This window comes from Acipenser ruthenus, chromosome 2 (genome assembly GCF_902713425.1).
Source record: "Acipenser ruthenus chromosome 2, fAciRut3.2 maternal haplotype, whole genome shotgun sequence".
Taxonomy (NCBI): domain Eukaryota; kingdom Metazoa; phylum Chordata; class Actinopteri; order Acipenseriformes; family Acipenseridae; genus Acipenser; species Acipenser ruthenus.
Genome location: NC_081190.1, coordinates 60569096 through 60802394, shown reverse-complemented (window position 1 = coordinate 60802394; position 233299 = coordinate 60569096). Strand labels below are relative to the sequence as shown.

Sequence of the window (233299 nt, the reverse complement as noted above, 5' to 3'; positions counted from 1 at the left end):
AGAGAGACTGGTGAACTGACAATAAAGTTAAAACAAACCGGATGTGACAAAAAGAGACACACAGGAAAAGCGAGAGAAGCAGATTGTAAGATATACTCCTTGCCTATACTTTTGTTTTGTGTAAACTACGCTGTGTTCCGATTGAGAAAATAAACAAAACCTCCATTATTGGAACCCTTGTATCGCCCTGAATTAATACAAATACAGCTTTATAGCATCAAGTCTGTTCTGCTATACACAACTCGGCTATCCTATTGTTCTCTTGAGATATTTCTTTAAAAAGTCCAAACACTGCTCTTTTGAGACATATTTACTGCAGGTTGATCTCCGTTAACAGTACTTCAAGGTAAATGATTGTCTCCGTGTTCTTGCGTCATTAGTGACCAAACATTCAATTCTGTGCTGGAAGAAATTCAAGCCTGAATATCGTGTATATTATTGGCTAAAATAACAAAAACTGCCGATAGGTGTTTTTTTTTTCCCCCTTATATTTGGGCCATGCCAATAGGCTACCGATTATCGGTGCACCCCTACTAGAAATACATTTTATTTTTACCAAAGATTTCAAATAGTGTAGAACATTTATAAGCAATAAATTGCAAAAGACTAAAGTTTTCTTGTTTTATTTTTATTTCCATACATATATACGTCTAATCCCTACAGAGGGCAATATAACCACACTGAGCCTCAATTTCTTAGTGAAAAATATTACTTGCAATGGTGTATTATCTCAGATTTATATCTGAAGGAGTATTGGGATAAATAATTATAGAACCACAGCTGAAGAGTATCAAATAATGCATGACATACACAATGTACAGGGTGCTTTTAGAGTGCATGCCACTTTGAATTGCTGCTCTAGAAAAACAGACTGGAAGGATGCCATCCACCAGGAGGTGTTGTGCTCGGAACCCTTCCTCAAGTTAAATGGTGCCCATGTTAGACAGTTTGTGCAATTGCTCTTTAAGTCATAAAGGTAGCCCTAGAATCACTGCCATCATTATTTTTTTTATTATTTATTTAGTGTGTCCAGTTATTTTTTTTCCCCCTAATTTGGAGTGCCCAATTGCTTTTCCCCTCACCACAGCAATTCCTCACATGGCTCAGTAGACCTAGAGGTTCAGTGGGGTATCCTCCAATCCCACAACCAAGCCAGCTTCCTTTTTCACCCAGGAACTCTGGAGCGGATGTCAGCAAGCTACCAACCTCTGGAGGACAAAGGCCAGCCCTGCAGGTGTCTGCCTTTGAGCTCACTGGGCGCCTGGCCAGTAAGGTTTGCTGTAGCGCGATGAGAAGGAACAGTCCCTACTGATTTTGCTTCCCTAACCCACAGGAGCGGCAGAGCCAATACAGCGCTCCCTTTGGAGTCCCCAGTGAAGACAGGCCTACTTCAGACAGCCAGGACACGAACCTGCGCTGTATGATTCACCCTTAAACTGGTGATATGGTCAGTATAAAATAATAAACAGCAAATTTCAGACTTTACATATTTGCATACGTTCTACTGTAAACCTTGTAAACATGTGTTTCATCAGATCCTACAATCACATTTTGCCTAATGTACATCAAACGTGTTGTAATGATATCTAACCTGACTTCCATTAAGTATTATTATTATTATTATTATTATTATTATTATTAATTTTTTTTTTTAAGGATGATTGTGGCTACAAACTATTTTTACTTTCAAAACCCTTGGTTTTTTTTTCCTTTGGTATTTCAGCTTGAAGGTCCTGGTAACTTTCTTGCTTGTTCTTCCCTTGTCTCCACAACCCTCTATTGATATAAAACCATGCAGTGAATTTCAAACTGTACTGTTAGTAATGCATTCTACAGATCAGTGGGTATACACCGAGAAAGACCAGAACATGGTCATGTTTTGGCAGCGGGTGGCACTTCACCAAACCCCACTGTAAAAAAAGAGGTGAAAAGGTGAAAATAAAACAGACAGGGTAAGGCTTGGCTATTTCCTTTATATAAGCATGGCTGATTTTATACTGATTCATATTGTGTGGTATTACATAGGTCTGAATTACAGTTAGGACAAAATGCAAAACATCACATCCGGCTTTATTTGTATATGCCAATGTTTTAATCCCATATCTGTTCCTTTTACTTATGTAGTTAATTGACAGTACTATATTTATTATAATAAAACATCCAAGAATCAAAAGCGCATGTGTTTGCAAAAAACACAAGTTTGCATAAAAAAAAAAAAAATCCACTGCATTTCACAGATTCTGTGTAGTCTCTGGCATGAATTACTAAAAGTGAAAACTTGTCTGCATGACATATATCTCCAGTATTACTGTTCAGATGAAAGGAACCTTTGATGCAAACAATTACAATACTAAAGAAATTCATAAGCGGAACAAACAGCCAATACATTTCGGGGATTTTCATTCATCGTGAGGCAGCATCTTTGCAGGTAAAGTATTCCAAGTGCACGTAACTCAATTGAAGCATGATTTACAAGGTTTTTTATAATGGAACCTTTTAAATGTAAAGGGCACTTGTTCAACAAACAGGCTAATTAAGAACTGAGTTAATGGCACTGGGATGACATTATTTTTATTCATGCAGCAAGTAAATCATTCAACATATGCATAACATTAACCTAATTGTGCACCGTCACAAAAACAAAGCAAAAAAAAAAAAAAAAAGTGTTCTTCGCAGCAGAATCGTTTGTAAATGTTCAGATGGGATGAGGCGTTTTCTAAATCTATCCAAAGATAACTTCATCTTGCAGCTCAGCAAAAATATCCGTGTCAAGACAACATGCCTTCGAATGGAATTTTAGAACAATTAATATAAAAACATCATAGGCATGTGATAGTCGCACAGATTTCACTGTATATATAGATTTTAAAAGTGATACATTCATTTAGTTTAGTGCATATCTCAAGGCAAAATATGAGTTTGTCACCTTTGGGTTCATTGGACACAGCCACAATATATTATTTTTCAGAGGGAGGCCATCAAGCCATCATTGGAAAGAAAAACATAATACTACAGCTATTTAAAATACGTTACAGTGCCTCTCTAATACATTTGAACAGAAATTGTTTAGGCACATTTACAAGCTCTAAATTCTGTTTCAGGGACATAAATAACAATGTTAAAAGACAGTATTCAGATTAAAGACAGTACAAATACAATGGTAAAGTGGTTGTGGCTAGCAAATAATGGCTGTAGTTCCTTAATAGAATAAGATATGAAGATTGGCTGAAAGAACTTAATCTATGTAGTCTAGATAGAAGATGTCTTTAAAATCCTAAAAGGAGTTGTCAGAGTTAACCCTAACCAATACGCTAATAGCAGTACAGGACAGAGGGAAGGAGGTACTTCAGTAAGCTACTAGAAACCAGACGAGCTTAGATCGGTCGAATGGCCTCGTATTGTTCTGAATTTTTCCTATGTTCTTTTATATGTCTCAAGGTCAAGGGGGGAAAAAAGCACATGTTATAGAAAACATTTAATTTTCATATTAAGAATAATATATATATATATATATTATATATATATATGGTACAATACTAGGTTAAAAGAAAGCTCTGTTGGCAAGTCTTAATTTCAGACGCTCTTCCTTAGTCATTTCACCTGGTGAGTGAAACTGTCCACGTCATTAACCAACCAGTTGCTTCCCATAATGACTGACATGCCTTGACCCCAAAGATGTTGCAGAGGTAAAATGACCTACTGTAGGAAGTGCAACAGTAGCAGACTACCAGACAGAAAGGAAAGGAAATCAAACTACCAGACAGCTTTCTTTAAAACGAAAATACATAATTGATAAGATGTGTTTCTTTTGAGACCTACATAATGATTGGAAGAGCGTGACGGGTAAGATTAATGTAATTATTTTGCTAGCTACAACCTCTTTTAAACAACATATACATCTGTATGCCAGTTTTCAATGGAGATTAATAAAGGCTTGATGTTTAAATACATATTTCTAAAATTATTTAAAAAAGATTATAAAACTGCATTTAATTTACCTTTGAGTACAACGGCATGGCTTCCTCCCTGTTCTGCTGTACACCCAAGCCCAGATGCAGACACCTGGCATAGTAGAAAAGTGCAATGGCAATCCCTTGTGTTATGTAGTGTGGCAGACAATCTGTGGTCCTTGCTATTGCTGGAATGTCATCATATTTTGAAATCCTAATTTAAAATTTAAATAAAATCATTATCTGACATAAAAATAAACATTTACCCCTACAGAGTAAACATCTACTCTTGTGTAATGGAAATCAAAAATCTTGTACCATTTCTGCTTTGCTTGTTTTTTTTTTTTTAGTAGACCCACATTAATCTGCTAGCTTGCCAGCCCAACTCAATACAGTGTATTGGAAGGGAAATCTTGAAAGGTTTTTAATTTCCATAGCTCATTTATGGACAGCAGGGGGAGCACTTATCCACTGAAAAGGTTACAGCTCCTTGAGGGGTAATAAAGGAGTACAGGTCTCTTGCCAGCCGCTGCACAACCAGTCACTGTGTCTGTCTACATGGAACGCCAACCCCATGGATGTGTACTACATCAAGTTAATGCAATACATTGGAATGAAAAATAAAAAACTTACAGTAATGCTTATTTATCTGACAATTTGTTGTAAAAATCAGACCAATTAAATATTATCCTTTTTTATATTTTGGTTCTTTTTTATATATATGGTATACTGGCAATATTCCTCTCTTAAGAGGGGACAGATTTCAGATCTGATACACACATACTTTTACTTGCTATTTTACTGATGCATTGGGCCTTAATTTGATGCAAGTGCAATTTTCTGAGGATTATTGTAACAGCATAAACACTGCAAGAAACAACTTAGTTACATTGGAAAGATATAATTTTAAAATCATTTTAAAAATATGTATGCACATGGATACATTCATTGGTAGATCAGCTTTTGGTGGTTTCTCAGAAGATGTGTTTTTGTTAAATAATATTAGAATATAAAAAGTTTGTAAGATAAATGAGATGTTCTTACCTTCTGGCAAGCTCAGTTGCTCTGGAGTATAGCTTGTTGTTGTAGTAATAGGACACCAGATGACCCTGAGCATAGACATTCCCTCGCTCTGCGGCTTCTTTCAAGCACAGGAATGCAGAGCGAGTATCCTTGCGAATGCCATGTCCTTTGAGGTACATGACACCCAGTGCACCCTGGGACTCGAGACTTCCGTTGCCACAGGCTTCAGAATGCCAGAAGAATGCCTGATACACAACAAACGCTCTCTGTACAAACTTTTTTTTCTCAAATATATTGACCGATTTATATTTTAATTTTGGTTTTCTTTTTAGTTTGTTTTTAAAATCCTTATTTTAAAAGTCAAAATAATTAACACATAACTTTAAACATGTAATCAGAAATGCGAAAGTCCAGTAAAACTTCATTTTGGTTCACTAATTACCACAGATTAGTTATACTCCTTTTTAAAATTGATCCTTCAACTTAATCAAGATCTTTTTTTTTTTTTTTCCCAAATTTCGTATTTGCCATAATGTTACAGTATACATTTGTTTTTACCTTCTTTAGATCCGTTGTATGTGGTCTGGAATAAAACATTCCCAGGGCACACTGTGCTTTTATGCTGGCTTTTGGGTTTCCATCATCTGCAGCCAACAGCCACAACCTAAAATTAAAAACACAAAAGCACTGGAAATATAATGCTGCTCTTGTTAATAGCAATCCAGAGACTGTTTAGTGGAGGTGTCTTATCTTTTTTTATAATTATAGATTTTTTTTTTCTTTAAATTGAATACCAATCTCACAGGTGAACAAGTACTGGTATAAATATCCATATAAATATATAGTACTTAAACATCGGAAAGATCCTACAGGGTTCTTACCTTTCTGCCTCTGCGTCAGAGTGTTTGACACTGTATCCTTCCAGATATGCTCGGCCCAGGTTGTATAGAGCAGCATGTTTAAGGGTTTGCGCTTTTGGGGTGTCACATTCGGCAATCTTGTTCATATAATCTAATGCCTTTTTCTGTCCAAAACAAGAACAATATGTTTCTAATGTAACCCTTACAGTTAAAGTTGATCTAAAAACTGTCATTGCTATATATTTGGTGTGTGATTTAAAAGCTGTGGTATACATTAGAATACAGTGCTGTTAGCATACATTAAGCTCTAATGACCTACTCACGTGGTCTGCTTGTGTGCCTAGTCCATCATAATACATCACACCAAGCTGGTACAGAGCATTACGGTCCTTTTCCTTGATTTTTTCAAACTGTTGCAGTGCCTCCTCGTACCAGCCCTGTAATTCGACAAGCTTTTATGACAAGATTTCACATGAAGAGCCACCTTTGAGTCAAACAAATCGACTTACATACATGATTACTGTATATTTCTGCATTAAGAAGTTTCATGTGTATTGCAGGTGGTGGCATTCCCATGCCTATATATGTATAAAAATGTTTTGTTCTGTATTCATAACCTCTTGTACCTTAACATTAGTAGCTATCACTGATTTAATTGTTTTTTTTTAAAGCTCATAGTAAACATTCGTGGTAACAAACTGACAGAATTGTAAAGAAATGGATGAATTTTACTTCTTCAAAGTACAGCTGTCCCAGAAGGAAAGAGGCCTCCTGATCTCCATCCTGAGCTTGGCTCCTCAGCAGCCTCTCTGCTTCCTTTACCAAATCCGCATGGTCTGCAGAAAAGAAAGAAAATAAAAACTTTGAAACTTCCTGGATGATTCACAACATTTTGGTATTATTTTTCCCAGTTCGTATTATACTTACAAAGATCTCAAACAAATTGCCTTTAGTCTGTTTGTGCATGAAATGTAAGGTGACCATATGGCGCCGTGTTCAGCGGGACAGCTTGGGACAGTTCAGGCTTCTCAACTCACAACTCAATGCATTCTGGTAAGCGTAGTCCTGCTTCTCTGAAAGGAAAGAATGGTACCTGAGACAGGTAAAATGTACCAGAACGCATTGAGCTGTGAGTTGAAAAGCCTGAACTGTCCCAAACTGTCCCGCTGAACACTGAGCCAAGAGGTCACCTTAATAAAATATGTATGACTTTGTTCCCACACCACTGAATCAAACTAGCAACAGACTTTTCACAATTTCCCCATTTAATATATATACATATTAAATATAAAAAAGTACCTATTAGAAATGCTATGTGCTTTACAACATTGTTTTGAAATTATCAGCTTTATGTGTTCTCTGTAATGTAATAAAAAGTGACCTTGTGGCAAGCATCATTTAAACCGGAAGGGTTAAGCATACAAACTAGGCCGTCAATAAGGTTTTTTATAAAAGTGTGCGCTTGCCTATCCCCTTGTCTTCTGATGTTCTCTCCAAAACGCTGGTAGGTCTGTAGCAAACTAAATGTATTTTAAACTTCCAACAATATACGAAAGACAGACATATTCAGGTTTTTATTTTTGCGTATGGAAAAGTGCAGCCAAGTTAAAAGCACAATTAAGGCGGACTGCGTGGGAACAAACACACAGCAAGTTAATTACAAATCTGTGATATATTTTGTTGTCGAGGTGCTTGTGTGTACCTCGCTGTTAAGTACTGTACTTGTCTAACTCAGTCTTATTGGCTCTGGTCAAAAGGATGGTGCTGGAGCTGGGGGAAGACTACATATTCATTATACTTTCTTAACTTTTCACTCGAGGACAACACATTTCCTGCTGTCAGAAATATGCACGATTACTGCATGGACATCACATTTAGTTTCTGAAGTTGCTCAAAAAAACTAAATTAATAATATATTAAATATGTATTTATTCACTTTTAAAACACAGTATAAAGAAGGCTACAGAAGTTGCATTATTGTCTATCTGCTCTCGATTTTCTAAACGAAACACTCCGTATTGTGAGGTCTTAAATGGTTCCAAATCTTGACTGGCGTCTACTCACATCCAACCGTCCCTTTTGCCTCCACCTTCTCATCAGGCATCGGGGGAGGTGGTTATATATATATATATATATATATATATATATATATATATATATATATATATATATAAAAGCAAGCTGCTGTGACGTTTCCGAATGTATTTTTAATTTTAACTTTACCTGACTTCTCGTCAAAATCAGTCCTTCCTTTGCCATAAACTGCAGTTACTGTGTGAGGTTGAGATTTGGAACCCGGCTTCATCCCTTTTCTAATGGCTCAACCTGTACATTAACGCAACAACAACAATAAATAAATAAATAAATAAATAAATAAATAAATAACATATATAATGTTGATTAGAGCCCTCCCCTGGTCTGGACAAGCAAAATATTTCAGCGATATTATCACTAATTAATTCGCTTACCTTAATTTATTACAACAAGTTAGTTTTTTTCGTTTGGTTATATTTTGCATGCCTCCCAATAAGTATTTGTAAAGCTTTTTCCTTTCTTTGCTGCGACTCGGATAGAGAAGCCAAATGTTGCCTGGTTACATTACCCTTGGTAACCAAGCGTACAAAAACCATTGTCTCCAAAGCACGCAGCGCCTCTAGTGACTAATTAAAACGACAAAGCTGGGAAATATCAGTGGATGTTCCAGCACCAGATAATAATCCATCCTGAAAGCTGCCATTAATAGTATAGTTTACCATGTCATTTAAAAAATTAAAAAATAATAAAGGGGGAGTTATCATTTTAGTGGCTTTGCCTTACTGTTGTGTGCTTTTATCACGCTTTCAGTTTTGTCATACGGATAGACACCAGTGTTATGTGTAGTACACACTTTTGAGTACTAGTCTATCCTACACAAGCCTGATTAATTTCTTCAAACGTACCGCTTCCCAGGTGCAAGCCAGTTAAGTGACAAAAGCCAGCCGCTTTGACAAACCGAGACAGGGCTGCTAAAATCACTTCGCTTCCCTGGTGAATCATGGTCCCTCCAGAACAAGATCATCTTCTTGCTGGCTCTTAACAAGCGCTTCTAGTTTTCATACTTCTATACAAGCACAAATTAAAAATTACACACATAAACCAAAAGTTTTATAAGTATTATATATTTTTATAATTACATTTTCATAATTTAGATGACAACAACAATATTATCCTAGGCGGCATAGGGCGTGTCTTTATTTTAATTCTTTACGTTCTTTAGTCAATGACGGTCAATTGGGATTGAGTTTGATATATATAATTAACAGTATATTATTTTAATTAAAACTGGAAATATCATCCATCAATATAATTGTAAACCCGTAAACAAGAATGATTAATTTAAACTACTCTTATCCTAAATTAGCAGGATTATAATATATATATATATATATATATATATATATATATATATATATATATATATATATATATTTTTTTTTTTTTTTATGGCCGGTGGCCATAAAAAATGGAGAGGCAGCAGTAGAATCTTATTATTGTATTGTGACTGACACCACTTTTCATAATATTATTATTATTATTATTATTATTATTATTATTATTATTATTATTATTATTATTATTGTTGTTGTATTTAGAAGACTCCTTTATCCAAGGTGACTTATAGGTGTTCAACGGCAGTACTGTATAGGGTTACAATGCAAGATTAATACAGTATAGTTTACAGCAAGTGCAAATAATACTACTAAAATACAATATGAACTAGGATGCAACAAGTTAGGATTACAAGTGATATCTACAATTACATATTAGTAGTTGTGGCAAGTGAGTACAGTGCAGGTACAAATCACACATACAAATTACTAACAGGTGCAAGGGTGTTTATTGATAAATTACTACAATGTCCAGAGCCTTAAGGCAAAACACCTGTAAATAATAATGCTGGAAGTGATTACAGTGGCGTGTATCACTTTGGTTTTGTAAAATCCCACGGGTTTGACCCGCAACCAAAAAGTCCAGTTTTATCACCCACACAAAACACAAAGACACAGATACAGTTCCTACGGTGCGTGATTTAAGTGCTTGTGGTGAAAAGACAGTTCTCAGTGGAAAGTGAAGTGCTGGTGTCCGGGTTTAATGCTGGTCTGCGGCTGCAGCTCCGGATCGTGTTAGTAATCTTTTAACAAACGACACAAACAAACAACGTTTACAAGACAGACTAACAGAACACTCATGGTTTTTACATGTAGGGACTCCTTTTAAGTTCTTTCCTAACCATTCACAAAAGGAACAGATGACCATGACCCCTAGGTTAACGAGCGCATCCGCTCCTCCAATCTTCAGATGCCACACTGTTTACCGACCTCCACCTACCCTACGGAATAAATTGTCGTGCCATTTAGTTAAGGGTACTCTGTTCCTTTTACACAGTGCCCTCACAGGTTGAGAGGGAGATCTAACACCAAGAATCATTCGATCTCTGTCACAGTAGTGCAATGATAGTGCATCAGCTGAGAATCTAGTGTAGTGCGTACAGGTAAGTCCAGGGCATTGGGATAGATCAAGAGATCTACAAGTGCAGTCTAAACAGGTTTTACCCCAGTTCAGCTGTTAAATATATTTTCTCCACCAGCCAACATAATTTATTATAATATACTTCATCTAGACAATGTGGGGAAGCTATAAAAAAGGCCAACAAGATGCTTGGCTATATAGTGAAAAGTGTTGAATTTAAATCAAGGGAAGTAATGTTAAAACTTTACAATGCATTAGTAAGACCTCATCTAAAATATCGTGTTCAGTTCTGGTCACCTCACTACAAAAAGGATATTGCAGCTCTAGGAAGAGTGCAAAGATGAGCGACCAGAAATATTCCGGGTTTAAAAGGCATGTCATATGCAGACAGGCTAAAATAATTGAATTTATTCAGTCTTGAACAAAGAAGACTACGCGGCGATCTGATTCAAGCATTACAAATTCTAAATGGTATTGACAATGTCGACCCAAGGGACTTTTTTGACCTGAAAAAAGAAATAAGGACCAGGGGTCACAAGTGGAGATTAGATAAAGGTGCATTCAGAACAGAAAACAGAAGGCACTTTTTTACACAGAGAATCGTGGGTGTCTGGAACCAACTCCCCAGTAATGTCGTTGAAGCTGACACCCTGGGATAAGCTACTAACAACCAAATGAGCAAGATGGGCTGAATGGCCTCCTCTCGTTTGTAAACTTTCTTATGTTCTTACTTGTTATACACTGCAGCATATGTTTAAAATGCACTATACAACATAAATATATAGCATTTAGATTGCAAGACCACATCACTAACATACTTTGCATACAATATTTTCTAAACAAAGTTGTTAAGGCATGAGAAAGTCAGACAAAAAAATCAAGCACATCCTATTGATTTAATTTGCTAACCTTAAATAAATGACCAACAAAATAATTATATACCTACTGGCGATAAATTAGTTTTGCCTGTGCTGGGTAAAATAAACACATACTGCTGGGGAAGGGCTAAAATAATTAGAGACTAAGATCTGCTCGGGCCTAAATTTAAAACCCGATCCGAACCCGACCCGTGCCTGAGACCTTTGAAATATTTACATACCCGACCCGACCCGACCCGACCATCTCCGCAAATATATTGTAGCGATCCGTGTATTGTGTTTGTGTACTGTATTCCCTCTTGTTTCTATTGTCTGTTATTGCCGCTGTATTGTGTTCCTTTCCCCCCGTCTGTATTACCTGTAGCTGCGGGTTCGCTCTGTCTCTGGCTGTGCGAGCTGTCCCTGTCATAGGCTGTTTCTTGTGTGTGCCCATTGGTCCTGGTGTGCGGCTGGGGACCAATGGGTTAGCTGTTCGCTCTGGCACCCGATTAACATAAAGGGGCGGGGCTTAGCTATAAAACGGGGCGTTGGACGCTCATTGTGGTCGGTGCAGAGCAAGTGGCTGGAGCAGTGGGCTCTGAAAGAAGTTCATAAATAAAGCGTTGAACTTGAAAACGGCGTGTTGTGTTTGTCTATCCTGCGCACTGCGTGGAAACGCTACAATATTACAAACATATGCTATTGAAACTAAGTACCTTCCGTGTAGAGTATTCCCGGTTTCCAGTTAAAACGTAAATAAATAAAGAAAAAATCACTCAATTAATCATATCTCATTTACTTCCTTTCCTAATAATCAGAAACTGCATGATTTAAAAGAAGACAAAAACAGGCACGTTCAAAACTTTGTTACCATTAATAGCAACACAGAAGATGCTCTTGCAAATTCGCATACCCATTTTGGACTCGCTTATATCATATCAAACCGCTAAATTAACGTTCAACAACAAATATTAAACTATTTTCAGTGTGCCGCTGCATAGATGAATTTCCTTTCTTTTTGCTGTCATATTTCAGTAATATTTTGCAAGATTTGCATTGTACAAAGTCGCCTGGACTTTTATTATCGCTGAATACAACGTCGTAACTTTTCTAAACAGTGGATTTAGATGTACCCTTTCCAGCAACAGAACGTTCCACTGCTACACATTCTCCTGTATGTTACTTGTTATATATATATATATATATATATATATATATATATATATATATATATATATATATACTGATGCACAATGAAAACGCAACAGTCTATGTTTTACATAAGTAGCTTATGGAGCACATACGTAGTATTGTTCCTTGGGATAACAAAATACAGAGCTCAAGTCACTTGAATTCATAAAAATGCCAGGTGCTCAGTGTTTGGTATTTGAGTTGAGTTAAAAATGACAAATGAGTTGATTAAGAATCTGTATAAATAGCCATTCGAAAATACATGATTTTAATTAACTCAAGAACAGAAAAAGATCGCCTGGTTGTTATTGGCTTGATTGAAGGCTGCCTGTCTGAGAGAAGTTGCCCGGAGAATGATTCTGCTTCAACATCTGAGGTGGTGGCAGAGAGAGTGGTGGAGTGTTTTATTCACCGGTGAATGCCGTTTTGCCCTTGACAGACCTGACGGAAGACAATGTGTGGGAAGACGTCATGGTGAGCGTTGCTGACTGTTGCGTTGTTCAAGCCAACTGGTCGGGTTGTGGAAGTGTGATGATGTGGGGAGGAATCTCCTTTAACACAATGTAGAGGGTGGGACCATGGGAACCAGGAAGAGAGAATTGCCGGCATTATAAATACTGGCACCGCAAGGGTGCAGTAGAGCGAGGTGATTGGTGTCGTTGTGGCGGTGCGGTGTAACTGTTTTTTTTTATTTTTCACTATTATTAATTCTGGTGTGGTGATTTGTTTCTAGGTACACTTAATATATTTACTTAATTATTCACGTGTGGTTTCTTTTGTTTATTTTATCACAGGTGGTGCTTGACTGTCCTGGGCTTTGGTGGGTGGAACAGCGCAACATTATTTATCAATTGGATTGACGTTTCTCTGTCTCTCCTCTAGGTGTCGCTGGGGACAACAAGTAAACAATTATTTTTAGTGCAAGATATATTAAGATTATGTTTTTGTTCTATTGCACTGCAGCAATTATTTTATAGGGCAGCAGTTATAGGGCAGCAGTGTGGAGTAGTGGTTAGGGCTCTGGCCTCTTGACCAGAAGGTTGTGGGTTCAATCCCTGGTTGGGGACACTGTTGCTGTACCCTTGAGCAAGTTACTTTACCCAGATTGCTCCAGTAATAACCCAACTGTACAAATGGGTTATTATATGTAATAAATAATGTGATATCTGTATAATGTGGTATCTTGTAACAATTGTAAGTTGCCCTGGATAAGGGTGTCTGCTAAGAAATAAATAATATATTTTTTTAGTTTTGTTATCTATAATATAGATTTTGCTCAAAGAGCACAACCAATTTCCATTATTTTGTCTTTTCATTTATTTGAGAGGGGCTCTGTGTGTGGTACCCAAATATTGCTGGTATATAGATAAGGTTATTTGAGGTTATGTTCCTTGTTAAACTATATATGGCGTAGTTTGGCTAGCGATCGCGGCCGCCACAAGAGCGCCTTTGGTGCAGATTGAGGGCAACCTTACTGCTCAGCAATACATTGATGAAGTCCTTGAGGCAACAGTTTTTCCATTCCTGCAAGCCAATCCGGAAGTGTATTTTCCAGCAGGACAATGCAAGACCAAACGGTGATAGGATTACAGTTGCACGACCTCAAGAAAACAATGTCGAGGTCTTGCCGTGGCCAGCTTTTTCTCCTGACCCGTCCAATAGAACATCTGTGGGACCAAATCGCCAGTGCCATCCACAGGAGACAACTGCAACCAGCCAACCTTCGCCAGCTGGCTGCAGCTGCACAGGAAGAGTGGCAGAACATCCCACAGCAGTCTTTCCAGAGGTTGATCAAGTCTATGCGTCAACGCTGCCAGGATTGTGTTAATGCTTAGGGAGGTCATACCCGATACTAACTTTGTAATGTTTTCATTTTGACAGTGTGTCACGTTTCATACTGAAAACTTATCATGATTCTTTGAGCTGTATTTTTGTTCACATTTTCTGTGATTTTGTTTGATATCTATGTTTAAAATATTTGATTAAATCCATTAGAGCTGAGTGTTGCATTTCTTTTGTGCATCAGTATATTTTATACTCCATCAGCCTATATATGGATGAATCTGCTTTATATCAAGATTGTCGTGCAGGCATAATTCGTAATATAAAGCGGGTCATGATATAAACTGAGTTTTACATTTACCTATGACATACATTACGAGTGCGAGCAAGGAAACTAACAGAGAATTAAAGAACAGTGTTTTAATAATGTAACAAACCCCAGCTGAGGACAATTGACTGAGAGGCTGTTATCCTCGTGCAGGACGCTGTTAATTTGGGTGATAATTACACAGGGGATAAAAGGACTGAGAACCTGTTTCAAGGGGTGAAACTGGCAGCAGAGACAGCTGTTGCGTGTTATTGGAACGAGAGATGGACTGTGGTTTTAGACTGGAGTGGGGAAGCTCCTGGGCCTGTATGGGATTATAAGACCCTCTATTACTTCTCCTGGTTGCAATTTATGGCCAGTTACAGGACAATTAAGACTTTTTATCCTGGTCTGGAAATTGAGGTAAGTGCGAATTTCATTGTGTTTAATGTATTATTGTAACTCTTATTGTAACGTGTGCTTTAGAGGGGGAGGATCCTTGTAAGACAATTTATATGTTGTGTGCTGTGCTTTTAAAATGTTTTGATAATGGCTTTGCTGTGTGAAAAAGGTGTGCTGTGCTTTTAAATGTATTTGAGAACTCCTTGGGGGTAGTAGTTTGTAGTTTTGTTTGATTATTTTGGCATGTTATATATTGTTTGTTTCATTGAATTATTTAAGAATCACTGTATTTTCAACAAGCAAAGACCCATCAAATATTCCGGTGGTAAACAGCTGTGCAATAATTTCAATTCCTCCTTCTGCATTTCCAAAGGATGCTGTTTTTTTCTGAGCGATGCTCATTCACGTTCCATTTGCCCTCTTTCATCTAAATGCCATTCATCATTACTAATCGTCTCTACCCCCATCAACATCCCGGCTCTGTCAGATGCTCTTCAATATCACACTGATCGTTTTTCTGTTAATTATCTAATTTCCAGCCTTATTAATGGTTTTTCTACTGATTTAAAATCCATCCCTTCTTCCTCTATTGCTTGTAAAAACCTCGAATTTGCTATAAAGGAACCAGAAGTCGTCGACTCTCTCATCAATTCCGAGATCTGAAAGGGAGTAATGGAAGTCCCGTTTCCAGCCCCTCCCTTCCCTCAATTCCGCATCAATCCTATTGGAGTAGCTACAAGGAAAATGTCAGGCAAGAAGCGCCTCATCATTGACCTCTCTGCCCCTCGCAGCTCTTCTGTCAGCAGCATTAATTCTCTCATTCCCACCGATCAGTTTTCTCTTCATTATATCACCATATATGTTGCTGTATATGATCCAAATATTTGGACGGGGTTCCTGGTTAGCTAAAGCGACATTTTCAACACCTTCAAAGTCGTGTCTATACTCCTTTCTCTCCATCATCTGTTGAAGGGGCAATTTTACTTCGCTACTAAACTACTTTTGGATGCTGCAGCAGCCCGAAGATCTTTTGATTCACTCTCTGAAGCCCTTTGCTGGATTCTACTCAATATTAATCGCATCCCCTTTTTGCTGCACTTAAGGAGAAAGTCATCCAATATCTCCTCCATCAGCCCCTCCAGTTGAAGCACTCTTAGAACTCAGGTCTCTCTTCTCAGTAGTTGGCGTCCCCCTCTCAGAGGAGAAAACCATCAGTTCATTTCACTCTCGAGTGCAAAAGAATAACTTTGGATACTATCCAGTTTGAAGCTCGCCTGCCTCCTGATAAACTGGAACACATCTGATCTATCATTCAATCCTTTGAGATCAACCATTCCATTTCTAAACTGAACCTTCTTTCACTCCTGGGACATATTCAATTTTGCAATTCGCATCATTCCTCAAGGTAGGACATTTATTTCTCGTCTTCTTGCTCTCTCTACAACAGCTAAAAATCTCAACACTCATGTGGAGTAGTGGTTAGGGCTCTGGCCTCTTGACCAGAAGGTTGTGGGTTCAATCCCCAGTGGTGGACACTGCTGTTGTACCCTTGAGCAAGGTACTTTACCTAGAGTGCTCCAGTAAAAACCCAACTGTATAAATGGGTAATTGTATGTAAAAATAATGTGATATCTGTATAATGTGAAATAATGTGATAACTTGTAACAATTGTAAGTCGCCCTGGATAAGGGCGTCTGCTAAGAAATAAATAATAATAATAATAATTAATATTACAACTGAAGGATGTGGTCCTCTCTCCTACAGCACTGGAACAGCCTTTCTCTGTTTTACGATGACTTAATTTCTGCCCCCCCATGACCTCTCACTCCATATGGATACTTATATCAGTTTTGGTGAAATTTCTTAATCAATGGTTCTCAGATGTCTGGCCTCCAAAAATCAAAAATTTTCCTCAGCTTAAATCCACAGCCTTACTTGAGGTATTCCCTATTGTTGTTGCAGCCTACCTTTAGGGCCCATTTGGGCAGAAAAAATCTAGCTTAATCTTTTGTGATAATCAATCTACTGTTCATATTATTAATAAAGGCCATTCCTCTTCACCTCTAATTATGCAACTTCTTCGCCAGCTAGTCTGGATTTCAGTCATAAATAATTTTATTTTGAAAGCCAAACACCTTCCAGGTATCACCGATAACACTGCTGATGCACTTTCTCATTTACAGATCATGCAATTCAGACATCTGGCTCCCTCAGCTCAACCTTTCCTCCATTCATGAACTGGTTTTCAACTAAATTCATACATTTGCAATCTTCTGTCTTCAGCTCATGATTATAGGGCGATACCCTCGCTCCTTCTACCTGTTCCTCTTATTCAACTGGCTGGTCCACTTTCACATCTCCCCTTCTCTCTTCAACCAGGATTTCATTCTTGCTTTTCTCGTTCATGCAAAAGACAAGCCGTATCTCTCCCTGGGAACTATCAAATCTCATCTAGCTGGAATTCAATATCATTATCACCTATTGTGCATTTCCTGTCCTCTCTCATCTATCCCTGCTGGTCGCCGCCTTCTACTCATCTTTCATCACTCATTCCTAAAGCTGGTCTTCCTCCCCAATTGTATTCCATCCCCATTCATTCTGTATATATGCAGCAACATCAGCAACTGAAGTAAAAATCAACTAGTCTTCCTCTGCAGTGAAATCTTACATCCGCTCTTCTCCTTGATATTATCTCAGCTCAACAAATTATTGCTAGCATGTCCGGAGTGGGGGCCATCTCTCTGCCAGGACCACCAGAGGTTTCCTCCCACAAAAAGGTGGGATTTTCCTCTCCGCCGAGCGGTTAGATTAGGTTTTATAAAAAACAAACAAAAAAACTGCTTAAGATCTTGCTTGGTCATAAAGTCTAAAATCTAGTGGCCCACCTGAAAGAATGGATTTTGGAAACTTGAGCCACATTATTGCAGGACAGAAAACGAGCATGCACAAGTAATGTGGATAATGACCGGAAGTGGGCAAGAGAATGGTACAAATTGGTCATTTCATGGACATGGAGGAAACTGAAAATGAATGCAGCACTGACATCTTAATACAATGTTCTGTTTTTCACAGAAAGGTGACACAGGTACTTGGGCAAAAAATAAGTTGACTAAACCTTGGTCAGAGTTCAATGCTGCAGGAACAAGCAGACCATTCTTTGCTACTATAATCCTGGGGGGGGGGGGGGGGGGACGGGAGCGGTCCAGAAAACTATAAAACTTGAATTTTAGTATATGTATAGGAATGCCAAGACTGGGATTTATTTCACCTGTATCCTCACACACAGCTAGTACATTTGTGTCACAAAAGGTTACAAACATACATGGAGTTTTTTTTTTTTTTATTGGACCATTTACATAGCACTTTTTTTAATAAACTGTTCCAAATCCGTTCAAGGAAAAATCAGGTAACTAAAATAAAATAATGTTTTATTACTCAAAATTAATTTACTCTTCATTCCACAGTATCAATGTATAGATGTTTTATTGGTTTCCAATTTTTCAATCTGTCTAAGTGTTTGGATGGGAGAAACCAGCCGTTTACAAACTGTATGTTAAACAGTTTTTTAAGCAGGCTGTTGTACATAATATTAGTAAAGTCTGTTTAACATATACACACAATTAACTGTTCTTTTCTAGTGCAGTACATATATTTGTAAAACAAGCATTTACAAATGTCTTGACAATTGTTTATACAGGGTGGTTATAGGATTATTTAGGGCATAAAACAGCAATGGTGGAAATTGTCACGGAGAACTGGAATTTGGTTGGCTGAGTTTCTGTATGAGCCCCACGTCACAACTTCCTCTGTGCCTTATTCGACACTATTGTGCCATAATTCAACATAGTAAATTAGGTACAAACAGCATCCACACAAATTAATAGGTCATATTGCCTTCGGTCTCTGAGGCATACAGAGATTGTAATATGCATTTTGGTCCCAAAAGTCAGGTCCTTTCCATCCACACCAACCCTAAAAACACAAAAAATAACAACTGTTTAAGAAGCTTTAAAAATTGAGGACGAAAGTCAAGAGTGTGTGGTGTTTTTCTTGCTCTGTCTTGACACAAATGTATGTATGCATAGCAGTTTGAGTCATTCTAGGTTTTAGATGCACCCGAGTACAGTATGCCTCCTTCTATACACGGTGGCAATTTAAGCTAATGGTAGCCAGACAAGGATAAATCTGATATGCAGTCTTATTACCATCCTTGATTAGTCAGTATATCACTGTAATACAATAATGACATATACTTATACAATTCTATATCAATAAGATGAATATTTGACCTTATCAGTGATGACTTGTAGGTCTTCTGCTCCTGTATAGTGAGGGTCCAAAATCAGGTATTTCATCTGCCCCGTAGTTTCACTCCAAGCAACTCCCAAGATAGTATGTGCTAAAACACCCCCACCTATTAAAAATAATGGCCAACTGTGGATAATGTTTTGTACAATTCCAGTTAAATCATTCAACAGAGGACAAGCAAATCAAATCGCACATAAACTGAAGTACATGTCATATCCCATTTAAACTGTATTCGAATTTGCCTACCCCACCAGGATTAATAGAACTGCTCTTTTGATACCTTCTGACTCTTTCAACAAATATAGGATCTCGTATAGAAGACTTGTAAATATATGAAAACATTTCATTAGTTACTGTACGTTAGGGCAGTCATGCAGTTAGTGCTGAAAGAGGTATTTTACAATTAACTTTGAATCCACAAAGGCGAAATGTAATAATTATTAAGCAATCCAAGTAGGCATCAGGCAGGTTAGGACAAAAATTTAAATTCTGAAATAAAAGGAGAATTCAACTCACTGCTTTTCTCCTACTCCTGTACTGTAGGAGAGCAGTGTGTTTGCATTTACCACATTTAGGCTCTATGGGTGTGTTGTTTGAGTTTAACAGCAAGCACCGTCACTGCAACACCATGGTTTCACCAGATCAAATTTACCCATCCACTGTGTTTGAAAGATAACTAACACTATGACAAAATATATGAATTGACAACTTACCAATCATAATTGGTGTCCCTTCATTCCTGAAATGATTTGCAAGTTCTCTGCCCTTTGATGCCAGCTCAGAACCTTGGCTTTATTAAGAAAAAGAAAAAAGAAATGCACCATAAGAAAATTTTGAAAATAAAAATGCCCAGTAATCATAGGCGGCGCGTGAGTCTTTAGTTTGGGGAGGCTATTTCACACTTTTCCCCCCTGCATTTATTGAACTCAACGATGTACAGTAAGATACACAAATTTATATATATATATATATATATATATATATATATATATATATATATATATATAAAATTAAGACTTGCATTTTTTTTATTACTCTGTTACTAGTGAGTCTGAATACTAAGTTTCATTCATTGTATTGAGTTTGAAAAATAGTCGGACTGAAGGACACAAATAAAAGCTGTAAACCGGATTCATTCTCCTGTGTCTTTTTGAGTACTGTATAATAATTTATAGCACAAAACAGACCTTGAAAACACTCAGGGATGCTACATATATATTTGACATATGTTGGCGGGGGGGGGAAAATAAAACAAAGGCAGCCAAATAAATTAAGTTTAACATAGCACTAATGTGTACTTTAAAACATATTATGTTTATTTAAGCAACTTAGAAAAACAATAAGAATAACAAGCTGCACTTTACACCAATTTAAATCAATTATTAATACTGACTATTAAGCTTCTAAATACGAACTTACTATCGTACTTATAATCAAGGGGCATTCAACGTATTTCAGAATATTAAAATATGTTTCCATATTTAGAGTACAGTAAGCAGGCAGATCTGGTTTTCTGCTTTCCTTCCAGACACACTTTCAGAAGTTCAAAAGACCCCGCTTTCACTGAAAATGGAGTGAAGGACTGGAAAAATCTAAAGAAAAAACTTCAGAAACATTCATAATCTGGCACCACAAACAGTGTTCTGAAAGGTGGCATTTGTTCAAACAGTCGAAGGAAGTATGTTCTGACTGTAGTGTCACAGTTATCAAATTCTCACAAAACGGTGGTGCGTGAAAACAGACAGTATGCTACGAAAATATTTTGCCACAAGTTCTGTTAAATCAAATTCAGATGAAGCTGTTTGTATAGATAACAGCAATTCGAATAAATGTAGAAATTGTGAAGAGGATGGTCCAGTCAAGGGAATGAGCGAAAATTCAGAGTTTTCGTCGGCTGCCTCCTGCAGCGGTATGGGGGACTCAGATCGGCGGGAAGAATTGATGTTAAACCAGCCAAGCATTGTCTCCTCCAATGACATTGAAATGCAACAAAATCCTGTATCTGCACTACAGTGTTGATTTTGATATCCCAGCTGCCCTAGTGGTCTGGCGGTTGCGCAGTAGGAAAACGAGAAATATGTTTGTTAGACCTGGTTTGTGCGCTTGCGGGGGAAAAAAAAAAAATCAATCTTCTCTCAAATATTTTTTGTGTTGGTCAGAACAATTTCTTGTGAGGGTTTGGGCAATTTATTTTGGGGACCTCTTATACGTGCCACCTATGCCAGTAATGTATGCAGAAATACTGAGTGCCACAGAGCATTAGCAATACGTCTGATCATTTTTTTTTTTTTTTTTAACAAATGGGAAACTATTAATCTTATTAAATATGTTAATTAAGGACACTGGTCTCAGGTAATAACATTGAATAAAATATCTATTTAAAACAAAACATATCTAGGTGAAAAATTTGTATTTATTTTCTCCAAATGTGTGGATATCATTTTATGCTGTATACCATTATCAACAGGAAATTTTGGCGGTGAATTTATTTTGGCTTTATTGGCGGTTTTGATTGGATCGCCAATCAGAGTGTGGCATACAGTGAGTGACCCCGGCCTCTGACAGACTGGTATGCAGCACAGGTTAAAGAAGCGCTGGGCAAGGGAAAGAAGTGTCAGATGTCAAAGTGAATATGAGAATATTTGAATGACAGTGTGATGAAGTCAATTTGCTTGAAAAAATTAAAAGTAGACCGGACATTTACATCACTGGATTTAGAAAATCTGGAATTTTATGATGCGATCAGGAACTCCGAGGCAGTGTAAACTGTGCCTGCTACTGTGGTACCTGTACGACTGTTCTTTTTTATGTTAAGCAATTTTGTGTTATTTTTTTTTTTTTACAAGGGGTTAATTAAGTATTGTAACAGCCAAACTAGTGTATTCCAGACTTGATAGAAAGTCTGTAACAAAAGCAAATTTGCTTTGGATTGTTATTGTCGATTCGTTGTAGATACTACTATTAAGACACCCACCGTGCAGGTATCGCAACGTCCCTAAACAATATGTTAAAATAAATTAGTTCTGCACCGTATAAAAATGAGTTGATTTTGTAAGGTAGTCTATTAACTAGTAAATTTAACCCTTTGCGGTCCATTTATTAATCGTGCGTCAGGCACGCCAGGTCTAATTAATTTTCACACGCGCAGTTAATTTTAGACACGCTGTTTAAAAGTATTTTTTTTCACAGTCAAACGGGTTTAAATGGCCCTGCATATCAACAAAGCACTCACTAGGCATCTCCAGCCCCGCCCCACCCTTTTGTTTGCTATAGCGTTCACCTATGTAAGAAATAAATAATAATAATAATAATAATAGTCGTACATACCGATTGATCATCTCCGGATCACTCGTTTTATCACCAAACTCCTCAATAATGCGATCCAAGTCATTATTTTATTACTATAACATCTCAAAAAAGCTCTGCAAATGTCAGTGTTTTCTGTGCGCTGATTGTCAGCCAACTTGTTTATTTACGTCCGCCCCCGTTATCTGATACCTGATGCCATGTATGACTATTCATGAGATACTCCTTTTTTTTTCGACTTGGCTCCTGTCACTCCCACTCGGCAATTGAATGGTTTTCTCGGCTTTTTCCGGAGAAAAAACGACTAGACGCCCGTTTATTGCGTTGCTATAATGATGTCGGACCCAGTCCGACAAAGGACCTGTGAGGAATAATTGCAATGTCGGACCCAGTCCGACAATGGACCGCAAAGGGTTAAAGCATTTTTGTTTTGGCTTTATTGTTAAAGTTTTCACACGCGCTAATACTGTCCTACAATTACTAAATTATATTGTGATCATTCCACTGTGTTATATTAGTGAACCACAGCTACATTTTAAAACAGAGTTAGCAAATGCCTATCAAAGTGTGCTGAAGCTACTAATCCTTTCCAATTACTGGTATCTTAAAATGAACTGTATAACGATAATGCTACAACTAATTTTTAGAAGGCCGTCTTTGTTCTTATCCAAGGTGCTGCAGTGACATTGTAGATGCTATAACGAGTTACTGTAAAAGAGATACTGTTTTAGAAGACAGATTTCATTAAGTAAACATGTATTTTAATGTTTTTGAAATTAAAAGTAGAAATACAAAACTCTGGCATTTTTCTCTGTGAACGTACAAAGTGAAAAATGCTAATTCAAAATCTACCATGGTAGCAAATACACCGAATTTAATACCAGCCAAAATTTCCCATGATAATTATTGCTTCACACCTGAAATTAATAAAAATTAGTGACAGTGGTGACATATTTCCCTTCTGTGGTATACCATGGTAAAGCACTGAAAAGTGAAGTAAAGCTTTATTGTTTAAGGGTTAATTCATGTTTCACTTTACTTTCTTTGTGATCAAAAGGACAAACCATGCCTCTTACACTAAATTATAACAGCGATAGGCAAGAGTGGCTGGGGCAGAGCCTTGTTTAAACTCCATTTTGAGGGGTATGTTTTCTCAGCTGTTTCAAAATGGTATTTCAATTTTTTTTGTCCAAGTTTCGTGAAAATCTGTGCGGTAGTTTTAAGTTAAAGAGTTACAGTATTTACTGAGGTATTTTATTTTTTCTTTGTGTATGCATGGTTTATTTTTTTCTAAGTTACGCATGCGCAGTGGGGCTCCACCACCAAGAGTGAGTTAGTGGGTATTCGTCAGTTTAATCATTCTGTGTGGGTAATTTAATTTGAATTCCTTAGGTCACTTATGTCTTGTGGTTCTTCTGGATCCTGACTTTATCCATTAAATTTTTTTACAACTTATTTATTTATTAATTTTTTTAAATGCTTCCGACCTTAACTCAGTCTGCGAAGCTAAACCCCGGCTGCAGTACCACGATTGACAGCACTATCTTCAATGGGGACTCCAGAAGTAGCAACGAATTAAATTGTACCTCTTAAATATTTACAGCCAAGATATTAGTCCCTATTTAGTTTATATGCATTATATACACTTTAAAACACTTTTTATATTTATAATACTAATATATTGTGTACGATAACATATTATAAAGAATAGAATGTGCATGATAATTAATATTACCAAATGTTTGAGGGTTTGTTTCCAAACACAACAATCACATAATAAATTGCTCACAAACAATTATGGATTTGCAGCATCTGACTGATCATTTATGTTCAGAACCCTCCTTCTGTGTGAAATCCCTAGTTAACAGAGTTACAAGTATCTGGGAGATGCTGTTGTTCATCATTATTAGGCTATTATTAGGGGAGGGCTTAGGTCGGCCAGGGTGTCCTCGGCTCACCGTGCACCAGCGACCCCTGTAGTCTGGCCAGGCACCTGCGGGCTTGCCTGTAAGCTGCCCAGAGCTGCGTTGTCCTCCGACACTGTAGCTCTGAGGTGGCTGCATGGTGGGTCTGCAGTGTGAAAAGAAACGGTCGACTGACGGCACACGCTTCGGAGGACAGCGTGTGTTCGTCTTCGCCGCTCCCGAGTCAGCGTGGGGGTGGTAGCGGTGAGCTGAGCTTAAAAATAATTGGCTATTCTAAATTGGGAGAAAATGATAAAAAGCAATTGGCGACTGCTAAATTAAAAAAAAAAAAATGTAATAGCCTAATAATAATAGCTTGTTTTATGTACGAGAAGTATATGGATATGAGTATAAGGGATCTAAAATGTCTTTCAGAATTGTCAGATCTTACCATCAAGTAAAATATAGTTTTTTGTGTTTAATTGTACTTTAAAACTAGTGATGGGCACCATCTCATTGCAGTTAAGTAAATGCGTGTCCAAGTCTATATAAGCATAACAAAAACTGAAAGTTTATATGATGTAAAGCGTGGTTTAGTTAGAGCTCTGTTAATTGAAATCTGATGCAGAGACGAGGATGCATCCTCCACAGGGTTTTACAATTTTCATCTAACCATTTTTCCTTGTCTTATGTTATCTGGAATGTTAATTGTTTAATTGACTAGAATTGTATGAACATGGTTGGCCGCAGAGAATTAATAGTGTAGAGAATAAATGGAGATTAAGAGGTCTACACTTAATAAAACCCACCATTTCTTCAACTCATGGTACTGTAACACTGTTCTTTTAAATGAAACACTTTTGAGGTAACTGTACCTGACAAAAATAATCTTTGAGGTTATTCCAAGCAGATGATCCAATACAGTTTGCACTTCAATGGACCCAATCCACTGCCTTGATCCAACAAAAGAATTAGGTTTGTCTCTAACATCTACTAAGACCTGAAGGAGAGAATTTGATTAAGTCAATATGCATATAAATGTGCACCACTGTACATGCTTATATATATACAACCATTACAGAAGAAAGTTTTAACCCTTTGCAGTCCATTTATTAAGTGCGTGTCAGGCGCGTCAGGTCCAATTTATTTTCACACGCGCAGTTAATTTTAGACGCACTGGAAAAAAAATACTTTTAAACCACAGTCAAACGGGTTTAAAAGGCACTGCATATCAACAAAGCACTCACATCTCCAGCCCCGCCCCACCCTTTCGTTCGCTATAGCTTTCACATATGCTAAGAAATAAATAATAATAATAATAGTCGTACATACCGATCAAACATCTACTGATCACTCATTTTATCACCAAACGCCCCAATAATGTGATCCAAGTCATTATTTTATTACTATAACATCTGAAAAAAGCTCTGCAAATGTCTGTGATATTCGCCGAGCGCTGATGCAGTAGCAGCCAGCTTGTTTCCTTATGGCCGCCGTTACCTGATGCCAGGGGTAAGTATGACTATTCATGAGATACGCCCTTTTTTTTTTTTCGGCTTGTCTCGGCTCCTGTCGCTCCCACTCGGCCATTGAATGGTTTTCTCTGCTTTTCCAGAGAAAAATCGACTAGAAACACGATTTTTTGCGTCTTTTTGATGATGTAGGACAGGGTCCGACATTGGTCCGGATAGGAATAATTGCAATGTCGGACCAGGTCCGACATAGGACCGCAAAGGGTTAATTTGCTTTCGTCACGTGTTAAACTTTTATTTCCCAATTCTGCACTTTCCAATAAGACTTCTGGACATGGAGGCACGCCTACAATATCTACAAATATATATATTTTTTTCGTTGGTGGTTTTACTGTAAATTATGCTTTATCAACCCAGTCAGTCCACGTACCTGTTGAATCTCTTTATGTGTTGGTACCGCCTTGTCTGTGTATCCCTGCTGATTGAACCAGGAACAGATGGTCTGCAGAGACCGATAGGCACAACCCCAGCCATTATCATCCATGCGATCCTGCATGTAGTGGTGATAGCTATAAACCCCCTGAACCAAATATACCTGGAGAAAAATATATGAAAACATATCTGTTAAAGAAAAAAAAAACATAAATCTAGCAATATATTCTAATAAATTTGAAATTCAGATTTCCAGTTAAATAAAAACATAAGCATCTTATTAAATAATATAACCCCATTAATTAAACATAGGTATTAAAACAAACAAACAAAAGGTACACAATATAGGTTAAAATACCATGTGATTTATAAAGCAATTAGGCATGTCATAGCAGTAAAGGTACAATTTGAAGTATACAACAAGGGCAACACGGGAAGTAAAATCCCATAGGTGAAGCATGAGCCATAGGGGTCCTACCACCACATCACATGGTTAAGATACAGTCCCTGGAACAGCTCTTTTTACATTGGTGGCACTGCCTATAGCCATATACTCCACCAATGGGATTTCTCTAGCCGCATTGCCCTTATTGCATCCTGCAAGTGACCCTACCTTTCCTAAATACCCCACATTTTGCCAACAGGCACAGACATTTTTGAAAGCTGTTTTTCACTCACGCCACCCTCCATGTTGGGATTCTTCAGAGACAAATGTGGGTTCCTCAGATAACCATCTTTGTAAGACTCATTTTGAAAGTGATATGCATTGGCTCTTCTCAAGTAAGGTCTATCTTCTGGTAATTGAAATTGGGTATGTAGCTCCTGTAATAAACATATTTAAGCAAATAACATTTCAGCAAAGACTACTGGGTCATTCCATAACAAATGGACAATCTTGGATCTTCCCCCTCAGTATCTTAGATTGTTTTGATACTGCATATGGAAATTTACAAAACATTAGCTCTCAAAAGACAGATCTGAAAATGGGCCATGTCTGAGAGGCCAGACTTTTCAAAATATTCAAGATAACTGCTTGATACTTGCTGCACACAAAGACTTTTAGTATTATCTTATTGTAGCTTCACCAGTAATTTACAAATGCTATAGATCAGTGATGTTTGACACTCCTGCTTAAGAAACAGTTATTTAGGCACTATACTTATTTAATGAATTATCTATACATAAAAAATACTAATCCCCACTACTAAGTAAAAGGTACTTTAAGGTATATGTCTTAAAAGGTTGATCAAAACTAAGGTTTTAAAATCCACTTATCAGCATTAGGGGTTGAATGACTACTAAAAATCGTAGATATTCAACTAGTCGCCACTTTAAAAAAATATATTAGTATGTCTGGTGCTTTATTTGTGAATGTAACATGTTGATATTTGTGCACTTTTTTTGTTTAACTATTTATTAAATGTTCTAAAATGTCATTTATATATTAATAGACTACAACTGCAACGGCACTTCTGTCCATCTGAAACCTCACGCTTCACAATTACTTTGCATTTCAATTCAAACAGCCGAATACAAATAAAATACTGACATTGCTAGTCCATTACTAGTTTAAACTATACACACAATCTTAGATGCTGCAGACCAGTTGATTTGCTTTGTTTTTTTTCTTTGCAAAAAAAAAAAGGTGTCTGAAAGACTACACTGACAGTAAATTGGTGCTCCTTCCTCTCGCTGTCTTCGTCAACCCTGATGCACTTAGCACTTTATGTTGACATCTGATGACTCCTCAGCACAAGCAATATTTGGTTATTTGTTTAATACTTTTTTTCCTATACTTTTTTCCTATATTTGGGCCATGCAAATATTTTAAACACAGCTCTACAGATTCATGGTTGCTCATTCTCATTTCAACAAACTCCAATGGTCTAGCAGCAATCGGCCCAAGACGTGACACACAGCAAGGGAACTAAAATACATCAGTGAAAAATATATGCTTTTCCTGAATTAACTTAAAAAAAAAAAACAGTCAAGAGCCAAAAGATTCTCAGCATTCCTTCAATCTACTTCTCCCACAGTCTCATCCACCTTGCTTTAACGCAGCTTGCTGCTATAAGTAATGTAGCATTTCAGTTTGGCAATCCCTAAATAAGGTTAATGTTATAATAAGAATCACCTTTCGAACAGTGGCCAGTTCCCCGTCAGGCACTCCAGCAGGGTAAATCACAGTCACAAGACCGGCAGGCTCTGGCAACATGAAGTGGAAAGGTTTGGGTTCATGGAAGGATGTTCCTTTCATGTACCTCAAAATACACTTCTCCATGTCTGATAACTGGGTACAAATAGACTTCACCAGCAGGCTAGCGACACTAAATAAATAAATAAATAAATCACATACAGTTTTATTCACACACATAAGTTTAAATGCATCTTAAAAATACAGTGCTGCCCAGAAGTACTGACACCCTCAGGTTGCTGACATCCAATCAATCATTTAGCTGCGTGAATGTACAGTATTACAGTTGATTAACACTTTAATTGTTTTAATGACAACAAATCTTATTTTGGATTAACTACTCCCCCCACCCCCCACAAAGTTAGTACAAAATTCAAATTTGGTGTGACCTAATTTGGATTTATCATAGCTTGTAGAAGATGACTTGCCACGACAAGAATAAGTGTCTTTTCACAAACCTCTAACTCCACCCAGCACTGCTTGATTGGATTAAGAACTGGAGATAGCCTGGGCTCGTGCTGCATTAACCGATTATTCAGATCAAGATTTACACTGGTGAGGGTCACTGGTGTTGATTAGGCTCATTTTGCAATCGAAGTAAAACAGGTGAAGAAACAACAACTTGGATTTGTTTTGATTGTTGTTCTCCACAGTCTTAAGAAGAGCAGCAATCATCCCAAAGCAGATGTTTCTTCACTTGTTTCACTTTGAATTGTACATTTGCCCGATCAATACCAATGACCCTCACCTAACTGTCAGCACCTTATTTCTGTGGCTAGCTCAGTCTAAATAACTGAATTATCTGTTCGGACAGCACTAGTATGGGCTATGGACCAAGAATTTGATGTTTACATCCCAGTGTTAAAACATGTAATCAATAACAGCATTTATTGCATGCTACTCTGGAAAATAATATTACAATTAATAGAGGGTGTCAATACTTATGGGTATCATTGCATGCATCTTCTAGAAAGTGAGCAACACATACATTCCCACGTTCTCTTCTGGCTGAACTGTTACTACTGCATCCATTGGCAGGGTCATATTAACATGGTGATGTTTCTTGTTTTCCCGGATGATGGAAGGTGCTGCTGATGCAGCAGGTTTTGTCATCTCAAACATCAGGTTAAGGTCAACGATGCCCTGTAAACAGGAAAATAAACCGATGATTTCAATCTGTTTTCTCTTATGATGTGTGTTACATCAACAGTGTTTTTTTTTAAATAAATAATGCAAAAATGTTATGAAACGTAACACAAGTAAATAAGAACAAAGAAGAAGCATTCCTATAGTGACACTGACCCACCACATTGGAAAGATAACTTGGGGAAAGCATACTTGGTTGGAAAGATACACTCACTGTTGCTGGGTTCCTTTTGTCTTTCCTTCTGGCAGATCTCTTTGCTTCATCATTTGCCTCAACCCTGGAATAAACACATTGAAATATATACGTACACACATCAAACACCACATTTCAGAGTTGATTGCAGTAAAACTTACAAATGGTGTTTTGACACTACAGTATAGAACACAGCTGTTTAGACACTTCAAAATCCTACACCTTTTGACTTTTGGGAACATATATATATATATATATATATATATATATATATATATATATATAATTTTTTAAAGAGTGACCAGTTATTATTTTTATTTATTTTCCCCCAATTTGGAATGTCCAATTATGTTTTTTCTCCCCACACAGCACAGATGTTCTGAGGGCGTGTGAGCGTCCTCCGATCTCACAAGCCTAAAGTCAGAATCGCTTTTACGCCGAGCAATCCAGAGCAGAGGTGGATGGCCTACCGATCTCGAAGAACAGAGACCAGCCCTGCCTATTATCTACTCTGAATGTGCTTGGTGTCTGGCCAGTAGGGATCGCTGTTGCTCGATGAGGAGAAGCAATCCCTGCCGGTTTCTCATCCCTGACCCCGGGAGCGTCAGAGCCAATGTGACGCCCCCTTCAGGATCCCCAGCAAAGTTCAGCCTCTTTGCACTTTGGGAACTGTATTTTGAGATAACAGACCATTCTAACAGCAAAAAAGAATAAGTAAACTGCTGAAGAGGACAAGACTTAAAATATTTTGCATAAATTAAACATATTAATTCACATTGCTACTATTGTTTCAAAACTGTGAAATACTTTCTAGTGTGTTAGAACTCTTCCATTGAATTGAGAATGCATGTTCACCTGTAGCACTGTTCAAGCATGTCAGGATATGAAACCTACTTACTGAACATGCAGCTGAATATCTTTGCAGGGTGTCATTTCTGTAATTTCGGCTGGTATTATCCTGGGCTTCTTGTTTGGCCATAAATAGACCGAACTGTTGCAAACACTGAACACTAAAGATTCTGAAATCACTTTTGCTGAAAGATCTTGAATAGCCTTAGATATGGTCTTCTTTATCATTGTATCTAAAAATCAAATAGAAAGTGTGAATGTGATTTTTTTCAAAAGGACTATAAAAGGATGGATTTTACCTAAACGTTTCAAACTAAATTTTCTAAGACTTTAAAATGCATGGTATTCTTGAAAATGCGACTGTTTTTTACTTTAATTTGATCATTCATCTGTAATTGCTGCAAGTGTTTTTGTTTAACTGAATTATAAATGGCACTTAGACCAAATGATTGTCCACTTCATGATGCTCTGATCAACCTATATGCCACCAGGTTATGCCATTATTGGATTTTTATGTATTTATTGTAAAGCATTTATTTTAAAGCCACGGAAATTACTTGGAGCAATTTCTGGATAACCAAAGATTAATTCAACCCCCAAGTTTCTTACATTTTAATTTCAAGCTTATTTTTACAAATCTTTATAAAGCTGGAATACATACAGTACATACCGTCTGTACTATACAGCTGAAAGGTAAGTTCCAGGTCCCCTCTTACTCTAAAGAATAAGCTGGTGTTGTCTAGCATAACCTGCAATGAAGAAAACCGCTGTAGTTTTAGTACATTTTATTTGAAGAACAACTCAGAACCTAATTACAACCTCCTGAACGGCCTTTCCTTCATACATTTCTATTGTTTATGAAAACAATAAGTATTGTTGTTTATGTATTTATTCATTAAACACTAGAACACATAGCTAGTAGCTATATGTTTAAAAGCCTTACACGTCCCAGTATCATTACACATACACAGACAGTTAACAGCTGGAAATGCACCAACACGTACACCTATTCGTCACCTACAACCACAACAGTAAATCTTCTAATGATTAAAAATAATAGGCCTGAAATAAACTATGGCTTTTCAACAAAATACATGTTAGAATGACGTCCTACTGTAACACTATTTACAGTCAAGGCATGTCAATTTAAAATACTCTCGCACGCAAACTGCACTTTTTTGGAACACGTAGATTTCAGAATGTGCTTAAATAATGTAACAGAAGGACATATTGACATAACGACGTTACCGGCGTAATTCCAATAAAACAGATATGCTTGCCACATAGTAGCCTTAACGCAGTTGTGTATCATATTAGTTTAGAATGATGAAAAGTGTCTATTTATGTACAATATTTAGCTCATCAACACGAATTTCTGCAATGACACAATATAATGAAAAATTACATTACCATTCTAATGGTTTAGGAGTCTGCACTACTTCGATACAGTGACTTTTTCTTCAATCTCCAGTTCTCACACGACTTAGTTTTATTATTCGTAGAATTCCCTACGCAAAGACTTGAACGTAACTGCACTAAACTCAACGTGGCTTAGCTTAAGCTGTATGCATTGCATTGAGTGAGTCGCTCCGCAAATGACAAACATCGTCATGTGACCAAATTACAGACCCGTACAACTAATCACACAAAAAAATCCACAGAACATTTACAGCGACAGCACCCGCTGAGACACGTCTGTGCAGGTCTCAATTATTCAGTAGAAAATAATTAGCTTGAAAAATTAAACGGGAAATGTAATTTTTAAGCTAATATTACACTAGTGTAAACATAAAAAGACTACGATACCCAAGATTCCTTTCGGACAACGAGCCTTCAGGTCTAAACCAAAAACAGAAGTGTTACCATAAAATATTTGTTTATCTATTGTCAATAATAGCTCGGATTTTTTTTTTTCGTATATATTTTAAAATGGATTTATAATTGTAACTTATTAAGCCTACAATATTAACATGGGTATTCAAGAAAATAATGTTAAACATCAGTTTACCTAAAGATGGACCCCTTGGTAATTCGATTGAGCTGAACACTTCTGACTCCAAGGTAACATGATGTAAACAAATCTGAAGTGAACAGAAACATCACTCACTGGCGAGGTTGGTAAGTAGAGATACAAACAAACAAATATGTCAAGTATTTCTTGATGTCGTTGTTTTAGTAATAGTAATAGTAGTGTAGGAAATGTGGGACACGTGTTTGTAGTTACAGGTGGATAAAGGGATTGCAAACATAACATTAAAAGCTTGCCCCATCTCTCATGTCATTTCAACGCTAACAATTACAATACAAGTCTGTCTTTCACTTGGTCTGGACATAAGTTAACATGATTAGTACCCTGTCAATAAGGTAAATGGCATGTTTTCAAAGTCTTCAAAGCCTTAATTCTGTAACTTTAACCAGGCAAGCAAACAAGTAATATACTGTACATTTAAGGTCCATACAAGATATTAAAGAACAACTTGGTAAGTTCGTGAAATGTTACTGTCATCGTATTATTCTTACTGTAGTTTAGTACACGTTGTATCATTTTCTGTTTCAGTAATCCTTTTAAACTCCCGTTGTGCACTCACGACAATAGAGCTCTCAGATTACAGTCTACATCCACTAGGGGCAGAGTGTTGCGTTGGGTTGACGGGATGGGGTGGGGTGGGATGGGGTGGGATGGGGTTGGGGTGGTCAAGATGTAGGTAGACGCAATTCCTTAGATACTGTATACTGAAGGCAAAGGGTTCTTTGCACTTGTGACTTTTAAAGTCTAAAAGTGATATTTAATACCCATATCAAGTTGTTCTTCAAGCACTCTCGAGTTGTAATGTTTCTCATTTTTTAAAATGGATTTATCCCCTTTCAAAAATTGGAGCAAATTACAAATTACAGTAAATGATGGAGTAAAGGCTTTATCGCCCATAACTGCCAATATCGCCACTAGATGTCACATTGTAATATATTAAATAAAGTTGATATTAATGAAATTAATGTTGACTGTTGGTTGATTTCACAGTATATAATAGTTTCATGCAAACACATCTTTATTTAATGATCCAAACAGACTTTAAAAAGCATTCTTAGAAACACGCATACATGAAAGCTTTGCAAAAAAGGCCAATATGTGTTCAACTTGCAGTTTTGTAGTATATAAAATATTGAGCTCTAAAAACCCTACAAATGACAGTAGTAACAGAGAATGTTTGTGTATAGATTTAAAATAAATACTTATTACATGAGGGGAGATCAGTAGTAATGCTGTGGGGTGGAAATTGTAACCAATGAAATAATAAACTATAACACAAACCATTTCGAGCAGAAAACTGCAAAAGCTGCAGGCTGCTGTTGCTCAACCTGGATTCAGTGCTGCACTGAGTGACACACGCATAGACAACATATGTTACTGCCGTTTTAAATTTAAAAATACATTAGCTTTTACAGTTGTGTATGTACATATACCTGTTTACACACTAGTTTCTTTTGAAATGTTTATTTTATTATAGTTTTTCATTTTTTAAAGTGGTGCTTTATCGTGGTAAGTTAGAAAATAAACCTTTTTATGTTGTTAATTTAAATACTGTGCAGTTTGATATGATGTGCTTGAATAAAACATTTGAGTTGTATCGGATAGTTTGTCTTTCATTTTAATACTGATGTTTAAAATCTAACCGTCATAATGACTGGCTGCGGCGGTTCTAGTGTTAACATTGTACTAATAATAGAAAATACTATATTTTAACAGAAGTCACTTCTATCTGAACTATTGTTGTTCATTACTGTTAACATTTTATGTCCAAAAGCAAAGCAACACATCGGAATTAATCTCACAAATCCTAATATTTAACTATCGTACTAAATTCAGATTATTTTTATATAATATTACCATATAATCCAAACACAACATGCTTTGAAACAAAAAATTTTAAATCAAGAAAACGTGAATACAATATGCCTACGTCTGATTTGGTTTGTCCCACGCGAATGTAGAGGCCTGAAGTATGTATCCTAGCAACGGGCTAATCTACCGTACCAGCACTAAAAGAAGCGCACTCTCAAGGTTTTTTTTATGCAAACCGGCGACAGGAGACTTCAAACTGGGTTCTAATTTGATGCATCGATTCACCAATACGTAATCGAAGCTCGGTAAATAAGGCCAGATGATCAATAATCGATGCATCGATTAATTGTTGCACCCCTATTAATGATGGAGGAGTCCAGTATAAATCAAATGGCACAATTGAATGATGATCTCACAGTTGCAACAAGAGTGCAGCTCCTCTATGGCCCGTATCCAAGACGATCAGGTGCCACAGAGCCACATTAATTACCTCATGGAATATTATTATCTCAGCCCATCAGGGGAATTTGACCTCTTTCAAAACAGGTGTGCTAACTTTAGAAAAAATAAATACAGTTCAATAAGTTCCAATAGCTGGTGTAACGTAAACAGGATTTTAAAAATTCATGTTTTTTTTTTTTTTTTTTTTTTTTTTTAAATAACATCGTGGTAATTATTTAAACACTAAACCATCCCAATTTATGATGTACCGTTGTCATGAAACCCCGCTCCATTTAGGACCAGATTAACTTCAATGTCAATTTACAACATATTTTTTTGAGGCACTGGTTTTGTGTATGGAGCCATAGAATTTACTCATTGAAGACATTGAGAAAAGTTTATTTAATTATTACTACATTAAAAAAAAAAGAAATATGAATAACCAGAGGAAGGGAATGTGTACCCAATGCTTTTTCTATGGGTTAAGCAGTGTCACTGTTTTATGCATTTTCTTTTTAGATTGTAATCATTCTCATTACATTGGTTTGCTTCAGGAGACACCTCAACTTTGAACCATGCCTTCCGAAATGAAGACAGATATGGAGAGGATTGGCCTCTTCAGCGAGCCAACCTATATCACTATTGGAGACAAATACATGTCTCCTTACAACAGTAAGTTAAACACCATTATTAATATTGCCCTGATAATGTACTAAATCATTTACTACCACAAATGTCAAGAAATAACTTATGAGTTATTTAAGCAATGTTTTTTCAAAGTCTAAGAACTGTCATATACTGTATGCGCTAACACTTTGTGAATAGGATCCATAAAGCATAATTGTCCCATTAATAGAGGGCTAATATTGAGCTATATTGCATTTTTAAAAAGGTTAGTCAGTAAAAAAAAAAAAAACCTTACTTCTTTATATAACAGGGTATGCATATTTGGGTTGTGTATATATATATATATATATATATATATGGGCCTCCCATTAACTCCAGTCTTGTGTTACAATAACTCAAGAACCAAACAACTGGTAATTTAATTGAAGGTCTTCTGAAGTGGTTTGTTTCTCAGTTTTTGTAACCCTAACCTAGACTTTTCCCATGTTTAAACAGTACTAGATAAAAGAGCAGAGAGACCACTTTGAAATGATGGCCCTTAATCTTTTTACAGTATATATGCCACCTGAATTCTATAAATCTGTAGAAATATATTTATACTAAAACATTCAACATTAAAGCTATATAAATCTCAGTTCCTTAAGTTATTACATTTTCTTTTTAAGGACCTTTCAATGCTGCAGCATCCAAAAACAAGCAAATGTTGCCTGGAGGCTTGAAGGTGAGGTCAGCCCTTCAAGAGGGTTACTTTGATTCTCAGTTTAAGAGAGTCTTTGAAAAAGAAGCCTATTCTGACCCAGTCAAACTAAGGAGACAATTCAAGATGCAGCAGTCAAAGAAGAATATAGGAAAACCCTTTCTTCCCAGCAATGGGGAAAAAAAGCCGTAAGATAATATATTTGTTTAATCAATTCTACACTATATATATATATATATATATATATATATATATATATATATATATATATATATATATATATATATATATAATCTGAGATCTGAGATTTTAGGCATTTTGTTGACATTTTATTGTCTTTTTTTGTTTGTTTTTGATTCTGGTATGATTACAATTGCTAGAATTTCATTATATTTCTAAACACCAAATCAAATCTATTATCACATAAATAATAAAACATACCAGATTTTTTAATATATGTGCAAGTTTTAAAGAAATAGGAAGAAAAATATTCTGTTTAAAGGACACAAACTTTGTGTGACCTGGAAGCGCTTCTTCGACGGATCCTACCTTCATAGATCAGTCATGACCTCTTGTGGCTGATATTTGTCAGTGCAATTTTTAGGTACCTATTGTAGATGTCTGTGATATGTTATTTATGGAATATTCATGTTTTAATTTAAACACAGCTTAGGCTCAGTTTGATTGTCCCTCCTTCCTCCTCCTTTATAAAACTGAATTCGTTCTAGATAAATCCTAATTTTTTAGGTCAGGAACCGGCAGCTACTATGGGACATTTAGTACTCCCATTGAAGCAATGAGTGCACTACAAGTACCCAAAACACCTTACAAATCGCCAGGAAAGAATGTTTTAACAAACCCTCCAAAGCATGGAACTGGATACGGGTAAGAACTGCTTAATATTTAGTTAAAGTTCACCTTTCATAAAGCAGATATGTGTTCTTGACTCAGTTTTAACATGTTTTAAATATTTTTGTAGATATCACAATTTAACTTTGTCAAAACCGTACCCGTACACTGCAGACCCATATGACAGAGAAAAACAAATGAGAAAGGTAAGAGTGGTTTATTAGATGGAGTCAGATGATAGCCAAAAACAATGCTAATCATGAACATACATTTTTAGTTTAATGATCAATTCATCTAAAGTAGGGTGTCAGTGACTTTTGAAAATAAGTAATCGTTTTTGGAGATATTGAAGTTCATAAAATTTGTCAACAAAATGCAGACAAAAAGAAATCCAACCAAATTTCATCCATATTGTAAGTCAAACAAATACTGAGGGAATCGGTACAGTCTCCTGAAGACATATACTTTCTGTAGTATGTTTTCTTACAAGGCAGTATTTTCTGCGCAACCCTGCTCAAAGAGAACAATGTCCAGTGCCCTTTAATCCTAACTACATTTTGTTTTTGGAGCAGTTTCTAGTCCTGAAGAATATGCAATAATAGTTTACATTTATAGCACAAGAAGGCTATCCGTTCAGACAGCTAAAAGTCACCTGGACACTCAATCTAAAGCTAATATTCCAACACCATTACTAATCGGTTGTGTTTTGGGTTTTCACTGGTAGCTTAATTAAATGGTGGCGGAAGGTTATCAAAATCGTTTTCAGTGACTGTGGTGTGACTTCAGGTACAATTTTTGGAATTTCCACGTGGAGCATTAAAAATATATGGTAACTGAAATACAACATTGAATCACAATAGCTGGTAACTGTTAGCATGCACTTTGTTTCACAGACAGATAACTCATCACACAGAAGCTTGCTCAAGGGTGGAGCATTTTTCTTAAACCTCCATCCAAAAGATCTCTTTGATAGCAATCCCTACAAATTTGACAAGCCTTTGCCACCTGTAAAGAAGAGTGGAGGGAAAAAGCCTGCTGTCATACCATTTAAACCAAGTTCACCAGCCAAGAAGGTAAGCATTTGAATTGAAGTATTTCTTTACAGGTAATATATAGGTGTATGAAATGTGACAAATGTAAAATGTCCACCTACAACAGCACTGCTTAAGTTTTAGAGCCCCCTTTTTTACAGAAAAGATCAAATACTTTTGAGTACATTTTTTTTAATTCCTAGCAATCATAATCTTTGTAGGGTAAGCGCTCCATATGGTTCAAAGCAGACTCTAATGAACAAACCCACATCCACGGAGTATAGAAATCGCATACCAGTATTTATTGAATATAAAACCAATGGCAGTATTATTATTATTATTATTATTATTATTATTATTATTATTATTATTTATTTCTTAGCAGACACCCTTATCCAGGGCGACTAACAATCGTAAGCAAATACATTTCAAGTATCACAGTACAAGTAATAATACAATTAAGAGCAAGATAAATACAATGACTTTGGTTCAAGCAAGTACAAGTGTGACAAAATACAATTCAATAATACAGCAGATAACAGTGTCAGTGATAGTTACATCAGGATATGATTAAATACAAAATACTACATATTAAACACTTGGCAGATTACAGTACTCTGAAGTACAGGATTAAATGCAGTAAAATAGGGGGCAGATAAGAGCAAGTAAAGCAAGTATGTTCAGCACAAAACAAATACAGTATATTTAGAATGCAAAAGTCGAATTTATGCTGATTATAGACAACCTGGAGAGATAAGAAAAGAAAGCTTCTACAGGTATTATACATAATAAATTACATTCTCTGAATCAATTTCTAAATTTGTGGCTAATTTGAAATCTCACCACAACTGCTATCTTTGGGGAAATTGAGTACTGTTGAACTTGTCTATTACCTGTGGTTTTTATGGTAACTGATAACTTGTCTGTAAATTAATCATAGTTTAGTTTTTTGGCTTATAATGTATGTTTATTCATTGATATTCTAGGTTTTAACACTGTATAAGATATACATCTTAAAGTGTCATTATTATATGCAACTAAACACATTTAAAATACCAGACTCCCAAAGTATATTTTAGGGCCCACTATTAGGCTAATATTATGTATTACAGTGTTAACTAGGCTTTTATTCAAGACTTTTTTTTTTTTTTTTTGTAATTTGTTTCAGATTGGTGGCATGAAAGCAGGAACGTTTGAAGTGTATCCTTCCCATTCAGCAGATCCCTTTAAAGTGAAAACAACCAAGGCTATCACTAAAAACAAGGAAGGAAGGGTATTCCAACCATCTCCTGGACCAAAGAGCAGGCCTGTAAAAAGTGTTGTTATTGCCAATATCATGAAGTAAGTATACCTTGCGATAATAAAAAGGTGCATGCTATAAGAGGGAATAATCGTCTTTCGAGTGGATTCAGGTTTTAAATTGTTCTAATACGGAACTATTTTGATACCAATACTCTCTTATTTTGTTCAGTTTTTTTTTTTTCTGCAGTAACCTTGATATTTCTGTGGATATAATTATATGCCTGTCTGTTAACTCAATCTTTGCTGTGCTGTGAGCCGTTATAAAAAGTTTTTATTGCAGTCCATACAGATTCTTTTCTACACAGTATTGGTACATTTCACAGTTTAGAATAGAAGTAAGATGGGCAGTTAGCTTCACTGTCATATATTTACTGATAATACTTTGTGTACAGTGCCACAAAGAATACTTCAGTTATGAATGTTACAGATTAAAGGTATTTAGTTGCTCTAAAATAACAAAGGCCCTGACTTATTGCAGGAAATTTAAGTATGTAACCAGTATCAGTAAATGTATTTTTAGAAAGTGTCTGAAAATAGATAAAATCTCACAGCAGCACACAAAGCGCTGGCTATTCTTACAAGGAAAAGTGTCATGTTCTGTTCTTAACCAAAATTTGAACCTGTTCTTGCCTCACAACACATTCTGAAAAAAAACACCACTACATTGGGTTTTAGCAAAAATAGATTATTTTAGTAATCTAAACAGAGGAAGAATACTATGCAAATAACTTTTTTTATATTTATATATTGTATTACTATCTTCTGTTTACCCTTAATGCCAATATAGCTACATAATTTAGTTTTTCTTACATGTAGGTACAATTTGAAATTACTGTATATATTATAATCAATAATCTAATTTTCTTTTTGTTTTTTTGTGTTTTTTTAGGACTGTTACCCCAGCTAACTATATGAATTTACAAAGTGTAATGGCATATTGATGAGCTGGACCCAGCCACATGACAGATCTGATCACCACATTTTCTATGTTCTAGAACAGGCTTCCACTTGTACATTACTATTACAGTAACTACTGTAGATTAAACAGACTCTTGTGGATACATCACAAAAATGTATGGGTATTTCTTGACAGCTTGATAATAAAATAATTTTGCATATGTGTTTCATATTTAATACATTCAGTAAGTGAGAATGGGAGTTATTTATGAAATTACAAAATAAATGTCTCAGTATTTTTTTTCATTTAATTTTATGTCACAACATATTTAGAATATACACATTAATTTAAAAATACATGACTTGCAAATTGATATGTGTTCATTTTCCATCTTACTAAAATGCTTTCATACACTAGTTAATAGAAACATTTCATAAAGAGCAATGGACAATAATAATAATAATTTCTTTGTGGAGGGTTATTGTTTATTATTTGTTAAAACTTTTTGGGATCGTAATTATAACAAATTAAAGCCAGTTATGGCAGCATTTACCAAAATATACATTAAGTACTGAATTTGTATTTATTTGTAACAGCTAAATTTCTAATTTCTGAGACGCACAGTATAAATGATATCTCTGTAATAAAGGATTCAAAAGTGAATTAATTTTTTTATTATTGATACAGCAGTGTGTTTCTACTTTCTCATTCATGTATTGTTTGGAAAAAAAAAATCTGAAATTGAAAGTGGGGGAGTATGGATATTTAATACCCAATTAAGATAATGAATGTGTGTAAAGGTTTAATTCAGTTAGCACTCTTAGTTTAAAATTTCTCCCAAACTAGCTCAAGATCGCGAGGAAACAATTGCACAATAAAACACGCAACACATCTTTTATACATTTTATCAAAAGTTTGTGAATTCAGTACAAAAGTAGGAAAGAAGGATGTATATCAAAATAGCATAAATCAGCACATTAACCTCAGTAAGCAATAATGATTTGGCTAAATCTCAATTCAGTGTAAATTTCAATTACATGTGAAAGCAATACATTGTCTATGATTTTTCTATTCTGTAAGAGCAATGTCAGTAAACAAAATAATAAAAATATGCAAGCAGGATAATTGTAAGTAAATAAATTAATATAAATTCAGTGAATTGTAATTAATAGAATGTTACCAAATCGTTCTTAATTCTTCATCAATCAGTTGTTAAATATATATCCTGTAATTAGAATCATGGCACAAAAACATTTTTAACACCCATTCATCTGTTCTTTATGGAAAATAAGATTCAGCACCCCTTATTCAAGTTCATAGATCACCTTGCAATTACTCTACTGTTAGCTGTAATTTACTTTCATGGAAGATTAAAACTAGCCTTTTTTTCAATAAAATATAACACACCCTTTTTACATTACACCACTGTCAACTTTTCTGCAAATATACATTTATTTAATTCCCCAAGTATAGTTTCTGTAAATCTTTCTATTCTTTAGTTTTAATTGGGAATTTGTTTCGCAGAGTTGATGCAGTGTTGACCATGTGTGGCGTCTTACAGAGCGGTGTCCCCTTTCAGTCTTCGTTTAACAAAACATAAATTCTTCCAGTAAAATTGACCATTCCCGGTAGGTCAATTCAGTCCATTAATTGAGTCTTTAAATCATTAGTTGTCCTCTTCTTTAATGACGATCCCAGGTAGTGAAGTTATCTGTATGTTAATGTACTTTAAACAATCTTTGTCTTCAAGTTTATTAATAATTGGGTGTTTTCTAGATGTTATCTAGAGCTTACAGTTTAAAATGTCACATGCTGCCTTCTTCAATATATTATGTATGTGGGTATTTGCTGGATGGTATTAGCAGTGTTGCAGTTCAGTTATTAAAAGCAAGCTTCCTTTTCTCTGACTTGTTCATGTTTGGAGCTGTTGGTTAAAGATGTTATATGCAAGCTCCCTTTTTTCTGATGTTGCTTGCTAGATGTTGATAGCAAGCTCCCTTTTCTCTGACTGTACAGAACTCACTCTAAAACAAAGTCAGCCTCTTGGTTACCCTTGAAGTTTTCCAAACTTACAATATCTCTCATGGCTCACAATAACTACAGCAGAGAGTCAATTATCCGATCTTTGATGTGGTGTATTACGCACACAGCTTCTGCTGCTAAAATGGCTACAAGATTTAGCTGCCAAAAAAAGGACCATTAGACTGAGGCAAATGAAAGTTACAGAATTATTCAAACCACCGAAACCTTGATGGAGTATTGTGAGCTTGAAATTGTTGCAGTTAAGCAACAATCAGTAAGGGCTGGAGATCCTGTCTATGTTATTGAGCAGCTAAGAACTTTTATTTTATTAATTTCAATTGCACGTTATTACAAAGCCTTAACAGCAAGTATCAAAAGTATAGAAACATTTTACTGAATTTTTGAAGTTTAATGATTCCTAAAGTTCTATAATGTGTCAAAGTTGTACTGAATTGTATTATTTTATGATTTTCAAAATTTGGTATAAGGTATGTTTAATTACAGTATTTCATTACCTTAACTGTAGGCTTTAAAGTTTTACTGAATTGCATTAATTTAATGATTTGTAAAGCTTTTTAATTTTGTATGCTTAATGTGATAGAATAGGTTACTAGCTTTATATCATCAGTAGTTACTTGTGTACTAAGTACTTGTGTATGTTAACTTTATTCTATACATTATTAAAGGTACAGTAATTGTTATTAATGCCTGTTCGGTTATCCATACAAATCGATTATGTAAACTTGTATCGGTCCCAATTAGTTTGGATACTTGACTCTACTTTATATTGAATGAGTCGCAACACCTGGCAATTCTAGGGAGTCAAATCTGGTTGATCCTGTGGGCCTCACCTATCGGTGTAGCTATTTACCGAGCTAGATGACTCACTTTTTCATCTTTTAGTACAATTTAGCAGAATCTGTACAATTATAAATAATAAACAGGCTAAATTAATTAAATGTGAACCAGTATGTACAGGAAGGCACACCTCAGAGAAATTGCCCATATATCATAGTGCTGATTTATATAATAATGACTTATTGTTAAACAATTTATTTACATTTTATTTGAGTATTTCTTTTTCAAAATATTTTATCTGCAAAATAAGGAACAATACTTATTTTCATTTTTTTTTTTTTTTAAATACAGGTACTTCTCCAGAATTGTATTAGCATATTCCAGCTCTTCGAGAGTTAGCCTTGAAGAGGTAGTATCTAAATGAAAAGTTAAAATGAGACAGATCCCAACTATTAATGGGCATTTTATGCACATTTTAATTTGAAATGGGGTTAGTAGTGACCCATACTTTTAGTGATGATGGCCCTCAATTTAAAACATATCCTACAGTATATCAAATGCAGAGCTTACCTTTTGATCTTAGTTTTACAAAAGACAATCCTCCACCAGACATAGTTTTACTGCAGATAATAATTTCTTTGACAAGATATTAACAAATACTATTTTAAGTGACACAATCAAATACAGCCACAAGCTTTTTGTCACAGACAGCAGGGTGTTATTTGTGAGAATATCTTTGGATTAGAATCTTCTTCCCAGAAAACTTGCCCACCAGATTCACTTAAGAGGTAGCATTCTGGAGGAGATATGGGAAGGATCCTCCTATCGTTGAATCTTCTTTAGGAAAAAACAGACCACAAGATTTAGGCCAGACAGAATGGAGTTTGATGAACTTCTGGGTGAAATCAAGGGACGGATAGGTAAATCCCATATGAGTAAGACTGCAAATGGGAGACCAGTAACCCTGCTGTTTGAAACAGCTCTGCAGGTTGTTCTGGTGAGATGCTTTTGGTTAGGTTCCTTCGCTGTTTTGTCTTTTTTCCCCCCATATCACAGCAATTGTTTGATATTTTTAATTTACAAATCATACTGTATGTTAACACATTTGGGAATTTATTTTATTTTCAACTTTTACTCGAGAATGTTTGCCAGGGGAAAGATTTTTCTTCCAAACATCCCAGTGTATCCAGTTTGTGCTCCCTCCTGCAACCATGCTGGTGCTCTGATTGTAATGAGTAGTGTATTGCGGGAATAAAAATCCAGCATTGTTGCAAGAGGTAGCGTGATCTGGTTACACTGCAATCCTTAGAAGACATATGTTTTTCATCAGGCGGTTGCTCCTGAATAAATCAAGTTGAGAAATGCATTGCCCAGTTGATTTTATGACCCATGATGTCCAATTAAAAATGTAAAGGGTCGACAATATGTTTAAAAAAATAACTCTGTGAAACACGAAACACAGAAAAGGTAACGTAATGTGTTTCTTGTAAACTATGCAGCGAGTTCTGCAAACTTACCTCTTTCGAGTCTTCATATGCCATCACTGCTGGGTGGTGCAGGTCTCTTCTTAAACAGGGAAGCTAAGGAAGTAATCAGCTACTGTTACTGCTTGAATGTTGCACGAGGAAGTATGTTTATGGGTTTCCACTAGTAAGAAAGCAATTATATCTACTGTATTACAGAACGATCTGAAAAAACAATAAATAGAATGAACATGGTTCACAAACTGTTTCCATAGTTTTCAAATTCACTCTTTTTCTTCAAGTTCAATTTTAATATTGCATAAGAAAATCAAATTAAAATATTACCTTATAAAAGCTACTATCAGTGTCATCTGATTCCTCTTCTTGTGTGTTAGTTCTGGGTGATTCACAACCATCTCCATGCTTATCTTGAAGAAAGTTGTCCATACAAAGCAGGTCAAGTTTGCAGATTTTCTGTGGCTGGCCTAGTCCCATCTTGTTAAAACTACATAGCATAATAAATTAAGATTATTATTGAGTATTGAAGAGAGTTTAACATTTATACTAACTGAATGACACACAGATGCATAAAAACCTACTCACTAGTGGATTTTTTTTTAAATCATTTATTAAACAAAAGTTGATACACAGAATTATCAAGTCTGCTTGGGTCATATTTTATATATATTTTTCTTTGGGGCCCAGCCTTTTTTCTCCTGGGATCTCTGAATTCATCTGTTTGAAGTTTATATGGAAGTAAATCAAACTGAGATGCGAGTTCCTCTCTTGTGTCTGCTGTATTGCTGAGTTTCTTGACTGTACTGCTGACTGACTCATAATGGTCAATGGCACCTTCATACCTCAGCGTCTTCTGCCATTCTTCTTCTTCAAATCTCTTCCTTACTTCATCAAATGTTCTCTCTGTAGAATTACAAATCAGTAACACTGAATGCAACTTCTGATGTACTGCTAAGTTATCATTTCCTTCACTCATCATGCATTAAATATACAACATGAAATGAAAAAAATATGTTCCAAATCAGTGGCGGGGTTTCCATGCAGTTTAGAAACTCCACATTCTCCCTCCATTGTTGTGAGAAAGTCACGCACATATCTCATGCTATAGGCCAAATTTAAAACATTGTACGATTTAAAGAGTAAGTAGCGGAGTTTGGAAAAATATAGCGTTATACAGCCCCATACTGGATCCTCAATAACAACAACAATAACAAAAATATAACCACATTCTACTGGTGACAGCCTTGCATGGGTCCTGCGGAATTCTGATTCAGGTATTTATTATTATTATTATTATTATTATTATTATTATTATTATTATTAGCAAATGATGTAGTGGGAAATGTGGGCGAGTAGGGTAGCCTATATTATTAGATGTACTACCATCAGTAATTACATAATTTCTATATCATTAACCTAAAGTACTAGATTAATTTGCTTAGTTTTAGTATTAGTTCCTTCATAGACTATCATAAGTATCAGAATTGCTGAAGCTACGGTTGTGTAGGAAAACTTGTATATATTATATATGTACGTGTAGAACAGGTTTATAATAAATATATATGCAGTCAAAAAATGTTTCGCACTTTCTTATGGAATGTTTTTTCTCATGCTATTTGTGTGTATCGCTGTGTCTGGGTTTTTGTTTTGTTTCTCTTGTTTTTTTTACTATATTTGTTTGGTGGTTTGGTTTGTGTAAACCCAGTTTATAGAAAGCTGCACGATATCAGTATTCACGCAAGGCCAAACTGGAACTCTGATCGAGATATTTAATTATACCTTACTGTATTTTAATATTAATTAGATAATTTACATTTGGAAGGATAATTTCTCTCCCTAAAAGAAAACTACATGAAAACCCAAATTAACCGAAAAGTACTACCAATATAGCGTGAGAAAAAGGTGAGACATTTTTATTTTTCCATGTAGTTTGATTTATGTAAAGTGAAAACAAACACACATGTTTAAATATAACATTTACTTCTGTGTAAAACATTTTTTTTTTTTTTAATTTAGTCGTTGCCAATTATTTTTTATTATTTTCTCCCAATTTGGAATGGCCAATTGTTTTATGCTCAGCTCACTGCTACAACCCCTGTGCTGACTTGGGAGGGCAAAGACGAACACAAGCTGTCCTCAGAAGCGTGTGCCGTTGGCCGACCGCTTTTTTTCACACTGCGGACTCACCATGCAGCCACCCAAGAGCTACAGCGTCGGAGGACAACGCAGCTCTCGGGAAGCTTACAGGCAAGCCCGCAGGTACCCAGCCAGACTACAGGGGTCGCTGGTGCGCAGTGAGCCGAGGACACCCTGGCCGACCTAACCCTCCCTCCCCCCGGGCGGCGCTCGGGCCAATTGAGTGCCGCCCCCTGGAAGCTCCCGTCCTCGGTCGGCAAAGGAATAGCCTGGACTCGAACTCGCGACGTTCAGACTATAGAGCGCATCCTGAACTCCACGTGGAGCGCCTTTACTGGATGCGCCATTCGGGAGCCCCCTAAAACATTTTTTAAATTAGATTTACACTGAATTGGCAGCAATTGACACAATTGAGCCAATTTCTATGCAATAACGTTTTGACTACCAAGGTGATTGCTGATGTGATCTTTACTGAACTACTGAATTATTTACACAGCACATTTAACTTAACTCCCTCTCAGCACACACTCTCATGTGCTAGAATACCCGATATGACCGTGTGTGTATTGTACACATCATTTTTTGGGGGAAATTTATAGTACTAATGCTAACTAAGCTTTATAATAATAATAATAATAATAATAATAATAATAATAATAATAATACAAAAATAATGTACTTTACCAACCATGGCATGTTAATACCTGTTAAACCTGGAGTAGAATGGCCTTTTTCCAACCAAGAAAAATCACACGGGTGCCCTGAGAAATAAAATAAATACAATCTGGATTTAGTTGTTATTGATTGCTTTAGACTCCCATCATCATACTAGTTTCATATTAGGCCTGCTGTATATCACGTTATTTTAGAACAAACCTACAGAAATGAGGGCAACAAAGCAACCATATATACGACTTGTGATGGTGCTACAAAATACTGTATGATGTATGCCAGCTACCAACCTGTTTATTATTACAGTATCATGAATTTAATAGGAATTTAATGTTAAATATTGCTGATGTTACTTAATGCACAAACAAAATGTCAATATATTTGGAGACTATTCTGCTAATATATATATATACATATATATATACATATACATATATATAATATATATATATATATATACATATATATATATATACATATATATATACATATATATATACATATATATATATATATATATACATATATATATATATATATATATATATATACATATATACATATATATATATATACATATATATATATATATATATATATATATATATATATATATATATATATATATATATATATATATATATATATATAGAGGTATACTGCACCTTCTGGGCTGTGATGACTGCTAACTCCATCCTTAAAGTATGACATTTCTTTCGACCCCAGTGAACTGCTTGATGTATCATGTGTTTTGCTACCAAGATGAGCCCCAGTGACATTCCTAAGACCAAGACAATCTTTATGAAACTGTCGCAGTTCCACTTGGAGAATTTCCTTTTCGTTCTGCACGGTAAGCAGACAGTTTTCCATCCGCTTACACTCTTCTTTCAGTCTTGACATGTTGCCTCTTAGTTGCAGACCTTCTTGGATATGCTGCTCCAGCTCCTGCTTGAGAAAATTGTTATCTTCTTTGAGGTTTGCCACTTCTACTGACAAAACCTCACATTCTTTGGCCACACTGTTGAAGACTCTATCAGCCTGGACTTTGTGCATCTCATCTTGAAGCTTCTTCTCTGTTGCTGACTTTTGTGAAGAGAGACTTTTTACCTCTTTCTGCAGAGTTCGTATGGTATTGGCAGAATCCTGCAAGGTCATATCGAGAGTAAGTTTCTCATCTTTGATTTCTTGTAGTACCTGAAGAAGGGTCTCCTTCTCTGACCTCAGAGCAGCCCCTCTTTCTTTAAGTTGCTGAGATTCCAGCTGATTACTGCCAAGCTCTTTTTCCATAAGGTTAATTTCCTCCATCATACGTATGACCTTGCGTTGTAACATTAATTTCTCATCTTTGACCTGCAAAAAGTTTTTGTTAGTTGTTTCCAGCACTTCCTTTATTTGATCTTTTTCATTTACAACACTGAGCATTTTGTCATGTGCTCTTTGCTGCTCCTCTTTTATAGAATCTAGCAAATGAATAAATGTTTTTTGCTCAGAAGTAAGCCGTCTCCTTTCTTCATCAAGGGTTTTGTAATGAATTCTAACTTTGTCATATTTATAAAGAAGTTTCTTAAGCTCTTTCACATATTCTTTACTATCTGCCTCTGTCTTTTTTAGCCTGCTTTGAAGGTCTTTCTTTTCCTCCTCCAGCTGAACAATTGTACTCTCTTTAACAATGTTTTGCTCTTTTAGAGTCTCAGTTAAAACTTTAAGTCGATTTACTTCTGATTTTAACGATAAGTTATCATCCTCAAAGTTCAGTAAGTTCTCTTCCAGTAACCTTAAATCTTTTGAGGAATGTTTCAACTGTGAGAGAGTTAAGACAGACTTGCTGCTTAAGTCTTTAGGTTTGTTTGATTTTCCATTAATTGGGCTTAGTACTTCTTTTTGGTTTTCTAGATGATTAACATGACCAGGACTTTGTAAGTTTTCCATTCTCATACTAGACATGGACTCTGACTTGTCAGAATTAGTTGTTGCTTGATTTTTGATTTCTGTACCCTGATTAGTTTGTGACGTCCCATTGTCACAATGATGACTTGGGCTGCTACCTGCACTTCCACTTTGTATGTCCTTATGAAGATTCAAACTGTTTTCCTTCAGTGAAGTCGTGGATTTTTGTATTCCATCTATCTTATTAGATACAAATATTTTTGATTTAGCATCAGTGCCTTCAAAGCTTTTCTGATCTCTTGATCCTTTAGGTAAAAGTCTAATTGTGTGTTTAAGATGCTGAAGATTAAGTGCTAGAGCTATTTCCCGTGTCTGTGATTTATCCATTTCTACTTTCATTTGTTCACTGGTGATGCTGATTTTTTCCAGTGTACCCCAAAGATCATCATTACATTCTGATAAGGACAAAACATTTCCATTGACTGCTGTTTTTTCAGCAGAACATATATGCATGGGTCCTGCTCTGTCAAGTACTGTACTACCAGCAAGCACAATATTAAATGTTTCCACACCCTGGGGAACATTTAAACAATTTATTACATCAGTCTTTTCAGAAACAGCATTCCTATTGTCTTTCACCATGCTTCCCATTTTCATTGTCACTACAGATTTAAAGGACTTCTGAGATGGTGAAGTAATGTTATGACTCAGGTTGTTATTCATGGTTGCAGATGTATTGTCCATCAAGATATCTGTAGCATCTGTTGACTGAGATTTTAAAGAGCCTTCTTGTGTAGATTGAGGTACATTTCTTCCGTCCTGAAACAGTTACAAAACGGGTCATTTAAAGAATATAACACTGAATTTCATAGTTCAACATAAATCTCTACAACACAGATTTCTTTCTAAAAACAATTTAGAAAGTGAGGCTTTTTTAAAATTATTATTACTGATGATTATGTGACATGAATTCATGAAACATTTGCCAAGGTGGTGTACCCTCAAACCAAGTAAAGTCGCCAAACAGATTGGACCAAGAACTATCTACTGTACACGGGGGTGAGGAATGAGGGGATGCAAATTAATCAAATACAGGAAGGAGTTCGAATTTATTGATAGTTTAGAAGTACTGTAGATGGCATAATTATTCGTCTGATTCATAAATCATAATTAACACATGCCTCAGACCAGGCGGAGAATGAGATCATGCGTCTTAACGGTATCATTTCCTAGCATGTCTGTAACAATAAAAAAAAGTTTATGTTTAATAATCCAATAATTAGGGAATGTATGTATTTTGTTATTTGTAACACATACATTCAATTGCATTGTTAACTTGGCTGCACAGGATAGGCTACTTGCTGGTTGGAAAACATAACAATCAGGTTTGTAGCCTATTCATTGTCTAACTAGGGAAAATGGCAGGCTTCACTGTGCTTGTGTGGGCTGTACATCAAGATATATTGGAAGTCCCCCAACACGTACGCGTGTTTAAGAGCTATAGCCGAAAGTGTTGCATCGCCCTATAGAATGAATTAATTTTGCTTCATGAAGTCGAACGAAACCTGCTGAATAATGTTTCGTTAACACTGAATTACATACCGCTTTGTAGTTTTCCAATAAACCTCAATATAACAAAATAGCAGTCAAAGAAATGAAAGAAAGATTTACATTGTATCTGACTGTATTTCATTGTTGCTATATAAGTTTAGACACATAACAAAACACAGAAAACACATTAGTGTTATTAAAATAGACATGCAATGCTTCTCTTAGTGATGAGAATTACCATGTGTAACGTGTACTGTGATCGAGCTGCACTCTCTCACGTTCGTTGCCCCTTTTAAATAGGACCCAGGACAGAGATTGATTTTTAGCACTTTCGTGCAGTTTTAATATTTACAAAAATAAATAAAACAAAAATAAATACCTAGCTCTTACGAGCACTAACGAACACAGGCTGGAACCTTCTTTAATAACCGGACAGGTAAGCTTATTTACTGGTTGCAAAACAAAACAAACACCGTTTTACACAGCACAACACAACAAGGTTTTACACTACCTTTCTTCTATAATTACAGCTGTACACACACCAGCACAGTCGGGCTTCTACACACAACAGCAGCCCTGAAGAGACTGGCTGCTTCCCTTAAATACCCTGCACCCGGCTCCAATTTACAATGATAGCCAGGTGCAGGTTATAATTACCAATAATTAAACTAAACAAACGTGCATACACATGTGTTTTTGGCAGGGAGAATTTTAACCCCCTCCCTGCCTGGTTACAGTACATGTATTATTATTGTAAGTGAATGAATTGTGCTGGTATTTGAAAACTGAGGGAATACAGTAACAAATGAAAACATATTTTTTTCGCCATTTAACAATGCATTGTAGGCTATTTTAATGTAACTGTGTTGTGCTGTCTTGCTGTGCCATTTGTCATTCAAACGAAAGTTTTAAACAAATAACCAGACCTCATTTGCATACCTCCGACAATTGGTTAGATACAATCTCTTGGTAACAATCCGTGATGGTAAACCACATCTAACCCCATTACAGGCCAGTAAAATAACCAGGCAGTAGTTTTATAAATAACATGCTAAATACTGTATTTTCTTTAATAGCCAGAAAGTACTGCCATCTTTAATACATCTGGGACATATTGTTTAACTAATATGAATAAGGGAATGGTCAAAGGATTTATTATTATTATTTGTTTATTAAGCAAACGCCTTTATCCAAGGCGACTTACAGAGACTAGGGTGTGTGAACTATACATCAGCTGCAGAGTCACTTACAATTACGTCTCACCCAAAAGACGGAGCACAAGGAGGTTAAGTGACTTACTCAGGGTCACTCAATGAGTCAGTGGCTGAGGTGGGATTTGAACCGGGGACCTTCTGGTTACAAGCCCTTTTCTTTAACCACTGGACCACACCGCCTCCTAATCAGTTTTAAATCAGTTATATAAATCCTTACACTACTGTAAGAAGACAGCTATGTTATATACACACAAAATGTAAAAATGTTAATGTATTGATTTTTGTGTGATATAATGAACTAATAAATGTACTTTCTATATAAACATTAAATTTTATAAAATAATCAAATATTTTTACAAAAAAATATATATAATTAGCAATAAAAAGCCATTCTGTTTAAATTATGTTGCTTTTAGGGTTTGTCTACTGTATTTACTTAATTATGTTTGTCACCGGGTTCCATAAAAAGTCATACCTGCAATGTATTTGTAGGAGAGATAGTAACATAAGGTTTGTAATGGCTTGCATGTTGACTCTTGCTGTCCTTTCGACTATTGCTGAATATTCCATTAATTTCTGACTGTACCTAAAAAATAGACATGAAACTGTTTCAGATTTTTTTTTTTTATAATTGTATTTATTTTGTATTATTATTTTGAAGTACACGTTTTAAAAGATTTTAAATGTTGATGTTTGTGAGTAATTTCTCTAACAATACTGGTATCAGGGCAGCACTGTGTAGTAGTGGTTAGGGCTCTGGACTCCTGACCGGAGGGTCGTGGGTTCAATCCCTTGTGGGGGACACTGCTGCTGTACCCTTGAGCAAGGTACTTTACCTACATTGCTCCAGTAATAACCCTACTGTATAAATGGGTATTTGTATGTAAAAATAATGTGATCTCTTGTAACAATTGTAAGTCGCCCTGGATAAGGGCGTCTGCTAAGAAATAAATAATCAAGAAACTGAACTCACAGCGGTGACATTCTGCATTGTTTGCTGACGCAGCGCTTCAAATGTTTTAAGTTGGTGCCGCAGTACCTATGTTAAGGGAATGGTAAAATCAACAAATAACAAGAAAAGGCTGGTGTAAAATAGGTTGGGGTCAAGTGAAAACAGTACAGGACTACATTTTCTAACACCAGTTTCTAGGCTAATGGAAAGCACAGAATATAGTCTGTGATACCCTCGTTTTTTGTGAAGCTTTGATGCATTGTATTACCAAAAATGTCAAAAATGAATTTTTAACAGGTTTCTCGTATGCTGTTTTTAAATTAAACTTTATAAAAGCATCCAGTGTGTAAAATGTAAATAAGTACCTTCAGTGCTGAGTCTCCCTGGTAATCTATGTTATTAATGCATCCCTGTGAAGTTTAGGCCTATCACTGAAAATTCTGAATCTGGAACAAATTGGCAAAGTTACTTAATTTAACAAAATTAATTCTGCCTGCCAACAGGCCCATTTGCAGGAAAATCTCTTAGCAGGACGTAAAATGGCATGGTATCCAATTTCCATTAAAATAACTGTAATTTTTAACAATTACAATACTTGTGACTTAAACTTTTTATTTAATATACAAGACTGACTAAGAGTGAGGCTGATTACATAAAGAAAAACATTAAAACAATTCAGTAGCAGCAGTGCGATATGTCCGCAATATAGCTGTACACTTGCTGAACCGGGCAGTTCAAAACAACTGTTTCTTACCGTTTTGTGTATTTCCAAGCCGCTTCATAGGACGCGTTAGTTGATCATATTCACATTATGAAAGTTTTTTAAAGGTACCTCACACAGTTTGCTTACTCAGTCGTTCCCTAACTACCTCCTCAAACGTCTACAGCGCGTCTGTCCCAATTGATGGTTTCCATGGAAACACAAACATACTAGAACTACTTATACTTCTCCAGGAAATACGTTACGGTTCATGTGTAAAATCGGTAAATCTATAGATTAACCAGTAAATGTGTAGATTTACCAGCTCATCTGTCAAGCTATAAAATAACCGGTATATGTGTAGGTTAACCAGCTCAGCAGTCAATGTATAAAATTAACAACGCAGATGGTAGTTAATGCTACAGCATTTGCGGTGAATTCAATTCAGAAATAGTGCCAGGCCAGGGAGATTAATGGCTATATATATATATATATATATATATATATATATATATATATATATATATATATATATATATATGTGTGTGTGTGTGTGTGTGTGTGTTTTCAACATGGCTTCATCCAAGGCGTCTGATAGATGCGCAAAGTGATTTGCGGGTGAAAAAAAACCCCATAATGTTGACGGAAATCGTGTTTAGCAGCCGTAAAGTCTGATTTTACCGGTCGCTAAAAATGCGGCGTATGTAAAGAATGGTGTTGACCTAGCTTTCTGCATCAGATCTATCAAATCTGCATTTTGACATCATTAATCGATTAAAATTACATTGAAATTCACTCCAATCAAGAAAAGAGTATGTAATTGGGCGGGCTCTGGATACTAAGCAGGCGCAATAATGTGTTGTAAGGATTTTGCATTGCACTTAGGCAGTTGCTGACCCTCCAAAAACTTTACACTTCTTACAATGTTTTTCCAGATGCTCGGCACATTTCTGGATGTCATGTTAAAAAAGGCAGGCCAATACATATAATTTCCTGAGGCTAACATAACTCGTGCTGGCTGAGACTTTTCCATACAACTCCCTTTCAATGCTGAGGGACCTCAGCCGTAAGGACTCTCAATTTTCCTTTTCTTTTCCGACATTTGTGTTTTGTTTGTTTGTATTTTTGTTCGCCACAAATGTCATACAACGACTACTGCTCTCCGTACTCCTAACTGTGTGTCTGCTAAATACACAGATGCACTCATTGAGACCCTCATTCATTGTAAACTCGGTTGCTTTTCTGCAGGAGAATGCGCCCCTAACCAACATGTCATCAGCAAAGTTTGCGTCAAATTATGTAGGTCTGCGTGCTTACCCTGTCCGAGAAAGGCAAACTGCTTGACCGCAGCCGGAACTGACAACAGAGGTCACGCATCCTCTGTGCGCAGAGTCTGCGCATCCCCTGCAGATTCTAAAAGGTGGTGTGCTGGAGCAGACCCGTCTTCAAAACAGTGGAAGAGCCCCACCACCAGTGCAAGAGGGGCGTAGAGAACCACATGCAGGATTAGTGATCGTGGTAGCGCCACCGAGAATTTATACAAATAGCTTGTATAAATTACTATTGTATTGTTATTGACAAATACCGGTACAGATAGTATGCGTTTGCATTTAATTTTCAAACGGAACTAGTAAAAACTATGGGGGATATTCCATGTATTTATTTCTATATTTATTAATTCATTTATTAATTTGTTTCAACATTTATTCCTGTATGTATTTATTTATTTGTAATTTTGGCATGGAATATCCTCCATATAAAACTGATGTACATAACTTTAATTGCTCAAACAGATTCCTAATAAAATATGGTCTTATGGGGTTACTGAAATGTCTTTGCATAATTGATTTACCAGTCTAGTTATGATGGAGCGCCCATCACAGTTCACTAAACCATTATTATTATTATTATTATTATTATTATAAATCTCATTCATGGTGGATTCTCCATGCTGAATTATCATAATTGCGGATCACTATGTGCCAAAATGAAATTAGAATTTTGCATACGCAATTATTTGCACTGCGTTTATGCTTACATCACCCCCTTAATCTCTATTTATTGTAATTATGCAGAATTCACCAACTTGTAGAAAACAATTGATAGATCAACAGTTCGACATTTAAAGTAAAGCCCTTCATTTACAGAAGACTAGCCAAGCTGCAGCATAAACTGCCATCTCATTAGTTATTTTATACTTTGCCGCTGAGCTGGTAAATCTACACGGCTATAAGATTGACCGATTTTACACATGAACTGTAACATATGTACAACACACACACACACACACACACACACACACACACACACACACACACACACACACACACACACACACACACACACACAGTGTGATTTGATTAATTTTAAAGACGCAGGAAGGGTTCATGTAATTTATATTTTCCTGCCGCCTAACCAGCCTCCTTTCTATGTTTTTTTTTTTTTTTTTTTTTGTGAGAGAGACATCTGGTGGAACGTTGTTGTTAATGCAGATTTAGTCTCCATATATTAACTTTAGGTTTTCTCTGAGACTAAGCAATTCTAATAAAAACTAAACAAATAATTCCCTCTTTTTGCGTATGTGCTTTTATTGTTCCAAATGCACGTTGGTATAGCTAGATTAACTGTCCAAGAAAAAGGTATTTTATGCAATGACAAAGCTTTTTAGTTACAGTATCTGCAGAAAATTGCTTCAATTTGCTTACAAAATCTTTGCCAACCTCTTTTCTCATTTTTTGTAAGAGAATAAAAAAACAAAACAAAACAAAACAAAATAACTGGTAAGGTCTTTGAAAGATACCTTCTTCTATGCTTCTTTCGTCTTCACTGAGTTATTACAGTATCAAGCAAAACGTTTTGAAAATCTGTGATGAGTTTAATAGGCTGCTAGTGTGTGAGACTTTTGAGTACTTTAAATCTAACCTGAAAACTGAACAGACCAACACATTCAGAGATTAGATTTATTGAAGCTGTAGCGGCTCAGTTTGTATTAAACTGGTAACTGTTTTGAAACTAGAGCTCTTTGTAAACAGATGTAACCAAGGGAACCTTTTCACAAATGGAACATGGCAACCTTGAGGTTTGCTGTCTGGGAAAAGTTGGAATATAGTTGACTTCTTGACTTGTGGTCACATATAGTTGGCGAGGCAGTTTACAGAAACATCTGGCAAAGATCTAAGATGACAATGACCTTGTGGGGGCAATGGAGGAAATGAAACGCAGCACATTCAGCACAGATTCAGATCTTTTATAGTGATAACACAACTGCAATGAATAGTGATGCACTTCAAACCATGATAAATACATGATTGCCGATTATACAAGCACAGGAGATAACTGTACTCTTTGTTTAGTTTTCAGCCCTAATTACAGCTGGGCAAGTCCCTATCTTACAGGAAAGACTGTAGACCAAATGCTATTAGATAATGTATGAACTGCATTATGATTTCTTTGTTTACGTACAAAACAATATATTTAACTCCAACCCAATATAATCCTTCTGAGTACATTTTAAGGGACATCATCACCAGCACAGTAATTGTCTTTGACCAGACGGAGCCTTCCAACGTCGCTTCTTATTAGATGCCATCTGTGGAGTTGGCAGCAAAAGATCTGTGATAATTCCTCCCTATTATGATTATCAAAGCGAAACCCTGTTGAGTTTGCAAACTGGCAGAATTAATTATAAACCACAGCTTTCTAATAAAGTGAGTGAAAGGACAGTAACATGTGTCTATTGAACCATTTTACAATCATGATGTGAGTCTCATATTTGAAATACAATTGCTAAATGGTTTAGAGCATCAGCCTGAGAACAAAGGTACTGTAATATTCCCCTGTTGTATATTAGGAACACAGATTACTCCTATTTAGAATATCAGAATGCTGCTATTTTGGATATTCTACTGTTATTCTGGAATACTAAATTCTACAAGATGTTAACAGGTTGTACCAAATTAAGGCATACTTTCTACCAAAATTACTGTTTTAGTAATCCATGTTTACTGTTTGGATGACACAAAGGAATAAAGAAATAGTTGTAAATGGACACAAAAAAACTAAAACAAATTCAATTATCAATTCTTATATATATATATATATATATATATATATATATATATATATATATATATATATATATATATATTACTGCAGAACATGTGAACATTTTCATTACACATTGGAGTTACATATGTTTTTGCACGTTATTGCATGTGCATAACACAACATATTATGATATACTGTTATAACACAACACTTAGCTTTTATTGAAGAAATAAATAGATAATAGTAAGCTATTTTCAGTAGTCACATATCCTCCTTACATAAACATTTTGTACATAGAGAAAGAGGAAAATAAGTGAGAAACCATACTGTGGTGTAAGTGCGTGAAAATACTACAATTACATTATACACTATACAGCTAAGAAGACTACAGACCTAAACTGTTTCTATTAATTCCATTGCATACTAATTGCATATCTGTTTATCTAAATATGTATATAAATGTTAATTTAGCAGTATAAGATACTTGAAGAAAATACTTATTTTTTATATGGAACATTGAAGGTACTGTTGTACAAACACTTTCTTTAAGTTCATTGTAGTCTTAGCACAGTTGTAAGCTACGAAATATGCACTGGCTAGGGTTTACTTGCTTATCCAGATAATTATGTAGCAGACTGAAATAACATGCATGTGTGTACACTCTGAACAAGATAGGCTTTTAGTTGACCCTTGTATTCTGTAGCAATTACTAACTATAAGTGGAGCATTCTCTTGTATGTTTTGCATTGAACCAAAATGTAACAATGTTTATATAGTGTAATGTACCATGCTGCACATTCCTGCTAATGTTAATCTCAATGGATTCTGAAGGAGTACTTCCAATAAGCAAGATGTTTAGGCTGTAGGGTAAACAGTGACTGCATCATATCCCTCTGGAGGCCTCATCCTAGACCTCGCGTGGGTCTCACAGTACAGCTGTCCCTCCACAAAGAAGTAGCCCTTCTGCTTCAGATTCATGTTACAGTCAGAGCACACAAAGCAGTCGGGGTGGCGAAACTTGTCACGGGCCTTCACAATGGTCCCGCTGTAAAGAAAAACCGAATGACTAGTACATCTGGCACGGTTTATCTGTAATAGGATTTAAATGTGATAAAATGTAGAAAAATTGCTGTTATTCATGAAATAATCTTTCACTTATACTGTATATTTAAATTAAAGACTAATCTGACAGTAAATGCTATCAGTTGCTTTATTGGTTATTGATATTTTAACAAAATTAGTTAGACTGGTTTTGTGGTGCATATGAATAAATACTTTAGCACAAGAACATTCTAAATACTGGTAGCCAGGGTCCCCTGACATTCAGCTTGCTTTGTTTTGTAAAAGTGAATGCAATACTCACACAATCCCATTGCCACATTTGTCGCACAACGGCAGCTTCTGAACACTTCCGGTAGGTCTACCAACCTTTGTGATGGGAGCTCTCACACTTCTAGTGACAGTGGGACGAGAACCTGCCAGTTGGGATTAAATAGCTAGCATTAACTGATAAAGTATTTTGAACACAGACAACTATTACTGTGGAGGTTTCCCCGGTGGTCTATTTCAAGGCACATGTGATGTTAACAGCGATGCCACCCTAAATCTTGTAAACCTGCTCTGTCACGATGTACACCTTTTTAAAATTTTATTTACTGATGCTTAGCAAATATAACACCGGGGTGACAACTACAGAGCCATGAATGCTCACCAGGATCGTCCTCCACGTAATCCTGCAGAGCTCTGAAGGAGCCCGACTGCCGAGGCTCATGGTATTCATCCTGATTCTCCTGAAGCATTTTGTACACGTGTGACTGCTCAATCGATGGCTCTGGTTCAACACTGCAGAATAAGTGGCATCATTATTTATTTTTACAGCAATAATTCATAGTGTAACATTTTTTGTCTCTGGTGCCCTAGTCCCTAGGGCCTAGTGCTACACATTTCTTCCAAAATGGTTACATAGTAATTAAGGATTTTGATTAAAATCTACAGTTTACGTTTTTTTCTGAACTGAATTGTAAAATGTCTGTCCTGTTATGTGCTGTTGCATAGTACAGTATTATGCTTCAGATCAAGCCTTTGAAAATACCTCACCATGCACTTTATATCTGAATGAAATGTTTCTTTTTTAAAAAAAATCAATTCTCAGTAGTTATTGTATATATGATCTTTATTAAAAATGACTAAGAATGTTTTCAATGATTCAGTGACTGCAAACATGGTGAAGACTTCCTGCAGTAAACTGACAGGGCAGAAACACATTCCCTGTAGCCTCCAGCTTTGATTACCTGAAAGCAGGTTTTTCAGTTAAAGTGGAAGACGCCTGTCCATATAGAGAGTTCATAATATTGGCATCTGAGTACAATTGTATGGGGGAGTTAAATTGGGCATGTTGAATCCTAAGCCCTGGCAGCTCTGCCACCCAGGTCTTTTGAGGAGACTCTTTCATTGCAACCTTTAAATCGCTGGGGGTGATGATGCGAGTGACCACACGGGGGTGCTTCTTGCATCCACTAATGACCAGGAATGACACATACGACAAAGACACCAGCATAACGACAATGAACAACAAACCACCACAGACATTAGCAGAGATGACAGGGGAAGACAATACAGATGAGACAACATTTTTGCAAGGGAAACATTTTAGAAATGATATGTATGGTAGTTACAAATCTTATTAATACATTTTGATTATGCTCTTGCAACAGGATGCCACACACTCAAACCAATAACAGGCTTTATCATACTACCATATGCATACCTTAAACAGACCTTTTCTAAACGTCATGCCCCTTACAAGATATGCTTCCCATAGACTTCATGTTATATTTGTGAAGTAATGTAAATGCTACTATAAACTACTCACACAAAAAATAAAATTAAAATAAAAACAGGTTAGTATACTTTGGAAAGCCATGCTGTCTTGTTTAGGTGATAAATGTAAAGATTACCAGTACAATTAATGTACATTTTTAAAATAAAAATGAAATTGTTCCAGTGCACAGTATACACATTGTAAACCTGGTTACCACATGTTTACCTCTAATTTCTAAACAGGGTTCGTTATATAATGCAGACTATGCTTATAACAGCCATAAAATGCAGATTGCATGCTTGATTGCAAAAACCTAGTGCATGTAACCTGCTTTGGCCTGAGACTACGAATGGTTTTGGTCTGACATTAAACTTGTGTTCGAAGTAGCCTAGGTCCTGTAAAAAAACAAAGAGGTTAGAAAGAGGTTAAGAGTGCTAGTGCATGGAAAGGCTGGATTACTTTGTTAAGATTAATGGGCAAACCACTGGTGTTGATTATGTGCATAGTATTTTTGTTTTTGTTATAGACCTATGTAAAATAAGAACAAAAGAGTTTTAGATACACAAAACGTAAGCCTCAAGAGCTGGGCTTATGGACATCAAAGACAAACACAGGATGAAGACAATTGGACATGGACAAATAAAACCCTTAAAAACTCACCCTTCTGGTTTGTCTTGAATGAGGCCTCTCATCTGTCCGTGGAGGGCGTCCTGGATGTTGCCGGCAGAGTACAGGCCTATAGGTGTGTTGTAGGCCGAACTCACTACCTGCCTTTTATCATCAATGCTGGCTGCGGCTACAAATGGCTGGGCTCTCCTATTATGAGCAGCACCGATTGGTTTTAACTCCTGCACATGGAGCCGAACAAAAACACACAACGCTACATGCTACAGTCAAAACAGTAAACAACGACAATAGTACCAATAAAGCTAACTGCATTGGCCACAACATGTTGGCTTCAGCTGAAGTCACCCATATGGAATGTGTATAGCTACTGAATGGTCAAAAGATTTGCATCACCTTATAAAATTAACTAATTTTACTTCATAACGTCGAATTAAACCTGCTGAATAATGTTACATTTACATATTGAATTACATACCGCTTTGTAGTTTTTCATATAACGGTACTTAACAAAAAAATTGAAAAATGTGACATTTCGAAATCTAACATGAAATACTGTACTGCTATTATGGCTTCCTGTAGACTTTTGCGATATCATTTTGTAGTTTTTTTGTTTACATGATGTTAAATAAAATATCTAAATTATGTTTACACACACACACACACACACACACACACACACACACACACACACACACACACACACACACACACATATATAGTTTATTTTAGTTTTTTAAATAATGTCTCAATCCTAAAATTCCAGGTGATGCAAAACATTTGGCCATAGCTGTACATGTACCTGATATATAATGGGACCTATTCACAAAAGTTGCACACAAGACTGTTTTAAGGAATGTGGGGTTTTTTTTGTTTTTTTTAAATACAATTTTGATTAATTAAGTAAAGTTTGCAGTTCATTAAAAAAAAAAAAATAATAATAATCAATTGTTTTAGAGAAGGTTAGAAGTTTAGAAATTATTTTATAAACAGTTCTTAAACTCATTCCTTACAAACATCTTGAATATTTTAAGATTAGGGCACAGTATTTTAATGTTGCATTAATAACATTGCAATTGGTTTTACAGAGTATTTTTATGTTATCTGTAACATATTGATTGTACACATGGACAATACATTTTAGAAATGACAGAAAGCAAGGGTCATTATATTCTATGTACAGAAAATGATCAGTACATACATGGGTTAGAACTGGGTTCCCACAAAGTTTTTAGGTTGTGTTAAAACACTGAAAGTGCAGCCTGCCTCATTTGGCCACGAACCCCCTGCCCCCCGCCCCCCCCAAAAAATGACATAGTATTACACAAATAATAATAAAAAGCAACATTCCATAAGAAAGCGCTGTGTACTATTCTTGTATTATTTGCTAAATATTTTTTGACTGCATAAATATTTATTATAACCCTATTATACATGTACATATAATATATTGTAGCATTTGCAGGAAATGAAGACAGGCTCACACAGGTATTTCAGATTCTCGAATGCAGCAGTTTATTAAGCCACAACTCTATACTTGACTAGTAAAGCATGCTGCTTTACTAGCCAGTGGTACAACTACAGCTGAGTAGTAGTGCTACTCAGACTGTGACAAAATAATCAAATAAAAGAAAATAAAATAAAATCCAAAGCACACTGTTTTGGCTGTGCACTACAGCCAACTAGGTGCAGTCTCTGGTTTCTTCCTTGGTTCTCTTTAGTCCCGCTTTTCTCTGGCTCTCCTTGGCTGTTTCTCTCCAATCTTTCTCTCTGTTCTTCAGCTCTCTTTCATCTCAACCTACCAGCTCTTTTAGTAGCCCGCTACTTATCCTTCCGTCCAGGCCAAGGCCCCCGGTGCACCAGCCACCAATCCCACAGCTTCCAGCTCTCGATTCCTTGATTGTTGCAACATTTTGTCCCCTGATCTGTGACAACAATGTTGCAACCAGGTCCCGCTTGTGCGGCAAGCCAAGATTCTGATTGGTGGCGATTCTCCCGTCTCTGAGTGGTAGCTGGATCCTATATACGGTGGAGCAGTGTGGAGTAGTGGTTAGGGCTCTGGACTCTTGACCGGAGGATCGTGGGTTCAATCCCAGGTGGGGGGCATCTTGTAACAATTGTAAGTCGCCCTGGATAAGGGCGTCTGCTAAGAAATAAATAATAATAATAATAATAATAATATACAACCTCCTCGATTCGCTCCAAGACCTGGCAAGGTCCTAGCTAGTGGCTGTCCCACTTGGGGCAGCGGCTCTGCCTCTGTTGGGGGCTGTACACCCAGACCAGCTCCCTCGCTGTGAAATGCCTCCCTTTGCCCTGGTGTCATAGTTTCTCTTCTGCTGGCAGCCCACAGCCTGCTACTGGTTCCTGGCGTAGCAGTGGGCCAACTCCAGGCAGTCCTGCAGCAGCCTGGCATAAGATGTCGACCACAACCCTCTCCATGGGTTCGTTGATGGGAAACTGCTGGAGTGGGGCATATGACCGATTCATGGGTCCTTTGCTGGCGGAGCAGCTGTCTTGCCTGCACCGTACCCAGTAGAACCCCTGTCAAACCTGGCGCAGGGTTTTAGTGACCCTGAAGTGCCCTGTGCCGGGGCTGCCATGGTGGACCTTCAGCATGTCCTCCCGCATTGCCTGGGGGACAACCACCTGCCACCTCACCTCTCCTGTAGCTGACTTCTTCCATTGGTGTTGCAGAACCCCAGCGCGAATGTCAAATCCAGCCCACTGCAGACACAGGCCCTTCCTCGCTGGGGACTGCAGTGCCACTTCTTCCCAGTGCGATGTTGTCCGTGGCCAGGGCTCCCAGCTTCTCTCCCGGTGCTCTGCTCCAGCGCTGGAGCTGGTCCTGTAAGCCCAGGTAGGAGTCGCAATCTCCGTACCGCCGTTTTAGAGCCGTCGTCAGTGCCATGTAGTCAACCCTCTCCTCTCAGCCCAGGTCCAACAGCACTTCAGATGCTAATCCCTTCAGGGCTTGGGACAGGTAGGTATATCCGGCCATATTCAGCCACGCACAGCTCGAACTGCACGAGGAAGGCTTCCAGGGAAGAAGTGCCGTTGAACTGGGGTGAGGCGGGCTGTTGGTTCGCTGAGGGTGGCAGCATCCTGCTCTCCTCTGCCCTGTTCTGCAGTGTCCTTGACTGGCAGGTGTCAGCCGGGGAGGGGGTGGACGGTGAGGAGGATCCTGACTGTGACTGACTGACAGCGCTGTGATCTGCCATCCAGAGGTCTCTCTCTCGGCTCTCCAGCCGTCACCTTTAGCCATGACAGCGCTCCCACTGTCTGTTCCTGACTGGTGCTTCAGCCTCCGAGATCCTGGCTCCCTTGAGCCCGCTGTGTGTCCTCTTCGGTATTCACTTGCCGCATCGTCTGGTCCACAATCCTATTTCAGGTTTTTGTATTTAGTTTTTCTTAATTTTATTTTTGGAACACAAAACTGTTTTAGTTTTTGTTATAAAAACAAATTAGTTTAGACCGACACTTATGCTTTTGCAGACTGGGGAAGGGGCAGGCAGGTAGCACAGGCCATGTGCTCCTTTGTTTGGCTCCTTCCATTTTATCATTTTGTATGTTTTTTAGTTTAAAACATTTTGTTTTAAACTTTTATTTAAAGTGCTGCTGCCTACTGGCACTTTAACACTAGAATGACCAAGGCGGTCATTTTGACCGGTTTGGGAATTTAAATTTAAATTTCTGTGCGTGTGTTTAAGATAAGGAGCTGTGGTTTCCTGACTTTTCCTAAATATCCTCCAACCTTCTTCTTTTTGGGCACCTTGTTCATGGCTCCACCAAGGCAAGAGACCACCTGGTGAATCTGCTCCTGGCTCTTGGTAAACTGGCCATTTTCATGACCAGGAAGCGTAAGATTTCCAGGGAGGGTCTCTTTGACTGGGCAGCCATGTTCAAAGCCCTCGTCCGGTCCCGGGTTATTTTAGAGCACGCCCATGTGGAGTCCGCTGGTGACATGATGGCCTTTGTAGACCAGTAGGCTCTAAATGGTGTGCTCCGTTCTGTCCTTTTTGGTGTACTTCTGCAATTAAATATTTAATTTACAGTCCTTTTTCCATTTTTTCTTTAAAATCAGTTAGATGTCCGTCCTTGTTAGCCTCGTTAGCTAAATTGATGTTTTTCTCCAGCCATCACTTGATGGCTGCAGTAGTTTAAAATGGTCATTTAAATAGGACTACAACTACCTCCACAGGGACAGTGGACTTCCTGCAACTGCAGCAAGCTAATCTTAAGCCTGTCTGTTTTGTTTTTCTTTTTCATGTTTTCGTTTTTCTAAAACAAATCTTCCTCAATTAATTAGGCTTAAGAGATGTAAACCTATGAGATCAGGTTTAATTCAACAGACTGGTGGTGTCGATAGCCCGCAGCCATAATAAAGCCATTGACAATGAATTCCCAGCTATGCTAATTTATAGATACTACTTAAGTCTAGTGTACAGTGTATTGCATCTTATAGCTAAGGGACAGAAAAGTCTAAGATTAAAGCAATCAGCTATCCGATCACCAAACACGAAGATAACAAGGGTAAAAGAATGAACAAAAATATCTGTGCTTTGCAAAGGGCTTCGTTATTTATTTATTTGTATTGCAAAGTGCTGCATTTTTTTATTTGTAGTAGCTTCAGTATTTCTTTTAAAACGCTGCTTATAAAATAACCAAACTATAAAGCACTATCATTGGCAATAATTTGAAATGTTGAATAAATGGTGTCACGTGAAAAAAAAATACTGAATGAAGAGGTATCTAAACCCCTCCTACTGTACCCTTATGTTTTCCTGTTTGGTCAAAGAACCTTGCCATGGCTGCTTCTGGCAGCTCTCAGACAATAAAGGATTGCTTGGTGGTACGGCCTTTACGTATAGTAGAAAGTTGCGCAAGGTTACGTCAGAAACGGGATTTTCAGTGCTGAAGTCTTGTAAGCATAATGTATGACTTCCGGACATGTTTCCATGCAAACAAAACAGAGTTTTTGGTCAATTGTACGGCTTTTCAGCGTGAGAAGATGATTTACCCACCCCTTAAATCGTACGCTTCCTATTGAACAGTGGTACTCAACTGGCCCTTGAGATCTAATCCAGACCAAGTTTTTACTCCAAGCAGGTTCTAATGTAGTTAATTGAAGCTGCTAAGAGGCAATTAACTAATTTAGGACCTGGCTGGAATAAAGACTAGGAATGGAATTGATCTCGAGGGGCAGAGTTGAGTACCACTGCTATAGAGCATGGGATGTGCGTGGTTTGTGTGAGCTGCACCACATAAATAATGATTGTGGAGAGAGTGACAACTTTCTAATCTGCATGGAAACCCAGTCGCTGTCTAATCAATAAGGATAACATTATACTTGCACTATAAAACTCATATTTTCAGTGAAACAAAAGTTTACCATGATAAACTAGCTTTTCCCATGCTTATACTGTTTGTTTACTATTCACATTTTCACTCTGCTTTACTGTAGCTATGCTTTTATCATGGTGCTCCTCAGAGTAAACTTTTATAACAGATTCAGAAAATACAGACTCTATTATCCCGTCTTTTACCCAGATACACAGAAGAAGTTATTGCACATTTTCAAGACAAAACATTAATAGAGAAACACAATGGAAAAACAAAGTCCAGCTCTTGGGTTCAAACCAATCTAAGCATAAGGGATTTGAGACAGATTCTGTTGTTTTATTGTATGTTTGTAAGTGTTCAGTGGCTACCTTTAATCAACTTGAGAGTGTATTTCTTTGCTGTACCAGGCCTGTGAGCGAAGCGAATCTTGTCTGTCATACAAAAAGTGCAAGATAAAGTACACTCTCAAATGGATTAGAGGTAGACACAAACACATATAAACAGAGTATAAGTCATTCAATCTAAAAAAAAAAACTAAAAAAAACAAACTTACATTAATGTAGATTCTGTTGTGGTTTAAATGCTTATAATTCTTTTATTTTTATTTTTTATTATATTCTGAATGTGAGATCTCCACTCTCAGTGACAATATAAGTGAAGTTGCTTTTAATAGGTTCCAATGGAGAAGAAACTTATAATAAAATAGTTAAGAGAATTGTAGGGTTAGTCAACAGAGGGTTCCCAAAACTGGCTGGCTATGCCCATGAAATTTCATATGTTTGTTTGTATGTACATATACACAGCCCAGTGCTGTACATTTAAGAAAGTGCATGAAAGGTAAATACATGGTGAATCTCAATGTTGCATGGTACGTACCTGCTGTTCAGCTTCCAAATTGATTTTAAAAGGATGGGCTTTACCACCTTCTGTGACTTGAGGAGACCAAAGCTTGGTTTCTGGCCTGAAATAAGATCAGTAAATGTCATTACTAATGTGAAATTGCTGAACTACCATCTCATGTACTGTAGCATAAATACAGTATTGCTTGTAAACAGTTTTCTTTATCCTAATGTGGTACCAGAGATCATGTTTTGAAATGAAAATACATGTTTGCTATAGCATGTGTTTCTTTACAAACTGCACATCTGAGACCTATATATTGTAAGAGCATGCAGGAAGCATTTTATGGAGCTATATTATTAGCTGCAATATCTTTAAGAAAGTCTCTGTTTCAGCAGGGAAGTGTACCCATAGTGGTATTTTTTATACTGGCTTCATCATAGTCTGTGTGCAGAAACAATAGTAATACAAACACATATGGAGGTAATGAGATAATTAGCAGATACAAAATAGATATTTCACAAATACAGACGGCACAGAGTTTCCTTTCATATTCATTATAAAGTGCTCTGCTCACTATACATTGCTTTTTGTAATTTTGAAAAGATGCTTACACTGTGTGTTCTTTTCTGAAATCAAAACTTGTCTCTCTTGAACATGAAGCCCCATTATTATTAGCTGTTATAAAGCAGCCCTGTTGTAGAGACATGCTATGCAAAGGATGTATTTGTTAGTTAAAGTAGAGTTGTCAAGGGTATGACATTATTTACAATTACCCTTCCTATGTTGTTAAAAGTTGTGGAGGTACCCATCTTCTACAAAGTCTATATTGGACATTTCTATCTACTAAGTCAAGCTTTAAGCTTTTTTCAAAGTCTGTCTGGTATGAATAACATACCATTTGATATTCATTAAACTGCTTGGCTATGGTTATTCTACAAATATTGTTTAATATCCTTTAACCCTGTAGAGTTATGGCAACAACGCTTTTATGTTGTTACCTCTCGATCTTCAGATTCAGTTGATTTGTGGAATCCTTGATTATATTCTGAGCTTCACAATGAGTCATGCTTTCTGTTGTTACACCATCAATGGAAAGAATAATGTCACCAGGGCAAAGGTTGGCTAGTGAGGCCTTGCTTCCTGGGGTAATCTAAACCAAAAGAGAGAAAAAAATCTATGAAAAAAAAATACTAAATGTTCTGATTTTTATCACTTCCCAAATCAGTTCCCGAATTTAAAAACAGACATTACCATACAAGGGAATGTTTATTCAGTATAGTGAAGTTCTTACTGCTGTAGCACAATTCCTACCAACTGTTTGGTTACAGAAATTATGTAAATAAAAGAGCACCTCTGTGTTTACATTTTCTGTTTAAATTAACTTCCTTTGGGTTTCAAAACATAATAATTAAAAATAGCTATAATCATGTACATTTCAAATATGTATTGGTACAGTATTTAATTACGTCTAACACTATGACCTATAAATGTTTGGCTCCAGTAAGTGTTTGTATGAATGGATAGCTACTTGTGCAAATCTTTTCAATTCAATGAAGTACACATTCAACGCTATAGTATTCATTTGAAAATGGTTGCAGATGGGTCATTTTATCTTTATTTTATATTTCACATGTAACAAAAGAACTGACTGGTACTTAGTCACCACGGTTACTGAAAATATATATTAATTAAAGTGCCAGTCTATTCTAAAGCAATAGATACAACTAGACACAACAACTTTAGACACAACTTGGAAAAAGATCCTGCTGATCCAGTTGACTTTGGATGCCATACAATGTTGTTTTAATCTAGTTTGTATTTATACCTCACAATACTATATTTTTCTTAATTTTTGCTAGAATGTTGTGTACATTTTGGGAATAACTAGTAGGACTAAGGGATATTCAAACACTTTGGAGTTTATAATATTTTAAAGTGTTACTGTTAAAAAACACTATCCAGTCCACTGTATAAAAACAATACAGGCAGAAAACCAATTGTAGGGGGTGGGGGTGGGGGTGGGGGTGGGGGTGGGGGGTTGCAAGGGGTGTTGTTCCTCCAGTTAAAACCACACTGGGTTAATATAGAATAAACCAATGGTAAAGAGGTTGCTGTGTTCTGATCCCAACACAGGCCTGCAGGATTGATAACAGATATTCTCTGCAATATCAACAGCAAACCCATTTTTATATTACAGTATAATTTTGTGGCTATTTTATACTTATTCTATTAACAATAAATATCTCATAAAATATATTTTAAAGTCAGATGTTTTCATGTAGAAAATTGGAAGCAGACAGACCAGAGGACATAATCTAAGTCTAGGTTTCTTGCATGGGAATCGCACACAGACTAGGGTTGACTGATCACTTTAAACACAATAAAACAAACAAACTTCTATACTGTTTCTAAGGTCTGTTCTTTGCCAACTTTCTACTATGGTCCAGCTTGAATACTGTGTTACAAAATGGTTGTGAAGTAAGGACTACAGGGACTCACTGGGCTAGTCTACATGAGTGGTTTGTCTCATGTGAATTGACAATGTGCATGCATGTTGGCAGGGAAAGCTTGTGAAAATGCCCCAAAAAGTGGTCTCAATTTCATGTGAGATTACACATGGAAACACGAGTTCTCATGAAAATGTTAATTAGTTCGTTCAAGTGCCTTGCCTAAAGCCACTATAAAAGTCACGTGGGAATACGTCAGTTACCATGGTCCAAAGATGGCAGCAGGGAAGTTAGTTTTTTGTTTGCAGTTTTTCCTTATCATATTGATGTTACAGATAACTCCACTTTTTTCTCCGTCTTCCCTAAAACTTTGCATAATGCTAATCAGTCCATGGATCTAAATGTGTTTGTTATTATTATTATTTATTTCTTAGCAGACGCCCTTATCCAGGGTGACTTACAATCGTAAACAAAAATACATTTCAAGAATCACAGTACAAGTAATAATACAATTAAGAGCAAGATAAATACAATATTCATAATAAGGGAAGAGGATATGCTTCGAAAATTGTTTAACCCACTCTCAAAATAAAATGTGGTGTGGAATTTTGACTTATTTCTTGGGAATCAACAATAGTACTCAATATTCCAATACTTTATTTAGCAGAAGCAGTCATACAACTACAGCACAAATGAGGATCCTATATTGCTATAAAGCGATACAAAATAAGCTAATGAAACAAAAATGTGATACAAAATAAAAGTACACCGTCTTAGTGCATCTCTAACAGCAGGATCCTCTTCATATCGCTGTTCCTCTGCTTCAGTCACCGTCAACAGTCACTGATGCCTGAACACCTCCTTACAGTCCTGGTACAGATTGTGCAGGATACAGCAGGCAGTAATAATTTGAGGAGCAAAGTCGTGGTTCACTTCAGTACACTTTAGAAGTATCCGCCACCTCCCTTTCAATAGCCTAAACACCTGTTCAACTACCACCAAGGAAGAAAGTAACATACAGCTCTGTGTAGGCACTCGTTCATATACTCCAGCATCTTGTCCTTTTCTATTTTTGTTGTTTGAGAACTGACAGCAATGGCAAGTGCCCACATGATATTGACAGCATTACAACATTATCTCCACTGGGAATGCGTGTCTCCATGGAGAAACATAGAAAAAACAATTAAAATGTACATAGAACCATGAAATCAAAATGGATTTCTGCAGAGATTGATCTATGGATGTTGTGCACAGGGATTTGTAGAGATGCACAAATATTCCATGTAAAAAAAGTTTACATGAAATTCCATGCAAGTTCCGTGGACACCGTGGAGATTTCTGATACAGGGCATGTAAGTAATATATAAATCCATTCACCCCAAATACATTTTTTTTCTTACATACTGGGTTAGTATATCTGCTTGGTGGCTTGTGCCCTTCTGGAATTCGGGGAGGGTGATCAAATTCTATATATAAGAGAATCAATTAGGCAGGTTAATTTGATATCATAAACATTATTTTAGTGTACAACTCATTGTAAAGAACAACCAAAAAACCTTTTGCCATAAAAGACAAAATAAGTGAAGGCATGCGTTGCAATTAAAAAGTGAAGGAATTTGAATGCATGTCAGTTTTAATTTGTCACGATAGAGAACAGATTGGATATTATCTCAATAAAGATAGAAGCTGAGCAGTGTGACCTGCACAGTCTTCACGTCAGGGCAGTAAATCATTATCAAAATTAAACACATGAGTCACCAATAAGCACAGAGTCTGTATTAAGTCTGGAAGAGCTGAACATGCTTTGGTTCAGGGCCCTGTTTTAAGATCCTGCCAGTAAGAGGATATGTGACCTTATAAAATAGAAACCTCTTACTGTTGCTTCATCATGAAGTAGAGTGTTTAGTATTATTATTCACTGAACATGATTTAATATTGGGTAGTTTTGTATTTAAATGTCATTATATTCATTTTATGTAGCCAAATGAGCTCCTAAAAACTCTTCATCAGAAGGGCATAAGTGCAAGGCAGTGACACATTCATACAGTTGTACCGTTTTTAATGACAAACATGTACTGTATATTTCTCTCCCATTCCCAGAGGACCAAAATTATGTAACTCCAGAAGATGTTTACAGGCAGGTAAGCAATCTCACAATTGTGTTTAATTAATGTGCAAGATTGCACATTGTTTTGTGTCAGAGATGTTTATTGCCATAAAATGGAAGTAAAAAATCATAGGATAATACTGTAAGTGTACTGCCTCACCTAAATAATAAATAATATCTTCATGGATTAGATTAAGAGGGAGCTTTAAATGCCTTTTGTGTTGTAATGCTACTATTATTAGATCATTAAGGATGTTTTCACCAGAGTGCGGTGTCATACTACAGCTGGGGAGACTCATTGAATGTTTGTTGATGTAATTGCTGAGGCATTTCACCTCCCTTCGAGCAGGGTTCTGGACCTGACATCAATGTCTGTTACGCTGTAGACCTGACATTACCCTCCGTTCCCATTCCTCTTGCATGGTCATTCCTCTATCTTTGCAGCTGCTTCTCTCCTCACTATACCTTGTAGTGAAGCAAACAGCCCCCTGCTTCATGATAGAGTTCCCCTATTAGGTTTTTTTCAGCGAGACACTCCTGTTCTACTTTCACAACAAATTTACACAGTATGAGATCAGTGGTACTTGTAGTGGATTATTACCACATTATGTAAACTCTGATAAGTCTTAAAGGAGTGCAAAATAAACATTTTAAAATGTCTTACTTCTTAGAAGCAATCTTTTCATTTTTCAATTTAGATTTCTATAATAATAATAATCTGGTAGTTTAATTTGGTAGTTTATTTGGGGTTTTTCTGGGCAGCAGTGTGGAGTAGTGGTTAGAGCTCTGGACTCTTGACCGGAGGGTTGTGGGTTCAATCCCCATTGGGGGACACTGCTGTTGTACCCTTGAGCAAGGTACTTTACCTAGATTGCTCCAGTAAAAACCCAACTGTATACAATGGGTAATTGTATGTAAAATAATGTGATATCTGTATAATGTGAAATAATGTATAATGTGATATCATGTAACAATTGTAAGTCGCCCTGGATAAGGGCGTCTGCTAAGAAATAAATCAAATAAATCATATATGTAGACATTTCAACTATAGCATTACATGATTAAAGCTGCTGCTACTTCCTATACCTATGTTGTATATTAATTTGAATCAAACTGTCTTACTGCAATTAGACTATGGTATCTACAGCAAGGGAACAGATTAGGCTCCAGGAAGCAGACTGGTATATAGCATTTGATAAAAAAAAAGAAAAGCAGCAACATATTTTCATTATATCGCACTGAAAAGAGGGCTGACTTTAGAGGTTGCATATGGTTTAAGAGGTGAGAAAATAGGGTTTTTTATTGCAGCTTTAATACTTAGCTCTAAACAACTATTCTAACGGTAACAATTTCCAATTTCCAACTTCAAATTACATTTCATGTAAATCTCATCTGTTCATTTTTAATAATGAACTCCCTCCCAGTCAATCAGAACCATTTTTTCCCAAAGGAGCAAGCAAAGTTCAATCCTAAAAAAATCATATGGATGTCCTGCTCTTAACGAAAGATGATTTATAATTATTTGACATTAACAATATAAATGTTATGAATCTGTGTCTTACTGAATAAATGTGTATTTTTTGTGTGCGCTTTGGTTGACAGGATCACTCATGATACAGTTTTTCAGTATATCTCTAGATACAGAAAAACACATTTTGGCCAGTTGATACTAACGCTTCTTCAAAAATCAAATCAAATCATGGCTTAAAGGGTCAAAATCTAGTTGGGAGTTGTGCTAAACCATTCTGTTTACTTTCAGTTTTTATAAACAAATGTATTTATCAGTCAGGAAAAAGACATTGTTTAATAAACTTGTCAGGGTATTTTACACAGTTCACCCTATTAACAGAGAACAGAGTGAATATGCTGACTACAAATTTCTGAAAAAGAAAAAAATAAACAACAACTAAGATATATCTGTATATAAAATACAGCTAAAACATGAAACAAACTGAACTTTTGGTGCAATCTGCATGTGCTGTGACACACTGAGAGTATTTTCTTTTAGACATTTAGACACAACTGGGTGCTGGAACCAAAGCTGGGGTAACTTTAGACCTTTAATTTGATTCTATTAGAACATCATACTATGCAATATGTCCTTGTTGGCTTCTTCACAGTAACTGAATTAACATAAAAGAAAAGGTTTTGGGAGATAACTACAGTTTCTTGTTGGTATAACTTGAATATGACTGCTACTTAATGCTTTATACAGTACTAAAACCTTCAGCATTTAAAGCTAAAATATATTAATTAACCAATGATTCATAACAGGTTGGTATCAGTTGAATGTACCGGAATGTTATGTATTACATTTCAAGATCACCACTTGACACGTGGTTTTGTGTCACAGACATAACTGTGTTAATACTGCAAATAAATCAGTTTAAAATCATAAATGCAACATAAATTGGAAAGATCAAAGAGACTATTAGGAATGTCTTCACTACTAATAACAAACGACTCCATTGCTCTTCCTGATTGCTCTTTGAAAGCATTCTCAATTTAAACTGAAATATGAAGACAAGCTTTTGATATTAAACAAAAAGCCACAAAGGTTTATTGATCCATTTGTTAATTTTGATTAAAAAAAAAAGATGATTAACTTTTCATCATATTGTATATGTGAACTGTGACGATATTATAACTATTTAATTCTGGTGGCTCTTTCACTAAATGCATAAGGAGTTGAAGTTCAGTGCAGCCAGCTCATAGATTTATGTGTCTGTTGTGACAGAAATATTTACATATCCTCTACCTTTTTAGGTATCACTGCTTTTGGCACATAATTATGTCATCCTTTGGCAGTACACTTGCTTCAACAGCTCATTTAGTGTTGTCTTTCAGTGTTTGTTCTGGCTAACGACAGAAAAGCTTTAGGAGATGACATTTGCTCTTGAAACAGGTGTGATGATCCCTGCAGGGTTTTGTTTCAAATGTCTCAGCAAACATTACACATTAAGTTCCTATGAGCACATTTAACCTGGTTAGAGTCTTAATAAATGCCTATAATTAGTACATGTTAGAATTAAATGTTTGCATATCAGTAATTTAATTTAATCATAACATACGTATAATTATGTATCATGTTAAACAGCCCAGTGTGTGTGCATGTTATATATATATATATATATATATATATATATATATATATATATATATATATATATATATATATATACAGTATATATACAGTATATATATAATAACAACAGACTGTGGATAAAAGTTTTTGGTCACAGAGAGGTAGGTTCTGTCTGATGACATTACAAACCATGAGAGCGATGCTAAGCAAAACTGTTATCTGCAAGAAAGCATGCCCAGATGGTCAACCTGATAGCAAACCATCTGGGCTGTGAAAACAGTTGCTTATGGCTGAGAAGATATACTGGAGATCTTAATTCACATTGTTTTTCTTTATTATAAGACACACAGCAAATGACCGGAAGAGATTCTGTTGTACTTCTGCCATAATCTGCCCTCTCTGAAATACACCCAGCACAGATCATTCAATGTCTTTACATGTTAAACACTTTTCTAAACATTCATTTAAAATTACTCACCCTTGATATGGTCAATGGCTGATTAAAATCCTTTCCACCAGTCAGTCTGAATCCCCAAGGGGCCGGACCTTGCAAAGCTACATTCTGCGGCATTTTTGCTACTTATTTGCTATACTTCTGTGTTAGGTAACAGAAATAATCATTTATAGCTGTACTGCCCTCCCAAAAGGAACAACTGCTCCTCCTGTGCTGTGCTTTAGCAGCCCATGTCTCGGATCCTTTTAAGATCCTCCTTTGGGTGTCAGAGTGGCCCCGCCTCCTGGATGAGGTCATCTGGCAGCCAGTGGCAGCTCCTCAGAGAGCAAGAGCTGAGCTCTGTCTCTCAGGCCTCCGCTGGACTCTTCTCAACAGCCTCACAGACACCTGTGCACAGCTAGATATCAAATGAGATCAAAGGTGCTGACCTGAAGCACATGGCTTGCCTATGAAATAAGCACACAGGTATGGCAGCAGCACCAGAGGATATGTAATATGAAATCCCTGCTGTCAGCAGCTGCTGACTATTATAAATGTAAGTTACTTGATATACATTGACAGATTTACTAAGTGAAAACAGTCAGCTTGTTAATCTTTAAAAAATAATATGTTGCCTTTATATCATTAACTGACTTTTCATTAAAATATATATATGGTATGCCATTTTTTACCCACTTTATTTCCTTGTTCTACACTGAATCACATTTTCAAGAGGGATGGGGCACCTGTGCTTTTCATTTGAGGGCTTCTGAAATGTTTGCTCATTTGGTATGTTTGAAAGTCTAATTGAGCAGAGCACAGAGAAATCTATCTGCTCAGTTTTTTTCTTCATTTAATCCACCCCTCAATTTCTGTTTATTGCACATAAATATCCACTTGGATTCCAGCCCTACTTGTGGAAGTTTTATTTCAAGTTTTATATTGTTGGACATTTACATTATGTAGTTTGCTGCCAGAAAGGGGTCACCATAGAATGGGATCAGTATAATAAATATTATTATTATTATTTGTTTATTTAGCAGACGCCTTTATCCAAGGTGACTTACAGAGACTAGGGTGTGTGAACTATGCATCAGCTGCAGAGTCACTTACAACTACGTTTCACCCGAAAGACGGAGCACAAGGAGGTTAAGTGACTTGCTCAGGGTCACATAGTGAGTCATTGGTTGAGGTGGGATTTGAACCGGGGACCTTCTGGTTACAAGCCCTTTTCTTTAACCACTGAACTTTCTTTGCTGTCACTACAAGGACACCCTTGTTGTAATCCAACTGTGCAGCTAAGATCATACCACATTGACACACACTCATAAGACAGTTGCACGCTTCACTGAAACTTGAATTCCCTTACAGAGATTACAAGTCTCTCTTAAATGTGTACTCTCTGAAAATATTTCACTGTTTTAAGCTCTCACCATTCCTCTCCAAGACTTTTCACATTTACCCATGTGAGGTATATATGGGTAATTCATTCTGTTTATAAGTCAGGTATCATAATTCAACATTTCAAGGATGATCTAGTCAGCCTTTATTTCAGTGGCTGTATAATTCTGTAAATTCCAACAAAATGTAGAAACATCTGCTGGCTGATTTATGTTCTGATGTTAAAACTTCTCAAGACTTCCAATCTTAATACCAATTTCTGTTAGTTACAATATTCTTGCTTTCAGACAGCGAACAGAAGTGGTGCCGTGGCATGACGGTGCTTCCCACTCCTTCAAAGATAGATTCCCACTATGGGAGAACATGGTGGCCAGATCTGCAGCAGGTTATGTGTTCAGCAACAAATGGGATTTGGGAGTATTTAAGCAATGACAGCTTTAGGCACCAGCAAGCCATGGATTTCAAGTGCATGAGGAAGTAGCGATCAGTCTCAATTAATCATCTTCCTAAACTTGGCTACCACTTAACATTATCACAGAACTGTCTGGGGTAGATCTTACTGTACCTGCGACTCGCATTAACAGTAAAATCCATTATTATTGGGTTTATCCTGTACATATGATTTACTTCCCATATACTGAAAATCATTACAAAATAATTTTACTCTAAAGCAAGACTTTATTTTTAGCTCCCCCACCAGACTGATACTTCAGCACTCTATTCTGCAGCTTATAACAATACATATGCTAATGCCTCCATCTCTCTCTTTTACCCCTTAAAACAGGTGTACTTGGCTTCCAGTAGTGCAACAGAGCAACCCTAAGTGAGAGATCAGTCACTCCGTGGCTTAGGTCTGAGAGTAAACACTACTGCTAAATTTGGCCAAATTGTTGCCTTATTTGGTTTGAAGTTAAGGCTCATTCAGGCAACTGAGACTGTGCAGGCACATTCCAAAAGTATTAATCTGGATAAAACCCAATAGGTCTTGAAGTTTGGCTAAAATCCAAATTTTTAAATTGTCTGCTAAATACTGAATACTTTTTTTCCATCAAGCTCCAAATGTAAATCTAAGCTGTGGGATGTGAGGGGGTATTTCTGTATGGTTAACTCTATAGAGTCTTATTTTGAACCAGTTTGTTCTTCTCATTATTCTGTATAGGCATTAATTGAAAATAAAATCATATTGTTAGAAACATGATATTTTTATTTATAAACATGGGTAATAGTGAATTTAATCAGGAATAAAGACAATTTAAGTGAACTATCCCTCCTCCTCAGAAGTAATTTGTCCAAATCATTGCAAATCAGTAAAGTCAGAACTTCTTGAGATGTTACATTTCTAAATAACTGGTAAATCATACCAGAATGCATTGCGATTTAAGTTGAAAAGCCTGAACTGTCCCAAACTGTCTCAGTGAACATGGAGTCATATGGTAAACCTAATTACACTAGCACTAGAGTTCTATTTATAAGCCAGGAACACAAATTGCACGGCCTCTTACCTATGGCTTCCATCTACAGTGTTATAAATTCTAGTTTGGGTGCCTCATAAGATGGTGGCCTGAAACAAACAGTTGTCTTTTATCTCCAGTACACATTGTTAACCACATCCTATTTAGATACAGTACTTCTTTTTTTAAGAGAAGTTCTTAAAATGCAGGATTTTACCTTGTATTGTGTTGTTACTATGGGCAGCAGAAACTGTGTAATCTCGCATAGACACAGTTAAATTAAATTTGCAGTTCATGAAACCCTTTCCCATTGATTTACAAATGGTTAGAAGTTTATCCTCATTTACAAACATTCGGTGTAACTAGAGCCCATGGTACAGTATGGGTGTTGAGGAATGCAGTATCTTTGATCATTTCTTATTCTAAAAAAATGAAAAAAATGGGCTTACACTACATCACATTAGATTACAAGTCTTTTTTTTTTCCATTTAAGGCTGCCATTGTTTTAAGACCACTGCAACTGTAATGACATAATACTTCTGAGGCTTTAAACATAGCCTTTACGAGTGCTTGTTGTGGTTTATTTATTTAGCATTGGTTGCTATCGAAGCATGAGAGCCAGGTAAACCTGTCAGTTTAAGAACATTTATGCAGCTGTTTATAGTGTACGTATATGAGAATCCCACCACTGAAAAGATCTGTAAACAAGACAAGAGCTCAATGGTGCCATCAAGTGTCGCAAAAGTACATAGACTTGAAAAACAATATTGTGAAGTTATTTATATCCACTTTAAAATATTTCATTTAGCAGTAAACTGAAGTTAGCTGGCACGCACAGATATTTTTGACTACCATGTTTCAAGCTGTTTTGTGAAAATATACTTACGTTACTGATGGCAATGGGTGATAGTCGGACAACACAATAACTAAATGGACACTCATTGGTGTGAGTGGCAATAAAAAGGAAAAATACTCATTCATTATTATGATTTTTTTGCTTCTCTTGTAGATTTTCAACCATGTTTTGTCCTCAGTTTGAAAATCCTGTCTCATGTCCTGTTTCTACTTTCTGGTGCCCCCGGCTACAGCTGCCCAGGGCAACAAAACAGGGTGTTTCCACTGCTCATACAAATGGCTGAGCGCGGCTATCTGGTCAGAGTTTGTATCTCATACTTGAGGTAGGCAAGCTGGCTACAAAGGAATTACGTCATCACGTAGCCAGGAGGTGCGTGTGGAGAGGAAATGGACTGCAAAATCGCTAGCATTGTGGCTTGTTTTCTTTCTATAGGTAAAGCATGGATATGACATTTTCTTTATTGTTTTTCTTTAAGCTTTATTGTATTATATTGTCTGAAATACGCCCCATTTGTACCTGTACTGAGAACGCGTGGACGCTGCTCTGGCATTTTGCAGGGTGTCAATAACCCTTTTGGACAGACCCAGACAGCTGAAATGCAGCCGTTCAAGGGGTCAAATCCACAGCTGCAGGCTTGATGGGTCGGGATGCCATAAGACCCCCCCGTGCCTGACTGAGCACACTGGTTGGGCTGTCTCCACGGCTGGCTGCTCAGGAGCTGCATCAGGGCTGAAAACCAGAACCTCCTGGGCCAATAAGGGGCTACTAAGAGTACCTTGGCCCGGTCCTGCTGGGAGCATGACGAGTGGTCCAAGCACACTCCTAGATAGAAGTCTGTCTGAGAAGGCGTGAGCTGGCTCTGCTTGATTCAAGTAAGGCCGAACCATTGAAAGTGGCCGGTGACAAATTCCGTGTGGGCGTCTGCCTGTGCTGGAGACGCCCACATGAGTCAATTGTCCAAATAATTGAGTACTCTGATGCCTTTGAGTCTCAATGGGGCATCAGGATAGCTTCCATGTACTTCAGAAAGGTACAGGGTGCTAGAGAGAGGTGAAATGGCAAGACCCAGAACTCATACGCTGTTTCCTGAAATGCGAACCGCAGGTACTTCCTGTGCGCTGGTTTTACGGGGATATGGAAATAGGCGTCTTTGAGGTCCACCGTGGTGAACTTGTCACTTGGCCTGATTGACCGCAACAGCTGTTGTATAGTCAAAATTTTGAACCTACTTCGACTCAGATACCACCATCCCGCTTGGACACTGGGAAGTACCTGAAGTAGAACCATCCCTCCAACTGGAGAGGGTCTATCATGGGAATAGTCTGTTTTTGCAGTAGAGCTGCTACCTCCTAAGCCACCACCGCAACGTGCTGTGGGTCTGTGACTGATGTTACATTCACGCCCCGAAAGGGAAGGGGGACTGCATGAACTGCAGTCAGTAGCCGGTCTGAACGGTAGTAAGCACCCAGGTGTCCGTGGTGCACTGATGCCAATACTCCTGATGTCTCACTGAAAAGGGTCCTTGGCCTGTGGCAGCAAACTCCTAGGGCTGCTGCACAGCTTGTGGCTTGGCCTGAGGCGTCTGTCTCTGCGTCAGGCATCGGAACCTATTGTAGCCTCCGTGGTGAGCAGTTGTGGGCTGGTTCTGAACACCACCTCTGGCAGCAGGCGCAGCCGCCTGTGCCGGTCTTTGACGCTTCTGGGGCCTAGGGCGCCAGTTTGCCGCTGGTTTGCACACTGGGGGTGGTCACTTGGGAGGCAAGCGCGCCAGCTCCTTCGTGGATTCCTGCTGCAGCATCTCGTCCACCGCGGGACCAAAGGTATGCCCTGGTGTAATAGGGGCATCCAACAGTGGTGCTTTGTCCCCATCAGGCACATGTGCCTGGGAAAGCCAGAGCTGCCTAGGTGTAGCTATCAGCGCAGCCAGCTTTCTACCTACAGCGCAGCCAGCTTTCTACCTACAGCCTGCCTGTTCAGTTTTGATAGACGGAGCAGATTCTTATTAACCAGGCAGAGTTGTGGTAGTGACGGTCTGTCAGACAGGGACCTCAGCAAATAGGACTGGTAGGCTACTAGAATACTATTAAAGTTGCCCAGCCGTGCGGCAAACGTTGACTGAATAAGAAAAGAAAAATATTTTTCTCCACAAAATACAGTAAAAACAATTACTTTAATTATACAAACCGTCTCGTAATTTTGGCTGGAGCGAAAACGAGAATAAAATAACTCCAGCTGGAGCTATTGCAGCCTGGGGGAGAGCACAAAGTCAGGTTACGCTGCTTGATCCCTGGGAAGGAGCGACTCAAGCCACTGGCTTCACGCGGGGCACAAGGCCGCACCGTGACGTAACAAACAACAGGTTATAGTACACAAATATACATAATTAGTAAAACTAATACAGCGTTTATTTTTAATATCACATTTGAAAACACAATAAATGCGAAAGTCTATAGCACAAAAAGTAACAAGTACTTATCTGAAGACTCTCCTGTCATGACAGTTCATGAAAGGAAAAATGGCGCTGAGATCAGAGTCCTTTATTATTATTTGTTTATTTAGCAGACGCCTTTATCCAAGGCGACTTACAGAGACAAGGGTGTGTGCACTATGCATCAGCTGCAAAGTCACTTACAATTACATCTCACCTGAAAGACAGAGCACAAGGAGGTTAAGTGACTTGCTCAGGGTAACACAATGAGTCAGTGGCTGAGGTGGGATTTGAACTGGGGACCTCCTGGTTATAAGCCCTTTTCTTTAACCACTGGACCACACAGCCTTTATACTCTCAGGGGTGGGCATGAGTGTGTCACAGGCTCAGCTGAGCAGCTTTGTTATATCATTCAGGTTTTGGGTATTTAAGAGGTAAATAACCATTCGGAAATGTTTACGTACTTGAAAGGGAACTGTTGAACTGAACCATGTTCATCCTGCTTCGGCATACAAGACAAAAGTCTGAAGTTGCATTGCTTTTTTTATTCGTGATAAACTCTTTCTAAACCAGATTCCTTTGTATTTGTAATGAGTCTATGGTTAAATGTATTTGTTACCACCGGATTCTTTAAAACAAAACACAACATGATCCCACAGGTTTGGGAAAAAAGCCCTGAAATGCTCTTTTGATTTCGCGGGCTAGACGTGGGCAGCTGAAGCCTGTAGACAGGCATTATTGTACATCTTCTTTCTCGTACTTTGCATGACAGAACCACTTTTACCAAAGTTAAAAAAAACATTAGGTTTTGTTTGAAATCTTCACAACTTTTAAAAAGGTTGCCCTAAATAGTTGATCTAATGTAAACCTTCTATTCTGCCAAACAACTGAACAGGTTATATTGCAAAGTCACCAGGCCATCAGCGCCATGAATTGCCTGTACCACTGCTTCTGGGCAACAATTTTCACCAGCTAACATTTAACAAAAAATAACATTACATTTGATTTTTTTTACATTTTATAAAAAAAAAACCTTAATAGAACATCACAATAAAGGTTTATCAGTGTTTCAGCATTAGTATCTGCAATCCAGAATCTTTACCTCAACACTCAAGAGTCTGGCTAAGAAAACAGAACATTCTATTCATGTCACCTCATGTCATTAAGATGAAAATAGAACCACTTAAATAGACCCACATGCACGGATTGCTGTTGAAGAGATCCAACAGTATCAGCCATTCAGCTGAAGTCAGTTCATATTTTCCTGTTATTTACAAATATGTAAAGTATGGAAAAAGTACATTGTTTGTTGCTTTGATAAAAACACACTTAAAGATTTTGCATTTGATAAAACATTGCATTTTAGAGTGTGGTATTTACCCCAATTTTCGCAACATTTTGAAATGCCTAATTTGAATGTCACCACACTGGCATCTATGACCAGACATCCTGATAAAATCGTGATCGTCCCGATATTAGGGGCTTTGTCCTGCCATTTGTCGCGATTTTTAGAGTAAACGTTGAAAACCCAGGCGTAAAATGTGACATTTTTATTTTCTCGTTAGGAAATTTCGTATATGTGGCTGCTGTACTGTCTCGCGGTGCAACAGCATACTCTACTGGTTTAGGGCGTGTTGTTTGAGTGAGTTGTTTGCATTGCATCTATGCGGCTATCCAATCACGTTAACCTGCAGTCATGTGATGCGGTATGCGTCATGTGTTTTTTTTTTTTTTTGGTGCGTCCGGTTTTACTGGCGAAGTGTGATGATGGCTGGTGTTGTTGACGAGCCTGTCACTAAAAAGCAAAAAACGACCAAGCACCGAACGCAGTGGGGAAAAAAAAATGATTCAATCATATGCCCATGGTCAAGTCATCCAATTAGGATTAGGATTATAATTAGGATTTCACAGACATTTCGCAGACCTGTTTAAACATTAAATACACCTAATATTTCAGAGCAATATAAAAGCCTAAAAATGTGCCTATTCGGGTCTAAAATTCTAACTGCGTTTAAATAGTAAACAGCAGGTTGTTTGAACCGAGGTCGCTGTGCTAGATTGTACCTGTAGTACTGATTTAACTTGGGTACAACCGACACAGGAATACTTTTTTGTCTGCGCTGACTTTCCAGTTTGTTTTCTGAAAGCTGTTGTTTGTTTTACATTCTGTTCAGCAGCCTCTGTAGTAGCCTTTTGTTTAATGTGTGATTCTGTAGTTATAGCGATCGATTGTATTTTCTTTGTCACATTACAAGATGTTCAAAACAATTACCTCCATCTGCATGTACAGTTTATTTGGGAAATGTCTTGACGCGATCCTCTGCTGAAATATACTACTTTGCTTGTTTTGCTTTGTTGTCCATATGTGGTATTTTGCGTCTAATGTTGAAAACTAGATTTTAGCAACCTAAATCAAAACAATGCAGCACTGACTGCCGCCTGCTACGTACAGTACAGCAGGTCACAGAAAAGCCAGTACAGACGCACTGATAGGCTGATTAAAACATCGCTGTCATCTCAACAGTAAACAAGAAAGTTAACTGCTTTGGAGTATTTTTAAAAAAAAAATTATATTTCTCTAAGTTTTTGTTTTTGCCTAAATGCAATGCACAAAGGAAGGCAAAGGAATACAAAAAACCCTATCTACAGAAGAAAGATACGTAGTTTGCGTCGCTTGCGTTGTGCATTAGTTCACAAGGTTTCTTTCCTCCGCTCACCAACTGAAAGTGTCCTGATTTTTCACTCTTGCTATCTGGTCAACCTACTAATGCTTATAACATATTTAAAACATGTTATAAAAGAATGATTGCAGAAACAGAAAATAGAAAAAAAAAACGGGAAAATAGTAGTTCAGGCAAAATTTATTAGGTATTCAATTCCACAAAAAAAAAAAAAAAACACATTTTGTTTGTAAGAATTTAACTGCATGAAATCCGGTTCTTTCAAGTCTGTCTGTGAAAGAACTTCTTTAAAACCAGATACAGAAAAAAATATCTTATTTCAACAGGCAAAAATACTGCAGGTTCATCATAAATGGCATAAAAGACATGTTAATCTCACAGCAAAGCACCATGCACTTTACTTGAAAATTGAAAGCTTTTGAAATACAAAGCTTTACACCACAAAAGTCGATGTAACAAAGGTGTACTGCAAAAGAGTATTGTATATATTTACTGTTGCCGTATTATTTGTACTTATAAAGATGTATGTACAGTTAGTTTTTTTGCTGGTCATACTAAAGTGTATTCATAGAATTTTGCATAAAACTATTTCACAGATTTGCACCATCTATATGTGATTGTGATTAAGGACCAAATAAATGGGAGACTGGTGCTGGGTGATAGAGACTTTATAAAGCAGTGGATTTAATTTACTTAACAGCTTAACAGTTCCGTACAAAAAACACACTTACAAAATGCGAGAATACATACAATGTGGTAAGTTCAGGCATGACAAGGAGGCTGCAAAAATAATGGAACTGTAAGGTGCTAAACAGCTTTTTTTCATACACTTTGTTGCCTGCCATAATATTGCACAGAGCACATGACTCACAATACTTTCTTTAACATAATATGTTATACTAGTTAACTACTTTGCTGCAAAGAAAAAAACAAATATGAATGAGTGTGTGTGTATATATACTGTATATATATATATATATATATATATATATATATATATATATATATATATATATGATAATTGGCAAAGCAAATACTCTAACCAATTGCTAAATGGCACCTTTGCAGCTAATGTTCTTTCCACTCCTTTGAGTAAAACAAAAAAAAAAAAAAATGTACGTCTTAAAATATACTGACAAAATATACTTTTACAAAATGTGTTTGGGGAACATTCCAACGCTTTAAATAAGTTTACAAACAACATTTAAAAAGGCTTGAAAGTAATATACTACGTCCAGATTTTGATTGCTAAGGCCCTGTTAAAAAAAAACAAAAAAAAAAACACACATTTAACGAAGCAACTAATATATTTCTCAAGCTGGAAAATAAAATGTGTCGGACAAAAGGTTCCTACTGCAAGTGCTAAATTGAACACAACAAATTCATTATTTTAATATAAATGACAGTATTGCTGAGGCCAACCATTGTAATCCACGGTTGTGTTTTTCACATTAGAACACCAAAAAAGTTTTCTCATAACGGATCAGCATATGTCCTTTCGTACTGACCTTTTGGTTTTAAAACTGGGAAATGGGACACTTAAACTAATAGACAAGTTGCAGTATTACAATACAATCTGCCAATGACCCAATGAAAAAGAAAGTTTATGATTCTGAGGCTTTTCCTCAATCCACTCATGTCTAAAGCCAATTTATGTTCCACATATATAATGCACAGACCGGTGTGTTATGTATTACATGAGCTCATACCAAAGTCCCCTTTCATACATACTGTATATGTAAGGGCTATTTTATATTAAACATATATGTAGAAATCTATATATATGTCCTGCTCCGAAATATGCTAAACTTTGGGTTTACATCTACAGTCCTCAAAATGACAGAAATTATAATGCTTGACACTAATAATGTATAACACTGCACACTGGTTACACTTTTGTCTTACTTACGGCATCAGGTTCCATTACTGCCAATAACATCTCAAGTAAAAACTAGAAACCTGTTCTTCGTGTGGTGTGAAGGTATAAAATGTACCTACTCTAATTTGACAAGGTAGTTTAAATTGTACCCTGTAACAAGCATGAAGGCAAATAGGGCATGTGGAAATAACTTAATGTTGAAATCATTCAACAAGTCTATATGACGTGGCTTAATGTAGATTTTCTGCACATAGGCATCATATTTGTTATTCTCTGCATCCATCGTAACTCAGAGAACACCACTGCTAATAAATAACGAGATTAAGTCCTTTGCACAGATAATCAACTGCACAATTCAAAGTTTCCATAGTGTTCTGTTCCACAGATTGAAACTAACCTTTTTTTGTTGTTGTTGAATGTACTGCATTTCTCCCTGGCTATAAGTGGATGAGTGGAATATAAAGCAATAATCACTCAAAACGTTACTGGAATAGGTTTCTATGAAGATGGCTAGTTCTAGCTAAAGGTTATCTTTAGTGTGAAAACACACACATAAAATCTCTGGGGTGTTTTGTTTCCTCTAGAACTGTTCATATCCAATGCAGTTGTTGTGCTGAACAAAAATGGTACCACTGATACAAATCAGTAGTATTATAACCGCTTGACATAGTTTCCTGGGAAGGTACCAAAGAACTTGTTTCTTCTAGAAGTTCCTAGAAAAGGAAAATGTAGCGTTACTGTATGAACAGGAACATTTGATATAAGTGTGGTACAAATGATACAAGCAACAGAAAATAGTGGACAGAGAATATTATTATTTGTATATAATATGTATAATATTTATACAAGAATATGTTTATTGAAAGAACAAAAACACAACTCAAAACTGGCATGGGTCTGGCTTTCAATGGCTGCACATGCTGTATATCATTAAATAAATGCTATTTACAAATTCAGTTTATTTATTTTATATTATCCACAGCAAGGGTAATTTGTTTTGACAAAATATTCTAGCTTGTTTGTTTTTATTAATGCATTTCAATTGCTTGTATTCCTTTCATTATTTAAGTGTGTTTGAATGCTTCCTTAATTTAATTAGACATTTTGAGACCAGATCAAACTTCCTGTAACAACTATTACAAATGTCAGTTTAATTTCAAAGAAAAGTTCTTATTAGTCATACCATCAGTGTTATATCCTGGATGACTTTAAGGTAAAAATCCAAAGATCCAAAGAATGTGGCATATGATTAACAGGTGTGGTATAAAACTGTAGTATAGAACGATTACATTGCTTGACCAAGGATCTCAGGATTTGAGGTGCGACCTCCAAGGACCACCAGGGAGAGACAGAGAGACAGTTACAAAGGAGGCATTTTTAATAAAACCACAGACGTTATACTTACCAACAAACCACCCATCATCACACTTTTCCATGACATCAACAATGTCCCCTTCGCTGAGTTCTAACTCATCTTCATTCCTCGGAGTATAATTATATAACACCTGAAACCTGAAAAACAGAGGCGCAATACAATAATCCCTCCGGCAGTACTGTATGTGATTCTTTATTTTAATTGTTCAATAATTTAAATTGCTGGAAAACATATAAAATACCCGGATTCTGCAGAGTCCACGCCCAGGTTTGAACAATTGCCCCCCCCCCCCCCCCAACTTTTAGCTGAAAGTAATATTTTCATCATTAATTTACGCCCCCTCGTTGTTGATTCGGCAGAATCCGGTAATACCATTTTTGAAGATATATTAATTTGTTGGTGGATTGAAAATGAGCAGGGCAAATTGTAAAAAGTAGAGCCTAAAAGAAATAACTAACTAGAAAAACTCATGCAATTTTAAAGGTCTATAATATTGTATAACAATGCTGCATTTAGGAGCCTTAGTATAAAAGAGACTGAGAGAAGAATGTTTGCACAACTTTTTTTGAATAGATTAACATTTTAACAACCAAACATTATTGTGATTTTCTTTTTCAGCTGGTTCTAGTATAACACAATTCACTTTTTAAATATAGAGAACAATTAAGAGTTGAAATAAAAAATAAATTACTTACGGTTCTCCCCCACTATGCAAGTTGTCTTGAACTAAAACTGGCAGCTGCGGCTGAAATATGAAATATAAAATATAAATACACATAAACAAACCTGTTACAAGTGTCCCCACAAACAGACATTATAAATAGGGCTTTTTCTGTTTGAACTGATAATAACCTACAGTATAACCCCCCCCCCCCCCCCCCCAAATGACATTTACTATAAAAAAAAAATATTTTGTGCTGATAAAACACAGACATTTACAATTAAAAAAAACACCACTCATGTAATCACGCTATGGGGGTTTCTGCATTCAACATTGTTTGCACAAGGCCGGCATTATGGAAAGGCTTTGCAATGGTCCAATTATCATGTGCAGCTGCTAACATTGTGAAGCAACAATGGGGCATAAAACCAAATCAGATAGCCAGTATGTAAAATGTAAAGGAAATTTAGTATTTAGTTGAAGAAACTGCAGAGTTGTAATTCCTGAGTAAAGTCTGTTTACAGTAGTTTGCAATGGGACCTGGGTTTTGTTTTCTCAATCCTACTAGGCAGACATCTGTACTTCCACATAGTAAGATAACCTTTTTATCATTATAATTATGTATGATAGATGTGTGTAATAATGTGTGTTAGAAAAAACGAAATGTAGTGTATTTGAGTGGCGTTTATTTTTTTATCCCCAAAAGTAACCGATTTTGTGAAGTAATAATATAACCAGAAAAACACCCACGGACAAAAAAAAAAAAAAGGAAAAATTCAAGCCCTATTTATAAATAAAATTTTGCAGCATTCCATAGAAAGGCTACAGCAATCACACTGCAGGTTTGTAAAAACACAGGAATTTCAAGGCCAAATGTGGGCTAAATGGGTACTCCCCTGTTGTGGAAGAAATTTGGGGGAAAATTCTGCTTGTCTTGACCTTGCAGGCACACCTTTTTTAAGCTGCGTATACACAGAAAACATTATTCAACAATTCTATGAAGAAAAACCATCAAATTGTATTTTTTTGGTCTACAGTACGCAAGCCAATCCCTCTGCATCAAAATATGTACTGTACATGCATTTCTTTCATAACCGTTCTCTTTTACATAGCAACACACCCGGCTTGCATTATTAAATCAGCATGCTGTGTTTAAATTTGTGTTGTCCTACCCGGTGCTCCCGAGTGGTGCATCCAGTAAAGGCGCTCCACGTGGAGTGCAAGATGCACCCTATAGCCTGGAGATTGCAGGTTTAAATTCAGGCTACGTCATTGCCAACCATGACCAGGGGTTCCAAGGGGGCAGCGCACAATTGACCGAGCGCCGCATGGGTAGAGAGGGCTTAGGTCGTCAGGGCAACCCACGGTTCAACGCGCACTAGCGACCCCTGTGGCTGATAGGGTGCCTGTTGGTCTGCAGTGGGGCCATTCAGATTGGTGTTGTCCTCTGGCACTATGGGTCTGGTGGCTTCAGCGTGCGAAAAATGACGGATTGGCAGGAACACGTTTCGGAGGACGTGTGTTTCTGCCTCCGTTTCCCAAGTTGCCGGGGGGTTGCAGCGGTGAACCGGGATAAAAATAACAATTGGGCATTCCAAATTGGGAAGAAAACTGGGGTAAAAAACCATTGTCGACGACCTAAATGTAAAAACTGTGTTGTCCAAAAAATGTTCCCAGTTGTTTTTTTATATACTGTTAATTGCATTTGCACTGAAGAATATACAACAGTATCATGAATTTAATAGGAATTCAATGTTAAATATTGTTGATGTTACTTAATGCACAAACAAATTGTCAATATATCTGGGGACTATTCTACTAATATATACAGTGCCTTGCAAAAGTATTCAGACCCCTGACCAATTCTGTCATATTACTGAATTACAAATGGTACATTGAAATTTTGTTCTGTTTGATATTTTATTTTAAAACACTGAAACTCAAAATCAATTATTGTAAGGTGATATTGGTTTTATGTTGGGAAATATTTTTAAGAAAAATAAAAAACTGAAATATCTTGCTTGCACCAGTATTCAACCCCTGTGCTGTGGAAGCTCCCAGTTTACACCAATGAAAGAAATTGCCCTAACGAGGACACAATTACCTTACCATTGGCCTCCACCTGTGAACCATTAAAGTTGCTGTCACATTTTCTGGATAAAAACCCCACTGTTGAAGGATCATTGGTCAGGCTGTGAATCGAAGGAAAATGAAGACCAAAGAGCATTCTACAGAAGTTAGAGATAAAGTAATACAAATGCATAGATTAGGGAAAGGGTACAAAATAATATCCAAGTGTTTGGATATCCCAGTGAGCACAGTTGGATCAATAATCAGGAAGTGGAAGCTGCATCACACTACCCAGGCACTGCCAAGAAAAGGCCGTCCCTCAAAACTCAGCGCTCAAACAAGAAGGAGACTTGTGAGAGAAGCCACAGAGAGGCCAACAATCACTTTGAAGGAGCTACAGAGTTCAGTGGCTGGGCGTGGAGTAATGGTGCACCAGTCAACCATATCAGAGCTCTGCATAACACTGGCCTATATGGGAGGGTGGCAAGAAAGAAGCCGTTACTCAAAAAGTACCATCTGAAAGCACGTCTGGTGTTTGCCAGAAAGCATGAGAGTGACCCAGCTGCGATGTGGGAAAAGGTTTTGTGGTCAGATGAGATCAAGATAGAGCTTTTTGGCCAAAACTCAAAGCTATGTGTGGCGCAAACCTAACACTGCCCATGCCTCAAGACACACCATCCCTACAGTGAAGTATGGTGGTGGCAGCATCATGCTGTGGGGATGCTTCTCATCAGCAGGGACTGGGCATCTTGTTAAAATTGAAGAAAGAATGGATGGAGCAAAATACAGGGAAATACTGCAAGAGAACCTGCTTCAATCCACTAAAAAACTGAAGCTTGGGAGGAAATTCACCTTTCAGCAGGACAATGATCCCAAGCACAAGGCCAAAGCAACATTGGAGTGGCTCAAGAACAAAAAGGTGAATGTTCTACAGTGGCCCAGTCAAAGTCCTGATCTCAATCCCATTGAGAATCCGTGGCACTATTTGAAAATTGCGGTCCACAAGCGTCGTCCAACCAACCTGAACAACCTGGAGCAAATCTGCCAAGAAGAATGGGCCAAAATCACTCCGACACTGTGTGCAAAGCTGGTACATATTTACCCCAAAAGACTTAAAGCTGTTATTGCAGCGAAAGGTGGCTCTACCAAATATTAATGTGTGGGGGTTGAATACTTATGCAAGCAAGATATTTCAGTTTTTTTATTTTTCTTAAAAATATTTCCCAACATAAAACCAATGTCACCTTGCAATAATTGATTTTGAGTTTCAGTGTTTTAAAATAAAATATCAAACAGAACGAAATTTCAATGTACCATTTGTAATTCAGTAATATGAGAGAATTGGTCAGGGGTCTGAATACTTTTGCAAGGCACTGTATATATATATATATATATATATATATATATATATATATATATATATATATATATATATATATATATATATAAACTTAAAACCAGCTGATTGGTCCAGTTTAAATGAAATTAGACAGAAAACACTTAAAATATATAATACACGATAAACTGTTTTTCACCATATTTGAGCTGTCGTCAGTATCACTTAGAAGCTCATGCAGATTTTTTCAAACAAAAAGACACATTTTCACATGAACAACAGACACCACCACACCCACTAATAAAACAGTTTGGAAACGTGCATAATATCAAATATATGTTCTTGTTTTGTTTTATTTTATTGTAAATCAAAATGCTGGACTTCAAAGCACACAGAAAGGCAGGTCATTAAAGCTAAAGGTATCCCTGAATGAATGAACAATGTTATGTATAATAACAACTGTTCCCATATGTTTATTTATTGGCTGTTTAGTCTTGAGCATACAGTCGATTAAAAACCAAAGCTGCAGAAAGGGATACATGAACTTTAAAGTTTACAAAACAGACGCATTTACCAACAACCACAGCTGCTGAAGTCACACACAGGGTCCACACACCACCCTACCCTGTGAGACGGTGAAAAGCTTTGACCTCTAACCGGTGAGCCGCAGGATCTCCTGGACATCACAGGGCTACGAGGAGGTTTACCAACAACTACAATATCACGTTTTAAAAGAGGCTGAAAGAATCAAAAGACTAAGTAAGCCTTTATCATAGAAAACACCCAAACAGAAAAACACAGAACTTTCTCATGTTAGAAATATAGTAAACAAGAACAAAAAAGTGTGTGTGTGTGTGTCCCTAATTAAGACTTTCAAGTTTTGTAACAATATCTTTAAAAACAAACAAAATGTACACATGTACTATACTGTACATGTTTAAAGGCCGGCATACATGGTATTTAAGTGATCCATCTTTGCAATATACTAGAGGTAGTATACAACAAGCCCAATTGTGTATGCTATATAGCGCATATTTGATGTAATACAGAACATTTTCTTATGCATCAATCAATCATGGAACATTGAAGTGTTTGTTACCTTTCAGCTACAGGAAAGCCTGGCACATTTTGTAAAAAGGCACTACTAACTATTGCACAGCAGATGGCGCTACTTCATTTTTAAAGCGCCAAAAAAAAAAAAAATTGAACACTACTAATAGAACGTCACAGAATTATATGTCTAAGATGTAGCAATCATGCTGCAAAAACATCATCTGAACAGCTCTAATTTCAAGTATTGCAGAAAACAGGTGAATCCAAAAGCTCAATTGGCCTCCAATCCCTAGTAATACAAATTGTGAGTCAGTCAGTCTCTATTAATTTTCTTTTCAGGATGAGGTTATCCATTTTTTTTTATCCTTATACTCAGGCATTTAGCTACATTAAACAATTTGCTGCAGGCTTGTTATTGACAGAACCAATCAAAATAGCTATGTATTCTTTTTTTTTCCTTTATTTTCTTTATTAAATAAAAACATAACTATGTACTGATTTCATTTTGCTGCCATGCTCAGATTATACTATACTTGGGTTCCAAAAAAAGCACATTAAAACACCTCAACACCTCAAAGCCTCAAGCAGTTCCTTTTCTTTACCTTCAATTTCGGAGACCTAGACTCCAGTCGGGGAGAGAGTTTTGAGGAGAGAGGGGGGGAGTGCGTGACAGCAGGCTGGGGAGATGCAGAGGGTGAGGACTTTGAAGAGTGTACCGATAATGAAGAAATGAACGGGAGGTTTGAGGGGGAGGAAGAAAGCGGTGAAGACATGCCTGGAGAGGCGAAGGCCTAGTGAAACAGGTAATGCAGACATTAAAAATAAATGAACAAATAAAATCATTAGATTTCAGGAATACATCATTTGCAGAAGAAAAATACGAATTCAAAGTTTTAAATCATTTTTGGATTGAAGGGGTGACAGGTACTGTATGTACTGAAGCACAAGTAGATGTGTTAGATAAAATAATCTAAAAGATAATATTTATTTTACATTATTAATTAAAATATTACACCAAGCAAATCTGTTATCTATAAGAGCATCCTGTAGTGAGGCTAGATTATTCACAGTATTCACTTGTTTGTTTATACAAAAAGCTATATTTTTATGCTAAAATACTGTATTTACATAACAAAGACCTTTTTTTTTTTTGGCTATACCTCTTTCTGACTATGTCTTGATTTTGAGTCTTCACTAGTCACATGGGCTATGCTTTTAGATGGTGTGGATGTCTTTTTGGTTTCTCCAGGTTCTTCTTCTATATAGAGTTTGGGAAGCTCCTCCAATACATCTGCTGCTCGTCTGTAAAACCCTGTGTCTTTCTGCAAGCCCCCGTTTTGGTTTCCTTGGATGATAGACAGCAGCTCTTCGCAAAGCTCCTCCTCCTGGTCTTCCCTGAACTGCAGAGTCGTGTCTGAGGAGTGAGGCTCAGAACACTCTGAAATGACTAAATTAACAGTTTCTTTGTGCTTGTACGATTCCATGGTGTCAGAGAAACTAACCTCCTTTCCTTCAACATCTATGGAATTTCTGGACTGCTTCTCACTAATGTCCTTTGTTTTGTTTTCATCAAGGGTCATGCCACTGCCACACTTGTGGGTGTGTTCGTGTAGCGGCGAGGAGGTGAGGAACGGTGATAATGATCTTGGGACGAGATACGGCTGTGGTGAGTGGATGGTTTGAGGTGAGCTGGAGAAGGCTTTGGAAGATGTGATTGGAATGAAATGCCCTTTCTGAACTTGAGATGTGACGGTTCTTGGAGAAGCGGTTCCTAGCGAAGTAGAAGCCAGTGGCGCCAAAGAGTTGAACTCTTCCAAGCCAGACAGGAGGCTGCTTGGGAAGGGAGGGGGAGTGGGGGCAGGAGTGCTGGTGGGAGACATCCCAACAGTCAGGGAGATCCACTCACTGGTGATAGCTTGAATATCAGGATTTTTTTGTGGAATAAGGGAAGGTGAGGAGTGATGTCTGAGAGTAGGGGATGGAGTACTGAACCTCGGGTGGGAAGAAGTCTTGGGAAAGAAAAGGTGTAACTTAGAAACAGCAGGACATGTAGGAAAAGTAAATAAAGAAAAGAAAGTAGTAGTTTTAAAAGGAAATTACGAAAGAACAAACCCACAAACGTAACTACTTATAGGTAGAAGTAACATTTCTGGCAAATGTAAATTGACCTAATTGTAGATTGAGACCTGCAACAAAATTACAAAACTAAACTTGAATAATCATGAAAGTACTGCTGCTATATTACTTAAAACCCAGTACTAATTTAGTTTAAATCAAATCTCCAATATGAAAAAGACTTCCACATTCATATAAATAACTGAACAAATGACGTGATTATGAAAAACATTTAACAGGGCCCCTTAGTGTGGGATTGTTACAGTAGACATACTTCACAACACCAACATTTCATTTTGATTAGTTCACAAAGTTTCCCTATACACAAAAGACAAATGATGACACTTTATCTCTCTGAAAAACATGAAACCTCCTCTGTTTTTAGTGTGGGTATGGGTGTTCTAGCATGCCAGCTAATTTCTTCAGCATAATCAAAGCAATTTAAAAAGGAAAAACAAGCTCAGTTTTAAAAACATGTATTGTATCGTTCAATCCACAACTGCCTCTCTTGAGTCACCCTTAGAAACATCATGTGTCCGCCATAGCTTACATTAGAAATGGTGGTAACTACAGTAATGAAAATGATAAGGCCCATTTGACCTGCCTGTGCCTGACCCTGGTTGAATCTAAGGGTTCGGTATTAAAAAAGCCATTTCTAAGTTTTGGCCCGATTAACATGCTGAGATGACCTGACTGACTGAGGGTTGAGCAGACACATAATTCACTTGCTGTAAAAGACAGGATGACTGTGCCTCGAACATATAATTTAGCAGCAAATACAACACTGTTATGTTTAGCAGTGATGAATACAAATACAAACATTTAGACAGGAAATTTTTACTGTACATAAAAAAATTTTGCAAATTGTTTCAAAATTGTGCATCTGAGTAGGTCTTCATTTGCACTAATAGGAAAAGAAAGTCATTCCTACCTTTGTAGAAGCTAAGGTGTGTATCGTATCACTGGAATAGCTCTGAGGTATTGATGGATCCGGATAGTCGCCTAGGCTTCTACTTGAGCTCTTCTTGATGACATCCACATAGGACACTGGAAATATTCCTTGTTTACTGGTTCCAGGTATCTTCCCTTCATACCAATTCCGATCCACTTGTCGAAGAAGTACGACTCTCTCTCCCTAAAAATGAAATGCCAGTTTTCAGAATTAAAATCCACAAACCCTCTCACAAGAAAACATTCATTGCATTTTTCACAAACCAGGGGCTATTTTAGTCAAAGTCTCAACATTTTTTAATCAACATTTTGGGAAATTTAATATCTTATTTAGCATGTTCTGTATGGTTCTCTTTTGTTGTTTCTTAACAAGCTTACTAATTATTCCTCGCTTCCCGTCAAGGTGGTTTGTGCGTATGTTATCATATTAGTGCTGTGTTGTGCACTGAAGCCCACTGGCGAAGCATTATGTACTGAAGCCTGTGCAACATCGATATGCTTCCCTTCCTCTCATAATCAGCCTTTCATAAGTATCGCAAGCAATGATCCAAGCAGAAACAACAATAGAGAATCATATATAGAGCACATGAAATAGCATATGAAACAGATAATGGATTAAGTACTAGGAAAATGTAAATTATATAATATATCCCATTAATGCAATAACGTGAATTAATGTGAATCGATTTTTATTGGGTTAAAACGTTTTGATTCACATTACATATTATTTTCCAAGAATGCTCTCCTTCAACTAAAAAGGGAAGGACACAACATCAGAAATTAGTTAAACACAGCATATTTTTCTGTGAAAGCGCAGAAGGGGCCATCATTTGCGACACAGATCAGTATCTTGCTTAAAATCTGTATAGTACACATAGCTTCTAAATACCCGGAAAATGCTACCTTTCTCAGTGACAGCTCCACATTAGTGTCTGCTGTGAAGGTGTATTTGGCCACAGCCTCTCCTATCTCTCTTATCTGTGCTGGCGGGGGCGGTCTTGCTGGCTGAGATTTTTCTGTCAATGATACTTTCTAAAAAGAGAGAAATTAGGATAAGGGAGTTACACGTTGAGTGGTTTTAGGGACTACTGTACATAAAAAAAAACAATGAAACAAAAGGGAAGAAGTGCTAGGAAATAACATACCTCAACATATGAAATGGGGAAGATCCCCACTCGCCCATGATGCTCTCCCTCATACCAGTTTTGATCGATCTGCCTGAGGATGAGGACCATATCTCCTTTCTTGAATGTCAGTTCCCTGAAAGGCATTGTTCCCAGGTTAAATCTATTCCTATAGGTCACTGAGGTTATCAACCATATCAGCACTTCCCCTATTTATGAGTAGCAAGAAGGAAAGACAATGTGTGTGCACTTAAGAGAGGCAGTGCTTTGTGTGGTCATTGATTTAGCTAGCAGCAGAATATGCCTTTCTTTTTTTAATTAGAAATGTTGCTTGGCAGCCTTCAAAAGCTACTTTTAATCTTTTTACTGTTCTTTCCTTTAAAACTTCTTGTCTTTATTTTATATTTATACACTGTATGTATTGTTGTCTCTAATTTTCAGTAAAATTAAGTACAATTTAGCTATAAAAGCTATTTAAGCAACTGGGAATCGTAGCATTGCAGACCTGTGTTGTGATAATTCACTAGCAGAGTTAATACAATTACAAAACAGTATGCTCATTTTTTTTAAAATTTAGTAGTCGCCAGTTATTTTTGGTATTTTCTCCCAATTTAGAATATTCAATTATTTTTAGGCTCAGCTCACCGCTACCACACCTGCGCTGACTCGGGAGCAGCGAAGACAACCACACACACTGTCCTCTGAAGGGTGCGCCGTCAGCCGACCGCTTCTTTTCACACTGCAGACTCACCATGCAGCCACCTCAGAGCTACAGCATTGGAAGACAAAGCAGCTCTAGGTAGCTTACAGGCAAGCCCACAGGCGCCTGGCCAGACTACAGGGGTCACTGGTGAACGGTGAGCCGAGGACACCCTAGCCGACCTAAGCCCCCCACCCCCAGGTGGCGCTTGGCCAATTGTGTGCCACCCCCTGGGAGCTCCTGTCCATGGTTGGCAATGGAATAGCCTGGACTTGAACTGACGATGTCCAGGCTATAATATAGGGTGCATCCTCCACTCCACGCGGAGCGCCTTTACTGGATGCGCCACTTGGGGGCCCCCAGTATGATTAAATTTTGATCACCATGCATAGTCTTGCTTTAGGTATTAGTGTTTTCATTGTACTTTGCCTATTTGGCCCATATCAAAAAAATGTAAGTTGAAATCTCTACTCACTTTGATGTTTGAGCCTTAAAATCATATATTGCTCTGGCTTGCTGCTTCTGAAAAAAGTCATATATATACATATATATATAAGATAACATTAATAATAAGTAACCCAGTAATATTTGAGTAAACCTGTTAGAGCATTAGTAAATGTAACTCTGTATGTTTCATGTATTATAAGAGGCTCAAATTAATACAGCTGATCAACAACAAAGAATAGATTGAAAGTAACTACATTAAGAGGCACAATTTAAAAAAAAAACAACAACTAGCCAAAGTTGGCTAAAGAAATTATCATAAAGATGACTGATTTATGTCAGTATTTTGGCTGTGTGTAAAAACGTCAAGGAGTAATCATATGCCATCTGATAACAGACAAGCAATAAACTTTGTTTTAACTGTGAATCACTAGGTATAAAATCTGTATATGAATATCACATGGAAGGTTTCATAAATCTATGCCAGGCTAATGTCCTGGGGATTTTTCATAACAGTACATTTATCTCTCAAATACAATTATTTCTATAAACTGCTGTCTGCACTGGAGGTAGAGTCTGGCAAACATTGCTGTGATTTGTAATCTAACTGACTCATTACCTCTCTATCTGGAGTTCCTCTTGTTGGAGTATATCGACCCACATCAGCATAAGAAGAAAAGACCCTAGAGGATTCCCGAGCTATTCAAAATAAAATGGCACAATGTGAATGGAAATCCAATACATTTAATAGACAGACACCAAGTGCTGTGTTTCATTAGTCATTGTTGACTTGCATATGCTGTACTTAAAACTGCATAACGATGGAGTGTACATTAGGATAGGAATCATCTGGAATCAGTCTGATAAGCTTCAGCTGAAACTAGAAATAACTACTTTTCTGGTGTCTTGAAATCAAATATAACGGGTGACATTAAAATCCCTGTGGTATGGGTTTAAATTAGTTTACATCAACCCTTTAATCAATATTGGGACCACATGGTAACGGCTCATTAGTGTTATTCACGTGTACAGCATGCAGGGGATTTTAGGATCCTAATGGCCCTTGTAGTGAATATTTATAGTTTATTTCTGTATAACATTGTTTGGATATAAACACATCATTTTCACGAGGCCAGCATAATATTTCTTAGTTCACCTTTACAATTTAGATAGATTTAAGTGTTTTTGCTTCTTTTCGATGTTCTTGTGTTGGCGGCTTTCCAGTGCATAACCATTCTGCCAAGTCTCAAGGTACTGATGATCTGCAAATTAGAGCTCAGTCTTGTTTCATGACCAACTGTGTTTCTAAAATGGCTCACCAGACTTTGAATCTTGACCCATATGGATAGTTGAAAGTCCTTTTGGTTTTAAATGTATGTGTCATTGGGCCCACACTTTTAAAACTTGAAACCCTGCTAATGCTACTTTAGAAAGAATGTCAGGGATTCTTTAAAGCATTCTTGGATGCATCGAAGAAGAGTTTGGAGTTTGTGATTCAAAACACTCTTTAAACATATACACAGATTGTTAACAAGCAGAGCTACAGTTTTGTGAATAGGGCACAATCTATGTTTATGTGTCCCCTATTAGAATAGTTTCCAATATAGTATATACGCACGAATAGTGACGCACACATGTATCTTTAACTGAAAGAGATGCGTAAAAATAGCAGAGGAATATCTATCATTCAGTGCAGGAATCCAGGCCCATTTTAGACTGGCCATCATTTAAAACTCTTCTTCAGCTGCTCCAAACTGCAATTATCATATATCACTGGCTGCTTCTATTAGCAGATACATTTCACGTTTAATAGGCATACAAAAAAAAACAATTAACTGAAAAATATTTTTCATAACACTGTATAAAGTGTTTATTTTCTTCTTCATGAATGATGTCTCAACTGTTCAAAAACATGAGAATCCTCATATACTAATACAGTTTCAAACTTCACCTACCAAATTGCTTATCAAATTGTTCTGGCAAATGTGATCTAAACACATTGTTAGTAATTTGCTGTTTTCTTTTTGGCGTGGCAATATCGCCAACCCAAATGGAGAAACCCAAAGATAATTAAACCCAATATGGTTTTGGTCTAACTTTTAGTAACTTCTACTATTAAGTGTTTAATCACTAGAATAAATTGCTTGAGGCAGATTCATTGTACTGCTGATCGAGGCTTTAAAAGAAATAACAACAAATAATAATAATTACTGTACAGTAATATGTTTGTGAATGAATATGAGTGCATGCATTTTATATCAGACACAGACACAATGGAAATGAATTCGACAACAAACGTCATGACTTAAATTTTTCTCTGTGTTTAAGGCAGCCCTGGAGTATGCTTGAAGAAAAATAAATACCCAAAGAATGCCAAAGACAGGAAAAAAGCAAAGGATAACATCAATAGGAATGGACATCAAAGTGGTAGTACAATTGAAGTCACTTGCCTACTGTGTGTGTGTGTATATATATATATATATATATATATATATATATATATATATATATATATATATATATATAGTTGTATTTTGAGTTCAAAGGCAAATATTCTGAGGACTAAAACAATTCTAACAGTGTAAAACTAACTAAGCAAATTCCTTGAGATTCAGTTCTACAGTTGACTTTTTATCCTAGGTTTCAGGATTTCTACAAGATGCACATGAGAAATGGGTGGGATGAAATTTGTGTGAAGAGTTCAAACAAACAGATGTTAAGCAAAATGGGGGTTGTATAATCCACCTTGATAACACTGTGCATGATCGTTCCCTTGGTTGTTGTTGGTGTCCATTTCTTGATACGAAGAACTGAGGGGTAATCTTCCAGAATCCGTCTGGTATGAAGCATAATTCACAAGGCCATCTTGGGGCTGCTGTTGATAAGGCTGTTTTAAAGGGCTCCTCCTCCTCACGGCTTTGAGGGAGGAGTTTCTTTCAGGAATATCAGGAAGCAGTTCTGCTAGGAGTCTATGTAATATACTGTTATCTGGAAGGCTCCCCCTCCTTTTTTCAGCTTTAATGTGTTCGTAGATGTCCTTTAAAGCCGAGTCCAGTGCTTCATACACTGAGGTCTTTGATTGTGGTTTTTGAGTTCGTTTTTGAGGAGGCAAGCATTTTTTTCTCCTGAAAGGCACTGGGCTGACTAGGAATGCTAACTTTGACAAGCCTGACTCAGCTTCTTCTTTCTTTAGCTGCTCCTTCCTTTCTTGCTTAGCCCTTTCGTGCTTAAGCATAGTGGTGAACCTGGTGTTGGAGGCTGGGCATCTGCCCTTGCAGGAGCTGACCAGGTGTTTGTGATGGTGGTGATGATGATGATGGTGGCCTGACCCGTAAAAGCTTTCCGAAGAGGTGAAGGAGAAATGATCAAAGTCACTATCACTGCAAAACGAAGAACCCTCGATCTGAACAAAGTCACTGAGGTCGGACACCACTGGGTCATGCTCGCTGCCTGAGTAATCAAATTGGGATGCTGTCCGTTGCTGATGTTCATTGGTGACTTCGATGTGGATTGGCACCACAGTTTTTGACTTGTAGAATTGCTTTTGCCCCTCAGTGGGATTTCTGTTTGGATGTTCCTCATCCAGTAACGACTCAATGGAAAAGCGGCGCTTGGGACATGTTCCCCTTTTAGAGGAGTCTAAAGTACCATCAGATAATGTTTCGTCAACAAGATTTGGCATGGATTTGGATTTTTGGATCATTCTTTCAAATTCAGAAATCCTTGTTGGCACCATGTCTCTGGGAACCTCCTCACTGAACTCTCTCCAGCCTGCAAGCATGCATTTGTGCTGTTCTTGTTCATACTGTAATATCCTGGATTTTACTGAGCAAATCACCTCGGAGTTTAACAAGTCTTTTCGGTTGATGTGGTGCATCTTCCTGTACAGCTTTAAGAATCCTGGAGCGTTGTGCGCTGATCTGTGTCGAGTTCTGGGAATGCGGGGCTCTGATCCCTCACAGCGCACCCTAAAATAGGAATCTTTGAGTTCTTCGTCACACATCAGTGACCCCACACTTTCAGACCTCGTCTGCGTTTCAGCTAAACTCTCGTGTTCATCGGTCAGAAGATCGTCGCAGCTGCGAGACTTCAGCTTTGGCGATACTGTTTCTTCTGCGCTACTCCAAGTTTCTGCATCTTGCCGGTTCATTTGCCATCCGTTCTTGAAGCTGATTGACCTCTTTGAGCCCAGTGGAATGACCGGGAAAGGCTGATTGTGATCGTAACTGTAGTCTAACGCATGTGAGGCATTCTGGTTGGGACCTGAACAACTTAAAAGGGGTAAGTACATTTTGCTAATATCCCCACCTTTGAAATCCATGGAGCAGCATGACAAGAGAAAGACATGAGAAGAAATTAACAGGTTCTCAAAGACATTCGGTTATAAGCAGAAGGGACAAAGGAAGAAAATGTATGTTTTTGAAAAGGAAAGCAAAAAATAAAAAGACAGATACAGTCATAAGCACTAAGTATGCAGCAAAATTAATACCCTCCACTTGATGCTGCAAAGGTCAATTTATAGTCAAATATTTATTGGTAACATAAAAGAAACATATACAAACTATTATAATTTGTTAAACACTGTTGGAAAATATTTACGTTCCTTCAAGACATGCACATACAAAACTCAGTCACTAACATATCTACTTTCCTTTAAGACATGCATATACAAAAAACAAAATGACTAAAGTACAAACTATTTCCACTATGCATTACAAACAACATTATTTCAATATTTTAGGGAAAAACAGTGGAAATAAAACGAGAAGTTAGTCTAAAACAGTTATGGCACAGATAAAAGCCTTTCTCAGCTTAAAAGAGACCACAGGAAAAAATCATAGCTTACAGTATTTGCATTTTAAAGGGTATTTGAAATCCAACGACAGTTCAGAATCCGAGAACGTATACCTTCTACTTTCAATTTCTTCTGATTTGCGGTTTTTATGGGATACAAGTGACTCACCTAAACAATTTGAGCAGATTCTTACCTTTCACTCTAGATGGAGAAGAGGGAGAGGAACTAGTCAATGGCTTTCTGAGTGTGTTATTCTTCCCCTGTATGTCGGCAGCCCTTGGAGAGGTCTGATTTGCATTTTGATTGCTGTGTGCTCTCTGATCACTTACAGCAGGCTCAGACTTCCGTCTTTTTCTATAGTCACTTGCCGAGCTAAATAAAAGAGAAAATAAATCACTGATGCTTGAAAATTCAGAACCACATTACATGGTTTGCTTCCAGTGGATATTCAGGACATTCTAAGCAATTTACCATCTTATTTTGCATCATACATGATGTTACACAGCTACAGTTATACAATACTGAAATGCTGCTAAACAGGCCATTCCTTATTAAATTGCAGTGCATGGGTTGTACTGGTGCTTGATAGATTATGATACCCAGGAGATTTCATTGCAAATGCAATGTGCCCTTGGGACACAAACACACAGCAAGCTATTGGGGGAGGACAGCTCTGCTCTGGGTAGAGTCACACTGATTAATGCAAGAAAAGACACTGACCTGCCATTCCACAAAGATAGTGTTAGCAGCAGTACAAAAAGACATCTACTGTATAGTAAACTTCAAAAATTTAACCATTTGACTTCATATTTTTTAGCAATATATGATTTTAGTATGCTATATAACCAGAGGTTCCTGAAACAAACAGCAGATAAAAAAAATAAAAATCCTTACCTAGATGGTCTTTCTGGAGTTCTCTCCGCTGAAGGGTGATACAAAGAGATCTGTAAAAAAAACAAAAAAAAACTGTGAAATAATTAGCTTCCAGTGAATAAGGCAGCTCTCTGAAACAAACCCTTTCTCCCCTGCAGGAGTCTCGGATTCCCTTGATAGTCTATGAAGAGACAAGGCAAAGCTGGCTACAAATGCACCGAATGTGTTATGAGATGTAGAACCTGCATTAAGACATAAAGAGTGCCTCAGTAAACTAGATTAGGCTGCCACGTGAGGAAAGTGGCCCGTTGTTATCTTAACCTGATATCCAGAACACAATACAGTCTCGGAATGAACTCACTAGTGTCTCAATATCAATTAAAGCAGGAAACTCTTTATAAGCATTGCTGGAATACGCTTTCATTCTACTGCCTGCGCCAGCCCAGGGCAGTTCATATTGAGCACTGCTCTAAAAGCACACTGATCTGACTAGTTTTTTTTTTTTTTTTTTAACCATCTTTATAAGTAGCAGTGATGTTCATCCCCTGGAATGCAGTGTCACTCCAACACACTGGTCACTTGTCACCATAAATTCTGCACGAAGTGACGACAGCCACCTTTTCTTTTTTAATTGGTTGCAAGGCTTTAGCTACAATTTTAAACACGTACATCCTGTTTAAACTGAGGGTCCTCTAGCGGGTCTATGTGGAAGTTTTTATCTTCTGTATCTTCTATATTTGGTCTTATGTGTAGCACCAGTAAAACTAGATTGGTTTTTCAAGAAAAAAATAAAAAACCCCACAAAGCTAAAATAGCAATATGAAGTAGGAAAAACGTATCTACAGCACCCAATTCAAATTATTGTATACTAGTACTCAAGAAGGGAAATACATTACACTGTACTATATATAGGGCTTCTGTTTTTCTGTTTTTATTAATTTCATTTTTCGTGCTTATTTTTATCTATTTTCGAGATACCCCAAAAATGTTCTTTTTTTTGGGACTTTCGCTTATTATATACAGTATGAAATGATTGGTTTGGCCATTTTTTTTCTGTCACAATATGTATAGTAACTGGACAGTACTTGCACACTTAAGTTGTTCCTTATATCCTTAAAGTCACGGGCACATTCTTCTGGGTTCTTTTTACATTTTGCCACAATTTGCAAATTTGTTTTAAATCCTCCCTATCTAACTGTAATATAGCTTTAAATCCCGCAGACAAGTCTCCGTTCCTAATTGTAATCTAGTTTTAAATTTTGAAGCAGAGTCTCCAATAAGAATTTGCTGCCACTCAGTAGTTGGTGTGGGTTTAAAGTATATTTATTGGCTATACACCGATTTCATTTTTTTTTTTTGTACCAGGGCTGTTTTATCTATTTGTATCAGTTAAAACTGAAAATCAGAAGCCCTAACTATATAGTATTGGATTGTGTTCTACAAAAAAGCATGTTCCTTTCTTCCCATTTTGAGTATCTATTTTTTTTAAATACAGAAAGTGTCTCATTCATTTAAAAAGTGTTTCTTCCCCCGTAAATGTGCGTTTTTTTTATTACTGGTACCAAATTAATTTGATGTGATTTAACTGTGATTACTGCCCGCCTGAATTTAGACCACTGTTGCAAAATGTCCATTTTGATTCTTGCAGCCTGTTATCTAAGTGCATAATTTCTTATACTTTTGATAGTACAGTTTGATAAACAGTGCACATTTATATTGTAATCTAAATTATTTGATTTTTTTCTCATTATGCAAACCTTCTCATTCAGCAGGTAAATCAGAAAACAGCATGATACTGGAATCAGCACATTAGACAGGACCTTCAGAAGGTCGTTTGTAATACAAACAGTACACACACACATATATATATATATATATATATATATATATACATACACACACACACACACACACACTCATACTCATAAGAGTAGTAGTAGTGGGTTTATATAAATAGTAGTGGGTTTATATAACAGGACTTTTTCCATAAACGTGACACTACTGTAAGCTTGCGTTTTGAAACCAGTATGACAGACCCAGATATACAGTCACTTGAGCAGCCTGAGAATGCTGCACTCAGATATGGAGATTTGATTGTACAGTACAATAAAAAGGGTCATTATTTTCTGATCCGCTGAGAGACTATTTTAAAGTAATTCCTTTTCACTGCATGATAAAACACAGTCTTAGAGGCATTTACAAAGAACTTTATGGCGAGTAAAAATGGATATGAGATTTTCACTAATTTGCGAACTCGTAGTTGTAAATTCCTATACTAGCGATACAAAATGTCTGTAATGTTTCACTGACCAAACAGCCTGGCATCAAAGGTAATTCAACATTGCCCTACTGTGCATTATGACCACTTAAAAACAAGTCTGTTTCACTTATTAGAACAACTTGCAATTTGGTAACTGCCAGTAAAAAGATATTGGCTATGTTTATAACATAATAGAGGTGGCATGGTATAATTGAGGCGCAATTCCCCTGTTCTTTTTACCACATCATCGGTTTATATCAACTCTAATGTACAGTTTATCAGCAACAGCCTGGACGTGTGTACATTATACACATATATACATTATCTTGACTTTGTATTGTAATTTGTCTTAAAAAAAAAAAGTACATTTTAAACAGAATAACCTGTTTTGAGATTATTCAGACAAGTTTGTGGGAAGCTCTGATGTAGCCCTTTGCCCCCCCCCCCCCTTTTTTTAAAGTTGATAAACATTTCTTAATACAAATTTTGCAACGGCATTACAGGAGAAAAGGACGTGCATTTCTCTCTCAGTAAGATGATGATTCTTCAATTTGTCCCTTGAATTTGACATATTTTGATCCATGAAACAATTTTAATTGTATCAAATTGGCACTTTCCAAAATCTAGGAAAGTACAGTATAGTACGATGATGTTCGTATGACATCAAAATTCTAGAAAAAGAATGTTGCATTCTGGGTGCAAAGGTGTTGTAAACATAACCATTGATGGAATAAGCACTGAGGTGGTGTAACCCAGGGGTACATCTGGCCATGCTCTGTTTTGCCAGTCTCTACCTTCATAATGTACAAGCATTTGATGATAATTACAGGAAACAGGAAGACTATACCTGCAAACTATCACTGTTCAGACAAGTGACTTTTCCTGTGAGTAATGTTTGTGAAATTATGTGATATAATGAGCTTCTTGAACCATTCAAAGAAGTGTTCATTACCTTGGTGGAGACACCCGGAGAGCTTTCTGGCATATAATCCAAAAGTTTTTTAGGAGGCTTGTATCAGAAGCAGCGTATAGGAAGAGGTAGAAAGATGAGGTGAAGGAAAGTCAATGGCATCAAGGGAAAGAACATGTGGAGAAAGTGACATGGTTAGAAGACTGAAGGACACAGAGCAGCAGCACAGCAGAAAGAAAAAAACATGCATGCAAAGGAAAAGTAGAGTGGAAAATTAATCAAGCTGTGATGAATGGTTTAAAGCTTGATGCATGGAAATCCTTCACACACTATTGTAATCCTAACTTGTTGCATCCTATTTCATATTGTATTTTAGTAGTATTATTTGAACGTACTGTAAACTATACTGTATTTAAATATTAATCTTCATTGTAACCCTGTACTGCCATGTAACACCTGTAAGTCGCCTTGGATGAAGGCGTCTGCCAAATAAATAAATAAATAATAATAATAAAAAAGCTGATCCAAGGGCTTTACCTTGAAGAATGATTTCAAACTATTTAGTTATCTTTAATTCTTGTGTCATTTTTCATCAGTGTTAACTAATAGCTAACTAATTTGTCCCTAGTGCATGTGTAATATTTTGCTACAGTATATGTTCAGTTTTTTATTCTGATATTTAAAACTAAAAGGCCTGAAAAAAATATTTCAAAGCTTTAAATAGTCTAAAATGTTTTGTTCAAGGGCTTTTAAGTATTATTCAGCTATTTATTACACATTTATCCCAAGTGCTATTAAAAGACTGCCCCCCCTCCTTGTTTCCATTAATTAAACAAAGCTCAAAACTTTCAAAACAGTTTTCACTTACTGGTAGTTAAAGTTAAAGTTCAGGAAAACTACAAATATATATTTTTAAGAGCCGAATTCAACATGGAATCCTGATGAAAAGGAAAGTTTCGGCCCCGTCTAACAGACACCCGATTCCTGCAACGTAGGAGGTCTTCTCCCCCTTGATCCTGCACAGTTGGCTCTATTTTATTACACTTTACACCGGAATTAACTCATTGGTATATCATTTAGCAAAGGTCAACACTAAGGAAATGAAAGAGCAGTTAACCTCTCAAACTATCTTTAAATAGCTTTAATAAGACAGCAGGGCTAATTACTCTGTTCTTGTTGCTTCAGTGTGTCACATAAAAGTACCCCTGTCACGCTCACTCTGAGAGTTGTGTGTTATGTCAGTACTGCACTGTGGATGCGCAGCATGTAACAGGATTCGTGGTGGTTTTCATTCTGGTATGCCATAATAAATGCTGGTATTGAAAGGGGCTAGGAAAGTGGAAGCCAACACTGCACATGTACAATGAACATCTGTCTGCCTCTCTATTTATAAATCTACCACCCCATGCTGTATTAGAGACTTGAGACTTGAGGTTTAGCAGCTACAGTATTTGCATGCGAAGATTCAAAAGGCCTATACAACTAGCAGAATGCATCTATTCTATTGTAGCATCCACAACAATAGCAGACTTATTTGATACTTTTCTCTTACAGTTATTCAAGTCATTAAAAAAAATTAAAATACACTTCACACCACGCAGAAACGCCATTAGGTACGGGTGTGCATATAATTCAGCTTTGATTTCCCCTTCCAATGCTATATGAATACTCTTCTCGGTCCCAGTTTTTTTTGTGTTATAGTAAAATGATTAGATTCCATACTATGGTATTAAAACACCCTATTGGTATGATAACATCATCAGGTTGTTAAAAAAAATAATAACTAAAAGAGAGGAGATTTTAGCCACCATGTTCTGATCTTTTGCACATCCATACCTGCAAGCCCCAATGAACACATTTTACAGTGATACTGTAAGTAAGCTTGCTAGATGACTTTCCAGTCCAAAAATCATCTATGACAAGCACTATATCATTTGGTCTGTCTATTACACAAAACAAATACATCACTGAGCATTCTCACAACATGCCAAGCCTCTACCAGAACTGCGGGCAAAGTAGTTCAACAATTTACTTTATAGCGGATGTGCATATTCGGGTTTCTTGAATGCTTACTAGACTCACTTACCGGACGTCCGAATTCCAGTTCAGAAAAGAACTTATACCAGGGTTCATTTTCTAAATCTATCTCATCTGCGTGTATGCCATAAATCTGGAGCAGAAGTGAAGGAAAAAAGGGAAGGAAAAGCACACTAAGCGAGGTGGAAATGTCATGTCAAACTCACATGTGTTCATGAATTTCAATGGAATTATTATCATATCATGCTAAATAATGTTCAATGAGGTAAATAATGGACATTCTTGAATATGTTCTCTCACCCAGTGCTCCCTTGACAACACAACCCTCCTGCATTAAACCCCTTGATTTGAGAAAACAGACAGCTGAATAGAGGACGTAGACATGGTTTTTGTTCACAAAAGTTTCTAATGTACTTTAAGGTGTTTGGACCAGTATCATGATACATGAAAATTATGAAAAGTGACACAAATTAGCATATAATAAAATAAATGTTACTTTCTGAAGGCAAAATATAATTTTAAACATTACTTTCTGTGACAGGCTAGCTGCAGTGATGATGTCAGACCAGAAAGAATCACTCAGACAGACAGTACTGGGGTTGAAACTGAAAACGCAATGGCTGCACTCAGTAGGTTTAATGAAACAAATAAAAGGACGGACAGACAAACAAACACGGTGAGTCTAAACACTTATTATTATTATTATTATTTTAGTCTCTTTTACCTCCTCTCCACACCCGTTCTCCACTCACCGAACACACAACCCCGAGTGAGTGAAACATGCATCTATATATACGGTTGTGCCGGGATTCAATTACTAATTAATTATTCACTTGAATCCCAGCACGTGAACTAATTATGTGCAAGAGTACATCCAATACATCGGCACATTGTATCATAATTCAAGCATGTACATTTTCTTTCAGATAAAAAAAAAAACAAAACATTTGGCATATCTGTGCAAAATAATATTCAGTGACATGCATGTAGAAATACACATAATTATCTACATATGCAGAAAGAAAATGTTTTGCTATTCTTTTTCTATAAGAAAGAACTATGGGCAAAAAGTTGTCATTTGTGTAATGTTTTGTTTAGTGAACTGCTTATCCCTGAACAAACTACAACCCTGTCACATATCTTATACGAGTGTGTATAAAAAATGCAGACTTCATTACACTGCAGTGTAACTGAAAGGGAGAAAAATTAAAATGGGTTTTAGTGTTTCCTTGCGTTAGTGCAGTGTAGTTGTTCTCAGTGGAAAAGAATCTCTAATGAAGGTTCTTTTAAACTTGTCCCAGAATCCTGAATGGGCCAGATTTCCGCTTAGAGATATTTAAACTGTATTTCATACCCAATTATAAAATGCATTTTTTTCAAGAGGTTACATTTTAAAATCCAGTTACATAATAAAGCTTTGATTAATTAAAATTCCACTAGAACTGCCTTTAACACAATTTGTCTCAGAAACAATTTAGGAGATTTAGGTAGGTAGTGGATAGGCTGCATGGTACAATGCAGAAATACTATCTTCTACATGATAATGCAACTACAATGCAACTACCCATTTGTCTTTAAGTTGCTGTGAATCTGTATCACTGGACTTTGAGAGAGTTAGAAATTCAACAACTGTTTGCCACATTTATTCCTCAGATGTCAGCTCGCCGTAAAATATGAATCCAATCAATCCCAAAACGCCTACATATAACCAGATCATTCTGAAGACAAAACTAGGCTTGTGTTGATTTCAGCAGAGAGGGATTGGAAAATAACAGCTACAAAATCAAAGTGCACGCCAGACTACTTGCTATTAGGTCAGAGGACAGCTGGGGTCGATGTTGCTCTGCCAAGGGCGAAAGCTTCCTGCACAATCAGTCACCATCAACTCCAACGTAACACTAACTGGTTTGCACTACCAGTATAGGAAATCAGAAATAAAAAACCAATATTAAGTGATGGACATTTTAATTTCAAGATAATTGGTTTAAATCTCTACAAGTTCTAAAAAAAGTGTGCTCTAATATCACTACAATACACAAGGGAATACTGTTCTCAGCCATTTAAGATTTAAGAATAATTTACAGACATCCATTTAAGATGCAAACTTAACCCTCACAGCCTCCATGACTCTTTGACGCTAACAAAAACTAAATCGGAGCACCCCAGAGTTAAATAATTAATTTGTAAAACTAACTCAAAACAAATCTGTGTTTTCTTTTGTGGCAAGCACTGGTAAAACATATTCATAATTCATTCGTATATGTATTTATTTATTTATTTATTTTAAATTTAGTTGTTGCCAATTATTTATTATTATTTTCTCCCCAATTTGGAATGGCCAATTATTTTTAAGCTCAGCTCACCGCTACCATCCCTGCGTTGACTCAGGAGGGCGAAGACGAACACACGCTGTCCTCCGAAGTGTGTGCCGTCAGCCGACCGCTTTTTTACACACTGCAGACTCACCATAAAGCCACCCAAGAGCTACAGTGTCGGAGGACAACGCAGCTCTCGGGCAGCTTACAGGCAAGCCTGCAGGCGCCCGGCCAGACTACAGGGGTCGCTGGTGCACGGTGAGCCGAGGACACCTTGGCCGACCTAACCCTCCCTCCCTCCGGGTGGCGCTTGGCCAATTGAGCGGCGCCCCCTGGAAGCTCCCATCCTAAGTCGGCAAAGGAATAGCCTGGACTTGAACTTGCGACGTCCAGACTATAGGGCGCATCCTGCACTCCACGCGGAGTGCCTTTACTGGATGCGCCACTCGGGAGCCCCATATGTATTTTTTTAAGGTTTGTAGTTGCAGTCAGTGCTTCACTACGGTATGGTTCCACAATAGATAGCTAGAAGTTAGATTCAATGAATTATCAAACTATTGATGTCTTTAGGATACGTTAGAGAACAACTGGACTTTGTTCAAGCTTATTCATTCTGGACTGGTTGCTTAAATACGGTTGAAGATAAGTGCAATGAATTCTGAAACAAGATGTTCTGAAAACAGTTGAATCATTTAAAGATTTAAATGCCCTAAAATATTAAATGACAATTTACATCAGCTACTACATGTTGACATTTAGGCTCCTTTTTATATTGAATATCCACAGTCCTTCTTGTTCCAATCTTCAATCATTCTGTCCCAGACAATTAGCGTTCATATATTGAGGTTTTCATAAGCGCATTACAAAATAAAATACATGCAATAAAGCAAAATGATGCTCCAGGCAGTAGTCAAGCTATATAATGCGCTGTTAATTAACAATGATTTCTGAAAAGCACACACTCCACAGCAGGGAGCTGAATTTACATCACATACTGTTACTGTTGACATTCTTGTTCATTAAGGGACAAAATGAAATAGAGGACAATCATCAAGCTGCAATTTTATGAAAGGTTTTTTTTTTTTTTTTGGCATCTCCTGATTTGCTACAGCCCTGTAGTTGAGGGTATACAGTATGTCATATTCATTCACAGTTCAGTGGCTCTTTACATCTCGCTCTGTGGCAGATACAGTACGTGATATTGATTGTGCTTGAAGAAGTGGTGCATAAAGCCATCTACCATCGTATCATGAATGCTTTTTATGAAGGAACTAAGATACCAAGTAAAACGTACCAAAGAAAAATAATAATTTTATTATTGCTAGATACTGTTATTATACTACTATTATTAATATGGCTCCTACCGGTCTTTCATGCTGTAAAATGGATGATTTCCCTGGCTCGTACTCAAAAATACTCCTGGGTTCAGCACGGTATTTTCGGGTATCAACTTTTCTGTCCGGAGGTCCCCATTCATTCCTTTTGAAAACAAGAATAAAAGCTATATGAAAAGCCAAGCAGCACTGAAGAGCATGTAAAACCTTTAAGCTCACACTTATTCTCAATAGGTTTTAAAGCACTGTACTGTAAAGATATTTTACTATACTCTTTTTAAGAGCTTAACATATCTTACTGAGTTGAGCTTTTCACCAGTGTGGTTTGCAATTACACCTGAGACACCTCTACTCATTAACGCTTCAGTATTCATGAAATATAAATCCTGAAAAATCAACGTAACGCACTGTAGCACAAGAGCTAAATGTTTATCACAAATATACTTTGTATTGCGTTATTTACAAATAAATGTATCAGGCATTTTATCAAGATTGCAAAAGATTGTAAATTAAGACATTTGTTGTACATTCTGGATTTTGGATAATCGTGTTTCGCTTACATTTCAAGCGTGGCTCTCTCCAGTGGTCTCAGCTGGGATAGAGATGGCATTGGCGGTGGAGGAGGGGGAAGCAAAGGCGATGAGTCTTTAAAGGTGCTAGTGCTGTTGTCGGAGATGCTCTTCGACAAAGGCCGGTATGTGTAGGTCTTGGGCGCAGGGTGTGCCTGCATTGGGTTTGATGGGCTGTAATTATCTAACACAAAGATGCATAAAGTAAACAACCTTTATTGATACCTCTTTCAAATAGGGTGCATTGTGCTGCCTCAGCAAGACTGGGACCAGACTTAGGGGGTATTTTTATTATTTAAGGGAAGATTTTTTCGAAAGTATGACAATCTTCTTTATTTTGTAGATTAACCAGAAAGTACTGGTTATCTTTTAATTTTATTTTTACATGATTCTTTCTCACAATGACCTGATCAAAGAAAGCTCCTCTGAACTGGAAAGGAGCGAGCGGGCATTGAAGGGAGCCCAGCCCTCTTTGATTGTAGTGAGAAATTAGCTTTGTAATCTTGGGCATAAGATGCTAAATTGCAACTGTATATTAAAATTAACAGCAGGTTGTACAAACTCTGTAGAGCTGGGAAGAGTGCAGATAACTCTCATCGGATCAATTCCTCAGTGAACTCCTCTTATAGTTTGGGAATGTTTTGGGTTTTACATTCTAATATTTAAATGACAAAACTCATCATTTAAGAACTGGGGATCGGTCCGTTTCTGTGAGCCTGTTTTTCATTTTAGGATGTCTTCCACACCCTCACACCAATGTAACAGAATCTTATATTTGTACTCTGGACTTTTGGCTGTGCTTTTTGACATTAGGAGGCTGTGTGTTCCAGTGGTTAAAGAAAAGGGCTTGTAACCAGGAGGTCCCCAGTTCAAATCCCACCTCAGCCACTGACTCACTGTGTGACCCTGAGCAAGTCACTTAACCTCCCTGTGCTCTGTCTTTCGGGTGAGACGTAATTGTAAGTGACTCTGCAGCTGATGCATAGTTCACACACCCTATTCTCTGTAAGTCACCTTGGATAAAGGCGTCTGCTAAATAAACATAGCTCAAACTGTCACATAAGGTGCCTATAAACTGAATTGTTGTATTGACTGGATTTTGGTGGAAGAGGTGTAGAAATGAACAACATTTTGTTTCACTCACCTTCACAACAGCCACAGCTTGAAACTGTCTCTCCTACACACTACCTACAGGGTGTGTGCCTGTCCTTACATGAACTTTAAAAAGTGTAGAAAAAGAGACTTAAAATCATATAGGAAACACTCTTACCAGTATTTACAAATGCATAGGTGGCATTGTACGTATCGCCATCTGTATCATCTGTGGAGACAACATTAAGACAGTCAAGATTATTTCATACAGTGCTTGCTTTGCCTACTGGAAATCTTAAGGGAAGCATTTCACAAATACTCACAATCAGCGCTCCACATAAGCTGCATACTGGGTGTTTTACGCATTGAAAAAATATGAATTCCGCATGATATTTAAATGTAATGTGTAAAGAAAACACATAGCAATTTTGTTGCACAGTTTGAGTTTGCATGTTATCAAGCTTCTTGCATTTTGTTGAATCCCGGCATTTCCATGGTCAATTGTGAATAAACTACAAGCGAATGCTACTGTGCCAAAACAATTATGGTCAATTCGTCCATCGATTCATAAATTAATTCTGCAATTTATTATTTCATTTAGCAATTCATGCAGCAATTCATAAATTAATTAGTCAATTCATCCACACAAAAGGCTAGACGAGCTTCTGGGTGAATCGATTGCTCCACAATTGACCTGTGAATTTACAAATGAAAAGATGAATTGCCTACTGTCAATCTCGGACTGTGCCAAAAAGGTGTCTCAAGCAAAACTGCTTCAGCCAAACCTTGAAGCTTACTAGAAAAGGCATTTCAATAACATCAGCAACCAGCCAAAAAAAAATAAAAAATCTTTCATGGTACATACGGAAGCCCTGAACCACAGATGAAAAAAACAAAAACACAGAATCTATCTCGTAATAATTATTATTATTATTTATTATTATTTCATATAACAGATGCTAATATCCAAGGTGACTTACAGTTTTACTGTGCAGTGATAAATACAATAAATAAAACAAATATGGTAGAATTATAATCAATTAATAAAAAAGCAGTATTATAATAAGAAGAATGCAATAATCTAGTGGGGTGGCAGGATATACAGTAGCTAGTGATGCAGTGCTGGAATCCAGTGTGTAGAGTGAGGTCTATGGTGGTTCGTTGAGGCCATCGGAAAAAAATAAAATCATTCACTGTTATGTCGAGATAGGGATGCCACCTTTTCCACAGAGCAAACCCGGACATATTTCTCAGTCAGCCTAGGTCTATCAGAACTGCAGTATACTGTAATACAGTTTAACACAATACCACCAGATCTCCCCTTGTAATAAATATTAACACACATTATTAATACACGTTAAAAACTACAAAACAACGCCTTTATCAGTTGTGTGTCTGTAAAAAGAGACAAAATGAGTCAAAATGTACTCAGATTTGGTTTCGGTTTTTCAATATTACAAATAGCTGAGCTACGGCTAAATATGTAAAATATATTATACATACACAAAAATATATATGGCTTAATTGCCATTATATATCGTAATTAAACCATGCTTTATGGATTTTTTATTTACTGTAAAGGTTATGTATTTAATCACATGCAGATCAATATAATGTAAAGCATCCAGAGATGATAAATAAGAAAAGCAATACAAGTATAAACATTACGATTAAATACCAATAAAAAATGCAAAAATATGTTTTGGTTTTTACTCTGTTGACTCTTAATTGCAAAACTGAATTTATCACTATACTGGGGGGCGAAATGTGGCAAGGAGGCGACATTTGCCATGACACTTGGATTTTCAAGTTCAGGGTGAAGGATCCTCAGACACAAAATCCAGCCAGTCCTGAATCACACATCACCATGTAACGTCATAACAGCACAGCATGGCCATACTGGAGGTCAAAAGGCATTGGCGAGTAATGACAATTTAACTAAGCTTGTTAAACTTCCGATTTTACACTCGCTGAAGTTGATTTTACAGGAACAAAAAAATTAGATTCCAGTTACTGACGCTTCGTAGAACAATTTTTTTAAAATAGTCTATTTAACGAAAGATGTAAAATGTTTACATACAAACATAGAAATACTGTATATAATTAATATTAGTACCATATTTTTGAACATTTCTATTTTCTTAACTGGTATCATGTAAGTAAAGTTTTCTCAAAAGGAATAAAGAAACTCATTTATCGCTGTCTTTCATGGTAGTAAAAAGCACCGGGGGTGCACAGTAGGGGTCACAAATTCCAAGTATCTGGCACTTATCATTATACATTTCTAATTCCTGTGACTGGAGGTTAGAAGTGTACTCTGTAGTTGCAAGTACATTACATTTTGTTTTTTGCATTAGCTGCCATGGTTGTATTGACCATGTATTGGCGGTGTAGCCTGCTGGGGTCACATGACTGCAACACCTCAATTGGATTGTTTACATCATGTGGATATGTTCATTAAATAATGCTGGGGACAAAGTAGAATGTGCAGATCAGTACTAAACAGTACATTTCTAATACAGTAGTGGAAATCCTTTAAACAACTAATGTATGTCTGTGGCGGAGTGTCCCGCCCCTATGTATTTATTTATTATTATTTGTACTTGTTTGCGGCGCGGATAAAAGCGCTGCGTCTTTTGTTATTGTTTTTTATATTTAAAAACCTGTGAGGATGCATGGCTGATCAGCTACTGATTATTTAAGTAGCTGACAGTCACGCATTCTTACCAAACGCGTGCAGACTGTGGCCGAGGGGTAATAAGATAATTAACAGCTAGTTAACCCCTCGGCCAGAGTATAAGAACCTGCAGCTGTCCGTGCTGCGGGGTTGTTGAGTGTAGAGAGGAGAGTACGGGAGAGCGGAGAGAGAGAGCGAGGAGAATATAACGAACAATTGCTATATAATAAGATATACTTGTTTCTGTTTATTCGTTTGGCCCTCATGCCCTTTTGTTTTTGTGTTTTGGTATGTGTTTAAATCTTTTGTTTTGTATTATTATTTATTAAATCCAGCTGAACGCCGTTGCGTTCAGTTTCACCCACCCATCCATTGTTTTGGTTCAGTTACTTCCTGGTCCGTGACGTCACCACACCTCACCACTGCAAGCCATCCTGCCACAATGTCAAAGAAAATATTAAAGGAAGGTTGGTGTTTCTTATGTGTTTTACTTAAAACTGGACATTAGGGCGTCTGGGCTTGTTAATTCCTGCCACCCCGACACAGATGCCAATTCCTGGACTGTCTAGGTCAATCCCGGACCGATGGCCACCCTATGTCGAGATCACAAGAGAATTTATCTTGTGATCATGACAAAACCATTCCGTTATCGCGTGATCACAAGAAAACAGAAGTCATTACTTCCATTTCCCTGAGATAGATAACTTATGTCATGAAAACAGAAGTAATCACTTCTGTTTTCTCAAGATCCTGCGATAGATTATCTTGTGATCTCGACACAACATCTACAAAGCTGTTAATTGCCAAGACTTCAATATAGCTACCAGTATTCATGGGTCACTCATAAATAACACAGCGATACATAGTCATAGGCCTAAACAAATGTGTGTTAAGAGAAAACCCTAACAAAACCACTTTAAATTAAATTAAATATTAGTACTAATATGGCATACGCAGATAAAACTAGCCCATATGTATTCGTTAATTATTATAACCTATACCATGAATATAACACTATACGTTACTCTATGGAAAAATAATATGTATATCTATTTACCCTATGCAATTAACAGCTTGTAGAATTGTTTTCATAGTTTTGTGTCTGTGGTTTAAATGCAGTATAGTTGCAGCTCTTCTCATACTGTGTACGTACAAGATAGATTCTGTGTTTTTTTTTCCTATCTGGGGTTCAGGGCTTCAGTACACACCATCCATGTAAAAAAAAAAGATATATTCTTTGCTGGTGGCTGAGGTGATTGAAACGCCTTTTCTAGTAAGCTACAAGGTTATTGGCTGAAGCAGTTTTGCATGAGACTGGATTCTCATTGGTTTAAATGTTAGTACCTGCTCCAATTGGCTAGAAATTGTTATGTATTTTTGGTGCAGTGTAAGATTGACAGTTGGCCATTCATCTTTGAATTTGTAAATTCACAGGTCAATCGTGGAGCAATCAATTCATCCAGAAGCCCTTCTAGCCTTTCATAATGGATGAATTGACTAATTAATTTATGAATTGATCCACGAATTGATAAACTAATTAATGAATTGAAAATTAATTGATGAATTGTTTTGGCACAAATGGCGCTCCATATGAGAGAATTGATCATGTTGGTACAGCTAATTGTAGCCTGCCTGGGAATTGACAGAAACACCAGTAAAAAAAAAAAAAATGTACGGTTGAATCCTCTTACATGCAATGCAAGTTTGTGACTGGTGAATAAGCCTTAGGATTTCTCGGTGACGTCTTTATCCCCCTGTACCTAACCTACCAATATACCTATCTGTCAACTGAATTTTTGAAAGGTAAATCTATAAAATAAATACAATATTCTGTGTTTGGAGAGAGTCGGGATGCTTTATATTGCTATAGCAAGGCGCTCACTAAGGAATACAATATTATTGTTTCTTTATTTGCATTAGTGCAGTATTGGTTCTTTTTTATATTTGTGGACCTTTTTTTGTTTATAAATGTTTGGGAGCATGGCTGTGCACTTGGAAAGGGAGATTACAAGAAAGCATTTATTTGTTTTAGTTTAAAACCCTGGAAATACAGTATGTCGTTGCATATCCGACCCCCTGTGGACTGGGGTATAGGCGGATATGTGAAAAATTAACATTTACACATCCATAAATAGGTTAGTGAACAAAAATAACACGCCAACTGCCTTAAACATGGGGACATTTTTTGCTTTAAAATTAAGCAAACGTAAACAAGATTAATTAGGCTACAAAAACACAGTGTTGCTATGCGGTTTGCTGTAAGCCATCTCCACGCAAAGCTTTTTTTTTTTTTTAAAAAAGTCAAATGTACAGTAACCTAAAACTGATGGCTTCTTTCTTAACTCTAGAAGTCCCTGCCTCCCTGGTTCTGCTTTCTTAATATCTCTGTCACGGTACTTTGAGCTTTTTCTTGATATTGCCAACAGCCAATAAGCAGCTCGGTTTGAATATTGCTTCAGCTATTTTAAACAAACGGCCGGTAAGCATTGCATTTATGAAGCTTGCTTTTTTAATTCAAATGCATTTAAAAGCTACAACAACACGCTGCCAATATCTACATGCGTGCGCTCCATTATATAAACATTGCACAAAAAAAAGCTTTCTCGATTGTTGTATTGAAACGTCACTGCTACACACAGCTGACTGACACACACACACAGCCCACCTCTCTTAAAAGGGAACTCACCAAAAGGCTGATTGCTATAACGCTTTCTCTGTTTCCATCGCGGACGCTGCATTTGCTGCCAATGCCATTACTCTCGTAGCCTACTTTTAATATTTATTTATTTATTTATTTAGCGAGGCGGTTAATTGATCCGGGCAGTTATTTGACGGTCGGATATGCGACGTTCCACTGTATATAGAATGTGCGTGCAGGCCTTTGGAATTTTTAAAAAAAGTGATGTTTCTGTGTTTATTTGCTTCACAGCCATATTGTTTGTGATCAATAAAGCAAATAAGAATAATTGTTGTTTTTGTTTTTATTGTAAGACCAAGTTTGTGTACAGCAGTTCAAAGTAACATTACAGTTCAAATGGAAGGCTGTAGTTAATGCATACCTGTGACAGAGATCGAATGAGTCTTAGTGTTAGATCTCCCTTTCGACCTGTGAGAGCACGGTGTACGAGGAACAGAGTACCCTTAATGAAATGGCACGACAATTTATTCCGTAGGGTAGATGGAAGTCGGTCAGTTCGGAAGGGGGCGGAGCTATGGCACCCGAGCTCAGTGACCCAGACGGTAAGCGGCGTGGCATCCGAGGACTGGAGGAGCGGATGCGCTCGTTAACCTCGGGGTCATGGGCAAGGGTATAAATAGGGGGCATGGCTTGAGTGATCTGTTCCTTTGCATATGGTTAAATTATATGACCAAGAAGGAGCCCGTTTGTGAGATCGACCGTGAGTGTTTTGTGTCTGTGTTCTAACACTGTGTGTCTTGTGTGTTGTTGTCTCACTAAAGATTACTGAGCACGATCCGGAGCTGCAGCCGCAGGCCAGCGACAAACCCGGACTTCACCACTCACCTTTTCACTACTGGAACTGTCTTTTGTTTTGCACCTTTTAGCACTTAAATCACGCACTGTCTTTGTGTTTGTGTTTAGTGTGGGTGTCGGAACGGGACTTTGGGGTTGCGGGTCAAACCCGTAGGATTATAACGAGAAGTGATACACGCCGCTGTATCACTTCCAGCATTATTATTAGTTACAGGTTTTGCCTTGAGGCTCTGGACATTTATTAATTTAAATAAACACCCTTGCACCTGTACCAACGTTTGTCTGTGTGATTCTTCTGCACTGCACTCACCTGCACGTCATTACCACTTTGCCACACGTGGTTGTCAGAAGTAAGGATGGACTACGCAACACTGTCGGCGCTGCTGGAGCAGCTGGACAGCAGACGGGAGGTGGAGGAAAGACGGAGAGAGGAGAGGTACACTGCGCTGATCGAGAGGGTCGGGCTGGCAATACCTCCCACAGCATCAGCAGAATGCAGCTTCAGAGCGCCCAAAGCACGGACGCAGAAAATGACGGCGGATGATGATCCAGAGGCATACCTGGTGGCATTTGAGCGGCTGGCTACCACCGCGTCATGGCCCCGACAGTTCTGGGCAAGCCAGCTGGGACCCTGCCTGATTGGGGAAGCGCAGGCAGCCTACCAGGCGATGGGGGATGACGACGCCGCTCAATATGACCTGGTAAAGCTGGCTATTCTCCGCCGTCTTAACATTACGGAGGAAACGCACCGAGTGAGGTTCAGGGAGTACAGGAGGTCCCCGAACGTACGCCCCAGGGTGGTCGCGCAGAAGCTCTGTGACCACATGATACACTGGCTCACCCCGGCGCTAAAAACAACTGCCCAGATGGGGGAGGCCATCGTCATTGAGCAGTTTTGTCATGTGGTCGGCGCCGAGACCCAAGGATGGATACGGCGCCACAACCCCGACACCCTGGAACAGGCAGTCAAGCTCGCTGAGGACTTCGAGGACTCCCTGGTATCCGCCCAGACCGGGCTACTCACCCCACCTCAACGGAGCGGCCGAGCCCCACCTCCTCTCTCTGCTCCATCAGCCCCACCACCAGGACCGGTTCAACGACCTCCAAGAGCACCAACCCCAATGGGCGACCTTGCCTCCTCTTCATGGAGACCAAGGTTGGCCCCCAGCTGGGGTAGAGGTGCTGCCCCTGCCCCGTTGCCATACCAGCAGCGGGACAGACCATTTAATACTGTGCCCTCCTTTCCCCCTACCTGTTTTAGGTGCCGCCAGCCGGGACATCAGGCTAGGTCATGCCCATCTGCGATGGAGTGTGACGTGGCCGTCTGTAATCTGGCATCTGAAGCGGGTAAGCGAGGGAAAAATGGTCGGGAGGGGCCTTGTATTGTTAAGGTGATTTTTGGAAATGTGAAAACCCATGCATTAGTGGACACAGGGTGTGGTCAGACCTTAATTAGAGCATCTCTCTTAGGCGGTATGGTGTGGCAGCCACAAGGTCAGGTGGCGATCTCCTGTATCCATGGAGACACGGCAACATACCCCACAGTAAAAGCATATTTATCGGTCGGTCCGATGAAACGTTCCCTGGTAGTTGGGGTAGCGGAAAGGTTACCACATCCCATTATTCTGGGTCGGGACTGGCCCAACTATAAAGATTTATTGAAATTAAGGGCAGTCCCGGCCATACACGCAAATGTGGCAGAAAAAGTAGAAGGGGAAATGATTGGTAATGTTTTTCCCTTTCAAGCGGAAATGTTCTCTTCCCTGTTCCGGCCGAAAAAAACAAACAAAGAGAGAAGGCTGCGGAAATGGGAGGGAGCGTTAATGAGACAAGGCTGGGGGCTGGTGGGAGCCTGTTATAACGGTGAAAAACGTCAGTCGAAGGGGGTCGGAACGCAGTGTGACCGAGAGGGCGAGGTTACTGGGCCATCAAGGGCAGATGTTACTCCCGCCCCGCTCAATATACCGGACATGTGGCACTCGAATGTGAACCTAGTGTGGGAGCAGGACAATGACCCATCACTGGTGCACATTCGGGGACAGGTCCGGTCCATTGAAGGTAAGGATGTTGAAGGCGCTGGGGCACTAGTATTTCCACACTTCATTATCAAGGGGCAATTACTATATAGGGTAAACCTGGCCGCGGGCACAGGACATCCTGTAACACAATTATTGGTCCCCCCGTCTTGTCGGCTGGAGGTCATGAGGCTGGCGCATGATATCCCTTTTGCGGGGCACCTCGGAGTTGACAAGACAAGGGAACGGATATTGGCTCGATTCTTTTGGCCAGGTCTTTATAAGGAAGTGTCGAAATATGTAGCCACATGCCCAGACTGCCAGAGAGTAGCGCCGGGTCGAGTGCGCCCCGCCCCTTTGGTCCCACTGCCGATTATTTCCACCCCCTTTGAACGCATCGCAGTGGACATAGTCGGCCCTTTGCTACCTTCTGACTCCGGGTATACGCATATATTAGTGGTGGTAGATTACGCAACGCGATACCCAGAGGCAGTTCCATTGAGGTCCACTAGTGCTGCTGCGATAGCCAAAGAACTAGTGCAGATTATGGCAAGAGTAGGGATCCCCAACGAGATATTGACTGATCATGGAACTAATTTCTTGTCAAATACGCTACAGCAGGTATATAAATTACTAAAAATACGTCCCATCAGAACGTCGGTTTACCATCCACAGACGGACGGTTTGGTGGAACGTTTTAATCAGACTCTAAAGGCGATGCTGAGACGATTTGTGAATCAGGAGCAAAAACATTGGGCATCGCTTCTTCCCTACCTCCTTTTTGCGGTGAGAGAGGTGCCGCAGAGTTCGACAGGGTTCTCCCCCTTCGAGCTCTTGTACGGCCGACAGCCTCGCGGCATTCTCGATCTGTTGAGAGAGGGGTGGGAGGAGCACAAAGGCTCGTCCAAAAATGTAGTGCAGCATGTGCTCCTACTGAGAGATCGCCTAGATTTGGTCGGTCGTTTGGCCCAAGACAATCTCAGATCGGCTCAGCATCGACAACAGCAGCATTACAATCAAAATGCATTAATCCGAACTTTTCGACCTGGAGACAAAGTAATGCTGCTACTTCCCTCAGCGGAATCCAAACTATGTGCTAAATGGCAAGGGCCATATGAGGTGATTCGGGCTATAGGAAAGGTGAATTACGAAATTAAACAGCCCGATCGCCGTAACAAAAAAGAAATTTATCATATAAATTTATTAAAGCCCTGGCAGGCAAGAGAGGTGTTATTTATAGCCCCAGGCAATATAGAGGATGATTTAGGGCCCGAGCTAGAACCCTCTAGCACAAAGAACATTTCGATGGGGGAACAGTTACTTCCTGATCAGCAACGTGAACTACGTAGGTTAATTGAGGAATTTAGCGATGTTTTTTCTAACACGCCCGGTAGAACTAACCTCGCTGAATATGACATTATCTCTCCCCCAGGTGTCACAGTGCGAGAGAGACCTTACCGGATCCCGGAAAGTCGACGGAGTGGCGTTCGCAAAGAGGTATGGGACATGCTCGAACTTGGGGTGATTGAGCCTTCCAGGAGCGAGTGGTGCAGTCCAATTGTGATAGTGGCCAAAAAGGACGGCACCAACCGCTTCTGCGTTGATTTCCGCAAGGTAAACGCTATTGCCAAGTTTGATGCGTATCCCATGCCTCGGGTCGACGAACTCCTAGATAGACTGGGGACGGCGAGGTTCATCTCCACTCTGGATCTGACGAAGGGATATTGGCAGATCCCGTTAACTCGTAGTTCTAGAGAGAAAACCGCATTTTCAACACCAGAGGGGCTGTTTCATTTTACAACCATGCCGTTTGGGTTACATGGTGCGCCTGCTGCCTTCCAGAGACTGATGGACCAGGTTTTACACCCACATCGTGAATATGCGGCAGCGTATATTGATGATGTGGTCATTTACAGCTCCACCTGGCGAGAGCATTTGGCTAGGATCACAGCCGTCCTTCAGTCTCTAAGGGCAGCCCGGCTGACAGCTAACTTGCGAAAATGTGCGTTTGCCAAAAAAGAAACGCAATATTTGGGGTTTGTAATGGGGAATGGCAGGGTGAAACCCGTTGTCTCCAAGGTCCAGGCCTTGGTAGACGCGGCAATCCCCAAAACCAAGGCTCAAGTGCGGTCGCTACTGGGGTTAGCCGGTTATTACCGCCGCTTTATCCCCGAGTATGCCACAGTGGTTAATCCCTTAGTTGACCTCACCAAAAAGAGCGCACCAAATTCAATTAAATGGTCAGAAGAATGTCAGGGGGCGTTTAATACTGTTAAGCAGAGACTTTGCCAGGCCCCTGCTCTCATCACGCCAGACTTCACTAAGAGATTCATCCTCCACACCGATGCTTCGGATGTCGGCTTGGGTGCAGTCCTGTCTCAAATGGTAGGCGGAGTAGAACACCCTGTTCTGTACATAAGTAAAAAAATGCTCCCTCGGGAGCGCAACTACTCCGTCGTCGAAAAAGAGTGTTTGGCCATTAAATGGGCTACTCACTCTTTAAGATATTACCTGCTGGGACACTCATTTGATCTTGTCACTGACCACGCCCCACTCAAGTGGTTAAGCACAATGAAGGACAGCAATGCCCGGATAACTCGGTGGTATCTGGCATTGCAGCCCTTCATGTACCATATGGTACACCGTGCAGGGAAAGACCACCAAAATGCGGATTATTTTTCCCGGGAGGGGGGAGTAATGGGAAAGGTAGGTTTAGCCGAGTGTTCCTTCGGCTCCACTCTGAGCGGTGGGATATGTGACAGAGATCGAATGAGTCTTAGTGTTAGATCTCCCTTTCGACCTGTGAGAGCACGGTGTACGAGGAACAGAGTACCCTTAATGAAATGGCACGACAATTTATTCCGTAGGGTAGATGGAAGTCGGTCAGTTCGGAAGGGGGCGGAGCTATGGCACCCGAGCTCAGTGACCCAGACGGTAAGCGGCGTGGCATCCGAGGACTGGAGGAGCGGATGCGCTCGTTAACCTCGGGGTCATGGGCAAGGGTATAAATAGGGGGCATGGCTTGAGTGATCTGTTCCTTTGCATATGGTTAAATTATATGACCAAGAAGGAGCCCGTTTGTGAGATCGACCGTGAGTGTTTTGTGTCTGTGTTCTAACACTGTGTGTCTTGTGTGTTGTTGTCTCACTAAAGATTACTGAGCACGATCCGGAGCTGCAGCCGCAGGCCAGCGACAAACCCGGACTTCACCACTCACCTTTTCACTACTGGAACTGTCTTTTGTTTTGCACCTTTTAGCACTTGAATCACGCACTGTCTTTGTGTTTGTGTTTAGTGTGGGTGTCGGAACGGGACTTTGGGGTTGCGGGTCAAACCCGTAGGATTATAACGAGAAGTGATACACGCCGCTGTATCACTTCCAGCATTATTATTAGTTACAGGTTTTGCCTTGAGGCTCTGGACATTTATTAATTTAAATAAACACCCTTGCACCTGTACCAACGTTTGTCTGTGTGATTCTTCTGCACTGCACTCACCTGCACGTCATTACCACTTTGCCACAATACCCCATAAGTTAGAATTAAAGTATGTACAATATTTATTGAAAGTACTCATGACTTCAAGGTAATGTTGCATTTTTCTCACACAAAATACATTTTACACACATAGTGTCTAGATTGGAGAGTAAATTACCCCAAATCTTATCTGGAGCGCTGATCACAATAATGACACCCTTTGTAATGCAATACACAGTTCTTATGATTCATGACATCCAGAATATTAGCACAGCCCCACTGGCATGGCAAGTTTGTTGTAAACCCATGTCAAAATAAAAAAGGCCAGGGTCAAGTGAATTTGTTTCATGAATAATAACGCTAGTCTTATAGTGTGCTACGTCTATAGATGATGTAAACATAGTCAACGTGTGTACAATATTTAAGTATAAAATTCACAAGCTAAATGAAGAACTGAAAAACAAACAAACATTTGATGCACTTTGTTACTGTAAATGATAAAAAAATACCTACCTGGTTTGTGCACCATATGAATTTGCTTGAACATGGTCTTATACCAATCCTTTGGCCTGTCCACCGTCTAGATTATAAAATACAATTTAGTCAATTTCTGGAGTTACATGTTTCAAATAGGTTAAAAGTGCAGAGCTATTGGCTGCTTGCCAGAAAATGGAAAAGGGACTGTGCTTTACTTCCAGAATAAAATCACAAGGACAGAATTTCTCTGGGGGCTACGGTTTGTTCAGAGATTAGTACAAGTACTTATCAATTCTGAGGGAGGTGCAATTTGTCTATAGTGGTAGGATTCACTGAATCCACTGCTGCACTTCAATTACAATTAGAGCCACAGTTATTCAATTTGAAAGAACAATACACCTAGCGCCAGTAGTTGAAGAGAGCACAAATATAAATCTGTACAGTAGGTCTATACAGTATACAGTACAGTAGTAAAATCAAATTAATACCTAGCACACTTGCTTTTTTACTTTTGCCTATAGGCTACCGGTAACACAAAATAAATCCTGCTGCCGCATTGTACACATTACTGTACAATGTGAAAATAACACACTTAGTACACAATTAACACAAAACAGATCACAGTGCCGCATTGACAGGTTATGATACTATACATTACCTTAAATATACGTCACAAATAAATCATTTTGAACTTAGATAGAACATTTTACAGTGTACTTGTGGCTGCAAGTAAAACACATCGCCTACCAGCTACTTCTTTTCTGTTGGTATGAGTTAGACTTTCTTTTCTTTGCAAAAAGCAGTTAAAGACATCAAATTCAGTCCTTTTCCAACCAATCAATCTCAGTTTATTTAAACTCTGTAGAGTTTGTTTGTATGCCCTCTTTTAATCATGTTCTTAATTTTAGAGATTTAGTAGCTACTTGTATTTGTTCTTCCGTTTAATTTTGTCCTGCCTTTGGGTCATGCAATTCACAGTGACCTAGCGTCACACTAAATTGGTTATTATTGGGGGACATATGTTGTGTCTGGCACATCCGAATGAATGATATAACAGTGTTTGTATTAGCGAGTGACTACTGTAACTGTATTAACAGTTACTCAGAGGGTTGTTTCAGCAAAGTTCTATACAGTATATATTAAATGTTGATGCATTAAAAACAGCTTTAAAATGAAAAAAATTAGTACTTTACATTCAAAATGAGAAAGTAAAAAGGGGGATTGAATTTTGTTCACTATAAAAATATTTAAACCCTTAAACAGGACTAAATTAAAATAGAATTCTTGGCAGAAAAAGACTTGAAATGCTCTTACCGTTCTCATAGCAATTGGAATTCCAGATTCATCAACTGGCCCAATCCCTGAATAATGAGGTGCTTTAATAATAGACACTCTCTTCTCCTCTTCAGACGTCCTACAGATTGGTACTGGGCTCACTGCAGTGTAGCCATGAGAATAGGGTTCCTGTGTCATGGTTTCAGACAATTCTGTATACATCAATAAGATGGCACATTACACAAATTCAATGATGGCACAATGAAGATCAAACTTTGCGAGCTAAACTCAAATGCTACATAACAAAACAAAAACAATGCCAGCTCCTGCAGGCATTTGCTTCACTTGCTTGGAATGCATGTTTTTGTTAAGATGATAATTACAGAACTGCCAAAATGGAGAAAAGTTAACATTTTATAAGACAATAGAGAGGCAGGACAGCGGGTGGCATAATTTTCTATTCTTTAGTAGCCAAGTCCAATTTGATCTGATTCATATTTGTAATCCCTAATGATTAATCTTCTGATACAGCTCTGCATGAATGATCCGAAATGCATTGATTTTGGCTTTATAATCACCAAAGTAAACGTATTATTAACATTGTGTTGTATATAATTGATTTATATACATCTTGATGCATGATAAATAATAACAATTATTCTTCCACTGTTTTAAAGATTATAATCTTTCCTATAAAGTTTAAATGGAATGGAACAACATTCAAGGAATTAGAAACAATCATGTTTTAAAAATGTTTTTAATAATAACTTAGCAATGATTCAATGATGGTTGTAATGCTTTTAATTTAACTATTTAATCTTATATTGTGAAGCTCAGTCCTGAAATGAATGACCTAATTTTAATAATAACATACCACAATCATTTGTGAACTATATGAGGCTATAATCCAGTAGAAACAAATAGAATTGAATGCATCATTTTTTAATGATCATATTTTATTGATGAATAGCTATATATTGTTTATTGTTTTACTTAAACCCATTGTAGGAGTTCAAAAGCCCTGCACGTGTAAATAATGTATTGTTGTGTATATGTATAGTTTTAAAAAAATATTGAATGTAAGTGTGCACTAGATATGGCAGGCTTTTGTAGTTGTACATAAAGTTGGAAAGTTTTGAATTTTTGAATTTAAGTTTGGCAGGGATGGGGTTAATTCCAACTCTGTGCGGAATGTGGCTGGGGCTTAATTGACTAATTGATGATGAGTTAAGCCCAGCCACATGGTATAAAAAAGGAGCTGGAAAGCCAGTTCTTTTGTTCTAGTTCCAGCAAGCTTGCAGCCTCACTACTGTGTGGAGAGCCAGGGTGAGTGAATTGTGTAGGGATTAATTTAGGGGATTTTGATCTCACAACAGTTTATTTTTAGTGTGTCAGAGTAGGTTCCGGAGCGGGACCTCCCTTTTAGTGGGAGCAGCACTAAGACAGTGTTTGGCAAACTTTTGTTTTTAGCTGTTTTCTCACTATATTTTGTTTTGCATTTTTGGAGTTCTTATTTTGATTACACTCTGTCTGTGTATGTCCTCGTGCACTAGGGCTATCATTGCTGGTACCCTAGTGGCGGCAACCTGTCACTGCAACTTTTTTGTTTACTTGAATAGAGATGCTTGTGGATTTCGTCCACCTGACCTCAGAAGCCCAGCTCAAGGGGATCCGTGGGCATTATCCGGCACTAAAAGGGGCTTTGGATGCCATGGGCAGGGTGGATGACCGGATCCATAGAGAGCGGTGGGAGGCGGAGCAGTCCCAGTTGGCCCAGGCTAGTGCACCCATGTGCTCTATTTGCATGGAGTATGGACATGTGGAGGCCAACTGCCATGACCAGGAAGAGGACGCAGACACAGACCTAGAGTGGGAGGAGCTTGAGGTCCAGAGCGAGGCAGAAGAGCTGCTGTCCCAGGAGGAAGAGCCACGGCTGTGCCCAGAACCATTGCCACGGCAATTTACAGGGGGGGGGATGATCCCCTGATGAAGGAGCTAAGGCCTCACTCCCCCGAAATTGTTTTGGGGGGACGAGGGTGAGTAGTGGATGACCCTCAGAATCAACAGGAAGTGCTGCTGAGATAAGGGGAGGAGCCCCTGCCACCTTCGCAGCCAGAAGGGGAGGAGCCCCTGCCGCCTTCGCAGCCAGAAGGGGAGGAGCCCCTGCTGTCTTCGTAGCCAGAAGGGGATGAGCCCGCCGCCTTTGTAGCCAGAAGGGGATGAGCCCCTGCTGCCTTCGCAGCCAGAAGGAGAGGGGCCACTGCCACCTTCACAACCAGCATCACCACCAGGGGGGAGAAGTGGAGCTCCCATTGTCTACTTCTTGGCCGGGGGCTCCCCTACCGGCATTGCCTCCTGAGGGTCGGCTACTGCCTTCGCCTGGAGTTGCCTGCTCGCCGTCGTCTGGGTTCGGCTGCTCTTCACTGCCAGAGGGTCCTGCGTTGCTGCCAGCGGGGACCCACAAATGGACAAAGGGGACACTGGAGTTAAGGGGTAGGCCAGGGGTTAAATGGGCACCCCTTTATAGAAGCCCAGGGGTCACTGTGGGGATTAAACGGGCACCCCTTTATAGAAGCCCAGGGATCACTGTGGGGGTTAAACGGACACTCCTTTATAGAAGCCCAGGGGTCACTGTGGGGGTTAAACGGGCATCCCTTTATAGATGCCCAGGGTTCACTGTGGGGGTTAAACGGGCACCCCTTTATAGAAGCCCAGGGTTCACTGTGGGGGATAAACCGGCACCCCTTTACAGAAGTCCAGGGTTCACTGTGGGGGTTAAACTGTACAGAAACACAGTAAATAGTAGGGAGCTAATGTTGGCACCAGCTGGCATCAGACGGCAGGGTGTGCAAATTGTTGAGAGCAACCCTGGCCATCTGGTATTTAATAGAGGCTGGCTGAGCCCCAATGTTCCCTCCCACCCACCCATGCATTTATTGCGGGGAGCGGGTTAGTTGTCAAATGGACCCTAGGGGTTCCATTATGAGGGTGGGAGGGTATGTGGCAGGGCAAAAGCCCTGCACGTGTAAACAATGTATTGTTGTGTATATTTATAGATTTAAAAAAATACTGAATATAAGTGTGCACTAGATATGGCAGGTTTGTACAGTTGTATTCATGGGGATGTGCGCACTTATCCTAAGATGTTTGTGAATTTAAAAATTGGTCAGCAGGTGACGTGAGTGCAGTTGGGTTTGTGTCCTCGATTGCCAGTGCCTGTAGTTCTGGGACGGGACTGCGAGCAGTTTAAAGATTGGTTGGCTGCTGTGACGGCCCCGTCCTCCCTATTGGCTAAGAAAGAGGAAGTAATTGGAGAGTCCCCTTTCGTGACCCGGACTGCTATTGCCATAGATTTAGACCCCGCAAAACTAAATGGGAACTCCAGGCCGCTAAGAATGAGGGCTGGTAATGGAGGGAGTCAGAGAAGTTTCAGGTGGGGGTGATTAATGAAGAGTCTGGGGGGGAGGCCGCGGAGCCAGCGCAGGGGTGTGGCTCGGCTGCCTCTGCTCAGGACCAACCTGATCCCGAGCTGGAAGCCATGGGAGCTGATTTTTTAGCTTGTTCCCGTGACTTCCGACTTGAGCAAGGGCATGACAACGTGCTGAGCAGACTCTTTGACCAAGAAGCTGTGGTTAATGGTCGGGTGGTGGAGCCCAGGCGCGCCGCCATGTACCCTCATTTTGAAATTAATCGAGACCTGTTGTACCGTGTTGAAAAATTACCCCAGATCGGGGAAGTGCGTCACCAGTTGATCATTCCTCAGCCCTTTAAGGAGGATTTGCTGCAGCTGGCTCATGCTATTCCCGTCTGGTCATTTGGGAAGGGACAAGACCAAAGCGAGGCTCATGACACGGTTCTATTGGCTGGGGCTGGATGGTGACGTCAGGCGTTTTTGCGCTGTGGGAAATGTCAAAAAGCTAGTCCTAGAGCCGTCCCACGAGCTCCACTGATGCCATTGCCCTAGTGGAAGTTCCATTTGAGCGTATTGGAATAGATATAGTGGGACCGATAGAAAGGAGTGCGGCCAGATACACACACCTATTGGTCATTTTGGATTATGCTACGCGTTATCCAGAGGCCATTCCCCTCCGTCTGTTGCCAACGACCTTGTGAAGGTTTTCTCCTGGGTGGGGATCCCCAAGGAAATACTTACCGACCAAGGCACCAACTTTATGTCCAGGCTAGTCCGCAGAACATGTAAACTTTTGGGGATTAAAACCTCAGTCTTTCACCCCCAGACTGATGGTCTTGTGGAGTGTTTTAATAAGACCCTCAAAAACATGTTGTGCATATTTATTGACAGTGACGTGCACTACCAGCTGATTCCTCCCCTTCTCTTTGCTATCAGAGAGGTACCTCAAGCATCTACGGGACTGTCACCATTCGAGCTGCTGTATGGGCGGAGACCCCGGAGTGTGCTCGATCTGATCAGAGAGATGTGGGAGAAGCAGCAGGACAATTCGACCAATACTGTCCAATATGTATTGGACCTACGCAAACGTCTTGAGTCTGTGGGAAAATGGGCGCATGACAATTTGCAGCAGGCTCAGTACAGACAGGAGATCCAATGTAACAGGGGGGCCCGGTTACTCACGTTTCAGAGAGCCTTTCTCGCTTTGAAGCGAAGGCTGTGTAGCAAGCCAGTGCTAAGCAGTCCTGATTTTAGTAGGAGGTTCACCCTGCAGATGGATGCGTCAGAGACAGGTCTCGGGGCAGTGTTGTCTCAGGAGGTCCGGGGGAGCGAGCACCCGGTTCTGTATATCAGCAGGAAGCTCCTTCCCCATGAGATAAACTATAGCACCATTGAGAAGGAGTGTCTCGCAGTAAAATAGGCAGTTGAGTCACTCCAGTACTACCTCCTGGGGCGACACTTCACCCTGATTACAGGTCATGCCCCCTTAGCATGCCTTCATCGGATGGTGGTGGTATTTGGCCCTGCAGCCCTATGCCTTCAGGGTAGTCCACCGAGCAGGGAAACTGCATCAAAACACACACTTTTTCTCTCGCGAAGGCATGGGGATGTAGGATTTTCGAATGGACCGGTGGTGCCATTCTGGGAAGGAAGATGTGTAACAGGAAAGATCTGTGCTGACTATCTGGTGTATCCGTGGTTCTGCAGGAAGAGGGCAGCAGTCTCGCAAGATCCGCCTGTCAGTCATGGCAATGACACGGAGAGGTGGGGTGTGTTGGATTTCCCGCTCTCTGAGTGGCTGAGAGGCGGGCCTTGGAGGATTGCTTGGCCCATAAGAGCTGCGTTTGGTTGTGCATTCAGGTGGCCGGAGAGAGGATACCCAGTGACGCTGGCGGAAGACATCAGTGTAGACAAAGACCAGGCAAGCACGGCTGAGTGAGACAGCCTGCCTTAAAAGAAACTAAAAAGTAAAAGAAATAATTATGTACCCAATGGGACGTGTGTAGTTGTACAGGGAACTCTGGCCACCCCAGTGTATAGGAATTAACTGAACGTAGGTCGGAGGCCCGTACTGACCGGCTAAGCGGCAGTGGGGGCACTGTGTAAGCAGCACTTTTGTTTTGTAGTTTTATTACTGTGTTTTATTTTCTCTTTTTCTTTCGCCTTTTGTTTTCATTATTATTTTTGAGCACTTGTATGTGCACTGGACTGTATACCAGCATTGGTAAACCTGTAGTCCTGTTTACTGTTGCCAGTATTCAGGCCTTGGCCAACAGCGCCCTCTGCAGGTAAAAATAAATCAGTGTGCCTGAGCGGCGTTACAAATAAAACTTCTGTCTCCCGTGTGTGTCAGTGAATTGCCCACCACCCTTCCACACCCCCATAAATGTTTTTTGCAATAAAATCTTTTAATTCATAATTGATAGGGAAATTCCAAGTCATTACAAACACTAACTGCAGTACTTTACTGAGATGATTCCCATTATAAACAGGGTTAGCTGTTAACACTGCTTGTTCTGATGTGACACATCTTGGCCAACACATTCTCTGCGGAAGACAGGGATTTATTTTGTACTTGCATTGTTCATTTTAATCAAATCTGAGTGGGGTACGTCATCCTTAAGGTACACAATTTGCACAGAATAACTTACCCATGCTGCGGCTGTGTTGCATGACAAGGCTGTTTGGATTGAGAGGTGGTGGAGGAGGGTAATCTGAAAGAGGGTAATCTGAAGGAGGGGAGAAGGGTCTTTGTAAATGACTCAGAGGGCTGCTAGCAATGCCTGGATTCCCGTTCACTGTCATCTGGCCCTGAGAAAAAACAAGCAAGGAATCATTAAAACTACACAAAAATGCTTTATGACCACTAGCCAATAAAAGAAGGAGCTGGGATGAGGTAACACTGTCAGCTGTCAGGTACTTAAGGACAAAATTAGTATGCAATGAAAACAGAATGGTGATAGGGAAGAATGTGGGGTGTTTGGTTATTGTTCTGACATTCCATTTGGTTTACAAAACCAAATATAGCAGTATACCGTGACAAAACATTTCATTAATAGTGCTGCCCAAAAGACAGATATGCATTTATTTATGAAGGGATTGACACATCCAATGTTTGCTATTAAAGAAACACAACTTAAAGAGGCTGTTTAAGGACAGCAGTAGTAGAAGTATTTCAAAATCAAAATCTTGTGATCTAGACAAAAGAGTGTCTAAATCTGACCGTGTTTTTAAATTATAAATCATGTATGGAAGCCAGCAAGAGATGTTTGGTAGCGATATTGAACAATTACTGCAATAACTCTTATAGGTGTCAAGTATTAGCCCATATGACCCATGTTAGTAGTCCTACAGTCTTGTTGTCCATCTTCTAGTGTCTCCATAAATGTATATACAGTAGTCTCCGGCTAAGAGAACACCCCTCAGGAGGCAGGCAAAGTGTTCTTATAGCCGAAGTGTTTTCTAAGACGGAGTTAGAAACCAGACATAATATGAATCAATATATAAATAGATATGTGTTACTTGTCATGATGCACGTGCATCAACATATGAAATGAACTGAATAAGTATGTGTATGTTAATAAACTATAATAATAAAAAGTAACAGACAAACTAACGTTAATAAACTAACTGTCAAACTAAATTAACACAGCACCCCTACACACGTTAAAAAATGCAGCAGCAATATGCAAGACATGCACATTATTTAACAGAATGGTGAAGCAACTCCCCAGAACGGGAAACAGCAAATTGCTCAGCAACTTGTGTCTGATTCTGTTTTTTTTCAAGAGCTCGAACAATTTCAAACTTTTTGTACCAAGAGAAACAGCGGTGCATTTCACTGTTTTGTTTCCATGATATTTTCTAGCAATGAGGTGCACTCGTGAAAATCAGAATACATAACGAGTGAATGATATGATGGTGGTTCTAGATTTAATAACCCAATCAATGTGCCTCAAGACACTCTCATGATGACAAGTCAGGCAGGCCCGCAGGCACCTGGCCAGTCTACAGGGGTCGCTGGTGTGCGGCGAGCCGAACACAACCTGGCCGACCTAGGCCTTTCCCCACCTGGGCGGCGCTCGGCCAACTGTGCGCCGCCCCCCTGGGAACTCCCGTCCACAGTCGGCACAGCCCACGCACTCCACACTCCACACTCCACGCGGAGTGCCTTAACCGGATGCGTCACTCGGGGGGGCCCCAAGAAGGTGTTCTTTTAAGCGAAGTCCCTGTTCCTTTAGCTGGAGCATTTACAATCTGTTTCACCACAAGGGTATTCCCTTAGGCGAAGTGTTCTCTTAGGAGGTGTTCCTATACGCAGAGACTACTATATATGTTATGCTTTTGTTTGGACTCAAGATTCTCTGTGTCGACTACCTTATAGCACAAATTATCTTGCATTTACAAATATAAGATGGTTATGGGTCCAACTCCATAGGCATTGTCAGTAAAATGTTATTAGTATTTTTCTCTAGGAGGGAAATTACTCACACACTATTCCACATTTACTTTTGCAGTTTTAAAGTTACAAATATTAAACACCACATTATGCAAATACTTATTAAATTAAATATTATGGTATGCTTGAATAGTGCTAAATATCTGTTTTGCTTCCTGAGATACAGAAAGTCTTGAGTCTCTAAGTTATAATAACCTACTGCTGAAAAAAGCAGAGGGAGCCACTGGCTCACAGAGAGACGGATGTGGTGGCAAGCATGGTCTCTGAAAAAAAGTAGTGTGCAAAAGAAGACTACAGAACTGTATGCAGGAATGTTGTACAAAGACAACAACAACTGTATTTTAGTGTAAAACTGAACATAACTTAGGAACACCAATTTCAGATGTATATTCAGAGAGGACAGCTTCTTACCCCACCACTTAGGACAGTCCTCTGTGCAATCTAGGCTTGAAGTTTCAAACCTTCTGCTATCGAGACAGTGCCTCTGGCACACAGAAAATCTTGTGCTACAACACTGGCACACTGCTCTTAGATAAGAAAAGGCACAGTTTACAGCAAACAAAGTAATTAGTATTAAGAGTGTGAGAGAACAGAAAAGTAAAATTAGTGACCCACATGCTGTTGACCGAAATCCTGCTTTACACAACAATAAAAAAAAGAAAAAGGAAGAATAATTACATTAGTGACTGTGGCAGTGGAGGTTAAGGTGGAGTCATCAGTTACAGCAGACATCTGACTCAAAGCCGGGGAAGGTGTTTCAGAACTTTCAGTGGTGTCAAAGCCACAGATATGAAGCTCATCTAGAATGGCTGTGGAGGACTCACTTAATGTGCAAGATGAATATTCACTGAAAATGGAATCTGTGGCAGTGGATGCTGTTTCATTCAAGTGCAGTGGGTTTTCAGGACTCGGGGAGCAGAAGTATGGGGCTGGGGTTAAGGTCTTCTGCAGACGTGCAGGGACAAAGTAATCTACTTTCAGCAAGCTAATTGGCTCTACACTGGCGTAGCTGTCAGGTGAGAAACATGATCTGTTAATGGGTACCAGTGGAGGAGGCAGGGAGGCTTCTGGTGAGGTTTGCCTGCCTGTCTGAGCGGCTTTTGAAGAAAATGTCTGGCTTTCAAGCTGAGGGTGAAAAAAAAAGTTAAAAAATAAAATAAAACCTTTAACAAAAATGGCAAGATGGGAACTAATATAATATTAGACACAGTACATATTAGTCATATAATGTGTTTACATTGTTACACAGTTAAGAAAGGAAGCCTGAGATCTGCAGTGGTACCTGTGCATTTAATAAATAAGACTAGTACACTGTCTTATATTACTGAAAAAAAATCTAAATGGGTTAGTTTTTCAGTGGCACTAAAGATGAAATGAACAAGCACACCAGGAATATGGCTGCGTATTTGGGAGAAAATAATCCTTTATAAAGGCTTTGAATACATAAACTACTGCAACATGAGAAGCATTGCTGTACATAAAAAAAAATGCCTGGTCAGAAAATTAGTGCGCTTAGTTTTTAGTTTCAGGTGGAGCTCTTCTGTGGTTAACTGTTGTAACCATGGAAACTTAATCTGTTTTTAGTGATGTACCACAGGCACACATTTAAATTAATTAGCTACACCCAGAAACAAAATAGCTTAGAATACAGTATATACAATTAGAAAACAACTAGAAAAGTATATACAATTAGAAAACTGCTGCATAATGGATGCTCCCAATTATTAGCCCAGCTATAAACATTGGAAACGGTATACCACTGATTAAATTCTGATCTTACTTGTGTCCTGAGAAATGCTGGAACTTTTAGTTTTACTTGTTTTTCTGAATTATCTTATTTGTCTTGCAGTCATATTTGACGTTTGTGTGTAATTTCTAACCCCATAAAAGATTATCCTTCTGTTTTGGAGTTAATTGTGTCTTTGGTTAATCTGAATTTCTCTGAGAAGTTCAAGCAAGCCAATTTCTTTTACTAGCTGTTTGTGTTAAAGGTTGGAGGTTAGGTAGGGGTGTCAGGTATTTTTTCGGTCGATGGGAGCTTTGTTTAGAAAGTGAAATGGCAAGATGGAAACTTGGATTTTATACCACTTGACTCCTTGCTGAAGATGAGAATGAAGATGTCTGTCTTGCGTCCGTAGATGTCATCCATTTGGTTTCTGTAGAACGAACTGGTGACTGCCCCTGAGCAACCACAGGCCCAGGTTCTGTGTTTTGAACAATGGTTGGGGTAATCTGAATGGAAAGAGAAGCTGTGTGTCTCTCAAGCTGGCTTTTAGGATCTTGAGGTGACAAGGAGTGCTCTTTAAGTTTTACTTCTGCAGTGTGGTTAAACTTCTGCTGTGCACTGGGAATATTAGTGGCATCTTGACCTTCTGATAAGGTTAATTTGAGGGCAGAAACTTTGCGTTCTTGAGTCTGGCTGTTACTGGCTTGAGGAGAGACATTAGTGCCATCTGCTGAAAAATTAGAGGTTGTTGTCTTAGATTTAAAGGAGGTCTTCTCTCTATAAGAAAAAGATGTACTGGTACTGGTGTTTCCGGAATCTTCTTGCATAGCCTCCTCATTTGTTAAATATTGAACATCTAACTGGGCAACGTCAAAGGGTGGTTCATGCATTTGACTACGACTAGAACTAGAAGCAGGTGCTTTATTTTGCTTATTGCAAAGAGGGGACAAATGAAAGCTGTCTTTCCTAGGGGGTGGAGGTGGTGCCTTTATGAGCCATAGAGATCCACACAGCACACAATCAAGAAAGAAACAAAGAAAACAAAATAAAACATGTGTTAGTGATGACATTTCTCTTACCTTGGTATCGGGAAAAAAAAAAAAAAAAACTTTTATCTTTTCGATGGACTTCAATTTATATGTTAAGATTGATAGCTTTTAACTTTTAAGACAAATGTAAGCCATAAGAAAACATACCCAATTAAAAATAACTATAAAAAATGTATCCTAATACAATACATTTTATAATGTTTGACTCAACAATATTCTTCTATATGTATAATTCTATTTTTTTATCAAAGGATTCAAGTTTAAAAATGATTTTATTTGAGCTCTACTGTACCACATAGTATGGTGCAGGAGGGCTAAGGGAGTATCCAATGGCTTACAATGCACCTCAACCCTAGGTATGGACAATTCATTTTGCTCTTGAATGTCCCTTCATTTAAGTTAAACAGTTCAATCATTAAGCAGGGCTTACTGAAACAGGCCTTTACAGAACAGCATAAAACAGAGCTCAGTATAGCTGTAACATTGTATTAACATTTACACATATCATGTGTTAAAAAGCAAGTTACAAAATGGGTACAAAAATAGGGTTATAATTTTTCCCATGTTGTATTACTCACATTTTTCACTGTATTACATAATACAGCAACACAAATCAACCTGTGTATATGTACAGTATAAGACACACAAACCATCATAATCGCATGTGAGTTGAAAATGCTTTTTAATTTTATTTACCAGTGTTGGAGACTTCTTGTCTTGTAGATTCGGCCTGACGCTTCTGAAGCCTTTGGCTGCGAGAGATGAACTGCTTGCATCACCATTTCTAAGCCCGTCATTAGCACTGCAAGATCTCCAGACGTCTGCAGAGTATAAAGAAAATATAGTTTAAGGGATTAAAATGACAATACTGAGGCAACCAATGAACACATAACACTTTAACTTGGCCCTTTTTTGTAGATATCATATGTACTGTACAGGCACCATTTTTCACAGCCATTTATTACAGAGAATGCTTAAATACACACTACATGCAGTATTATATTCAATTACATTTAATTACCTGAATCTGATGACTGGGGGTCATTACCTAAGAAAAAATGAAAAAAAAAATATTATTTTTGATGTAACCCCCCCCCAAAAAAAAAACAGTAATGTTTTATTTTAAGGGCCACTTTTTTAGTTAACAAACATTGTTCATTTTGAGCTGAGGGTTACACATCAAGATCTTTATAAACTAATGTAATGAGCAGTGTTGTGTTGCCGTTAGGGATTGAGATTGAGAGTTAAAAGCTCTATAACCACAAATGCAGCCTGACTCTTCTGTATTGTAGTTAAGACGCCCGTTAATAAAAACTTGATTTATATATGATCAACTGGGAATTGATAATCCACAGTTATCTGATGTTTGCAGTTTTAGCTGGCCTATTATATATTAAAAAAACAACTAACAGATAGATAAATAATGAATATTAACATGTTTATTAGCTGGTTGTTAATAGTTAATAGGCAGCCCTTTTTTAACCTGGTTTTCATATTCCATCATATTAATAGATATTTGATGCTGAATACACTTATATGAATTCCTTATTAAAACCGAAAAGAAAAGATTACGAATGCCAAAGTCACGTCCAATATTTAAACTCAAGTCTGATAATAACATATGCTCCAGAAAAGAAGATAGTACCACTGCATACATTTTGAGTATGGATGGTGGAGGATGGGAAGGTGGGTTGAATATATTGTTATATGTGAGATTCAGAGAAGTGGATCTGTTACTTCACCTGTAGTGAAACTGTTCCAGCTAGCTTATTAAATGGACAGAGATGGGAGATTGTGGGAAAATTCCAATGGCTTTGTTTATTCCAAACACTGATCTTGGGAATGCAAAGAGGTGGGAAACTGGGACACTGCCAGAAGTGGGTAACGGACATAAAAGCTCTAAACAAGAAAAGTAATTAATGTGTCTCTGATGGGGTCCGCTCTTCAATCTCTGCTGATTTGAACAGGAAGAGAAAAAACCTTGTTCACGATGTTTTAAAGAAAATCTGTTTTTTTTCTTTTAATCTAAAATGCTATTTTTAATTTTATTTTGTTTTTATTATTAATTATCCCAAACATGCCATAATATAGATGCAAGATTGTTTAAGTTCTTATGGATCAGAGAACATCGGTTTCAAAAGGATAATTCTATGACAGCACGAAAAGGCAGTACAAGAACATTATAATGTACTTGGTGCAATAGTAGTATTCAAACCTAATATATAAATAAAATGGTCAACAATGTCCTTGATTAATAGAACCATATAGCCTTATATTTCCATTAATGAAACAAAACAAGGGTTGTTTAATATTTAGTTAATATTATTTCCCATGTGGTAATAAGTAACTTATTTAATCTTTATATATAGTAACTATTACTATATATAAAGATTAAATATAGGTGATTTTCATTGTAACTGTTTACAAATCCCTTTTAACTGTTTACAAATCCCTTTTTTTACCCTTTTTCCTCTTTGCATATAACCAAAACAATGATCCAACTATGGGTGTGTGTCGTTTCATATTAGATACTTTAGTACAGAATGCCAACAACCAACATTTTACAAACTGGTAGGTGAACTGAACAAAACACAAGGGTACATCAACACTGCATGAAAGATAAAACACAAACTATCCCACCTTGCTGTTCCGAATGTATTTGGTCATTGTATAATAATCCGTATGTGCCCAAACATCTGCAAAATGCCACATTGCTAATGCCCAAAATCACTGTTCTTGAGCATCTCTTCTGAGCCAAAAAACATGACTTCCGCATGTACCCTCACATGTGCTCTGAAACGTACCAGCGCATGCTCATTGAAGTGTTGTATAAGCTATATTACCTCCGTGTGGAAACACACTAGTCTGTGTGACAAACATGGTCCGTCTAATTTTCCATAAGGAACTTGTACCTGCTTTCGTTTTGTATAGTAGACATCTTTCACACTGGACATGTTTCCTTCACATGTTGTATTTTGATGTATTGTTATGATTAATGTTGCATTCAACAAAATAAAAAAAAAACGTCTGTGCTGTGTAAGTGCGGGGGAAAAAAAAACCAAGACGGAGTTGTTCTCATTTTCAACGAATGAAGGAACCTATCCACAATTATAGCAGAACTGTGTTATATCAATATACGTCCCCAAAGTCTTAGATACAGCTCCAGCTTATTCTGAATGTTTGCAGAATGGACACGTATCAAATAAACTAGCAAATGAGATTTGGAAACGATGTATTTCCTTTAGGAATTAGGTCTTTGAGGATGATCTGACATATTTGGTTTTGCATTTCCAACACAACACATGCACAATCATCTACACACCGTTGAGTGGGAAAGTCGAATTTGGCCACAAATTCCATCTCCTTAACAGTTTCTGAAAAATCTGATGTTGAAATATTGTCTGGCATTATTTCGGACGTTCCCTGTGTACAGTCACACTGTGTTGCAGAGGAAAATTTGAATTTAAACTGTTAATGACACCTATCCAATCAATATGTGAAGTAAAACAGCCTGATTGAGCTGGCTGGGCCACCCTGGTAAGCAACTACAGTAAGAAGTACATGGTGTGGAAAAAGTCTGTCAATCAGTTGAAGAGCTGATTATATTTGAATATGGCAAAACATTATTTTTCACACTATCCTGTATCTATTCTGGACCACAATATAAAAGGAGTAAAGTAATAGCATACAGGGCCCTGTATACTATTCAAATGATAATTCATGTCCAGGGCTTGTGTTACCCTTAACTGGTTTCCTTAGTTTATATGCTCAGATTTGTAAAGAAAAGGGTTTGATATCTGATACAAAGACAACCCAGGAGCTACAAGACAAAAACACTGGAAGAAAAGATAACAAGATTTGCTCAGAAGCCATGAGAAAAAAAAGAAAGTTTATGATAAACTGCAAAATAACAATGAATGACAGAAAATAATACAACTACTGTATCTTATATTTAAGTACAAAATATACAGACAGTACTCAAACAAGATCGAACTTTTGAGTCAAACTTTTTCTGAATTCCCATATTACACAACAGTGGTTTCATTTTGCAGAGGTCAGGGTCTTTAAGACCAATAGAACAAGCAAAGCTCCAGATAAGAAGTATAGTCAGGCAGAAATACTAACCACACATGGTTGCTGTCTTTTTATCAATAGAAGCAGATGAGCTATTACACCTGGGTCCTTTGCTTTCAAAAATTGTACATATTATTTTGCTGCATCACTAAAATTCTTCTCTGATCGTGTTTAAACTTATTTTTGAGGAAATACATTTTAATGAGAACCAAAGAACTAATATGTGCACTGTACAAAAAAAAAAAAAGCAGTAGCAGCAGTGTGGAGTAGTGGTTAGGGCTCTGGACTCATGACCGGAGGGTTGTGGGTTCAATCCCTGGTGGGGACACTGCTGCTGTACCCTTGAGCAAGGTATTTTACCTACATTGCTCCAGTAAAAACCCAACTGTAAAAATGGGTATTGTATGTAAAAATAATGTGATATCTGCTAACAATTGTAAGTCGCCCTGGATAAGGACGTCTGCTAAGAAATAAATAATAAATAATACAAAAAAGCTAACTTCCCGTTTACAGAAATGCTACTACAGTGATGTGCAGTATGAGCTTTTTGTTTTTAAGAAAAGGAAGTAAATGGAACTAGAAACACATACAAAATGTGAAATATATACATCCAAGTATTTTTTGACCCTATTTACAAAGCTTTAATTTATATTGAAAAAAAAAAAATCTATGTACATTTTTCTTTTGCATTCATGCATGTTATTTGATTGGAGTTAATACCTGAACCCATATATAGGTTTGGAGAACTCTGGACTCTCTTCATAGCTCTTAATGTGACAGACATGGCAGCACGTTTGCGAGCACATCCACCGCTATCTGGAAAGCACAGCACCACACAGACACATGCCCAACACACAGGAGGTAAGCACATGCATTGTTAGGACTTGTATGCAGGAATTTCCATAAAACACAAATTACAAACATGCTCCAAAATGTAAAATGCTTTAAAATATAAAAAGCTTAGTATAATTGCAAATCTTACTACATGCAAAGCATTATGCCAGGGTTAAGTAGCATATTAATGAGCGTGTATGCATTACAAATGTATTATATACATCAGCTTTTCAAATGCATCCTGGATTTCTGATGCTGCATTGAATCAAAATATTAACTCAAAAAGTAGAAAAAATGTAACACTGAATATTTAAGGAATACATTTGAGGCAAAGCATTAGGAGCATCACACAACCTTACCAAACAGCGTGAAAATGCATGACACATTTTCTTTATAACCTTAAATAGTTGGCATTGGTAAATCAGAAATTATAGACCACATAAAAATGTCATACAAAGACAATATTATTACTAGAGGTTATTTAAAACAAGCTACTGTTTATTTGAACATGTTTTATAAGCTGTCTAAAGTTTGCCAAACTTTTGGTTATCCAAAGAGCATGTACTATATGTTAACATGAGTATACCAGTTTTTATTAAAAAAAGTGCCTGGATTTACCAGCTAATTTTTCTAACACACCATTTCTGTACCAGAACAGTATTTTACTGTTGAAAAATCACTGTAATTATCTTACTTTTAACTTCTTTACCAAACAATTTTGTTCACAAGCAAAAGTGAGCCCCATACTACTGGCCTCTTAACATCCAGATTTGACAAGCAGATGCATCATCAAATTATTTTTATTTTTAATTAGGTACACTCCCTGTGTATAACACCTGTTCTTGATATTTATAAGCTGGAACACTATTTTATTACAGCAGCAATCTCACATACACACATATAGTATTCATTGCTGCTGAAGCAGCAACAGCCAAACTTTTTCTGTTAACATGTTTAGCATGTAAAATGAATACTTAACTGTGTAATCCTTTAACAAGCTGTTTTAGCGATGCAATGCAAATTAGTCTCACATTTCATTCTAAGTAACTGTTAATTAGGTAGCTTCAAATTTCATTTAGTATTTTTGTCTCCTTACCTTTTTATGATGGTTTATTTTCTGTGTTAAGAGTACTTTTATATGAGTTCAGGAACTTCTCTTCACGTAGTTGCCTTCCAAGATACATGTACCACAGACAGTGCATTTATAGAAGTAAGAGCCATGCTCTAGGCTAGGGCTTCCCAACCCTGGTCCTGGGCCTCATTTACTAAAGGTTCTTAAAAGTAGCCATAAGACGCATGTTAACACAATCCCGTAACATGAGTCTTAAAACTATAAATAAGTTGGTATTTACTAATGTGAATGCCACTTATTAAGACACGTGCTATGGAAATCATTAGCATATTAAGACATGCCTTATCACAGAAGATAAGGTACGTCTTAATGAAATGAGGAGATAGAGATACACAGTTGTCAGTTCTTGACTTTTACTAAATATATGTATTAAATACTATTTGAAAGGCAGGATCGCAAAAATAAATAATGTTATAAACAACCCTACCTAGACACCGTCATGGCTGTACAGTATATATAAAAAGCATTTCGCTTATACAGTATAGTAGGCTATTCTTTTTTTCCATCATTGAATAGATCAGTCTGCAGCCCTTAGGCTATTTGTACAGAAGTAAAAGCAGGTATGCAGAAGGTATCGACCCCAGTGCCAGCCGACACATGCAATGGTATAGCTGTGCCCAAATCGTGTGGAGAAAAAGAAGAGCACTGTCTGCAGGTATGTGATTTAGGAGAACACGTCCTTCTTTGATATTAGGTGCTGTTGTGATTGTAAACCCAATTTCCTTTATTTATTTATATTACCGTGTTTCAATTATGTCTGTATGAAGGTCTTTTTTTTCGTTTGCATAGTAAGTTTTTGCATGCTTTTTATGTCTATAGGCTACATAAACACATTTATTTTCAATGTCTTGTTACTTATTTTGTTTGTACAGTTGTATTTAATCATAATATACCTGTATATAGACGCATTTCTATTCAAAAGTTGTTTTTCTTTCTTTTTTATTTTATGCAGTCGGCTGGTATATGTGCCTTTTAGTATTTAAACACATTTATTTTAAAATTAGTCTATCTTATTTACAGAGTTTCGGATGTATAGTATCGTACATACATATACCTGTATCTTGTGCTGACAGATAGCTTTAAGTCGGATCTCGGCTCCTAACACCTGCTTTCCATCAGTGTTATCTAGCACGCGATTTAAGGTGTGCTTCATGGTTAGCACAGTTTAGTAAATATCGTCTGAATATCATTAGCCTCATTAGTGCTCTCATGCCACTTCTTTTCAATACATTTTGCATATTCAGCAGATGCTAATGTACCTATTGTGTTATTTTTAAGTGGTGCATGCTAAAGATTGGTTGATACTTCTATCGCAGACAAAAGCCGTACGTCAGCTGCAGACACTTCTATGGATGCGCCAGAAGGACTGAAGCACCCCTGAGTTCGCAGACTTTTTGACGCAGCAAAGTGGTCGTAGATGTCGGTCATACTTTCAGCCAGTCTGCGTTACTGCCGTGTCGACTTGTGCTTAGGGTTGCCAACAGGCTCCAAAATCCAGCGACTTAAAAATTGCCCGTCTCATGAAGAGAATGTGTAAATTGGCTCATATATGTTTTTATGAGCAACAAACGAGTAAAACTGATCAGCTGTTCTCCATACTGCCTCTGATCAGACGTATTGAACAGTGGACCAACGTTACTGATTTGATGGGGAAAGTAATTGCAATCGGAAAATAAATAGCGACGTTAACTTATTAGTGACTCAAATATATAAAAAGAATAAAAATAATACAAATAAAAATACACTGTATTCATTATTATTGTTATTATTATACAAGTGGTTGCTGTGCATGGTTGCCTATGTAAGCACCAATATTCATTTTGGCAAAGGTTCATTTATGTTTTAATTTCATTCAGTTTAGAGGCAAGTTTAATGGATTCCTCAAAAACTCGCATTTCACTGGCTTGCAACCATGCGACAAATGTTGGATTTTTTCAACATTATCCGACCCTGTGAGTTTTGATGTCATTCCGACCGTCGGAGACCACTGACTGAGACCAAAAATGGGGTCGCAGTCGTTAGTATAAACCAGTCTTTACTCACGTCTTATGCTTTAAAAGTTTTACTTGTTTGCTGCTCATAAACATATATATGAGCCAAAAAGTCTGCGAACTCGGGGGTGCTTCAGTCCTTCTGGCACTCCCGTAGAAGTGTCAGCAGCTGACGTACGGCTTTTGTCTGCGAGAGAAGTATAAACCAACCTTTACTTGTTTTCAGCTCTTAAACAGCTGCAGATTTCAAGTTAGCTATAACATTTTATAAGTAACTTGAACTCTGCAACTTTTTAGGAGCTGAGAACAATTAAAAAGGTCTAATTATGCAAATGATTAGTTCAATTAATGGTTTAGTTAAGTAATTGAGAGCTTAGTTGGAATGAAAACCAGAAGACACAGGGGGTCCCCAGGACCAGGGTTGGAAGCAGACTATGCATATTTGAGTAATTGTGATAATTGCAAAAAAACAAAACAAAACACAGTACTTTATTCCTACTTCCCTGAATATAACACGGTTGGTTTAAACCTTTGGCTTGCCTGCTACATATGTGGTAAACTCCAGAACTCCTGTGCATTAAGCAAAAACTGCATCACTGTGCATTACTGTAGTGGTCATGGATATGTACCAAGTTGCCTTTCTTTTCTCTTTGCTGCAAGCAACCACTAAATCCATCACCCAGATCACTTCCTTGGAAAAGTCCCATTTGTATCCAAGTCACACCAAGCAAGATCTGAACTTAAGAGCCTTCCGATTAACAAACTTTTCATCAGCCAGTGTGCATGAAATCAATCAGCCTCTGGAGCTTTACTTGAATTATGTGTGGCGTTGAATAGCTCTTGTTAACAAGAGTTCTGTAAAACACATTCAAATAGAGCATTTACTCTATTTTTAATTAACTCCTATTTTTTTTAAGGAGAAGTTTCATGCTAACAAAATGAGAACCTTGAGAGGGTTAAGAGACATGGGATTGTATTATTCAATTGTTAAATTTAAGTTTTGAAACAATGCTGAAAATATATCCCTCTGTGTTACAATGCATTGGCATTTCCATTCAAAATAAATGCTAGCACTACAGCAACCAAATATAAAACACATAGCAAATACATTAAATGTTAACATACCTGTATTCATGTTGAAGGTCTCTCTTAATTTCTCAAAAGTAAATCGTCAGGTTATCCTGTAAATAGAACAGAATGGTTTACAAAGTGCGGCCTTCGTCATAATTACACTGTAATTTAATGTTCAGGTTAAAAATGTACCAATAACATAACTACATTATGCTTTTTGTACATTTGTCATAAAATGGCATTGGACTTTAAAGTTGAATGCAGTACCTACTTTATTTAAACTAAATGCTATTGCCTAACAAGGCATTGCCTATGCCTGTCGCATAACACAAGCTTTATAAACTGGATTTTAGTCTACCTGCAGTACAATCCTGATATTGTATTTAAATGCAGAGGGTTCCAAGTATACCTTCAGCCTGTAAATGCAAAACATGAGTGATTTATTGATTTGGCACTCATCTAGGGTTCAAACCCTGTGAAGAAGTTTGTGAAACACGATACCAGAGATACCAGTCTGAATTTCAGCACAGATACACGCAGCCTGGACTGAATATACACCAGGGCATTAAACACACTTGCTGTACAAGACACCTCGAGTGGAGATATGTAAGTAGGGTCTAATCCATTAACTTCATCTGCATGTTAGAGCCTAATGAGTTATGACAGAGCAGTTAAATAAAGAATGACCAGTAGAGTCATTGCCTCACCCTTGAGACTGCCACTAATCCTCAGGAAAAAAAAAAGATTTGAAACTGGAGTAAATGAAGAAATTATTAGATCATGTCAATTGTGAGTGATATTCATTTTTAGTGCTTTTTAAAGTATATATATATATTTACATACAATTACCCATTTATACAGTTGGGTTTTTACTGGAGCAATCTAGGTAAAGTACCTTGCTCAAGGGTACAGCAGCAGTGTCCCCCACCTGGGATCGAACCCACGACCCTCCGGTCAAGAGTCCAGAGCCCTTATCACTACTCCACACTGCTGCCCCTTGTATATATTTTCATCCAAATAAAAATAAAAATCATATGTTGCTATGCTGTTCTGATTTAGGAAAAAAAGTCGGCCGTACCAATGCAGATTACTCAATTCACAGTAATTTAGTGGAGGGGATATTTAAATGTCTGCCTAGTAAAGAACGACTCTGAATATCGTGAGGAGAGCTCCATGTGCATGTAAACCCAGCCAGTGTTAGTTAAATTCATTCCATTTGTACACAGCATCTACAAAAGATATATCGGTAGCCTTACTTATCTACAACATGACCTATCCTGTCATTCAGGCTTTAGTCTTGAGACTTAAACACCATTTTTCATTTTCAGTAAAACTGCACTTGATTTGAAATGTCTACTGAACAAGTTTTACTAAAGCTGTAAAAAAACAATTCAAGATTTCATTAGTCAAAAACCCAGCCAGGCAGGATCATATACAGTACTAGCAGCTAAAAACTAAATGCCCCAGGGAGCCGTACGTTACGTTTATGTAGTATTCAGATTTCTTTTGTGTTTGTTATTATTATTTTTTTTTTTGTGCACACTACCTGTCCTATAGTTAATCAAACAATAAAGTAGACAGTCATTTAAACATTATAATCTATAAAATCTTTCCATTCAGAGAAACCTTCAGTTTTGCACACTAGAGCCACAGAACTGTGTTTAACCACAAATCGATAGAGAGATGGAAGGATGCATATTGTGATTTAATTAAGTACATTGACTGATGAGCAGCCTGTCAATGTGAACTCCAAATTAATGTCCATCAAGGGAAAGAAGCTGGTGGGGGTTATGTAACATATTGTTGATGTTGAGCAATTCTTGTAAAAGTTCTAACTAAAACTAAAAATGTTAAAACAATCAGCCCCTAACAGCCAGGTATCAGGAATTATAGTCTTTGTTTTAGAGTGCAAGTCAGTGATTTAATCTGGGTGTATCGACAATTCTTCATCACCAGGAAACAAAAAAAGAAAAAAAAGAAACTGTATCAGGCAAGCAAATCAGTACCAAGATGAATCTGTCAGGGGCAGACTTTAGTAAAAAGCCAAACAGTTTGATTGCAGGAGCTTCAATAAATTAAATCATTCATTGTACAGCTGTGCGGGTACAGAGTGACACAACACAATTAGGTACAAATATTAGACAGACCGGGGCTCCCGAGTGGCGCATCCAATTAAAAGCACTCGCTAGAGTGCAGGATGCGCTCTATAGCCTGGACGTCGCCGGTTCGAGTCCAGGCTATTCCACAGCCGACCGTGGACGGGAGCTCCCAGGGGGCGGCGCTCAATTGGCCGAGCGTCGCCCGGGGGGAGGGAGGGTTAGGTCGTCCTCGGCTCACCGCACAGCAGCGACCCCTGTAGTCTGGCCGGGCGCCTGCGGGCTTGCCTGTAAGCTGCCCAGAGCTGCGTTGTCCTCCGACGCTGTAGCTCTGAGGTGGCTGCACGGTGAGTTCGCAGTGTGTAAAGAAGCGGGCGGCTGACGGCACACGCGGAGGACAGCGTGTGTTCATCTTCGCCCCTCTCGAGTCAGCGCAGGGGTGGTAGCGGTGAGCTGAGCCTAAAAAATAATTGGGGATTTCAAATTGGGGAGAAAATAATAAAAACTAATTGGCAACGACTAAATTATTAAAAAAAAAAAAAAAAAAAATACTAGACAGACCAGTCAGACAGCCTACGTGTTTCCTTAGAATGTGAACAATGAAAATGTATTTGCACATACTTCTGTGATTTACTCTGAAAGGCACACAAGGTATATCTTAGTGCATATTACTACCAGCTGTTTGACAGCTGGCTTGCAATAACGTATATCATCTAAAATACAAGCCCCTGGCAGATGACTTTGCAGTGGGTTAGATTTAGTGTGATAAACTGAATGGAGGGAGATATAAATTCATATATATGTGCCAATAAGTTAAATGGAACAGACGATTGTGATTACAAGGGTGTTATTTACATTACAGCATGGCGCATACAGTAACAATCTATCAGACTGAATAAACAGAAAAGGAGTATCTTGTGGTTGTCAATATCTTGCTTCCCCACTTTCACTAACCTTGTATATAGTGTCTAAACATTTTTTGTTTCACTGTGCTGTACACGTAATGCATTTATCATAAATTGAAAAGTAGGGCTAAATTCAAAAGTATATTTATTTTTGGATAACATTAATAACTGCAATGATTTGCACTCCTGGCTCAAGACACCCATGTTTCTTGATTAGCCTCACCCTGAGGTAAGTTCTCCTTCCAGCCTTAGTCAAAACTTGTTTTTAAAGAAGGGAATTGAAATTTATCGTGTTCCCATTCTGTAAATAAAGCTCATAAGCAATGCAGGGTGATGAACAGAGAATGATTTAGAAATCAAATACTAAATATTGATTAGGGCATTATTTATCATCTCATTGGCTTTAACATGTTAACAGGAAAATATATTTGACTTTCAAATTGAAGAAAAAAATGCACTTAACAAAATATTGATTTCTAGCATATTGTAAATAGCAGCGTAATGATCAATAGTGGACTCAGGCAGTGTGACTTGTACTGTGTCCTATTTAATTACTATATAAGATCAATTGCCAGTGCTGTTACACTACGTCTGTCAGCTAGCTACCTCCTGACAAATACTATTCTTCCAAAATTATGAATTGGACTCTGATCCCTCAAGACTAAGAAATCTCAAGGAATGTAAAAATAAATCCTGTGTGACCTACATTATTGGAAAGTTTAAGCTTTTTATTGAACAGACAGATAGAGGAACCACTGACCTAGGTTCATAACAAGCATCTGCATGAAAGGGTTGTTCAACTTACACCAGTACAAAGAACTGCATACTATAACAGAAAATAATGAAAAGCGACAATAGCAAAAAGGCACATATCATTGAAACACTGACATATTCCCTCAAAAAACTGTAGCAAAACCCCTTGTTTCAGTCTTTATAGAGAAGTACTCATGCTAATTGTGACAGAGACAGAATGATTCTTGGTCATAAATCTCTCTCCCGACCTGTGAGGGTGTTGTATAAAGGGAACAGAGTTACCCTGGACTGGATAGCCTGACAATTAATTCCCAGAGTTAGGTGGACGTCGGCCATCTAGAAAGGGGGCACAGCTGCGGTACATTAAGTCATCGTCCCAAAGCGAAAGCTATGTGGCAACCGCGGATTGGAGGAAAAACGGCTGCACTCGCTAACCAAGGGGGCGTGACTGAAGGTACAAATAGGGGACGTGGCTAGGTGATCTGTTCCTTTGTTTATGGTTAAGAGAAATGCTGAAGGACGAGTATAAAATAACCGTGAGTGTTTTGTTTGTTTGTATCGTCTAATTGTACTGCTTGTTATTTATTAGACGGCTAATATGATCCGGAGCTGTCGCTTAAGGCCAGCACAAACCCGGACAACACTGCACCATTGTTCACGGATTAAAATTGTAATTCACCACGCGCACTACAGCACTCACTTTGGACTTGTGACCGTGTCTGTGTTTTGTGTGTGTATTTAACTGTGTCTATTATTTCGGGACTGCAACCCGTTGTTTATTGAACTGTGCAATACACATCGTTGTGTATTGCCAGCCCTCCATTTCTTTACTGTTGTCATCAGATTTTGGATTATAAATAAACCTCCATTTCACCAGTGCTTTGTTGTTTGTCATTGTCTTGAGCACTGCATCACCTCTACACCTGCGCACTGCAAACCACCTTGCCACACTAATACATTTTGAAATCTTTAGATTTGTTCCTGTGAATTGTCCGTAAACAACACTATTGTCGTACAGTATGTGTTGTACTTCAAAATTAGGACAAATTATCTTGCTACTAACACTAGTGGTATTTTTGCAATATACAGTACTACACATTTACAATATTTTTTACATTATATAAAAAAGAAAAAAAAGAAAAGGATCATCAGGTGCATATTTTTTATTTTACTGTATTGATTCTCGGGAAGCCAGGTGACCTTGCCTAAGGAGGAAGCCAATTTGATTTTAAATCTACATTTTTTAAAGCTAATTTTGTGATGTGTTACTGCTGTTAATGATTTCCAGTAGTAGTACTGTATACTGAGTATTTATTTGATCCCTGCCTGCTGTAACTGTATGAGAAACTTTCTGTGAAAAGATAGGAGACCTCTATTTTAAAAAACAGAAATCTTTTCTTAGAAACCTTTTTCCATTGGCAGAGCCCTGTGGAATGACAAGTTGATCTAAACTTTATTCTCTAAGATCAAACGCAGATGGAGCTGGCAACACATTGATGTTTTTAGCTTTGTTTTTGTAACCATTCTGAGTCCTTTCATGTTTCACATGGCTGATTTCTGTTACTTTTTAATGCTTACCTCTCATCTCCGACAAGCTGTGATCAGTGTCCAAGCATACCCAATGGGCTTACCATCTCACTTGGGTTGTCAGCTTTGTCTCACTGAAAATCTAGAGCAGAGTAGTGGGGAGGTGGGTCAGGCAAAGAGACTGTATCCTTCAAAATCAAAATGTCCGGCAGAGCTGGGGAAATTAAAAGCACATGCATTTTAATGTGAGAATTAATTCAAAGCTAAATTTGATTTGTGGGGAAAAAAGGAAAATGCATTTACTACATGATATTACTGTTTCTATAGAAAAATGCAATATAATGTCAACACCTTTTAAATGTAGAAGTTTCTGCATCTTTAAATATTCCCAAAGGAAAGTATTCTTCCAAGACTTGAGGTTTGATAATGTTGCGGTTATTGGAGAAATGTTAAATAGTATAAAACAATACATAGCCAAGCAAAGACCATGTGTCTACAATATTATTAGGCAAATATTAGGCTTTATATTATATAAAATGCTTTTGTTAGTGTTTGACCAAAGATAACCTTATTTCTGTGACTTTCAAAAAAGTAGTTAGGACTATTATTTAAGTTTAAAGTAAATGTACTAGAAATAAGAACATGTTTTGTTTGATGGATGCATGTCACTTTAAAAATACAGTAATCTTCCAAGGGGAGTTTGCAGCAAACAAATAAGAAAAACAGAGGCTTGAGGCAAGGACACTAGGAAGTTAGCATTTTGGAGTGTGTCTAACTCCCTCCATGTTGAGTTTATGGATCCTGCACCTCCTTACCCCCTAAAAGGGTTGCCAGTGAGGTCGAGGTGTTTGTCAAAATAAACAATGACGGCTATTTTTGCATTGACCTTGAAATACCTCAGATATTGACCAGGCTGCATCTGTTCACGCAGATTGTTTTATTGGTGACAAAGCAGTAATCAGCATTGACAGTGAGTAGTTGCTGCCATTGAGTTGCACTTTTGAAATACTCATTAAACTAATACAATTAATTCAAACTGGCCATAAAAAGTATGAACATACAGTACTATACATATCTGCTACGACTGCATACATACCTTCTCATATCTCCACATTCTGATAATCATAACTATGTCTCATTTTCATGCTAATGTGTTTTTCAGCTTAACAAATCGAATCAAATGTATTTGTTATTCTGATTAATTAGAGGAGTATTATGAGGATTGTTCAATTATTACCTTAATAGTGTAAAATGAGTGTAAAATAACCGTGTGCAAATGTGGCAGGTGCTATTGCAGGTCACACAAGAATAAGTACAAGAGCACTTATTGTGGTATCTTAAAAATACTGAGAATCCAACGGCACCATGAAAATAAATCTTACATACTTTATAGTTACTCAGTAAATCTTGAACATACGCACTCTACACTACTTGGTTACACAAAATGTACTTAAATAAATCATAGTTTGTAATGGCCTGTCAGCATTAAATGAGAGATTATGATATTATATTTCAGGGGAGCAGACATGTGGCGACAGAACAGCTGTAGTGGATAGGGGAAAATCTCAGCACCCTTACTGAAGCTGAGAAAGACTGCAGGTTACTATGTCCTTCTAGGTAAGGAGCTAAGGATATTTTGAGAAATAAAAAGTGGGAGAAGAATACAGAGGTCTCAGTCATTCATTTACATTTGAACTTTTAGATTCCATCAGCTCTTCAAAGACATGCTACAATTAGCAGCAGACGTAAATCCTCTCTGCAAGATATTCTGAATGATTTATTTTTGAACTGCAACACTATGTTTGTGAAGCATTTGCTGTCAAGACCTGATATGTTGCCAGTCAGGCAGCTCGGACGATCAATACCACAATCGTGTATAGAACAGATGCTAATTAAGAGAGTGTTCTTACAAAGACAGCAATGGGAATGTTCTTATGGCTGGAATAGTATTTTAAATAAATGTGAGACTGGTCTCTAAAAGTATATATTGACTAACTTAAAGATGCCACTTCATTGGTCATAATGTGTTTGAATACACACTATTCAGATACCAAATAATACGCTTTATGATTAAGAGCAGCACACTCACTGATTTTAATCTTGTACTGTGTATATTGTTTCTGAACTTCTGTTATAATTAAGCTGAGTAATATTTTTTATTGATGCAGCTGCACTAGCAGCTTTATTAACATTTACAAAACTGTGACTCATCCCGAGTATCAGGACTAAAACAATATGCAAATCCATAAGGCTTTCTCATGAGAACAAACTATGGGTTAAATTCTCATATTACTTCATATTAGCAAACAATAGTAAACAATTTTAGAGTGATCACAAGCCCCTAAATTATATGTCTGACTTGTTTATTTCTGATTTGGTAACTTTGCTAATGACAATTTGGAGCTTTAAGAATCCTGTATCTACTGGGTTTAAATGCAAGTTTAAGATGATTAAATATTTTTAAACAGTAAATGCAGGTGTATTTTAATACCAGTTGGTAATATCAATGTATTTAATACCATACATATGCCCCTTGAGACATCTTGGAAAAAGGGGGAAGCTTTCCAATGAGCTGTAGGTGTTAACATTTCAAGTGCAACTTTTTTATATAAAAACTAAATTTAATAATATAGAAGAAAATACAGTTACCTTAGAGGTAAATCAAAATTCAAAGCATGAGCCTTTATTAAAAAAAAGAGTAAAGTAACCCAGCATACACTATATTAAAAACAAATATTATCAAATAAACATACCATTTTTGGTCAGAATAATAACATTGTATGGATTAAAAATCATATGGTAGTAAATAAAATAAAGCTAATATTAACACATTTTTACCTACAAGATTTGTATTTTTTATTCATAAGCCTTATGTAAAAGCATTGAAAGTGTCATCAGGTTTAACTTTGGAAAGATTTGACACTTGTCCGTCGGCTCTTTAATGTTTACTGTGGCTGCCTCTTGTAAATGTTCCCTTGGTAACCTGCTTGTTTATGTTTTATTTCTGGATTAAATGGGTGTCGAGACCAAGCTAATCTTATACCCCCGAAAAGGATGACACAGCTCTTACATGCAGGCTCGGTGTTAGGGGTAGGTGACATAGATGGCTGCCTAGGGACCAAATAATGGGGGCACAAAAACAAATTGTCCTGCGATAGTGCTATACAGCTAAAGTCTAATCAATCAATAAACCCTGTCGTTGGCATTTTGTGTTACTACAGTTTGGATACAATGTTGAAATAATTCAAGCACTCTTTTCTTGTTCACTGGGCGAAGTGAATGGACACATTGCTGGCAGCTGCAGGGCGCATTCCGGCCCACCAGAATTTTTAAGTTTGAAGTGCCTTTTTCAATGTGGAAGACCGGTGGTGGGGGCGGAGTTGTACACTTGTTTGGATAGTGTGTATGTATTCTGTACAGTACTACTCGTAGAACGTGTGATGTTTTAGGTTTGTGTTGCATTTACAAATCAGTCGGAGATTCATAAAAGATAGATAGAGAGAGAAAAACAGGTCTTCCATGCACGGTGGGCATATGATTTTTTAAAGAAAAAGGAGGTAATCCCAATGCCTTGTACTGTATCTCCAAGTCATGGCAGTGCCAATGGAAAATAGCCTAACTTGAACCACAGGTTTCACTCTGAGTGCCTGGCAAGATACCAAAATGAAGAAAACAAAAATAAGAAAGATTTTTTATGATCAATTATTAATGCCCTACTCTTCTGCACACTGAAAACATGTATATGTATATATTTTTTTAATTAAAAGGTTATTTGTAGGGGCTCCTTGACGGTAGCTCCCAGGGAACGGCGCACAATTGTCCAAGCACCGCCCCGGGTGTGGGTGGAGGGCTTAGGTCGGCCAGGGTGTCCTCGGCTCACCGCGCACCAGCGACCCCTGTAGACTGGCCTGGCGCCTGCGGGCTTGCCTGTAAGTTGCTCTGAGCTGCACGGTCCTCCGACGCTGTAGCTCTGAGGTGACTGCATGGCGGGCCTGCAGAGTGAAAAGAAGCGGACGACTGACGGTACACGTTTCGGAGGACGCGTGTGTCCATCTTCGTCCCTCCCGAGTCAGCGCAGGGGTCGCAGCGGTGAGCCAGGTTGAAATAAACAATAATTGGGCTTACCAAATAGGGGAGAAAATAAGAAAAATAATAATAAAAAAAGGTTATTTGCTATAAAGGACATTTGTAGTTTTACACTGTTAGTACGTGGTTAATTGTAGGTTGACTTGCAACACTCATTGTAATAAATATTTCTCAGTTATGCATTATGTAGCCCATTAAAAATAAATGCATGGCTCACCAAAGGTTTTTAGTGTTTTTTGTGGCCCTCTACTAGTATTACCTCAAAGTTGCCCATCCCAGATTGTTACGTGCTGTTACTGAACTTCTGCTCTGTTGGAAGATGTTTGAACTTCTTTATTGAGAATATATACAGTGCTACCCCGCTATTGAGAATAGATGTATTTCCTGAAACAGGACTGTTTGCTGCCTTGTATTATTTTGGGGTAACATTTTTGATGTACTTACAGACACTGATACGGTAGCCCAACTATGAATGTAAAAATAACCCTATGGAGCCATCAGTATTAAGAAAAGGGGGGGGGGGGGGGGTTACTGTTTTATAATTATCACTTATCAGTTTACAGAATCCACTTTTTTTTTTTTTTTGCTGGACAGTAGGAACAATTGCATTGCTTTTTGTGTAGATGGGATTTTTGAGGGTCGGGAGGGTGGGATTGAAATGCGTCTTTGAGTGTAGGGAAATTACATTAAATTTACTGTAAGAATTATTATGGGAAATGTTTAGTGTGTTAATTAATAGGCTCCTAGTTAAATCATATTACACTTACAACTTTAAAGTCTGTTTCAAAGCTCTTTTCAAAATGTCTGCTCTAGTGCACTGATAGTGTAAGGATTATTGTCCACGTTATGAAACAGGTAACACAGCAATAATGATCCATGATGTGATACAGAACAGAAAAGCCAGAGCACTTCCAGTTATGTTTGTTTGTTTTTTTAATTGCTCTTCCTGCAGAGATTTAGAGGACAGATCTCAAACCCCAGTGCACTACAGTGACCATAGAAAGTTATAAGTGTTAAAAGTTGTCAGGATGTTAACAATGAAAAGATAAATTACAGACACGTTATTTAAATAGTTGTAGCAACACATGGGGATGTATAACGCTATATTTTAACTGACCTGTAACTGAAATGTTAACCTATATGTGGGGTTCAGGGGGCAGAGCTAGGCACCAACAACCTATCATCTGCTGTCATCAATTAAATCTACCTTATTTAAACATTAGTCACCTCTACCTCGCTGTCTTGTGTTTTTCGTTTCCTCCTCCTCCCTCCTCCTCCTCTAGCATCTCAACCGCCTTTGCATCGGTCTCCTCTGGGGGGTTAGTGATTCCACTTTCTCCAACCCTTTGTTAAGCTCCGCTTCATTTACCTCATAGAGGAGGGTTCTCCATGAGTCAGAGGGGACCCCCGGCCAAACCCTTCCATCTGCATGTATGTTTCTTTTGGGATTCTTCTTTCAGGTCTGATGCCTCTATGTGAGGGTCCCCAAGCGGTGGCATCCCTCGTGTTTGTTGGGTCTCCTCAAAGACGGTGGCCCCTCTCCTGTTTGTCAGGTCTCCTCAGCGACGGAACCCCCCTTTTTATTATGTTGGGCTTTGAAGAGGCGGAACACCACGCATTATATGTTTTAACAAATACTAACTTTATGTTTTCTTTCCGGTTCGCGAGCCTCTTCGTATGTCGTGTAACCTCAGAGACGGTGGCCCCCCTCCTGTTTGTCGGGTCTCCTCATGGACGGAACCCCCCTACTGTATATGATGGGTCAGGAAGAGCCGGAACCTCTTTTGTGTTAACAATACTAATTCATGTTTTTCTTTCCGGTTCACGAGCCTCTTCGTATGTCGGGTAACCTCAGAGACGGTGCCCCTCTCGTATGTCGGTTCACCTCAAAGACGGTGGCCCCCCTCCTGTTTATCGTGTCTATCGATCAAGTAAATGTTGGGCCTTGAAGAGGCGGAGCCCCTCTCTCCATGTGTATATGTTTACTAACTCTGTCAATAAACACTATCAGGTGGCATAGCTCCGCCCCGTGAACATCCATGTATAAAGCTATTCATGTTTTTTATTTCATTTTTTTTTTTTATCCCACACTGTAAAAGCAGTTTAGTTTCTGAAATATACAGAGAACTCTATCCCTGGTAAAATGTATAACATAGTTTCCCTTCTGTGAGACAAGAACAGTACCATCCATCACTAGATACAATTTTGAATTAAAGTGGCTTTGAAGTATCCTAATAGAATGGCATAAGTTATTGATCAACTCTGTTTTGTAGAAACCCAAATAAAAAACATATTATATTTACCTTTCTAACAGTAGTCTGGTAATGTTTTGATCTCTACTTCAAAAAATTGTTCTTCTTTACATCAATAAATGTTGTGGTGAAGCACAGGGACAATTGATTGATGGAAGGTACATAAGTTCCAGAATTCAGTGCAGTATGTTTCCACTTTAAATGTGGGCAGGGGAAAATGTAGTCTAGAGTCCTAACCAGAGGGGAATCAGGACTACATTACCCAAGAGACACTGCACTGGGTGATCGGGTCATCGTGATGGAGTTAGGCTTTTATTTTGTTTTGTGTTTGTAAAAACAAATAAATATACAGCCACCGACCTTTTTTCATAAACTGTTGTGGAAGTACTTATTTTATGCACAATCAGACAGTGAAAAGTTCCCGAACGTGGCAAGACAACCCCCACTTTGCCACAACACCTTGATCTAAACCTTTCAAAAAAACAACAACTATACAACTCTTGATGTCTTTGGATTCAATTCACGATCTACTTTCAATGATAAGAAATACAACGATATTGTACTTTGTCTCAACATTCAACGCGCTTTATGTGACATTTGCCAGCACTAAAACTGTAATTTATATTCCTGGTCATTCAACCCTGGATTACTGCCTCTTAATTATTACTGCGCCAGGGCTCTTACCATAGATCTCTTTCCCCTCCACACACTGCATCGACAAAACTTTGGGAGACCTCAACGTATGAAATATACTCATCACCATACTGCTAAACTGACTTGAAATATAGTCATAGTTCATCAAAGGTTTAAACATTCTCTTGAGACTTGACTTCCTTCCTGGTTAGGTCAATGGATCGAAATGTCAAGAGGTTAAATCGAACAACTGAATAGAAAAACTGTGTCTGTAGTATGAGGTACTATACAGTATTTACATACACTAAGACAAATCAGAACTTGTGAACAAACAGTTCTTTACTGAAATGACACACAGAGTCCAAGTGGAACTTTGTGCCCCATTCTGGTGCTGTGGATTATATGGTGTAATATGGCTTGATGGGTTGTTTTTCATCTACCACTCTCTCTAATGTGTCATGCAAATAATGCTGACCATACAGTGCATTTTCTAGCTGTCGAATAACCACAATGGTATCAGGTAACCTTGGTGGCATTATTCCAGCAGCCACAAAGCAAAGGGCATCAGAAGGAAAAATAACTGTGTGGACTTCTCTTTCACAGATGTGATACAGTAGCATACATTTTTAATAATGACCCACTCATTAGAGCATGTAAAGCAGGAACAGGTTTCATTCTAGTAGTGTTTGACAACAAATAAAACAAATACATAACTTTGAAGGGTCATGCCTAAGCACAATACATTTGCTATCTGAACAAGCAACCTGGTGTTGTCATGTGACATACTGAGATAAGGAATGTACAAGAACCAGCTGCTGCATGTTTTGATGAATGGCTAAGCTATGAAAAATATGTAACTAGCTATACTCAAAATGAAAGAGCATATTCAAAATGTATACTGTACAGGACATGAGACTAGAGGGCATACCAAAAGCCTGGGTGCTTCAATCATAGATGCATTAGAAAAAGGTTGTACTTTTTAAAAAGTAAATAGGGTAAATGAGAGTTGGGGGGGGGGGGGGGGTTGAAATGCGTCCTTGAGCGTTTTACATTAAATTACATTAAAGTTACTGTAAGAATTATTATGGGAAATGTTTAGTGTGTTAATTAATAGGCTCCTAGTTTTCCTTCACCCCAAGAATGTACTGATACAAAGAGATTTCATTTATATATATATATATATATATATATATATATATAGAGAGAGAGAGAGAGAGAGAGAGAGAGAGAGAGAGAGAGAGAGAGAGAGATTTTTTTTTAAACAGACTCATATTTCAGAGCTGCATATAATGTAGAGGCTGCTCAATTTTATTTACAAACAAACATTTCCCTTACACTGTGCACATTATGATTTGTATTTTGTTTTGTTGTATTATTATGTATTGTTGGGCAGGACGAGCAAGGTGCCATCCATCATTATTTGTTATTGTTTTGTTTTAGTTTTTAGAAACACCTTGTGAGAATGCATGAGTGACAGCTACTGATTTATATAATTAGCTGACAGTCACGCATCTGTAATAAACCTATTTAAAATGTGACAGCGGGATAATAAATGAATAGCTATCCCTCGTCACCACTATAAGACCCACCGTTTTGGCTGCAACGGGTTGCTGTTGAGTGTTCGTGAGTGGAGAACGGGAGTAGGAGGTAGAGAGAAATAATAAATAGAAATAACAATTGTTACTCGTGCTGGAGGACCAGCACGATACTTGTTGGAATTATTGATTGTTTGTTTGTTTTGGCCCACGTGCCTTTTTGTGTTGTGTTTGTTTAAATCTTTATTTTTGTTAAAGTTGCTGTGTGTTGTGGTTTCTGTTTCTGGTCTGACGTCACCCCTACAGTCATCCTGTTCACAGCTGGTGTCTGAACCAGGACAACAGCGCCTCCAAAACTCACTTTTATTTACTTCTCTGGATTTTTTTGTTGTGTGTGTGAAAAAGGGAGGTGGACCCTATGATCTACCCGTGGGACCCCATCCGGTGGGTACAGAGGGAGTACTCCACTGTGGAGTAGGAGGGGAGGCCTGCTTGCTGTCGCCTGGGGAGGGCGGTTCGCCGTCGCCTGGGGAGGCCAGCGTCATCACTGTCCACTGACAGTGTAAGGATTATTGCCCACATTGCCAACAGGTAACCCAGCAATAACGATCCATGAGCACCAGTTATGGTTTAAATCGCTCTTCCTGCAGTGTATATTTTTCTACTAATAGCGAAAAGCAGGCGCCTGCGGCAGCTGTAACTGTAGAAAAATAAAACGTAGCAAGGGAGTCTTGGCAGACTGTCAATCAAAGCAGAAATAAACAAATCAGAGCTAACAGATTGCCTACCTGTAGGCGGGGTGTAAACCGAGAGCTCTGACAATAGGGCAGTGTTAAGGTCATGTAATCGCTCTGCTGGGAGATGTAAACAATGTGTTAAGTATTTTATAAAATTACAATATGTCGAATCTGCTGCCAAAGAATAAGTTTTGCAAGGTATAAAGAACAAAAAAGGCAGCTACAGGTGTGTGAATGCATTTGTACCATGGGCTCAGTTTGGAAGTGCTGGAATGAGTAAAAATGTTTTCATACTAACTTTTGTAACTTGATAACATTCATTTAAAAATTCAATTGATGCCTATAATGAATACGTTTTTGTGACTAATTCGCTATTAACATTTAAAATATTGAGTACTTTGATATATGTTTCAATAGTAACTAAATCAAGTTATTAATCAAACTCATAAATCTTGTTACATACCGGTAATTGATTTATTAAAATGTTTGGATATACTGCTATTTTATTCATTACTGGCTCGTTCACAGTCGTCTTAAAATAATGCTAGAATATGTTTTGTTGGAAAATAATAATAATTAAAAAAAAAAAAAAAAAGTTTTTTGTCTGATTCAAATTTTGCTGCAGATGGATTTATTTTCATAAGTTTTCTTTTGGTTAAGTGGTGCAGCTGTGCTCTGATATTATATATATATATATATATATATATATATATATATATATATTTGGGGGGGAGATGTTGCAAGCCAACTGAATGTGAAGTTGTATTTGGTTGTACAGATTAGTGGCGAATAAAGTGACTCATGCAAGGCTCTCGTTTCCCTCTGTATTGTGCGCATTCGTCTTATTTGTGCATGACACAGTGTTTTAATTACACAGTGTTCAGAAATTAGGATTTAAGAGTTATGTTTTTGTGCACATTGTACTGGTTTTACTCAAAGTGATTCCTGTTCAGGTATTTATGAATGGGAATAATAAGAGACATGCACTTCTTTCTTGTTTGATGACCAGAAAAATAACTGCATTTCTAAAATTTTCAATTACACAAAGGTACCGAATTTAAAGGTTTGATAAAAACGTCTGTTTAGTTTTTGCAATTTACTTTATTTACTAAAATTAAGTGTTTAATTTTTTTTTTTTTTTTCACTCAGTGCATATTCTATGTGATTTTTCACATAGAATATCTTTCACAATATTTATTCAAATGAATAAAGGACAGCTTAGATTAGGTTTATTTATAATGTTACAGGTTTAAACATATACAATGTTTTAATTTGACATTTTCCTAAGGAGTGCTAATAGTGGGCCGCAGTGCCTAATGCAGCTGAACAGGTGGGCCTCGGGTAACAAAAGTTTACAGAACAGACCTCAAATCCCAGTGCACTAGAGCGGCCATTTTGAAAAGAGCTTTGAAACAGACTTTAAAGTTATAAGTGAATTGTCAGGATGTTAACAATGAAAAGAGAAATTACAGGTACATTATTTAAACAGTTGTAGCAACATGTGGGAAAGTATAACATTATATTTTTTGGAACCACGCTACTTACTCTTTGACAGTCTAATAAAAAGCATTTCTTTTAAACTAATGTCTGACAGCTGAACATGCTCCTGTGTGTCTGCTTTTCAGTGTATATTTCAGGGCTGCGTTTTAAGTTCTGTTTAAAGTTCAAAATCAGATACACGGCCCAAAGATAATCCTGGATTATGACTGTCTCACATTTCATAAAATCGCAGGCTGAAATGCGCTAATAGTTTGTCAGCATTTCAGGCTGAAAAGCTTCTAGTGGGGAGAACTTGACCCACTGACAGCAATAAGCTGAGTCTTAATCCTGACAGCCAGACTCATTAGCAGTAGCAAAATAACATGTTGCTTTATTTTATTAATGTTGATCATTAAATCAACCTTCAAGTCGTACCTTGATTGTATATTGAAAGGAAACAGACTGATCATGTACCAGTATGTCGTTATTTTCTTTTTCTTAATTTCACCTTGGAAAACCCCCACAAGCACAATTTCAGAAATGATGAATACACACTGTAGGTTTGAATTCATTTGCGTTCCTTGACTAAAATGATGATACACAAAAAATATCACAAATAAGCAAATTCATCACACCTATTAACCTAAGTTAATTTTCAACTGAATTACAAAATGCATATATATATATATATATATATATATATATATATATATATATATATATATATATATACAGTGCCTTGCAAAAGTATTCAGACCCCTGACCAATTCTCTCATATTACTGAATCACAAATGGTACATTGAAATTTCGTTCTGTTTGATATTTTATTTTAAAACACTGAAACTCAAAATCAATTATTGTAAGGTGACATTGATTTTATGTTGGGAAATATTTTTAAGAAAAATAAAAAACTGAAATATCTTGCTTGCATAAGTATTCAACCCCCACACATTAATATTTGGTAGAGCCACCTTTACGTCTTTTGGGGTAAGTATGTACCAGCTTTGCACACAGTGTGATTGTTGGCCTCTCTGTGGCTTCTCTCACAAGTCTCCTTCTTGTTTGAGCGCTGAGTTTTGAGGGACGGCCTTTTCTTGGCAGTGCCTGGGTGGTGTGATGCAGCTTCCACTTCCTGATTATTGATCCAACTGTGCTCACTGGGATATCCAAACACTTGGATATTATTTTGTACCCTTTCCCTAATTTGTATTACTTTATCTCTAACTTCTGTAGAATGCTTTTTGGTCTTCATTTTCCTTCAGATTCATAGCCTGACCAATGATCCTTCAACAGTGGGGGTTTTATCCAGAAAATGTGACAGCAACTTTAATGGTTCACAGGTGGAGCCCAATGGTAAGGTAATTGTGTCCTCGTTAGGGCAATTTCTTTCATCGGTGTAAACTGGGAGCTTCTACAGCACAGGGGTTGAATACTTATGCAAACAAGATATTTCAGTTTTTTATTTTTCTTAAAAATATTTCCCAACATAAAACCAATGTCACATTACAATAATTGATTTTGAGTTTCAGTGTTTTAAAATGAAATATCAAACAGAACGAAATTTCAATGTACCATTTGTAATTCAGTAATATGAGAGACTTGGTCAGGGGTCTAAATACTTTTGCAAGGCACTGTGTATATATATATATATATATATATATATATATATATATATATATATATATATATATATATATATATGTATATAGAATTGCCAATGCTCTACTGCACTTGAAAACCAGTCTCTGCAGTCACTGGTAACATTTTCCATTAAACAAACCATGATATATGGCTTAAACAACAAACTTATTTTAAAAATGATAGCAGGAAGAAAAAAAAAATCCAGCTGGCAGGACATTGCTATTTGTTTTCAGACTCCAATCACCTTTAGACTTCTGTATCATTAAGGTTAGTATCATGCACATTCATTCTTCTTACTAACAACTACAACAGGAACAACACATAACAATCACATGCAAATACAATTATTTGCATGAATGCAGGGATCTTTTTTGTATTTTCTATTTTTTGTAATGCGTTTTACTGTTTGCTTCATGCATTGGCCAATAGAAGAACATAAAAGCAAATATTACAAAATAAACTAACCATGCATACTTCGCGTGTTTTGGTACAGCACATTAACTTAAAACAATCCTTCAAATGCAGCCACACATTCCTTTTAACAATAAGAGCTTGATTAGGTTTTGATACTAATTGGAAGTAATTAGTGCTCAGCTTTCTACAGTGGTATCCTTGAGTAGGACAGATTCATTGCGAGAGGCAAGACTAATTCTAAGAAGCTACTGTGACAACCCTTAGAAAGCAAAAATGTTCCTGTAGAGAAAGAATAAACTGTTATGAACAGCAATTAGGAATCATTGGCTCATTCTAAGGCCTCATTTTACTCTCAGTCATATCCTATCAGCCAAGAACTGCTTTGTATACAACATAACCAGATAAACATATTTTCAAAGCGTTTACTCCAGTCTTCAATTAAATCCTATTTTTTGTCAAACGAAAATTCAACAATGTATAAAACTGAGAAATAACTTGAGAGTACTTAAAAGATCTCCAATTACATTACTTATGTGTTTGATACTGTTTAAAAAAAAATAGGGAAAAAAGGGGTAATTAAAGACTGGTATGAACGCTTTGAAAATATGGCCCACTGTAATTTAAAATTGTTCAATTTGCCCAGCTGTTAAAAGGTTGCTAACCAATACTTTAAAACTGTCCTACCACATATTATGTTAAATAAAGTTATTAGTGGGCTGGTAATTGTGCTGATTATGGTTCTTCACTTGGTTATATGTATATTCAGGACATGCATATATTTCAAATACAGTTGTATAGATAAACTACTCCATTGTGGTACTGGTGCAGTCGGTCACAATGAAAGCGCTTGGACTACAACACCTGAAGGAATAAGGTATTGTACAATCTAGAGCATTGTATATGAAATACATGTTTCAAAAAAACAAAATAAAAGCAAGATCGTCAACAGAAAAAAGTACTCCTTAATAAGCGATTATTGGGAACAATATACATTTGTTAGCCTTTTTGGTATTTTTTTAGAAATTCAAGATCTCTGTTTTTTTTTTTTTTAAACCATAGACCGCGGAGCCGGTGGGTGGGGCTCCCGGGCCATGGCCTGACCACTTTTAAGCAGTTAAAAAAAAAAGTATATAATTTTTTATTTAATTTATTTAGAAAAATATATAAATATTTTCCTAATGTCCCTGGCCGTGACGTCTCCGTTTAGGCCAGTAGATATCATGTATTACATCTATGTTCAGCCCCCTTCTGCGTCATTACTTCATTTGTTCGCGCCAGTCACTCACTGTACGCAATTCAACAAAATAATTTTGACCGAACGAGACATATATGAAGCGTGGTGGAAATAAATCAGTTACTGCCAAGCTACCCAAAACACCTACAGATGTCAAAACATATCAGCAGAAAGGTGCGTTTCGTCTCTTCGTCGCATAAAGAAATATTTACAATAAAAAATGACACAGAAGAGTCTTAATGACTTGATGTGTGGGTACCGCCATAAGGAAACCCTTGCCCTGACAGACATGATCTCAATTGCATCGGAATTTGCACAGAGAAATACCAACAGGCAGAATTTCTTTGGAAAGTCTGGCCCTTAACTTGCTATCTGGGCGCACTTTCATTCCATTGTATTCCAAGTAACCATGTTAAGTATTGTGATAAGTAACCTCTCTCAGATATTATTTACATTTTCCATTTAAATTATCTTCTGTAAACTTTTTTAGTAATCTTTTTACTTCTGCCCTCACATAAGGCAACTTTATTTTACGCAATGCAGTTTAAGGTAGCCTGGCTTTAAAACGGTATTTTTTTAAAATTAAAATTACCAAAAGTTGTGTGAAATACAAATGTAATAAATTAAACATAAAGCAACACAACACACTTTTTCAAAGCAAAACTTGTTAAACTAAACTTAAACCAGAATTTACCATCTAATAATGTAATCCAGCCATACCACCTTAAACATGGTCTTTGGTTGATCCACGGCAAGTATGAAAAAGATTGCGATGGGTGCTAGTAGACTACTAAAAACAGTGTGAAAAAAATCCAGTTACAAAAAGAGCAGAGCCATATAAAGTGGAGATATCAAAAACACAAACCAAGTTAGAAGAACATGTGAGGGAAACTTGGTCAGTACCAAGCAAATAGGCACAATTGTAAAAGCGGTGGGGGTGATGGAGAAAATCGATGGCCCCCCCACTTCAAGTGGCGCTCCGCAGCACTTGTTTTTAACTATGTCTAATATTTAAGCAGTCTAAGCAATTGTATGGTTTTGTTTCATTACAGAACTGGGATAACAAAACATCTTTCTAAAAAAATGAAACAACTATTCTCGAGGTGCATAAAATGGAACATTCCATATCCACCTGTTTGCCTTCTGCTTGGCACTGCACCCTTAAAAAAAGAAAAAAAAAAACCTGGAGAAACACACCATCGAGCATGACCTGAAACCATTTATTTTCCACCTTTCAAAATTAGAGAAATACACTCATAAAACAAATACTTGAACAAACACTTTTCCAAAAGGCTAGTCACGTGTTTCAGTGTCGACTGAGAAGCCCCATAACAGACATAAAATTGTTCGGACTGCCTTCAACTTTTCGTCGTGTCAACATGGTACGCCAGGGCCCACACCTGGCAGAATGTATGAAGCTGTCACTCCCTGCCAGACTGGAAAGGAGGTGGATGGAAAGCCTCCAATTCCACAGACTGGTTGACATGAAATGCCGAGATCGTCTTCAGCAAAAAGGCAAGGTTGGTACGGAGCGTAACCTTTGTCCTGGCCTCTGTAAAAATTAAGCAGGCTTTTGCAATGGAGAAAGCCTGCATCTCACTCACCTGCTTTGCGGAGGTGATAGCAAGCAAGAAAGCCACTTTGAGCAATAAATATTCCAGCTCAGCTGAATGCATGGCCTCATGAATGCATTAAGCACCATGTTTAACCTCCAGCGAGGAACAATGTCCTTCATAGGCAGCCGAAGCCGCTGAGCCCCTTTCAGAAATTGCCCTGCTCCTGGGGAGAACGAGTCAACTTTGACATGGCAAGCCAAAATGGCTGCCAGATAGTCCTTTAACGTGGAGAGGGATTACCACTCATCAAAAGGTCCTTCAATAACATCAGTATAACTGCCATGGGACAGGTAGTGGGGTCAAACCCATGAGGCAGGCACCACATCTGAAAGACACCCCATTTGTACCCGTACTGGGAATATGTGGATGCTCCTCTGGCATTTTGTAGGGTGTCAATAACCCTATTGGACAGACCCAGACGGCTCAAATGCAGTCGTTTAGAGGCCAGACCCAGAGCTGCAGGCTCGATGGGGCGGGATGCCATAAAGTCCCCTGTGCCTGACTGAGCAGGTTGCGGCACTTGGGCAGTCTCCATGGCTGGCCACTCAGGAGCTGCATCAGGGCTGAAAACCAGAGCCTGCTGGGACAATAAGGGGCTACTAGAAGCACCTTGGCCCGGTCCTGCCTGATTTTCTCCAGACACAGTTGGAGCATCGCGAGCGGTGGGAAGGCATATAACATTTGCCTCGGCCACTGGTGTGCCAAGGCTTCTACTGCCAGAGGGTCCCCCGTCTCCTATTATGGAGAACTATTATGGAGAACAGCTGTTGTGGTGAGGGCCTGTGACTGTCAGAAAGGGACCTAAGCAAATAGGACTGGTAGGCTACCAAAATACTATTATAATTGATTTCAAAAAGAAAATCCGGGTCCACTGGGGGGGACACGGGAGAGATGCTAGGCTTATCATCAAAGATGGACTGCCTTGTGTCTCCTTCTATAGGTCAGGGCACTTATAAAATTGCAGTGGCCCTCTGGATCAGCGGTAGAAGCTCTGCCAACAGGGACAACTTAACCACAGGGGACGTGCAGTCGGACTCCACGTCTTCAGATTTGGAATGCCAACTCCTGTTCACCCAACTCGTCAGAGGCGAGATGGACAGTATGTCCTCCTGTTGTCAATCTGTGCCCATAGCTTCCTGGGGCCCCCAAGGGGACAGGCAGGACAGGCAGCGACGAGCGTTCCTGCAGTAATTCTGCTAGTTCCTTGGTGGGAAACAGCTGCCCAGAGCTTTTTCATCTGCTCTGAGTCCGTAGATTGTTTGGAATGGTGACTTCCTGCGTGGGCTACTTTCCCGGGTGCGTCGTCTGGTCTCCCTTGGCACAGAGCCATGGGGTGAGGATGCAGCCACCTCTCTAACAGAGGGTGATGGGGAAGAGCGCTGAGCAGGAGTAAGGGATGCAGAGCGCTCTGTCGAGCTGCGGGAGAGACATTTCTCCAGCATGTGCTTACCAGTGCCTCCTTGGCATGCTGTGGTCTTCTCCAGCATGCGCTTACCAGTGCCTCCTTGGTGTGCTGTGGTCCCAGGCAGGAAGAGCATCTGCTGTGCTTGTTCTTAACAGGCAGATTGGCCTTGCATGTGTCGCGGGGATAAAACCCAGGCCTGATGCAAGAAGCAAGCAATGCAGTGTACAGTATACAGATGTACAGGTGCTGCCTCAATCTGCTTATAGACTGCAACCGGGCGGGTCAAGACCCAAATAAGACCGGTTTGGTACCGGGCCGGGGGCTTGAGTACCGGTCGATAGCGGGCTGTGCAGGACCGGGTAGAAACCTGGTTGGGACGGTACAGGGTTGGTTCAGTACCGGTTCGAGGACTTTAGCACGGGTCGGTATGGTACGGTACAGTATTAGGTCAGAACCGGGATGGTACCAGGGCGGTTCGGTACCTGTTCTGTGACTTTAGCACCGGGTCGGTACGGTCTGAACCAGGATGGTACTGGGTTGGTTCGGTTGCTTTAGCACTAGGTCGGTACAGTATGGCACAGGGAAGGTACAGGCACGGTAACAGTGCAGCACCGGTGCGGTAACCTCGGCACCGGTTCGGTACCGGGTAAGGAACAGAGCAGGTCGGTGACCCTGGTACCATACGCTACAGGTCCACTGGTTCGCAGTCACCGTAGGTAGCAATGTACAGGGATGCCCACCTGTACAAGCCACTGGCAAAACCACTCAGTATACATACGAAACTGAGGGAAGTCTGCTTGTTAGTTGGTACTAACAGCCTTCGCAATGATGATGCTAAAAGCAGTCACCAAAACAGCATCAAGACACTGTGAGACTGCAAGCAATCAACACCCGAAGCACGTATCTTAATCCTGTGCAGTGCTGCTGAGCTGCAGTCAGCTGCTCTCACTGTACGTGTGCAAAGCACCATGTTGCAGATCGGCCTGCACGTAGTCTCTGTAAAAGAAACAGAAAACATAAGAGAAGCTTCTAAAATAATAGTACAGTAAATATTGTCTCGTAATAAAACTAAGCCGCAATCTTCATACAGGGCACAAGGCTGCAGTGGTAGGTAACAAAAAACAGGCTGTAGCGCACAAATTACACGTAATTTGTGAAAAGTATTACAGTGGTTATTTTAATATCACATACATTCAGTGTAAAACACAATAAATGCCAAATATATAGCAGATAGAGGTACAAGTAGTTATCTGAACAAGACTCCTCTGTCAGGTCAGTCTTGAAAGGAGAAATGGCGCTGAGATCTGTGACCGCAGTGTTTTTGTGCCCTCAGGGGCGGGCCATGACTGCATCACAGGCTCTGCGAGCAGCTTTGATATATCTTATTCAGGTTTCGGTGTCTTTAGGAGGTAAATAACCATAAGGTAAGGTTACATTTCGTACTTAAAAGGGAGCTTAATACCTCTTTAAAGATATCAGCGGAGCAATACTCTTGAAGGCCACAAGCATTTACAGAATTTTAACTTCTGAATTCTGTCTAAAGCATGATTCGCACAGGACCAAAAACCACAGGCAGAGGACGTCTAGTAATCTCCCAGACGTGGATTAGTTTTCATCAACGAAAGTCAGTAAATTAAAAATGTAATGTAATGTTGTGGCCAGAGAAGGCACTTTTGTTCATGATTTGTAAACAATGAACCAGATTTAAATAATTAATTTCATTGTACCTTCTTTTCCAAAGGCTAGAATAGCAATTAAAAGCATTTTTTTGGCAATTATGTTTTCTATTTTTGTCTGTCCACATTTTGGCTATGCTAAATCGTTGTGTTACTGTGAACTGTAGAATCTCAGGACAGATCGTACCAATTTTAATATTATATTATATGGTTTATTGTGAAGGCTGATATTGCTTTGTGGTGAATACCCCGCAAATGGTACAGTGGCTCTCAAAAGTATTCACCCCCCTTGGACTTTTCCACATTTTATTGTGTTACAACATGGAATCAAAATTGATTTAATTAGGAGTTTTTGCCACTGATCAACACAAAAAAGTCCATAATGTCAAAGTGAAAAATAAAATCTACAAATTGTTCTAAATTTATTACAAATACAAAACAGAAAATAATTGATTGCATAAGTATTCACCCCCTTGAGTAAATATTTGGTAGAGGCACCTTTGGCAGCAATTACAGCCATGAGTCTATTTGGATAAGTCTTTACCAGCTTTGCACATCTGGACACTGCAATTTTTGCCCATTATTCTTTGCAAAATTGCTCAAGCTCCGTCAAGTTGGATGGGGACCTTTGGTGAACAGCAATTTTCAACTCTTTCCACATATTCTCAATTGGATTGAGGTCCGGGCTTTGGCTGGGCCACTCCAGGACATTGACCTTTTTGTTTTTAAGCCACTCCAGTGTGGCTTTGGCTGTATGTTTGGGGTCATTGTCCTGCTGGAAGATGAATCTTCTCCCAAGTCCCAGGTCTCTTGCAGACTTCAGCAGGTTTTCCTTCAGGATTTCTCTGTACTTTTCTGCATCCATTTTGTCCTCTATCTTCACAAGCTTTCCAGGCCCTGACGCAGAGAAGTATCCCCATAGCATGATGCTGCCACCACCATGCTTCACGGTAGGGATGGTGTTCTCAGGATGATGTGCGGTGCTAGGCTTGCGCCAAACATAGCGCTTAGCGTTGAGGCCAAAAAGCTCTATTTTGGTCTCATCAGACCATAGAATCTTCTTCCACTTGGTCTCAGAGTCACCCACATGCCTTCTGACAAACTCTAGTCGAGATTTGATGAGTTTTTTTCAACAATGGCTTTCTTTTTGCCACTCTCCCATAAAGGCCAGTTTTGTGAAGCACCCAGGCTATTGTTGCCGTATGCACAGTGTCTCCCAGCTCAGCCGTGGAAGACTGTAACTCCTTTAGAGTTGTCATAGGCCCCTTGGTGGCCTCCCTGACTAGTGCCCTTCTCGCCCGGATACTCCGTTTTTGAGGACGGCCTTTTCTAGACAGATTCACAGTTGTGCCATATTCTCTCCATTTCTTAATAATGGACTTTACTGTGCTCCGGGGGATATTCAATGCCTTGGAAATGTTCTTATATCATACCCGATTGGTGCTTTTAAAGAACCTTATTCCGGATTTGCTTTGAATATTCCTTCGTCTTCATGATGTAGTTTTTGTTAGGAAATGTACTAACCAACTGTGGGACCTCCCAGAGACAGGTGTATTTAACCTGAAATCATGTGAAACACCTTAATTGCACACAGGTGGACTCCATTCAACTAATTATGTGACTTCTAAAGACAATTGGTTGCACCAGAGCTTATTTAGGTGTGTCATAGCAAAGGGGGTGAATACTTATGCAATCAATTATTTTCTGTTTTATATTTGTAATTAATTTAGAATAATTTGTAGATTTTATTTTTCACTTTTACATTATGGACTTTTTTTGTGTTGATCAGTGGCAAAAACTCCTAATTAAATCCATTTTGATTCCATGTTGTAACACAATAAAATGTGGAAAAGTCCAAGGGGGGTGAATACTTTTGAGAGCCACTGTATATCAATTCTAACATAACAATGATACGATCGATTTGCACGGGTGTAAAAAGACACAGGATGCCTGAGTATGAAATTTTACAGAAGGTCCCGATGTCCTATAAAATAATCAGAGGACCTCTGAGAAAATTATCACTAAAGGACTACATTTCACAGAACCAAAACCATCTGCTTAAGTGGCGGTTTTTAGTCCCATGCAAATCGGGCTTATCACTACTCTCCCTTCATTTCCAGTGTCCATATGTGGCGGGGTGCCCCCTCCCCTGTGCGTATTTTGTGTTATATGTTGCATGTGGCGTGTTATTGTTGGTGCAGGTATTGGTACACAGAGTGTGGGTTCTGTAGCACAGGCAATGTAAAGTGTATAATTGTATTTAGGCACAGGGATTCCACAATCACTTCACCTGCAGATTAAAATGGGTATTAGTATGGAAGCACAGGGAGCACAATTAGTTCATGTGCAGATGTACCGAGATTCCAGTTGAATGACTGATTAGCAATCAAGTCTCGGTACTGCTGCATAAAAGGATGAGTGCTTCACACACACAGGGTTGTGTGTTCGAGAGTGGAGAACGGGTATGGAGAGGAGAGAATTAATTACGAATAAAATAAATAAACCAGCACGATACTTTTAAACCAGCACAATACTTGTTTGTTCGTCCGCTGTTTGTTTGGTGTTAATCCGTTTTGTTTGTCTATTTTGGCTCAAAGTGCAGTGTGCTGTTTTGTTCAACTGTTTTATTTTCTGTGTATTATTAAAACGTGCAAGCAAGCGCATTCACATTTCACTCGCAGTGCTGTGTGTGTTTCTTCCGGGTCTGACATCACCCCTACAGCCAGCCTCTTCACACCATATCATGCATATTCTTTAACTTTATATACTGTTGTGCTTTTTTTTCATTAATGAATGAAGTGATCAAATATACAGTTCTGTCAGATATCTGAGTTCCTTAGTTTCATTAGGATCAGACACCTTACACAACATCTGTTTTACTGTTTATCTGTTTTCAGAGCTTGGAAGTGTTAGGGTTATGTAGTAATGCTAAGAATATTATCCTTATTGCCCAATGCTATACTGATGGAGTTATTCACAAACATCTACACGCACACTCCTTCCCTTATTATTATTATTATTATTTGTTTATTTAGCAGACGCCTTTATCCAAGGCGACTTACAGAGCGTGTGAACTATGCATCAGCTGCAGAGTCACTTACAACAATGTCTCACCCGAAAGATGGACCACATGGTTAAGTGACATTTAAATGAGAATATTCTTGCAATCGCGGTCACTAGTTTTTATATAATCATTTGTTTGTTTAGCAGAAGCCTTTATCCAAGGTGACTTACAGAGACTAAGGTGTGTGAACTATGCATCAGCTGCAGAGTCACTTGCAAATACATCTCACCCGAAAGACAGAGCACAAGGAGGTTAAGTGACTTGCTCAGGATCACACAATGAGTCAGTGGCTGAGGTGGGATTTGAAACGGGGACCTCCTGGTTACAAGCACTTTTCTTTAACCACTGGACCACACAGCCTCCTATGCAAGGCCATGTGCAATTAGCATGCTATGTGGAAACTTTCACATGGTTAAGCCTAATGAGCCGAAATTGCATCTGCATGCCCCTTTTTAAAAAAAGATGCCCGGCAATTGTTACCGAAGTTCAATTTGAGGTTAAACATGAATACAGAGAAAGGTCAACAGTTCAAATGAAGTTTAAGAACCAACCCTTCCTTCTTCTCATTGTAGGTTTTAAGGTGCACAAAAAAAGTTTCTTAAATTGCCTTAAAAAAATAAAAATAACAGTAGCCTTATTTTTTCACTTACATTTTGCAGTTTTATGTTAAGCTGATTCAATTCTATTTTTATCACACTGAGGCCACACAGTATGCTGTTCTTTGCTGATCCTTTACTTATCCTTTAGCCTCTGCAAAAAACAGCTTGTGTAGAATACATGTACCTCAGGTTGAATTCCTGAGGGAAAACAGTACCATTTAAAGAAGTACAGTAAACATGTTAATGTGTATAATTTCAACCCTGTGCCAATCAATGTACAATATAGAAGAATTGTTGTAATCACAAAGAAAAAACTAAACAAAACAGTAAACCCCAGTAAATCACAGTAAATTCATTGTAAGTATTTTTGGAAAAACAGAACAATTCTAAATTACAATGCAAATGTACCAAAGTAAATTTTGCATAGGGTATCCTTGAGATACACACAATGTATATGGTCAATGCAGGCAAAATGCAAAACTGTCATATACCAAAAAGAGCTAAGGTACTTTGTTAATTCATAATTTTTACTGTGGATTTGTATCTACAGTGTAGTGTATGGTTGAATATCCCTGAGATTGTGTCATAACATACTTACATGACATATTCCATAACAAGTACCTCTTAAGCATACCGGTACATTATTATTATTATTATTTATTTCTTAGCAGACACCCTTATCCAGGGCAACTTAAAATTATTACAAGCTATCACATTATTTTGACATACAATTACATTATTTTTTTACATAATTACTCATTTATACAGTTGGATTTTCACTGGAGCAATCTAGGTAAAGTACCTTGCTCAAGGGTACAGCAGCAGTGTCCCCCACCTGGGATTGAACCCACAACCCTTCGGTCAAGAGTCCAGAGCCCTAACCACTACGCCACACTGCACTACATTAAGCAATATACGCCAACCAAAGAATGCAGGTTTATACAAAGACACATCCGTTTTGTTTCCCTCTGAGCATAGCATTTTAAGACTTAAATCTGTTTCAGTAACCTGATAATCCTCATGTGTAAAGTGCTTTCCTTTCTGGGAGAATTAGCATTTTGTTTTATATGTGACCAAGCAAAGGGATTGCAAAAAATATTCGTAAATCAATTTTCAGGTCAGAACAAGTTACACCAGCCTTGCTTAGTATAAATCACAATAAAACAAATCAGGATATTTACCTGAACTGAAGGATTAATTACATGTGGGTATCGAGCTTGTTCTGACTCATTTAGACATTGAGATATCAAATGAGCATAAAATCAATTACCAATTCAGCTAATATATTGTATCTAGAGGCAATATGTTTCTGTTTGCTTTATCTTGTTTCTTTAGATACAGTACAGTTATTGAATGTCACTGTGATCTCAACTCACCAAATTCATTTAACAGGACTCTGAAAATTGCTCTATAAAAGGTTAATTTTAAATGTTCTCAAAATGTATGCTGATTTGGCAGTAAGACACAGCAATACAAAATAAAAAAACTCACATAACAAACTAAATGTCAGAAAATTATTTTGTGTTATGAAGTTATCAATTTGGGTAAAAACATAATCTAAAAGTCCAGAAATGAATAGTTTGTGATACCGCAGCAGGTAATAAATATGTCAGTTTCTCAGTGGTACGTAGAGCACTCAGGTCTCCACTGCAGAAGGCTGCAGAATCATATCTGTTTATTTAATACCTCAAGCCACCTTAATGTTAAGCGGTTAACATTACATTCCCCACATGTCAATGCCCCTTTATACTCAGCAAATGTTAGATTTAACATTAACAGCCTATAAAAGATACACCAAATTCTCCAGGAATGTTCTGTGTAAACAAAGCTGCAGAGATTTATGTTGTTTCTACAAAAAATGTACTATCTCATTCACAGCAAACACAAAGATGTACTGTTAAAGTAGAAAGAAAAACCTGCACACAGTGTTACTGTTTGTGGCTCGGGCGACACAGGGGTGTATGAAAGGACAAGGTTAAATTCCACACGTGACCTCTGGGATCTTATGTGCAAAATACAATAAAACAATGGGAACCAGGAAGCTGAGATAATAACGGTGACGTATGCTGGTTTTATATCCAGTATTCAGAGTATTCAATGGGCTAAAATCATTTACTCATTATTCTGCTACTGTTTTTTTTTGTTTGTTTGTTTTTTGCCAGGGTAATCAGTGTGGGAATTCAGGGCCAGTAATCCTGAACCATGTCTAAACTAATTAATTTGTTATTTTTAATGTAAAACAAAGAAATGCAATGAAGTACACAAATCGATAATGTCTTCATCAGTGACATACAACAGTAATAGCTTCAGATAGTTTTACCTGGCCTATGAATTACTGAAATCCAAGGACAGTGGTCAAACAGCTTTAGATGTTTGTATTGGGAATAGTGTGTAAACAACATTTATCAAGAAAGGTACAGCAGAAGATAGACTAAAGACAGAACATGTTAAGGGAACACACTGTTTACAGTATTCTATCTAGACCCAATGGGAATTTCTCATATTAAAATAGTATACAAGCTTGCCAATTCTTTCTTCTGATCAGCTGATATTCACTATCTCTGTGGTTATGGATTACCCATCAGTAACTGTTTTACCCCTTTCATATTGCCCGTATTCAGATTCCAGCATGCCAAGTTTTAAAACTTAAGACCTGATGCAAGTGGTTGTACAGTAGGTTGAAAGCCATGTGCAGTTATATTTGGTTTAAAATTGTAAAAGCATGGTGAAGTGAAGTGTTTACCAAGTATTGACAGGTACAGTCAATCTCAAAGAAGTTATGGTAACCCATGGTAAAAAAAACAGCAACATACTACAGCAAAGTAAACAGCGTGACAAACTGCAAATCTTCAATGTTGACTTAAAAGTGAAACCATTCATAACAATTGACCCAAACAACTGTTAGAAATATTTACATGTCTGCAACTAATACAAAATTGTGATACCAAGATTGAATAATGTTCCATGGAGCCAGTTGTTTATACTGTTATCAAGGGATTACAGTAATATAAATAAACATGCATTAATGTGTTATTTAAAGTTTCATAAAATATATATATGATTTGTACTGTATACTGAATGCTCAGTTCTACTGTGGATAATAGGTTAAACAGCTGCCAAAAGCATTATAAAAATTATTAATCACAGAAAAAATATTAGTACCTCATGATTTAGTGACTTAAAATTTTTAAAAAAACCCTCTGTTTTATTATTATTAATGTCAGTAATCAAGACATTCTTTGCTTGTACAGTCTACTTATTTTACTTGAAGTTGGGTTGCAACCACCAAAATAATATAGTAAACATATAGAAAAATAAATACATTGTACATTTAAACTATAGGTAGATAGTTTCAGGTTTGTTAGTGTCTATTGACAAATGTTATTGTAGGAGCTAATTCACATTATTAGAAATCTACAGCTGTTGTTAACTGTTAGTTCTTAGTCCAGTTTAAGTATTACTGTACAGTATTTGCTAAACAACACCAAAATAACAAGAACCAGAAAAAGCATAAATGTCTTACCGGAGAAAACGGTCAGGAAGGCAAATTTAACCGACAGAAGGTGGGCATCTGTTATTTTGTAGATCCAACTCTTTCCTTATTCTTTTGTCAAAATGTTTTGAAATGTTTTTCAGAATTTTTATCCAAGCCCGATTCCAACCTCTGCTGGCAAAGAAAGAACATTAGATATTCAGCTCCGGCTCCTGTTGTAGTGCTGTTTGAGCAATTTTCAGATGTAGATCCGTATGTCTAGGGGCTGGAAAGTCACTCAAGAGCTCAGAAGAGAAGTGACAACACATACTGTTCACAGAACTTTGTGTGAAGTATGTGAACATTTCAAATATGTGACTACTAGCAAGCAGTTTGTAACGTTAAAGTCACTAGAAACCATTAAAGATAACTGGTAGCACATTATAAACGTGTTTTGATTTTAGTCAGCTAAATGTTGAATCTGAAAGGTTAGCAAACATTCCCTGCTTTCTTCCTCATAAGAGCACTTTTCCCCATGAATGAAAAATGAACTTGCTCTGGTTAAAATAATGTAGCTTCTACTCAACCAAGGTTACTTTATGTAGGGCAGTGATATCTTAGTCAGCACAATTTCTTAACCAAAGCTTCGATCTGGAAAACACAGAAGTGTGTTGGAAGAAAGTATAGACAGTTTAGAACAGAATTCAAAACCTAGTAATTTTATTAAATTGGAAAAATCTTTATGGCTTTTTTGAAACTGCCAGAAATATGTCCCAAACTGTTCCTTTTTTTAAAACTAGAAATGTGTTTGTTATGTTTAAATGTTGAGGATATAGATCAATAAAATAAGAGGCATACACCCATGAACAGAATACAATACACAAGTATAAATATATATATGAATATTCAGTATATGAAAGCTGTGGCCAGTCGTGGTCCTGGAGAGCTGCAGGGTCTTCTGGTTTTCGTTCTACCCGAGTTCTCAATTACTTAATTGAACCAATTGTTTTCTTAATTGGTCAACACTAACATGCATCCTAGGTCTTTGGCCATTGATGATTTAAAGACCCAGAAAACCTGCAGGACTGTGGCTCTCCAGGACCAGGATTGTCCACCCCTGGTGTGTGACATTGTGACAGTCCAAATTAAACAGGGGACCCTAGTGCACAACTTGTTTTGTAAATGGCTCTAAAACCTCCAGGTTTTGTTTTATTGTACTTCAAATATGGAACACTTAATACCTTCATTGAATTTTATGGATTTATTTCATTTAAACTACAGGAAGCAAGATTATGCTCTGGTTTTATTCAGACTGAGACCAATAAATGCAATGCCTGTACAGTATATTACGATACACACTAGTGTAGATAATTGGGCATGCAACTGAAGTCATGTTAAAAACACACATTCTTTGATATTGTTTTGTTTTTATGAACAAATATTTGTCTAAATTACATGTAAAAACACGTATTAGATTTTGAAAACGACAGTGTGAACGTTTGACTTCCACAATGAGATTGTATCACCTGCAATGACCCAGATACTCTACACTGTGGGCTCTCCCTTTAAGAATAAAAATAATCATGTCTGTGTCTGGGTGAGTCAATCTAAACTGAATGGTTCAATAATCAGCCAAACAAGGAACAAATAATGTGCTACTTTTCTTCCACCAAAAAACTATTTTTACGAAGAGGGCACATTCCCCAACAGTTCCTCAGCAGGAGGTAGAGACCTACCACATTATCTTATAGACTTGGTTTCAATATCCAATACTTTCTGTTATATTAACTGTTAGCTAGGATATTATCTCATTAACTTGTGGGCTAAATCATAAATAACAAGTTAGAAAAAGTAATGACCCTAGAAACACTAGTAACGATACCAAGAATGTATCTGTAGCCGAAGAAGAGTGCTGATTATTTTATTTTTTATGTTTTATATTGTAGACCCCACCTCGCTCACACATAAGAATTACAAATAGTCACTCTATATATTTAGTATATACTATACAGTATATATGTTATTGGCAAATCTTATGATTTACTGGTAAATGTCGACATTTACCAAGCAAAATGGTAAATGTCAGAAATAAACATGGTAACACTTTTTTTTTATTTTGAACATGTAATGGTAAATCTCAAGAATAAACAAGTGCCTTTATATTGTTGTGCACTGTTGTCTGACTTCCTTCTCCAGTTTTCCGTGGAGGAAGTATGGCTGCAGACAAGTGGAAACACATGGAAAAAGTGATCATGGTGTTGAGTCATTGTATATGTGAAGACACATGAATATTGGGAATTAGAGGTTATTTTCAGAAAATTACCAGCAGACAAAAATACAAAACTGCATAATCTGTAAATGCAGTATTTTGCTGGGAGAAGGATGAATCAGATATTGATACCAAGAGAACAACATATTTTATATAGAGCTTCTATATAGCCTATTTTCCTGCAAAATGTGTTGTTTTTGTGTCTGTACAGTTTAAAATAATCAATAAATATAACTGGGAAAAAAAATGCATTTAAGGCTTGTATTGTGCATTCATCTTTTATAATGTACCCGAGGTTCCATTGCTTAAAAAAGTCAAAATACTAGTGTGGTGGGGCACATATAGATATTTTTATTGTCTAGAAAAACTGGGAAGGCATCTGCCACTATGTACATTTTCACTGCTCTTCAGTTTGGGGTTTTGCTGCCTCTTTACACTATTTTCTTTTTATTTCAGGTCCCCCAAACAAACTTTAGTCACAAATACAAAGCAGAAGTGAATGGGCAAACAAGAGGGTCAGCATTAGCAATTACGACATTTTAACAGGAATAAAAACCTATGAAATATCATTTTTAATGTAATATTATCTATAAGGGAGTTCATCTTTAATATTTTGCTCAAAGATTGTAAGACAACACTTCTCTACAGTGTGCATTGCAGTAAGCACTTTGCAATCCTCACATGGTTCTGGATTGAATTTCACAAGGGCTAATTTTGTCACCAAAATTAAGAAGAAAAAAATTATCAAAGCTAAATTACATCTAGTTACAGAAATAGGTCTTGTTCTTTTTAATCTCTGGCCCAAGCCCCAAAGGCAAGGCTGTTTATAGAACAACTTCTTTGCTGTCTTCTAAAGCTTCAGCTCTATCCAATACCAGGATATAAATGTGCTGCATGCATAGGCATTTGTCTAAAAGATGTCAACGGAGGATTTGCACTTACTTTGCTGGTGTGGCTAAGTAAGCTGATATATTTTACAGTGAAATATTCAGACTGAACTTCATAACTTCTAGAAGTAAAATGTAGGCACCATTGAAAAGATTGTATAACAGCACTGTCGCAGGGTAGTCTTTGCTGTATTTGCTTCAACTAGGGCAGGTGGCATTAGGTGACAGGGTTGCTAGAGAGTTGTTACTGAATTATCACACTGGAAACTTTCTATTTCACTTCGACCATATGGCAAGCCCTTCTCATTAGCAAAAGAAATCAACGATTAAAATCCCCAAGACGACCAATATAAATACGTGTCAAGCAATCACTCTACATCAGTGTTGCACAACTCAGGTCATGGAGGGCCGGTGTCCCTCCTGTTTTTGTTCTAACCATACCCTAAATTAGTTAATTGGACCAATTAAGCTTCTAATAAGGTCCAATAAAATGCAGTTGGAATAAAAAACCTGCAGGACACCCTCCAGGACCGAGTTGTGCACCACTGGTTTACACAGACTAGAGGTAAAGAGTAATTTAATAGCTTCCTACTATGACCATACAACTTGAGACTTGCTCCATGTAACAATATTGCTGTTAATTGCCCACTGCCTATTTCAAACAATAATTATTTATTTCATTATTTATTTCTTAGCAGACGCCCTTATCCAGGGCGACTTACAATTGTTACAAGATATCACATTATACATTATTTCACATTATACAGATATCACATTATTTTTACATACAATTACCCATTTATACAGTTGGGTTTTTACTGGAGGAATCTAGGTAAAGTACCTTGCTCAAGGGTACAACAACAGTGTCCCCCACTGGGGACTGAACCCACAACCCTCCGGTCAAGAGTCCAGAGCCCTAACCACTACTCCACACAATGTTGTGGTGGGTTGCACAAGTGCAAATACATACACTTTACAGTCTGTCTGTAACCTGCTTAGTTATTTTAAATGTGGTTCAAATATGGGCAGCAGTGTGGAGTAGTGGTTAGGGCTCTGGACTCTTGACCAGCAGGTCGTTGGTTCAATCCCAGGTGGGGGACACTGCTACTGTACCCTTGAGCAAGGTAATTTGCTGCAGGTTTTCTTATGTAAAAATAATGTCATGTCTTGTAACAATTGTAAGTCGCCCTGGATGAGCTACTTATGTCTGTCTTAGGACATGGCAGTTTGTATTAGCACATGGCTAATTTAAATACCATGCATAACTAATACATAAATAGGTACCCACTTTTTCTTTTTTCTTTTTTTTACCTTTGAAGTATCTGATTTTGTTTATGTTTTGTTTGTTTGTTTAATGTTTCACTACAGTTGTGGCTTTCATTGCAGTGATGTAAGGTTCTCATTGTACACTACAGTATATTACCCTCAACCCAGGAAATAACTATCCCAGTTGAACCAGTGAAAAACAAAGCTTTTTAGGGGGTTGTAAGTTAGACCTGTCAATTACAGATGCAAATAAGGGGTGATGTAATGCAAGAAGGTAAATGGTGACAGCTCTGGCACTTAAAGCATTTCGACTGTCACATCTTTTGACTTCCTGTAGACCAGTCATGTAGACTCATTCACATGAATTCCTCAGTACTCCTTTCATTCAGGGTTCGTTTTCAGAAACGTAGGCCTATATCATGTAACGTGATCACTGATGCAACATAATACTGAGCCTCCAAACTACCTTTGAATTAAAGCAGTGAAAGAGTTCTCCGATCACTGCACTTTTTTACAACCTGATTTGGGTAGCTTGAGCTTTTAAATGAAGGTCAAGGTGAACACAACTAGAATTTATTTGTGGGGCCTTTCATTCTTTCAGTTAAATGAAAGCATTGAATTCAGACCCTTTTTGACCTATCACAGCTTTGTAGAGCTAAGAAAAAACATGCAAACCATTTGACTGCACCTGCTCCATGCCAGTTACTAAGCAAAGAACACAGGATATTAGACATGGTATTAGACAATTGCAACAAATTGATTTTTTTGGTCTGACATTGCATGGAACATAAATATCTATGAAACAATCAATAAATAATACACAAAATGACACAGTTTTTCTATCATTCACTCAAAGATGATCTGTAGGCTATACATTTATTTTACAATCTTAGTTACATTATACAGCGTAATATACGCACATGCAGTATATATTGATGAAGCAAAAATGTAAAAACCCCACGATATCGCAATATGGAAATTATTATTGATGCCGAACAATATCCATGTTATATCTACATATTGATACTGGTGCCCATCACAAGTTTTAAGACATTTTCTATTGATCGATTAATCACCCGCTTTATGATCAATCTTTGCTAGTGATAACAAATTGTATTGCAAGACAATTACAAGTAATACAAAGTATTAACATAATGCTGTTTAATGCAAATGTTTCATTATGTCAGCCAATGTTTAATATACATATATTTCCTTCCTGTAGTTTGACAGATTGAAAATATTTATAACTAAGATGATAGATGTGACTAAAGGAAAGCACCGATGAGACCATTATTGTTATCTGTAAGAATAGTACCTTGAGCAAGGTACTTTACCTAGATTGCTCCAGTAAAAATCCAACTGTATAAATGGGTAATTGTATGTAAAAATAATGTATAAAAAAATAATGTAATTGTATGTAAAAACAATTTGATATCTTACATAATTATAATAATGTGATATCTTAACAATTGTAAGTCGCCCTGGATAAGGGCATCTGCTAAGAAATAAATAATTATAATATAGGCAGACCACAAGATGTGTGCATTCGGTGTACAGGTATTGTATTTTCAGCAACTAAATATGTATTAATAATAATAATCATCTTCATAATAATAAGGATGGCTACAGATAATACAAATTCAAAAAATGTTTCAGATGTGTTTATTAATTTGTTAGTTCCTTCGTTCACTTGTTAGTTCTGCCTACCTTGTGCATTTTAGAGGGGCACTTAAAAACACCATTACTTTTCTCAGACTACAGAATTGGATTAAGATTTTGGATTAAGAATTAAAATGTTTTTTTTTTCTTTTTACCCCTAGATAAAGAAACATACAACCGTATCCATTTCTGTTACTGTTTTGCTTCGTTGTTACATTCTCACATGCAGGTGCTTTGGAATTTATGTGACCTTGCTTTTTAACCCACATCTCCCGATTATAATCTACACCTACTAGCATCTCTACCACTACAGACTGTATCCATAATCCTAGCACGTTGGATTGAACTATTAGAATACATGTATCCTAATTCAATGCATTTTAGAAAACACGGTGCAATGGCAAATTATCGATTTTGAAGAGCGTTCATAAAGGTTATTCGTTATTAAATTAATGCAAAGAGAACCAGTAATCAAGTTAAATAAACCACCTCACACAACGGTGTTTTGTAATTTGCGAGAGGAACCCGTTCTGCATGCAACAATTCAGTCAAGTCTAAATGTTTTTGACAAAACTGTCAGATTGCAATGTCTATCCTCAGACCATAAAGACCGTAATTTTATACTACATAATGACGAACCTGGATGAATTAAATCAACTATCAGAATACACAAACTTTACATGCTTTCAATACAGTTTTAAAACGAAATACTTTAAAGGCTTAGCGTGTTACACTTAAACAAAGGTATTATGAATATTGTTGTGATAGCCAACGTTACACACCAAAGATATCCCGCATTGTGTTCTCGACCATGCATTTGAAACATTACTCATGCATTACCAATTTATAAAATCTAATAAAATATCTCAGAATTTTCTATACTATTATTACACCTGCCAAACATCAACGCGTTAAAGGTATTTTTAGAAGACAAACAAAACTCGGGGGGAAAAAAATGCTCATTTTGACACCAGAGCGTAGTTACCGCTTACCTAAATCCGACATACAGAAGGGGGTCCACAGAGAAACCTCTATTTATTGTGAGTCCACAGAAGATGTCAAATACCCAGTGTGCGCTGGCTTGACCATGCAAATCTGTGACAGCGAGTAGCAGTCCACCATACACAGCGGAGTCCAAGTGAAATCAAACACCTGCTTCTTTCACAGTGGCGTCAGTCCAAATAAAGCAGCGGCAGTACACATGAACATTGTCAGCACAGGGCAACACCCTTCTTTTGGGTCACTTGCTCTCACTTGAGTTCGTAAACTGTTGAGATAGCATTGCGGTAAAACATTCTCTTTACGAGACAAAACCATAACCTTTAGAGGAGGGTAGCCTGTGCAGCATTACATTATTCTGCATTGTACATATTGAGTTCAGTCCAGGGAACAGTTAGTTATAGTCACCAGTTTGTCAATATGGCAATTTGATGGCATTCTCACAGTAACATCCACTAACTTGCATCTCTCTCTCTCTCGTTTCCAGTGCATGGGTTATTTTATTCCCGGATAAAGCAGAGAGAGCATAATGCCATTCTGTGCTCCCATAAGCAAAATGTCTGGTCTTTTCAGCAGTGCTGCAGAGAGATTGGTCTACCCCTGATTTTTTGTAGTCATGGAAACATCCAACAGTTCAGTTTGTGCAGCAAGCATGGCTGATCGTGCAGCTCGCCAAAAGAACAGCGAAGAAATTTGGTTTTACCGTTTTAAGTCTTTCGATCATGCAAACTCCAAAATGTAGCTGTATTTGAAAATTATGTTACATTAAATGTATTGGTTAATGAATAATAATAACAATAATGATAAATAATAAAAACTGCAAGAACTTTATTTATTTAAACACGGTGTTTTGGTATACACATTTATTTACGTGTGTTAATATCTTGCGTTACTAATTACAACGGAGAATCATGTGCAATGCACATCATAATGGTACAGGGAAACAGAACAAAACAAAGAATGGATACATAAATATATCACTTCTGTATGAATTGGGCGTATGATATGCCAATTCACATGAACGTGCACTCAAATCCTAATTTAAAAGAAAAAAAAGTTACAGGTGTGGTGTTATTTTGCGGTACACGTTAAAACGTGGTACGCCATGTACTGCGCTTGCCCTGGCATGCACAAATGAATATTAGCTTAGAAAACTAGGAAACACCCATCTGAATGGGTTAGGATGTACTGATTCTGGGCCTTAAAGTTCCCCTTCAATTTGAAGACGACCACCAACCAATACTTTTGGGATATGGCTGCCTTAGGTAGGTATTTGCTGAGTATTTTATGTCAGAGCTGCCGATAGGCCACTCCGTGGAGTGACATCCTCGGTCTCGCCTGCCGAGGGAATAAATAGTCACTCCACGGTGCTCACTTCCTCTTTTGCCTCTCACCTATGGTAAGGTATGCTTCTGTGTCACACTAAGTGTGTTTTTGAAAGAGCTCCTCTGAGTCGTCTGCAATACCCTTGCATTCGTACTGAGAGCCGGTTTGCCACTCTCATGGAATCAGCGGCTCCATTTTGAGTGTATTTTTCTTTCTTCTTCATGGCCTACTTCACTTGTGTCGCAGGCCGTTTTTTCTACGGCTATCCGTCGTATGAGTGTGACTGCCTGTGCAGTATTGGTGTGTGTGTGTGTTGTCTTTCAACCTACACCTTCAGGGAGAACACCGTTCCTCTGCCGGCGCTCGGCTTGCCACCCCCGCCGTTGAGTGACTCTGCCGGCTGTTGTTCACGCAGCTTGGGCAAAATAAACAACAGTCAGATAGGTCATGTTGTGTTCTAGGAAGCTGGGCTGTGTTCTAGCCTGCTCCGCTGTCGAGTAGACCTCGCCAGCTGTCTCGGCCTACCCACCTTCAAAAAATAACAGTGTGTTCTCCCTTCTTTTTTTTCACTAACTGAGCTCTCACCCGCCGTGGCTTCGGCCTGTGTGTCTCCCTGGTAGATGCTGCACGCTGATCAGGTGACTGACTACATGCGGTTAGGGTAGGCACTGCTGCATTAGCTGCCCCACGGTGCTTCGGTACCTCGGTGCATGCTCAGCCCTTGGTACTTTGGTGCCTTGGTGCGTACTGTGCTCGGTGCCTTGGTGCACAAGCCCTATGTAGGAGCCTGGCTAACCTGGTGGTGGCTCACAAACAGTTAGGCTGTCACAGACGACGGTCCCCGATGCGGATAAGACAGCTGTGTTGGATTTGTCGGTATCCCTTTGGGCCAGTAGTAGAGGAGATCCTGCAGCGCTCCCACTGAGAACGCGAGGCATCTCGGCAAGCCACCACATCAGCACGCAACTGGACCCTCCTGCAAGGAAAAAAAGGGAACGCAGGGCATGGTGCACCCACGCACCAGTGCTCCAGAAGGCAGTTCCAGGGCTGTCGCCCTAGGCAGCTGCCTCAGCTTGCTCCGCCCCGACCCAGTAGGGGCCCTGAAGGCTTGCGGCTTCAGGCTCACCCGTTCACACAACATCGGCTGCAATACTGCAGCAACTGCATCTCATACTCCTGGGTGCTTGCCACCGTACACACTGGTTACGCACTGCAGTTCCGCGTGGGACCTCCTCCCTTTCGAGGGATCGTGGTTACATCCGTGAACGACCCTCTCCAGGTTCTGGCCCTCAGGCAAGAAGTAGAGAAACTACTTTCCAAGGGGTTCTACTCTGCTAAAAAAGGACAATAGCTGTTGATTTGAAATAAAAGTTTAGTTAGAAGTTAGTGTTCTTTTTTCCTTCATGCATCCGTCAGTATAAATAATTATTGTGATTCCAAACTCCGTTGCAGATTTCAACAAAGATTTTTTATTCAATAGTCAAATAGATGGGTATTCCATTTTCCTTAAGCACAGGTCATAACAGAATCAACAAGACAATACAATGTTGGGGTTAATATAGACTTAAACTTATGACATCGCCCCTCAATCCTTAACCTATCAGAATATCATGGACCACGTGGGTCCACTTTCATTTTATTACCTTAAGTGATTATAACATCAAAGCCTGTTTGATGTTCCACTCAGGAACAATAAAGTTTAAAGGAAGGAAGGAAGGAAGGAAGGAGATTGTTTAAGCTTTTGAAGGTTTTTAGCCCCCCAAAGTGTGATCTCTGACAAAGCACAGGTTCCCCTTTGAAATTGCCATTTGGTGCACTTTAAAGCTTTCCCTCTGTCTTCTTGCTCCAGTAATTAATATTAAACCCAAATTGTCTTAACTAACTAACTAACTAAATGAAACCCAAATACTAACAATCTAAAACTAAATAGTTAATCTTTTAAACTATAGTTTCTTAAAGTGCATGTTTCTCCAACAGCGGCCTTCACCCTATCCTAGACCTGAGACACCTCAACGGGTTCTTGAGGGAAAGGAGTTTCCAGGTGGCCACACATCGCCACATCCTCCAATCTGTCCGGTCGGGCGATTGGTTTGCAACAGTGGACTTGAAGGACGCGTATTTTCACGTTCCTATCCATCCAGCATACAGAAAATATCTCCGCTTCGCCTTTCAGGGGAGCGTATTTGAGTTTTCCATGCTGCCATTCGGCCTCTCATTAGCCCCCCGCACCTTTTCAAAGTGCGTGGATGCAATCCTAGCTCCCTTGCGGCTGCAAGGGATCAGGGTGCTGAACTACCTGGATGACTGGCTGATCTGTTCCCAGTCGCAGGAAGGAGCAAAGGCCCACACGGCGACAGTGACAAACCATCTAGCGAGACTAGGTCTCACTCTCAACGAGGCCAAGAGTCAATTAATCCCGGCACAGTCTTTTTTGGGTCTCTGGCTGGATTCCCTCATCATGCGAGCCTACCTGTCGGACGACAGAGTAGCGGCTATTCAAAACTGTCTGGCCCTGTTTCAACAGGGGTCCACAGTGTAACTGGTGTTGTGTCAAAAACTATTGGGTCTGATGGCCGCAGCCTCATTAGCTATCCAACTGGGGTTACTGCACATGCGCCCCATTCAAGCATGGCTCAATGCCTTTCGGCTACACCCCAAGCGCGACAGACACAATTGGCTGACGGTGTCTCGCTGATGCTGGGAAGCCCTACGCTGGTGGAGACAAACCTCCCACCTGCGCGGTGTAGTGATGGGAGTGATACACAGCCATCAAGTGGTGACGACAGATGCATCCAACCTGGGTTGGGGTGCAGTCTGGGCATCCCTGCACATAAATACGCTGGAGCTCCGAGCAGTGCACCTTGCTCTCCAGCATTTCCTTCCTGTGCTCCAGAACAGACATGTCCTCGTGCGCACCGACAACATGTCAGTAGTGGCGTACGTGAACCACCAGAGTGGACTTCGGTCCCCGGGGTTACACCGCATAGCCTTTCGGCTGTTGATCTGGGCACAGAAGCATTTACTATCCCTCCAGGCTATTCACCTCCCAGAGTGTTGAACTGAGCGGCGGGCCTCCTCTTGAGGGAGGGTCCTCACCCGTCAGAATGGTGACTCCACCCTCAGGTGGTGCAGCGCGTTTGGGATCGCTTCTTGGAAGCCCAAGTCGATCTCTTTGCCTTAGCAGAGACGACTCATTGCCCCCTACGGTTCTCCCTCCACCGTTGCGGAGGTACACTAGGCGTTGATGCCCTAGCCAACGAATGGCAAAAAATGGATTTTGTACGCTTTCCTGCCGATACCGCTGCTCCCTGCCTTCCTCGAGAAGGTCAGGAGAAAAAAAGCGACAGTTCTCCTGGAGGCCCCCAGATTGCCCAGGAGAATCTGGTTTTCGAACCTTTGCCAGCTGCTGCAGGGCCAGCCCTGGGAGATCCCGCTACACATGGCTCTCCTCAGTCAGGCGCAAGGCACCCTCTGGTACCCAGAACCGGGCAGACTCCAGCTGTGGGTCTGGCCCCTGAACGGGACTGTCTGTCCGCCTTACACTGCAGAACGCTAGGGCTTCCTCCACAAGAGCACTACATGCTTACAAATTGAGGTATTTTCAGAAGTGGTTATGACCAGAGGTCATTACCCCATCTTCTACCCCATAGCAATTATCTTACAGTTTCTGCAAGATCTGCTAGAGGTGGGCAGGTCTCTGACAGCTATATCTGCATGTCCCTATAGATTCAGTATCACTGGGCGCCGATATTCTGGAAACCCATTTTCTAAAAGGTGCTCGGCGGCTGCGTCCCACTAGAAAGGAGAAGTTGCTTGTATCGTTCATGACGTTTTTCAAATCAAGTAACCTTATTTGTGTATAATAAATGACAATAGAGTCGCAGCCAGTGTCATCTTACTTAAAGGCACTCAAGCTGAAATCGTAAAGTAATTTAAAGTAGGCTACAAACGTGGCAGCGGACTGTCTCTCTTTAGAGCGCACGCAAGAACTTGCAAACTTAATGCAACTGTGTTGAGATTTTAAAAAGAAAGCATTTTATAAGATTTTTAACTAAAGGTACCGGCGCTATGACTCTACACGCCCAGCACAAATTAAGCACCTCATACACGCCCCTTACCTACCTACGCTATAGTGATGTGGCATGTTGACTTTGAAACCATACCCACTATATTGCTTCAGTGACGGTATAGCCAGGCAGTTATGATGGTTCAGTGCTGTCTCTGAACCACCTCACGAGACGGCATAAAATATGACGGTTCTGTGGCGGTATAGGCAATTCACACAGACCTATGAGCCGCTTCAGTGGTGCTTCTGAACCGTCATAACTCCTCTGTGTGAAAGCACCTTCAAAACAGAAGGAACATTAAAAACACACAATATATTTAAACACAGCTTTTTTTTATGTTCTTATTAGCCCTTGGTGCTAGTCTTGTGCAGGCATTTTTAATGGTAGAATGGAGGATAACATAGTAGATCAGCTGACAAAGACTTTGTATAAAATCTGAAGGGAGGTCACTACCAGGGGTTCTCTAGCTCTGCTTTTTGTATCCCAGGCTCTGCTCTTTCAATTTTCATCCCCGGCAGGGAAAATAGATTATGTACTGACAATGTCTTTCTGCTGGAAAATTTAATTTATACAGATGATATTCATACCCAAATACATGTATTCTTCATCTCCTGCAAAAAAAGAGAGAACTAGGAGTTGGATTATAGAAGTGCAAACATTTTACACAAAAATGTTGTTTGCAACATTATACACATACATTGTTATTGCCTTTTAGTAAATAATAATAATAATAATAATAATAATAATAATAATAAAATGTGTTAAACAACAATAACTGCATTTGCATGGTGGCAGATGTTAGCATATTAGTGGTGTATCAATGTGATGTATCTTTACTATCGGCTTTCCTACTGTATTGTAGTTTGTGTATTTTATCCCTGCCACTGAAAATTTGACAAATCAATGTGGTCTTGAAATATAAATGCTATATTAATGTTGTATACAGTTCATTTTTAAACATACGCTGGCAGTATGCAACAGTTACGTTTATTAGAATAAACTATGATAGGGTACTGTTTTCTTTTCACTGCTGCCTAGAGGAGAAAATGCATTTAACAGTCAAATTAGGGTAAAATGTTAAGAAGATATGAAAAGTGTTGTCAGTCAAAATACAATAATAAGATTATACTGCTGCTGCGGGCTTAAGGGGACCCCAAGCCCTCTGCCTTTTTTTCTGCCTCCCCATTTTTTTTGGCAACCAGCCACCACTGTATTTAGGCCATTGGAAATACCCACAACACGACATCGACCACGGCTGGGATACTGAAGCCAAAAGCTACCAGACCACATATGGAATTCTGAGCGAACCACATTACTCAGGGAATATTGAGAAAACGTTTGTATTCGTTAGCTGTGCTGCATAAAATCATGAAATAAAAACCCAACAAAAAAAAAACCAAAAAAAAACAAAAAAACAGAAAAACTTGAAATGTTTTTTTTTTTTTTTAAATAGCCATTTTTAACAACAAGAGATCTCTCATAAGAGGGCTTTACCGTCTGCCCTTCTCGTTATGTAAATGGCAGGAGGTGGGTCTTACCAGATGGTAAAGGACTCTTCTTTGGGCCCTATTGCTTAATAAATGTACGTGTTGCCTTAATTAAGTCAAATGTATAGTATTTGCTAGTGTTTATTGCCAATTACTCAAGAAAATATTTTATTAAAATTCTAACACAACAGTGATATCAAGACAATTGACAAAAAAGGTTCACTTCAAAGCGATGACACAGGTTTCCTGAAAGGTTATAAGGTTACACTGTTGTATATTTAACATAAGTCACAGCTTTTTTTACATAAGTCACTCCTTTTATAATCTATGACAAAATGCTGGTAAATTAATTGCACAAAATCATTTTTTTCAGAACAACAGAACACCTATGACCTAAATAAGAAAGAAGGATTCATCTTCCATGTTGTCCCGGTAGACAGGGGGTCGTTTGATAAATAACGTCAAAGCCAGTAAGTGTGTCCATCTGTACTGTTCATGCACAGTAAGCCCTGTACATGTTTCTTGTGTCCTATGATTCAGTACTGGTTTTTGCTAACATTTTGAAGTTTAAAAAATTGATACAAAGGAAAGAAATATGCATGAGTTTTAGCAAGATTGAGGGGAGGGTTTACAATATCATCTGCATATTGAAAGGGATTAATTTTTTGTGTCTTCCATTATTCAAAGTTTAATGTTTTTAAATACTGTAAGCATGCAGCAATCGCTGCAAAGTTTAAAAATTTTTAAAAATCTTTTCTGTACAGTATTTTTAAAAGCAAGTTATGGTGTCCATAACCAGGAGACAATATCAGTAATTCTAAATGTATATCTTTCCTTGCATGAATATACGGATTGCATAAGAAATAAGTATCAATACTGCATTTATATTTCTTTCAGTATGACACAATTTGACCTTTGAATTTAGACTCATTAGGGTCTGTCCTCCACTGTTAAATGTTAATCTGACCACCGTCTTTTATGAAATGTTGCTGTTTCTGGTTTCATATTTTGCAAAGTGAAACCTCAAGGGAGTTGTATAATGAGCTTATCAGTCATGTACCATGGACCACATCAGAACCATCTCACAACTTAACAAAACTGGCAGGCCCTGAATTAGAAATAAGCATTGAGACCAAATTACCATCTCACCCCAATAGAAGGAACCCTATTCAAATCATGGCTTAAGTACTTCAAAGATATTTCTTTACATTTAGGGGTAGGTGTCCTAAGAAGGGCCAGTCAAACATACCGCAATTTGCATTTTCGTTGCAACAATTTGCAAAGTATAATTTTGTCTTATGTACTAAGAGAACAAATATTAATGAATAGAACCACAACATACTAATTAGAATATCTGTTACATCATCTTAGCGAGATCTCTAGCAAGAGTTGTGAGACTTTTTTTTTTTATAAATAGCGGGAGTTGAGCTGTGGTTTGCTGCAGCAGAGGGTGCCAACAGATGACACCTATGAAGAAATGAGGCAGAGACATGCTCAAGTGATACGATATTTGTTTTTTTAATAAACAGTGACGTTTAATTAACTGTTAGTCTGCTTACAAGTAAATTAAACAATTACATATCACTTAAGCACGCCTCTACCTCCCTTCTTCATAGGTGTCCTCTGTTGGGTGTGGTGGTACAGGTGGCTCCACTTCAATCCCCTCTATGATGTCCACAGGCATCCTGCCACGTATAGCTATATTATGGAGTATACAGCACATCGCAGTTATACTGCATACTGTGTTGGGCCTGTACTGAAGCGCTCCTCCACTGCGGTCCAGGCAGAAAAATCTGCTTTGAAGCACCCCAAAGGTGCGCTCAATCACACCCATGGTCAGTATATGTGCCTCATTATAGCACTCCTCCGCAGGTTGAATTTAGAACAGGCGTCAGTAACCATGCCTTTAAAGGATAGCCACTGTCTCTTTAAAACAAATAACTCTAATAATAATCAATAATATTAATAATCATCATTTTTATAGGGCCTTTTATGCAACACAGTAACACATACAAATACATAAGTTCAAGGGATTGTACAATTTAAAGCAAAACAAATACATAATTACATAATTATGCTGAGTACTTTTAGTCTTGTTTTAAAAATAGGTGTTTTAGTCACCACCATGAACACATTATTTGAATCTTTAAAGCAGTTATACTTACCTAACAGCCAGCCATTTTACTTTTTCTTAAGTTTGTTATTAATGTGGCTGTTCTTAAAAATGAGAGTCATGAACTGACCCAAGATACTTGGCTACTACATCTGTGATTAGTAACTGTGAATCACAATCCACCTGCACATTAATAGAATAGGTGTGTTTCCTATTCCTAAAAAATTATTTTGATTTCCATTACACGAGAGTAGATGTTAAAACTTCATGCTGATTTGAACTCGGCTCTCGCCAAGATAAGCACCAACTAAGACGTAGCTTTACAGTAAACTAATGTGATCCATATGCGTCTCCATCCATTTACGTTTCCTTCCATATGATGGATATCCTTCTGTCTGGTGTTAATGACTGAAGTGTAATGCTGGCTCCAGGGATCAGCTTATTTTGCCTCCCTGGCGCATCAGCACACACAACGGCTGCGATGCTGGTTCCGGGGATCAACCAAAGTGCGGCCTCCCCAGCGCATCAGCATGACAACCGTCTGGATTGAGCTAAGTAGGGTACATCTCTGGGGTTTTCAAGTGGGCACCTTCCATCCTCAGTGTTTCGTCGACTAGCCCACGACACCTCAAGAGGGCTCGACGGTGATTCTGGCGTCCCAGCATCACCCCCCTCCGTCCCCCACTCAACTCAGCCCAGCTTACTTACCTGTCCCCAGCCAGAATCTTTCCGTCTCAACCACAGCCAGTTGCTGCTCCTCTCTGCTGCTTCAGATAAGTTCTTCACTGTGCGACGCAACTCTTGGCCACTGAATCCGACGTCTCTGAGAAACCGGGTTGTAGAATGTGCCACAAATCCTCGACAACCCACTTCCACTGGGTAAACCCGAACTCTCCATCCTCGCTGTTCCGCTTCAGTGGCTAGTTGAGCATACCGCAGTTTCTTCCTCTCATACGCCTCATCTACAGCGTCCTCCCATGGCACTGTTAACTCTACCAGGTGAACAAGGCGTGCTGATCCAGACCACAAGACAATATCTGGTCGAAGGTTAGTGGTGGCAATCTCAGGTGGAAAAATAAGCCGTTGACCAACATCTGCCAGCATATTCCAGTCTCTAGCAGATGTTCAGAATGAGCTGGAGGGGTTAGCGGCACATGTGTGCAGTCTATTGCTTCCAGTACTTTGGGGAAACCAGAAATGTCTTGTAAATTTGTTTTCAAGGCTTGTAAGTACACTCTGCTTTTACGGAAAAAAGCACAACTGGCAACTAACGAGAAAAAGCGGACTGTTAATATGCATTCAAAAGTTCTAAACAAATTGATGCAATTGTAAGTGTTGCAATTGCCTGCAGCTTTCGTACATTATAATATTTAAGAACCTTCATTTGCACTATTTACGCCCCCTTTTTGCGAATTTATGCAGGAACGTCCATAATTACATATTCATCTAAGGTTGAATCGGCAAGAAAAACTGCTGCCGCAAAGCATTCCCTAAAAAGTCGCTAACAGCAATGCACTTGTTTAGTACTTTTCACCCTAGACTTCCGAATCGTTTCAACTAGTTTGCGACGATGTATTTATTGCTTTATTTATGTATAAATTTAAGAGGGGGTGTCCATATTTACCAATGTAAATTGTTTCTACAACAATAATTGGAATTAGAAATATTTATTCCCTGCATGTGATTACAGTTGTACAACTTGTTTCCCTCTGCTGCTCTAAGTATTTTGTTAGAAATATGTACTTGCATGCAGAAATTGAGCGAGCATGTATAAACCATGGACATATTTACTCACTGTGCACGATTAAATCTACGAGTTTCTTTGGATAAATTAATTTAGAATAAGGCTTATGTATTACAGAATTACTAATAAGTATAAAGATCTCTCTGAGCCCACTGTGAAAAGTCCCTTATTGAGAGGGACAGGCTTGCATAATGTAATCCTAACTTGATAACACCAGGCTTGTTTTAGTATGTTACAGAACCAACAAATGAATTACCAATTTCAGCAGTCAGTAATACAACACTTAGATAATGTGGCAGTACATGTGCTCACTGTATTAACTCACTTTCTCATCAATGAGGCCAGTGGGTAGTCCACAAATTTATGGGATTTGGAAACAGTTCCCTAAGAGTAAATAGGTTTATATTATAGATGACAACTTATTTACATTTGACACCATTTTGGGGGTTTTCGGCAATAAACATCACTAGTGTTTTAAAACAAATAAGTAATGGATGATAAAAAAATATTATACACATGTGAACTGGAGTTGAGGTGTATAGTGGAAATCTGTTTTATATAGTCTCTGACATGCTTAGGCTGAGGGCAATGTTGTTACCAGGAGAACATTGTATCAAACTGAGGGGACAACAGTTTTCCACAAATCCCAAGATAATCTATTCCATGTATGTTTTATTAAAGCATGAAAGAAAGCTTCATCTCTATTCGATTTCCAGATGGCAGTGTAGAAGTTGAGGTTTTCATGCTCATATTTCTCTACGGCTTCTAAGTCTGCTGGATGCTGCTGATTGACAGCAACTGATGTTTTGTGTTTTTAGCTGTTTTATTTTTTTGTTTGGAATTTGTCGTATATATAGGACAAAAACAGAAAATCAGGCAATATACTCAATGTGGATAATCAATATGGCAAATATTCTGTCAAAGAAAAAGCTTGAAACATTATGCTTATAAGGTGCACTATGCTTATAAATTAGCTTATAAATTATGCTTATAAATGAGCTATTTAAACAAATTGCCTTATAGATGTATCCAGTCTCCATTATCTACTTATTTTATTACTGTTTGGGGATAATTTATAATTTTTAGAATATACTTTAATATATGGATTCGTTCACACCTTTTATTGTTTTAATAAATGTGTTCCATACTGTTGGCCCCATACATAATTACCTCAATGAAAATATTTTGATCAAGCCCAAAGATGAAAGTAAACACGTTGACTGTGTGTACACTGTGTAACTATCACACATAACAAATAAGTACTTCCTTCTCCGTGCATAGTTCTATTATAAGTTACTTATTAAGAGTAATGAATCCCCACTAGTACTGCCCTTTCAAGGTTTTTGTGCCCTTTATAATATCTGCTTACTGCCACAACTCACTGCTGCAGTACATCTTACAGTGGCCAAATATTAAAGACTTGCAAGTTGACATTTGGGGGTAATCTCGTGTCGCAGACCCTAGTCTTGATACAAAAAAAAAACACTGGAAGCCAATACAAAGAAGTAGTGCCCTTTATATTTTGTTATCTGTCACAGTGACTTCAGATCTCTTTTAGGACCCTACAGAGTTGAAGAGAGGTAAGCGCTGCTGAGGTCCTGGTATGCAGTGAAACAAGAATGATGCCATGGTTGCATTTGGATGTCTGACTGCAGCATTCCAATGTATCAGCAATGAATAAGGATTGACCTGCGCCTTTCAATATATAATATCTTGAATATGAGAACATTGCTGTTATTTTTATAAATCAATGCAGTTAACTAGGGCTTCAGAGCTGGAATGACTTGCCAGCAGCCCCCTCTACGAGGTAGATTGTGATTACAGCAATGGGCAGAAGATGAGGTCATAGCTGTATCTTTAATTACCCCCACACTCTTCTATAAATATGACCTAGCATCAGTCACAAGTAATTTAGTGAGTGCATGCTACAACCAGTGCTGAGATAAATGTTGATAAAAAAAATACCATTCTTATCTTTGACTTTCACATGCTCTTTACTTTGAAATGAGTTTACATTATAAAACTTATAACAGTCTTCCAAAAACCTTGTAGAATGTCAATAAAAAATGTCATACACATCATGATATTAATTAAGCTGTACTCATTGTTATTAGTAGTAGTATTATTAGTATTATAAACCACGTTTTTAAATATTGTAAACAAACTTAAGTAAGCAAAAACAACAATGTTAATATTAAAGGTAGTGTCAGATAAATACACAGTCTTTGATGACATCATTAAAAGGTTTTAAAAGATAAAATGCTATGTGATAACCATGCTTTAAAATCAATTGAATTACATTATCATTGAAAAAATAAACATAGTTCCCCTTATTGTTTTACTTCCTTGTACCTTTTTAGTTATCACTTCCTGTGCCGCAGGTCAGCAGCATGGTGTCTCACACCATAGGGTATTGCTACAGACCCAGAGGCAGTCGTCTCAGCACTCATCTGAGCAGCATCATGTCCTGCCTCTGGTACTGCAGATATACCCCTCTCATCTCACTCCCATGATCCCAGAACAAAAATAACAACAACAAAACAACCAAAGTACCACTGTTATTATTGCTAATGATAACAAAGGAGTAAGATTAAAGTCTTATGTTTTTATACAAACTGCAATTATCAGGAATTTTGAATGTTACACAGTGACTGAACAAAAATCTTCAACCCCTTTTCCAATAAATCCTTTGAGATTCAGAAAAAATACTAGGTACAAATACAAGAATGTGTTCATTAAATATGTTCTGTATTTTAAAGCAGAATATATACCATTTGGAGATAGCAATTGTGGTGATATCTGAAGCATAATTTAACAATAAAGAGTAACATTTTCAACATTAATCTTTTTAAAAAATATATTTTTTAGCATGGCTTAAACTACTATCTAATAATCATAATCTGAACTAATCTAGGTATGGCACGCTGTATCAAACAGCATTCCCCAGGTTTCACTGGAAACAAGATCAACGTTACTGTTCATAAAAATATATAAAGTACGTACTGTAGCAACAGTAGACTACTACTGCATTTTTGTCAATAGTATACTGTACAGACTTTGCTGTCAACAGTATAAGAAAAGTATCTTCTATAATATCTTACAGTATCATACAGTGTTCTTAGTGGTGGCTTACAGGGTAGGCCCCTAGTGTTTCAATTTGGGCTTTCGTAAGGTAATGTATCAGTAATGCAACAATGAAAGCTATGTCAAACGTTTTACTAGATACAATGGAGCCCATTCTATCACAAATCTTAAAACAAAAATTAAATAATGTTAGGTTACTTACCGTAACCCTGGTTCCCTGAAAGAGAAGACGACCACCAACATATTTATGGGATATGCCTGCCATAGCTAGGTATTCACTGGGCATTTTATGTCAGAGCTGCCGATAGGCCCCTTTCTAGAGTGACGTCCTCAGTCCCGCCTACCGAGGAATTAAACAGTCAACCCACGGAAGCCATTTTCTCTTTTGCATTGAACCCGTGAGGGCGACCGATGCGACCTTGCTGGTTGGTAGTGGTCTTCTCTTTCAGGGAACCAGGGTTACGGTAAGTAAACTAACATTCCCTTTCAATTCGAAGATGACCACCAACATACTTATGGGAAAGTATACCAGAGCAGTCGTGAGGGAGAAGGAACGGCAGCAGACGAGGGACGCATCAGAACTGCATAACCCAAGGTTAGCAGTGCGAGCTTGCAACCTCAAGGACCCTCGTGCTTAATGAAGGCAGGGAAGGATCTATCACATTAAGGCGACAGAACCTGTAGAAAGTATGCAGCATAGCCCAGTAGCCGCAGTACAAATATCAGACAGCGAGGCCCCTCTGAAGAGGGCCCAAGATGTAGCCAACCCTCTGGTAGAGTGCGCGAATACCCGCCCAGGTGGGACAGGTCTGGACTTCTCATACACAGTCCAGACTGTGTCCACAATCCAGTGCGACAGTCGCTGCTTCGAGAGGGCCTGTCCTAGGGTCCGTAAACCATGACAGACAAACAGTTGGTCAGAATGACGCAGAGCTCTTGTCCTATCCACATACCACTTCAATGCCCGCACCGCACAGAGGAAGTTCAATCTCCTATCCTCTTCCAAAGAAAACTGAGGTGGATGGAAAGACTCTAGTTCCAAAAAACTGGTTCATGTGCTGTGATCACCTTAGGGAGGAAAGTAGGTTTTGTACCTAGTGACACCCTGCTCCCATCATCCCAAATATGCATACTGTGCACCTACAGTGCCTGTAGCTCACTGACCTGCTTTGCGGAGGTGATAGCCAAGATGATGATAGCCAAGACTCTATGGAGTGTATGGGCTCAAACAGGGCCTTCGTGAGAGACTCCAACACAATATCAAGGCTCCATTTGGGGAGAACGTCCCTCCGTGGAGGGTGTAATTGGCGAGCACCTTTGAGAAAACGGGTCGCCAAGAAATGCGCACACAGAAATACAGAATCAATGGGGACATGGCACATGGAAATGGCCGCCAAATACACGTTCAATGTAGAAGGTGACCTACTGGAATCAAGCAGATCTTGCAGAAGCTGCAAGATAACTGGCATAGGGCAAGATACAGGGTCATGACCTCTAGTCAGACACCAGTTATGAAAGTATCTCCACTTAGTGGAGTTAGACCTAGTGGAGCCTGCCCTAGCATTCCACAACCTGCCCACGACCGCGTCAGATAGCCCAAGGGCTGACCAGCGGTCCCGTTCAAGGGCAAGACCCATAATTGGAACCTGCCTGGTTCTGGATGCCAGAGAGTGCCTTTCGTCTGACTGAGGAGATCCAGGCGAAGCGGGATCTCCCAGGGCTGGCCTTGTAAGAACTGGCAGAGGGTCGAAAACCAGATTCTCCTGGGCCACTGGGGGGCCACTAAGAGAACTGACGCCTTTTGTAACCGGAACTTCTCTAGGAAGGCCGGGAGCAGCGGTATAGGCGGGAACGTGTAAAGGAGTGTCCTGGGCCACTTGTGAGCTAGGGTGTCTACGCCAAGTGGACCGCTTAAGCGGTGGAGGGAGTACCACAGGAGGCAGTGTGTCATCTCCGCCGAGGCAAAGAGATCCCACATGCGCTCCACCACCTGAGGGTGGAGCTGCCACTCCGACGGATGTGTACACTCCCTCGAGAGGAGGTCCGCTGCCCAGTTCGCCACTCCAGGAAAATGTGTTGCCTGTAGGGACAGCAGGTTCCATTCTGCCTAAATCAGGAGCTGGAAGGCAATGCGATGGAACCCTGGGGACCGAAGGCCACCCTGGTGGTTGACATATGCCACCACTGATGTGTTGTCCAATTGGACCAACACATGTGCCCCTTGTAGCACTGGGAGAAAGTGCTGGAGGGCAAGGTAAACCACCTGCAACTCCAGCATGTTTATGTACATAGATGTCCAATGTCCCGACCAGGTGCCGCGGACTCTTCCTTCCCAGACTGCCCCCCAACCCAAGTTGGAGGCGTCTGTCACCACCACCTGCCGGTTTACCACTGCTCCCATCCGCACGCCTTCGCGCAGGTGAGAGGCACACCTCCACCAGTGCAGGGCTGCTGAACACGAGTGAGACACTGTCAGCCGACTGTGTCTGTCATGCTTTGGATGCAAGTGGAATGCATTGAGCCACGCTTGCAGAGGGTGGAAGCAAAGTAAACCCAGCTCGATGACTGATACGGCTGCGTCCATCAGACCTAAAATGTTTTAACACTACACTAAGGTAACCTTCGACCCCTGCCGGAACAGGGAAAGGCAATCTTGCACTTTGCACCGAGGCCAGACAATCCCAAGAGGAGCGCACCTCCTCCATGAAATCTGGGAATGCTGGGAAGGGCTGGGGGAGGGGAGTCATGGCCTGCGTCTGGAACACGGACTGACGTGGCTCAGCCGCTGTCGCCCAAGGGACCTGCAAAAAGGTTGCAGCACGTCCCATCAGTGCTGACATGGAGCTCGAAAGCGGGGGCACACTAGCTTCCGAGGCAACGTCGGAACTAGGCTCCTCTCCTTCCTCCATCTCGGTGGGGAAAGAGCCCTCACCCTAGGAGCGCGTCCTCCTCTGCCATCAGTGTAGGTGATTCCCACTCACCCTGAGCTCCCCTGGAGGAGACAGGAGCTGGTACTGGGGTAGGCAATGGAGGAGCCGGGGCTGTGGCTGGAGCAGGACCAGCGCCATCTGTGCCTTGAGGTCCATTATGTCCCTAGCCTGCCTTGAGCGCTTAACCTGCTTCGCTTGCGGAGATGGGGAGCGGCTACGAGGGGTTGACAACCAAGCCTGTGCGCAGGGAATATCCTGCGAGGGACTCAGGGACAAATGGAAGAGCGGGGGGCCTGGGTTCCCAAGGACCACTTATGGCTCGGCCACAGGGGACAGAGCCTCCGTCCCCGTGGCCCTAGACAGCCTATTACGAAGCACCCGGGGCTGAAAAGCCACGCAGATGTCGCAAAAGGTCTCATCAAAGTGGCATGCTGGACTTCCAAGCACCGCCCACACAGAGAGTGCCCATCCTCCTGGGGCATGTTCGCCCTGCAGGACGTGCAAGCATGGAATCACAACATTCTTGCCGTCACTTTTCATTACCGCCAGGAATTTAAGCCTTAGGCGCTGCACAACGCATCTGCATGGAGTGCAAGGCACGGGAGTACTTAAGCACCACGTGCACCGAGGTACCGAGCACCGAGGGAACCGCATGCACCAGCTATCCATGCACCAAACACCGTGCACCGAGTACCATGCGCACCGAGCACTGTGTGCACCGCATGCACCAAGCACTGCGTGCTCTGGGTATACCGAACACCAAGGGCACTATGTGCAAAGAGGTACTAAACACTGTGTGCACCAGGTACTGTGCACACTGAGCACCATGTGCACCGTGTGAACCGAGTGGAGTGTGCACCGAGTGCACCGAGCACCGTGTGCACTGGAGGCGCTACGTGCATCAAGGCACCGAAGTACAGTGCGCACCGAGTGCACCAAGCACCGTGAGCACCAGGCATCGTATGCACAGTGTGCACCGAGCACCGTGCGCACCGAGGCACCGAAGTACCAAGGGCTGAGCGTGCACTGAGGTACCGAAGCACCGGGGATTAGCTAATGCAGCGGTGCCTACCCTGACCACATGTAGTTACACACCTGGTCAGTGCGCAGCATACACTAGGGAGGCACACAGGCTGAAAAGCCGCGGTGGGCAACTGATAAAACAACAGGAGGAGAACACACTTTTTTTTTTTTTGAAGGCCCGACACACTGGGGTGGGTGCACTGCAGCTAAAATTCACAGCACAGGCAAAGTGGGGTTGTGCGACAAGGTCAACACACAGGTGGACACGCAACAACAACAGTACACAATAATATTTGTTTCTTTATATTTTGCCCAAACTGCGCGTATGGCAACTGGCGGAATCACTTAACGGCGGGGATACAGCAAAGCCTAGCCCCGGCGGAGGAACTGCTTTCTCCCCAAGAGTGTAGGCTTGATAAGACAACATACACGCACTCTTAATCAATACTGCACAGGCAGCCGCTCACACACGACAGACAGTATACAGGCTGTGAAGAAAGGGCAAGAAAGAAGCTAAGAATTAGAGCTGCTGATTCCAGGAAAGCGGCAAGCCAGCTTTCAGCATGAATGCAAGGGAACTGCAGTCAACTCACATGAGCTATTTCAAAAACACACTCAGTTCAGTAACACAGAAGCTTACCTTACAGTAAGTGAGAGGCAAAAGAGAAAATGGCTTTTGTGGGTTGACTGTTTAATCCCTCAGAAGGCGGGACCGAGGACCTCACCTCAGGAAGGGGCCTATCGGCAGCTCTGACATAAAATGCTCAGTGAATACCTACCTATGGTAGGTATATCCCATAAGTATGTTGGTGGTCATCTTCGAATTGAAAGGGAACCTCTTTCCAATAAAATCATATTCTATCCACAAGTGGCCACTATGTGTGTGCACTGTACTATCCATTACTGTACATTATCATGTTTTAGGGTTTTATGGCATTCTTAGTTCATTTTCTTTATTTCTTTTATCAGGGTTAGCCAGGTCTACTGATACTGTATCTAGTGTCAATCGTACTTCTTTGTGTTACTAATGTAAATTATAGAGGCATTGTTAAGCTTTGTTTTTTTACTGTTGCACAACATCAAATAATTTTGTATGCTGTACATGAATGGACAGATTTTGTCTGTGTGAGCTCCTGAAATTATGACAATTTGGGGGAACAGTGAGTGTGTAAAGAAATTACAGATGTCTATGTATGTTTTATTCAAAGGGTTATCCTGACTGTTGATTTAATATAAGTATAAAAATCATAAAACAAAGAATAGACAAATCATTTTTTGTAGATTTTGATCAGTACCACGGGTAGATCACTTGTCTAATTCTCGAAACCGTATTGTTACTGTTGTGAAGATTATCTGAATACAGTTGTTTTGCATAAACTACCAAGACATTTTCAGCACGTTTTGATAAAAATAGGTACTGTAGATGGGGCTCAATCACTACTGTTGATTAAAAGATTAATTTACAGCAAAACCTGGTGGAGCTGAGGTGACAAACTCAGCAGACAAACAGATGGTTGTTTAGATTAAATGCCAAGAAAGCAACCAAGGCATCAACCTCTTGCAGTGCATCTTATATGCTTAACTATGGTTACAACACAATAGTTCCAATACGGTTCAAGTAGAGGCATATGGATAGCTTCAGCTGTTTTTCAGATGGCTTGAAGTAATTGCTTATACAGATATACTTAGCCATGCCTTTAATCAGAATGATCAGAGTTGCTACATATAAAAAATATTATTGAAACTGTGGCATGACGGAAGCCTTGCATAAGTGTGAACGAGTGGTTTGCAGTGTGCAGGTGCAGTGGTGATGCAGTGCTCCGGAAATGACAGACACAAGACAGTTCACAAGTGAGTGCTCTTTGTGCAGGTGTGGTGCAAGACAACGATCGTGAAACAGTGGTGCAGTGTAGTCTGGGTTTGGTGCTGGCTTGTAGCGACAGCTCCCGGTTAGTGTTAGCCATCTGACAATGACAAATAACAACAGTTAGAACAACAAACAAACAAAACATGAAATACTCATGGTACGTTTACACTCGGTCTCCTTTACAGGTCCTTGCAGTAACCATAACAAAGGAACAGATTGCTTTGTCACATCCCCTGAAATACCCTTCGATAGCTAGTACAATCACGTATCCTTCAATCGATGGCTGACACATCGCTTACTTTATTAAGGCGATGACTTCTGGTATTGTGACTCCGCCCCCTTTCTGGATGGCTGGCTTCCGACTGACCCTGGAATGAACTGCCAAACCATCCAGTCTGGGGCACACTGTTCCTGTTACACAGCGCCCTGACATGTGCGTGTTCGCATGGCAGAAGCGTTGATGTTTAATGTTGAAAGAATAACAAGAAAACCTTACATTATCCGTTAATTATCCTTTGGGATAAATTCACTGAGTCTGCAGCACATGTAAAGTGTAAAGTTTATCCAAATGTATCATCCATATAGACAGTCTGGCTTTGTTGTGGAGTTAAACTGGGAGTTGAAGCTAGCTGAGCAAAAAGCTAGGGGTTGAAGTAGTAAAGGTCACAATGGCAGCTTTCTATACCAGCATTTAATCAGAGGTATATATGTGTTGTTAATAAATGTTCTGTGGAGGGTTTGCAGGGTATCCTCCTCTATCTGGCAGTTTGAAGAAGGAAAAACATCATAAAGTGCCAAAGTATTTTATTTTTTTACTGAATCTACCCCTTTGACAGTAAAGCATCTCCGTTGGGGTATACAACAGGAGCTGGCGAGCACATTGGTATCTGGAGGCTGTCTGTCTGTCAGACTGTCTGTATGTTACACTTACAATTTAACATACAGTTTATCTGGAAAATCTCTTATCCGACTCTAATGTTAATAATATTCCTCCACATATGGAGGTTGCCTGACTGTCTTGCTAGCTGTCCGTCTGTGTGTCTTACACACTTGTATTTATTAATGTATCCTGTCAAATTCGGATGAAATTTGATTAGGAAATTATTTAACACCATTAATATATACTTATACTCTTAAAAATGTTGAACTTACGGTCATGGCAGTGGAGAAATGTCATTAACACACTGGGTAACAAAGTGGCTTCTGTTTAATAGTGAAAAAAATCACCTTGGATTATGTTTGCAGTACATCACTCCATCACTGTTCTGTGATTGTGAAACTACCTCCAGAAGAGGATTTAACTTGTCGATTACAGGTGCTGTCTATTTTATTTGCAGCCATGGGTGGTAATCTAAACAGCAGTCACTGCAATCTCAGCGTCAGTTACTCACTTGGGTCGAACAGACAGGGCTTATATCTGTAAAAATCCATCATAAGCAGTTTTCAAAAGTCATCAGGAGCTGTAATTGTGGGTATACTCATTGGTAGGTTTTAACAAGCTGCTGTTATAGGATAATATGACAAGCCATCCTCATTAGGAAATGGTTAAACACGTGCATGGTAAGATAGGGTATATTGCAGCCATATTGGCAATAGCAAACATGCGATTTGCATGGCTGTTCACAGTAAAGCTTTAATAGCCACTTCCATGAATGAGTTTATGAAAGCATTAGCCAGTAGGACAGCCAGAAATGTATCTCTACTGCCATCAGTGTCAAATACCTGTTGAAATAATTGCTGTAAGACTTGCCTTGGTAAGGTCAATGATATCATCTCGATGGAAGCTAATTCCCTCTGAGAAAAGAGCGTTGGTGAAGTAATTCTTCAATGCTGAAAAAAGCTGAGTCTTTGGGGGCCTTTCAGCTCTGGGGCTTACTGAAAAACTCTCTAGTCTTAGCTTAATATCTTTATCCAGAAAAATAAATTCATGCCTGTAGCAGGGCGGTAGAGAGCCCTGTACGTATTTATTTGTTTATTTTATTTTAGAACGTGGTTCCACTCCGCCCCTGTGCAGATTATTGTTTTGTGTTTGTTTTTTATGATTTATTATATTTATGACGGCGAGGTGCCGTGTGTTCTTTTATTATTTCTGTATTTTAGTTATTGTTTCGTTTATGTATTTAGGACGGCGTAGCCGATTTTGTTTTGTTTAGTAGCGTGGATGGGTAGCCCCATCCACAGTAAATTAATAAACTTGTGCAGAAGGTGGCCATCTCCCAAATTTAATTAAGTGATTCATTTTGTTGCCTGAATATAAAAGCCTGCAGCTCTCCAGCTCGCGGTGGGTGTTTTAGGAGCGGAAAGAGCGAGAGGAACGAGAGAGAGTGAAAACTAAAATTAAAAACAGATACAGGAACAGTGAAGGCTACAGCCCAGCCTGACCTGTATTATTATTTACTTTTGTGTTCGAGACTTGTTTTGTTTGCATATTTGTTTTCGCTCTGTGAGCAAGTTTCTTTTTGTTAAAATATTTTATTTCTTTTTGTTATTTCTTAATAAAAACGGCGGCCTGCCGCGTTTTTCTTACTTTAACTGCAGTCCCTGGTGTCAGTACTTTCCTTCCTGCTTCTTCTGCCTGACGTCACCGCCCAGTCACCCTGTCACAATGCCTCTGTAGTATTCAGTTGATTTATTGCAGTGTTTATTATTAAGATAAAGGGGGGGGGGGGGAGGGAGGGGGAATAGCAAAATACAAAAAACATTACAGGTTGTATCTTACAGCAAGCTTCAAAATAAAATTGTTGTCACAACATTGTTTTCCTCTTTCCATTTTATATTGTGTGTGTAAAAACTGCTAATTCATAAATTGTTACACCATAGTTTTGCACAAAGAATTCTGAAAAACTATAACAATAAGAAATGCATGTGCTGTTATTTTCAGGTTGTAGCATGCATCGTTTTGCAAACAAATTATACAGGCTTAATGTTATCTAGGAGGTGTGATAACTAGGGTTAAAGTGTTCCACATAGTTAATGAAGTTTATTAAAATCAAACAAGTGGTTTCCAGGATATACCCTTTTAATAACTTTATAAGTAGAGTGTAATTAGATTAAAGTGTTTCTATGGTATAGTTTCCAAGCCTGTTTGCAAAATCAGTCGTATACCTTTAAACCTTGTCTTTTTATGGCTGCACAGCTCACTTGTTCTAACAAATGCATTAAGCATTCGCAACTGGATGTTGCATGTTCTCAGTCTTCTCCCCTGATCCATCACCCTAATAAAACCGAAGTTTATTTTCTATGAGGATTAACTAAAATGGGATACATCGATTGGTTTTACTTTCTAAAGCAGCAAAATGGTGGCAAATACATAGCGTGAGAATATGCCAAGTTCTTTACCAACTGCTATTTTGAACTAACTCCATAATCAAAAAAATGCATGGGCTCAGTCATGGAAAGATCTATAAAACATCACTTATACCTCAGTTTCTTCTATTTATTATTATTTTATTTTTTTACAGTTATGATGAATCCACAGCACTAGCACTAGTCTGTTTTCTAACTAATATGCTTTCTGAAATTAAACATCAAACACCTCATTGTAATTACTGTAAATATTAGATCTCCTTTTTTAAATATTACGTTTGTATTTCCAGCTTTTTTTGTCTTTGTTTGTAAAATATGAATTGCTGATTTGCTAATGAGATGACTAATCCAGGAGCCAGGATCAGTTATCTAATCCTGGTTCCAGGATTGTACTGTATGGGGCTATTAATCCGTACACTTTTTTTATTTTTAATTTTCTATTGGATGGTTTTAACTGGTTTTGGAATTGAACTGTATTGAGCAGTAGGAGTAACCAAGATTTTCAGAAAATAGAATTTGCTTGCATTGGGGAAATTAGTGTTCTGTTACAACTATCAGTGTTACACTGGGTGAATGACCCGTGTATGGACAATATAACAGGAAGTGTATTTTGTTTCAGTACATGAAAAAGAAACAAAGAGTTGCCAAAATGACTAAAAAAAAACAAAAGCCAAATTTTATAATAGCATATTGTGGTAAAAATGCTAGGTACGCTGGCTGGCTGCTCCAGTGCAAATAAGGCAGCGGGAGGGAGAAACAAGGGGCACATTCTTGGTGTTTTGGGGGGGGGTCGGGGGGGCAGGTCAGGTGAGGGTGGTATAATGCGTTAACATCGGGTAGGATTAACCATTTTCTCATATTTCAATATTGATTGTCTCATCAAATCAAACTCAAAGTTAAGGCCAGGCACAATTTATTATAATATATTTATATTGACCATTCTGTATTGGAAACACAGCTACACCAAAACTAAACATATATTGGTAGAAAGGAAGAAAGCAGATATAACTTAAGCTGTACATCCCTCTGCTGATATAGGTTAACTAAGCTGCAATAGAGCAACTCCATCCCCAGCTCCCTTGTTATAGAACTAAAAGAATGCCGAAGAAGGAATATGGGAACTTAATATTTTATAAGGCTACTTGAGGGGGTAGGAAAAGAATTGGTGTGAAAGCTGGAGCTACTTCCGTTATAAGCTCCCTGTGGGGGGAGGGACTAAGAATTAAAAGGTTGTTACTTGGCAGTAGCTTTTATTTATAAAATGTACCCCAAACAAAACCTGAATACGTGTCTGTCCTCTACGCATGCAATAAAGCCATTTTGAAATACAGACTCAAAGTTAATTAATATTTTAACAAGTGAAAAATGTCCTCATTATACTGGTAATAAAGCAATGTAAGTAAAATGTTCTCAATAAGTCTTGAAATGAGTGTGGGGTATCAACTGGATGAATCATGCTCACAGAATAGCAGAGGCACACAACCTGGCCATGCTCCATCTCCCAGAGCCACCGCATGGTGTCGGGGGTGTTGATCTGTTAGAAGGACCATCCAAGGTTCCCATCTGTTCCTTGACCGTAACACTGAATAAAAGGGCAGTGGTAATGACCTTGGTGCCTGGCCAGTGAAGCTAATATCCATGCCTCCGTTTTTGGAAAAAAAAGAGTTCTTATTAATTGAGCATTTACCAGCCTGTTATAATTGAGGGTACTATAAAAACTGCCATTAATACTACTGCTTTGACTAATAATGATAATGAAATTCTGTAACCTTCTTTTGCCACCCTGCAATCAAATAGGCACCCAACATGAGAAGCATGTACATAAGTTTTAATGTGCAGTATCTTCTTCCTGCTCTTTATTCATGCCTGATTTGGATGAGGTGTTTTGCCAAGTCATGATAATTTGACTATCAAGGTTACCCAGACATTATTACATTAACTAACTCCACATTGTACATGACATGAGTTTGGTTTGACGCTTAAGCAGTGAGTTATGTGTAAATAAAAGCAATAAACCCTTACTAGCACTGCTGTTTCAAATTTGCAGTGTCTGATTGCATAACTAAGCTATAAACAATAGCAGGATTTCCTGGCTTTGATTGAGGCCTACTGCAGGTTTTTAGACCCAAGTTCAACACAAAAACAAATCTGCATTTATATTGAGGTTAAAAATAGAAACTACTTCTATGCACATTCAATGATTTCTGAGTGCAAAAAAAGGTAGTTTGTATTTGTTTAAGTTTTAAACATACATAACATGATTTTGTGGTTGCTTAAAGTTGTGCTAACCCATTTTTTTACACTTTATTAGTACTAGCAATATTATCACTGGTCTATCTTTCATCTGTTGAGTATCTTTTGGCTTGTACAGTATTTTATACTTCAGTCTGGAATATACAGATGTATGGTCTAGCTGTAACCAGACCGTGTGACCTATAGGGAAAGTAACTGGATGCAGCAACATATAGCGTTGTCTTTGAACTATGTGCATGTCCTGAATTAACATAATAATAGAAGAACAAAGCAATTATCAGTACTATAAGGGTAAAAATAAAACAGTAAAAATGTTTGTGAAGCTAGTAAGAGCACATAATTGATTTTTGGTCGGCACTCCGTTAACTAAACCTGTGTGTATTGAATCCATGAGATTTAATATCTCAAACAAGGGCCCCAAAGATGAGTTATATTATCAGGAGTTTGCAGATTCAATTCCCAGTTGTGTTGAGTTGCAGATCTGGATCTGGCTTTTCTAACTAAGGAGAAAAATGGGGGTAAATACCTTTACTGGCACTCTAGATGTATTTTTTTATGTTTAAACATCTCAAACGCTTTGCTCAATCATTTATGAAAATACTGCATTATAAAGCTGCTAAATTTCACCTACTGCAGAGTTTTGATGGTATGGGAAAACTTGATCTTGTCTTCCATCAATGCTGACTAATATCTCTGTTATTTATATTAAATAATGTGATATCTTGTAACAATTGTAAGTCGCCCTGGATAAGAGCGTCTGCTAAGAAATAAATAATAATAATAACAATTTATGTGGATGACATGCCTGTCTCACCTTATCTGCTGTTCAATTTCCTTACTGACAGCCTAGAAGGTTTATTGTGATCACCATTCAAGTAACTTCAGAAATCACCCTAACGCCTTTGTAAAATAAAGCACAGTAAATAATAGCGACATAAGTACTGTACAAATCCAGAGCTGACTGGTAAAAGTACCTTGCTAAACCTTCATGGTAACCAAACACTGGAAGAAAATAATTGATTTACAATATTTGCTTTGCTTCCAACTATTGATGTAAGATTTACAAACAGTGAGTAAACATTCAGGTAACCATGTTCATCATGTTACCTGATCCTTGTAATTCTACCGTGCAAAATCACAGCTAAGTCAATGGATACTTTTCAGACATTGCTGGAAAGCAGCTGTTGGTAAGCCCACAACTTCTCCAGTTTGTCTTTTTCAGGATTTATCACTGTTAGACAATTATGTTTACATGCTCATAAATATTTTATGGATATAATAGGGAATGCAAAACATTTTATTTAAAGTTAATTAAGGAAGTCTAATGGGCTTAAAGTTAGTCTGTTCTCCATCATGCTTTCATAACATTTCAAGGCCTGTCATCAGACTACTGCTAGCTGCAAATCTAATTTTACCAGACATATCAACTGCTTTTCCTATTACACCTTGTAGACTGAAAAAGGTCATTACTTTAAAATTATCAGCCACAGAGATAAATGAGATCACGGTACTGTTTAATGCTATAAAAAGTAATGTATGCGCATAGCTAAATAATGACGCATTGCTAAATATGAAATGCAAACAGGCTTGCTCGCCCTTACCAGGAAAATATAGGTGATAAAGTGGAATAGTGATACCAACTGACAGGGCTTGACAGGCTCGCCCATGGGGTTGACTTGTCAAATTCATTTCTTGTTTGTAACGTTTTCATTTTCACCACTAGCACACTTGTAAAGAGTTATTATAAAACACTTTTCTCTTCTATTTAACTACTGCGATGCTTCTGTGTTTTACTTTGTTTACAATACTTTTGTGCTTTAGATTTTAAATAAAAACAAACTCAGCTGCATTTGCTTTATTTGCAAATTTAAAAATAAATTAAAGGACTCAACCTATGGTCTATTATAATGAAGACATTAGCCAAAACATTTGTCTATTAGATGTAGTTTATCTCAGAATTTACAAGAAGCACCTAGCCTAGTACGCAATGCGATCAATTGTAAACGATTTTTCAGTCGCATCGAGCAGTGTATTATGCTTTGTGATGTGATTTTACAGGATCGGCCAATTGATTTCAGTCGGCTCGCAAAGTTTAAACATGTTTAATACCAGGCTTAACATTGATAGAAAATGGCATGTGTGGAATGTAAATAAATGAAACGTATAGTCAATAAGCATGTACAACTTAAAAACAAGAACAAACATTAATCAAACCATCTGAAATCGCCTGTTTAGAAGAACCACAATCATCAAGCGTAGGTGCCTGTTACAGCAAAACACAATGGCAAGTTGGTCTGGTGTCAGTTTCAGATGGGTACTGCCACTGCTAATCTTCTTTCACATCTATGCCCTGCTGTGCAAATGATTCTAGTTTTTCTGGTAAGCTCCCAGCTCACATTACCTAGTTAGTCACAGATCCACATGAACTTGTTCAGAATGCATACGATTTCTTAATCTAAATCCTTATTGTGGCTTTAACACCCGCTGAATGTTCTGCCCAATAAAATAATATTAATTGCAAAAAGATGCTTACAAATCTATACAAATCTATCCTGGGGACCCCTTGTGTCTGCTGGTTTTCATTCCAACTGAGCTCTCAATTACTAGACCCTTAATTGAACCGATAACTTGCTTAATTAGACCTTTTTAATTGTTTTCAGTTCTTAAACACTTGCAGAGTTCAACCTACTTATAAAATGATATGGCTAACTTGAAAAATACAACTGTTAAGAGCTGGAAACAATTAAAAAGTTTTAATTCAGCAAATTATCAATTTAATTAAGGGTCTAGTTCAGTAATTGAGAACTCAGTTGGAATAAAAACGGGCAGACACCATGGGTCCCCAGGACTATGGTTTGGGAACCACTGCTATACAACATACATTCTAGTTATTTCTGAAAAGTTAACCACACACAAACTGCCCCATAATCTCTCAGCCTGGTACTTCACATTATTATTATTATTATTATTATTATTATTTATTTCTTAGCAGACGCCCTTATCCAGGGCGACTTACAATCGCAAGCAAATACAAATACATTCAAGTGTTACAATATAAGTCATAATATAAGTCACATGCAATTTGGCAGGGGTAAGTTGTGTTTCTATGATATTTACACCTTTCTGTTTTAGTCACACTTTTTTAAAAAAGGTTTTTAGAACACATCTAGTAAAAGCACCACTTTGAATGCAAGTCATTCAAGCATGGTTCAAATCCCACAGATCAGCTGACCAACGTCTCCAGGCAGGGACTTCCTAGTTACCAATGTTCAGAAGTAACATCAGTTCCTTAAGTTATATATGCTGGTAGAAAATATTTTAGATTATGGTTAAAAAAATACCCTTTACCTCCGTAACCGTAACCTTCCACAATGGATTACCCATCTAAGATCTAAACCAGAAGATAAATCGAACATAACACCTTTGGTGGCCCCCACAAATCAGCATGCATAACGAATAAAGCAAGTTTTCTGTAGATCATCTGAATTACATCTGTACCAAAAAGCTTCTGTAGCCCAGGAAACTTCTACATAGTCATTTCCACTGGCTTGATGCAGTGCTATCTAGTCTCTACCACTGAGCAGTGGCTCCCCTTTTGTACTAATCATAGTGAAAGTATTACCAAGGTATGCTTCAGCTTGGAACAGAGTTATGAGCTTTAATCAAATTGTTCTAATGTCTAAATTAACCTTTATATGCAAGATAAACTCCTGTTAGGATTAGAAGCATGCACTTGCCTTCACTTTCTTTCACAGAGCAAACCCAGATGTTAAGACCTTTGTTGGATACAGATTGATAGGAATATCAAGCTCTTTTAAGATTACTCTATCACACTACAGTTGGTTTAATAATAACATACATATCAAAAGAAGAATTATCTTTTTAATCAGCTAGTTGGTACCTAGCTAATATTAACCCCCGTCAAACATATAGTATCAAAATAATCATGATTATGTAAAAAATATTGCAGAAATACATGCAACACAGTAGTCACCACAAGTAGTGTGTTTTGTTGTAAATACTACAGCCTGTCCAATACTGCAAAATTAGTGAGTTACACACAAAAAAAATATTTAAATGATATATGATGCATTTAGATTAAATAAATACAATTATGTTGCCACTAATTCCAATACACGGGGCACTGAAAGAATGTAATTCAAAACCATCCATCTGTCATGGTATTAAGTCAGGCAGACATTACATTAGCACATTTAAATATTAACAATGAATTGGTCAGCAGAATTATATGGGTCTGAAGGAATAGTACTGTATGTTACCACTTCTAAGAAAAAAATGCAATAAACTCAATTTTAAACTCAACCCTGATACGCAAATAACAATGTCAATTTTAAAAATGTTATGCCTACACCAGAAAGTAACAGTTATTATTATTATTATTATTATTATTATTATTATTATTATTATTATTATTATTATTATTATTATTATTTATTTCTTAGCAGACACCCTTATCCAGAATATCACATCACAGATAAGAGCAGTTATAAAGTACAATCAAATCAGTAGCAAATTAGATCAAATTCAAATAAAAATAAAGAAGAAGAATTAGATATAAGAGCGAGTTTAACTGAGGGCGGTTAACTTATAGAAACAATATTATACATAAGTATTAGTTTGTTACAACTGCGAGTTACAATATGCTGTAGAATGTCCTAAAGTATAAGGTATAGGTAAGCTACTGAAGTACCCCTACACTACTGTGATATGTATTTATATAAGAGGAGCACAAATTGCTTTCAGCATTTGAAATTGTACTGTATAAATAATAAACAACAGTGTCAAGTTACCATGGTGATTTTAGTGTTTTGACAAGATGCAGTAGTTCTTGTATGTTATGTAGGTCTGCACAACCTAACCACCGTTTATGTTGGTATTTCAGTGTGTGCATAATTGCTTTTGTGTTATTATCTTAACAAAAGACATTATGCAAAAGTAATACTTATGTAATGCTGCTAACAGTATGAAATAGCTAGAGCATGCAAAGTAATACAATTAAAACCTTGTTACTCTCCAGGCAGATACCTGTAACAGCTGCGTGGGTTGTCTGTGGAATGATTACAACTAATCTCAGCCTGCTTTTTATACAGATATACATTGCATTGCTTGGTAGGATCACTCTATTAACAATGTTATCTAATGTTCAGTGGTCAGAGTGAGGCAAATGATCATGTTGCGCAACCACGAACTCCCAAGAACAGGAACTGTATTAGCATTGTATATTCTGATAAAGTTACTGAGTAAAGTTTTACAGAACAGGATGTAGGGTAAAATACAAGTTTACCATTGTAGAAATTGTTTTGTCGTACACCCTGGCCTACATCCTGTTCAGTAACACTTTAGTCCTAATAGTACTGTTGATATAGATCTTCAAAATCAGGCACTGACAAAGTGAGCTGGGTATATGAATCTAGTAACAAGAAATGATTCAAATATAGTTCACATAGAGTTAGTTGTACCAATAATTTATTGATTTCTTAATTAGGAAAAAAAAAGTAATTTCACATGAAATCTGAAAAGCTACTTCTATAAGTGATGTAATAAAGTTAAAATGTAATGTCTGGTGTGAATGTGCTGATAATACAGAAAATATTCCCAGACTGGGTACCCTGGGCTGCAACCTTGAAATTACTGACATTGCAAATGCCAGCAATTATTATATATATAAGCACAGACTTTGCAGAATTGTATTAATGAATGTGCTACTGAGAAGATGACAGTAAGTGAAACAAAAACAAAAACACATTTTTAAAAGCACTGTTTAGAAGGTTATTATTTCATCAGTATTGCCAAAACAATTACATACATATTACATTTCTCTTGAGCTATGCATTAACCAATATGTCATAAATAAATATGTTAACTATTTTGTAAAGTTAATATAGTAGACAGGAGACAATGTTGTAAAAATTGTAATTCTTTCAATTGGGAGAGAGAATTCTCAGCTCTTGGCTCAGGGGATTTTCGCATTCACTTTATTAAACACACAGATTTTCTGCACCTGTTCACATCGTTGAGATGTTTCCCTTTGGCAGTGTGGTATTTACACATGTGGTGCTTGTGCAGGTGGATTTTAGTCTATGCAGTAATTGCCAATTATTTAAATCTGGAAATCTGATTAAATCAGAGCTCTTTTAAACTTTTTTGCTGTATTTTCAATTGGCTTTGATTAAGTTCAATTTTAATTAGATTGAACTTGAAAAGTCACCCATAATACAAACAATAATAATAAAGTTATAGTTACAAATAAAATGTCAACATGAGAACAACATCTTTTAAAATATGTTGCAGCTCATGGGACATGTGATTTCACACTGTATGCTGGATTTCATGCTGTTCAATTGTTTGCAAACAATTTACACAAAACAAATCCAGAGAAGAAACATTAATTTAATGTTAACAGTACTATTTAAACAGTCATAGTCAGGTTATACAGAGAGTGCATTTAAGGCTGATGGATTGTCTAATGGTCCTGCAGAACACACATCCTGGGGCATAAATAACACTAAAACCAGAGGGGCATACTCTGTTATTTTTAGATCAATTTAGTGCTTTCTACTCAATATGGAATCAAACTGATTAATTAAAAGGGGCACATGTGGGTTATATGTGATGAAAAAGAGAGGTGGTGAATGAATAGATTTAATGGATAGCTTATATATATATATATATATATATATATATATATATATATATATATATATATATATATATATATATATATCCAGTTAAACTTTTTTACATTCTTGGGCAATGTACCTCTGCTAATTATTATGTTTTCAATCCAATAGTTTCATACAGAAAAATTATCTGCTCTAGGTGAACAGACCTGAGAAACCTGAGGATACCATCTTCACAGTGGAGGAATTTTCAGTGGCAAAATATGTTCAGCAAAACAACAAAAACTGTCCATACACAATATTCTCAAACACTGAAGATGCTCTCAACGGTCTAAAATGTTTTTTTGTAACTTTATTTACTAAAATGTTGTGCTATTTTAATGTTATCCATCTGGAATGCTGTTTGTTTTCATAGAGACTCAGAAGGTAATTATGAGGCAATTATTGATCTTGTGGTACAAGCACTCTGCAGTGGGGACTGCAATTAAATCTGATATTTTGCGACATTAAAGAATGATGCAGTAATTTAACAACTGCTGTACTGTGTAGTATATACAACTATTCAACCTAATAAGTACATAATAGTCTCTATCAGTCTGCATAGCCTCTCGTGTACAGCTAGATCAAGCTTGCTCACTACCTGCATTAGGATTGTTGTGCATAATGTCTTTCATATGTCACAATACTCTGCAACCTTTCTTTTTCCCTATCAGTCACCAGTTCCTTCCGAACACATGCAGCTGTCTTTTAGATCTTTGCTTCTATCCATTTTTGCATTACATTGCCACTAGATAATATTTCTACAGTGTAATGTGATTGCATTGTAACAAAGCTGTTACTACTGAGCTTCAGCACTTTCAACATTTAGAAAGTGTACAGTTAAAAAAAAAAAAAACATGTTGATGGAATGTTACTGTGCAGTAAGCCTTTGAGGCACAGCAATGGAGGTGAAATGATCAGCTAAGGAGGTGAACTGTGGGGGTGTACAACAGATCTAGATTGTAGCCAAGATACCATTCGAGAATGAGCAACCTGTGATAGACTATACAAAATGTAGTTGGTAAAAACAGCTACAGTTGGTAAAAAAAGAGTGATTTGTTGCCTTTTTAGTTTGTAATGTGAAAGGTTACTTCAAATGACCATTGCACCATGAACTGCAAGCAATGGTAATGAGTGGTCATTTCTTGGTGATTAGTGATTTCATTAACTTTCAGGCATGAGATTCCAAATTACTCCCTTTTTTATTTCCCTTACACAAGCTTACCCAGGTTAATTTGCACAGTACATACTATGCATTTACAATTCTTTGCCATGTTTAACTATAGATGCTTTACAAAACTTTGTTATGCTTGTGCCAACAGTAAACTTTGCTAATGGTGTAGTATGAAATGTAATATAAACAGGCATGCTACTCAATGGTAGATATTTAGTAGTTTTCAGAGTTACATTTACACAATGGGGAAAGTAAGTTATTTCTTTTTCACAGCTGAATGAATGTCTGATATGATTATTATTATTATTATTATTATTATTATTATTATTATTATTATTATTATTATTATTATTATTGTTATTATTATTATTAGTTTATTTAGCAGATGCCTTTATCCAAGGCGACTTACAGAGACCAGGGTGTGTGAACTATGCATCAGCTGCAGAGTCACTTACAATTACGTCTCACCTGAAAGACGGAGCACAAGGAGGTTAAGTGACTTGCTCAGGGTCACACAATGAGTCAGTGGCTGAGGTGGGATTTAAACCGGGGAACTCCTGGTTACAAGCCCTTTTCTTTAACCACTGGACCACACAGCCTCCTTATCTGAAGCTTGGGACCAATTGTAGTTAATGTAGAAAAATAAAATAAAATGCAGCATCTTTTAGTTTCATTTCATTTAGTGTTAAAGCTTAAAACTATAACAGGAATATAATATCCCACCTGTTTGCATTTGTGTTTTATAGTCCCACCCAAGTATTCCCACAGCAGTATCAGCAGTAATTTGAAATGTTTTTTCTAAAATGAAAATCTGCCTCAAAGTGAAAGGGAGAGATAAAAATCTTTTCACTTCAAGCCAGTTCCCACCATCTCTAATGCTTCCTCAACCCATGTAAGTCTGGTAATTGCATGGGGCTCCTGTGAAGATCACTTTACCCAGTACAGAGCATCTTCTGTCTCTATATTTGTATAACTTCATTACTTGTACTTCTTTGTTATGCTTTACACACCTACTTCGGAGGTAACCAGAATCTACCAGCACATAATGGAGTTGAAAGAAGTGCACTATTTTCAACCAAAAGCTTAAAAGGAGGTCATACCTCGCTTAGAACCATTACACAATGTCCATCCACTGCACGGTTTCTCTAAATCCTAAATTGAAGCCAATATAATCTCAAGTAATCCGATACAAAGTGTAGTGTGTCAAGTACATAGTATTTACTTCTTGATTGTGAAGGTTGTTAGCCTACAAAACTAAATTCCTTTTTTGTGTTTCAATGGGAGCAAGCATTCCAAGGATTGATAATTACTATGTAAATGTACTCAGTGGTATGCCTGTATTTGTGATGGAATTTATCAATTAGCCTGCATGACAATAGCTGGATGACATCAGAGAGAACATGAGACTCATTCACTGTTATATATTTTTAGACCTTATCATTTAATCTAACTCCAATATTTAAGCGATATTACCCGTCAATGAAGGCACTACCGTGTGGTAGTTGACTGGAGTTATGCATCTAAGCCAAAGGCGAGGGCGCCATTGAAAGTCAAGGTCCACTACCACAAGGTAGAGGCCTCATCGGGAGGGCACTATAGCTATTACAACATTTATTTTTATCATTTTAAAAAAAACCACTTTGAAACCTACATTTATCTTGAACTTGTAATGATTCGTCAGGTACCATTTCGCTGAGAAAAATGTTAGGAAAATAGTCCCAACATTTCCCAAATAAACTGTTTAGTATTTACTGTCCTATAGATGTGAACTAAGCTTAAAAATAAAGCAAGTCAAAATAAAAAAGCCATTACTTGTGTGGATTGATTTTAAATTTGATTCACAGGTGATGTTCCAGCTGGAAGCTGATGATACTGAATCGTTTTCTAATATCCAATATTATCACGGTTCACTATGATATTAACTATTTGTGGTATAATACAGCCAGCACTCACATATCCGACCCAACAAAATAATATCCAACAAAATAAGAACAGTATTTTAATTCAGAACGATATGATTCTGAAAATATCACTTGCCAAAAGAGACGACTGTGGACACGTGTAATACAGTACATACTTTTAAATCCAGTACGTATTGTAACAGCATGTCAAATTCCCCATGAACAACCCAACAGCAAATTGAAATCAAAATGTTATCCGTGCTCCAAAGTCTGTATTCAAAATTGCAGAATATAGTGCTCAGTAACACCCTAATGTCACTTGCAAATGAAAATGCACAAAAGCAACTAAGGTTCCTTGATTTTAAAAAATACATCACAGTATCTAAAACTGTTTAATGATGAACTGTTTTACATTACAGTAGCTGGTCTTGTTAGCTTTGATGTTGCTGCAAAAGCAGGCTGTGACAGATAATCAAATAAATTGTAACATTGAAGAGATGGGCTTTGTATACATATACAGTATATATATATCATGGGAATGGATTTGTTTCTTAATACAAGGATGGTAAAATGCGACAGACATGTATCTGAGTGTCGTATATCCGAGTGCTGACTGTACGGATAATCCTAAGCATCATAAAAGTGAAAACAACAATAATGTGACTCCCGACAAGATCGCCATCCTGGCATCACCACGGTGGTCATCTATTTGGGAGTCACATTATTGCCTCTCTGGCCAAACCCTGAGAGGCATTGTTACAGTACTTAAACCTTCCTGCTCGCAATTAATGGTTTTTTTGTTGTTGTTGCTGGAGATTTTGAGCACTCCCTTGGATGTTCCAGTGTAAGGCGTATGTGCTGTACTGCAAGTGGTCATGGGTATTCAAATCTCTAGCACTGCTGGAAGTGCTTTGGCAACCTGATAACACTTAGAGAGTTAAAAAAAGAGGAACCTGACTTCTGCAAAACTACCCCTATACCTACAATGGAAACAAAAAAAACTTGGAGATGGTCTAAAAAGGTAGCATTAAGTAGAGGCTTTCGGTATATAAAATATATGTGGGGGTTTCTTCCCGTCACACTTCCCATCCAGGTGGACTGGTCAAATTTGTCATATAATAACCATAAAGCAACATGCTACTTGATGTGTACGATGAAATGGCAGATCAACGGCAATTTCAATAACATGCCAGAAACATACACTGGAACGTTAAGTATTTTTCTACAATGTTTGCTGTGTTTAACACACTGGGGTCTTACGAATTAGTGTCATCTGGTTAATCCGCAATTGTAACACTAACCTAACTCCACGGTTTTATGAAAACTCGATTAAAAGTATGTGTTGTTGAGAGGAAATGTTGTGAGTATTTTAATATCAAACTGCTAATACCTTTGCTTTGTTGTATGAATCCACAGAGGTTTTGTCTTTCAGATTCGTGTGCAGCCCACACTTGGCAAAGCAGAAGAACAGTTTGTTTGTTTCCAAGTAACAATGACAATGAATTTCTTTAAGTTGGACACCTTTGGTCATTCATAAATCAAAGACTCAGAGGAAAGTACAAGAATAACGCTACTTTTCAGCTTATAAAAAGGATTGTACTGATTTCCAAATATATATATATATATATATATATATATATATATATATATATATATATATATATATAATAGATGGGCTTCAGTGAGTTACAGGAAAATAATTTCATCTAGGGTTTCTGTGATGTCATAAATTACGAGACCGAAGCTTGAGTAATTTATAAACAGTCAGAGAAACACGAGATGGAATTGTTTTCCTGTAACTGACTGAAGAGGCCCATCTATTATTTTTTTTTATAAATCATGGATACCCTTGTGATGCTAATATTAAAGAAGATGAGGTTCAGCAGTACAAATTGTTTTTTTTTTAACGTGGTGTTTCAGTGCTGTACAGACGTTCTATGTCGTTATCCATTTCTCCAGTTTCTCTGAGATACGAATGTACCAGCTTTGCATTTTTTTTAAACGTATTCTCATTCTGTTGATCATTAGTGAACATTTCTGTACTGTGGGTGTTGTCGAGTGATTGAAAACGAGACATTTTGTGTTTGAATTGAAAGTGATGGTCTTGAGGAGTAAAATGGGTCAAAGTTCAAGTATATTTTCCTCTAGAGGAACTTTTTGAGGTCACTAATGTGGTATTATGCCTTTTTTTTTTTTAGAATGGCTCAGGATGCAAATATAGCCTTCACCCATGTGTGTATATATATACAGTATATAGTAACATTCGGAGCAACATTCAAAGTCATTGTCGGTTACTGACATTATAAATTGCAAACATTGCAGAGCAAGTTTTAAAGTGCGAATGTTAATTGCACAACTAAGAACAGGGCAGCTTCCATCAGCAAGAAACATTCATTCAAACAAAATTAGACCCCCCACCTCATTGCTGTGACAAATTAACCAAGCTAGGGATAAATGTGCAGTTTATTGGCTTGCTATTAAGTCTTGCCTGTATTGTTACTTTCAGATGGAAAACCTCTGTAGAAAATGCTGTGTAAACAAAACCAAAACATGACTCATATAAAGACCAAATTGTATACAAGTCATTATCTGAAGACTATTTGAAGCACATGCTACCATAAGTTATAATGATCTACTCTTTCAGTTCTCTCAACTGCATTTCAGTTACTGCATTCCACACCTAGTGAAAATATCATTTAAAACTTTCACTCACAAAGACATCATTATTCTGATCTAAAAGTCACACAATGTTGCATCCGCATATTTAATCACACTGACCAGATATCTCATTTCACATCTCTTTTTGTTCCATGTTCAGGCGTGTATAAGAAGACTTAGAGGGGCTATGCATATATATATATATATATATATATATATATATATATATATATATATATATAAATATATATTTTAAACTCCAAACATAATTGTGCGTTGTACAGTGTAATTTGCAGTTCTATGTTGTTGACTGAGCTTGGAAGCAAGTATAATAAATTGAACTTTATTTGTTTCCGTTTTAAGGGTGTCAAAGCACAAGACCTCCCTGGCACCTTTTAGTTAAATGTAATGCAGCTTTCAGATAAAGAACAAATATCTCAGAAATGAGGCTGCAGTGCCCAGTATGCTGACAGCAATTAATAAAAAGATTGAATAGCTGTTACAAGTGCACTGCGTGAAGGTTCTGTAAGCTATGACTGCATCAATTTGGAAAGTCCAGTTTAGTATCAGGAGTGTTCTGCCCCGGTCCTTAGGGTCCAGTAACCAGCCAGACCCCACAAAAAACATTCTATCCGTAGCTGACATAGATCCCATACGGAAAATAAATATATTTTAAATATATGGAATTATATATTTTTTAAACCTGAAATGTATTTATAATATATTTTCTTAAACATGACATGTTGCTTAAATATATTTATAATATACTATAAATGCATTTTGTAAATCAACATATTCACAATTATACATTTTATTTTTCTAAATTATATTCAAAATACATTGTAAAATATGTTGTAAATAAATATATTCACATTAATATATTTTAAAGTGTATGCAGTGTTTTCAAACAATATATTTATATATTGCATATAATGGGAGACTGCGACGGTCAGGCAGCGCTAAATTTAAAACAAGAAGGCTTCATAAGTTTATCCATGTACAGCAGATAAAAACACAGACACTGTGATTTTAATTCGGTAAATAAGTGAATTCTTGACGAAACAAATATGGTCGTTAATCAATCTTTCTGCAGATACCGAAGTGCTACTGATACCTCATAAAAAATAACTGGGCTAAGCCTAGTATTTAGAAGAAAAAAAAAAGAGAGGTCAATAACAATCAAGGACACAATAGGCTGTTCATATTTTAAGGCACCTTATATTTAAACTGTATGCCCACCAATATGAAAAAAAGAATGAAATTGTAAAAATGTATTTCCAGTTTATTAGTGTTTTTTTTTTGTTTTTTTTACTTTCATAGCTCTATTTTCAGTAACAATTCCATAGCTATTAATTAATTTTTAATTGGAAGCAGCAGTTTTTTGTAACGTCTCATAGTTTCAGAAGAACGTTAGCAGGTCTACAGAGAAGCAGCCCAAACACCTGTTGTAATGCAAACAGCCTTTTAGCATATGTAGAAAGCTTTTCATTTTTGTACTTGAGTGTTTTATATACACTGAATTTTTACAAAATGTTGGTATATTCTGTTATGTTTAAAGATAGTAGTTATTTTTAAGTGAAATTGCGGAATTCCATTCCTTTCTTATTTATTTGCTTCATATCTGTTTGGTGGAACACATGCAAAATATGGTGTGTGTCCAGGCACTTTACATTATGTAATATATTGTGAATACATTATATAACACATGTTTAGTAAATATATTGAATAATACATTTCTAAAAAAATACATGGACAATATAATTGATATATTGTTACCTGAAATTATATTTTAAATATATTTAACATATGTTTAAGCAAATACATTGTAAATATATTTTCCATATGATGAAAACGGGCCAATTTTGTAATATGTTAAATATATTTTATATAACGTTACTTACATAATACATATATTTTCCCATATATTTTTTCATTCCCAACGACTATGAGTTTTATATGAATAATATGTTTACAAAAATATATTTAAAATATATATTTTTTAGTATGGGATACCACATTATACCAGAGTCTGTAAGCATTTCATGGGCACTACTAAGAAAGGCATACATTTAAAATTCATATTTAGGATTCAGAACCCCTGTGGACCTGAGGTGAGCCTCCCAGATAGTGTGTCAGCAGTTTTTTGTTTTTTCTTTTTTACACCAACAGGTCTGTGCACCCTCTATACAAAGGTTTAAAGCAGCCCAGAGTAAATGGTGCATGACCAGGTCAATGACAAATCAACAAGAATACCCTTACCTAAATATACTGCAGCTTTCCTGCCCTAATATCAGTACTTTGGACACAGTATACTTTTATGCAGTACAATGGAACTAAAATACAGCAATGTTTTTGTAAGGGTTCTGCAGATCTCTCTGAAAAGTTTCACTGTTTGGCAGTGCAGAGATAATGGCTTTATTGAAAGCTATCTTTACAGGCCAAACACTGGCCTTTAGAACTTGTTTAAACTCATTTAATTTGAGAAGCTCGTGCAGCTCAGGTCATTGCATGCATGTGCCTGCTTGAACATTAAAGCAAATTCCATTGTGACATTTAGTAAAGTACATTTTGTTGTATGTACTAAGGCAAAATATGTTAATGAAAAGAGCCGCAATATACTAATTTAAATATTTGTTGCGTCTTCTTAGGAAGATCGATAGTCATGCGATATTGCTCAAATAAATAGTGGGAGTTGAGTTGTGGTTTGCTGCAGCAGAGGGTGCCCGAAGAATAACGTCTACATGCAAGGGTGCAAGAATCAAAATAACATTGTTTTTGTTGAATGTAAATGTCAGTATAAATGAAAGGCAGTTTAATCCCATCTAAAAAATGTGTTTCTATCAAAAAGCTTTTCATACTCATACAGTAGCCCCTCGCTAAGACGGATATGTTTGTCCGACATTAGGAGGTGTCGGGTTTAAGAAAAATACAATACAATCGCACACACATACATTTATAGTGCTCAATGTATTTTAAATGTATAAATCATTGCGCTGATGTGTTTTGTGTAGGCTACACATTACAATATGAAAAAATATATAAATCTGTACATTAAATGAACACCTAGCTCACTTTCTTTTTACTTTAGCCTGTAGGCTACCGGTAACACAAAATAAACCATGCCGCTGCATTGTACACATTGGTGTGCAATGCGAATATAAGATTATTTAAAATTGAAACTAAATGATTTATTATTATTATTAATTTCTTAGCAGATGCCCTTATCCAGGGCGATTTACAATTGTTACAAGATATCACATTATTTTTACATACAATTACATTATTTTGTACACATTATTTTTACATACAATTACGCATTTGTACAGTTGGGTTTTTTCTGGAGCAATCTAGGTAAAGTACCTTGTTCAAGGGTACAGCAGCAGTGTCTTCCACCTGGGATTGAACCCATGACCCTCTGGTCAAGAGTCCAGAGCCCTAACCACTACTCCACACTGCTACCCCTTTGATTATTATTAACTTGTCAGCCTAGACAACACATAATAGATCATGACAAGTTATGATACAGGAGGACAGTCAATTCTCATTAATACGAATTTCAAAGGACCAGCAACAAATTTAGCATTATACCACTAATTCGTATTATCATTAGTAGCCTATCAAATGTATACTGTCTGCTTTTATTGACGTTAGCAGTGGTGCAGTGCTAAAAGATGCTTAGAATGAGCTGGAGGGGTTAGCGGCACATGTGTGCAGTCTATTGCTTCCAATACTTTGGGGAAACCAGAAGTGTCATAGAAATTTGTTTTCAAGGCTTGTAAGTACATCCTGCTTTTAGGGAAAGGTATTTGGCTGTTTACAACTGGCAACACACAAGAAAAAGTGGACTGGGAAATGCCAGCAACAATTGTGACTATCTGAAACATACTTTCAAACATTCTTAACAAATTATAAACAATTATAAGTGTCGCAATTTCCTGCAACTTTCGTACATCTCATTATAATATTTACACTATCTCTGCCACCTTTTTGCAAATGTATGCAGGAATGGCCATAATTACATATTCATGTACGCTTGAACCGCAAACAGAAACTGCTGCTGCAAAGCATTCCCTAAAAAGTTGCAAATAGCATTGCTCTTGTTTAGTACATTTCACCCAAGACTTCCAACTCGTTTGCAACTGCTTTGCAACTGGTTTGCGACTATTGTGACAGGCGCAACACTTTAGTACACCTACCCCTAAGTAGCTTCAGATGTAATTAAAATATATATATATATATATATATATATATATATATATATATATATATATATATATATATATATGTGTATTATTATGTGGGTTTTTTTTTAGAATGCAAACATTCTGAGTAGTCTTGAGTTTTGTAGCTGCAATATCATTTTTTCATTTTTTTTACATTTTTATCTAAGTTCTTTTTTCTGGAGAATCCTAATTGCCAGGACTAAAATGATTCTATTCAAATCATCTGATAATATGACATCTCATCTAGGCCTGCCACAGTTCCACTTTGGAGCAACAAAGCCTAGAGCCACTCGGAATGAAAGAAAATGTCATAATAGTACGGGACATGTAACAAAGATGCTACTTACTTCAAGTGTTAGGGAAAGCATCATCAAAGAAGGTTGGAATTACAATCAAAAGAGATGTGAATTGTCTCTTTAAGAGGTATTTAATTTCATTTTCTGTTTTAACATAAAGAAAAAGGAATGTCCCTTGTTTTGTTTAATTATAAAAGAGTGAATAGAAAATTACCCCTTTGTAATATTTAGAAGTTAGGCAGCTCTAATTATGCAACTGCTCTGGTGTATAGTCTTTCAGAGCTGATTCTTTATGTGCCTTGGAGAAACAGTTGACCTTGCCAGTGTCACGCTAATGGTATTAAAATGTCCCTGATTTTACACTTTCAAATCTGGGTCAGATGGGGGCAAATACCTAGTAAAATCACAGATCAACTAGAGTTTCACATTTATACATAGACAGGGTCATTTTTAAATTATATATATATATATATATATATATATATATATATATATATATATATATATATATATATATATATATATATATTAAATGATGTCTCAATCCTAAAATTCTAGGTGATGCAAAACAGCTGTATATGTCAATTACACAATAATTGGGAGGGATGTATTTGAGGATTTACTATATTACATTTATTTTATTTATTTATTTATTTATTTATTTTAGAACAATTCAGTGTGATTTGATAATTATGTATTTAAAATTGTTCTGTGGTTCAGGAAAACTCACATTTTAAATATCAATGGCAATAATTGTAATATAAAAATGTTTTGTAAATTGTGGATTAGGGTTCTCTCAATGTATACAGGGTGTATTCCATAACACTGTAATGATATGCGTTCATGTTTATTACATATCACCTCAACTTTATCTTTGATTTTTAGAAGGGTAACTGCATAAATATAAAATATTCCGCGATTGTTTTTTTTTTCATTATGTAGTGCATACTGATGTGAACCACATTGTCAACAGATATTGATTTCTTTATCTTATGGGATCATTACAGTGTGGGGGAGAACTGTATCAGCAGCAAGAATCTTACTTAGACCTGAGAATTATCTAACCACCTGGAACAACTAGATGCATGCAGAATGAATTGCATACTGCTTTGTAGTTTTCAAAAATATTGAAAACTGTGACATCTCGAAATCTAACATGAAATACTGTATTACTATTCTGGTTTCTGGTAGACTTTGCGATATCATTTTGTAGTTTCTTTGATTACACAATGCTAAATAAAAGATGCAGTGCTGTATTTTTTTGTTTGTTTGTTTGTTTTTTAAATGTACTTTGTCAAAGAATTGTAATTAGCATTCTGTTCTGACTACAGCGTACAGTCATTTCCAATGTCGAAAATGTAGTGTAGCGTGTTACCTGCCCTGTTTCATAGTTTAATAATGTACACCTTCATCAAAGGCATACATACCTTGCTAAAGTAAGTATAATCCAGGTGTGGGTATAAGCTCTGCACATGCTAACTAGCCTAGCTCTTTTCTACAGTGGTTAAGAAGCTCGATTGCAATGTTTGTGATCGCTAAGCACCCAGACCCCTAAATTAGTTTTAGCTTTAAAGACATAAGCTTTTTTCTACATGATGTGTTTTTTTTTTTTTCAAATAATAATATTTTAAAGAAAATTCCTACAGCTTCATAAAAAAACACAGTCTGAAATATATGGAAGCTATTTTTAAAACCATATGGGACACTACACCCTTAAAAAATATATGTGTATACTTTTATAACTGGCTATAAAGCTTTAAAGTGGATTACTGTGTTCTTGCTAATAAACATTTTCTGAAGCACAAATAAATACACTGACCCGGATTTAAAAAAAAAACAAAAAAAAACAGTGTTATTGTATCAAACTCACAGTATAGTAAAGACAGCTTTATTAGCAAGTGATTTTCACTAAATGTGTTACTAAAATGAATTTGTTAATGCTTTGAAACTGAGTCGATGAGATCGTTAATAAACGCATTTATTGTTAAAGAGCTTACAAAAAGCTTAATTGTTGCAGTTCACATCACTTCCTGTCTCAGACTAGATAAGGGGAACTCAAAATGCACGTTACCGAGATCAAGAAAAGGGAGACAGCTCTCCCACCTGTGAGGGGCAACCAAATGGAAATAAAAAATAATGGGAGTATCTATGGTGTGTATAATTTGCAAACTTCATTTAAAATTGTGCATGTCTTCATGCAGTATGTACATTTATTTAGATAACTACACATATAAAATGCTGATTTACGATTATCTGGCATGGGGGGGGGGGGGGGGGTATTTTGCCACAGCTTATTATATACAACTGTTTTAATGTGCAATCTTTTTTTTGGTTAAAGAGAAAGAAATACCTTTTTTTATCCTCCATTTTTTTGGATGGGGTGGCAGGTGTGGTAGACTTGTCAGCTCATGAAGTGTAAGCTATGTAGGCTTGGTTGGAATTAACTTTTGTATGTATTTTAGTATGTACGATTGTAAGCTATAAATGAGTACGTTTGAAGTGCCACTTGAGTTTGTAGTTGTTAGTTATTATACATGTATAACATGTATGTAACACTTCATTATACATCTGTATATTTATTAAGCTTTTAAAATTACAATAGAACTCGACAATACACAATTTGTTTATAATTCTTTGGTGAATTCCTCTAATCACGCATTTTCTCTGGTACCTTTTGCTCTCCTCCGTGATAAATAAACTCAACATGATTAGAAGTAGCCACTGAACACTTACATACAGTATTATAAGAATATTTTATGTGCATACAAACGTGTGAAGGTGGAAATGTACATTGTGCATAAAGTGTGGGAGTCTGACAACATTACAGAATACGTTTGTGCAAAATCCATGTCAATGATCTCGATCACATTCCTAGTGCATCGCTGTGTGACCTTGACGCCTGTTCTTCACTCTTGTGTGGATTAGACACAGGTGTTAAAAGCCAAGGACACGTTACAAATCAGCAATCAGCTTAGGAAACCTTATTGTAATATCTAGTGTGCCGTTTTCTATACCAAAATGTAATAGTTACTCTTTGGTTTTTATTTGTATAATTCAAATAAAATCCAAGGTCGAGGTCAGCTGTCATATAATGTACGTATCTAGAGTTCAGATAGGCTACAGTTGCATTGATAATTTCTTTGTAGTAAATAATGGTGTGCAAATAATGCTATGTCATTTTAGCAATACAACAAACATTCTGTAAGGTTACAAATGGCGAAAAAAGTGAATACATCTCATTCATAACTACAAGTATAGAAAAGGCTAAAATATTTTCATAACTACAAATATTTAATTATCTAGGTAGTCTGTAAGACATTAACCCTGGTCCTGTACACTCTCTCTCTCTGTATCATCACAGCCGTGGTCTGTTACATTTCTGTTTCAAGGCGAGTTACATAATCTTTTGTTAATTAAAACCCTCCCTTTTCAAGTGCAAATTAACTCCTGATCAGTTATGAATACATGGATTTCCTTTTAAATTCCCATGCAAACAAAAGAAATTGTCTCAAGAAACACTGCTCGTTAAGATATTAATATTATTTCGTAAATCAGCATAATTTTGGAAATCACATTAAACACTATTATTTAATAACGAAATAGCCATAACCACCGCTTAAATGCCAAACTCAATGCTGCATACTGGTTTGTTGATTAACGCTGGAGTTATCATTTATGACCTTTTGAAAATCCTGCCCCATCTGTCTACTACAGGGGAGAAAGGTGGACAGTGACATTTCCATCTTAAAAAAGGAGATTTTCTAGCTGAAATGTAACAACCACTTTGTCATATTAAATGACAATCACATCTTCATTAGCTCAGTTGGCTTGTAAATTAGTGGTCTTGTTCTTCCTGTGGTTGTAATATTCTTTTCTGTAATGTGATATTTTACAATGTGATATTTTGTAATGTGATACTTAGTACTTTGATATCTTGTAACAACTGTAAGTCGCCCTGGATAACGGCGTCTGCTAAGAAATAAATAATAATAATTGGTTGTACAGGGTAATTATTTTGACAATTAATAAGATAGCCAATCCCGTTATTAAGCAACTGGGCAGACATACATTACAGCAAAAAAAAAGATGTCTCTCAAAGAGAAACATGGGTGTGCAAGTCATGGCTTTGGTATTGTAAGTAAACTAGAGTCATGCTTTCATGCTTAGTCTGCAAACTGCTCATTTTGACAGCATGCTTTCATTTTCCACCAAGTAAACAAAAAATAACATTTGCTATGCAAGTCTAATGGGACTCTGAAAAATGATTTACTGATACATAACTGGACTTCAGCTAAAAAAGCAATCAAAGACACAAATAAGCAACCAAGCCATGTACTGTATAGTATATGCTTCAGTCTCATTACCTTTGCTTACATGATAGATACAGTTATAATACAATCCTCCTTTAATAAGATAGAAACAATAAACAAAACCCCTTTATAAAAAAAGAGCCACTTGGACACAGAATAAACCTGCAGGTACTGATCTTTCTGAGTCTAATATACATGGTAAATGCACCTTTACACATGAACAAAACAGACTTGCTTACCTTTACAAGAAGGCATTCTGGCAACACAAGGAAGCAGCTGAGTCACTGGATTCTTTGTTGACTAATGAACAACATGGCATGAACACAGACATTGACAAAGCTGCCTCCCCTCAGTCATCTCATGACAGCACATGCCGGCCCCCTGGAGCCTCCAAAACATGTATGTCGCTCTTATGTGCGGTAATCAGCTATAATTGTATAATACTCTGGAATGCATCTGTAGGAAACCAATCTGCAGCACTGTTGTATTTCCGTTGTATTCAACCTTCAGTTGTATACAGTATATTTCCCAAAGGAAATATGAAGATAATTGCCAGTTAACTGAACAGTAGCGGCGATTTAGCTAGCCAATGGTTTAGAAAAGCACCAGCCACAATTCTCACAGGTGCAGCTGGATTTGAAATGTATTTGCTTGCGATTGTAAGTCACCCTGGATAAGGGCGTCTGCTAAGAAATAAATAATAATAATAATAATAATAATAATTCCATGTGATCCCAGGTTTAAAAAAAGACTATTAGACATGCTTACAGTTATAAAAGCTGTCTGTGTTTTTTTTGGTATTACAAATACTATAAGCTGCATCAGCTTAGCGCAGTGCTAAACCAATCAGGTTCCTGAGGCTTCCCGAGAAGGTCTGGTAATCAGCATTAAATCAAAGCAGATGGGAATGACAGAATATATTAAGGAGGTTATTAACAGTGCTGGGCTGCTCAGTTAAATGCATGCTTTTGATAATCCATCTTGAGTTTCAGACAGTACGATACAAAACCGTTCCATTAACCAGCCGAGCTACTTCTGGTCTAGGGTGAAGTGAAGGCTCCAATCAATAAAAAGGTGTCTCCAGAATCAGAAAAAACAGAGATGTGACTGCTTAAATTGACTTTAAATGAGAACTATGCTAAAGATACATAAGCAATGTGTCTAGTTTATGAATAGGGCATATAGTTTTAAAATCTGAATTTCAACTGAGTATGACTTTGGTTTTCAGAATTTTGCACAGTTTAAATT

The 233299-nt window shown here is 38.0% G+C and overlaps 6 protein-coding genes across 48 annotated transcripts; 1 reads left to right on the top strand and 5 right to left on the bottom strand.

The window, feature by feature from the left end:
* Positions 1 to 1953: 1953 nt before the first annotated feature.
* On the bottom strand, positions 1954 to 11642 carry lrp2bp (LRP2 binding protein). Of its 4 annotated transcripts, none has more exons than XM_034906729.2 (9): positions 11579 to 11642; positions 8057 to 8158; positions 6566 to 6669; positions 6157 to 6270; positions 5855 to 5997; positions 5532 to 5637; positions 4995 to 5218; positions 3999 to 4164; positions 1954 to 2782 (listed from the first exon to the last, which is right to left on the bottom strand). In XM_034906729.2, exons 2-9 carry the CDS (start codon positions 8136 to 8138, stop codon positions 2723 to 2725), a joined length of 999 nt encoding a protein of 332 aa, XP_034762620.2. In that variant the 5' UTR covers positions 8139 to 8158; positions 11579 to 11642; the 3' UTR covers positions 1954 to 2722. The 4 variants fall into 4 exon arrangements, with proteins under 4 accessions (XP_034762620.2, XP_033870111.3, XP_033870108.3 ...); XM_034014220.3 differs by lacking the exon at positions 11579 to 11642 and adding an exon at positions 8302 to 8456 and having other exon boundaries at positions 3999 to 4062; XM_034014217.3 differs by lacking the exon at positions 11579 to 11642 and adding an exon at positions 8302 to 8455.
* A 3122-nt stretch (positions 11643 to 14764) lies between these two features.
* cfap96 (cilia and flagella associated protein 96) lies at positions 14765 to 40998 on the top strand. 3 transcript variants are annotated; one of them, XM_058998222.1, is made up of 8 exons: positions 14765 to 14902; positions 35522 to 35639; positions 36260 to 36479; positions 37039 to 37176; positions 37271 to 37346; positions 38034 to 38213; positions 39340 to 39512; positions 40363 to 40998. In XM_058998222.1, the coding sequence occupies exons 2-8, from the start codon at positions 35543 to 35545 to the stop codon at positions 40412 to 40414; spliced, it is 936 nt and encodes a 311-aa protein (XP_058854205.1). In that variant the 5' UTR covers positions 14765 to 14902; positions 35522 to 35542; the 3' UTR covers positions 40415 to 40998. The 3 variants fall into 3 exon arrangements, with proteins under 3 accessions (XP_058854205.1, XP_033870062.3, XP_033870061.3); XM_034014171.3 differs by lacking the exon at positions 14765 to 14902 and adding an exon at positions 32365 to 32799; XM_034014170.3 differs by lacking the exon at positions 14765 to 14902 and adding an exon at positions 32365 to 32803 and having other exon boundaries at positions 40363 to 40997.
* On the bottom strand, positions 18205 to 32250 carry ufsp2 (ufm1-specific peptidase 2). Its single transcript, XM_034014116.3, has 12 exons — positions 32096 to 32250; positions 31356 to 31434; positions 30735 to 30918; positions 29858 to 29921; positions 29486 to 29640; positions 28438 to 28630; positions 26982 to 27125; positions 26302 to 26466; positions 25275 to 25399; positions 19903 to 19979; positions 19171 to 19295; positions 18205 to 18853 (listed from the first exon to the last, which is right to left on the bottom strand). Exons 1-12 carry the CDS (start codon positions 32096 to 32098, stop codon positions 18767 to 18769), a joined length of 1401 nt encoding a protein of 466 aa, XP_033870007.3. The 5' UTR covers positions 32099 to 32250; the 3' UTR covers positions 18205 to 18766.
* A 2529-nt stretch (positions 40999 to 43527) lies between the features above and the next one.
* Positions 43528 to 55290, bottom strand: LOC117408971 (coiled-coil domain-containing protein 110-like). 9 transcript variants are annotated; one of them, XM_058998143.1, is made up of 10 exons: positions 55102 to 55290; positions 53450 to 53530; positions 53106 to 53171; positions 52608 to 52718; positions 48146 to 50186; positions 47513 to 47569; positions 45515 to 45575; positions 45000 to 45159; positions 44709 to 44771; positions 43528 to 44028 (listed from the first exon to the last, which is right to left on the bottom strand). In XM_058998143.1, exons 3-10 carry the CDS (start codon positions 53121 to 53123, stop codon positions 44014 to 44016), a joined length of 2526 nt encoding a protein of 841 aa, XP_058854126.1. In that variant the 5' UTR covers positions 53124 to 53171; positions 53450 to 53530; positions 55102 to 55290; the 3' UTR covers positions 43528 to 44013. The 9 variants fall into 9 exon arrangements, with proteins under 9 accessions (XP_058854126.1, XP_058854132.1, XP_058854116.1 ...); XM_058998149.1 differs by lacking the exon at positions 55102 to 55290 and adding an exon at positions 53839 to 54178 and having other exon boundaries at positions 43528 to 44025; XM_058998133.1 differs by lacking the exon at positions 55102 to 55290 and adding an exon at positions 53839 to 54177.
* A 2738-nt stretch (positions 55291 to 58028) lies between these two features.
* Positions 58029 to 75884, bottom strand: LOC117409541 (PDZ and LIM domain protein 3-like). 3 transcript variants are annotated; one of them, XM_034015753.3, is made up of 8 exons: positions 75580 to 75884; positions 68461 to 68612; positions 67496 to 67580; positions 60980 to 61047; positions 60123 to 60347; positions 59543 to 59673; positions 59195 to 59306; positions 58029 to 58876 (listed from the first exon to the last, which is right to left on the bottom strand). In XM_034015753.3, exons 1-8 carry the CDS (start codon positions 75670 to 75672, stop codon positions 58687 to 58689), a joined length of 1056 nt encoding a protein of 351 aa, XP_033871644.1. In that variant the 5' UTR covers positions 75673 to 75884; the 3' UTR covers positions 58029 to 58686. The 3 variants fall into 3 exon arrangements, with proteins under 3 accessions (XP_033871644.1, XP_033871646.1, XP_033871645.1); XM_034015755.3 differs by lacking the exon at positions 60123 to 60347 and having other exon boundaries at positions 75580 to 75861; XM_034015754.3 differs by lacking the exons at positions 60123 to 60347; positions 60980 to 61047 and adding an exon at positions 61313 to 61500 and having other exon boundaries at positions 75580 to 75838.
* A 9119-nt stretch (positions 75885 to 85003) lies between these two features.
* LOC117409047 (sorbin and SH3 domain-containing protein 2-like) lies at positions 85004 to 232878 on the bottom strand. 28 transcript variants are annotated; one of them, XM_058997940.1, is made up of 32 exons: positions 185603 to 186126; positions 178581 to 178721; positions 152738 to 152900; positions 147764 to 147821; positions 147460 to 147515; positions 143098 to 143193; positions 139325 to 139351; positions 139000 to 139124; positions 137614 to 138240; positions 136207 to 136653; positions 133721 to 133880; positions 127697 to 127869; positions 126419 to 126485; positions 114423 to 114473; positions 113144 to 113336; positions 112614 to 112728; positions 108984 to 109067; positions 106940 to 106996; positions 103749 to 103798; positions 103048 to 103226; positions 100805 to 102367; positions 98679 to 98758; positions 98091 to 98137; positions 96937 to 97051; positions 96695 to 96823; positions 95772 to 95975; positions 93886 to 94734; positions 93328 to 93516; positions 92297 to 92410; positions 88301 to 88350; positions 87636 to 87742; positions 85004 to 86943 (listed from the first exon to the last, which is right to left on the bottom strand). In XM_058997940.1, exons 5-32 carry the CDS (start codon positions 147467 to 147469, stop codon positions 86882 to 86884), a joined length of 5970 nt encoding a protein of 1989 aa, XP_058853923.1. In that variant the 5' UTR covers positions 147470 to 147515; positions 147764 to 147821; positions 152738 to 152900; positions 178581 to 178721; positions 185603 to 186126; the 3' UTR covers positions 85004 to 86881. The 28 variants fall into 28 exon arrangements, with proteins under 28 accessions (XP_058853923.1, XP_058853917.1, XP_058853911.1 ...); XM_058997934.1 differs by lacking the exons at positions 147764 to 147821; positions 185603 to 186126 and adding an exon at positions 232291 to 232878; XM_058997928.1 differs by lacking the exon at positions 147764 to 147821.
* Between the last annotated feature and the right edge of the window lie 421 nt (positions 232879 to 233299).

Excerpts from the sequence above, each read along its gene's own strand:
- LOC117409047 (XM_058997922.1), bottom strand. The coding sequence starts at position 141,079 with ATGCGGAAGTCATGTTTTTTGGCTCAGAAGAGATGCTCAAGAACAGTG. Across the intron at positions 98,138-98,678 it reads GAGGAACTCCAGATAGAGAG|AAGCAGCAAGCCAGAGCAAT; the intron begins GTAATGAGTCAG and ends GACTTTTTTCAG. Across the intron at positions 87,743-88,300 it reads TTGCATAGTGGGGGAGAACC|GTTTCAGGTGTTATATAATT; the intron begins GTAAGTAATTTA and ends TCTGTTTTTCAG.
- lrp2bp (XM_034906729.2), bottom strand. The coding sequence starts at position 8,138 with ATGAAGCCGGGTTCCAAATCTCAACCTCACACAGTAACTGCAGTTTAT. Across the intron at positions 6,271-6,565 it reads GACAGCTGTACTTTGAAGAA|GGCTGGTACGAGGAGGCACT; the intron begins GTAAAATTCATC and ends GTCGAATTACAG. Across the intron at positions 5,998-6,156 it reads TAGGCACACAAGCAGACCAC|AAAAAGGCATTAGATTATAT; the intron begins GTGAGTAGGTCA and ends TGTTTTGGACAG.
- LOC117409541 (XM_034015753.3), bottom strand. The coding sequence starts at position 75,672 with ATGCCGCAGAATGTAGCTTTGCAAGGTCCGGCCCCTTGGGGATTCAGA. Across the intron at positions 60,348-60,979 it reads GTAGTCTCAGGCCAAAGCAG|TGGATGCAAGAAGCACCCCC; the intron begins GTTACATGCACT and ends CCTGGTCATTAG. Across the intron at positions 59,307-59,542 it reads TTACGTGGAGGACGATCCTG|GTTCTCGTCCCACTGTCACT; the intron begins GTGAGCATTCAT and ends CCCAACTGGCAG.
- ufsp2 (XM_034014116.3), bottom strand. Across the intron at positions 30,919-31,355 it reads TCAGCTGTATAGTACAGACG|ATACAATGATAAAGAAGACC; the intron begins GTATGTACTGTA and ends TTTGATTTTTAG. Across the intron at positions 19,296-19,902 it reads AGGGACACCAATTATGATTG|GTGGGGGTGTTTTAGCACAT; the intron begins GTAAGTTGTCAA and ends TATTTTTAATAG.
- cfap96 (XM_058998222.1), top strand. The coding sequence starts at position 35,543 with ATGCCTTCCGAAATGAAGACAGATATGGAGAGGATTGGCCTCTTCAGC. Across the intron at positions 37,177-37,270 it reads AAGCATGGAACTGGATACGG|ATATCACAATTTAACTTTGT; the intron begins GTAAGAACTGCT and ends ATATTTTTGTAG. Across the intron at positions 39,513-40,362 it reads GTTATTGCCAATATCATGAA|GACTGTTACCCCAGCTAACT; the intron begins GTAAGTATACCT and ends GTGTTTTTTTAG.
- LOC117408971 (XM_058998143.1), bottom strand. Across the intron at positions 45,576-47,512 it reads TTCTACTCCAGGTTTAACAG|AGAGAACATTTGATGAAGTA; the intron begins GTATTAACATGC and ends GTAATTCTACAG. Across the intron at positions 45,160-45,514 it reads GAATGGCAGAAGACGCTGAG|TTTTAACAAGATGGGACTAG; the intron begins GTATGAAGGTGC and ends TATGCTATGTAG.